This window comes from Mirounga angustirostris, unplaced genomic scaffold (assembly GCF_029215605.1).
Source record: "Mirounga angustirostris isolate CCGP_5_RB_7025 unplaced genomic scaffold, mMirAng1.0.hap1 SCAF_2, whole genome shotgun sequence".
Lineage (NCBI taxonomy): Eukaryota > Metazoa > Chordata > Mammalia > Carnivora > Phocidae > Mirounga > Mirounga angustirostris.
Window position 1 is genome coordinate 89794414 of NW_026991710.1, and position 288358 is coordinate 90082771.

The following is a 288358-nucleotide window of genomic DNA, read 5'->3' on the forward strand; positions in this document are numbered from 1 at the left end:
TGGAAAGATAAGAAGTGGTGTCAGTGTATGAGATGCTTGAAATTGAGATTTGAAGGAAGTTTAGATTTTGATAATTTTAGACGTAGGGTCTATCTGTGGGAGTGGGTGATTGATGTGGTGTAAAAGATCACAGGAGGTAAGGAGGTCAAAACTTGAATCCAGGGTTTTAGATGGACCATTCGTTTGACTATTAAAATTTCCAGGGGGCGCCTGGGTGGCTCAATCGGTTAAGCGTCTGCCTTCGGCTCAGGTCGTGATCCCAGGGTCCTGGGATCAAGCCCTGCATCGGGCTCCCTGCTCGGTGGGGAATGTGCTTCTCCCTCTGCCACTCCCTCTGCTTGTGTTCCTTCTCTTGCTGTGTCTCTCTCTGTGTCAAATAAATAAAATTTTCTAAAATATAAATAAATAAAATTTCCAAGAAAAATGACAAGTAGTGGTTGTAGAGAGATGGGGACTGTAAATAAGGGAACAGAGGATATTGTCTGGCATAATGGCATGAGCTCAGAGGACCTGGGGTAGGCAAGGAGAAAGGATAATCTGGATGTCCACAAATGAGCTGAGGGGTGCCTACCTGGTTTGAGAAACAGATGCCTCTTGAAAGGTTTGTAAGGAAGTCATGTTCTCAGAACCCAGCCAAGTTTGTTAGAAGTGTAGAGAGTGACATCAACAGGAATAGAGACATGATGGGTTAATCCTCATGGGAGATGGAAAATCAGTTCTCTTTACCTCCTCACGGGATGAGTCTCTGGCCACTTGTTTTGTGAAGCAGAGGCTGATGATAGGAATGGGCGTGCTTCCCAGGAGTTCTGTGAGCCCCTTTTGATTGAAGCTGTCATTAAAGTCAGAGGTTCTTACTTTTGTAGTGGGAATGGAAAGAGAATTTCCTGGGAGAGCTTTTTCGATATATACATCTATTCTGCCTCAAATCCTATTCACCACCTGGGTAGGAGGTTGACTGGAGAGATGTATTTTTTTTTAATTTTAAAGATTTTATTTATTTGACAGAGAGAGACACAGCGAGAGAGGGAACACAAGCAGGGGGAGTGGGAGAGGGAGAAGCAGGCTTCCCGCGGAGCAAGGAGCCTGATGATCATGACCTGAGCCGAAGGCAGATGTTTAACCGACTGAGCCATCCAGGCGCCCCAAGAGATGTATTTTAAAAGAGTATCCTGGGTGATACGAAAAATTTCCTAATCCCCGATTAAAACCATTGTGGAATAGGAACATATAATTTAATTTATAGAGATGTTGTTTACATGCTACTTTTATGGAGTACTTCTATTGAACAAAGCAAGTGTCCACAAATCAGTGGGAAAGGATTCTATTTTTTATTTATATATTAGTGTATATGTGTGTGCAAAAAACTCTTTGAAAGCTGTGGATAGGAATTTATTGTGATCAACTCATGAGGCTATGACATGTATGTATTGATTAGCAACATGTAATACTAAGAAAGCTGTGAGTCCTCTATTCAAATTAACTTTTGAAGACATTAAAAATGCTTTCAAAGCCAAAAAAAGAAAAAAAAAGAAAACTAACAAAGCTGAAAACAACACTGCAGATACTATCTAAGTGGAATCACTGATAAGTGAAAGAAGAGTTCAAGAGAGGAAAAGAGCACTTAAGCTTTGCCGTATGAGACAGAGACCTCCTGAAAAATAAAAGTGGTAGTTAGGCATTTTATGATTCACTCATTTTTTAGCTCTGAATTCAGAGATCGAATCTGTATCAACCAGAAAATTGGGTCTCCTCTTCACTTCTGCCTTATAATACCTACGAGGCACGGCACTTGACATAAAACCAGTGGGCAGGAAGGGTATGTGTGCATGGCTTGCGGGAGGAAGGTCCTGTGACTTGGGGACACAGAAGCTATTAATTCATTCCCTTCTGATAGGTCACGAGCTAATCCAAAGGTGAAAGCCATTTCTTTAGTTTCCATTAGTAAACAATGCATAGTTACGTACATTTTCATGTCCATCTGGAGGCCAAAAAGCATTACTTATTAGTAACCACTAAGTTGTTAAAGATTGCTAAAATTTGTATTCACTCATTTGTGAATAAACCAATGTTATTAGAGTTACTTGAGACTCTACTGCTCTCCTAAGAAACTTGGTTCCCATGCAAGTTTCATAATTTTGCAAAAACTCCCCAAAGTGGAGATACTGCTCCACAGAGAGCCTGTCCGACAACTATCAGAAACCACCCTCTAACCAGGACTCAGGCATTTCCTTACGAGTGTATCATCACTGTTGGGAGATGTTCATGGTTTTTGCTGCTATTTTTGCTTTTCATATACCTTTATTTTAGTTTGGTAGCCATGTAGGTTGTTGATAAATTTGATTAGTGTGTAGTGATGTCTATATATTTATTTTTACACTCTAATTTTCTAGTTTTCTATAACTACATTTTTAAGTATATTTTTGGCACACAATAGACATAAAATGATTATACTGTCATTGCTAAGACAGAAATATGTATAACCTACACCTCTACCTAGCTTGCAACACTTTATTGATGATACGACTAGTATATATGTGCTACTTTAAATAATTGGTAAATGGAAGGAGAGTAAGCACAATATAATAGGTTCTTTTAAAATTAATAGCCTGTGGCTTTATAATATTAAGTCACATGCTTAAGCTTATCTTTTCTTTAGAAAGAAATAATATGAAATCCTCGTATGTTCCTCTCAATTCTTTATTACATAGAAAGTTACTTTAAGGCACAATTGTATCTTGGTTTTTTAGTACTTATCCCACCTCACATGACCCTGAGTCCTTATCCCAGGACAGGCTATGTAACAGGAACACATTTATCTAATTAAATAACTGGAAAACTGATTTGCCTTTCTTACAATGGAGTCATTTCACAATGACCCATGAGAAAGCCATAGAACACTGTACCAGCTTGGAAAGCCACTTCCGTTTTTTTATGGCATTTTTTTTCTGTATTCCAGTTTCTTTCAAATCTCTTGCTCCTTCGGGACTTACGTCCTATGACTTGCATAGGAACAATAGGAAATGCCTGTTACCTATTGAAAGTTGAGTAGTCTGAAGATACTGTGCCCCTAGACTATCTCCCATTAATTATCAGAAACTGATAAGTAATTATTTGCTGAGTCGAGAAATAACAGGCAGAAATGAAGGAATAAGTTGTGAAGCAAGAAGGGTCAAAGCTTGAAGGGGCGTTCTTTAATAACTAGGATCCAGAGGTCTGTGTCCCCAAGCAATAAGGGGTCTGAAAGGGTGTTTTTCCCCAAAATGTAGTGAAGCTAAATTGTCTTTGTAGAACTTAACGGCAACTTTTGGGTCATCCTCAGGGAAGGAATGGGAACAAAATTGGACTGGAGAGTGGGTGGGAATCAGGAGGAGAACTCTGAAAGGGAAAGAAGACTGATGGTACGTCATAGGAGCTGCCCTTGATGTTCACGTCCAGGCTTTGCACATGCTGCTCCCCTTATTTGGAAAACCTAGTTTAAGTTTTTGGGGGTTTTTTTTTGTTTTTTTTTTTTATTCATGAGAGATAGAGAGGCAGAGGCAGAGGGAGAAGCAGGCTCCCCGCCGAACAGGGAGCCCGATGCGGGACTCGATCCCAGGACCCTGGGATCATGACCTGAGCTGAAGGCAGACGCTTAACCGACTGAGCCACCCAGGTGTCCCGGAAAACCTAGTTTAGATCCCCGCCCCGTGAGTCCCCAGCCCTCGTTCTGCTGTCTCTGTCATAGGCCCCGTCATACCGTGTTGTCCTCGACGTCCCCCCTTAAACGAAGGCAGCTGTGTTATCTGAGCGCCCACGCACCCCCTCCAGGCCTGGCACATCGTAGGCATGCGGTAAGTATGGAATCAATGTTAAATGATTCCACCTTGGAGATGAGTTGAAAACCTGGAAACAAAAGTAAAGAAACAAGGGTCTGGGAGAAAGAGGAAACCTACTACACAATGCTAGGTAGAAACGGAAGGCAAGTCTGCGAGAGAGAATGGGCATCGTGCCAGGAGGAGGGTGCAAGCCCCATGAAAATTCAGGAGGGCTCCACCTCTGAGGTTTCCGGAGGCTCAGTGGGCTGGAGCTTGTTGCCAGATTCCCTCCAAAACAGAAGACAAGTGTCACCTTCCACAACACCATGTACAACACTTGAGGTGTTGGGGGGCTCTTGGAAGCGACATAACCTACACTCCAGGGCGCTGCTCTGACCCATTTACCAAGTAACTGGTAAGGCCGAGTGTCCGCAGTTAGAGCAGGAGACGGCTCCACGCCGACGCAGGCCGCCGTGCAAACTGTGCAAGCCGTGCAAGCCGCTCTGCCGCTTCAGCTGGATTGACCTGCAGAGCCCACTGGAGTGTCTACGGCAAATACAAATGCCATGCGCAGGCTCAGGGGGGAATTACCTCTCGAGGGCCTGGGAGCAGCTGTATCTTCCGCAAAAAAAAAATTTATTTTTTTCTTTTTGAGAACAGCTCCTAGATTGCTGACGGGCTGTCTACTGCCAGAGACCCAGTGCCCCTGTGATCCCAGCTGACCAGGGTGAACTGGGCAGCAAGGCTGGTGTGCCCGGCTGCAGTCTGCTGTTAAAGGCAGAGCGTGTGTAAGGCACCAGGCTCCGCTGGGCTGGTAGGTGGCGTGTGCAGGTGGCTCAGACTCAGGGCGGCTGGTCCTCACTTCCCAGCTAGGGCCGCAGGAGGTATTTCCCTAGGGCTGTTTAACCAAGGAAGAAAAAAAATCAGAACCTGGCCCCAACTGGACAGCTATAGTGCTCGTCTAGTGGTGAAGGGAAATCCTCTTTGTGGGCAGATTTCAAGCTGTGCATTTGTCTACACTGAGATGGCCAGGAGATGTAGGTCTAGACAGCTTCCCAGGCAGTAGCTATTGGCTAGTTAAATGGTAAGGGACTTGGAAGGAACAAGGTTGGAAATTGATGACAAACAGGTTTGGAGAACAGGTATGTGGATAGACTTCACACAGAGTGAGAAGATATTTGTATCCATCCCATATGAATGTACACCAAAGGGCATCTGCAGCAAAAATTGTCCCCCTCAATCAGGTGAACAAAGTGACCCGTCTGTGAATGTCAGCCTTTTCCTTAGCCACCCCAGTATTTGGCTCAGTGGCCCATGTGCAAAGTTGCCCTACCTGCGAAAACAGAAGCGATGTGTGGGCTAAATAAATGGCTACCACTACTGTATTCCTAACCTGTTTTCAGCTGAGACCTACTTCGAGTTCTCAGTGTGGCATCATTTCTTGGGAAACAAAGCCACCAGCCACTAGCAAGATGATGACACTGGACCTTTCCGTCATGGAGTAATTTGTCATCGATAGAACAGATACATACCCTGAGTATGGCTTTGCCTGCCCTGCCTGCAGTGTTTCTGTCTACACCACCGTCTGTGGGCTTACGGAGGGCCTTCATCATTACCATGGGACCTCCACAGCATTGCCTCTGATCAGATAACCCATCCCATGGCAAAAGAAGTATGGCAACGAGAATTCCCTGGTCTTCCACAACCTGTCACCTCAGAGAGCAGTTGGCCTGAGAGAAAAGTGGACTGCCCTACCAAAGACTCAGTTACAGGGACTGCCGGTGTATATGCTACGTCACAAGACGTAGTATATGCTTTACGTCTGCAACCCAGATTTTTCTCTCATAGCCAGAACACACAGCTCTGAGAGTCGAGATTGGAAGTGAGCGCATTGCCTCTTAGCCTATTCACAGAATTTTGGGGTCTTCGTTCCCAAAGGCAAGATACTCCCACTGGGGGGGACACAATAATGTCCGCACTAAATTGAAAGTTAGGACTACCATCTGGCCATTTTGGCTTCTTATACCAACAGCCAGAAGGGGACCGATTCTGACTGTGATGAGGAACAAATTTGCTGCTATGTAATGGGGCAGGGAGGACTATACCTGGGACCTTTAGGATTTTCCAGAGTGCCTCTTAATATTTCTATGTTCAATTCTAGAAGTTAATGTAATATTACAGGAACTTGTTTTAAAAAAGGGTGAGGGGGCACCTGGGTGGCTCAGTCGTTAATCGTCTGGCTTCGGCTCCGGTCATGATCCTGGGGTCCTGGGATCAAGCCCTGCGTTGGGCTCCCTGCTCAGCAGGGAAGCCTGCTTCTCCCTCTCCCATTCCCCCTGCTTGTGTTCCCTCTCTCGCTGTGTCTCTCTCTATCAAATAAATAAATAAAATCTTTAAAAAAAAAAAAGGGTGAGGAGGTCATTGATGACCCAAACTCTTCAGAAGTTAAGGTATCTGTCTCCCACTAGGTAAAGAATGCCAGCTAGCATTCTAAACTGTGCTGAATAGAAATTGGAAAATGATCTGAGAGGTATAGTGCAAACAAACTTGACAGTGAAAAAGAACTCAATTCTAGCCCTGGATCTGTCACATTATATTAGAACAACTATAGTGGAAAAAATAGGGTTTGAGAGCCAAACAGAACAAAATTTGAATTCTAGTCTCTCTGGTAGCTGGGTGACGGGGCCAGTCCTGGAACTTTTCTGAGCCTTGTCATCCCTACTAGAGATAATTCTGTGCTAAGAATCTTGTGAGAATTATATGGTACGAATGTGTAGTTTCTTGTGTAACACCTGGACATAGTAGATAGCGTTAACCCTTGAACAATAGTGGGTTTGAACTGTGTGAGTCCGTTTATATGCATATTTTTTCTTTTTCTTTTTCTTCTTTTTTTTACTTTTATAAAATCAAGTTTTTAGTTCCTTTAAGTTCCTTTTTTTTAATTTTTATTTAAATTCTAGTTAGTTAATATATAGTATAATATTGGTTTCAGAAGTAGAATTTAGTGATTCATCACATACAACACCTAGTGCTCATCACAAGTGCCCTCCGTAATCCCCATCATCCATTTAGCCCATCCCCCACCCACCTCCCTCGAGCAACCCTCAGTTTGTTCGCTATATTTAAGAGTCTCTTATGGTTTGTCTCCTTCTCTCTTTTTTTTTCCCTTCCCCTGCGTTCATCTGTTTTGTTTCTTAAATTCCACATATGAATGAAATCATATGGCACGTGTCTTTCTCTGACTGACTTATTTCACTTAGCATAATACACTCTAGCTCCATCCATGTCATTGCAAATGGCAAGATTTCATTCTTTCTGATGCTGCAGAATATTCCAGTGTGTGTGTGTGTGTGTGTGTGTGTGGTTTTGTGTTGGAGGGGTGTGGGTGTGTATACACCACCTCTTCTTTATCCATTCATCAGTCAATGGACATTTGGACTCTCTCCATAATTTGGCTATTATTGATAATGCTGCTATAAACATCAGGGTGCATGTATCCCTCTGAATTAGTATTTTTTGTATCCTTTGGGTAAATACCTAGTAGTACAATTGCTAGGTCCTAGGGTAGTTCTATTTTTAACTTTTGGAGGAACGTCCATACTGTTTTCCACAGTGGCTGCACCAGCTTGCATTCCCACCAGCAGTGTAAGAGGGTCCCCTTTCTCCACATTCTTACCAGCATCTGTTGTTCCCTGTGTTGTTAATTTTAGCCATTCTGACAGTGGTGAGAGCTGGTATCTCATCATGGTTTTGATTTGTTTTTCCCTGATGGTGAGTGATGCCGAGCATCTTTTCATGTGTCTGTTGGCCATCTGGACGTCTTCCTTGGAAAAATGTCTGTTCATATCTTCTGCCCATTTCTTAACTGGATTATTTGTAGGTTTTTTGGGTGTTGAGTTTGAGAAGTTCTTTATAGATTTTGGATACTAACCGTTTATCAGATAGGTCATTTGCAAATATCTTATCCCATCCCAGGGGTTGCCTTTTAGTTTTGTTGAGTGTTTCTTTCACTGTGCAGAAGCTTTTTATCCTGATGAAGTCTCAATAGTTCATTTTCGCTTTTGTTTCCCTTGCCTCTGGAGATGTGTCTAGCAGGAAGTTGCTGCAGTCGAAGCCAAAGAGGTTGCTGCCTGTGTTCTCCTCTAGGATTTTGATGGATTCCTGTCTCACATTTAGGCCTTTCATCCATTTTGAATTTATTTTTGTGTATGGTGTAAGAAAGTGATCCAGTTTCATTCATTGGTGCATTTGTAAATGGTATTGATTCCTTCATTTTCTGCTTCTTCATTATTGGGATATAGAAATACAACAGATTTCTGTTCATTCATTTTATATCCTACGACTTTGTTGAATTCGTGTATCAGTTCTAGCAACTTTGTGTTGGAGTCTTGGATTTTTCTATGTAGAATATCATGTCATCTGCGATAGTGAAAGTTGACTTCTTCCTTGCCAATTTAAAATTTTTAAAAATATTTTATTTATTTATTTGACAGAGAGAGACACAGTGAGAGAAGGAACACAAGCAGGGGGAGTGGGAGAAGGAGAAGCAGGGTTCCCGCTGAGCAGGGAGCCCGATGTGGGGCTCGATCCCAGGACCCTGGGATCAGGACCTGAGCTGAAGGCAGATGCTTAACCAACTGGGCCACCCAGGCGCCCCTTTCCTTGACAATTTAGATGCCTTTTATTTATTTTTGTTGTCTGATTACTGAGGCAAAGACTTCTAGTACTACATAAAATACCAGTGATGAGAGTGGACATCCCTGTCTTGATCCTGAACACAGAGGAAAAGCTCTAAGTTTTTCCCCATTGAGGATGATATTAACTGTGGGTCTTTTTTATATGGCCTTTATGATGTTGAGGTATGTTCCCTCTCTACTTTGTTGAGGGTTTTTATCAAGAATGGACACTGTATTTTGTCAAATGCTTTTTCTGCATCTATTGAGAAGATCATACGGTTCTTGTCCTTTCTTTCATTAATGTGGTATATCACATTGGTTGATTTGTGAATATTGAACCCCCCTGCAGCCCAGGAATAAATCCCACTTGACCGTGGTGAATAATTTTTTTAATGTACTGTTGGATTCGATTTGCTAGTATATTGTTGAGAATTTTTGCATCCATGTTCATCAGGGATATTGGTCTGTAATTCTCCTTTTCAGGGGTTTTTGTCTGGTTTTGGAATCAAGGTAATGCTGGCCTTGTAGAATGAGTTTGGAAGTTTTCCTTCCATTTCTATTTTTTGGAACAGTTTGAGAATAGGTATTAACTCTTCTTTAAGTATTTGGTAGAATTCCTCTGGGAAGCCACCTGGCCCTAGACTTTTGTTTCTTGGGAGATTTTTGATTATTGATTCAATTTCTTTGCTGGTTGCAGATTTTTTTTTTTCAATAAATATAGTATAGTACTTAAATGTATTTTGTCTTATAATTTTCTTTTTTAAATTTATTTTTTATTTTTTTATTTTATTTTTTTTTTTAAGATTTTATTTATTTATTTGTGAGAGAGAGAATGAGAGACAGAGAACATGAGAGGGAGGAGGGTCAGAAGGGTCAGAGGGAGAAGCAGACTCCCTGCCGAGCAGGGAGCCCGATGCGGGACTCGATCCCGGGACTCCAGGATCATGACCTGAGCCGAAGGCAGTCGCTTAACCAACTGAGCCACCCAGGCACCCCTGTCTTATAATTTTCTTAATGACATTTTCTTTTCTCTAGCTTACTTTACCCTAAGAATACTGTATATAATACATATAACATGCAAAATATGTGTTATCTAACTGGCTATGTTATCGGTAAGGCTTCTGGTCAACAGTAGGCCATTAGTGGTTAAGTTTTTAGAGGAGTCATAAGTTATACGTGGATTTTTGACTATGGGGTGGGGATAGAGGGTGGGGTTGGTGCCCCAGATCCCCGTGTTTAAGGGTCAACTAGACACAGTAAATGGCAGTGAATGACTTGACAAAGTAACAGCACAGCAATACTAGAGTGATGAGCCTCCTATTGTGAGCCTGCTCTTCGCCCTCATCACCAGCTTCAGTGCCTCATACCTATCAGTTTCTACCTTCACTGAAATTCTTCCCCACTGAGACTAGGACCAAAACTGTTAGTGCTGGCTCCCACCACCATAACTCCCTTTTTCCTATGATCAATGTATTAACCACGCTTCTATTTGCCTCGGACCGCCCAGCACTGTGGAGATACAGAAGCAGTATCACTCCATTCCATCACATACCATCACACCTCAAAACTGGATGCTCAGCAGGCAGCCACAATTGTTACACTAAGTTTTGTTTGATATCAAGTTTTAACTTTCCGCCTGATAATCTCTTTATTAGTAGAGAGTATGAACTCTTATGCCTCTGGGCCTTTGAACATGCTATTCGCTCTGCTAGAAACACATCTTCACCTCTTCATCTGGCTAGCTCCCATTCCTCCTTCAGTTATTAGTATGTACGGACATCAGCTTAAACCTTTCCCCAAGCCTACATGGGGGTCTCCCTGCTACATGGGTCCATAGGCCCTGGTACTTTTCCTATTACAATATTTATTTCACTTTATTTAATTACCTGTTTTGTTTAGCTTTCCTACTATGTCCTGTTTGGGCAAGAAACTCATCTTTTCCTTTTTTTTTTTTTAAGATTTATTTATTTATTTGTCAGAGAAAGAGAGAGAGAGAGCACAAGCAGGGGGAGCAGCAGGCAGAGGCAGAGGGAGAAGCAGGTTCCCCGCAGAGCAGGGAGTCCAATGTGGGACTTGATCCCAGGGCCCTGGGATCATGACCTGAGCCAAACACAGACTCTTAACCGACTGAGCCACCCAGGCGCCCTGAAACTCAGCTTTTTCATTCACCATTCTATCATTTAGAGCCTTGAACAATATCTGGCACACCCCTGTGCACACATAACCAGAAGTATGTGTATTTGTGTTATTCTTTATTATTATTATTATTGAGAGAGAGAGCACATGGGCACACACAGGAACAGGTTGGGGGAGGGAGGGGCAGAGAGAGAATCTTAAACAGGCTCCATGTCCAACACGATCCCGACAGGGGCTCAATCTCACGACCCTGAGATCATGACCTGAGCGGAAACCAAGAGTCCAACGCTTAACCGACTGAGCCACCCAGATGTCCCATGTTTGTGTTATTCTTAAAGGTGGTTGCTGTTTTGAACTTTGAAGTCCTGTTTTATTTTTCATCCTTTCATTCATTCATCTATTCATCAAAAATTTAAGAACCTACTATGTGACAGGCATTGTGAGGTAATGGTTTTAGAGCAGTGAACAAGACAGACAAGGTCCCTTCCTCCATGGAACTTGCACTCCGGTTGAGGGGGGAGAGCGAAAAGGTAAATAGATAGTATGTCAGGTAATGATTAAATGCCAGGAAGAAAAATAGAGCAGAGTGAGGGCTACAGGCAAGGAGTAGGAGTTAGCGTGGCCGGTGCAAAGTTTTTGAAGGGCTTTGAAAAGAGGAGCAATGTGACCCGACCCTAACAGGAGTCCAGCCAGCCTCCAGGAGGCTGCTGAAGAGGGTAAGGTGGACGCAGTGAACAGTAGATGAATACATCAGGCCCTGGGCAGAGTTTAGACGGGACATGTTTGCATTAAGAGAATGTGAAATTTGGGAACTGACTTTAGCAGTCTGGGTGAATCCTTACTTGATCATTCTTTTATTACGCTACTGGGTTCCATTTGCTAATATTTTACTTAAGATCTGTTTTATTTACTTCTTTTTTTAAGATTTTTATTTATTTATTTATTTGACAGAGAGAGAGACAGCGAGAGGGGGAACACAAGCAGGAGAACTGGGAAAGGGAGAAGCAGACTTCTGAGCACGGAGCCCGATGCAGGACTCGATCCCAGGACCCTGGGATCATGACCTGAGCCGAAGGAAGAAGCTTAACGACTGAGCCACCCAGGCGCCCCTGCTTTATTTACTTTTATAAGATTGATTGGGGCACCTGGGTGGCTCAGTTGGTTAAGCGACTGCCTTGGGCTCAGGTCATGATCCCAGGGTCCTGGGATCGAGTCCCGCATCGGTCTCCCCGCTCTGCGGGGAGCCTGCTTCTCCCTCTCCCGCTCCCCCTGCTTGTGTTCCCTCTCTCGCTGTGTCTCTCTCTGTCAAATAAATAAATAAAATCTTTAAAAAAATTGCCCCGAAAAAAAAAAATCTTAAAAAAAAAAAGATTGATCTATAGTTTGCTTTTATAGTATTCACCTGTTTAATTTTGATCAGCATTATGCTTGTCTTAAATGAGTTGGCTAACATCCCACCTGTTTTGATGCTTTGGAACAGTTTGTATAGATTTTGGTATATAAGGTAGGTATTATCTATTCTTGAAGTTTTGGTTGAACTGGCCCATTATGCCTCTGGGCCTGGGACACTTTTCCATGTAGATCATTAAGCACTGTTTTAATCTATGACCATTGATCTACTCAGGTTCTCTTTGTTGAGCTAAGTTTGGTCTTTATAGTTTTAACTTGATTGGTATAAGCAATTATTATTGGCGGTTAGCTTTTTTCTCTTCTTTTTCATGGGGGGGGGGTAGCTTTTTTCATCCTTTCTGTCATGTTTATGTATTCCTTCTTTCTTTTTCTTGATCATTCTTGTTTCAGGGTTGCCTGTCTTGGTGCCTTAAAAAAAAAAAAAAAACTTTTGGTTTTATTGACTCACTCTCTTTTGGGGAGAGGTTGCTTTAGAATAAATGTAGAGGAAGTTTGATTCACTTTCTGCTTTTACCTTTATCAGTTCCTTTCCACTTCTTCCGTTGGGTTTATTTTAGCTGCTGTTTTTTGAGCTTCTTGGATTGTAAGCTTAGTTTATTTTCAGACATTTCTGTTTTCTAATAAATGCATTTAAGACTGTGCAATTTCCTGAGTAGAGAATTTTAATATTAAGTGCTTTCATTCCTATTCAGTTTTAAAATAGTTCCCAATTTCCATTTGTTTTCTATTTAATCCATGACTATTTGTGTGTTATTTAAATATAAATTTAATTGTGATGCTTTGTCTTTTTGTTAATTTCTAATTTCATAAACATAGCTTTTTTTTTTTTTTTAAGATTTTATTTATTTATTTGAGACAGAGAGAATGAGAGAGAGAGCACATGAGAGGGAGGAGGGTCAGAGGGAGAAGCAGACTCCCTGCCGAGCAGGGAGCCCGATGCGGGACTCGATCCCAGGACTCCAGGATCATGACCTGAGCCGAAGGCAGTCGCTCAACCAACTGAGCCACCCAGGCGCCCCCATAAACATAGCTTTTTGTTATCAGGTTTAAAAAATTTTTTGAGAGCGGCGCCTGGGTGGCTCAGTCAGTTAAGTGTCTGACTCTTGGTTTCCGCTCAGGTCATGATCTCAGGGTTGTGAGATCCAGCCCCATGTCAGGCTCCACGCTCAGAGCAGAGTCTGTTGGAGATTCTCTCCCTCTGCCGCTGCCCCCTCCCCCAGTTCACGTGCTCTCTCTCTCTCTCAAATTAAAAAAAAATATTTTTTTTTTGAAAATTCCTTTGAGGCCTGATTTACGGTCATTATATTGTGAATCTTCCATAGTGTTTGAAAATATTTATTCTGATTTGGGTATTATGATTTTAATTGTTAAAAATGAAGGCCTAGGGGCGCCTGGGTGGCTCAGTCGTTAAGCGTCTGCCTTCGGCTCAGGTCATGATCCCAGGGTCCTGGGATCGAGTCCCACATCAGGCTCCCTGCTTTGCGAGAAGCCTGCTTCTCCCTCTCCTACTCTCCCTGCTTGTGTTCCCTCTCTCACTGTGTCTCTCTCTGTCAAATAAATAAATAAAATCTTTAAAAAAAAAAAAAAATGAAGGCCTAGGGGCACCCGGGTGGCTCAGTCGGTTGAGCATCCAACTCTTTTTTTTTTTTTTTAAGATTTTATTTATTTTTTAGAGAGCGAGCGAGAGAGAAACAGCATGAGAGGGGAGAGGGTCAGAGGGAGAAGCAGGCTCCCCGCTGAGCCGGGAGCCCGATGTGGGACTCGAACCCAGGACCCTGGGATCATGACCTGAGCCGAAGGCAGCCGCTTAACGACTGAGCCACCCAGGCGCCCGAGCATCCAACTCTTAATTTTGGCTCAGCCCATGATCTCAGGATTGTAAGATCGAGCCATGCATTGAGCTCCACGCTCAGTGGGGAGTCTGCTTAGGATTCTCTCTCTCTTTCTCTCTCTCTCCCTATGCCCCTCCCCACCATGAGTTGCTCTCTCTCTCTGAAATAAATAAAGAAATCTTAAAAAAAAAAAAAAAAATGAAGACCTAGGGCCTGGAGGCAGAATAGGGAAAAGGAATATCCTTCTCTAGAATTCACTCAGGGGGGCCTCCAAGTAAGATACCTGAGGGGACCCCTTAGCCATTCTGCCATCCTACAATCCAGTGCAGCTCACATCTTCAGAGGATATATTTAAGATTGTTCAATTCAGATGATTTTACCAGTAAAACCAGGTGACAAAAAATATAAAGCTTTTTTTGTAAATAGACTTTCCTTCCACTTTGAGGCTAGTCTCTCTTCTTTTTTTTTTTTTTTTTAAAGATTTTATTTTTATTTATTTGACAGAGACAGCGAGAGCAGGAACACAAGCAGGGGGAGTGGGAGAGGGAGAAGCAGGCTTCCCGCTGAGCAGGGAGCCTGATGTGGGACTCGATCCCAGGACTCTGGGATCATGACCTGAGCCGAAGGCAGCCGCTTAACGACTGAGCCACCCAGGCGCCCATTCTCTCTTCTTTTTTTAAAGATTTTATTTATTTATTTGAGAGAGAGAGTGATTGAGAGAGAGAGGGAGTGAGCACAAGCAGGGGGAGGGGCAGAGGCAGAGGGAGAAGCAGACTCCCCACTGAGCCAGGAGCCTGATGTGGGGCTCGATCCCAGGACCCCGGGATCATGACCTGAGCCGAAGGCAGACGCTTAACCAACTGAGCCACCCAGGCGCCCCTGAGGCTAGGCTCTTTGCCAGGAGCAAGCACGCAGTACTAACACTAGATAATACAATTTCATTATTGGCTGGCTGATCTGTGAAAAATTGAGTTCAAATGGAAGGTAGTTTGAGGACATAAGTGACTAGTGTCTGCAAGAGCAGGTTGTATAAGAGTCAGTGGATGAAATCTGTGGACTAGCTTTATTAGAAGTTAAAGTACAAATATGAATATTGATGTCCTAATTGAGAATATGACACAGGGTTAAAACAAGGGCTCAAAATTTAAAAGGGGCACTAAAAACTCAGTCATTAAGATAATATTTTAATGTAATTTTTTTTTAGTTAACATACAGTATATTAGTTTCAGGTGTACAATATAGTGATTCAGCACTTCCAGACATCACCCGGTGCTCATCACAAGTGTGCTCCTTCATCCCCATCACTTTTGCCACCCATCCGCCACTCACTTCCCTTTTGGTAACCATCAGCTTGTTCTCTATAGCTAAGAGTCTGTTTCCTGGTTTGCCTTTCTTCCTTTTTTTCCCCTTTACTCATTTGTCTTATTTCTTAAATTCTAAATATGAGTGAAATCACATGGTATTTGTCTTTCTCTGACTATTTCACTTAACCTAATACTCTCTAGCTCCATCCATATCCTTCCAAATGGCAAGATTTCATTCTTTTTGACGGCTGAGTAATATTCCATTATGTGTGTATATATATACATATATATATATGTATATATATACACATACCACCTCTTCTTTATCCATTCATCTGTCAGTGGACACTTGGGCTGTTTCCATATCTTGGCTATTGTAGATAATGCTGCTATAAACATCAGGGTGCATGTATCCCTTTAAATTAGTATTTTTCTATTATTTGGGTAAATATCCAGTAGGGTGATTGCTGGGTCATAGGGTAGGTCTATTTTTAACTTTCTGAGGAATCTCCATACTGTTTTCCACAGTAGGTACACCAGTTTGCAATCCCTCCAACAGTGTAAGAGGGTTCCCCTTTCTCCATATCCTGGCCAACACCTGTTGTTTCTTGTGTTGTTGATTTTAGTCATTCTGACAGGTGTGAGGTGATATCTCATTGTAGTTTTGATCTGCATTTCCCTCATGAGGAGTGATGTTGTGCATCTTTTCCTGTGTCTGTTAGCCATCTGGATGTCTTCTCTTTAAAAGTGTCTATTCATGTCTTCTGTCCATTTTTTTAATTGGGTTATTCATTTTTGGGGTGTTGAATTTTAAATTTCTTTATATATTTTTTATACTAACCCTTTATTAGATATATCATTTGCAAATATCTTCTCTCTTCTGTTGTCTGCCTTTTAGTTTCATTGATTATTTCCTTTGTTGTGCAGAAGGAAACTTTTTTTTTTATTGTGATGTCGTCTCAATAGTTTATTTTTGCTTTTGTTTCCCTTGCCTCAGGAGACATATCTAGAAAGAAGTTGCTATGACTGATGTCAAAGAAGTTACTATCTGTGTTGTATTCTGGGATTTTTATGGTTTTAAGTCTCACATGTAGATCTTTAGTCCATTTTGAATTTATTTTTGTGTGTGGTATAAGAAAGTGGTTCAGTTTCATTCTTTTGCACATAGCAGTCCAGTTTTCCCAACACCACTTGTTGAAGAGACTGGATATTCTTTCCTGCTTTGTCAAAGATTAATTGACCATATAATTATGGGTTCATTTCTGGATTTTCTATTCTCTTTCATTGAATTAGGTGTCTTTTTTTGTACCAGTACCATACTGTCTTGATGATTACAGCTTTGTAATATACCTTGAAATCCGGAATTGTGATGCCTCAAGCTTCGTTTTCTAAGCTTGCTTTGGCTATTTAGTGTCTTGTGGTTCTGTATACATTTTAGGATTGTTTGTTCTAGCTCTGTGAAAAATGCTGGTGGTATTTTGATAAGGATTGCATTAAATGTGTTGATTCTTTTGGGTAGTATAGACATTTTAACAATATTTGTTCTTCCAATACATGAGCATGGAATGATTTTCCATTTCTTTGTGTCATCTTCAATTTCTTTCATCAGTATTTTATTGTTTTCAGAGTACAGGTCTTTCACCTCTTTGGTTAGCTTTATTCCTAAGTATCTTATTGTTTTTGGTACCATTGTAAATGGGATTGATTCCTTTGTTTCTCTTTCTGCTGTGTCATTATTGGTGTATAGAAATGCAATAAATTTTTGTATGTTGATTTTGTATCCTGCAACTTTACTGAATTCGTTTATCAGTTCTAGCAGACTTAGGGCAGAGTCTTTGGGTTTTCAATATATGGTATCATGTCATCTGCATATAGTGAAACTTTTACTTCTTCATTGCCTATTTGGATGCCTTTTGTTTCTTTTTGTTGTCTGACTGCTGTGGCTAGGACTTCCAGTACTATGTTGAATAAAAGTGGTGATAGGGGACATCCCTGCTGTATTCCTGACCGTAGAGGAAAAGCTCTCAATTTTTCCCTATTGAGGATGATGTTAGCTGTGTGTTTTTCATATATGACATTTATTGTGTTGAGGTATGTTCCCTCTAAACCTACTTTGTTAAGGGTTTTTATCATGAATAGATGCTTTGTCAAATGTTTTTTCTGCATCTATTGAGAGGATCATATGGTTCTTATCCTTTCTTTTATTAATGTGACATATCATGTTGATTGATTTGTGAATATTGAACCACACTTGCAACCAAGAAATAAATCACAGTTGATCATGGTGAATGATTTTTTTAATGCATTGTTGGATTCACTTTGCAAATATTTTATTGAGAACTTTTACATCTATGTTCATCAGGGATATTGGCCTGTAGTTCTCTTTTTTAGTAGTGTCTTTATCTGGTTTTAGTATCAGGGTTCATGCTTGCTTCATGGAATGAATTTGGAAGTTTTCCTTTTTTATTTTTTGGAGTAGTTTGAGAAGAATAGATATTAACTCTTTTTTTTTTTTTTTGGAGAGAGAGAATGTGTGTGTGTGCGCATGCAAGAAAGAGGGGGAAGGGAAAGGGAGAGAATTTTTTTTTAATGACTCTTTAAAAAGATTTTATTTATTTATTTGACAGAGAGTGAGACAGCAAGAGCAGGAACACAAGCAGGGGGAGTGGGAGAGGGAGAAGCAGGCTGCTGGCCAAGCAGGGAGCCCGATGTGGGGTTCCATCCCAGGACCCTGGGATCATGACCTGAGCCGAAGACAGACGCTTAACGACTGAGCCACCCAGGCACCCGAGAGAGTTTTTTTTTTTTTAAGATTTATTTATTTATTTTAGAGAGAAGGCATGCACAAGCAGGGGAGGGGCGGAGGGAGAGGGAGAGTATCCTCAAGTAGACTCCATGCTGAGCACAGATCCCAACACATGGCTTGATCCCAGGACCCTGAGATCTTGACCTGAGCCAAAATCAAGAGTTGGACGTTTAACTGACTGAGCCACCGAGGTGCCCCATGGAGAGAGAGAATCTTAGGCAGGCTCCATGCCCAGTGCAGAGCCCAATGACAAGGGGCTCGATCTCACTACTCTTGAGATCATGACCTGAACCAAAATCAAGAGCTGGACGCTTAACCAACTGGGCCACCCAGGTACCTGATATTAACTCTTCTTTAAATGTTTGGTAGAATTCTCTTATGAAGCTATCTGGTCATGAACTTTTGTTTGTTGGGAGTTTTTTGATTACTGATTCCATTTCTTTGTTAATTTTTGGTCTGTTCAAATTTCTATTTCTTCCTATTTTGGGAATTTATCTGTTTCTTCCAGGTTGTCCAGTTTTTTGCATATAGTTTTTCATAATAGTCTCTTATAATTGTGTTTCTGTGGTGCTGGTTTTTTAATGTAATTTTTTTAAAAAATCAAAATTAATGAAAAAATCCATAATGAACAGAATATCAAAATTTTAAATAAAGCCAGAATTTGGATTCTTCACTTCAACAATTCACCTCACCCTAATCCTAGCTGTGGTAATGGGAAGGTCAGGTGGCTAGGTGATGTCAGAAGAGATAGGCAGGGTTATCTTGGGGTCTGGAGTCCAAAAATCTTGGGGTCATAGGTATAGAATTCCATACTCGAATTCTGACTGTATAACCTACCAAGCTTCTGTTTCTTCATTTGTAATAGGGAGCTAATAATACTTATCCCATAAGGTTTTTGTAATGACTAAACAAGATAACACGAAGTACTTTATGCCTGATCCCCAGAGGCAGAATCAGCTCTTGTGGAGAATGAAGCTTATATACTTTGGAAGACCCTTTTTATGAAAAACAATAAGAAATTAGGAATACAAAATTGGCATGGTAATGAATAGTTAGAGGGAGAAAATAAATCATAAATAATAATTTTTTTAAAAGCACAAACCCCTCAAAGGAAAATATTTTTTAAAAAATCCATCACCCCTACATATTGACTGTAATACTTTCTTCCAACAGTATTTTGGCTACATTCCCTTTAATTAAATTTTCATACCACAACAATTTTTTTATACTTTCTATAGCGAGAATTGAAAAGAAAACTTTTTTCTCTAGCATGTTGATTTGTTTTATATCACTGATAGTTGAGAAAAGTATCTCTAAGCCTTACGACTCACCATTGGCCATGTCGTGTTAATTCTTAGGACAGTTCTTAAATTTGGGGAAACTTCCATCAAGTGTTTTTCATATATGAGCTGTAATAATTGGAAGAATATTCCATAAACCACCTTCTGGGTCCATTGATTTCAAACATTATTTCTTTTTACTAAGCACGTACTTCTGGTAACTTGGGAAGCCAGCACACTGCTGGGAGAAAGCCTCTGGACACTGCAGATGGAAAGGGCTTACTGTGGAGGTTCTGTCCACACAGTGGCTCAGCACACATAGATCTCTTTGGTGCCCAACAGACTTCCCCACAATGTATGGGAATCTTGGTGAGAACAGTGACTTAATGTGAGCTACTTCATAAATGCTACTTAGCTATTACAGCCTTTTCATATTTGAATCATTGATCTCACTAGTCAGAAAAAAAATTTAAGCAGCTTTATCAAGTATTATTTACATGCTATAAGATCACTCATTTAAAGAGTACAAATGGGGGTGCCTGGGTGGCTCAGTCGTTAAGCGTCTGCCTTCGGCTCAGGTCATGATCCCAGGGTCCTGGGATGGAACCCCACATCGGGCTCTCTGCTCGGCGGGGAGCCTGCTTCTCCCTCTCCCACTCCCCCTGCTTGTGTTCCCTCTCTCGCTGTGTCTCTCTCTGTCAAATAAATAAATAAAATCTTTAAAAAAGATAAATAATAAATAAATAAATACATAAATAAATAAATCTTTAAAAAATAAAGTGTACAAATGATTGTTTGGCAAATTTATAGACTTATGCAACAATTACCACAATCCAATTGAGAATATTTCCATCACCCCAGAAAGATTCCTCACACTCATTTACATCACTCCCAATTCCACCCTCAGCCCCAGGCAACTTCTGATTACTCTCTGTCTCTATAGATTTGCCTTCTCTGGTCATCTTATGTAAATGGAATTACACTGGCTGTTTTTAAGACACTTCTTATAATTCTGCATTTCTCTCTCTCTCTCTTTTTTTTTTTTTGGAGAGAGGTTGGGGGGCAGAGGGGCAGAGGGAGAGGGAGAGAGAGAGAGAATCCTAAGCAGACTCCATGCCCAGTGCAGAGCCTGATTTGGGGCTTGATCCCATGACCTTGAGATCATGACCTGAGCTGTAAGCAACAGTCGAATGCCCAACCAACTGAGCCACCCAGGTGTCCCTCTTTTTAGTTTGAGGTCTTTGTTCCTTGCCCTTGAGCACTTGACACAAGTACTGTATCCACAGCTCCTGGACTTTTCCTCAGTCACAGCTGTTTTAAGTTGTTCTTGCAGTATCTCTTCCTTCCCATTAGCATAATTTCATTTATTCATTGTTGTCTAAGTCTCTAAAGCAGGTACTGTGCTAGGCACTCTGACATGAGGATTACTAAAACCACGCACCTGCTCCTGCATTTATAACCTGGCTGGAGAGCCAGACATAAGTGCAAATAAATAGTGTGATAAATGCTACAAAACAGGCAGGTGTTAAGTGCAATGGAATGGTTTGTAATAACAATAATAGCATTTATTGAAGACTTAGGTGCCAGCAAAGTTAATTTAGTTTAAGTTTCAGGGGCTCTTCACTTACACAAGCCTCTTCCAAGACCGTTGCAGTGGGGTGAGGGGTCCCTAGCAATGTGTTGGTGTTTTTGTTGTTTTTCTAAAAGTAAGACCACTATCTCTTTTTTTTGTTCAACCACTCCTCTGTCACACATTTTCTTCTATCAGGTGGTTGAGGAGTTATGGCCATTTTCAAGATCCAGCAAAAAGTAAGTTGAATTGAAGGTACATCTAGGTTGGATTTAGCGGGATATTTTTAAGCAGCTTACAGGCCATTTCCAGGTTTACTAAATTATTGCTAGCCACACCCATGTAGAAGTGGCTTCTAAGAATCCTCCGATCACTTACTGGGCCAACTTACCCTGTAGTGTAACCCCAAAGTGCAGAGCCGAGATTGTACTAGAGTATGAATGGGTCCTAGAGTGCCAACTTACCAGAAGTCTGTGGCTAGTGAAAAGTGGCGCTTGAAATGAGTGGACCCAGAAGTTGGTCTGTGGAATACTCTTTCAATTATTATGTACACGAAAAACACCTGAAGGAAGTTTTCCCCAATTTAAGAACAATCCTAAGAATTAACACGGTGTTACCAATGGTGAGTCGTAAAGCTTAGAGACACTTTTCTCAACTATCAATGATATATAACAAATCAACCTGCTAGAGAAAAGACAGCTATCTTTCCTAGTCTCTCTGTAGAAAGTCTTGCAAAATTGTTGTGCTATAAAAATTTAATTAAAGGGAATGTCGCCAAAAACTGTTGGGAAAAAAGTATTACAATGTGCATGGGCAGAGTCTATGCTCCAAAATAGACATTTTCTCCTCCTCTTCTCCACTTCCCCTTATAAAACTCTTTTGTTCCTTTTTCTCCCCCCCCCCCAGCTCTATTGAGATATAATGGGCAAATAAAAAGTGAATATATTTAAAGGGTATAATACGATGGCCTGATATATGTATGCATTTTGAATGATTATCACAATCAAGTTAATTAATACATCTGTTACATCTGTTACCTAGCATAGTTACTTTTTTTTTGATGTGCTAAGTACAGTTAAGATCTACTCTCTTAGCAAATTTCAAGCATACGATATGGTATTATTATTACTATTATTTTTTAAGATTTTATTTATTTATTTGACAGACACAGCGAGAGAGGGAACACAAGCAGGGGGAGTGGGAGAGGGAGAAGCAGGCTTCCCGCTGAGCAGGGAGCCTGACGTGGGGCTCGATCCCAGGACTCTGGGATCATGCCCTGAGACGAAGGCAGACACTTAGCAACTAAGCCACCCAGGCGCCCCACGATATGGTATTATCAACCATAGTTATCGTGTGGTACATTAGGTCCCCAGACTTCATTCATTTTATAGCTAAAAGATAAATAACAAATAGTTTAGTCTAAGTATATCCCAAATATCTCATTTTTCTTTAAAGAGTGTCGGCCATGCAACATTTGGTACATACTTAAATTATTTGTTGTTCATCTGAAATTCAAATTTAACTGGGCATCCTGTATTTTATCTAAGAACTCTATTATAAGCAAGCTATGTGAAAGATTAGGTTGCTCTGAAATGGTGTTTCTAAAATTTGTTTTCATTTTTTATTATTTTTTAAAGACTTCATTTATTTATTTGTCAGAGGGAGACAGAGCACAAGCAGGGGGAGCGGCAGGCAGAGGGAAAAGCAGGCTCCCCAGCTGAGCAGGGAGCCCGATGCCGGGCTCCTTCCCAGAACCCTGGGATCATGCCTGAGCCACCCAGGCATCCCTTCTTAATCTGTTTTTATAAACAAAAAGTCTCTAAGACAAAACATTACGTTTTCCAGTTGCTGGAAAGACTAAGTTCCGGTTCCTTAGCTCTTTGCATTAAAAACGTGATTGAAAAGAGAAGCCAACTGTGCCGTGGCGGAGACTGTCCCAAAGAGCTCCAGGCAGGCCACCGCCTAGAGAACTGCAAACCTCCGGCAGAAGCAGGCCTTGAGCTGACTCTGATGGACGCTCACTGGCCATCGCTGCCCTTAGCAGAAGCCTCGGAGACAACTGACGTGTGGAGCCTTGGGGACCTGCTTCTCTCCCGCTTTCCCACTCGGTCCTGGAGACTGACTTCCAGAGGGTTCCCGCCTGCGTCTCTCCAGCTCCCGGAGGCTCTCCTCCCCTCACCCCCACTCCTCACTGCCCCGTGGCCGGGAATGGAGACACTAAGTCCCCAGAATTAACGGTGGGTGTTGAAATCAACAGCCCCCAAGGTGTGATCGCAAACTCTCGTTCATTCCTAAAGGGGCTTCCACGGGAAAAAGAGGTGCCGGCCAAGCATTCGCGCTGCCCGTCGAAATCTAAGACGGGCGAGGGCGGTTCACTAGCGCCCCTCCCCTTTTTCTCTTTTTTTCCGTCGGAGGAGAGAAAGCAGCCTGCAGCCGGGCGCGTACACAGAGCCTCGGGAAGCGGGACACACCCTCCCGTTAGCCCGCCCCCCGCCCGGCGGCGCGGCGTGCGGAGGCGGGGGCCGGCGGGAGGCGCGGGCCGGGCTGCGTGCTCGGAGAGCGCCCGCTGCTAGCCTCCCGGCGCTGGCCGGCTGACTCGCGCGGGAGCCCGCGCTTGGGCAGGATGCTGCTTCTGAGGGGTGCCTGGACGCGGCGCCCGCGGTTGCTGCCGACCCCCGGACCCCGGGGCCGAGCGCACCCGCGGCCGCGAACGCCGATGCCTCAGGTGAGACGGAGCCCGGCTCGGGGGCCGGGGGGCGGCTGGAAAAGTTTGCGTAGGGCAACTTGGGCGGGAGCGAAAGCCGAGCGGCCGGCAAGTTCCCCGCGTTTTGCTGGCCCTCCGGCTCCGCGCGGGAGGACCCCGACGAGTGGGCGCCCGGGCCGCAGACGTGGGTCCCCAGGTCTGCAGGCGCAGTCACGCCCAGCGGCCGAGGGAAGGCGAGACCGGGGCGGCGAGGAGGAGCATCACCTCCGCCAAGCTGGGGTGCGGGGACCGCGGGGCGACGCCCCGGGGAGCAGCAGAATCTCTCCGGGAGGCAGTTTCTCCACGGCCAAAACGCACTCAGGAGGAAGTTTTCCGAGTCCCTTTGCCGTCGGCTCGGTCGTGGGTGGCGAGAGGGGCTCAGAAAACGAGGGAGCACAGTGACTGCCCCGCGTGTGCACTGTCGTAGGGAAGTGAAATCTCCACTCTGAAAACCACCGGCCTGAGACACGGGTGAATCATGAGTGTGTGTCGGTGAGTAACAGCGGGCCTGACACAGTTGTATTGTGGCCTGGGTAGAACCGTTGCTTGGAGGGGGGAGAGAGTGGATGTGCCCTAGAAAAGACAGAGATAGGGCAAAATGCTGCGTGCAACTCGGACTGGGATGGAGCCCGACAGGAGCCCTAACTGAGCCTGATGAGGAGACAGCCCCATTAAAAAGAGCCTTCCAGGTGCGTGTGGTTGGGGAGCGTGTTGTTTCTGAGTTTTAATTCTCAGCCTCCCTCCCCCCATTAGATTAATTTCAGATCGTTAAAGAGAAAAATACGTTTAGCTGTGCAGTTTGCAAGAAAAACAAAAGCCATGCCATTATCTTGTCACTTTCACTTCCTGTTTTTTTTTTTTTTTTCCTCCAGCTATTTCAGGGCTTCACAGTTTTGAATGCTGGAGGAAATATTTAAATACATACTTAGAATTCTCTCCCTGAGTGTTTGAGAGAGAATGAGGAAGGGCATTTTGTTACTAACACCTAGGAAAAGGGGCAGACTCTTTAAAATGATACTTAGCAGTAAATTGGAGAGAGGGGCTTCCACTTTATGAAATTGTACTTTATTAGAAAGTGTTGCACTTCTGGGTCAAAAATATACCAGTGAAACAAGCCCAACACAAGGAGCCCCCTTCAGTATACCACCATTTAAACATGAATGATTCCGTTTTCTATTAAGTCCATTTAACATCTGGAGTAGAATTGTTACAGAGCCCAAGACTGGCTGCCCTTTCTCCGTATTTCCCACCAGATGCTATTCCCACCTGGTGCATTGCATGCCCCAGCAGGAATGTGGATGCCCTTTAAAAAAAAGAAAATGATACAGTGGGGCTTATTAGGCTTAATCATAGGGGAACACTGGTTAGTACTTTGCCTCTAGGTAATCATCTTAAGCCTTACATTGGCTTGTTTCTAATTTGCAGATATTTGTTTTAAGTTTTGACTGTCCATCCTATTAAGTCAATTTACTGAACTTTAGAAGTGGAAATGCTTCCATCATTTTACTTCATAAAAGACCCCTGAAAGAAGAAAGACAAGCCTGTGCGTTTGCTTCTTTGTATGCCTCTTTGAAATCATACCATAAAGAAACTGACAAATATCCTGGCCACTTAGGAGTTTTAGTTAGGACTACTAAACCATTGTCTACAAATCATATTAACTGGCTGTGGGGACATTTTTCACTCTAAAGTCTGTTTTGTGGTCTCCCCATGTGATATGAAAAGTCCTATGGCTAAAGACAAGTATTTTATATATTTTTGCCACATTCAGACCGCTAGCATCCATGAAAACAGGAAAAACACACAACAAAAGTGATATTTGCAACCCCACAGCTCATAAAATCTTAGCTTGCAAGGACTTGTCGTTAATAGTAGTTCAAGTAAGCATTCCCAATTATATTTGACCTTTTCTGAAAGTATGAGTGTGCTATAATTTATAGGAGGATTTGGTAATTTTGGAAAATATACAATTCTCATCCTTCATATGGTAGGTAAGTCTGTCAGTATTTTGTGGGTGGAAAAAAGTTTGTCAACATGGATATGCTTCGTATACCAGAATTGTTTTTTAAAGAACGCATTTAATCTGAAGCATAAGCGAGCAAGAGCATGTTGTGTTACCTTTAGCCAAGGCATGCCCGGTGTCTATGGTCACGATCCGGTGTCAGCATCTCTGCTTGTCCTCAGCACGCTGGCTGAGGCTGAGCGGTTGTCAGGGCAATCCATGGCTCCTGCTGGCCTTTCTGTTCTGCAGGCCGCAGCTTTGAGTGATGATGGCACCTGGTAAATTACCTTTAAACAGAAAGGCCTTACCTAATTGTGCCTTTCTTAACTTGGGTTTTCTGCTGCTTAGTTTGAAAACCTCCCTGGTAAGGTTTCAGGCCCCCAGGACAGCATTTGAGTCTCTACATAAGCTGTGTTTAAAACTTAAAAAAATCAAGTGTACTTTGCAGAGAAGTTTGGGTATGCTTTTTTTTTTTTTTAACATCTGGAAACAAAGCAGTATAGCAATACATGTTTTCATTCCACCGCCAGATGTTAATTTAGAAATTGTTTTTGCCTTTTGAATTTAGGTCAGTCCCATTTGACACTTGACTCTCATTCTACCTCTTGTGTTTGTAACTAGGGCACTGTAGTCTGTGATACTGGTTGCAGAGCTCCCTCCTGAGGAGGGTGTTTACTTGTACGTTGGAGTTTGTACTTAAGTTATAGAAGCCATTGGGGCAAGGTCATTCTAGACCAGTTTGTTAAATATTAAACATTACTGTCTTCCCAGTGCTTAGGTATTAGTATTAGTGCTCGGTTTTTTTTTTTAAAAGATTTTATTTATTTATTTGAGAGAGAGAGAATGAGAGAGAGCACATGAGAGGGGGGAGGGTCAGAGGAAGAAGCAGGCTCCCTGCCAAGCAGGGAGCCCGATGCGGGACTCGATCCCGGGACTCCAGGATCATGACCTGAGCTGAAGGCAGTCGCTTAACCAACTGAGCCACCCAGGCGCCCTCGGTTTTTTTGTTTTTAGATTTTACTATTTATTGCAATTTAACAAACACCATTCGTGCTGTTTTGTGGCAAACTCTAAGCTAGAAAATAATTTTGTGTCTTGGCAGATAAATATTTGTGGAATGAGGTCCCTGTGAAACTAAGGTAGAAAACCTGAGGCAAATACTGGTTGATCTGATTGCTCTATAAACTCAATGTGTTTAGGCCATAGAATAGAAATGAGCAGCTAACTGAGGTGGTGGTAGGCGGTTGGCACTCGTGGCCCGGCCACCCCAGAGCTCCCTCAACTTAGCCAAGTCTTTCGGTCTATTTGGGCCTGTTGTACTCCCTTTTCAAAACAAAGAGACTTGTCTAATTGGTCCCCAAAGCCCTTTCCATCTTGAAAATGGCCATTTTGTAATTTTACCAGGGGATGTAAGGAGAGTATTGAATGAAATACTGTCAGTGTCAGAATGGTTGTCTGAATGGTTGAACAATCCTCTGTGTGATCTTAGGCAGTCAGTAGACTAGCAGCTCTACCTTGTGGTTGTAGTAACTGTTTTCCCTTTGAAGAGGAATTGAAATTTATTTGATTGGGTAAGCATGTCAGAATTAAGTCTCGCTCTGATACTTCATTCTGTCATTAGCAGTGTTTTCATCTGTGAAATGTTGCTTATTCAAGAGTATCTAGCGTTAGAACCCTGAAACCATTATATAATAGACATCTTGAGCTAACCTGTAGGCTGTAAACCAATAGATAATAAACGGTGTTACCTCAGCCATATTCTAGAAGCATCTTTTTATTTTTATTTATTTTAAAGATTTTATTTATTTATTTGACAGAGAGAGACACAACGAGAGAGGGAACACAAGCAGGGGGAGTGGGAGAGGGAGAAGCAGGCCTCCCGCAGAGCAGGGAGCCCGATACGGGACTTGATCCCAGGACCCTGGGATCATGACCTGAGCTGAAGGCAGTTGCTTAACAACTGAGCCACCTAGGCGCCCCAAAGCATCTCCTTTTTAAAAAATCCCATTTAATTTACCACAGTATGAATTTTCCTGTCTTTTTAAAAATAAATACCAACTCGCTGTTCTCTGAGCTTCATACATCTGAGTTCAGACTGCATGGGATCTCTCACCCAAATGTTTTTACTGAATTTCCCACATTAGCATACCTTTAAAAAAACAGTCCTATGAAACATGGTAGTCAGTTAAAAGGTTAAGAGGAACCCCAGAAGAAATTGCTGTCTAGTCTTAGTATTCAAGTCACTGGCTTCTCCTGCCCAGATGCTGGGTGTATTGTACCAGAAGTGAAATGAGTGTGTAGCCAGGGCTGTTCTCCCTGTGCACTGGCTGCCAGAAAGCCTAGAGTCCGATTTTCAACCCACCTTCTAACAAATGTGAAATGATAAGCATTTTGTGTGTTTACCATATTCATGGTTTCATCGTCTCTACTTTCATTTTTTCCTCCATTCACATCCTCACCCATTTTTCTAAAATTGTCTTTTAATGGGAAAATGTGGTGCATAAATAACTTTTTTTAAAGATTTTATTTATCTGAGAGAGGATGCGCGCGAAAGTGAGAGTGCACAAATGAGGGGGGGACACAGAGGGAGAAGCAGACTCCCCACTGAGCAGGGAGCCCGATGCGGGGCTCGATCCAAGGATCCCCCAGGATCATAACCTGAGCTGAAGGCAGACGCTTAATCAACTGAGCCACCCAGGCGCCCCCCATAAATAAGGTTTTAAGAAATTTAAAAAATCAGCCCTTGGTGTTTGAACAAATATGTTCTAAGTAGTTAATTGCGGAAGTGTGGCAAACCAACATCTGTCTTCACACAGTCTCCTAGGGGCTTTGTACCTAGGAAGTGCTCAATAAATACTGATTGTATTGAATTCAGCTACTGTAAGAGTCTAATTTTGATGCTGTGGTTCTCTCGCTCTTTTTAATTGAGATGTAATTGACATGTATGGTTCTCTCTTAAATGGGGTGCTGAACTTGTTTACTCGCCACCTTTTTTCCTTCTTACTACCCTCACCTGTCCTAATTCTGATTTCCTTGCTACCTACCCTGTCCTCACCTGACTTAAAATCTAGTTTGGGTCAACTAGCAATGCCTGTAAATCTCTTTATTCTCAGAGTTTCCTATTCCATTAACTCATAAATGGTATTACTTGATTGTATGTGATTTTTATCTTAGCTGCATCTTCATTATAAAGGGAATAGAGACATTGCAGTCCAGGCTTTTGTTTGACAGATCTTTTGGGGATAATTAGATTTGTTTTGTTTTTTTTTTAAAGATTTTTTTTTTTAATTTGTGAGAGAGCGCGCAAGTGTGTGCACAAGTGGGGGAGGGAGAAGCAGACTCCCCACTGAGCAAGGAGCCCGATGTGGGGCTTGATCCCAAGGACCCTGGGATCATGATCTGAGCTGAAGGCAGATGCTTAACAGACTGAGCCACCCAGGCATCCCGGGGATAATTAGATTTCTCTTCAGGATTCACAATACTGGTGAGAAATGATGTATGAAATCTGCACTATAAACAAAGTTTACTGAAGAGAATTTCTTTTTTTTTTTTTAATTTATTTATTTGAGAGAGAGAGAATGAGAGAGAGCACATGAGAGGGGGGAGGGTCAGAGGGAGAAGCAGACTCCCTGCCGAGCAGGGAGCCCGATGCGGGACTCGATCCAGGGACCCTGGGATCATGACCTGAGCCGAAGGCAGTCGCCCAACCAACTGAGCCACCCAGGCGCCCTGAAGAGAATTTCTCTCAGTAGATTTCAGGGCAAGAAATAGGGAGCCATGAAAAGAGTAATGAGATGGAGCCGGAGTTGAAATGTTTATAGCCTGTGAGCAGAAACAAGAAGTGACAAGAAACATTAAACCTATCAAGAAATGGATAGGTGCACAAAGCTTTATTGTGGCAACTTTAGGAAAAATCTTCCTGATGGGCAAGGGTCATCCCACAAGTAGGTGTTGTACCTGAGGGTCTTTTGATACTTACTAGATGGAGTAGATGGTTTGGTTTATAGCTGCTGTGAACACTAGTGGTAATCCCATTATATTTAATTCCACTGGGAACTCTCAATTCTTTTGTTGTAGGAATGCTTTTATAATGAACCATTGCTCAAATCACATTTCTGGGACTTGATGAATTAGCTTATTTTTAACCTCTTAGGCATAACAGTAAATAAATGTCCTGAATCTGGTTGGAGGAAGGAAGAAGTTCTTCTTTTTGACAAATCCTTGTTCTTTTTCTGACTGTGCGTGTGTGCGTATTCATGTGTGGCTGTCTCTTGTTAAATATTTTGTTTTTGATATGAGTTTCCCCAGTAGGCTGAATAGGTTATCTGAAGAGAGGATTTTAAAAGGTGTTTGATGAATAACTGCTCTTTGCACCGGTAATGCAGCTGGAATATAAGTGTACATTTTTATTAGAGAGGCTGACGGTATTGTGACCATAAACCTGAAAAAACATTGTTTTAGAAAATGTCTGCAAACACATCAACGTAGCATTGGCTCTCTAAGCCCTTGCTAGGGGATGTTTGTGATGACATTTTACAGTCTGATGACTCATTTCTGCAAGTCTGCTTTGAGAATGTTTCAGATAATATATAATAAAGCAATTTCCACTTTTTAAGAGAAAGTATGGTTTCTTTTGACTTTGTAAATTATCCTTTTATGGGTTGGTTATTCATGAAACCAAGGTAAGAAAACTTTAAAACCTCAGCTACAGGGACGCCTGGGTGGCTCAGTTGTTAAGCGTCTGCCTTCGGCTCAGGTCATGATCACAGGGTCCTGGGATCGAGCCCCACGTCGAGCCCCACATCGGGCTCCCTGCTTGGCGGAGAGTTTGCTTCTCCCTCTCCCACTCCCCCTGCTTGTGTTTCCTCTCTCACTGTGTCTCTCTCTGTCAAATAAATAAAATCTAAAAGAACCCACAAAAACCCTCAAAAAACATAAGCTACAGTTGATCCAGAAATCCAGTGGCCTCATCCCTTCTGTCCTACTTTCTACTCCATGCCTTCCGTGTCCCGTAATTGGTGTCTGTGATGTTCCCTGGGTAGCATTGACACCCCCCCCCCCCAAATCACCCTTCCTTCACTCTCCTGAATTCTGCACTTCCTCCAGGGCTGAGTTCCAGTACCCACCCACCCACTGCGCGGATCCCCATTTTGCTGAGGTCCACAGGTCTGTGCCAGCAGAATTAACCACGTTCTTTTTTCCTCTCCCACGACACTTAGAGCATTCCACCATGTGTTCTAGTTGTGCTCATATGGTTTTCCCACCTAGATTCTCTCAGCACTTTGTGGTCAGAACTCTTTCTCCTTACCTCTGATGGCCTCGGCCCTGCCACAGTAGGTGCATAATACATGCTTGTTGGGTAGAGGGTGAGTGGACGGATGATCAAGAACTAAATATTAATAGAGTTCCTTAATGGTGTGCTTTCTTCAGGTCTTACTTTCTCGATTTCCTCTTCTCCATTTCATCCAGTTGGGAACACCTGAAGCATTCTTCCCTACTTTTTGTGATATGAGCCTTGAATAATTGAAGATTTTTAAAAAGTTAATCAAAATAATCTTTATTGTATTTTCTGTTCAAAGAAAGCAGTAATCTTATATCTTGGTTAGTTTTATTTCAGATATGCTTTCAAATCAAGAGTTTTAAAGGATATGATTAACAATCTAATGAAGCATAAATTAAGTACAGTCTGGTGTGTAAGGATGTGCCTTTTCTTGGCTGTTTTTTCTTTTATTGAGGTATATGACCTACAACATTATATTCATTTCAGGTGTACAACATAAGTGATTTGATATTTGTATATGTATTGTAAAACACTCACCACAATAAGTCTAGTTAACATCTGTCGTCATAGTTACAGAAGTTTTTTCTTGTGATGAGAACTTTTAAGATTTAGTCTCTTAGCAACTTTCAAATATGCACTACAGTGTTATTAACCAGAGTCGCCATGCTATGTGTTGCATCCTGTGCATTACATCCCCGTGACATGTATTTTTATAACTGGAAGTCTGTATCTTTTGACCATCTTCACCCATTTCACCTGTCCCCCATCTCTGGCAACCACCAATCTGTTCTCTGTATCTATGAGCTTGTTTTTTTTTTTTTTTTTTTTTCTTTTTTAGATTCCACATATAAGTGAGATCACTTGATATTTGTCTTTCTCCGAAGGCAGGCGCTATTTCACTTAGCATACTGTCCTCAAGGTCCATCTATGTTATTGTAGATGGCAAGATTTCATTCTTTTTTATGGCTGGATAATATTCCATTGTGTGTGTACACCACATTTTCTTTATTCATCTATCAATGTACATTTAGGTTGTTTGTTTCCATATCTTGGCTATTGTAAATAATGTTGCAGTGGACATGGGGGTGCATACATCTTTTCAAGTTAGTGGTTTTGTTTTCTTCAGATAAATACCCAGAAATGGAATTTCTGAATCACGTGATAGTCCTGTTTTTAATTTTTTGAGGACTCTCCGTACTATTTTCCATAGTGGCTGCACCAATTTACATTCCTGCCTACCGTGCACAAGAGTTCCCTTTTCCTTACCTCCTCGTCAACACTTGTTACTTCTTTTTCACTAATTGTCTTGGCTGTTCTTAAAGTGTGGTGTTGATTTAGGACGGTTGTTGACGTGTGGGGAAGGTAGCATTTGTCTCCATAGACAAGGGCTTTCCTAAATGGGATTCTCAAAGTATTAGATCATACTAGTTTTAGACTTAAAAAGTGAGGTTTTGGGATTGCCAGAATTATTAGTGTTAGTACTAAAAGCTCAATCATTAAAACTTAAATAATTTAGAATATTTAAAAATCAATGATAAAAATGTTTATTTGTAAGATGTAGCTCCTGGGCAAAGTACAAGATTAACCCTTTGGAAAATAAACCCCAAAGAAAAGAATATAATTTTTGATGTTAGGAAACCTGCAGGTCCTTTCCTGTAACCACCTTTTTTTTTTTTTTTTTTTAAGATTTTATTTATTTGAGAGAGAGAATGAGATAGAGAGCATGAGAGGGGGAAGGATCAGAGAGAAGCAGACTCCCTGCTGATCAGGGAGCCCGACGTGGGACTCGATCCTGGGACTCCAGGATCATGACCTGAGCCGAAGGCAGTCGCTTAACCAACTGAGCCACCCAGGCGCCCCCTTTTTTTTTTTTTGTAACCACCTTTTTATTACTATTCCAGAAGTGGGGCATACTCTTTGGAGCATGGAGTTGCCATGAGTAAGATTACCATCTATTGGTCTTGCAGAGCTTAGGGGCTGATTAAGGGAGGTAGCAAATATTTTATATCTTTGGGCGTATGTATGTTTTGTGTTTCTTATTCTGCCAGTGCTTGTGGTGCTAAATGAATAAGGAATAAGAAGATAGTTGCCATTGTCTTTATGAGAAATGATGCTGGTCTATACCACATGTTGATTATCTTTTTAAAAATTATTATTATTATTATTTAAAGATTTTATTAGAGAGAGAGAGAGCACAAGCAGGGGGAGCATCAGAGGGAGACGGAGAAGCAGGCTCGATCCCAGGATTCTGGGATCATGACCTGGGCCTAAGGCAGATGCCTAACCAACCGAGCCACCCAGGCGCCCCTTGATCAACGTTTTATGTTGAGGTCCGGATAGTGAACATCTTAGGCTTTGCATCCTATTGTCCATGTCACAACTAACTCAGCTCTGGCATTGTAATGGGAAAGCAGTTATAGACAATATATAAATGAATAGGTGTGGCTGTTTTCCAATAAACTTTATTTTTAAAAATGGCAAGAGGTCAGATTCGGCCCACAGGTCATAGTTTGCCAACTCCTGGCCTGTAGACAGTATACCAGGATTTGGGGCAGTAGTAATAGAGATGCTGTGCTAGAAGATGAATCTGGGTCTGGCAATCCAGTGTGTGTATAGTGGGATGAGGTAAGTGAGTACATACCTAAGGACCAATCATGAAGTTATGGTTACTGTACATGGAGCTGGAATAACAGGAACTAGAACAATGGGAAGAAGAAAAGGAAGAATGGGAAGATGTATAGGTGTTTCAGCAGATTTCAGTAGATTAGGGTTCTACCTAATCACGAGGCCACAGTGCCTGGCAGGATCAAGAGAAAGAAGAGAATGGAAAGACTGGGACTAAGATGATGAGTTGCTGTCTGAAGGCAGGGGAGCAATCAGTCCTGTGGTGAATTCTGATTCTGTGGGAGAAGTAACATGATGGGTGAAGAAGTGAAGACTTGAGTAAGGAATGTTCGAGAAGCAGTGCGTTGGCACATGCATTTATTCCAAAGGGTTTATTTCTCTTTGGAATTATCATTAAACCATGGGTACCATTTACCTTTAATCTGAATCCACCGTTAGAATTTATAGTCCATGTGTATATGTTGTTCTTCCTTTTCCTTTCTCAAATCTTTTTCTAAATGAATTTTCTGTTATCTCTGTTGGTTAGATTAAGCTACAAGATTCAGCTTTTGCTGACACAAAAGACCCAACAGTAATTAAACACAGTTTTTAAGCTAAATTTTTCTCTCTAGGCGATGGTTCTGAGGTGAATTTTGTGGGTCGGCACTAGCTCTGCTCCACAGGGTCATTCAGGGACCCTAAGCTGACCATTTCCTCTGTCCTTGTCAACCTGTGGACTGTAGGGTTGTTTTGTTTTGCTTTTGTACTTGCAAGGTGTTAATGGGCGAGGTTGGTGATATCACATAACACCCATGCTCACATTCCATTGAATATTTCATTGACTATGTCAGATGGCCACATTTAGCTGCAAGGGGGCTGAGAGATGTAGTCCTGGCAGGGAGCCACATTCCAACTAAAACTTGATTAGTGTGGAAGAAGAGAGATGGATTTCCATGGGCATCTAGCTGTTTCTGCTGCAGGCCCCTTGGCCAGAAACAGGCGAGTTTTGCATTTTGTGGGCACTGAACTTCCAAGGCTCTGTTGAACTTTGTTTATATGTGTTACTCAGCAATAGATGTTTATTTCTATCTGGAAAACTTAAAAAGGAAATAATGGAAATGCAGGATTTTTAATTTGGGTTAGAACAGGAACATTTGACACCTTGTTAGGTTCATTATATGCCCTCCGGGCTGTAGCTTAATAGGAAAGGGTGTAGTCTCACTTGTACACTCTAAGCTAAGGCTAAGGGAGAGAAGTAAGTTCTGATGGTTCAGTTAGGAGCTGAAGCCAGAATTCAAGTTTATGCAATGACACTTGATAAGGAGGGAAAAAAAGTACAGAGTGCTGACAGTATGGTTTTAGGGAAGGACTTCTTTTAGAGGAATTGTGATGATTAATAGATAAAAATTATAAAAGTACCATGCATATCTAGTATATGAATTTAATTGCATTTTTTAGGCTAGCCTGTTAGAAATATGGTCTAAAAAAGGGAAAGTTTTTTTTAAAGGGCAATCTTAATTAGATACTTAGGATTGTTGAAAGATGCTGTGTTTTAGAATGAAATATAGCTTAGTATATAACATAATATTGCGAATAATCCACTGTAATTCAGGCTATATTCAGAAAGAGTTTTATTAATATGGCCTTGTATAATGTCTCCTTACCACATTATTTACTTAATTGCCTTTCTTTGGCTTATACCCTGGCTTTTTAATTTTAATTTGTCAGGCTTGGATATCATTGTTGATCATCTGGGTTTTTTGGTTTTTTAAGTGTTATTTATTTCAGTAATCTCTACACCCCACATGGGGCTCAAACTCCTCACAGCTGGCCCTGAGATCAAGAGTCCCATGCCTTCTGACTGAGCCAGCCAGGTGCTCCCACTGTTGATCAGTCTTGAATGCATTACTTTGATTAGCTTTGAGATATAAGAAATGTTTTCCCTTCCCGTTGCTTTTCATGTACTTCAGTATAATTATTGTTTTATATCATGAAATGGCTAGATTACCATAGATACTTACGCATGCCTTGAACTTGGACACTGTATTTAATTGTCCATGAAACATTAATAAGGCTTTAATGAAAGAGTTGTCCAAAGGGCTAAAATATACAATATGTATTATGTAGAAACATATAATTGGAAATACATAATACTGTTATCACTGATCTGAACGTATTATAATATTAATGGTGCCTGTGCCTTAGCCTGGTATTGTTACAACATGAATGATCACCCTAGGTCGTGTGGAATTCTTTTTCTAGAAGCTTCTTATTCTCATTCCATACAGATTAATCTGGGTTTGGTAAGCATGTATCAACCCTAGAAGAAAGCAAGTCTCAATGGGGAAAAAAGTATGGGATGAGTGTGACTCTTAACCGACTGAGGGAAAGCAGAGCATCCGGATCACGGCAAGCAGTAGCCCCTTGCATTGCATCAGGACTGACTGTTCTGCTGCATCCTGCATCAGGGCATTATGGTTTGTCTCTGAGTCACTACGTCAGAAGGGACACTGACAAGCTGGTGGGGAGGGAGGTACCTCCAGAAGAGGATTAAGATGTTGGGGATTTCTAGAGAAGACGATTAAAAGGGCTGGATATTCTTAATCTGGTGAAAAGGAAGCAAATCTTTGTTTTCAAATATCTAAGAAGGTTTCTTGTGAAAGAAAGTTGTTATCCTGTGTTGCTTCAGAACGAGGAAAATCACCTGAGATTGGGCAGACTAGGTAGGCAGAGCTCAGCTCCGTTTAAGAAACTATGTGTGTCTGTTCTGGCTGTTCACCACGTATGGACTGCTTCTTAAAGCACAGGACTTTTAAGTTACTAGAACTCGGGCAGACGCCGGAGAAGGTCTTCTGGAGCCTGCTCAGTGAACACAGCCGACCAGAACTAGGAAGCAGAGCCTCTTTTCCTCCTCCAGTGTCTCTCTAGTGCCCCCTACGGACAAAACTTTTAGTGCCAACCAGCGGAGGAACACTATTTAAAGGGCCCAGATCCATTTTCACAGAGAAGTCAAAAAGGATGAATTTGGAGCCTACTGGAAGCAAGTTGATAGCTGTCCCAGGTGGGAGGAGGCAGCACCTGTGCAGTACTTGGAAGGGACAGCTGCCGTCACGGGCACGGCCAGCCTGGCAAAGCCAAGGTGCAACGGGAGACAAGGGGCCAGACCACGGCTGGGACACCGGTTAAACGGGTGGTAGTTTTGGATACGATACTGTGCTTATAGATCAGAAATCAAGGAAGCAGCACTTGACTGTTCCAGGAACACACAATCCAACCCACAGAGGAACAGATAAGACAGCCCCCCACCCCCCAGAAAAGTGCATGAGGACGTTAGAGTGAGCAAGTAGGAAGATACGGGGTGGATGATTGAGAGGCCCAAAAGTAGGCTTGAAGAGAGTTAGTTGGGATCTGGTTCAGGTCAAGGTCAAAATGGGAGGTCCGCTGAGGTGACCTGTAAGGTTCCTTTCATTGCTAATGTTCTGGGGGTCCCGTAGGTCTGCAGTCTTTGATATCTGTCCCAAAGTCAGAAACTGCTTGAGTCTGGAGATTGATAAACTTGGCTAAAAATTAGTATCTCTTGTTGTCCATTCCTTACTGTCTGCCTTCTCTACCAAGAAAAACCTTTGGATTGTTAGCGTGTAATGACTATTTAGTTGTGGTGGTTTGTGTTTTGGCCCTTTATATAATAGTCTTTCTGTAGAGGTTTGGGTTTGGTATGTTGCTGTGGGTTCTTGCCTGGAAGTCACCCACCCAGGTGTGGTACTCGTAACTGTTACCAGTCTGAGCTTAAGCCCAGATCTTCTGCTAACAGGTTATAGCTCTTTCTTTGTATATGAAATTCACTTTATAATGAATCCAGGCAGTTTCATTTAATTAGGTTATTCCATTTAGTAAGGACTGTGCCACATTTAATTAGTAAAGTCTGAATTTATGCCAGTGACTAAGCATTGTAATCAACAGTTGTTGTTATGCCTGCAATTGGATGAAATCATCCAAGTCTGACCTCTTGGAGAGAAATTACATAACTTGACTGTACCTTTGGAACTGAATTAGGATGAAATATCTTAATACTGTATTTATAATTCTGCTTATTTAAAACTGTTATACATTAGAAAAGGTTTTTTCATAGGCACAACAGTGAGCATTAAAACAATTTTAGCATAGTAATGTTACTGGTTTTGAAACTTTAGAAGACATCTTTGTGGTCTCTGCTAGTTATCTTTCTCAGGTGTCTTCCCCGCTCTTAAATATAAGGTTACAGCACAGTTGGCCATCTTAGTAGGACGTGACTTGCATTCAACTGGTCACCTCCCCCAGGAATTTGGAATGGGGTTTAAGGTTGCCATCCCTGTTGGCTGCTCTTTTAAATAGTGTTGTTCACTTGGAGTTGGTTGGTAATGATCATTTTCTACCTTGGGGACTAGGAAACAGTGAAAATCATTTTGTAGTGATAAAGCAGAATGATGCTGACATGTAGAGAAAAGGAGAAATAAAATACGGGTCAAAAGGACTCACCAACCTCAATATGACACTCCAGGCCCTGGTCCATTCCCAAGGTGTAATTAAATCCTTCCATTGAGGCTCCGTGAGAGATACCCTTTTGCGCTTAGAGTAAATTCCATCCTCACTTAAGCTAAGTCAAGTAGATGTTTGTTCCTTTCATCCATATAGCACATACATACATGAAGATCATTCAAACTTATTTTAAAAACCCCACTAAGAGGGGTGCCTGGGTGGCTCAAATGGTTAAGTGTCTGCCTTCGGCTCAGGTCATGACCTCCAGGTCCTGGGATAGAGCCCCACATCTGGCTCCCCGCTTAGCGGGGAGTCTGCTTCTCCTTCACCCTCTGCCTCTCCCCTTGCTTATACTCTCTCTCTCTCTCTCTCAAATGAATAAATAAAATCTTAAAAAAAATAATAAAAAACCCACTAAGATCTCAGTAGAGAAATGGGTAAAGGGCATAAGTGATATTCAGAAAAGGAAGTTTAAATTTTTTTTTTTTTTTTTAAATTTATTTGACAGAGAGAGACACAGTGAAAGAGGGAACACAAGCGGGGGAGAGGGAGAGGGAGAAGCAGACTCCCAGCCGAGCAGGGAGCCCGATGCGGGGCTCGATCCCAGGACCCTGGGATCATGACCTGAGCCAAAGGCAGACGCTTAACGACTGAGCCACCCAGGCACCCCCAGAAAAGGAAGTTTAAAATGCCTAATAACATATGAAAAATAGTATAGCATCACTGATAATCAAATAAATATGAAAACAATGGGGTAATGGATAAATTTTCTCTCTTTTTTTTTTTTAACCTATGAAATTGGCAGAGAAAAACAATACTCAATGTGTAAAGCATGTCCTGATGTGAGAACTCTTCCGGACGACTAGTCAGAGTATAAAGCGATTGTATAATTCAGAATCCCAACAGGAAACAGATGGCTCAGTCAGATCAGGATAATCAGAAGAGCCTTTCTACACAAAGGACTATGCACTGGGGTGTGGGTGCAGGGGAACTGCCAGAGATGGTGCAGTAAGCCTCGGCTAGTGGGGGGGGGGGGTCGGGGAAGGTGGACCCAAGACCACCTCGAAGGGAGTAGGGACCCCCTTCGTTGAAGGACCCAGCCAGATAGTCTCTCAGATTATTTCCTTATTGTTCCTTTAAACGTTAACATTCATTGAAACTGGAATTGCAGAATTCTGTCTTCCTGGTCCAGGTGAAGACTTGAGGTGCTTTAGTAAATCATTTTTAATGAAGAGGCCGACGTTTTTCCAAGTCCAGCCTCTAGGTAATGTTTTCTCTTTTTTTTTGCCAGCTACTTGGAGTCCCCGCTCCTTTTGTTTGGTTGATAACATGCATGATGATAGCTAATCCATAGCCTGAGCTAGACACTGGCGCCAGCTCGTTCCTCGCCATCTCATTTAGCCCCCTCACCGGCGTCCTGGGAGATGGGTGCCCACGTTGCCCCCTTGTTTACTCAGCACTGAGGCTCAGACCTGCCCTGTGGCCTCAGGCCTGCGCCCCCGGCAGCCGCTCTGCTTTATTGTTGAGGGAAGTTCTCTCTCACTTTGGAAAAAGAAAAAAAAATTATAAGAGTATCTTTTCAGGGTTTGATTATGCTGATTCAGTTGAAGAAGAGCTTCCAACACTGCTGAAATGTGATTGTTCCGTAGTCTGAAATGGATACTTGAATCTCATAAGAGCTGTGAGATTAAACTTGGAAGTGTACCACAAAGTTGACCCAGTTGTACCAGTTTCATATGGAAATTTGTTTATGGTGAAAAAGTGTAGTTTTCTAAAACTTTTTTAAAAGGTTTCCAAGTAAACTGCTGAATAAAGCTCCAGTGAAACTTTTTTTTTCCCTCCAAAAGAAGCAGTTGGCCTTCAAAAGAGGAACTTAACATCGATTAATTAAAAGAGACTTTAATTGTTCAGACTCAGTCAGTGGTCAGGTGTGAGTTCACACAATCCAAGAATGTTGGGCAAGGAACTTCAAAAGACAGTTTGGGTCCGCATCCTATTTTGTAGTAAGATTATAGAAAAATCAGAGTTAAACTTGTTTATAGCGGTCTCCTGTCACTTAAAATCTATCCACAGCCCCCGCCCCCCGCAACCAGAAATAGTCCAGTGCCTTTTTTTTTAAGATTTTATTTATTTGATGTATGGGGATTAACATAACAATAAAAAAGGTTTTATTTATTTGACGGGGGGGGTGGGTGTGAACACACGCAAGCAAGGGGGACAGGCAGCGGGAGAGGGAGAAGCAGACTCCCTGCTGAGCAGGGAGCCCGATGCCGGGCTCAGTCTTGGGACTCCCAATGTGGGACTCGATCCCAGGACCCTGGGATCATGACCTGAGCCCAAGGCAAATGCTTAACCCACTGAGCCACCCAGGTGCCCCAAAAATAGTCCAGTGTCTTAAATTTTAAAGTTATTACCTTAAGTGATCATAAAATAATACTTAATAATATAGTTCTTGAAATCTGAAGATGGTGAATGTATGAAAATTTGATAAAGTCACTAAGAATAACTTACTACCTAAAAGTTTAAAAAAGTACTTTCTGTACATGTGATCTCATGTAATCTCTCTCTAGCCTTGTCATGTGGGTAATACTCTTTTATAAATGGGAACACTAAGGCCCAGAAAAGTTAAGTAAATTATTCACATAATTAGTTGGTGGGGGAGTGAGGACTTAAATCCAGGTCCTCTGATGATGAACCCCATACTTTTTTTTTTTTTTTTAAAGAGCACGAGTTCGGGGAAGGGGCAGAGGGAGAGGGGGAAGCAAGACTCCCCACTGAGCAAGGAGCCCAGACGACCCCAGGACCCCGGGATCATGACCTGAGCTGAAGGCAGACGCTTAACCGACTGAGCCACCCAGGCGCCCCGAACCCCATACTTTTAACTAACTCCTGCAGTGCCCTAGTTTTCTTCTTTCTTTTGAAGCACTAAAATAGTAAGATAGACTTGGGCAGACCCAAGATTAATCCTAAAGCGGGAGTTCTCTTTCTGGATAGTAAAAATGAACAGGACAAGTAGCAAGAAAAAGCAGCTTATTGTTCGAAGCTCCCCTGATTTTCATATCCCAGTTTCCCTCATTTGCATATGCACATCTGGCCCCTCAGTGTCTTGCTTCCAGCATTCCTTGACAAGCTCTGTTCCCTTTTCACAGATCTTCACTTTCGTTGGTAGGATGCCACTTGACCCTTGCTTCCATGGTTTTTATTGAAGTTGATGATAGTATTTGTACTTGTTCAGTTAGACTGCGTGTTCTCTGAAGTCTGGGACCTTGTGTGATAGCTCTGTACTTTGAAATGCGTAGTTCTGGTGGGGTTGATTTCTGTTTTTTTTCCCTCTAGCATATTTTAGTTGTAGGGACTCTAGTTAAACCCCGCATTTAAAGCAAAGCAGGACCAACATGTACAGCTGTGCAGACTTTGTCCTTGCCTAAGGGTGTTGCATCTAGGGGCACCTGGGTGGCTCAGTCGTTAAGCGTCTGCCTTCAGCTCAGGTCATGATCCCAGGGTCCTGGGATAGGGCCTTGCTTCGGGCTCCCTGCTCAGCGGGAAGCCTGCTTCTCCCTCAACCACTCCCCCTGCTTGTGTTCCTGCTCTCGCTGTGTCTCTCTCTGTCAAATAAATAAATAAAATCTTTAAAAAGTATACCTAGGAAGGGAAGCTGACTTTTAAATTCACTCGAGGGCAGCTATGGGTCAGTGCAAACATCCTGACCACTGCCACATAGAGGAGATTTGTATTACAGTCAGCTTTGAGTTTCTTCAGAGATTGAGTCAAACATGAAGTCTGGCTGAAAATGGCAGTTAGAGGACAGAAGAAATAACCAAATTCCTGTAAAGGAACATAACAAGATTTGAAAATTACTTTTGTAACAAGCTTGAAATGAAAGTTTATGGGCAATGGGAGTATTCTCTTAAAAGATAGTTATAGGGTCGCCTGGGTGGCTCAGATGGTTAAGCGTCTGCCTTTGGCTCAGGTCATGGTCCCAGGGTCCTGGGATCGAGCCCCATGTTGGGCTCTCTGCTCAGCAGGGAGCCCGCTTCTCCCTCTCCCTCTGCTTTTCTCTCCACTTGTGCTCTCTGGCTCTCTCTGTCAAATAAATAAAATCTTGAAGATTTTGGGGCGCCTGGGTGGCTCAGTCGGTTAAGCGACTGCCTTCAGCTCAGGTCATGATCCTGGAGTCCTGGGATCGAGTCCCGCATCAGGCTCCCTGCTCACCAGGGAGTCTGCTTCTCCCTCTGACCCTCCCCCCTCTCATGCTCTCTTTCTCTATCTCATTCTCTCTCAAAGAAATAAATAAAATCTTTAAAAAAAAAAAGATTTTAACAGGAAACAGTGATTAAATGACTAATATATAAAGCTATGTTCTAAGTGTTGCATAATTACTGAGATCATAGTCTTAACTTTTTCTAAGAAATGAGCTCATATAAAAATAGCAGATATCAGCGTATGCTGGAGGCTTTGTAAAAATGAATTAAGAAGTATTTAGTTCTTTTCTCAAATGTTACAAATAGTAATTTTGCTGCCTTTATTATACTGAAAAAATTAAGCCAGTAGAAATGAAAGCTTGTTTGCTATTTTGGTTGGTAGATTTGACATACTTAGAAGCTAAATCCTATGTGCTTTGTGGCCATAATGTGGTCTAAAACACAGACACTTAAAATTTTTTTTTTTTTTTTTTTTTTTTCCAAGAGAGAGAATGAGAGACAGAGAGCGTGAGAGGGAGGAGGGTCAGAGGGAGAAGCAGACTCCCTGCTGAGCAGGGAGCCCGATGCAGGACTCGATCCCGGGACTCCAGGATCATGACCCGAGCCGAAGGCAGTCGCTTAACCAACTGAGCCACCCAGGCGCCCAAACACAGACACTTTAAAGAGTTACCTCACTATCTAAGGGACAGATCTCAAAAGGTTCATTTGTCATTTAAGGCGTTAGTTGTTAAAAACTACTGAGTTTAGCAGAAACTTTCACCTTTCCAGTTGTAGAAGGCAAATCACAATTTTGTGATGGTCTCTTTACCAAAATGTCCTAACGGAAAGATAAGGTAGGGTTGTGGCTGAATGGGCAAGAATACATCTTTAAAATATATCCTCTATTTCTCGTCTTTAAAAATATTCATGCTAAAGGATGGCACATCAAAGTGAGGGTGAAATGTTGTAGCGGTAGATGTGTTTCTCGTTCTGCTGTGGTGCTGCAGATCGATCGCCAGGGAACTCATTCTGTTGCCTTGGGCTGCTGCCAAGAAACTGGGTGTGTCTGCAGCGAGGAGTTCGGTGTTTGAGTCACTGAATTCAGTTGTGTTTTTCTCTGCCAGCTAAATTGACATGTTTTCTTTTGAGTTTTTGAGGTTTGCACTCCGATGCTGCAATCGTCCACTTTTAGCAGGGTTTGAATATTGGAAATGGCCAGTGAAAGAAAATCTTGTTTTATCTCCTACCACCCTCTATTGAAGATTGTGTCTGTTCTTGTTATCCCTTATGAAGGGTTACGTTTCTTAGTTCGATACTAACAAAAATTCCTCTCCTGGCAAACTGATGCCTTTCTGCTAGTAGTAAGTGCTAAGTCAGCCTGACCTTTTTTTCTCGCCATGCCTCACAGAAGTTACAAGGGCCATGTTTTATGCCTCACTATTGATAACTTTCCATAGCCCATCCCATCAATTCTCAGCTTTTATTTATTTATTTATTTATTTATTTATTAATTAATTAAAGATTTTATTTATTTGACAGAGAGAGACACAGAGAGGGAACACAAGCAGGGGGAGTGGGAGAGGGAGAAGCAGGCTTCCGCTGAGCAGGGAGCCCGATGCGGGGCTCGATCCCAGGACTCTGGGATCATGACCTGAGCCGAAGGCAGACGCCTAACGACGGAGCCAACCAGGTGCCCCTTATTTATTCTTTTAAAAATTTATTTTATTTAAAAAAATTTTTAAGTAATCTCTGTGCCTACCATGGGGCTTGAACTTACAGCCCCGAGATCAAGAGTCACATGCTCTGGGACGCCTGAGTGGCTCAGTCTTAAGCATCTGCCTTTGGCTGAGGTCATGGTCCCAGGGTAGTGGGATCAAGTCCTGCATCTGGTTCCTCGGGCTCAGCAGGGAGCCTGCTTCTCCCTCTGCCTGCCGCTCCCCCTGCTGGTGCTCTCACTCCCTCTCCCTCTCTCTCTCTCTGACAAATAAATAAATAAAATCTTAAAAAAAAAAAAAAATCGCATTCTCTGCCAACTTAGCCAGCCGGGCTCCCCTTAGCTTTTCTAACACCTGTTTTATAAATTGTTGATGGTGGGGAATTGAATGCAGTATAAAGAATGATTGATAAATCATATTGCACAGACATTTTTGGTTAATTTTTCATGGAATCTGATAAACTATTTTTGAAATTCATTTGGAAAAGAATAGTCAAAATTTAAAAAAAAAAGAAAGGGACTTGTCCTAACAGATGTCATCTAAGACCATCATAATTAAGATAGTGTTGTATTGATTCAGGGATATCTAAATGGATCAGGGAATAGAAGAATGAATAGAGAAACAGACTATTAATGAGAATTTAGTATTTTATAAAAGTGGCATTTCAGACCACTAAGGAAATGGTAGATTACTTGGTCAGTGGTTTTGGGGTAATTGATTATCCATTTGGAAAAATACAGAAATGTAAATTTGTACTTCATATATTCACAAAATTTCATAAGATTTGAAAGGGTCAATATGAAAAACTTTGGAAGTATTAGAAGAAAATACATGAGAATATAATCTTGACTATGAGGTATAAATGAAAATATTGGTAAATTTCATGTTAAACTAATATACCAAAGTAATCAGTTTTTTAAAAGATTGTGCAGTTATTAGACTATTAGTAAAACTCCTCATAAATATAATAGTTTTAATAGTTGCATAATATTCCATAATGCAGCTGTAGCATTGAATGCTTGACATTCTTAGTTACATTTTTTTAAACCCTTGAGCGAATTTATGTTTTCTACAAGTTGGTCCTCTGAACTGGGTTCAGATAATCCGGGAAAGATACTAAATTAGAAGACCCTCTTGATCCAGATACTTTTCTTTCTTACAATTTCACATTTGATATTCTGGTTGGTTTAAGACATGCCCTTTTACATTTGTTCTTTTTAAAAAGTGACTTATTAAAGCTGCATTTTAAAATTGCTCTATTAATTAGTTTGCTTTTAGAATTCTCTTGTTACCAATGTATTTGCTCCCCTATTTTATCTGTGCCTACTGCGCTAAGCCATCAGGAATCTGGCATGGTATAAACAACTTAGAATGAAAAGACTTTCACATGTAGGCAGTGGAATCTTCTTTTCAAGGGCTGTGTTTGGGTGAAACCCAAAATATAAACCAGATATAATGCACACCTGAGGGAAATGGTGTGGCGTTCCAGGCTCTGGTCTGTCTAGTCCGCCTTTGGCCATCCCCACCAGGTCTGTGGGGCACCTCTGCACATGGCTTGGAACATGCTTTTACAACCACTGATAATAGTGTTCAGGTGAAAAGGCAGAAGGGTGTACAAACGTTTAGAGTAAGGGCCCTAGTGAAGTTCCCAGGATTTAAGAGCCAGTCTCCTTTAAAGGGAGTGCATTGTGCTTTTTTTTTTTTTTTTAAAGATTTTTTTATTTTTTATTTGAGAGAGAACACAAGCAGGGGAAGCGGCAGGCAGGGGGAGAGGGAGAAGCAGGCTTCCTGCTGAGCAGGGAGCCCGATGCAGGGCTCAATCCCAGGACCCTGGAATTACGACCTGAGTCGAAGGCAGACGCTTAACGGTCTGAGCCACCCAGTGCCCCATGCATTGTACTTTTTGAAGTTATTTTTGTGTAGTCATGTTGGCATGCATGCATTCATTCAAGGTGGGGGGTTGGGGGGAGAGAGAGAGAGAACCTAAGTAGGGGGAGCGGCTGGCAGAGGGAGAAGCAGGCTTCCCACGGAGCAGGGAGCCGGACGCCGGGCTCGATCCCAGGACCCTGGGACCATGACCTGAGCCGAAGGCAGCCACTTAATGACTGAACCACCCAGGTGCGGACCCCCCCCATGTTGGCATTCTTCTAACAGTCCTCCAAATGACAGCTGCTGATGCCCTCATCAGTTTCTTTGGAAGGTGGAGCCTAAAGTACAAAAGATTTTTAGTTACTTCTTTTGCCTCAAGGTGAAGGCCCTGCCTGGCCCAACAAGTTACCATCCTCCTGGTGGGACTGAGTCTTTGTCAGAAGGCGGGGCAGGGCCCGCGTGACTCCTTCGTCTTGCTCCTTGTCTACATGCTGGTGCTTCCCTCCGCTCTGGAAATAACTCGCACGGCGGTGTGTGCAGAGAGACGGCGGCTCGCACTAACCCAGGGCGTGCTGGCCGCCTCCGGAAGGCTTTGCCTCTCTGCAGACACAGGTCCTGTGCAGGCTACCTCTGCTCTCACCCCACCTGCTTTAGTTTAATGATGCAGAGAAAGCCCCTACGTTTTTCGGTATTGGGGGCAGAGTTCTAGTCTACAGAAACCTTCATTTTCGTCACCATCTCCTGTTCTGGGGTGCAGACGGAGACCTAGACCCAGACTGTCGTATTAAATTGCTGCCCTGCTGCTGCTCAGATGAATTTCTGAGTGAGCTTTAATGGCTGCGTACTGGAGTCGGCTCCTTCTGATGGGGTTTTTCTTTCTTTTAGTTCTGCTGATCATTAAGGTTTATGAGGGGAGAGATTAGGTCCCTTTTGTATCCCCAGGGCCTGGCATAGCTCCTGGCACCGGCCTGATTTTGTCCATCTGCCTGGCCATGCAGGAATCCCGTTGCTTTCTTCGTGGTCATGGCCCTTACTCCGAACTGCCTCGTCATAGCTTAGATGAGAACGTTGGGAAGGTCTTGGGTTTCTTCCCTCTTGCTCATGCAGAGCCCACCGATTTATCTGGTGGTAGACTCCTCCTTACACTGTTTCTTTTTTTCTTTAATTAGACAGAAGTACCCCTCGGTTAAGACAAATTCAGATCCATTTCCTGTTCTGTTTTTTTTTTTTTTTAAGATTTTATTTATTTATTCATAAGAGAGAGAGGGGCAGAGGGAGAAGCAGGCTCCCCCCTGAGTAGGGAGCCCGATGCGGGACTGGATCCCAGGACCCTGGGATCATGACCTGAGCCGAAGGCAGACACCCAACCATCTGAGCCACCCAGGCGCCTGTCCTGGTCTGTTTTTGTTATTTTGTGAGAAGGGCATAGTCTTAAAAGATTTTCTATTGGAAGGCTTTTAGAATTAGGCTAAGAATAGTACCACAAGCCTTTTTTCTGAGTTCTGAGAGTAAGTAACCCTTGGATCCTCAGTCTCTCTAACTATAAAAAGACTTCAGAGATATATAAAAATAAGGGTACCTTTGAAAGTGTTTTATGAACAGCGGGGTGCCTACAATTGTTGCCCATAATTGACTTCCTATTGCTTTTGTTTCTTTATAGTTTAAGCCCTTTCTACACCAGTTTTAAAATATTGTTTGATTAGAACAGTGAAAACTATAATGCAATTTCCATGTTTTATGGACTTTAAAAATTGAGCTGCTTTTCCATTAGAAAGGTCTTATAAAAAGAGTAGAGAAAAAAACCCAGTTTTTTAAAATTTAGTTTTTATAGTAGATTCATATGTGCATACATTGAGTCAGATAGTTATACAAGTTGCTATGAAAAGCAGGCTTTCATCACTACCTACCAGCAAGCACTCACGACTCTTTTAGCTGATAGGTTTTGTTGCCCTTCGTCGCTCTGAAAGATAGACCTTATTACTTGAAATTTGTTTTAGGCATTTTCTGTTGACCTCTAGGAGAATGAGGATTTAGCGCTCCTTACTGCTGCCCTGTACCTTCTTTATCTCCCCATTCTCTCTCTAAAGCTGTAATCTTAGCTCAGTGTTCCCTTGGGACCACGTGGGTGCTCTTCACAGGGGAGCCAGGTAGAAAACTGTGATTACTTCTTTTCTGTACAAGGTCACTCTTGTCCTTAGTGTAGAATTGTGGTCCACGTACAAGTGTGTGCGTGCACACACATTTGCACTTAATTTTCTTTGTACCACTCATTATTTCAATCTGGGACTTCCCTTCAGTTGTGTAAATCTCACTGCAGCGAAACTCCTTTGCCATCCTTTCAGTGGTTTCTTTTTGAGAAACTCTTTCCTGGAGCCTCTGAGCCTCCTGGTCTGTTTGCTCAGCTGCCACCTTTGATCTCCAACCCCCCCCCCCCCCCCCGCCACCCCGTTCTTTGGTGTTGGATCCTCACTCAATCAGGTATAGAGCACATCTTGATTGGGTTGGCTGAGTATTGAACTCTATATGGGGAGAGTGTTTTCCTTGGAATTTTGGAGGCATTGCTCCATTCTATTTTAGCTTCTGGTGTTAAGTCCCAGTGCCATTCTGATTCTCGGTCCTCAGTATGAAACCAATTTTTTTGTCTTGGAAGCAGGGCCTTTTCTTTGCACTGTGAGGAAACTTGGTGTTCAGAGATTTCATAAGGGTGGGCCTGTGGCTATATGTCTTCCCTCATTGTCCTGGCTACTTAGTAGGCCCTCTTGATCTGAAGACTTGTGTCCTTTAGCTCTGGAAATTGTTTTGTTTAATTGATAATTTCCTCCATTCTTTCCTCCATTCCTCTCTGTAATTGAACTTTTCAGAACTTCTGTTCACTTAAATATTGGATCGATCCTCCACTTGTCTAATCTTTTTTTCAGTTTCCATTTCTTGGTCTTTTGTTTCTACTTTCTAGGAGATTTTCTTGATCTTCTAAGTGTTCTTTTGAGGTTTTCCTTTTCTGTTGTTGAATTCTGTACTTTCTAAGAACTCTTATTTGCTGAATTTCCTCCCTTAAAAAAAAAATGACATCCAGAATGTTCTTGCTTTCTGGATGTAATGTCTTATCTCTGAAGGTATTAACATGAGGTTTTATTATCTTCTTCTTGCTTAGTCCCTGTTCACATTGCTTGTGTTGTTGCTCCTTCTTTCATATTAGGTGTGTGGTACTAAAATAGCTGATAGGAAACTGTGCAATTAGATGGAGTTTATCTAATATGGTGAACATTCTTTTCAGTACAAACGCACAATCCCTTTATCTGCAGTTCCAAAATCTTAAGTTCAAAGTGCTGATATCAGTAGGAATGCACAGATTCTGATTTTAATAAATGGGTTATAATCTCTTATTATCATTATTTATTATCATGCTCAAATTTGGCCAGTGGGAGTTCAGTCTGACCTTTGCATTATTTTGATGTCTTCCTATCATTCTTTGAATACTTCCTTCATGGTGCAGCGAGATGTTCCAAGGCTCATTTTGTATTTTTCTTGCCCTAACATAAGAATTAGCTTTTTCTCCAAAGAGCCCAAGATTCTTTTAGTGGATGATGGTATTTAAAAACCAAGATGTTTTGGCTGCACGTGTTCCTGGGCACCAGGTGTAGCACTATCTCAGAAAACCAAGAAAACATAAGAACATTTATATATATATATAGAAATATAAAGAACATTTATATATATAGAAATATATATATATTATTTTTGTATATTTTATAACACACACTATATATTGTATGTAACATACACGTATATACCATGAGTTCATATGATTCCAGCAAATTCCAACCCAACACTGAAGGTTACGTCTCTAACAGTGAGGGACCTGTCTGCATATTTCAGTACGTAGAATATACAGAAAATAATAATTGTAGAATCTCTTTTCTGTGCCACCGCAAAAAGCAAACCTCACTAGAGACCCAATATTTTTTGTGTTTTTAGATAAAATTTGGATACAATGAAGTACATCTTGCGTGCATCCTTTCTACTTTTGACCACGCATAGACCTGTGTAATCGTCTACCAGTGTAAAGATACAGGAACATTTTCATCACACCAGAAAGTTCCCTCACGCTTTTTCTTGATAAGTCATGGGAATAATTAAAAAGCAGTGATGTACATGTGGATATATTGAAGGGAGAGAGCCAGAAAAAAACATTTTTAAGGTATGTTCTGTCTTATAAATTCAGTCCTTTTTAGGCATTTACTTGAGAGACTCCACTCATGATCTAATATTTTCTTCATTCTTTCTAGGTGTAACACACTAATGTCTCTTTGAAAGTACCAGTAACCACTTCAGGGCTGGAGCAGGTTGGCTAGGCATGCACGTGCAAATATAAACACACGTATTTCTTGTGTGCGTTGGTTCAGAATGGCCATTTTGGGATAATACCCAACAGTATTTCAGTAATCTTATTTCATATCAGTCTTTTCCTGCATAATTAAGAAAAAAGAGGAGTTTTCCCTAAAAACTGGGGACAGTATGCATGGAATTACTAGAATAATAAGAAAACATGGTTGTCCAGTCTTTTGTTACAAAGCGAACTCAAGGAAAGATACTTTGTTTCCAGTTTTCCTTATTGGAGCTTGGAGCCTCACTTAGTGTTTGTTGCCCTCTTGCCTTGTAAGGGTAAGACTGAGAGACCAAATGATTATTTGAGGTCATTTCTGGGCATTGTGAGAGTGTGTCCGATTCCTTTCTATGTCTACCTGCATAATGGTCAGCAGGTCAGGTGCCCAGTAAATAACTCTTTTATTAGAATTTATTTGGAACACAAATGTCAATGTTCTTATTCAGAAAAATGGAAAGACTTACTTGAAAACTGGCACTATAATTGAGAAAACTTGATTTCCTTAAGATGGTTAATGCAACATACACGTGTCTCCCCAACTTTGGATCTAGTAATAAACTGTTGATGCCATGTTGGAAGTTTTAGCCATTTTGTATTTTTTTTTTTTTTAAGATTTTATTTATTTATTTGAGAGAGGGAGAATGAGAGAGAGAGAGAGCATGAGGTGGGGAGGGTCAGAGGGAGAAGCAGACTCCTCGCTGAGCAAGGAGCCCGATGCGGGACTCGATCCCGGGACTCCAGGATCATGACCTGAACCGAAGGCAGTCGCTTAACCAACTGAGCCACCCAGGCGCCCCTGTATTTTTTTTTTTTTAATTCGTCTTCATTAATATATGCAGTAAATATTTTTTTTTCTAGATCATTGAGCTCGATTGCTCCCTGGCACTGTATCAGAGATGTGAAGGCAGGGAAGCCAAATTTAAGCCTGTGTAAATTTCCCTGGTGCTGCCACTCTGTCTTCTGAATGGTATAGAGAGTCCAAGGATAATGTCAGGACTCCAAAAGGACTGTGTCAGCTTGACTAATTCCCAGACAGATTGTTGGCCAAGTGTTGCTCAGTCCCACTAGTGGAGAAAAGCCTGAGGGAAGAGGTATAGCCTTCCTTCTTCTATTTCTGTTTAATGACCCCTGCTGCTGCCTAGAAGCCTGCCACACCTCTTCAGAATTCAGCAGAGCCCTGAGATTTTCTAAAACTGAATATTTACCAAGAGATACAATCTGTGTGGATTTGGAGCACGCGGTGACTATGTCTAAAAAAAATTGCTTCCTGGATTCTATGTGGGTTGTTGAAAAGCATGGTTCTGTTGTGAGGGTTATAGTGGCGTCCAGTTTGCATGTGTTTTTTGGCATGTCACAGCAGTCCACCTGGCGGCCAATTCAGTGAGATTTTTAAGCTTTCCGGGAGAACTGTGAGGGGTACTGTGGGGCTTACTGTTGGGTTACTAGGTAGTGGCATTTAAAAGAGAGGGAGAGGCAGCGCCTAACTAGCCCTTGGAGAGAATGCTTCACGAAGACAGAGCAGCTCAGCCTGCAGTGAGGATGGACACAGGAGACCAGAAGGACAGGCGTCCCAGGTTGGGACACACAGGGATATATTGTCTAGGCCGTGATGAGCAAACCCATTTCCACAATAAGAAATGCAGATTTTTAGTGGTGAAATGGCAAAAATACTTGATTGTGATTCAGGAGATCTGGGTTCTAGTGCTAGTCTAGGAGGCAGGATGGCCGCAGCTGCATAAATATGAAAGCGGGTCTTCTGGAGGGAGTTTAAATTGCAGGAAAATTGGGTCAAATTCTCTTTTAATTCTGATCTGGGTGCTTGATTTTTTCATATTGCCAATGAGGCCCGATTCAAAGGGAGATTTGTTTGAAAACTTCAAGCTGACACTTCGCTCATTGAATTCCTTTTACTTTTAAAATACGTATGTGCGGTTTTCTTTCCATAGTCAAATGGTTAATTTTATTTTGTTCTCTGAATTGGCAGCAAAAGAATTAATCGTGAAAGTATTTCGATAGATCAGTGTATATATATATTCAGCTGTTCAGAATACAGCCAGTCAACTCTTTTATATCAGCCAAATGTGTCAGAATAAATAGACTGGGCATTTATCATCTCTGAAGAATGCTTAAATTTTAACTTTGGAATGAAAACGCATTGAATGTCCTTGACATTTAATAGGTTTTAAAAAAGAAAACGCCAAGGGGCGCCTGTTTGGCTCAGGTTGTTAAGTGTCCTACTCTTGATCTCAGCTCAGGTCTTGATCTCAGGGTTGCGAGTTCAAGCCCTCCATTGGGCTCCATGCTGGGCATGGAGCCTGCTTAAAAAAAAATAAAAAGAGAAAAAAAAACGACCAAAAAATCAGCTATCACCTTATTTGGGAGGAAAAAAGGTGAAAGTGGGAGAAGAGAGAAGGTATTCTTAATGATGGATATTTAATTAAGTGCTGTGGTCCAAGAACAGAATTGGGTATCATAGCTTACAGTGGAATTTGAAGCCTTAATTAAGTGCTGAGCTTTGCTTGGGATTGAATTTCAAATCAGGTGAAACTTTTTATGTAGTTGGCATTCAGAACCCCATTCCATCCCTCCTAGCTTTTGTTCCATCCTCTTTGACCTCTTTTGGCTGCATGTCTTCTATGACAGAAAAAAATCTTGAGTTATGGAAAACACCTGAACTACAAGAAACAACTTTGCAGCCTTTACTGTTTCTTTCTGAAGTTAACTTAGCTTTAGCCCCAAAACATGTACTTACAGAGTATCTACGGTCTTTACAATGCAGTAGTTTTGAGGGAGGGCTGTCTAGAAGGTCGTTGGGGATGGCTCTACTTTAGAATGTTCTTTGCTGGATCCTGTGAGTGGTCTTGAGGATTCAGAATCTTGGTTTTTGTCAGTTCATGGTGCGAGTCCAGACCTAGTGAGACCTGAGCTATGCTGGTCAAACTTAAATCTCTTATTAAAATGATGTTAACATTAATTTATAGTTAGAAATGTATGTCATATGCAGGGCAGTGTTTTCCTTGAACTAAGATATCTTGGAGATGCAAATCAGTCAGAAGTTGCTCGTTGGACAGGGGCTTCAGGGATATATTGTCTAGGCTGTGATGAGCAAACCCATTTCCACAATAAGAAATGCAGATTTTTAGTGGTGAAATGGCAAAAATACTTGATTGTGATTCAGGAGATCTGGGTTCTAGTGCTAGTTTTGCTACTACCTGTGTGACCTTAGCAATTCCTTCACCTTTTTGGGCTCCGGTGCCCTTATTTTTTCTTTTTTTAAGATTTTATTTATTTGACAGAGAGACAGTGAGAGAGGGAACACAAGCAGGCAGAGTGGGAAAGGGAGAAGCAGGTTCCCCACTGAACAGAGAGGCCAGTGCGGGGCTCGATCCCAGGACTCTGGGATCATGACCTGAGCCGAAGGCAGACGCTTAACGACTGAGCCACCCAGGCGCCCCTGGTGCCCTTATTTTTAAAAAAGCAATAGTTAGGTGGCCTTTGTACCTCAGATGCAGCTTTTCTTTCCTTACTAGTGTTCAGTGCCTCTAATAAATTTCCAGCTCTCATCCAGATGTTGAGTATCCTACATTTTCCACTTTGTACTTTGCTGTGCTGCTATAGTAAAATGGTATATTCATAGATTAAAAGCTGTTTTAAAGATCAGCCCAACACCGTCATCCGTTTGATGCTTGTGGGAGCCCCATGCAGACTTAAAAACAGTCAGCTCTTTGGGGCTGAGACATTGCCTTAGGTACTTGGACATCCCTGGGTCACTGTCAGCTAGTGGTAGGAGTAGGTCTGAGAGGGAGCTGAGAAAGACCCTAATTGCAGAGCTTAGCTTTGAGAATAAGAAGTAGATAGGATGGGTTGGAACTGAGAGGCCCATAGCTCCTCCGTGGGGGGAGCTTGGGGAGTACAGAGACATGTTTTCATTATATCATTTAATTTTTGGACCCGATGTGCATCTCTCACCTCTGAGGAGGCTTGTTCTATAAGACTAACCTAAAATACATAAAGGGGGTCCTATTTGCTTCCTAGTAGATGCTCCCTTCCCAACTTGCTTGATTGCTCTTAGGTTTGCTGCTCCTCAATCTTTGAGGTTTGAGATGTTAACCTACTTGTATAGTTATGTGATTGAGGTCTCTCTCTCTCTCTTTCTCTCTTTTTAAAGATTTGAGAGAGGGAGGGTTTGAGGGTTAGCCTACTTGTATAGTTATGTGATTGAGATCTCTCTCTCTTTTTAAAGATTTATTTGAGAGAGAGCTCGAGCGAGCAGGTGGCAGGGCAGAGAATTTCAAGCAGACTCCCCACTGAGCGCGGAGCCCAGAGCCTGACAGAGGGCTCGATCCCACGACCCCAAGGTCATGACCTGAGCTGAAACCAAGAGTCAGATGCTCAGCTAACTGAGCCATCCAGGTGCCCCATGATTGCTGTCTCTATATACACATACACATACGTGTGTGTATGAATACTGTGGAAAGATAAGACATCTGGGTCAGGGAAAATCATTCTTTATTTAAAAAAGAATTATTTATTGATACAATCAGATCAACACCTAGAGTACCATGGAGCAATGAAAGCTCATGGAATTTCTCTGTGCAGGTGGCAGGTTTGACCCCATAGAGGGAGATGACGCTAGTGTATTTTCTCCATTTATATACAGAAGAGAGGCAGTCATTCCCCTCCTCTCTCATGAGGAGGGAGAAAAACCTTTGCTCCTTTTAGATAAGATAGAAAGGCTCTTAGGTTCCTACCCTAACCTTTTGGAATACAGATGCATCTCTCTGAGGGCCAGATAAACATCCCTGTCTTCTGGATTTTTATGTCCAGGTGATGTTTCCAGGGTCCGTGCTTCTGTAAATACCTGGGAAGATAATGCTTCTGCCTTCCTGGCATGTTGGGAATTTAGCCTAGGTGCCTAGTCTGGGCTGTAACCATTTGGCCCTCTGTGGAGATAAGTTTTATCATCCCTTTTGGATCGAGCAATTAACTAGACAAATGGCTGTAGATCTAATCCTCATGGCTTATGAAAAGCAAGATGCATCTAAGAGAAGTGAAAGCAAACATTTGTTATCTTTATATCTTATATTTTCCTTGCCTCAGGAGGCTAGGACTTTTATAAGAACACTGAGAAATCCAGGGAAGTTTTATTTCTCCAAATCCACCAAAGGTGCTTTCACAATTCTGTTAATATCTATTTTTTTTTTTTTGAAGTACTGACTTAATAGAGAAATAAAAGGGGGTAATTCAGTTGCTTAGACATCATATGAGTGAGGATTACGAGAAATTAGGGTCAAATCTCACTGTGATTCAAATAGAATTCTAGGCATGTATTTTTTCTCTGTTGGAAAAAAGGCTGATGGTTTGAAGGCGATTTCTTTCTATTGATATCACTCATGCTGGCAAAACTGAAGCAGGTGGCAAACTGGGGCATTTTAAATTCCACTTCTAGCTGAAACTATAAGAACATAAAGCCCTGTGATTATGCTGCCTTGATCAAGTCATTAAAATGAAAAGAGTACATTTTGGAACCTAGAATTTCTCTTGATCTCCTTTACTAGATTGACGACTTGAAAATTTTAGAATAAAATAACTGTCATTTAAGAGAGACTGCTCATTCTTTTTTTTTTTTCCCCATTAATTTTGTTGGTCTTGTGGTATATTAGTCAGTTCAGACTTCTATAACAAAATATCATAGATGGAGTGGTTTAAACAATCCACATTTTTTTTGGTCACAATTTTGGAGGCTGAGAAGTTCAAGGTCAAGATGCGGCAGATTTGGTTCCTGGTGAGAACTTTCTTCTCAGTCTACAGACCCTACCTTCTCATCATGTGCTTGCATGGCAGGGGGAGAAAGCTCTGGGGCCTGGTCTTCTTACAAGGGAACTAATCCCATCATGAGGGCTCTATCCTCTTGACCTCATCAGGACCAAATTTCCTCCCAGTGGCTCTGCCTCCTAGTATCACGTTGGTGATTAGGGCTTTAACATACAAATTTTGTGGGGAGGTGAACATTCATTCAGTCCGTAACAGAAGATCTGAGTGTGACTTCAGTAAAAGATGGGAAATTCAACAACTACAAGTTTCCCTTCTGAAATCCTAACAAAACAAGAATACAGGAATAAAAAAGATATATGCCTACAAGGATAAAGAAATTGGGAAAAGAGGCAATCACAACAAAATACTGGTGGTACAAAGCAGACAAGCCTGTATTACTTATCTACTGTCATATAACAAAGATACACCAAAACCTAGTGGTTAAAACAATGCCCATTTAACTACCAGTTTCCATGGGTCAGGAATCCAGGCATGCTTCAGGGTCTCTCCCAGGCTGAAATCATGATGTTGGCTCTGGGCCAGAGGTTAACCTCCATTCCTCCTTGCCTCTCCGATATGGCAGTTTGCTTCATCAAAGCATGCAGGCTGAGATGCAGCAGAGCTAGTCTTCTAGCTAGTAGATAGAAAGTCTTAGAACCTAAGCATGGAAGTAACATCCCATCACTTTTACCGTTACCGTTTGCTAGAAGCAAGTCACTGGGTCCTGCTCACACCCAAGGGGAAGTGGTCATAAAAGGGTGAAAATGTCGGCAACGAGATCACTGTGGGTCTTTTTTTAAATTGAAATATTTATTGAGATAATTGCAGATTCACAGGTAGTTTGTAAGAGATAATACAGAGAGATCTGGTGTGCAGCTTACCCGTTTTCCCCAAAAGCAATATTTTGCAAAACTAGTATAATATCAGACCCAGGATATTGATAGTAACATTGATGTAATCCACTAGTTTTATTTCCCAGTTTTACTTGTACTTGTTTGGATGTATGTATGTGTGTTCGGTTCTGTACAAATTTGTACAGTTTTATCATGTGTGGATTTGTGTATCCACCCCTGCAGTCATGGATCCTTTATGTAGAGCTCCATGTTTGCAAACCACATACAACAGACCATCTCATGACTTACATACCTCCAAGGTGCAAAAAATACATTCACCTCTATCCAAGGCCCCCAGAGCCTCATCTCATTTCAGCATCAAAGTCCAAAATGGTGTCATCTGAATCAGGTCCAGGCCTTTTGGGTATAGTCCCTCTCCAACTGCAGGCCTGGGGAGGAGATAGGTTTTCCGCCCCAACACACTTTGTTGCTGATTTGATGACCCCTCATTAGTGTGAAGCAGCAGCTGGGCCTTCAACTCCTCCACTCTCTCCTGGATCCTCCTCAGCCTCTCTGACTCCTGGGTCATGTGCGTGACTTTCCCTCTCTGAGGAAGGGCTCCAGCTTCTGCAGAATACCCTTGTCACCAAGATCAGAGGCAGCAGGAACTGACCGATTTCAGCCCATCCTCATGGGCTCCAGCTTGTGCTTGTGGTTCTTAGCTTGTTTTCTCGCCGCACTTTGGATTCATCTTCCTTTCCTGACTACCCGCTCTGTGGGCTTCAGCTCCAAAATCAGACATGACGATGACAGTTTTCTAGAAAGTGCTTGACCAGTTCCCCCAGCTGCCCAAGGTCAGATCTCTGTAACAAACCTTTGTGTAGTTATGCAGTACATTCTCAGTGGTTTACCTCTTTGGTTGAATCCCAACTCCTACACGGTCCAAAAAGCTGACCATCAGGCAGCAGTAAGGAAAACTAAGAAACAACCAATTTATATCATTTAACCATAGGATTTGATGGAACCAGTGCCTCCAGAAGTATGGGGTAAATTATGGGTTATAAACATGAGGATTGGTAGAAGATCTGTTTAAAAAGCTATTAGATAACATAACAATAAAAAAATTAAAAAAAAAAAAAAAAACTATTAGACCCCAAACTCTCTATATAGGTGGGCAGGTGCCCTCTCTCCCACCTGGAAGGAATGCCACAGTTGTTTTTTCTTTCTTTTTTTTTAAGATTTTATTATTTTAATTTTATTTATTTTATTTATTATTTATTTATTTATTAGAGAGAGAGCATGAGAGGGGGGAGGGTCAGAGGGAGAAGCAGACTCCCCACCGAGCAGGGAGGCCCGATGCGGGACTCGATCCTGGGACTCCAGGATCATGACCCGAGCCAAAGGCAGTCGTCGCCCAACCAACTGAGCCACCCAGGTGCCCCTTATAGTTGTATTTCTTAAGACTGGGGACCTTAGGCACCAATGAGAACTGGCATACTCTGGAAAACAGGACGATTTGGAATGCCTCTCATTTGGAGGCCTCCAACTCGAAAAGGAAGAAGGAAAACTTTACCATTGTTTGCAGATGACATGCTGTTATATATAAAAACCCTGAAGAGTCCACCAAAAAACAGAACTAATAAATGATTCAGTAAAGTTGCAGGACATGAAAATCCGTATACAAAAATCATTTGTTTCTGTACACTAATAACAAACTACCAGAAAGAGAAGTTAAGAAAACAGTTCCACTTAAAATTGCATAAAAAAGAATAAAATACCTAGGAATAAATTTAACCAAGGGGGTGAAAGACCTGTACACTGAAAACTGACATTGATGAAAGAAACTGAACAAGACACAAATGAATGGAAAGCTCTTCTGTGCCTGTGGATTGGAAGAATTAGTATTGTTAAAATATCCATACTACCCAAAGCAATCTATAGATTCAGTGAAATCCACAAACAAAATTCCAGTGGTTTCATCAAGATAAAAAGCTTCTGCACAACAAAGGAAATAATCAATGAAACTAAAAGGCAACCTACAGAATGAGAGAAGATTTTTGCAAATGACCTGATAAAGGGTTAGTATCCAAGATCTATAAGGAACTAATCAGTCAGCACCCAGGAAACAATCCAGTTAAGAAATGGGCAGAAGACATGAACAGACATTTTTCCAAGGAAGACATCCAGATGGCCAACAGACACATGAAAAGATGCTCAAGATGATGAAGATTACTCATCATCAGGGAAATACAAATCAAAACCATAATGAAATATACCACCTCACACCTGTCAGAATGGCTTAAATTAACAACTTAGGAAACAACAGTTGATGAGGGTGCGGAGAAAGGGGAACCCTCCTACACTGCTGGTGGGAATGCAAATGGCTATAGGCACGCTGGAAAACAGTATAGAGGTTCCTCAAAAAGTTAAAAATAGAACTACCCTGTGACCCAGCAATTGCACTACTACGTATTTACTCTCAAAGGATACAACAATAGTAATTCAGAGGGAGACATACACCCTGATGTTTATAGCAGCACTATCGAAGATAGCCAAATTATGGAAAGAGCCCAAATGTCCATTGACTGATGAATGGATAAAGAAGAGGTGGTATATATATATATATATATACACACACACATACACACAATGGTATATTACCCAGCCATCAAAAAGAATGAAATCTTGCTGTTTACAACAATGTGGATGGAACTAGAGTGTACTATACTAAGCAAAATAAGTCAGAAAGACAAATACCATATGATTTTATTCATGTCGAATTTAAGCAACAAAACAGTTGAACATGGGGAAGGAAAAAAAGAGAGAGGGAGGCAAACTGTAAGAGACTCTTATGCTATAGAGGACAAACTGAGGGTTGCTGGAGGGGAAGTGAGTGGGGGCTGGGCTAAATGGGTGATGGGTATTAAGGAGAGCACTTCTTGTGATGAGCACTGGGTGTTATATGTAGGTGATGAATCACTAAATTCTACTCCTGAGACCAGTATTACACTGTATGTTAATTAGGATTTAAAAATTCATGTACTTCTGGAAAAAAAAATTCCAGTGGCATTTTTCTTTTCTTTTTAAAGATTTGTTTGTTTGTTTGTTTGACAGAGACACAGCGAGAGAGGGAACATAAGCAGGGGGAGTGGGAGAGGGAGAAGCAGGCTTCCCGCGGAGCAGGGAGCCCGATGCGGGGCTCGGTCCCAGGACCCTGGGATCATGACCTGAGCCAAAGGCAGACACATAACTGACTGAGCCACCCAGGCGCTCCATAGTTCATCACTTCTACTGTTGGCATTTTGGTAGGGCATTTTGTTGTTGTTGTTGTTCTGTTTATTGCAGAATGTTTAGCATCTCTGGCTTTACCCACTGTATGTTTGTAGCACCCACCAGTCAATATGGCAACCAAAAAAGGCTCCCCACACATTTCCACATGTACTGGGGGGCAGGCGGCAGCAAAACACAGTTGGTTAGCTGATGCATTGGAAGCTAAGTTTGATGTAAAGGGTATTTAGAAGTAAAAATGTATAGGTGTGAAAGTGCTGGTTTTGAAATAGAAGAAATTTGAAGACCATTTGTTTATGCTTTTACACAAATGCAGTAACACTTTGTATCATTTGGATCTAACATCTTTCCAAGTTATTATCAGGCTACTCTCCTTGTGTCAGTGTTTTCTTGAAAACAATTTTAATGGGTGCATAATGTATTTTACAGATTCATAATTTATTTAACCCTTCCATTATTATTGGACAGTTGGGTTGTTTCCATTTTTTTGTTATAAATAATATTTTTAGTCTCTTTTTTATAGATAAAGTCTAATTAGATATTTATTAAGTCCACAATAAAGAATATGCAAAGATTTGATTTTCCTACTTTTGATCTATTTTTGTACCCACTTTAGATTAAGATGCTCTCAAAAGTATTTCAGGAAGGTCAGGATAAGGGTAGTTTCCCTTTATTCTTTGGAAAAGCCTGGGACCTCTTGTTTTCGTCTGTAGCTTCTTGATATGTGTAGCAGCATATGCCTCTGGTCCTTGCACACAATCACTCTGCCCACCTCTTGTTTCAGTAGTAGCTGTGCTGGATCGTTTTTTGCAAATCCAGAAACACCTTCCATTGCTGGTGTTCCTCAAAGTCATGTCCACTCAGTTTTTCTGCATCTGCCCCAATACATTCTTAGCCGCAAAGGAACTAGGGAGTTTGCTGAGCCTGTGTCCCAAGTGCAGCCTGTAAGGGTAGTGGTGTTAGTGTTCCATCTGTTCCCCCGTAGGGCACAGCCCTCGGTCAGGCTGAATGAACACTCCAGACTCCTGTTCTTCAGATGGACAATTCTGGGAAATGTTCTAAATGCTTCTTGTGGGTACTGCTGGCAGAATCAGCCTCCTGTTGTCTGTAGCGGTGACCTCAGTAATGCTCTTCAGATTAGCTTTTCTTCTTTCCTTGTCTCATGCCTTCTATTCTCTGATTCCCTCTTCACCTCCCACGTAAATTACTGCACCCAGATCTGGTCTTAGGCTCTATTTTCGGAGAAACCCAAACTAAGACTCATGTACTGATGGGCTTTTTTGATTACTGTGTTTCCTATTAAATGCGTATGTTGCACTTTTACCTAATTAAATGGCAACTGAGAAGACAGCCTGGTAACAAATGATGATTAGCAAAGATATACAACCACTGGGCCAAAGTTAAGTAGGAACCATAGGGAGAATAAAATATGTGACTGGAGGTGTGATTTTTCTTATAAATACCATTAATACTTTATTATTTAAAAGATTTTGAGAGCGAGCGAGAGAGAGAGAGAGCAGGGGTAGAGGGAGAGGGAGAAGCAGGCTCCCCGCTGAGCAGGAAGCCCGATGTGGACTCAATCCCAGGACCCTGGGATCATGACCTAAGCCCAAGGCAGATGCTTAAACAACTGAGCCACCCAGGTACCCCCAAATATCATTAATACTTTAAATAGCTATATTGCTTAAAAAGTATTTAGAGCCTATGGAAAAAGACCACTGCTTTTTCTTGCTCATGACTGACTTCCACACAGCAAAGAAACTGCATCCTCTATGAAGTTTATTAAGTTGACATTTATCACTCTTCCCAAACTGATGTACCAGGAATCCCAGTTGGTTCAAAGTCCATTACTGAATATTGAATTTCTCTCTCTGTTATGTTGTTCCTCTTGAAATTAACAAAGCTTTTAGGTCATTAGTGGGGTTAGTCTATAATAGTGTTTTGAGGTTATGTTGATTCTGTCTGAGAAATTACAATAATTATTTAATAGAGTAATAGTGATGTCACTGCACTTGGTTCTAAGGTACTTTACACACCTGCTTATCCTTAATGCATATGTCAACTCTGTGAGGTAGGTACTGTTATCCCCATTGTATAGGTGAGGACACTTGAGGTACCTAGATCCCATAGCTATTGAGTGACCATTTGGATGCCCATCCCTGCCTGCCTGACTCAGCTCTGCCTTTAAATACTTCGGGGACACCTGGGTGGCTCAGTCAGTTAAATGTCTGCCTTCGGCTCAGGTCATGATCCCAGGGTCCTGGAATCAAGTCCCACGTCGGGCTCCTTGCTCAGCGGGGAGCCTGCTTCTCCCTCTGCCTGCTGCTCCCCCTGCTTGTGCTCTCTCTCTCTCCCTCTCTGTGTCTCTGACAAATAAAATCTTAAAAAACAAAACAAAACTCATACTGGTTCCTCTCATCAGTTTCCAGGCCCCTAGGGATTGACATGATGCTCCTGAGGACAGTGTTAGAGGCACTGCTGGGTGAATTCATGGTCAACTACCAAGTGTTCTGTCCCTTTACTTTTTGTGCACAGACCATGCGCTGCCAGAGAGATGCCTTAATACCCTCTAACACTAGTGTAAATTTAAATTCTGGAACCCCCCAGCAGGGGGACTCCTTCTGGCTCACCAGCCCCAGCAACAGGTCAGGAGTGAGGCCTGCCCTACACCACTATAATTTATTGTACAAAGTGCTCTGAAGAGCTAGTTATGAAGAAACTCCAAGTAAGTAACTTACTAGATATAACGTGAGAGCATAGTGAGGAAAGGAATGTCTGCTGGGTCTCCCAAGTGCCAGGTGTTATAAATCTCACACGTGCATAGATTAACATTCAGTTTTCATCATAACTAATTCTGTGCACAAATGATTTGATGGCAATAAAGTGTATGTTTTTCTCTTTGTTCCTGATCTGAAGAGGTTGGGAGTTGATTAAGAATAAAGAGCATTTATTACATTAGTAACACATTTGTCTTTGTGACGCTTGGTAATTCACAAGCCCTCTTCCTCTGTGCCTTCAAGCAACAACAAGTGGTAAAGACGCAACTTGATCCCCAGTTTACACCTGATGCAGCTGGAGCTCTGAGACACTGAGCAACTTGCCCGAGGGGCCAGAGCCTCCACATTCTTCTAGCTCTAAGCCATAGCAAATCTGACCAGTTTGGTTGAATTTTTGTCTTTGTTTTTCCATAACTATTAATAGACTGGATTGTCTGGAAAGAATGAGATGAAGAGGTAAGATTTAGAGACTAGAAGGAGTGTGTTTGATTCCACAGCTGTCCTAAACTATACAGTTGAAGGCACCTCTTAGAGTTTGGGCGGCACAGAGAGTACATATACTCTTCTCCATCTTTATCCTGCATATCTGAGAAAAGATGGTGGTTACCTTAGTTATTTCTTCTATACCATGCAGAAATGTTTGCAAGATAGATGAAATGAATGTTGTGTAGCACTTTGAAAAATGCTTAGAAGAAAAAGTATATGAATTTAAGTGGGCAGTATTGAATTTTCACATCCTGAGAGAAAAGCACGTAATGTTTTGTAGGAGCCGCACACAGAAGAAATAAAACAGATTTTACCCCTCAAGGTTTTACAGTAAGTACGATAATATAATAAGGGACAGAGTACATAAAATAGGGCATGATCATTTTATACTTGTTTCTGCTTAATGACCATCACAGAATTATGTCCCTACTAAGGTTGTTACCCATCAATAATTAAATCACAATGGAATGACTTTAATGTATTTGCACCTCTGCAGTTGATGCATAGAAAACATGAACATGAAACATGTAGATTTTATGGTATTATTATTATTAAAGATTTTATTTATTTGAGACAGAATGAGAGAGAGAGAGCATGAGACGGGGGAGGGTCAGAGGGAGAAGCAGACTCCCTGCCGAGCAGGGAGCCCGATGCGGGACTAGATCCCGGGACTCCAGGATCATGACCTGAGCCGAAGGCAGTCACTTAACCAACTGAGCCACCCAGGCGCCCGATTTTATGGTATTATTAATAAAAAATAAAAAATGTTTCTCAATTACAAAGGGAATGTGTGCTTATTATAAAAAAAACTTAAAGAATTGGGAGATGAAGTCCTTCCCTTTCCACATCCATTGCTAACATGTCATAATACATGTTTGTTTTAAACAACAAAATTTAATAAGGAACATAAAAGTTAATGTTTCTGAAATTTGGAATGAACTACGGTAAAGTAACCAAATTATTTATTGGCAAAAAGTTTTGAATGAATGGAAACTAAAAAGTTAAACCTACAAGGAAAGATCATAAAGGAATTAGGGTTCCAAAAAGCAATTGTGGGACTTTAAGAATGTTTCATTTTTAATAGAAATGTCAATATAATTTAAAATTGAGGATCATCTGAGGCATTTGAAAACCAGTTATTACATTTTGTTAAAATATGCTCCAGTTACTTCAAGATTAAATCGTATATATGCCTCTCTGGATGCACTCCCTGTGCCCTAAAACTTAATCCATCGTAGACCTTTTCCCACAGTGTTAAAATTGTCTGTTTACTCCTTTGTCCCACAGAGTAGGGCCTGTATCTTGTTTACCAGTGTACCTCCAGGGTCTGGTACATTATATAGCAAACAGAAGAAGTACTCGATAAATGGTTTTGGGAAAAAGGAAGACAGAGGACCCAGGGTGAGATAAGGTACCTCCTCTTTCTGCATGGAATGTGATATTTCCATTGAGTATAGTCAGAAAAATCTGTGTTTAGGTTATCTGCCCTAGTCCTTTCCTTCATGATTTTTCCAGAGTGCATTGGTCCTCAGTTATTAAAGCTCAGAAGGGATTGAGTTTCAACCTTTTGCTATTGTTCTTTCAGTTACAATGAGTGTTCTGGATGAGGGTTCTTGTTGGCCCGTGTCCTGCATTCTGAGGTAACCCCCCAAATGAAATGGAGATGTCGGGGACTGTGGCAGTACCAGCTTGTCAACGCTGTTTACGCTCAGCACTCAGTTCTCCCCTACGTTCTTTGCTTCTTGCCTCATTTGGAGTTCTCACCCATCTCAGATTCCTCCTAGAAGTTTCTTACAGGAAAGATGGGAAATTTGAAGATTTTTCCAGCAAAGAAGTTTTACAAGGAAAAAAACTCTCATCACAATATTCTTCTCCAGTGATGTTCCCTTTAAGGAGAAAGCAAAGGTTTTATAAGAAGAGATTTAGTAAATTTAATATACAAAAATTCAGTATTGAGAAATCCTGGTTCTAGTACATAAGTGATATGTCAATTACTACACAGATAAGTAACTATAATTCTGAATACTTAGACTTATGAAAAGTTCTTTGAAAGCCAGGATTTAAAAAAAAAAAAAAAATTAAAGGCACTGTGGTCTGGTGATTTTGAAGTCAGATTGACCTGGGTGTGAACTAGGACCCTGTGACTTGGGCCTTGCAAGTTACTTAACACTTGGGAGTCTCATTAGTGAGAAAGGAAGAAAAACACCTACCTCCTGGGGTTTGCTTGAGAATTAAATCATGAAACAGGTGAAGTGCTGCTATGTAGGTTTTCAATAGGTAGCACCTTTCTCAACTTTTAATAGTACATTTAAAGCAATGTAGTATATTTGCATTGTCCTGTACCTTTCCTGTGTTACTTAAAATTCATTTTGTGGAAGGCAACAGAATCCAACTCTGACCATCTTAAAAATTCTTCTTTTTTTTTAAAGCTTTTTTAAAATTTTTTATTTATTTATTTGAGAGAGAGAGAGAGGGAGAAACAGCATGAGAGGGGATAGGGTCAGAGGGAGAAGCAGGCTCCCCGCTGAGCCGGGAGCCTGATGTGGGACTCGATCCCGGGACTCCGGGATCATGACCTGAGCCGAAGGCAGTCGCTTAACCAACTGAGCCACCCAGGTGCCCTTAAAAATTCTTCTTAAACAAAACTTGCAAATATTTTTCCCATTCAGTTGGTTGCCTTTTCATTTTTTTAAAGGATTGATTTGAGAGAGAGAGTGTGTGAATATGGGCGGCGGTGTGGCAGGGCAGGTCTCCAGCAGACTCCCCGCTGAGCCTGCTGAGTGTGGAGCCCAATGTGGAGCTTGATCTCACGACCCCAAGATCATGACCTGAGCTGAAATTAAGAGTCGGATGCTCAACTGACTGAGCCACCCAGGTGCCCCACCTTTTAATTTTGTTGATGGTTTCTTTTGCTGTGCAGAAGCTTTTGAGTTTGATATAGTCCCACTTGCTTATTTTTGTTTTTGCTTTAGCTTTTGGTGTCAGATTCAAAAAGTCATTGCCAAGACCTGTGTCAACGAGCTTACCCCCTGTGTTTTTTTTTTTTTCCAGAAGTTCTGTGGTTTAGGTCCTACATTCAGGTCTTTAATCCATTTTGAGTTCATTTTTGTGTATGGTGTAAGATAGTGGTCCAGTTTCATTCTTTTGCATGTGGCTGTCTGGTTTTCCCAGCACCATTTATTGAAGAGACCATCCCTTCCCCATTGCATATTTTTGGCTCCTTTGTCATAAATCAACTGACCATATATGTGAGATTTATTTCTGGACTCTATTCTCTTTCATTGATTTATGTGTCTATTTTAATGGCCATTCCATCTTTCAGATGAAAAAATTGAGGCCCAAAGTGCTTAGTTAGGTGGCTTGTCAATTCATGCGTTCTGCTTCATGAATCAAAATTGATACTCAGGCTGTTACCCACTTCAGTGCAGTCTCCAGAAATCCAACCTTTCCTCCGTGTATCAAAATTTTCACATAGTTGGGATAAGGGTATGTGGAATAGAAATGAAAGACCTCCGACATAGGAAGGTATAGCAGATATTAAATTTTCCTGAGAAAATGCTTATACATAGTTACTATCATTAAATGGTCACCTCGTTTTTTTTTTTTTTTTTAACTGAGGTAAACTTTGGTCTTAATACCTGATATTTTCTTTAGGAAGTCATATAAATGACATGTTATTTGCCAAACAATGTTTACCAGCTCAGCTATTTAGACTTAATTATGGTCTCAAGGGTAGTGTCTGAGTGCTTTGCCTAATTTATTTTCATTTTGTAAGCTAAAGTTTGGGTTTCAAAGAAACAGCTACAGTAAGAAAAGGATGGATGTGGTTGCCTACAGCTATTGGAAGTGAAAGCTGGGTTTTAATATAAAGTTAAATGGAAGCTGGCAGAAGTGTTAAGAACTTACTGTTAATTATTTGTGTTTCTAAGAAGAATTCTATTTTGAGGAGGCCTGGGTAGCATTCACACTTGTGAGATTATACCGAACAAGTTGAGGTGCATTTGCTGTGTTTTATTATATTGCGGTTAAACAGGCTGATTTTTTTTTTTTCCTCTACCACAAAACAGATTTTTATTTGGAGATGCTTGTTAAAGATAGGAGGATAAAGATGAGAAAAGAAGGAAGGACTGTGAAGTTTAATATGTGAAAAATAATGCTAATTTCACATGTTAAAGTAATGGATGTGGGGTGCCTGGGTGGCTTAGTCGGTTAAGCATCTGCCTTCAGCTTGGGTCGTGATCCAGGGTCCTGGGATCGAGCCCTGGGTCAGGCTCCCTGCTCAGCGGAGAGTCTGCTTTTCCCTCCCCCCCAACTTGTGCTCAATCTCGCCCTCAAATAAATAAATAAATAAAATCTTAAAAAAAAAGTAATGGTTGAATGATTCCATTATGCGCTTTTGCCAGGGAAGTTAGTTTTGTTTTTTAATTTCAAATAAAATTAACATAGCTCAAGATGTACCACAGCTTTCCCTGACCATTCTCTCTAAATTTAGTTTTTTGAGATTTAAAAAAATTTCCTCAAAAGGTAACAAGTTTATCCTCAAATACATCATAATTCTTCATTTTCTGAGACCATTAGATGACCAATGTTTACTGGCATGTATCTGGAAGCATTTTGAAAGAAATGACAAAAGAAGTTTAATTTTTCATCGAAATATTTAGGATAGCTAACAAAGCGTAAAGGTATTGAAGAATTAAATTCACCTCCGTGATTGGGTACAAGGTGATATGCCTGATTTGGGGGGAATTAAAGAGTCTAAGCTTTGCCTCCTTGAATCCATTAAGTAATTTAGGAAATGAATAGCTTTTGTTGGGGTTTGGAACACGTTACCCCAAACTCTGGCACCTTGACAACAGAACAGACGCATCAAAATCCCTGCTGTCTTGTGACTTTAGTGGGGAGAGGGCAGCAAAGAAGTGAGCCTGATTTAACTGCAGACTGAGCTAAGAAGGAAGAGGAAGTTAAAGCAGGGGTAAGGGATGGGAGTCATGGGGCAGGAACAGTACTGGCCGGGCTGATGGGGAAGGCCTGTTTGAGGAGGCAACATTGGAGCAAGAGCTGAGTGGCCGGGAGTCAGTGGTGCACAGACTAGACAGAAAGGTATTCCAGGGGGAGGAAGTGGCAAGTGCCAAGTCCCCGAGCAGGAATGGAATGGATGTGTTTCCGAAACAGAGAGGAGGCCAGTGCGCCTAGAAAGGACAGAGTGAAGAGAAGAGAAAGAGAGTGAAGTCAGGACATGGGCAGAGGCTGGACCGGGACGGAACTTAAATTTCATTCCAAGCGCAATGGTGGGCTCCTGGGGTTTGAGCGAGGGAGTAACAGGACCTGATTTATGCTTTTAGAGGATCACTGAGGTTATTGTTGGGAGAATAGTTGGGAGAAGGCAGGAGTGGAAGCTGGGGAACAAGTTAGGGGGTAGCAGAAGTACGTAGGGAGGGATGCTGGTGGCTTGCAGGAGGGTGGCCACAGTGAAAATAGAATTTGATTAACTTGGGGTTCGTTTTGGAAGTAGAGCTGAAGACACTTGGTGAGGGATTGTGTTTCTGAAAGGAACAGGGAATGAAGGGTTCCTTGGTTTTGCCTGGAGCAGCTGAGTGGGTGGTGACTCTTTACTGATGGGGAAGCTGATAGGGCAGAGAAAAGAATTTCTGCCTTTCTGCTAAACTGGAGTTTTCTTAAGAGAGGAGGAGAAGAAAGTGAGCTTGCAGAAAGGTTAAGAGCCTGGGCAAGGATCCTGCCGCGAGAATCAGGACTCGAACTCTGGCACTCTGTCTCTGACCTTTGCACCCTTGGTTGGCTTCTTGGCTACAACTTTCGGGGTAGAGTTTTGGAGAACTGGCATGTAGGCCAGGGCCATAGAGCTGGCAAAGGCTGAAATCCTCGGAGCAGCCATTTGGGACTGGTTGCTGAAGAACAATTATTTGTGGGCCCTGGTTGGTGGGGTCCCAGGAGAAAACTAAATCCGGTTTCCTTCTTGAGCTCCCAAATTAAAATTCATTCTGTGCTCTTGAGAACCTTTAAGAGCTTAAGTTAGAGCTTTTTCTCTAGGCTAGACGTCTTGTTTACTAGAAATCAGATTTGGGGAACATAGCTGCTTTTGTCTTTTACCAGATTAAAAAAGAATCCTTTCAAGATTTTCTTAAGGGTTCTTTTCAGGCAGAGGATATAATTTTCAGCTACATAGAGGTCCCCTGTTTCCCCTGTATTGTATAAACTGTGCTCCCTGGACTCTCTTGTCACACCGTCGGACTTATTGGAAGAGCTCCCGCACTTCCCCACTGCATGGGGTTCAGGGCATATCGAGCCTCCTTTGCATTATGTAATACTTTTCTCTCCTCTTCGTCTTTTCTGCCGAAATAGTCCATCTCCGGGTGCAGGCTGGTGGCCTCACAGATGGGACCACGCTGGGATGATTGGTGGCAGAGGACGGTCTTTGAGAGGAAGCCAGTCATGAGATTGCTGCTCAGTCACTGGGCACACGCCAGTCCGCATGGTTCTGTGTGGTGTGGAGTCGAACACCGCACTCCACACAGTGTGGCACTTGATTTGTGGCTTTTGATGATGTGTGACACATTTATGGTCTGTGAGCATTACCCAGGCTCTTCTGCTTTGGATCTTAGGGCTTTGTTTTTCAACACTCATACTTCCCTTGTTGACTTTTCTCCCCCAACACTGGATAATGAGGTAGGAATGTGGGGCGCCTGGGTGGTGCAGCTGGTTAAGTGTCCGACTCTTGGTTTCGGCTCAGGTCGTGATCTCAGGGTCGTGAGGTGGAGCCCCGTGTTGGGCTCTGTGCTCGCGGGGAGTCTGAGATTCTCTCTCCCTCTCCCTCTGCCCCTCCTGCTTGTGTTCTCTCTTTAAAATAAGTAAATCTTTAAAAAATAAAAAGGGAATGTGAGACTCTTTCAGCTCACTGTAGGTCTTTTTTCCTCAGAACACAAGTTACATAATAGAATGAAACCGAGTGTCTGTGGCATGTTTACTAAATATAGTGATAAATATTGAGTATCATTATACACTTGAGACACAACGCAGGCTTGTATGTCTTTCCTTTAAAAAAAATGCAGGACAAAGTGGAGGGGCGAAAAAGGAATATGGTGCTAGTGATTAATCCATTCTCTCTCTGCTCCCACTGCACGCTTCTTTGCTTCGGGATATTGGAGTTGGCCCCTGGAAACATTTCTCCTTTGGCAGCTGGTGCAGCGTTAGTCTCTGTCAGAAGAGGGACTGCTCAGTGGCGTCACCCGGCGAGGTGATGGCCATAGGGGTCACTCCCTTCCCAGTTCTTCTTCCTTCCGTGCCAGAACCCTGTGGTCCTCCCACACCAAGCTCAGCAACTCTCGCAGGCCTTCTGCCCACCTGCTGGCTGTTTCTGAGGTAGTGCCAGCTGTGTCCTTCGGCTCCATTCTTCCCATGGGGACACCCGGCCTGCCGCCCAGCTTACACCCGTAGCAAGGGGCTCCCCTTCCTCAGCCTGGCCCAGGCGGCAGCTCTCCTGCAAGCGTCTGAGCTGCCCGCAGCTGCTCCCTCTTGGGGGGTGGGGGCATCTCAGCCTCAGGGGGAGGGAAGCCTCTCGTGAGTCCTCCACTCTTCTTCAGGTTAGACATGTTTTTACAGACTGCTAGGAGCCATGGACTACAACTGAATGCAGTACCTCCCTCCAGTCTGGGTATCTGTGTAGAGGGAGGTCAACACACTTTTTTGATAAGGGCCAGATAGTAAATATTTTAGACTTTGTGGGCTACCTATGGTGTCTTGTTCATATTGTTTTTTTTTTTTTTTTAAAGATTTTATTTATTTGACAGAAAGACACAGAGAGAGGGAACACAAGCAAGGGGAGTGGAAGAGGGAGAAGCAGGCTTCCCAGTGAGCAGGGAGCCCGATGTGGGGCTCGATCCTAGGACCCTGGGATCATGACCTGAGCCGAAGGCAGAAGCTTAATGACTGAGCCACCCAGGCGCCCCTCTTCTTCTTTTTTAAATCAACCTTTTGCAAATGTAAAAAAAATATATATATATTTTAGCTCATGGGCTGTAGTTTCTTGACCCCTTGGTTTAGAGGATGAGTAGAGAAGGGTCTCATCTTTCAAAACTGGAGAAGTGTTAAGGAAAACAGATATCTGGAATTTTAGACTTATGATAGATTTTTGCATAACAAATGCAAAAATCCCCCGAGCTTAGAGACTTAAAACCATACTAGTTTATTAACCTTCATGATTTCTGTGGGGCAGGAATTGGGGAGCAGCGCGGCTGGGTGGCTGTAGCTGGGAGTCCCGTCCGAGGCTGCAGCTGCTGGCTGGAGCTGCGGCATCTGGAGGCTCACGCGGCTGGCCGGGGCCTGGAGGCCTCCACGCCTCTTCGCGCGGGCCGCTGTGCTGGATTTCTTTGCTCTCTTCATACCTTACCGCTGGCTTCCCCCCAGAGAAAGTGATCCGTGAGCCCAAGCAGAGGCTATGGTGCCTTTTAGGGCCCAGCCTCGGGAGTCACGCACCACCACTTCTACACAGTATTTTGGCCGCACGGGTCAGCCGTAATTTCGTGTGGGAGGGCGCCACACAAGGATGTGACTACTGGGAGATCAGGATTATTGGGGACCATTTTGGAAGCTGTTCTACCACAAGACTTGTACATGTAATTGCTTCTCCGTGTATTCAGTGATGTTGACTACATTAATAAAGTGTTAACAAGTAGAGAATCTTGGAAGACCAGTGCTTTAGAAATTCAATTAATGAAATGGATAATTAAGTTACATAAAAACAGCTTCTAAAATGCTTAAGTCAGATAGAATCGTGTACAGTAAAAATGCTCTCTGCCATCCATTTAATCAAGTTCCTCTTAACCAAATTCCACTTAAACCTCTCTTTTCCATCTATAATACATATAGATGTGCTGAATTCTTTTTTTAAAATATCTTGCTAAATTTTTTTTATTCACATATAATTGACATAACAGTTTCAGGTGTACAACAGAGTCAATATTTGTACATATTGGAAAATGATCACAATAAGTAACATCACTACACATATTACAGATTTTTTTCTTGTTATTTTAAGATCTACTCTCTTAGCAACTTTCAAATATACAATACACTATTAAAACTATAGTTCACCATGCCCAGGACTTATTTATTCTGTAACTGGAACTTTGTACTTTTTGACCCCCATCACCCATTTCGTCCATCCCTCATCTCCCAACGCCCTGCCTCTGACAGGCACTGATTTGTTCTCTGTATCTATGAGCTCGTTTTTTTGTTTGTTTTAGATATCACATGTAAATGGGATCATACAGTATTTGTCTTTTCTCTTTCTGACTTAGCATAATACCTTCAAGGTCAGTCCATAGTGTTACAAATGGCAAGATTTCCTTTTTTTTTTTTTTTTTTTAAAGATTTTTTATTTATTTATTCATGAGAGAGAGAGAGAGAGAGGCAGAGGGAGAAGCAGACTTCCCACAGAGTGGGGAGCCCGATGCGGGACTCGATCCCAGGACTCCGGGACCATGACCTGAGCCGAAGGCAGACGCTTAACCATCTGAGCCACCCAGGCGCCCAAGATTTCCTTCTTTTTAATGGCTCTGTGTGTGTATGTAATATGTATGTATGTATCATATATATGATCACTTATATATACATGGTCACTTAGGCATGCTGAATTCTTTTTTCTTTTTTTTTTTTTTAAAGATTTTATTTATTTATTTGAGAGAGAGAGAATGAGAGAGCACATGAGAGGGGGGAGGGTCAGAGGGAGACGGAGGCTCCCCGCTGAGCAGGGAGCCCGATGCGGGACTTGATCCCAGGACTCCAGGATCATGACCTGAGCCGAAGGCAGTCGCTTAACCAACTGAGCCACCCAGGCGCCCTGGCACGCTGAATTCTTAAGGCTGTTCTCATCAGTTGAATTGTTGACTTGCCAGGAATCAAGTGTTTGTTCCTAAGCATGGTTATATTCATTGTATTTGTTACTCTAATTATGTACTTTAAGTAGTATATAAACCAAAGAACTATGAAAATTAAGTTAAATACTTTGGATAATTTGATAAATGAGCTACTCAGATTTGTTGTTGAATTAGATGTGGGCGAGTCAACAGTGCAAGTCCAGGAAAAATCATGAAAATAGATATATTCTGAACTCAGACTGATTTTCAGATGTCCTAAAGGTCTGTCTCTAAAGAAACTGGAAATTACCGATGATGCCCTATGTGTAGCAGTGCTGCAGAATACATCAAGGGGTTTCCTCTCAAAAGACTTCAGTCATACAACAAGATATTGGCAGTTGAACATTTATAAGTTTTGGCTTAAAATAAAATGTCTAAGTATGTTTGTATTACTTAGTCTGTGTCTTCTTCATGACCAACTAGCTCCTGGTTGTGATTGCATTTGATGAGGAACTCCCAATTTTAAAGTAGAGAAGCCTTTGGAAATGTGTAGTCCAGGGATTTATAATGTGCTCCAGAGGGTCCCAGGGTTTGTAAGCTGTCTCTGGGATTACATGTTTATGGGGCGGGGGGAAGTGTTGGGATGGGGTTGCAGACTTACAGGGTGTTCGGGGGGGACTGCAATTTCGAGAGCAGCTTCTCATGTGTCTGTTTCGTACATTCCTTCTGGGTAGAAATGCATTTGGACATTCATGGGTTTCACATTTATACCCCTGAACGGACACTGGAAGAAGTTTTGGGATTGCCCGAGAGAACGTAGCTAGAGTCCATCAGTTCCTGAGAAACCACCAGGATAAAAGCCTCAGTGAGGCGGATGCTCCTACGGTATTGTCCTGCTTCACTCTGCTCTCTCCCCTCAATACATTAAATAGTTGGAGAGAATTCTGGCGAGGTGTTTTTTTGTTTTATTTTTTTGGCCATTCTTCTCTTTACAAGCCCTTTAATCTTATCTTGCATTTTAAAAACACTTTAACTGAATCTTGCTACACTGAAAATGAAAGATATCTAAAATCCACTGACCTTTTACTACACTGAAAATAGTGAGGTTCTGTTATGAAAAACTACGCTGTTTGACCTATGACAGATCAAAATTAAACTCAGTTATACTTTCTTAAATCCTTTATTTCATCTTTGCCCGCATAAGCCCCATCAGTTCTCTGTTCTGCATTCCTTCATTGTGAAGGCCTGCTTCCTGTCTTTTGGCTCTGCTGACCTTCTACCCAGACACCTTCCCCCCGCTTTTTTTCCTTTATGCTCCCACATGTCTACAAGGTCCAGCAGGCAGTCAGTGTATTCGATGAATTCTTTTCCTCTTCTGAGCAGTTTGCACATGGGATCTGCCCCATGCCCCTTGGCGACAGTTACCTACTTTTTTCCTTCTGAGGTTGTGTTTTCTACACAGCCAGAGGGCTTGCTTCTTGAGGGCACAGACCACCTTCTGTTCCTCCGGTGGTCCCTCCTGTGGTCCTCAGTCATCTTCACGCTGCCATTCTGTGTGAGATTAGTTGTCATTGGTTTGCATATTATGGTTTCAGTGAACCACCTTTAAACAAAATAATCTTCCCTATGCTAATTAGATCTTAATGGCAGTTTCCTTTTTGTTTTCTTTTTGTTCTAAAAAAATATATATTACTGGATGTCAGTGGACCTAAAAGGGCATCTTGCCATAAGGTGTGTTCTGCCGTATACTGTTTTCAGAGGGGAATGAGTAGTGATGGTTTTTGTAGTTGGTTTGTGTATTTTACCCTGTTTGAGTCTTCTGTCAGTCCTGTCATTTCCAATCTCTGTGTCAGCACTATTTTGGTGGGAGTCAGGGTGTGGTGGCTCAATGAACGTCAGGCCCTGAGGCCGATCCTCCAAAATAATGACTCTGAGACCATAATATAGGCATAAAGGTGTGAGGTTAGAAGGAGATATAAGGACACCCATGAGATAGGAATACATTGTATTTTAGGAAAGAGTCTAAAATGAAATATTATAAATTTGTAACATTAGAAATAACATGTGAAGAAATATCTGTTAAAATAAAACTTTTTAAGATTTTATTTATTTGAGAGAGAGAGAGAGAGAGATTGAGAGAACGAGTGGGAAGAGAGACAGAGGGAAAAGCAGACTCCCCGCAGAGCAGGGAGCCCAACACGGGACTCGATCCCAGGACCCTGGGATCATGACCTGAGCCGAAGGCAGATGCTTAACTGACTGAGCCACCCAGGCACCCTGTTAAAATAAAATTTAAATCATCCTGGCTTTCAGTTAAAGTATTTTGTTTTGCATTTATTAGAATGGGACCTAATATTTTATAAGATATTATTTTTTATAAGAATTTTTAAAAGAAACTTCTTAAACATGAGTCCTTAAGTATGCCTGCAGAGGAATAAATTTATAAGTACTTGATGTGTTGGTTTGCTGGATTAGAGTTACCAACTGTGCTACCCCATGTTGCTTTCGGCCCTCTATCATCTTAGACACCCAGGCATCAAAGCCAGGAAGACAGCTTTGTTAGTACCATCTGGCTCTACCTCTGGGGCTCGATTCCATTCCTTTGAGATAATTCTTTTTTTTTTTTTTTTTTTAAGATTTTATTTATTTATCTGGGAGAGAGCAAGCACGAGAGCAGTGCGGAGGAGGGGCAGAGGAAGAGGGAGAAGCAGGATCCCTGCTGAGCAGGGAGCCCGATGTGGGACTCCATCCCAGGACCCTGAGATCACGACCTGAGCTGAAAGCAGACACTTAACACACTGAGCCACATAGGCACCCCTCCTTTGACATAATTCTTGATAATTATTGGCTTAGATTAGGAGCAAAAAAAAAATAATTGGCTTAGGTATGTTCTTATCTGAAAGGCACTTCCCATGTAAAGTTTTCCTTCTTTTTTTTTCTCTGGGTCTCTGTTAACACTTCATTGGTTTTCTCCACTATTATACTTACTCTCACTGGATTATTCCTGTCCTAAGCCTGTTACTGGAAGGAATTCTCACAAAGGAGAATTGAAATCTCAGTTCAAGAGTCCAGTTCAGATTTAGCTGAGAAACTTAAGAATATTCGTATAGGAAGTACATTGTCCATAAGTTTAATGACTTTTCACAACGTGAACATACCTATGAGCGAGAAACAGAATATTACCAGACCCTAGAAGCCCCTTGTGCTCTCTTTTAGTCTCTGCCTAAACCTGGAAGTATAACCATCATCCTGCCTCCAGTGCCATAGATTACTTTTACCTGTTGTTGGAATTTATATAAATGGAATCTTAGAGCATACACTTTTTTGTACTTTTTGTTTAATATGTTTGTGAGACTTATCCTTGTTACATTGTTGTAATATTCCTTCTGATGAATATACCTCTGCTTGTTGCATTGATGATTTGTGTAGTTTTCAGGTTTTGCTTATAAAGAGTGCTTCTATGAATGTACTTTTGTCTTTTGGGCACATATGTAGTTATTTCTCTTGATTTATACCCAAGAGTAGAATTGCTGGGTCATTAGATATGTTGGTATTTGGAAATACTGCCAGTTTTCAAAGTGGTAGTTTACATTGTCAACAGCAGTGTACAAGAATTCCAGTTTGAACACACATTTAGTCAGTCACATTCCTAGGATGGGAGCCTGATTGGCCCAACTTGGAGCAGATGTCTGGTCAATTACAATGAGGGGACCCATGTGGGGGGTTGGGGTGGTTCAGGGGTCATGTGATACAGACATGGTTTGGGAAAGCCCACTGCTGATAGGCTCTAGCAGAAGTAGAGGCAGTTTCTAGAAAATGAGAGATTGTGTGAATTGTGTGGATCTCCTAAAAGGTTTCAACATAGTATTTGCAAATGAGATGCACAAAGAGACGCTCTGAGTTGGAGGTACAGCTTTGAGTGATCAGCAAAGTAATGTAGTTAAAGCCATGTGACTAGGTGAGCGTGCCCAAAGAGAATTCTGAGTGAGATGAGAGCGGGTGGTTCATGGTGGAACTCTGGAAAACACCAGCAATTTTAGGATGACCAGAAGAATCTCTCAAGGAGACTGAGAAGGTGTGATCAGAGGGAATGTGGTATCATGGAAGCCAAGAAAGAATCCTTGAAAGACAGCAGTCAAAAGTGGTGACTGCTTCTGCCAAGTCGGTGGCTAAAAAGTTTTTACCTGATGGAGGGATAAGGAGGTCAGTGGCCTTCTGAGAGGAATTTCAGTGAAGTGGTGGAGTGCAACACGTACAGATGAGTGAAAGCTGCAGTAGAGATAACAGCTGTGGCCAGGCCTCTCAAGTTACTTAGAAAGGAGGACACAAGGGGGTGGAGTTTGAGGGAAGGCGATCAGAAAGTAGCAGAGACTGGAGCATGCTAACCTGCTGATGGGAAAGATCTGCAAGAGAAAATATTCCGACAAGTGCAGTCTCTCTGATGGTAGTGGGAATGGCTGGGATCCAAGCTCTGGGAAGTGTGTTGGCCTTAGGAGGACACAGAAAGACTTCTTGCACTCCAGCAGTGAGGAAGCAGGAAAGGGTGGCTGGAGTGGTAGCAGGTTGCAAGGGTCCGTCAGTCAGCACTTGGGAGGTGCTCGGTAAATATTGGTTGAATTGACTGAATGATTTAATACTGTCAGGCATTACATCCTGCAGTCTCATCTGTCAGGTTTTTTGCGCTTTCAGATCTCCCGTGAAAAGGGATCTGCCGCCTAGCTTATGTTACTCGGGAGAGCATTTGTTTCCACATTTACCACCACAGAATGTGTAATAGCTTGGAATTACTGCTTGCTAAAGAAATCCAGATGTGTTTCCTTTATATGGTGCCCATCTGTTTCCCACGAGGAAGCAGGCCATGTAGAGATCTTCAGGTGCTTCTGCAGTATGTAGACGTTGTGACTATAAACGTGTGTACTGACTTCAATCAGTGTGTGTGTGTCTATATATAGTATGTATATTCTAATATGTATATATTTACACATTAGACCATACGTATCCAAATATTACCTTTAGTTTGGGAAAATAGAAAATACTTGCATTGACTTTACAAAATGTTATGATTGCATTTTTGGAGTTGTTTTCAGACCTTGGGCCACGCTACTTTGAATGTCTTTATTTAAGATTTTATTTATTTATTTATTTGACAGAGAGACAGCGAGAGAGGGAACACAAGCAGGGGGAGTGGGAGAGGGAGAAGCAGGGAGCCCGATGCGGGGCTCGATCCCAGGACGCCGGGATCATGACCTGAGCCGAAGGCAGACGCTTAATGACTGAGCCACCCCGGCGCCCCTTGAATGTCTTTAATGGTGGTAATTGGATGGCTTCCGACAGCCAGGTGTTGTTCGGAATCAACTCTGTTGCTTTTCCTCATCCGATTTCCGGTATGTGTCTCAAATCCTTTTAAAGTCAATTACATAACCTAATGATATCTGTGGAATACAACTGCGCAGTCCCTGAAACGGGCAATAATAACGGAGTCCTCACTTGTGGACGTGGGAAGGACCGACCGTAGCACCATGTTATTGCCGAAAGCCCCACACTGGGACTGGTGTCCCACGGAGCGCCTTAGTAGCAGGATAATTAAAGTTGCCCTAAAAAGGCTTCTATTTAGAAGCACTCTGTTTTTATTTATTTTTCCATATCCGTGTGTCACTGTTGCCTTTCAAGTAAGAGATTTAAACTGCTACCCTCTGATTTATATTCACTGTGCCCATTATGCTAGTTCCTGCTGCTGCCCATGAAACCTCAGGAGCTCTTCTTCGCTCCACGTCAAGTAGTTCGTTCTTTTCGCAGTTATGCTACCGCTGCTTTTCTCTTCTCCGCTGGGCTAGACTTCTGTTTACACTGTACTTTCTACTTCTTGACGCTTGACATTTTCTTAATGCTAGAATGTAAAGTTGGATCACAAGGGACTGCTGTTCTTACTTGAAAGGGATGGAAACAATGAACTAAAAGAAAATTCAACTTTTTGTTCAGTCTCCTGGATGTGTCCATTTTTTTTTCCCTCCGATGTGTCATTTTTGAATAAATGGCTTGTCACGGGGTTATTGATGTACTCTCTACCAGATTTTAATACCGAAAGTAATTTATCATTTGTTAACATCCAAGAAAAGCAATATTACTCGAATTAGACTAGATAGGTGAGTTTATTTTACAAAAAACTGACCCTGTCCCGAAAATATGAACCCTCTGACAGGACTAGTAACTGCTCGAAGTCTCCAGATGGGCCACAAGTGGGATGTAAATTAGAAGAAGAAGTGAGTTTGGGTTAGGCAGTCTTGAAATGTTTTGGCTCTGCATGTGTGGTGGGTTTGTGTAAGATTTTTAGAATGGTCTTTTAATAAAATGCCTCCTGAAAAAGGGTTGTCATAGGCTAAGTATGATAGTTTCTCTTTCATACCTTACAATCATGTCAGGAGAATGCCGGTATCCTTATAGTTTCTAAATAAGAACTTGAAAAGGTTACATGAGTTTCTGTGCTTGTTCCCCCCCCCCTTATTTTTTTCTTTAAAAAAAATTTCAATTCCCCAAGTAGTCATAGTTTTTTACTGGCATGCACTAAGAAAGAAAAGTTTATTTGATGTTTGACCACTTGTTAATAGGTTACTTCTCTCTGGAAATTATAATTTTAATGTTTGTCTAACCTGTTGTTTTTAGTATTGTGTTATTTTGGACCAAACTAAATGCAGTGGGAAGAAAGTTCAGAAACAAAACAATCTGAGGATAAGTCATTGATGTGATGCCATGCCCCCCTCAAATACAAAGACATTCTCTAACTAAACCACAAAATGACCATCCAAATCAGGAAATTAACATTGGTACATTACCACCATCCAATTTGTAGACCCCATTCAAATATTGCCAATTTTCCCATTAATGTCCTTTATTGCAAAAAGTTCAGAATCACAATTGAATCTGTCGTGTCTCCTTCAATCTGAAACTAACATTCTTTGACTTGCAATGATTTTGACTCTTTTGAAGATTACAGTTATTTTGTACAATGTCTCTGTTTGGGTTTGACTGGTGTTTCTTGTGATTTGATTCACATCTTTGTTAGCACTTTCACACCTGTTGCGTGTAGTCTCTCTCGGCATGATTTCAGTTTGGCCCCATTACTGATACCGGTCACTTTGATCTCTTGATTAAGGTGGTGCCTGAAAGACTTACTACTGAAATTACTTACTATTTGAACTTACTATTTTCCCCTTGGAATTAATGCTTTTGTGTGGAGGCATATTAAAACTATGTGTATCTTGTTCGTTGTCAGACTTTAGTTTTTTTCATTTACTTAATTATATCAAAATGGACTCATGTTTCCTTCAATGGATTATAATCTGTTACTATCATTATCTTAATGCTCGAATTGTTCTAGATTTGACCATTGAGAACTCCCTTCAGGCTGACTTCTGCATCTTTTTGATATGTGTGTGTCCCATTATTCGTTGAGAACCTCCTTGCTATTTAGTACAGCAAGATGCCTCCGGCTCATTTTGTCCTTTCTGTGTCCCAGCCCTGGAATTAGCCATTTCTCTAAGGAATCCTGGTTCCCTTTCGATAAGAATGGTATTTAGAAGCCAAGATCTGGATGTCAGATATGCTCATTATTGGGAGTGTTACTGCTCACAGCCCCTACAGAAAGAGAAGATACACCCATATAAGTATACAAAATATAAATATATGAAATTTAAATATATAAACATATATATATTAAATATTTGAATCTTTTAAAATGTTTATGTTTATCTTTTTGGTTTTATTTATAGTTTTACATATTAAAAACCATGAACTCCTACCAGTACTTCCAATTTCATTCCAGTGCTACAGAATTCATTCTGTAAGTTTTCTCCTTTACATATTGTGGCTCCTTTTTTTTTGACAGGATAAATCTGACTTCCATTAATCTTGGTATATTTGCTTATTTGATCAGTTTTCCTGTATGTGACAGCCTCTCATCTCTGCCACCACTCCTTCCCCTACATAGATGCCTTCCCCACCTGATTTGGGCTCTAACAGCTTGTTTTGAGCCTACCCTCCATGCAGGTGCCTTCTTCATTCCATTCGGGTCCTGCCACCCCACACTAATCCCCCTTCCACTATGCTTAGGCTGCTTTACCCCCAGGCTGGCTGCCCCTCTGCAGGGATGCCCTCCAGCCACACTCGAAGTCCGACTCCCCACATTAGCGCCACTCCTCTCCCCCTCCATGAGTGCCCTTTTCAGAAGGAATCCTTAGACTGAAGAAGCATTATGAGTCCCAAGCAGGAAAAACAAAATCACATTTGTACCTGACACAACCATGGTGAAACTGCAGAACGCAGAAGCGGAAAGACCAAAGAAAATCTCAAATTTACAGAAGATCTTTTATTTATTTCTTTTTTATTTTTTTTTTAAGATTTTATTTATTTATTTGAGAGAGAGAGCAAGAGAGAGAGCACAAGTCAGGGGCAAGGAGAGGGAGAAGCAGACTCTCTGCTGAGCAGGGAGCCCGAGCAGGGAGCCCGACTGGGGCTCCAATGCAAGCTTGATCCCAGGACCCCGGATTATGATCTGAGCCAAAAGCAGACACTTGACTGACAGAGCCATCCAGGCGCCCCCAGGATGTCAATATTTATCTGAGATGATAAATGTAAACAGATTAAACTCAACAGTGAAAAGGACAGAAATTGCCAAATTTATTAACATCCTAGACTGAGGATTTTACTTCCCATACAAAAGATCTCTTTGAAAACGTTACTCAGAGCTGTACTGAGCAAAATTTAACAGAAGGAATAATGCAGAAGAAACATTGCACAAGGAAATGAGTAAAATACAAGAATAAAAAATTAATAAAACTTAATATTTTGTTGTTGGTTTTTGTTCTGTTTTTAATGTAAGCTCTACACCCAGTGTGGGGCTTGAACTCATGACCCCGAGATCAAGAGTTGCATGCTCCACTGACTGAGCCAGCCAGGGACCCCAAGACTTAGTATTTTAAACCCGGTTTTATGTACCACCTAATGCGGAGTTCTTGTGTGGAATGTGTGAAGCAGGCAAGTAAACTCCTTGGTTAGATAACTGTTTTGCTTTGAAGCTTGTCCTTGGGTCCATTAGTGTTTCATCATGATTTTTTGTAAAACCTCACCTAAGCCCTAGAGCTTTCATGATTTGTTTTTGCTTCTTTGTACCTACTCCTCCTCCACCCCCAAAATCAACTATATAGTAGCTCATTTTTTATGAGCTCTTCTGACTTGTCTCTAGATTACATTTTAAATCTGCCTAACAAAAATTGCACTTTGTAGCACGCACTGTTTAGTTATCTTACTAACGCTTCAGTCTCTCTCAGGGACTCCATGAATCATCAGTGTTAAAATAAATTTTTCTTTTTGATCTGGATAGTCCAGGAAGAGTAGTTTATAACATAACTGAAACAGAACAGAAACAGAAGTAATGCATACAGCAATTGGCTAGTAACCAGCAATAACTTCCACATGTTGAGTGTAGTATCTCAGCAAGACCATGTTTATATCCCTTCTGAGCACTTGGCATTTAAGCCATTATCTGGACTGACCTCAGCAGGATCCCTAAAATTCGTGTGTGTGTGTTTGTATATGTATGTATATGTATCTTCATTCTTCCTTTCCTCATTCGCTCCTTTCCTGTAGTATCTCAGCAAGACCATGTCTTGGCATTTAAGCCATCGTCCGGAGTGACCTCAGCGGGATCCCTAAAATTCATGTGCATGTGTGCATGTGTGTGTGTGTGTGTATGTATATGTATGTATATGTATCTTATTCTTCCTTCCTTTCCTCATTCACTCCTTTTTTTCCTCTCTTCAATAAGGAAGTGCTTTTGAGAGCGAATAACAAAGGACTACAACCCATACAGATGATACTAGACTAATTTGTTTGTTACCAAGCATATTGATCTGTTGAAATATTAAGAGTATATTGGCTTAAGAACACATTTACAATTAATAAATTGGTTTCACCATCATGAATGCAGTTTCTTAAGATTTGTTTGTAATAGAAGTACTTAATACTTTTTCCTCTTGTTCAGACCACTTGTCCCACGAAACTTTTTTTTTAATAAGGGTTCCACTAGTGTAGAGCTAGTTTTTTTTTAAAATTTTATTTTATTATGTTAGTCCCCATACATTACATCATTAGTTTTTGATGTAGTGTTCCATGATTCATTGTTTGTGTATAACACCCAGTGCTCCATTCAATACGTGCCCTCTTTAATACCCATCATGGGGCTAACCCATCCCCCTCCCCCTCCCCTCTAGAACCCTCAGGTTGTTTCTCAGAGTCCATAGTCTCTCATGGTTCGTCTCCCCCTCTGATTCCCCCCCTTCATTTTTCCCTTCCTACTATCTTTTTTTAAACATATAATGTATTATTTGTTTCAGAGGTACAGGTCTGTGATTAATCAGTCTTACATAGTTCACAGCGCTCACCATAGCACATACCCTCCCCAATGTCCATCACCCAGCCACCCCATCCCTCCCACCCCCACCACTCCAGCAACCCTCAGTTTGTTTCCTGAGATTAAGAGTCTCTTATGCTTTGTCTCCCTCTCTGGTTTCATCTTGTTTCATTTTTTCTTCCCTGCCCCTGTGATCCTCTGCCTTGTTTCTCAAATTCCTCATATCAGTGAGATCATTTGATACTTGTCTTTCTCTGATTGACTTATTTTGCTTAGCATAATACCCTCTAGTTCCATCCACGTCGTCGCAAATGGCAAGATTTTTTTGATGGCTGCATAATATTCCATTGTATATATATACCACTTCTTTATCCACTCATCTATTGATGGACATCTTGGCTCTTTCCACAGTTTGGCTATTGTGGACATTGCTGCTATAAACATCGGGGTACACGTACCCCTTCGGATACCTACATTTGTATCTTTGAGGTAAATACCCAGTAGTGCAATTGCTGGGTTGTACGGTAGCTCTATTTTCAACTTTGAGGGACCTCCATACTGAAAAAATGTCTTTTAAATGTGCATAACCGTGTCGCTAAGGTCTGAAAGTCTGTGTCCTCCCAATATTCATATACTGAAATCCTAACTCCCAATGGTAATGGTATTAGTAGGTGGGGCCTTTGGGAGTTGATGAGGTTGTGAGGGTGGAGCACTCATGTGCTATTACATCAGTACTAAGCTTATTTTCTTGATAAATTAAGTGATAAATACATTTGAATGGGAAAAAAAGGATGGGAAGTGATAGTACAAGCCTCATACGGTTGCTAGAAAGATTAAATAAGATATTGCATATAAAACATCTAGTTATACAAAGAGGGTGAGAAGAACATTCGAGATGGAGAACAGCATGTGCTATAGACCTGAGATCTGAGAAACTTGTCATGTTCTAGGAATTGAGAGGTAACCAGTAGGATCAGAGGAACACAAGCAAGGAAGAAAGGGAATGAGACAAGATTGGTGAGACAAGCAGCATCTCATTGGCCATGATAAGCTTTTGTTTTGTTGAAGCATAAAGGGAATCCATTGAAAAATTTTACGCAGAAGAGTGGGGTGATTGTGTTTGCATTTTAAGATCATCACTTTTGCTGCTTTGAGAAGGGTAGCATGGAGGAGAGCAAGGGTGGAAGCAAGTAAACGAGTTTGGAAACTGTTACAGTAGATCATGGTGGCCTGGACCAGAGTATTAACAATAAAAATGGAGAGGAGTGGATAAACTATGCAGGGAGAATGGATGGGTTGAAGGAATTGATGGCATCAAGAATGACTCCCGGGTTTGACTTGAGCAGCTAGGGAGATGGTGGGTCAGTTACTGCAGGGGGAAGATGAAACCAGAGGAAGGAAGTTTCGGGGGGTAAATCAAGAGTTTTGTTCTGGATAAATCCAGTCTCAGATGTACATGATTATGTAAGGGGACATGTTAGTCCAGCATTTGGATATCCTAGTCTGGAACTTGGGAGAGGTCGGGCTAGAGAGTTGAGGGGCTGGATAGAAAGAAGCCTGATGGTAGTTATGTTAAAGAGTGAATGGGAGTTGAGGCTGAACCAGCATAGATAAACTGAAAGTTTTGGCTAAGGAGAGCCTATGAATGGGGCAGTAGCTGGAGGGATATGTGGTTAATGGAGGGTTTGGACCTTGTTAAAGATGAGACATAGCAGATCATATCTGCCTACTGAATCTTTGTTGTGAGAAGTAGTGATAGGAGATGGAGTTAAGATTTTGAGATGTAGAAGATGGAGAGCAGCTGAGGACGGCTTGGCCTTTGAAGAAGAAGGTCACTTGATTGCGGTAGGCAAGGAAGTGATAGTAAGAATAGAGTTCTGTGGTTTTTATGGCAATGGGAATAGTATTTATGGCATGGGAAGGAGTGCAAAGGGCGAGGAAGCATGCAACAGTGAGCACTAGTCCGGAAACTGCAGTGCTTCCCGCGTCTGCAATCCGGGGTTGGGAGGTGGGTGGTGCTAGTGATGGTAAGGTGAGACCAGAGAAGCAGACAGGAATCAGCTCATGGCAAGTTTTCTTTGAAATTGTTTCTCTTTCCAATGGAGAGCAAAGAGAGGTTTTTAAACCTAGAAATAATTTGACTTTATATGATTTCAGAAGATTAGAATAGATCTTACTGTGGAATGGATTGGTGGGAAAAGCCAGTTAGGAAGCCATTGCAGTGATCTAGGAAGATGACAAGGACCTGAATGAGGGTGGCAGAGGGCGGAGATGGAGGGAGAGGATTGGATTCGGGGGCTCTGTGTGAATTAGAACCAGCATGCCTTAGTGGTAGTTCAGTTGTAACTACTGTCTGCCAGTTGATTTTATGGAATATTAGTTGTTGAGGATAGCTCTTGGGGCTCTAGTTCTAACGACTGGTAATGTTAGTGGTGTGAGTTCATTAAAATAAGAGGATCAGGTCTGTGGAGGAACAAGGAAGCTCGGTTCAGGAGGTATTGAGGTTGAGGTACCAGTGGGCTGTCCCAGTGAGGACACCTGGTGAGCCTCCAGCAGGAAACTGGTTCCTCCAGGGATGCCCAGATGTGTCTGTTACTGTTTGATTCTGAGCTTTATGAAGATTTGCTTGTTTGGGTTCAGACTACTATTAATCTGGAGTTGTACTGAATAAACAATATGAAGCAAAGAAAATATGCCCAACAAGAAGCTTGATAATACATTATCATACTGCTTTATGATCTAATCATCCTGCAATCTACTCTGAAGGAAAAAAATGCAAAGAAAGATTTATGTGCGAAGATGTTTAGAATCAGTTTAGCTGTAATGGTGAAAAATTGAATATAATACATAGAAAATAACCTGGAAGGTATACATCAGTGTTAACTGTGGTAATTCTAGGTGATGGTTTTATTGATGACTTTTCATTCTGTGAGTCTGTGATGTGTAGATTTTCTAAAATGAGCATGCATTCCTTTCCGATGAGGAAAAATGTATAGAAGTGGTGTATAAAAATGGAAATGTCCAACAATAGGTAAATAGTAAATTCTGGTACATCTGTAGGATAAGTGGTTATGGGGCATTTAAAATTATTTTGTTTATGAAAAGTTTTTGAGGTAGGTAAATGCTTATAAAACATTAATGATCCGTTCTCAGTGGACTATGATTACAAGAGCATATCTCTCTGAAGAAAGGCTGGCATAAACCTCGAAGATACTCCTACATTTATTTAACATATATTTATTGAGCCCCTACATTGTGTGTCAGGTGCTGGGGTACAGCAGTGAACCAGACCAGCTCCTTCCCTACTCCCAGGGAGCATGCACACTTGTGGGCGGAAAGGAAATAGCATTTGTACAAGTTGTGTGAAGGTAAAGCTTTCATTTCTCTAGGGTGAAAAACTAGGAGTGGAATCATTGGGTCACATGGGAAGTGTGTGTTTAACTTTATAAGAAACTGCCAGAAGTTTTCCAGAATGGTTGTACCATTTTATATGCTTGCCAGTAATGTGTGAGAATTAATTCCTCTTCAAGGTTTCTGTATATTTTTGTGTCATACCTGGGTGAAATATTGCCTAGTTCATTAGTTTTCTTTTCTATTGACTTTATCCGGTCTAGATTTATCTAATCCATTAAGCTGGCTTTCTTACACATACATAGATTTTTTTTTCTATTTCCAGATATCCTAATTAGTTGGTCATAGTTTTTTGTTTCTACTCGTTTTCTTATAATTTTTTGTTGATTTTCTAGAAGCTCATTCTCCCTTTTATCTCTTTGAAGACCCTAAATATAATTTATATTAAAGTCAGTTTTGAATGACTCTTATTTTTATTTTCCCTAAATGGAATTAATCTTCAAAATTTATTGGTTCCTTCTTAGTATTTAATTTCTCATATATTAGAATTTCGGATTACAGACTCTACAAGTTTATCTTTCATTCTGTACTCACCAGCTTCTGGCTAGTAATTTTCTTTTGCTTTCAACTGGGATCCCGTGGCCAGAGCCCAGAATCCCCGATTCTTAAATTGCCACCTTAGGGTCCCTGTCCTGGAATGTTGCAGTGATATTGGAGATATCACAGATCAAGTCATCACATCAGTGGAAGGCTAAAAGGGTCAAACTTTCAGTTACTTCTTATCATTTTCAGAAAAAGAGGTAAAAATACGACTCATAGAGTTATAAAAATGAACACCTAATACTGAAGAATTTATTTTACTCTTATAATGTAAAGAAGCCAGGCAGATGTTATATCCAGCCAAAAGGAGAAATGAAAATTGTACACATTTATATGGAGAAAAGAATTTTAAGGTGAATTTCAATTAGAAAACTGGTTGGGGGTGTGTCTGTGAGTCAGTTGGATCACTACCAGATTGGACAGAATTTACATACCTGTCCATTACCTACAGTTTAGATGGTTGCAGAATGGCTCCAAACCAGTGTAAAGGGCTAGAATGTGTTAACTTGAAAAAGTGTGCTACATAGACAATACATATTTTTCTATTGAAACATTTTTTTCTGCAGGACCCAGAACCTAGCAGACTTTCCACTTGAGCCTTGCTTATGACATTGTGTCTCTCTCTTGCTTTTGGTACAATGAGATACATGTGTTGTTTTTTAATGGAGCAGAGAGGGTCCCTTAAGTGTGAATTTATAACACCATTTTGAATGGAAACTGCATCTTGGGACGCCTGGGTGGCTTAGTCCGTTAAGCGTCTGCCTTCCACGCAGGTCATGGTCTCAGGGTAGTGGGATCGAGCCCCACATCTGGCTCCCTGCTCAACGGGGAGTCTGCTTCTCCCTCTCCCTCTGCCTCTCTCCCTGTCTTGTACTCTCTCTCTCTCAAATAAAAATAAAATCTTTAAAAAAAATTAAAGAAACTGCATCTTGATTTTATTAACAATAAGAAAGATATTTAATTGAAAATATGGCAGAACTTTAGAAGCAGTCTGGTCTTGTTAATTCGCCCCAACACATGCTTGTTACACATCTTCTTTCTCCTAACACCTGCCTCCCTTTTACTTTGAAGCTGAAACAGACCTCTCCTACGTTAATGATATTTTCCCTTTTGTCATCTTCTAATATAGCTGTCTCCTCCTTGTTCTCACAACCCCTATCTTCCTGAACAGTCTGCCTGTCAAAGATCAAGCGAGCTGGTATATCTTGAAGCTGGATTCCAACTTGTTCTGCTTGCAAAGCCTGCGTTCTTTCCACTGTGACCATCATGACCTTGCAGGGAGACTTAAAGAAGAAATGGCTTTTGAGCTAGACCTTGAGGGAATGACAGGATTGGTTAGGCAGAAGTAAATAAAGGGGCTTTCATGAGTATCATGAATCAAAATGGTTCTGTGCAGAAATTTAGCATAGTGCCCTAAAGGTCATTGAGGGTCCTCTAGAGCCCAGCTACTCAGAGTATGATCCTCACACCTGTAACTTCGGAAGGCAGCTATGCTCACCACTATACCACCAGCGCCACCTGTAACTTCAGTAATAACCCTGGGGCTTTTTGAAAATGCAGATTCTCACACCCTACCTCAGACCTACTAGATCAAAAATCTCAGCATGGAGTCCAGGAATCCGTGTTTTTAGCAAGCCCTATCTACGTAACAGTAGATGGTATTGTAGTATTCAGGTGATTCTTAGAGGCATGCAAATGTTTGAGAAAGCTTGGATAGTTTTCTCTGGCTACTCTACCTTTCAGAATTTCCTGGTTGTCAGGTGGTTGCCTCTAAAATGAATTCCTCAGTAGTAGACCAGAAATTTCATCAGCACCTTAAATGATAAATACTTCCTGATTGGGAATTACCATTGGCATCTAGGAACCTGACTCATAAGCTGCCTAGCTTTATATAGACTCTGCCATAGAATTTAGCTAGTATGTAAAAGTGGTAATATAGAGAAAAAAGCCTGGAAGGAGACATACCTAACCACTGTAAAAAATGATTCATGGCATTCATAAAGGTAGACTTTATTCAGGGGAACTATGACAGTGGGGTTTTGCAGTGGGGAGAGAGAGAGGGCTCAACTCCAAATACAACAAGGAAAAATGGGGATTTATATCAAAGGGCAGGGTGGGGTGGGGGTGGTGGATGGAAAATTACTAAGAGGGTAGGGTAATTGTTTGCTAAACTGACCTACCAGGATTCTTGCTGAAGGCAGACTAGGATTATCAGGTAATACCTATATATGTGGGGGATTGTGGAGAATGAGGAATTTGATTGGATATCGAGGGTGGAGGATTCTGGCTAAACTGACTGGATTCTTGCTAAAAGGGGCTCTTAGAGGACACACCCAAGGATGGGGCTCAGTCTGGCTTCGAGGAGCCAGAGTAAAGTTTAGTTAAGGAGAGAGTCTTTGTCACCACTAACAGTGATTATCTCTGGGGGAGGTTGTGGGATGGTGCAGAAGTGAAGGGGAGGGCTTTAACTTTTACACCCTATGACTTTTTTACATAGAGAAAGAAAGTCAAATTTACATATTTGACTTTTATACAGAGAGAATCGTTTATGTCATTAAATATTTTTAAAGAAGTATTTTGGTAGAGAATTCTGACGTGTTTTTCAGTGGATATGTTTTTCTCAGTTTCTTGTAGTTTAACTAAAAGTGGTAGGGGGAAAAAAAAACAGTATTGTACTGTCCATTATCCAAACTTGGAAAACTTCTGCATATCTTTATTCTCTGAGAGCTACATCTATCTTAAGAAATAGTCAGGGTTTTCTTCCTTTTCATCTTAGTAGTGAGTTATTTTTAGAAATAAAACTCAAATGAACAGCCTTAATAAATTAACGTGACATGATATTTTATTGTAACTAATAGCCATGTTGTGTGTAATACTAGAAATATGTATCTGAATGTTTTAACTTATTGATAACATTGTTTTGATTTTGAGCATAATGGAACATCATTTGAGTCATTGTCATTGTTTTCATTTTTCATAGCAGCGAGCACATTTTTAACTTTTTGATCTATTTTAATAGTGCACCCTTGCATAAATGAAAACTTGAAAAATATAATTTAGAAAAGAATTCTTGGGGCGCCTCGCTGGCTCAGTGGAGCATGCAACTCTTATCCTCAGGGTTGTGAGTTCGAGCCCCATGTTGGGTGTGGAGATTACTTAAAAATCTTAAAAATTAGAAAAATAGGGCGCCTGGGTGGCTCAGTCGGTTAAGCGACTGCCTTCGGCTCAGGTCATGATCCTGGAGTCCCTGGATCGAGTCCCGCATTGGGCTCCCTGCTTGGCAGGGAGCCTGCTTCTGCCTCTGACCCTCCCCCCTCTCATGTGCTCTCTCTCTCTCATTCTCTCTGTCTCAAATAAATAAATAAAAATCTTTAAAAAAAAAATTAGAAAAATAATTCCTCATTGCATAATTCTTGGCAAACTTGTTAATGCAAATAACCCTTTGCAAGATGATACATTAAAAAACACTGGTTGTTGGGGCACCTGGGTGGCTCAGTCAGCTAAGCATCTCAACTCTTGATCTCAGCTGAGGGCTTGAGCTCAGGGTCATGAGTTCAAGCCCTGTGTTCAGCTCTATGCTGGATGTAGAGCCTACTGAAAAAGAAAAAAACCCTGGATATTGTGGCTATGGTACTGATTCCTCTGTTACAGGTTCTTTTGAGTACCAAAGACCTATGACCCAGTTTTTCGGGTCTTTCTTTCAGGGACCACAGCGTCTCTGTGCCCTAGTGCGCCATGATGTCATCTGGCCTTCCTTAGCACCAGCACAACTGTCAACCAAACACCAACACAACTCTAAAACATGTCCCATAGTCAAGTAGCCATTTTAGATGTTTTAAGCCCAGCAATGCTTTCTGATGAACTTTCTGTGATGATGGAAATGTTCCCTTTCTGTGCTAACGTGGTAGCCACTAGGCACGCGGAGCTATCAAGCACTTGAAAGGTGGTGAAGGTGACTGAGAAACTGAATTATTAGTGTTAATTTTAATTTTAATAGTCACGTGTGGCTACTGCCTACCATATGGGACAACAAAGCCGTCAGAAAGGTTTGGTGAGCTTCTCTAAGGGCTTATCTGGGTATGTGTGGGAAGCTGAAGTGTTTATCATGCTTGTCTTGTAAGTTTAAAAAAATCTTCTGGTAAAGACACTTATTTCAACTTTCCCACTTTTTCTAAAAGAAGAAATTTTTCTTACAGGTTTTGTGTGTGAAGCTGTGTGGAAACCTAAAATACTATCCATCACATCTTTATAGTACAGTGGTGCCCCCTGATGGTAAGCTTTCTTATCACTTCTTAGATTCCTATGCTGATGTATTTCCATTCTTCCAAATAAAAGGAGAAGTAGGGGTTTCGAGCAAAATGGACTCTTCTTGTGCCCCTCCATTCTCCCCCCCCGCCCCGCCTCCCTCCCCCAGTTCACTTCCTCCCTTTTCTGCGGTCATAATATCTCTTACGTCTTTTGGCAAACTCCCACCCCAGCAACAGATGAGTTATAGATGAATTAGAAGCAGTTTCTGCCTTCCAGAACTTAACTCTTCACCTGGGAAGACTCTAAGCAGATAATATAATAAAGTGTGACACATGCTTAATGACATGTTATAGAGTGGTAGAGAATAGGTAACTTGTAGTGTAACGAAGGCACTGTTACAGGAGTTCAGAGGGTCATGAATTCCATATTTCAGCGTTCTTTATAGAATCTTGTATTTTAAAGTTGCCTTTTAAAAACTAAATTTTATCTATTCCTGTATTCCTACTTTTTTTTTTTTTTTTACCTCGACAGAAATAACAGTTAATTATAGACACGGCCTTCCCTTGATAACACTCACTTTGCCATCCAGAAAAGAGCGCTGTCAATTTGTGGTCAAACCAATGTCATCAACAGTTGGCTCCTTCCTTCAGGACCTGCAGAATGAAGATAAAGGTGTCAAAACTGCAGCCATCTTCACAGCAGGTATATATATATATATATATTTTTTTTTTTTTTTTCCACTTGTCTTTTTTTTTTTTTTTTTAAGATTTTATTTATTTGACAGAGAGAGAGAGACAGCGAGAGAGGGAACACAAGCAGGGGGAGTGGGAGAGGGAGAAGCAGGCTTCCCGCTGAGCAGGGAGCCCGATGCGGGGCTCGATCCCAGGACCTGGAATCATGACCTGAGCCGAAGGCAGACGCTCAACGACTGAGCCACCCAGGCGCCCCTCCACTTGTCTTTTTTTGAACATTTTTTTGTTTTTATTCTATACAGTTGATTCTTTAATTCATTATATAATAAATGGTTGGCCTTTACTGTGTCCTCCATTTTTGTATATCAGTAATATGAAAAAAATTAACTATTGAATAAAGAATTAGTGGAATAAGTTTAATGTAAATTTCAGTTACTTATTTCATAAACTTAACCCCCAGTTTTTTTCTGAGAATATTTTAATGACAGATATTAGCATGTAATTTTCAGCACAGTTTGAATAATTAGAAAACAAAATGCAGTTTTAATGATTAAAATAGCTAGTGAATAATTACATAAATAGTTCACTAATCTTTATTATAAAGCAATCATGGTCTTGTATGTTTTTTGATGGATTGTTTTCAGGAAGAATATATATATTTTTTAATACCAGTAGAGGTGGTTAATCACTAGACGTTTCAAGTTTTGGGATCTAGCTTTTATGTCCTCATGGTCTGAAGTGGTTCTTGGACCTACTGCCCCTACAATAGAATAAAGAATTCTTTACCCTAGCCCAACGTAGAGGCTACAAAAAGAGATAAATGACCAAATTTGCAATTTTATTTTATTGTAGTATGACATGCTTAGAATAAACTTTTTTTTTTTTTTTAAAGATTTTATTTATTTATTTGACAGAGAGAGACACAGCGAGAGAGGGAACACAAGCAGGGGGAGTAGGAAAGAGAGAAGCAGGCTTCCCACCGAGCAGGGAGCCCGATGCGGGGCTCGATCCCAGGACCCCGAGATCATGACCCGAGCCGAAGGCAGTCGCCCAACCAACTGAGCCACCCAGGCGCCCCTCTTAGAATAAACTTATTGAAGCATTAGTGATTACTGTTTCAGTTTTGAAAAGGAAATAAACCTTCTTCTTCCCTGTCCAAGTTCAGAACCAAATAAGGGGTAGATATAGAAGTTGGAAAAATAGAGATTAAGAATTTATTTACTAGAGGGTCTCATGCTGAGTGAAATAAGTCAGAGAAAGATAGTTATCATACGATCTCACATGTGGAATTTAAGAAACAAAACAGAGGATCATAAGGGAAGGGACGGAAAAATAAGACAGAATCAGAGAGGGAGACAAACCATAAAGAGACTCCTAACTCTAGGAAACAAACTGAGGGTTGCTGGAGGGGAGGGGGTGGGGGGTTGAGGTAATTGGGTGTTGGACATTGGGGAGGGCATGTGATGTAATGAGCACTGGGTGTTATATAAGACTGATGAATCACTAAACACTCTCTCTGAAACTAATAATACACTATATATTAGTTAATTGAATTTAAATTAAAAAAAAAGAATTACTCAACAAATTGAGCATCTAACCTGTTCCAGGCACTGTTCTAGGTGCCAGAGGCAGAGCAAAGAACAATAGAGGTAAAAAAAAGTCCTGCTCTTTTTGAGGTTATCTTCTAAAAGAAGAAAAAGGTGAAGAAAATATGTAGTATGTTAGATAATAAATATTACAGAGAAAAAGAGTGGGGGCTGTGGTGGTGGGGAGGTGCCTGTGGAGTGGGTGTTTATGTGGTGTGGGGGGAGATGCTCTGGAGTTGGGGGCGTGTTGTGTGGTGGGAGGTGCTCACAGAGTGGGGAGTGTGGCGGCGGCGGGGAGACGCTCACAGAGTCTGGGAGTGTGCTGTGGGGGACCACGGCGTAGGGAGAGATGCTTGCAGAGTGGGAGTGTGTGTGCTGTGGGAGGAGGTGCTTTCAGAATGGGGGCTGATGGGGGGAGGTGTGAGAGGAGATGCTCTCGGGGAGGCAGGGTTGGTGGGGGGCGGGGAATGCTCACTAAGGTCAGGTCCTAGGAATGCCTGGAAGAGAAGGGGGAGCTGTGTCGATGGGAGGGCGCTCCTGGCAGAGGCCCAGCTGTGGGAGCCCAGCCTCTGTGGCTGCAAAGGAGGCAGCTGGGTGAAGTAGGATGGGAGGGACAGGTCAGGAAAACTGTACTGTAGGTTGTGGTAAGGACTTTGAATTTAACTGGAAGGGGACCTTTTTCCTGACAAAACCAGGATCCGAGAAGAAGGTTTTAGTCCTGTGGCCACAGTGGCCTAGCACTTCATCTCTGAACTAGACTGAACAGTCCCAGGAGCACTGAACGCCCGTGGGCCTTCTGCCCTGGGCCAGCACCTGCCTTCCTAAGCTTCTAAGAGCCGGCAACTGGCTGCCAGCCCGTGTGCCTGGGCTGGGGGGAGGGCACCGAGCACAGTGCTTGCCTGGTGGTGTGGACTCAGTAAGTGCCCCTTAAGTGAATGAAACAAACGAGGCTAAAGCGGTGATTGACATGGACCCTGCTTGTTTCTAAAAATCTGAGTAGCTTTAAAACATAAAGCACAAAGGAAAAGACTAGAAATCTTAGAGAAAAAGGGCTCTTTAGACTGAGTGAAAACACTTTATTGGGGTTTAAATCAGTACTTCCCCAAGAATTGGTGAAGAATTCAAGACTCTATCATTAGCTCCTCAAAGAGTGTTTCGTGTCCATTTCCTGCTGTTCCTGTATTAGTATAAAGGATAATGTAGTACTTCGACTGAGAAATCGTACCCAGGTGATTGCTTTTTGTAGCCCTATTTTAAGGAGTAGGTTTGAAGTCATTTAAATGTAAATTTTTAAATGACACGTGCAAAGTCATATAAAATGATTGGTGTGTTGCCAATCTTTAAAAAGAGAGGTTCTGTGGGCGGAATTTGCCTGCCTTTAATTTGGGCTTGAAAAGAGTGTTCTAAGCTTGTCACAGTTTTGCCCATAGTGTGGGTTGAATTATTTGGCAATTCCTGGGAAAATGATGTCACCCCAACTGATGAACAGGAACCCAAACAGCCAAATTCGAGGAACAGACCCAGGTGCAGACTTGACTCGCTGCCTTCTGGAACAAAAGGACTACGGAGAGCCAGACAGCAGGCAGACAACCAGGTTCTTCCTGATTTTACCGGCAGCATTACTGCTGTCATGCATATTAATGTAGCCGCAGTAGCTGTGGTTGGCTGTAGCCTGGCAAATGCCAGGCTGCGTGAACATACCGTCCTGGACCTTATATCACTTCTGCGTGGACTGTTCTAAAGGGAGAATGATAGAGAAACTCCCCCCCGCTCCCCCACCGCCAGTGTTCTGCTTACTGTTCAGATAGTTTGCTTTCTCAACACCTGGGTTCCATTAAAGTTTAGTTCCAAAATAAAAAACCAGGCTATCTGAGAGACTGTGCAAAGCACACTGAGGTTAAAATTTTCCAGGAGGTTTTTTTTTTTTTTTCCCGTTTTCCTTGAATTGTTCCTAGGATATTTGAAATTACTATTAGAATCTCTCCTACCATTTACGACCTCCATAAAAACCACACACATGCAGACTGACTCCTTGGGTTTAATTACGTTTATTACAGTCCCTGCCGCCCCCAGCTCCTGGAAGATTCGCCTCTCTTCACCTTTCCCCAGCTAGAACAGTAGGGAGTCCTGTGTGGTCGTGGTTGGTGGTGCTGTTTGGCTACCAAGTTTGAACAAATCAGTCACCTCTAATAATTAAAAGGCTTTTAAATGTTACTATCTGTGTGCCTTACACATACCAGTCAGGGGCTTAGCTCTCAGCAGCAGATAAGGACTCTGGCTGAGCAACGGAGTATGTCAGTAGGCTCTGGAGATTGGAATTGACAGAAAGCCAGGCTCAGAAGGCAGGAACCGAGGGAGAACATCAGCAAAGACCACGTTAGCCTGGGATCTATCTACCTGATGGGCTTTGTTGCTGATACCCGCACCTCCTCCCCCTGCCCCAAAGTGTCACCTCCACTGCTCTGGCCTTGCTGTGAAGAGTTCCCATGTCCCCTGAAGCTTTGCGTGACCTTGTGTAGATAGAGTCCTGCCAGGAACATCTGCCTAGATCCCAGCCCAGCTGACAGAGTGTGGAGAGGGAGCACCTGCGTGCTGTTTGGTCTAGTGTAATGGGAGGCAGAGCAGGAAGGAAGGATTCCTCACTGTGGGAACAGTATTGGGTATTGGAGAGCCCCCCAAAATGAAAGTGTCCACTCCTGTATTGTAAAGACCCGAGTTAGTAAATATTTTTCTATCTGTTGGAAAAATGGTTTTTACTGTCTAAAACAAGGACATATTTTCACATGATGTTTTTTCTCTCAGATGGCAGTGAAATTCCAGCTTCGACCTTAATGGAAATTTTGCTAATGAATGATTTTAAGCTTGTCATTAACAAAATAACATATGATGTACAGTGCCCCAAGAAAGGTAAGAGACACAGCTATGTAACTATCTTAACATTTCCCCTTAGTTGTGGGATTTTACAGGGAACAAGCTTAAGAACCTTCTTAATTAACCAAATGACCAAGAAGGCTTTGGAGAACCGATGTTTAAGCTTTTCTAGCAGGGGTATGAATGATCAGTAGCAGTTGCCCAGCAGGACTTTTTAGTGTCGTATACTTCTTTTACACTTTTAAGATTTCATTTACGATCTTGAATGCTTAACCTGACATTATTGGGTTAAGAAGAAGTGGGCCTGAAAATCATGACTCCAAGTGTGTATCCTGTAGCACTTAACTCTTTTTTCAAAAATAGACTTGATTTTTTTAGAGTAGTTTTAGTAGGTTCATAGTAAGATTGAGCAGATAGTATACAGTTCCCATGTACTCTCTGTCCCCTGCCCCATAGCCTCCCCCACTGTTGGGCACCAGAGTGGTACATTTGTTACGATCCGTGAACCTACGCTGGCCCTTCATTATTACTCAGTTCACTCTTGGGTTTTGATAAATGTATAATGACATATATCCACCATTGTAGTATCATGCAGAGTAATTCCACTACCCAAAAGTCCTCTGTGATCTGCCTGATCCCTTCCACCCCCCCAACCACTGGCAACCACTAATCTGTTTACTGTCTCCATAGTTTTGCCTTTTTCAGAATGTTATGTAGTTGGTATCATATAGTATGAGGCATTTGTAGGTTTTTGTGTAGACATAAGTTTTTGGTGCGTTTGGGTAAATGCCAAGGAGCATGATTGCTGGATTGTACGTTAAGAGTATGTTTAGTTTTGTAAGAAACTGGCAAACTGTCTTCCAAAGTGGCTGTAGCATTTTGCACGCCCATCCGCAGTGAGTGAGAGTTCCTGCTGCTCCACGTCCTTGACAGCTTTTAGCCTTGTCAGTGTTTGGGATTTTGGCCATTCTAATAGGCGTGTAATAGCTTATTTTTTTAACTTGTACTTGCTTAATGGCATATGACTTCAGATGCTTACTGCATTCTTTGGTGAGGTGTCTGTTCAAGTCTTTGGCCCATTTTTTTAAGCAGGTTGTCCATTTTTTTTTAATTGTTGATATAAGATTGTTTTGCATATTTTATTTTATTTTAAAGATTTTATTTATTTATTTATTTATTTGACAGAGAAAGAGCAGGAACACAAGCAGGGGGAGTGGGGGAGGGAGAAGTAGGCCCCACTGCAGAGCAGGAAGACTGATGAAGGGACTTGATCCCAGGACCCAGGGATCATGACCTGAGCTGAAGGCAGTCGCTTAACCAACTGAGCCACCCAGGCACCCCTGTTTTGCGTATTTTAGGTAACAGTTCATATCAGATCTCTCCTTTGCAAATATTTTTTTCCCAATCTGTAGCTTGTTTTCTCATTCTCTTGGCATTGTCTTTTGTAGAGCAGAGGTTTTAATTTTAATGAAGCCCTGGTCTTGGCAGGAAAGCTTCAAGTTTCTCACCATTAAATATGATGGTAGATGTTTTTATCAAGTTGAGGAAGTTCCCCTCCATTCCTATTTTGCTGAGGGTTGTCATCATGAATAGGTATTGGATCTTGTCAAATGCTTTTCTGCATTTCTTGGTATGATCACATGATTTTTCTTCTTTAGCTTGTTGTAATGGATTGCATTAATTGACTTTGGAAAGTTGAACCAACCTTCCATATCTCTAATAAATCCCACTTGGTTGTGGTGCGTAATTGTTTTTATACATTGTTGGATTCAGTTTGCTAATATTTTGTTGAGGATTTTTGCATCCTTGTTCATGGGAGATATTGGTCTTTAATTTTCTTTTTCTATAATGTCTTTTGTCTGATTTTTGCGTTAGGGTAATGCCTCATAGAATGAGTTAGGAATTATTCCCTCTGCATCTGTCTTCTGGAAGGGACTGTAGAGAACTGGTATAATTTCTTATATGTTGAGTAGAATTCACCATGAACCCATTGGGGCCTAGTGCTTTCCATTTTGGAAGGTTATTAATTATTGATTCAATTTTTTAAATAGATAAGGCCTATTCATATTGTCTATTTTTTCTTGTGTGTGTTCTGCCAGTGTGTCTTTTTAAAGAATTGATCCATTTAATGTGGGTTATTAAATTTGTAAGCATGGAGTTATTCATCACATCCTTTATTATCCTTTTAATGTTCATGGGATTTATAATGATGTTAGTATGTATAAACTGATATTAATCATTTGTCTTCTCTTTTTTTTCTTGTCCTGGCTAGGGGTTTATCAATTTTATTGATCTCTTCAAAGAACTAGCTTTTGGTTTCATTGATTTTCTTTATTGACTTTCTGTTCTCAGTTTCACTGATTTTTTTGTTTGTTTGTTTTAAGATTTTATTCTTAAGTAATCTCTACACCCGACATGGGGCTCGAACACAACCCCAAGATCAAGAGTTGCATGCTCTTCCGACTGAGCCAGCTAGGCACACCTCAATTTCATTGGTTTCTGCTCTTTTATTTCTTTTCTTCTGCTTATGTTGAATTTAATTTGCTCCTCTTTTTCTAGTTTCCTACAGTGGAAACTTATTGATTTTAGATGTTTCTTCTTTTCTAATGTATGCATTCAATGCTATAAATTTTCCTCTGAGCACTGCTTTGTTTCATCCTACAGGTTTTGATAAGTTGTGTTTTCATTTTCATGTAGTTTAGAATATTGTATAACTTTTCTTGATTGCTTATTTGACCCATATGTTATTTAGAAGTGTGTTGTTTAATTGCCAAATATTTTGCGATTTTCCAGCCCTCTTTTTGATTTCTACTTAAATTCCACTGTGGTCTGAGGGCATCATTGTATGATTTATATTTTGCATTTGTTTGAATGTGGCCCCAAGTGATGTTTATCTTGGTGAATGTTCCATGTAAGCTTGAGAAGAATGTGTATTATCGGTTGTTGGATGAAATAGTCTATTGAGGGGGGCACCTGGGTGGCTCAGTTGGTTAAGCGACTGCCTTCGGCTCAGGTCGTGATCCTGGAGTCCCAGGATCGAGTCCCGCATCGGGCTCCCTGCTCGGCAGGGAGTCTGCTTCTCCCTCTGACCCTCCTCCCTCTCATGCTCTCTGTCTCTCATTCTCTCTCTCTCAAATAAATAAATAAAAAATCTTTAAAAAAAAAAAAAAAGAAATAGTCTATTGAGGTTAATTCTGTCTAGATGATTGATGGTACTGTTGAGTTTAGCTATGTCCTTAATGATTTTTTTGCTGGCTAGGTCTCTCCATATCTGATAGAGAGGTATTGAAGTCTCCAGCTATTACTGGATTTATTTCTTCCTCCTTGCAGTTCTGTCAGTTTTGCCTCTCATGTTTTGACACTTTGTTGTTAGTTACATACACATTAAGAGTTACTGTGTTTTCTTGGAGAATTGACTCCTTTATGTAATTATGTAATGCCCTTCTTTATCCATGATAACTTTCCTTACTCTGAAGTCTGCTGTATCTGAAATTAATATAATTATTCCAGCTTTCTTTTTCATTTAGATATATATAAACTATAATATTAGTTTCAGATATACAACATAATTTAATATTTGTATATATTGCAAAATGATCACCACAGTAAGTCTAGTTAGTATCCATCCATATATAGTTATAATTTTTTTTCCAGCTTGTTTTTGATTAGTGTTAGCATGGTATATCTTCCTCCCTCCCTTTTTCATCTATGTATGTCTTTATATTTAAAGAGGATTTCTTAAATGAAGGGGGGGAAATCGGAGGGGGAGACAAACCATGAGAGACTATGGACTCTGAGAAACAAACTGAGGGTTCTAGAGGGGAGAAGGTGGAGGGACGGGTTAGCCTGGTGATGGGTATTAAAGAGGGCATGTACTGAATTGAGCACTGGGTGTAATATGCAAACAATGAATCATGGAGCACTACATCAAAAACTAATGATGTAATATATGGTGACTAACATAACAATTAAAAAAATAAAAAATAAAGAGGATTTTTTGTAGACAACCTGTGGTTGGGCCTTGTTTTTTAATCCAGTCTAATCTGTCTTTTAATTGGTGTTTTTAGACCATTGATATCTTAAAGTGATTGTTGCTATAGTCTGATTAGTATCTATGATATTTGTTACTTCTATTTCTTGCCCCTTTGTTTCTAATTTTGTCTCCTAGTCTTTGAAGGCGTTTTGTGTTTTTTTTTTTTTTTAAGATTTTAGTTATTAGAGAGTGCATGCACATGAGCAGGGTGAGGGGCAGAGGGAGAGGGAAAAGCAGACTCCCTGCTCAGCAGGGAGCCCAACATGGGGCTCAATCCCAAGACCCCAAGATCACAACCTGGACTACCCAGGCGCCCCTGCCTTTTGTGGTTTTAATGGAGCATTTTATGATTCCATTTTCTATTGTATCATATCAGTGATACTTCTAAATTTTACTTTTTTTAGTGATTGCCCTACATTTTGCCATATACATTTACAATTAACCCAAATTCACTTTTTTTTTTAAAGTTCTTTTTCTTTTTTTTTCTTTTTTTTCCTAAGTAGGCTCCATGCTGGGCGTGGCTTGAACTCAGTTTGGGGCTTGAACTCAGAACCCTGAGATCAAGACCCGAGCCAATATAACCAACTGAGCCACGTAGACACCCCTAAAGATTTTAAGTAATCTCTACACCCACTGTGGGCCTCGAACTTACAACCCCGAGACCAAGAATTGCACGCATTACCAACTGAGCCAGCCAGGCACCTCCAAATCCACTTTTAAATAACACCAGACTATTTCACAGGCATTGCAAGTACCTTGAAATAACCATGTATTTCTTTTCCTTTTTTTTTTTAAGATTTTATTTATTTATTTGACAGAGACAGACACAGTGAGAGAGGGAACACAAGCAGGGGGAGTGGAAGAGGGAGAAGCAGGCTTCCCGCGGAGCAGGGAGCCCGATGTGGGGCTCGATCCCAGGACCCTGGGACCATGACCTGAGCCAAAGGCAGATGCTCAATGACTGAGCCACCCAGGCACCCAAAATAACCATGTATTTCTAATTCTTTCTTCCCATCCCTTATCATTCATTTCACTCATATATAAGCTATAAGCACTGAATACAATTTTTGCTGCTATTATTTTGAACAGACTGTTGTTACATCAATTAATAAGTGAAAGGAAAAATACATTTTAATTTTGTCTTCCCTTATTCCTTCTTTAACGTAGAATTCCTTTATTTATGTAGATCTAGGTTTCTGACCTTGCATCATTGTCCTCCCTTCACTTTTTTTTTTTAAAGATTTATTTTATTTATTTGAGAGAGCAAGAATGAGAGAGAGTACATGAGAGGGGGGAGGGTCAGAGGGAGAAGCAGGCTCCTCGCTGAGCAGGGAGCCCGATGTGGGACTTGACCCCAGGACTCCAGGATCATGACCTGAGCCGAAGGCAGTCGCTTAACCAACTGAGCCACCCAGGCGCCCTCCTCCCTTCACTTTTAACACTTCTCACAAGGCAGGGCTACTGGCAGCAAGTTCTCCAACTTTTGTTTTGAGAAAGTCTTCATTTCTCCACTTTTGAAGGATACTTTGGTGGGATACAGAATTCTAGGTTTGTGGCCTTTTTTTTTTTTTCCACGTTGACATAAAATGAACGCACCTTCTATAATTTCTAAAAGGAAGAGAATTTTATCGGGGTCCAGGTTAGGACAGCTGCCAGGATACGCAGTCTTCAAAAAGCAGAGGGTGCTCTGTCAAAGGAACGGTTGGTGCAGGTTATTTACATTTTTTTTTTTAAAGATTTTATTTATTTATTTGACAGAGACAGAGACAGCGGTAGAGGGAACACAAGCAGGGGGAGTGGGAGAGGGAGAAGCAGGCTTCCCGCTGAGCAGGGAGCCCGATGTGGGGCTCGATCCTGGGACCCTGGGATCATGACCTGAGCTGAAGGCAGCCGCTTAACGACTGAGCCACCCAGGTGCCCAGGTTGTTTACATTTTTTGCATAAAAAGTTACAAGTCGTTAGACAAAGGACATTTCAGAAAGTTGCCGACCTTAAGTTTCTAGTATATTCAGAGCTGTTGGACTTTAATCCTATGGGAACCAGGGAAGTTTCTTCCTTTTAATTTTGTTCAGAATGGTCTTTTGGGGTGGTTTCCTTTTTTTTTTTTTTTTTTTTTAAGACTTTATTTATTTGACAGCGAGTGAGCACAAGCAGGGGGAGCGGGAGGGAGAGGGAGAAGCAGGCTTCCCTCGAGCAGGGAGCCCGATGCGGGGCTTGATCCCAGGACCCCGGGATCATGACCTGAGCCCTAGGTAGATGCTTAACTGACTGAGCCACCCAGGTGCCCCTGGGGTTGTTTTCTTTAACAAAGCAGATGTACAGCATGTGTGAGGGGAGAAGTAGACCCTGCTTTGAGGTTTTGCCAAGTCATTTTGACCTTGGTAAATGGTAAAGTATAGGGCCCAAGACAGGAAGTTGAAAATTTATTTTATCGCTCTCAAGGCTGAGTTTTCCCTCTGTCTCCTCCTTGCTGGTGTCGTTTTCCGGAGGGGTCAGGTGTAATTTTCATCTGTGCTCTTTGGTAGGTGAGGCATTCTTTCTTCTGGTTTCTTTCAAGGTTTTTTCTTTATCTTTGACTTTCTGCAGTTTGAATATGATATGCCTTCTTGCTTTTTCCCTTGCTGCATAATTTTTTGTTCAAAGTTGGGCATGATGTGTTAGATAGTAGAAACTGAAGCAAGTAGGTGTTTAATGTGAGGTTTTATGTGTATCCAGCTAAGAGGCTGTTTGCTGTAGCTGCAGGTATTAGAGACTTGAGTTTCTTCTAGTGTCTCTGTTTTTGTCTTGCCTGTTGTCTCTGAGTTTCCCTAGAAATTCTTTCTTGGAGTCTGCGTCTTGCACAGAACCGCGGCCCTGTTGATGTGGTGGTAAGGTCTTGGGGGTGGGGGAGAAACATTTTATAAACCTACGATTGAATCTCGGGTGTTGTATTGGGCCAGAATTCCTGGGCTGCAACTTTCAGAAGAGTTTCTTAGCCTTTTTATTTTTCCTTCCCCTATGTGAGAGAGGAAGACTAGAGGGGGCTGGAGTGTGCTCACTGCCCTTCCTCCAAGCCAGAGAAGGCTCTGGTAAAGTAGTTTCCTTGCTGTGGAGAAAGTTATGCTCAGGGCTGATGCAGAATGGTTACTTTTCCCCTCTCCCTGCTCCAAGCACCAGGTTATGTGATCTCTGACCTTCACTGTGAGAACCTGTGGGGTTCCTGGAGGTAAAACTCATGAATGTGTTTTATTTCTCAAACTGGTTCACACTGAGCCTCCAGCAAATCCCCAGTTAAGTGTAAGTGTTCCTGCCAGTATTGGCTCCAGAGGCTTCTGTTCCCAGTAAGCTGTGACTGTAGAACGCAGCAAGAAGGAATTAGTAAGTTTGTGCCTTAATAAATAGATCGATAAATAAGGGCAGGCTCTTGTTTATAGTTAGGATGCTAAGTGCTGACTGGTAAATGTGGGAGGGCTGCTGCAATCGAAAAGTCATATTGCAGCCAGATTCTCCCAATTCTGCATCAGCCAAGAAGTCTCAGAAGGTGCCAATGAGAAGGGAATAGGGGAGGGGAGGGGATTTAGATTAAAAAAGAATAAAGGCTAACACAGAGAAATGGGAGTAAGTCCCAAGGAGCTTAAGGGGGCTCCCACTGATGATAGCGGGCCCAGTTGAACACCATAGCTCCCATATCTTGTGACTTGCCCCCATTTTTATTTCAAGCTTTTTCTTACTTTCTGGTATAACTAGATGATCCAGTCTGATCTTGTACCCCAGCATTGGTGTCAGCCATTTCTCTGAGGATCCCTTGAAGAAGAAAATATATTTTTAAATTTTAATTGTGTGTTTGAAAGTTTTATGGAATTTTCAAACACAAACAAGTATAGAGAAATTAAAATGAATCCGTCCTTTCAACAACTGTGAACTTTCTTCTACTGTTAATTTTTCTTAAAAATCAGGGCAGTATTTAAGAGAGAAGGATGGTAGAAGTTGAGAAATACAGAAGTGGAAACCCCTGTTAAGATAGAAAGTTCATGTTCAGTGAGTCCCCAATACTCTGGAAGGTCTTCTGCTTCCTTTCTCTGGGTTGATATTTGAGGAAACAAGTGGAAATAAATGTTTTTTTAAGGCATCTCATTGTTCTACTTGACCTTACTGTCCTGCAAGCCCCAACATGTCACATAAGCCTTAGGTCCACGTGGACTAAATTGCAACCTCCCTCCTGCCAGCTCCCTGGGAGGAGAGCCCTCTCCCTGCCTGGAGGGGTGGTTTGCTGGGATCGTGTTGCCCGGGTGCGCCCACGCCTCCCTGTCCTCGGGCTTACCAGGTGCCTTGCTGAGCACCAAGTCCCACTGGCTCAGGTTCACAGTGTGAATTCAACTAATGGGCACAGGAGCGATGGTTGGAAGGAAGATGACAGAGGAATTATACTGGATTAATAGAAAATGCAGTTTGTAAAAAATTCGGAATTAAAAGATGTATTTAAACTCCGTTTCTTTTCTAAAGCATTGGCAAATTTGGATTTGAAAATTCAGGCTATGAAAATGAAATTCACATTGAGGACACCTATAAAAGGAATAAACAGCTTCTGGTTTTTGTTAGGTGATACCACAGACAAATGTTTGTTTATGTATTTAGAGAAATGTTTAAATTGGTAACACAACATATGAATTTTGCAGTGCCATTTCTGAAAGACCATAGCTTGTCACTGAACTCAGATAAACATTTTGTGTCACTTAACAAAGACTCTCTCTTTGACCAAACTTGAGCCAGGTGCCTCTGAGCCCTCTTCTTGACTAGACCTCAGCCTTGACCTATAAAAAGATTGCGGATTCTCAGGGCGCCTGGGTGGCTCAGTCGTTAAGCGTCTGCCTTCGGCTCAGATCATGATCCCGGGGTCCTGGGGTCGAGCCCGCATGGGGCTCCCTGCTCCGCGGGAAGCCTGCTTCTCCCTCTCCCACTCCCCCTGCTTGTGTTCCCTCTCTCGCTGTGTGTCTCTCTGTCAAATAAATAAATAAAATCTTAAAAAAAATTGCAGATTCTCCACACAAATGATTTTGTTCACCTCCTGCCCCTAAGAGACTTGAACAAACACCAGCAGAGCTTCTGCCAGCTCAAGGGCCTATCCCTAGGATTAGACTACAGCCCTCCTAAAATGCTTGCCTGGGGAAGTGCAGCACTGTCAGGAGAACTGTTTGTCCAGGAGAACTGTTTGTCCAGGGAAAGCCTGGTGATAAGCAGATAGGTCTGTGAACCCCCTCTTCTAGCAGTTACTTTGGAAAGCTTGCAATTATAAATCCTTTCTCTGTGCCTTTGAAGTGTATTGCTTCTACCACCCAGAACTGCTGTCTCAAGGACCTGAGAACCGCAGACGTCGAGGGAGGGAATTCTTGCTCTCACCCCCAGCGGGGCGGCTGCCTTGCTCTGACTTGCATAGTGCCCTCTGTCTGTTTCTCTTCCGCCCAAGTACTCATTTACAACACAAATGGCCTAGTCTGGTTAACCAACAGCCTTCACACCCAGTTTTTGTAGATTTCCCCTTCTAAGGCCCCTGTTCCCCTCCGTCCCTGAAAACGCCCAGCCACCTCTGCACAAATAGAAGTTGAGCTCAGTTCACACTGGATCCTCTTCCTCACCGCAGTGGTTACTGATTAAAGCCTATCCTTATCACTTTAGTGTCTGGCTCTGTTTGTCCTGGATATGCTCCACTGCTTGGGAAAGAATCCTGCCCCATCTGTACCTTTCTTCTATATGTAGACCTTTAATTTTATTTTTTTATTTTTTAGGCCTTTTAAATAGCAGTACATTTTTCATCAAAACCAAAGGTCTCTCTGACTGTTCTACAAATCTCAGAAGCCTAGAAGGGAACTTCGACTTCTCACTTGTTCATTGCAGCTGTAGCTTAGAATGTAGAAGGGATTAAAGTCCACACTCAAGTCTTGAAGGCAGTGGGTGGAAATGGAAGGGAAATAACTTGAGGCCTGCTGACATGCACTGGAGGCACTGGAGCCTCACTGGCCTCCTGACTCCAGGGCCCTAAGCCTCCTGCGGCTGTAGGTGTGCGCTGTGGGGGGGGGGGGGGGGGGCAGGTCTGTCCCGCCCTGCCTTGCCCCCCACCTCCTGTTCTCTTACAGTACTGAGCAACAGTTCCTCAGAAAAGAAGTATTATAGCCCAGTTTTTGTGGGAGTTTATAGATCCACAGAGACAGAAGGATTAAGAGAAATCCATAAGCAAAAGAACTTTGTTAAAAACTTAGAAACTGACTTCCTTTCTTATCAGTGTGAACCTCCTTTCAGATCTACATCTTGTTGAGAAGAACTTACACTTTAATTGCTTTTCAAATTTGTATTATGCTTTCGTTTACACGTGTGTACACCAGCTTCCGTCCCCCGTGCGTCCTAAAGTAATTTTTGGATAGATGGCTGGGGTCTGGGGGTGGGGGAGAATCTTAGGTTGAAGTCAAGTATAAAAATGACCATAAGGAGAACACCTGTGATGAGCACTGGGTGTTGTATGTAAGTGACAAATCACTAAATTCTATTCCTGAAACCAGTATTACACTATATGTTAAGTAACTAGAATTTAAATAAAAACTTGAAGCAACAACAACAAAATGCACCCACAAACTGAAGTGTTAACAAACTAAGGTGAGTCATGCACCTGGATTCTGGTAGATGGAAACCTTTTCCTGTATGAAGATTTTTAAAGAAACAGTGAAGTCCTAGGACAAAAGAAAAAAGACAAAAAAACAAAGAATTTAAAGCCTACTGTTTAGTAATTTATCATTCCAGACTGTGTTGCTGTGGGAGGGACGAATCACCCGAGACAGGAAGAAAGGCCAATCCCAGATGCCTCCCTAGGACTTAGAGCGCCCAGGCCGCCAGCCACGGGCACGCAGGTGGGGTTCCCGGGACTCGGAGAGCCTGGAGGAAGAAGTGTGGTGACGGCCTTACGTGTCCTTTGTGTCTTTTGTCAGAGGAACTGAGTATGGAGCAGGCTACGGAGATGGACAATTTGAAATCCTTGGTTCACAGACTGTTCACAGCTTTGCACTTAGAGGAGTTTCAGAAAAAGAGAGAGCACCACTTGCTGGAGAGGATTGACCACCTGAAGGGACAGCTGCAGCCCCTCGAACAGGTTAGGAAGCGTCGCCGTCGAGGCTGTCTGAAAGTAATACTGTTGGCTGAGCGCTTGCTAAGTGAATGTTTCTGTGGGTGCTCTACCTAGGCTCGTTTTCTCCTTCAGCCCTCACGGTGAGCCTGCGCGTTTGGTACCCTTACCTCTGTCATCCTTCAGGTGGGGAAGCGGAGACAGCAAAGGTGCGTGGCTAGCGCCGGGCGGCCGGCCCGAGCTGCCGTCTTGAACTGGTGCGGTGCCGCCCCCCGCCGCCGCTGGCCGCAGCGTCTCGCTGACTGGCGAGCAGACGGGCGGGGGCGCACCGGCGGTGGGATTCCCGGTCCCCTTTTTGGAGAATAGGCCCATGGCCCCAGCTCTGCTTCCCAGATGGCCAGCTGGGAAGTTGGCCATGGCTTCCTAGCACCCGAAGTTGATCACTGATGGAGGAAAAAAATAGTAACTTTTGGGGGGAGGCAGGGTCGGAGTTCTATTTATTTATTTATTTACTTAAAGATTTTACTTACTTGACAGAAAGAGAGACAGCGAGAGAGGGAACACAAGCAGGGGGAGTGGGAGAGGGAGAAGCAGACTCCCCACAGAGCAGGGAGCCCGATGAGGAACTCGATCCCAGGACTCTGGGATCATGACCTGAGCGGAAGGCAGACGCTTAACTGACTGAGCCACCCAGGCGCCCCATGTTTGTTTTAATTTAAGGGGAAAAAATGACATCTTCTAAACCTCTGAACCCATTTGTGACTTTTAAAAACGAATGGGTGTCTTCTACGTATCTTTGTATCTGAATAGGAAGTTTCTGGAAATAAAAGAAACTTTTAATAGTATCCTCTGAGGATACTTAGAAGATGGTAGAGTGAGGGACTTTTATTTTTTTATTTTTTTTAATTTTTTTAAAAGATTTTATTTATTTGTTTGAGAGAGAGAGAATGAGAGAGAGCACATGAGAGGGGGGAGGGTCAGAGGGAGAAGCAGACTCCCTGCCGAGCAGGGAGCCCGATGCGGGACTCGATCCAGGGACTCCAGGATCATGACCTGAGCCGAAGGCAGTCACTTAACCAACTGAGCCACCCAGGCGCCCGAGCGAGGGACTTTTAAATTTTATTTGTTGGATTGTGTATCCACATTTTTTTTTTCTTTTTTTGCTTTTTAAAAAATTGGTGATATACCGACTCGCTTTAAGACTTGAAAATCTGGAAAGGTGCCGATGGAAACTTTTCCTCCTCCTACCATATCCTCACACCCATGGATCACGTTAGATTTTCTTCATCTGTGTACACACAAGTACAAATAGATTATTTTGTTCCCCTCTTCCGAAAAGGGCATACACCATTACGTACTATTCTTCCCTTTTTTCACCAACCACGTGTCCTGGAAAGATCTCCACGTTGGTACGTGGTGTCCTCACTGCTGCTGCGTAAGAGCTTGGTAGATACATGCACAAGTGTCAGTCTTTTACTCTGGAGAATCTGCAATGAACCGCGTGTGAGCAAGAATACCTATGGGGCGCATTCCTAGAAGTACAGTTGCTGGGGCAAAGAAAATAGGCACGTAATTTTAGGTTTCAGAGGACAGCCTCTTGAGTTTTTCATTGTATAGCTTTCTATACTATTTAATTTATTTCCCCCACAAGCAGGTATTACCTTTATAATTTCTATGACTCATTTAATGAACTGATTTGGAAATTAGTGATCACTCGGGAATGTGTCTGTTTCATAACTTGTCCCTAAATCAGACCTCGTTAAAATAATGCAGATAGGTGTTATTTTACTTTTGTTCTTTCTTTTCTTTCCCCATGAATTGGTAGCCTGTAAGCTGAACCAGGCTGTTTTTGCCCCTCAGATAAAAGCTGGCATCGAAACTCGCTCAGAAGCCAAAATCAGCGGACTTCTGTGGACCGGGTTAGCACTGCTATCTGTTCAGGGCGGGGCACTGGCCTGGCTCACTTGGTGGGTGTACTCCTGGGATATTATGGAACCAGTGACATACTTCATCACATTTACAAATTCCATGGTCTTTTTTGCATACTTTATCGTCACTCGACAGGTAAGTAGTTTGTTAGGAAAATGGGAAGTTGGAACATGTTTTGCAAATAATTCCTTATCCAACTGAAGTAATGAGCAATAAAGCCTTTTTTATTTACTGAATTGCTCTCTGGATTTTGATAAGCTGATAAATTTAGCTATTGTTTTTCACGAAGATATAGATTTATATACAGCACAGAAAAACTAAAACCTCTATAGGGAAATAAATAGTACAGCTCATAAATTTCTCCATGGAGATAAACACATCAAATTTTGTTCTGGGTCTTTATAAATAAAATTGAATATGTATTGCAAAAGCACTCAGTAACTTTAGCTTCATTGCATGATTATTGTGCCAAAACAGTTTTCTTTTGCTCCTTTCTATCAAGAATACGCGTGATTTCTCTTCCCAGCTTGCTTGCTTTTGAAAGCAGCAGCTGGTCTCACGCAAGATGAAATGTTTTCCTTGTTTTGCCTTCTGCTTGCTCTGCTGGCCACTGCAAATATTTTACTCATCTGCCTGCTTTTGCTTTAGTGTTGCTAGGCAAGTGTCTTTCTTGCAGGGACATTATGTTCATTTAAAACATGTTCTTTTTTTTTTTTCCTTTTAGGATTATACTTACTCAGCTGTTAAGAGTAGGCAGTTTCTTCACTTCTTCCATAAGAAATCAAAGAAACAGCATTTTGATGTGGTGCAGTACAACAAGTTAAAAGAAGATCTTGCTAAGGTACTGTATTGAAAGTACGACACCTTATAACTGCCCATTTGGGATCATCTGGGAGCCAGAACATAGCATCGGGGAAATCCCCAAGTTAAATCGTGGTCCTTGATAGACTTCTGTGGACTGTGCTTTGCTCAGTGAAACAGTTGACATGTGTGATGCTAATTTCATATTATACAGTTTTGTTTTTCATTCCCGTATTCTACATGGGGATATCTTTTGTATGGGGGAAAATGTCTTAAATGACTTTGAGATAGTAAAATAATAGTTTTCAGTAGCAGCCATTTCTTTTTTTTTTTTAAGATTTTATTTATTTATTTGAGAGACTGAATGAGAGAGCGAAAGAGCACATGAGAGGGGGGAGGGTTAGAGGGAGAAGCAGACTCCTTGCTGAGCAGGGAGCCTGATCCGGGACTCGATCCCGGGACTCCAGGATCATGACCTGAGCCGAAGGCAGTCGCTTAACCAACTGAGCCACCCAGGCACCCAGTAGCAGTCATTTCTTTTCACTCTCTGAGTATGTGTTTTTAAAGAAAACAGTCCAATATCAGCTCAACTTTTTTTTTTTTTAAGAGCAGGGGCAGGGCAGAGGGAGAGAATCTTAAGCAGGCTCCATGTCCAGCACAGAACTTGATGCAGGGCTTGATCTCACAACCCTAAGATCATGACCTGAGCAGAAATCAAGAGTTGGAAGCTCAACTGACTGAGAACATGAAAGGGGCACCTGGGTGGCTCAGTCATTAAGCGTCTGCCTTCGGCTCAGGTCATGATCCCAGGGTCCTGGGATCGAGCCCGCATCGGGCTCCCTGCTCAGCGGGAAGCCTGCTTCTCCCTCTCCCACTCCCCCTGCTTGTGTTCCCTCTCTAGCTATCTCTCTCTCTCTGTGTCAAATAAATAAATAAAATCTTAAAAAAAAAAAAAGAACGTAAAAGAAAGTAAACTTTTAGGAAGGTGACCACCGATAACACATTTTAAGCTTTTTAAAGGTATTCATAAGTTTCTTCTCCTTAAAAATGAAAGAATCATTGCATGGTATTCCTCCTTTCATCTTTTCCATCTTTCCGGTGAGAAAACAGAGGTGCTTAGTTACTTGCCCAGGTAGTACACTGTTTCAAGGTGGGGAAACGAGGCTATGAACCCAACAGCCTGACTCCGGAGCCTCCGCTCTGAAGGCCTTCCACACAATCTGTGTCTGAGGCGGCTTTTACTCTGGCCTCCCAGTGGACTCATTAGCTTTGTTCAGATGGTAGCTTCTCAACACATTAACTCGATTTTTAATTTTTCTTAGTAATTTTAAAAGAAAAACGTTTTGGTAAAAATCTCTTCTGTTGCTGAATGCATGCTCCTTTAATAGCCAATATTCATAATATCTTTTGTTGCCTGTATCTTCTAAACTACCCATCCCTCAAATTAAAAAAAATAAGCTATTACTAGAATTAAATTTGTAATCCAAGAATTAGAGATGATAAAACCTTTAACAGTTTTTAAATTTTTTCTATAAAATCACTACTTAGGGAAAATATAATGATTTTATTTTTAATTAGTGGGTACTCTTACCTTTGAATGATCTAATCCAAGAAGGCTAAGGGATGGATGTTTTTCCAACTAGTTCATAGCCCTGGGCATTGAAGATTTAAAGTAGCACCTGTAGGGGCGCCTGGGTGGCTCAGTCGGTTGAGCATCTGCCTTCGGCTCAGGTCATGATCCCAGGATCCTGGGATCGAGCCCCGCATCGGGCTCCTTGCTCACTTGGGAGCCTGCTTCTCCCCCTCCCCCTCCCTCTCCCTGCCGCTCCCCCTACTTGTGCTCTCTCTCTGGCTCTCTATCACATAAATAAATAACATCTTTAAAAAGAAAATAGCACCTGTGAAGTATTTTTTTTAAGGTAATAACATTGAGGAAGAAGGGAGACTGATAGGTCATGGCATGTTTTTCTTTTCAAACAAGAACTAGAAAAACCATTATAAAGGGGACAGCGAACACAGCAAGAACTTGAAGGATATATTAGAAGCCTTAAACTCTTCTTTTCAAAAAGGATCCCTATTCATTGAAATACTGTAGACATTTGCCATTAGTAGTTTAAATATGTTTATTAACCTAAGGATACATTAAATTTATAGAATTCCTCTCGTGCAGTAATGCTGTTTCTCATTCTCTCTGATCATGTACTTTTTTCTTTTTCCCATTGACAGGCCACGGAATCCCTGAAACAGGTGCGCCACTCTCTCTGTTATGCAAAGAGAGGAACTCAGTGAAAAGAATTAATCTTACATTTTTTGAATGTCATTGAATTTTTCCAGTATGTGTTGATTCTGCACCTTAGAAACTGGAACTTTTCGAGTCCCATAGTTCCTTTGAATTTGATCGTTTCAGTCTCTTTTGTTAATTAAAAGAAAAATGCTTGCAAAAACACAGGTATTCTTTGAAGTTCTCACTTGAGATTTTTGGTTTGTGGATTCACACGACTTGTCCGGGATTAATGCCAGGAGGAGCTTGGACGCGTGCATCCAAGTCAGAGCAGCTGTGGTTTGGCACTTGAGCTAAGAGTCCTCGTCCGCTGACGTTGTGTTCATTCCCCCGCAGAGGGGGGGTGGTCAGTGCGCGTGGCATTCACTCTCATGCTTAGGCTTCCCTTACAGTTGTCTTGTCATTAATTTATTTTGAAATACATGACAGAAGACCTTTATCATTAAACATAGCTAAAATTATGATAAAATGTCATTTGAAATGTTTCATCTTAACTAATGCTCACTGAGAGAGATACTGTTTATATGATGTCAAGTACTGATATATTATTTGTAATCCTGTAATGCTATGAGAGTAGCTATTTTTAATCCCAGTTTAATAATAAGGAAATGGAGGCATGGAGGGGCTAGTTGGCCCAAGTGCACAGAGCCGGATTTCAGCACCTGCTCATAGTAGATGATAAATCTTTGTGCATTTGCAACTAATGGTATTTAGTCCATTGTCCAGGATTTCATGGCCTGTGGGCCAGAAAGGGTAATGGTGGTCCCCTGATATTAGAGATTTGCTATTTAAAAAAACCACCCCAAAGCCCCCAGTGTTTTCAGAGTTTATCTTTCCGTCGAATCAGATTCAAACTTCCTTCACCTTACCTGGAATAGCACACAGTGACCACTTGCTGTTTGCGTCAGTGTCTCTGCAACGTGGAGATTTTGAATTACTTCCATTTTGGTGTCTTATTACTAAGCTAAGAATATGCACTAGTATGTTTTTATAATGAATATCACCAGATTAAGCGTTATGCCGAGTCCTTAGGACATGTTCTGCCTTTGAACTCTATTCCCAGGGAGAGACAAGACCATCAGTACAATCAAAGTTAAGAGAACTGCTTGGGAAGGGTGGGCCTTGCCTTTTGGGTGGAATTTGGAAAGAGGGGCAAGCACTGCAGGCAGGGATCTAACATGGGAGGGTTGGGGGTCCTGAACTGGTTCTTGGCTCTGTATTGGTGGAGTATTTCTCCAGAGGATATACAATGAAAAGGAGCAGATTTCTTGAAACAAGGTTGGACTGGGAGGATGGAGTCAGATAATGGAATCGGGATTCTGGATTTAATATGGAAAACAGCAGAGTAGATCCAGCGTGGGATAGAAAGTGTGTGGGCTTTAGGGTCAGGCAGGTTCTGCCACTTAACCAGCTGGAGATATTAAGGCAACGAACCTGACCTCTCCTCATTGAAATAAGTATAAAATACCATTGGCCTTATTGAGAGTGAAGTGAGATAAAATACTTTGAACATGCCTAATCTAAGCTGCTCTATAAATGTCACACCTGAATAGAAGTTCCAGGAGAACAGCGATTGTTGTTTGCTTTGCTCACTGATGGACCCATCCCAAGTGCCAGGAATAATGCCTGGCTCATGCTAGGTACCCAGGAAGACGGGTGAAAGGCCTGGGCATTTTCAGGTATGGCGCTGGGCAGAGTCTAGACTGGCAGAGTAGAAAGGATGGCTTCTGAATCCTTGCAAGTAGTCTGCGGGCAACCTGGGAAGATGGGGTAGACTAGAGCAGACACTGGCAAACTCATGTCTGTACGCCTGCTTTTGTCAGTGCAGCGTTCCTGGAAGTCGGCTGTGTGCGTTTACGTGTTGCCCTCGGCTCTTTCTGCCCCCCAAGCCACAGTGCTGACCCGTTAACAGCAGAGACAGTGTAGCCGCAAAGCCTCACGTGTTTACTCGCTGGCTTTTTACAGAAAAATTTGGATGACCCCTGAATATGAATATGAAAGATAATTAGCAAACAATACTGTGTTTTTAGGGCTTCAGAAAGTTCGTCATTCTTAGAAAAGAATTCTTAGAAAAGATAGCTTCCTTTGATTTGTATCTTCCTACTGGAAGGAAAACAGAGTTTAGTTCTTCAGATAAGGGACTGTGTGTAAGTCACCTTGTACTTTATGACTGGTGGACCTCATTTCTGAGTCCCGAGGGGACAACTCAGTGATAAGAGGCAGGACACTCCAGCCTTTTTAATATTTAAACTGTAGTTTCTCTAAAGGGGACATATGTCCCATTTATGTTTATGTTAAAACTTGCTGGATCAGTTAACTCGGAATATAAACAAAGTGTGCTCTTTCTACTCAGTTCCAAGTTGTAAGTCCAAACAGATTGGAACCAAAATTAAAGGAATCCAAACATTACATGTTAAATTTTATTACAAAAATACTGTCTTACTTAGAGACAAGTGTTAAAATTCGGTTGTGTCCCGATTACTTCCATAGCTCAGATTTGATGGCATTTTGGTACCCAGATAATGTCACCGCAGTGGGTGGGTTTGGTACCCACTGATCTCCCTGCATCTGAATAAGAGGATATTACTCGGATGAACCCGTCAACTGATCACATTCAAGGAAAAAAGTGGTTTTGTTTTGCTTTTAGAGCTTTTTAATAACATTGGCTACTCTCTCTTAGAAGCAGAATTGTGTCATCGTTGCCTAGAGGGCCAGGCCAGTGTGCATGAGGTGAGCTGAGGAGCAGTTCTGTAGTCACTAGCTCTGGAAGGTGGAGCCACAGTGGCGGCCGCGTGGTGGGCCCTGTCAGGACCACACACGGGTACACATGTCCCGCTCACCGAGCATCTAGTTGGCCTGCTCTTCGAGCCACAGCTGAAAGGGGATATGCAAATGACTGCTTTTTTTTTTTTTTTTTTTTTTTTAAGATTTTATTTATTTGAGAGAACATGAGGGGGAGCATGAGGGGGGAGGGAACAGCAGACTTCCTGCTGACCAGGGAGCCCCACCAGGGGCCTCCATGCAGGGGCTCGATCCCAGGACCCTGGGATTATGACCTGAACCGAAGGCAGACGCTTAACAAATGAGCCACCCAGGAGCCCCAATGAAGTGTTTTCCATGATAAATCTAGCTGCCCTCTGTCACCACACAATACATAGTATTACGTATTATTAACTATATTCCCTGTGCTGTACATTTTGTTTCCAAACAAAATGTCTTATTTATTTCGTAACTGGAGGTTTGTACCTTTTAATCCCCTTCCGCTATTTTGCCCATCCCCCCACCCCTCCTGTCGGGCAACCAGCAGATGTTCTCTGGATCTGTGAGCTCAGTTTTTTGTTTTGGATTTCACATGTAAATGAGATCATACAGTGTTTTTCTCTCTCTTATTTCACCTAGCCTAATACCCTCTAGGTCTATCCTTGTTGTTGCAGATGGCAGGATTTCATTCTTTCTAATGGCTGAGTAATATTCCACTGTGTGTGTTCTACAGGCATACCTCAGATACTGTGGATTCGGTTCCAAACCATCGCAGTGAAGCAGATATTGTAACAAGTCAAATGAATTTTTTGGTTTCCCAGTATATTGTGTTTGCATTCTACTGTAGTCTATTAAGAGTGCTGTGGCATTATGTCTAAAAAAGCAATGTATGGTTGACCCTTAACGACTCGGGGATTAGGGATTCCACCCCCTGTGCAGCTGGAAATTTGTGTAACTTTTGATTCCCCTTAAACTTTAAAGATTTTATTTGAGAGAGAGAGTGTGCATGCGTGAGCAGGGGGAGAGGGAGAAGCAGACTCCCCGCTGAGCAGAGATCCTGATGGGGGGCTCGATCCCAGGACCCTGAGATCATGACCTAAGCCGAAGGCAGATGCTTAACCCACTAAGCCACCCAGGTGCCCCAACTCCCCCCTAAATTTAACTAATAGCCTACTGTTGACCAGAGCCTTAGTGATAACATAAAATGGTCAATTAACACCTACTTTGTAGGTTATATGATGTTACTGTATTCTTACAATAAATTAAAGAGAACATTAAGGAAATCATAAGGAAAATACACTTAATAGTACTGTATGGATCAAAATCATCTTCATCTAAGTGGACCTGTGCAGTTCAAACCTATGTGGTTCAAGGATGAACTGTACTGACTTTTAAATAAAAAATACTTCATTGATAAGTAAAATACTATCTGAGCTTTCAGTGACTTGTTACTCTTCTGTTGGTGGAGGGATTTGTGTGATGGCTGCTGACTGATCAGGGTGCTGGTGGCTGAAGGTCAGGGTGGCTGTGGCTATTTCTTTAAATAAGAAAATGACGGCAACTGGGTGGCTCAGCCGTTAAGCGTCTGCCTTCGGCTCAGGTCATGATCCCGGGGTCCTGGGATCGAGCCCCGCATCGGGCTCCCTGCTCAGTGGGGAGCCTGCTTCTCCCTCTTCCACTCCCCCTGCTTGTGTTCCCTCTCTCGCTGTGTCTCTCTCTGTCAAATAAATAAATAAAATCTTAAAAAAAAAAAAAAGACAGTGACGTCAGTTTGCTACACCGATGGACTCTTCCTTTCACAAACGATTTCTCTGTAGCATGTGATGCTGCTTGATAGCATTTTACCCACAGTAGAACTTACTTCAAAATTAGGAGTCCATTCTTTCAAACCCTGCCATTGTTTTGTCAACTAAGTTGGTGTAATATTCTAAATCCTTTGTTGACATTTCAACAATCTTCGCAGCAGCTTCACCGGGAGTAGATTCCACGTCAAAAAACCACTTGCTTTGTTCATCCCTAAGTAGCAGCAACTTACCTGTTCAAGTTTTGTCATGGGGTTGCAGCAGTTCAGTTCCATCTTCAGGGTCCACTTCTGATTCCAGTTCTTTTGCTGTTTCTACCCTCTTATAGTTACTTTCTCCTCTGAAGTCTTAAACCCCTCAAAGTCATCCATATGGGTGGGAATCAGTTTCTCCCATGAATCACACATGTTCTTAATGGCATTCAGGATGGTGAATCCTTTCCAGAAGGTTTTCAGTTGACTTTGCCCACGTCCATCAGAGGAATCACTGTCTGTGGCAGCTACAGCCTTACAAAATGTATTTCTTAAATATTAAGACTTGAAATTTGAAATGACTCCTTGATCCATGGCCTGCAGAATGAAGGCTGTGTTAGCAGAATTGAAAACCTTAATCTCACTGTACATCTCCATCAGAGCTCTGGGTGACCAGGTTCATTGTCTGTGAGCAGTCATATTTTGAAAAGAATCTTTTTTTTTCCTTTGAGCAGTACGTCTCAAAAGTGGCTTAGTCCCACATCGGGCTCCCTGCTCAGCGGGGAGTCTGCTGCTTCCTCTGATCCTCCCCCCTCTCGCTCTCTCTCTCTCATTCTCTCTCTCAAATAAATAAATAAAATCTTAAAAAAAAAAAAGTGGCTTAAAATATTCAGTAAACCATCATGTAAACAGACGTGCTGTCATCCAGGCTTTGTTTTTTCTATTTACAGAGCAGAGGAAGAGTAGATTTAGCATAATCCTGAAGGGACCTAGGATTTTCCGAATGGTAAGTGAGCATTGGTCTCCAAAATCACCAGCTGTCTTAGCCCCTAACAAGAGAGTCAGCCTATCCTTTGAGGCTTTGAAGTCAGGCACTGACTTCTCCTGTCTAGCTATGGAAGTCCTAGCTGGCATCTTCTTCTTCCATCTTCTTCCAAACTGATGGCGGTTTCATCTACACTGAAAATCTGTTGTGTAGCCACCTTCACTAATTATTTTAGCTAGATTTTCTGGAGAACTGTCAGCTTCTCCATCAGCACCTGCTGCTTCATCTTGCACTTTGACATATGGAGATAACCTCTTTCCTTAAACCTCAGGAACAAACCAACCTCTTCCTTCTCTTCGGCAGCTTCCTCACTTCTCTCAGCCTTCATGGAATTGAAGAGAGTTAGGGTCTTGCTCTGGATTCAGCTTTAACTGGCGTAAGGGAATGGTGTGGTTGGTTTAATCTTCTATCCAAATCACTCAGACTCTCTGCATATCAGCAATAAGGCTGTTTCACTTTGTTATCACTCCCGTATTTACTGGAGTAGTAGTTTTATTACTTTCCTTCAAGAACTTCTTGCATTCACAACTTGGCTCGTGGCACAACAGGCATAGTTTTTGGCTCATCTTGGCTTTTAACCTGCCTTCCTCACCAAGCTTCGTTATTTCTACCCTTTGAATTAAGTGAGAAACCTGTGACTCTTCCCTTCACTTGAACACTTAGGCCAGTGAATAATCCTACAGTGGCCTCTAATTTCAGAGTTGTGTCTCAGGAAATAGGGAGGCCGAGGAGGGGAGAAAATGCCTACTCGGTGGAGCAATGAGAACACACACATTTATTAAGTTTGCCGTCATGTATAGGACTTATTCACGGCACCCCAAAACCATTACAATAGTAACCTCAAAGATCACAGATCACCATAACAAATACAATGACAAAGTCTGACCTATGAGAATTGCCAAAATAGGAGACACAAAAGGAGCAAATACTGTTAGGAAAATGGTGCCAATAGACTTGCTTGGTGCAGAGTTGCCACAGACCTTCAGTTTGTTAAAGACAAAACGAAAACTGCAAAGCACGAAGTATACCACATCTTCTTTATCCATTCATCTATTGATGGATACTTAGGTTGCTTCCGTATCTTAGCAAATTATAAATAATGCTGCAGTGATCATAGGGATGCACACTTTTTTAAGATTTTATTTATTTGACAGAGACGCAGCGAGAGAGAACACAAGCAGGGGGAGCGGGAGCGGGAGAGGGAGAAACAGACTCCCCGCCGAGCAGGGAGCCCGATGCGGGGCTGGGTCCCAGGACCCTGGGATCATGACCTGAGCCAAAGACAGATGCTTAACGACTGAGCAACCCAGGTGCCCCGGGGTGCACATATTTTTAATTAGTGGTTTTGTGTTCTTTGATAACCCCAGTAGTGGAATTACTGGATCATATGGTATTTTCCATTTTTTGAGGGACCTCCATGCTATTTCCACAGTGGCTGCACCAGTTTGCATTCCTCCCCAGCAGTGCACGAGGGTTGCCTTTCCTCCACATCCTGACCAACACTTGGAATTTGTTTTTTTGATACTAGGCATGCTGACTGGTGTGAAGGTGATAGCTCATTGTAGTTTTGATTTGCATTTCCCTGATGAGGGATGTTGAGCATCTTTTCATGTGTCTGTTGGCCATCTGTATTTCTCCTTTGGAACAATGTCTATTCAGGTCCTCTGTCCATTTTTTATTCAGATTGGGTTGTTTGTTTCGTGTTGTTGAATGAGTTCGTTATATAATTTCAGTATTTTTTTTTTATCAGATACCTGATTTGTAAATATCTTCTCTCTTTCAGTAGGTTGCCTTTTTGTTTTGTTGGTTTCCTTTGTTGTGTAAAAGCTTTTAGTCTGATATAGTCCGTTTTTGCTTTTGTTGCCCGCAATTGCCTGAGGGCAGGTACTCAGACCAGTGTATGAGAACTAACTACCCTGTATTTTCTTCTAGTTTTATGGTTTCAGTTCTCACATTCAAGTCTTCAGTCCACTTTGATTTTATTTTTATTTATTTTGAAAGATTTTATTTATTTGCCAGAGAGAGAAAGCACAAGCAGGGGGAGCAGCAGGTTCCCCACTGAGCAGGGAGCCCGATGTAGGGCTCGATCCCAGGACCCTGGAATCATGATCTGAGCCCTTGACTTTATTTTTATATATGGTGTAAGAAGTGGCCTAGTTTTCTTCTTTTCCATGTAGCTGTCTAGTTTTCCCAGCACCATTTATTGAAGAGACTTTCTTTTAAGATTTATTTATTGATTTGGGAAAGAGAGAGACTGAGAGGGAGGGAGAGAGAATCTGAAGTAGACTCCGCGCTAAGCACAGAGCCCGACTGTGGCTCTATCCCGTGACCCTGAGCTCATGAGCTGAGCTGAAACCGAGTCAGACGCTTAACCGACTGAGCCACCCAGGTGCCCCTTTAAGAGACTGTCTTTTCCTGCTTTGTTCTTGCCATCTTTGTTAAAGATTATTTGATTGTGGGCTCCCTATTTTGTTTCATTAATCTGTTTTTGTGCCAGTACCATATTGTTATTATTGCTTTGTATTATAGTTTGGAATCAGGGAGCGTGATACGTCCAGCTTTGTTCTTCTCAAGATGGTTTTGGCCATTTGGAGTCTTGTGTGGTTCCATACAAATTTTAGGATTCTTCTAGTTCTGTGAAAAATGCCATTGGTATTTACATAGAGATGATACTGAATCTGTCGATTGTTTAGAAGTATGGACATCTTGGGGCGCCTGGGTGGCTCAGTCGTTAAGCGTCTGCCTTCGGCTCAGGTCATGATCCCAGAGTCCTGGGATCGAGCCCCGCATTGGGCTCCCTGCTCCGCGGGAAGCCTGCTTCTCCCTCTCCCTCTCCCCCTGCTTGTGTTCCCTCTCTCGCTGTGTCTCTCTCTGTCAAATAAATAAATAAAATCTTTAAAAAAAAAAAAAAGTATGGACATCTTAATAATACTGATTCCTCTAATCCATGATCATAGTATATCTTTCCAAAAAGGCTTTTGTTTTGTTTTGTTTTTAAGAGTTGAAGTCCTGTATAAAAAGTCATAATCCAGGGGCACCTGGGTGGCTCAGTTGGTTTAGTGTCTGCCTTTGGCTCAGGTCATGACCTCAGGGTCCTGGGACGGAGCCCTGCATCAGGCTCTCTGCTCAGCGGGGAGTCAGCTTCTGTCTCTCATGTGGCCCCTCCATCCCCACTCGTGATTTCTCTCTAATAAAATCTTTTTTTAAAAAGTGGAAATCCATATGTAGATGAATTTGTATGACCAAGTAAAACAAATCTACTCTGAGTTATACAAATGAATGTGAATTAGAAAACTTAAAATATGAATTTCAAATATTTTATTAAGGGAAAACAACTAATTCTTGGCTTTCAAAAACCTTTAAAAACATTATAAAACTTTTATTAAAAACCCTAACAAAATACAAGTTAAATCAGCCAGGTATTTCGAGTAACCTTGTGATTTACTATAAAAATCAAGTATTACAAATGCTTATGGATTTTTTATAGTAATTCCCTGAGGATTTCATTTCACATATATCAAACCCTTTCACCATGTTTAATACAAATATGAACTATTTTTTAAAGTTCTCGTTAAACCTTTAAGACATTTTAAATTGCTATATCATAAATTTCAACCTAGTGATATTTACTGATAAAAAAGATGGGAAATCTGTTTTGAAAATAGATACATAAAACAAAATAGTTCCTATCATTAAGATTTTGGGAAAAAATGCAGCTTTTTAGTTAGCATTGAGGCAAAGCAGGGAACCTGCTTCTTTCCAATTGCATTCAGGTCTTTGCAAAAGTCCACTCGGCGCTGAGAAACTTTCCTGTTCACCAAGGTGAGGAGTTCTGTGAACTCTAAGGAGGAGCCGAATTTTCCCAGCATCTCACACAAATCTTGAATGTACCATGAGCCATTCACAGTTTCCCGATGAGAATAATAACCTAAAAGGAAGGAAAAGAGCAGGGTTTTTGGCTTTCAGTTACTTTGAGTTTATAATGCACCATTACAGAAATATAAGGGCTCAAAAATTCTTGAATTCTTAAGATGTGCCCCTGACGGTTTCAGAAGTTTTCTCGGTTGACTAGTCTCATATGGGAAAAGGGATTAATTTATATAGTTTTATAAAAATGGGCTTAATTCTATGTAGTTTCCTCCATTTCCTAAAAATTCCCAAGACCACAGTAACCAGGCAGTGATTCTGACACGAGATTGGAAAGAAAAACGTAGTTTGCTGCCCGAGCAAGGAACACGGTAGTCGAAGAAGTGTTTTCAACAAAGCTTTCCAGGAGTGTTATCATGACACTATCACAGTCAACTGATAACAAACAGGCAGCTCATATTCAGTATAACTTGTAACCTAACACGGTTCTCAGGAATGATTTGTCTATTAAGTCACTCTACACTTCAGAGATCACCCTGGGCCATGTGATCAAAGAAATCTAAGACTGAACTTGAGGATCAAATCGCGGTGTCGGACAGAAGCACCAGTCTTAAGCTCAGGTGAAACGTACAGAACTCAAGTCAGGGAAGCCCATTCGGATTGTATTAAACACCCACCCACCTTCTGCAACAGAGTAACACATGAGGAAGTCGGCTCCGGCAGGCAGTGTGTGCACCGAGGCCGCGTCCACCTCGGTGATGTTGGCCTCCGGCTGCTCCGTCCGATGATCCACCACGTCCAAAGGAAGGACGGGCACGTCGTGCTGGTCTCCCCGACACGCCTAGGAGACGAGGAGGAAACCCACTTTCCTGTCCTGCCTCCTCTCCTCTCCCCGGCGCTTCGTGTTTACTGTGAACGTGTCATTTCACACACCGTCATGTCAGCAGCAACACAAGCCACTTTACAGGTACTTCGGAAACCACGTCCAGTTTCGGAGCAAATGAAGCTGACCGCTTTTGCCTACCTTTAATTAAGGTTTTCAAAAAAACTGGCATCCTCAACTGTACACCAAATTGTGCTGATTGAAAGGTCTGCTATGGAGGAGAAAGCCTCTGGGTTTTAAAGGTTCTTCTGGATTAATAACCACTCTATAGCACCAAGATGCACCTCTTCTTTAAAAGCTCTGGTCTTTGCCTGGTGTTAATGGTGAACCAGGGAATATTATATGCCCCGACTGGGTTGTGCTTGCCCAGCTGCTGCCATAAATTGTCAAAAGGACACCACCTGACCCATGAAGACCTCTTTTACTGGGCCCTTTCTTTTTGCTCGTGCTTCAGAGTGAAGTCTCAAATTCTTCTCCGCTAATCCGGACTCACACAAAGGCTGACATAATTTCTACTCTTAAATGACTATTATGGGTTGAATTTTGTCACCCTCTCCCATTTATAGGTAGAAGTCCTAACACTCAGTATCTCAAATGTGACTGTACTTGGAGATCACGGCCTTTAAAAAGGTAACTAAGGTAAAAGGAGGTCTATTGTGATTTTAACCTACTATAATTGGGGTCTTAGATTAGGACACAGACATGCAGAGAGGAAAGACCATGTGAAGGCACAGGGACAAGACAGCCACGTCCAAGCCAAGGAGACCTGATACCTTGATCTTTGACTTCTAACCTCCAGCACTGTAAGAAAATGAATTTCCGTTGTTTAAGCCACCAGGCTGTGTACTTTGTTCTGGCGGACCTAGGACACTTAATACAGTGACCTAGTAAGATTTGGTAGTGGTATTTTAAATGCAACCCTCATTCTGAAATGCTTGAAGAGTTAGAAGCTATTTATTTATTGCGCAAAAGGTGGTTTTATTAAAGCACGGAGACAGGACCGGTGGGCACAAAGTGCTGCCAAGACTTACAAGCTTTGAAAGAAAAAAGTTGTGAGTGATTTCAGTTAAAGATCCCTAATAATTCCATTTTTACAGGGAGATTTTATTTATTTATTTTTTTAAGATTTTATTTATTTATTCATGAGAGAGAGAGAGAGGCAGAGGGAGAAGCAGGCTCCCAAGGAGCAGGGAGCCCGATGCGGGACTCGATCCCAGGACCCTGAGGTCATGATCTGAGCCGAAGGCAGACGCTTAACCATCTGAGCCACCCAGGCGCCCTACGGGAGATTTTAATCTTATTTCATATCATTAGGCTTCTTTTCAGAACTTACTTTCCACTGTCTTCCTCTCTCTCCTGTAAAACACCTAGAATCTGATGCTCTCACCTGCCAACTCCGTTGCAGTCAGCTGAGAGCTAGCCTTTATGCAGGGCTTGTGTGTGTGCCGGGCACTGTTCCAAGTGTGTTCATCTGTTAGGTCGTTCGTCCTCAGAGCCACCCCATGAGGCAGTGCTCTTTTATCCCCTTTCACAGATGAAGACTTGGAGGCACAGAGAAATAACTGGGCAAAACATTTTCCTCCTTTGTGGCTATCCCCGCGTAGTAGCTCGCTAGTTATTTCTAATTCTGTTGTCTTTGATGGGGCTGGCCACTCTTTTCATGAAGCAATCATGTCATTATTTTCCCCGATTTTTCCCCTATTCGCTGGGCCACCCCCCTCAGAATCTTTCCTCTGCTCATTGCTGTCCCTCAGTTCTTTTTTGCACTCATCTTTCAAGCTATACTTGATACTTGTAAACTCATCTACTCCCATGGCTGCCATTACCATTCATCTCCTCATTACTCTCAAATGTATTTCTCCAACCCAGGCTGCCTGTCTTAAGTTCTAGAGCTCTAACTCCACCCGTATGTGATGGATACTCCAAGGCAGTTGTCCCAAAAAGAAACCATGGATCACCCTTAACTCCGTAGAGACCCCCTGCTCCCTGCCCTCAAGGCTTTATGGCAGGCGGAATGTGGCCATGCCCCCATGCTGTTCATGGAAATACAGAACTGCTGCACTAGAACACTGTTCAGATTCCTTACTGATGGACCAAATGAGATCTTTCAGGGCCAAACATATTTTAATCCCTAATACCAGTTTGGCTGAGGGGAAAAGGTACCCACCGGCCTCCCTGCACAGTCTCTTCCAACAGAGACCCTTCCTCTGGTAGCTGCACCTGATGCTGGGCCCGGCTGGAGTGTGGCACATTGGTTATTTTAAGTCCTTTCAAATGTCAATCTATTAATAAACTGATAATCTTTATTATTTATTCCTTGTTAAGGAGGAATTACTACTAATAGGAATTACTATCAATTGCAACTCTGATTGGCTGGGAAGCCAAAAGGGCCTTTCCAATTATTGGAGAGTTACTTTCAAAATTGGCTTTAGTTCTTTATAATCACATGTGCAAAACCATGGACTTTACAATTGAGATTGTAATATAATCAGTCTTACCTGAATGATAAATATCTTCGGTTTTCCAACCAGGCTCTGGCATTTGTCTCCTTTGAACAAGCCAGTCAATGCCTGAATTTCAATTTTGGCATCATATGCGTAAATGTGATTGCCTTCGCCATGACTCAGGAAAACACATAAAAAGCAGTCGGCATCTGTGTGGCTAGCGGTTGACGCTATAAAGGCCGCCAAAAGTTTAGAGAAATAAGATGTTTATTATGTACATATAAAAATTCAGTTTACTAATACGAGAATAAAGTTACATATGGAGGAGGAGGAAAATTACAATAAATGTAAAATGTAATGAAACGCAACCTAGTCTTTAATCAGAGTAATTTATACCATACTGTATCTGATTTTTAAAAACCTATTAAAAGTTCAAAGAGTTTGAACAGATTTCATTAGCTTTCCTACAGTGACATGGGAAACATAATGGGATGATTGTGGCAATAAAGTGTCATTGAGCAGAGAGCTGCTGAGAGCCAACTGGAAAGCCCCCGCAACTACTCTGGGGGGGCTCCTGGGGGCTGCCGCACCTCCAGTGAGCACGACAGCTTCACTCTACAGCTGCAGCACTGACCGCAAGCAAAGCAGAAAACCTGCTAAGCAGCCAGTTAAAATGATTTTACAGGTTAAAGAAGTCTGGTACAGAGGTTCCTCAAAAAATTAAAAATACAGCTACCATTTGATCCAGCAATTCCACTTCTGGTATTTACTGACGAAAAACGAAAACGCTAATTTGGAGACACCTGCATCCCCATGTTCACTGAAGCACAACGGCCAAGATGTGCAAAGAACCTGTGTCCATCAGTGAATGAAGGAAGGAAGAAAATGGGATATAAACATATATATGGATGTGTAGATCTATACAGATACATACACACACACACACACACACACACACGAATATTATTCAGCCATAAAAAAGGAAATCTTGGCCTTTGCAACAACATGGATGGATTTTAAGGGCGTCCAAGAAAGACAAATACCGTATGAAACCAAACCTACAGATCGAGAACAGATTGGTGGTTGCTGGTAGGTGAGGTAAAGTGGATCAAAAGGTACAGACTTCCAATTATAAAATAAGTCCTGGGGATATAATATACAGCATAGCGCCTATAATAATACTATATTATATATTTGAAAGTGGCTAAATTTTTAAAATGCTCATCACAAGAAAAATTTTTTTTCTAATTTTGTAAGGTGACAGATGGTAAGGACACTGGTGAACATTTTACAACGTATACAAATATTGAATCGTTGTACACCTGAAACTAATACGTTATTTTTCAGTTACCCCTCAAATTTAAAAAGCTCTGCAGTTTAAATACATAAATATAATAGTCCATTGCAAATGACTTGAAAACCCATGGCACACAGTAATTATGATAAACATAAGTTAGATTACCTACTGTACAGTGATGTAGAAACTCAGACAATATATGTAAATCCACAATTATTATTTTTTAAATAAATCCACACTATTTTGACGCCAGTAAAAAACTTGAGTATGGAAGGAGTCAATTAAAACATGACTGCCCAGCATTTGTAGTATTTGCATTTTAGACTTTTAATTCCCAAATGAGAAGGTCATTTCATTCATTTCTAGAGTAACAGACTGTAATGAGTGGTATATGCTAAACAAAAACTTTGGAGGCATAATACTTTGCAAGAGTCTCTGAATCTGGTGGGTAACATCCAAGCAGAGGGGCACAACCAAACCTGTAACCCATGCTAAATTAGTTACTAAGACTTTTTTACAACACAGTTAAGTATTTGGATGCTTTTATAGATAGGATGCTCAATCCCCTCAGAAGGTAAATGGGAAACTACTTACCCTCATGAATTTTGAGCAGTAGTTCTTCTGCTTTAAGATCATTAAAGCATTTCACTTCAAATCCTAGTTCTGAAAACCTGGTGATAAACTAGATATTAGCTTAGGAGCTATTCAAAGTTGTCACATACCCATATTTACTAGGAGTACATCTATACAGGTTTTTATGACCTATAAATTAACCTTTAGGGGAAAAGAAAAAAATGAAAGATGACAATGATGGTTTTCCTTGATCACCCACAGTGGGCAAGGTTTTACTCATAACTGATTCAAGTTAGAATGTTGCCATCTGCTATGCAAATATGTATGTAACTATGCAGAGCCTGTTAACATTTAACAGAACAGGGTTAGGAAGAAAATTCAGGCGAGGTCTCAAGGGACCCTGTGCCCAAGTGAGGCCCAGCCTCAGATACTCTTGCTCTGTTATTTCCTCAGTGGGGACAAGTTTTGATAAGTACCACGTAAATATCCCGTCCTCTTGACAGGTAGGTAAAACTAGTACCTGCGTCTAAGATTGTCTCTGTCTGCGCTGGTGCCCCGCCTTTCTGGCAACGTCAAATGCCAGAGGAACCTCTCGTGATTGAAGATTAAAGCAATTCCTCTCCTCTTGTGGTCCATTTTGTACTTTTCTGCCGGATCAAATATTTCACTGTTAATGAAAAGTTTTAAACAACAATCACTTCAAGTCCTGTTGAACAACGAGCTCCTCCAAGCCCAAGATCAATGTGGAAGGTAGACAAAGGTCTGCTGTTTGCGCCTCGTCTGCCAGGCTGGCATGCTTCTGCTGTGCTCTGGGAAAGCCTCGCAGCCGTACTGGTAAGGAAAACCCCGAAATATTTCTGTGCTGATTGGTAAACGGCAGCCATCCTGAGCACCCCGACCCCCAGTCCTTCCAGGGGCGTCTTTTCTCCAGGATCCAGGAACCAGGGACAACAGCCTGCCCAGGCCCCAGCTCTGGCTCCAGGGCCTGCACCACACCAGTTACTAGATATTGTGAACATCACTGTAGGTCCGGAAACGACCAAGGGCAGCAACCAATGCGCAGGTCGACGAGCCCCCTGTCCCAATGCTAACACACGCCATTCTCAGCTTGACTCACTCCCTTGTGCCCTTCTTGCTTCTTACAGACTGATCATGATCAGCAAAGGAAGAGGCCTTCATTAGGAAAGTGCACATTTTTACCTCTTACGGAAGGCGTCCGTTTCTGTCATGTTTTGTTCCTCACCTATTTTAAAAAAAAGTTGAATTTTGTTAATTTACTTTTTGACTTGCAGTAAAACATAGCAGGCCTCCCACACTCTAAGCCCTTCAAGTTTTTTTTTTTTTTTTTAAAGATTTTATTTATTTATTTGAGAGAGAGAGAGAAACAGCATGAGAGGGGATAGGGTCAGAGGGAGAAGGAGGCTCCCCGCTGAGCCGGGAGCCCGATGTGGGACTCGATCCCAGGACTCCGGGATCATGACCTGAGCCGAAGGCAGTCGCTTAACCAACTGAGCTACCCAGGCGCCCCTAAGCCCTTCAAGTTTTGCTTGGTTTAAAACTCAGAGTATATGGGGGCACCTGGGTAGCTCAGTGGTTGAGCGTCTGCCTTCGGCTCAGGTCATGATCCCAGGGTCCTGGGATCAAGTCCCGCATCGGGCTCCCTGCTCAGCGGGAAGCCTACTTCTCCCTCTCCCACTCCCCCTGCTTGTGTTCCCTCTCTAGCTATCTCTCTCTTTGTGTCAAATAAATAAATAAAATCTTAAAAAGTATATGAAAATGAGAAAAAGGAAGGGAAACTGCTTAATAATAAGTGAACTATAAATTAACAGCTCAATTCTTTCTCACCCTGAATTTTTTTTTTTTTAAAGATTTTATTTATTTATTTGAGAGAGAGAGAATGAGAGAGAGCACATGAGAGGGGGGAGGGTCAGAGGGAGAAGCAGACTCCCCGCAGAGCAGGGAGCCCGATGCGGGACTCGATCCAGGGACTCCAGGATCATGACCTGAGCTGAAGGCAGTCGCTTAACCAACTGAGCCACCCAGGCGCCCCCCTCTCACTCTGAAGTCTTATTTGAAAAATAGGAAAAAGTACTATCAAAAGAAATGGAGAAAATATTATGCAAATGCATTCATTGCAAAATATACCTACAGTAACAGTTCTGTGATTATGGACCAACGCAAATGAAATATGGAATTGTTCTGCAGAAAATGTTTTTACAGATATTCCTTATAACCGAGAAGGAATTAAAAACACAGGAAAACTGAAACACAGTGTGTGGATAATACTGGATTACCCTATGACCTGGAAGAGGTAGAAGTCTGGAGCAGGGAAAGGCCAAGGGCAAAGGCTTAAATTTTAGATCTCCCAAATGACACACCTGCACTTACAAGCCGTCCCATGATGGGGATCCTGTGTTCCCGACCCGTGATCAGACTTCCCCATCCTCTGGGCCACCCTTCACTGGACCCTTCCCTTAGAGCAGTGTCGTGCAGCAGAACCTTCTCTGCTGATGGAATCCTTCTGCACTGTGCTGTCCTATGTGCTAGCCACGGGCCACAGGTGGCTGCTGGGCACTTGAAATGGGGCTTGTGCACCTAAGGAACTCAATTTTTAATTCAATAACCACACGTGGCCAGGAGCTTCTATACTGGACAGCACAGTCTCGCATCTTCTACAATAAAGGCCCACACAGCTATGACTCTGTTTTTACCTCATAAACTTAACAGCCCAGAGAGGAGGGAAGGGAAGGAATAAACAAATATTAACAGTATAGCAAGATGCTCCTCTCCCTTGAAGTCACCAAAGAAGCACGACAGACCCTCCCACCCATCACCTTGTAACCAGGAGGGTCCCGTTCCTTCTCTCCCTGACACCCGACTCTTCTAGCCTCACACCCCCTCACCGACAGCAATCTGCCCTGGGAGGGAGAGGATGGGATTCGACTCCGTGCCCTTCACCATCACTCTCGGCCTATTCCTCCTGGAATCCACCCAGCATCCACACCGAGCCAGGACCCCACAAAGGCCCTCTGCTGTCCAGTAGACCCTAACTCAGTTTTTCTCATCAATTTCTGCATCAATTCCTGGCCTGGGTGATAAAATGTCCATTCCTGGATCCTAACCCAGATTTACAGAATCAGAATCCCAGGGGAGGGGAAATCTGCATTTTTCACAAGGTGATTTTCATACCAAAGTTGAGGAGTCAAGAGCAGCCTCCCTAAAGCATCCTCCCCAGTCTCCCAAGGTTTTCTTCCTGCCCCACGCACTGCTCTCCCTGTATACCTCCTAAAGCCAGCCTGCTCTCTGGGGGACCACTCCTCCTCCACACCCTGCTCTGTGGGTGATCCGTTGTCACCCACACGCTGCTCTACCATGGTTACCTCGTACCTCATGCGCTGTCTTACCGAAAGGCTTACCATTCACACCCTGATCGACCCGGGACACCTACTACTCTACGAGGAGTACGTTCTACTCTTCTTACTCCACGAACTACTCCACCCAGAATACGTCCCACTCCAGGCCCTGCTCTGTGAAGGATACGTCCTTCTCTACGCACTTTCCTACCGGGGATACTTCTATGCCACAAGCTGCTCACCTGAGCCTACATCCTACCCTTCCTACTCCACAAATTGCTTTACACAGAAACTTCTACACCACAGCTGCTCTGGAGGGGAGAGCACACTCCTCGTGCCGCCCGGGATCCTGTCTCCACACCTGCTCTACCTGGATTCTGCTCTACCTGGGATACTTCTCCACACCTGCCAAGACACTGCTCTACCCAAGGGCGCTTTCCTTCGCGCTCACCTCTCTGCGGGGCGACGGGACGCTTCCCACCAGCCACTGCTGCACCCCGGCACACTTGCCTCCCGCGGGCACACTTCCCTCCTGCGGGCTCACTTCCCCCCTGCGGGCACACTTCCCTCCTGCGGGCACACTTCCCTCCTGCGGGCACACTTCCCTCCTGCGGGCTCACTTCCCCCTGCGGGCTCACTTCCCCCCTGCGGGCACACTTCCCTCCTGCGGGCACACTTCCCTCCTGCGGGCTCACTTCCCCCCTGCGGGCACACTTCCCTCCTGCGGGCACACTTCCCCCCTGCGGGCTCACTTCCCCCCTGCGGGCACACTTCCCTCCTGCGGGCTCACTTCCCCCCTGCAGGCACACCTCCTTCCTGCACGCGCAGGGACCCCCCGGGAGACTTCCTACTTCACTCGCTGCTCTACCAAATGCACTTCCTATTCTGCATGCCCCTGCGGGCCTACTTCCTGCTCCACATGCCCCTGTCGGGATACCCTGTGCTCCACACACCGCTCTACTGGGGAGTACTTCCTACTCAGACTCCCTCTACTCGGGGATACCGCCCTTTGAACTCCCTGCTTTACTGGGATACTTTTTACTCCACACATCATTCTACTTGGAATAGCCCTTACTCCACACAGCGCTCTCCCAGAGACCCTACTCCCCGTGTTGCTCTAAAGGGAATCGGCCTCGTAAGACAGTGCACGACTTGGGATACTTCCCTGGCACACACCTCTCTACTAGAACGCTTTCCACCAGACATCGCTTCACCCGCGATACTTCCTCACTGCATACACCATTCTTCTGGGGAGACTTCCTCCTTCGTACAGTTCTACCCAGGAAACTTCCTCTCCCTCCCCACACTGCTCTATCCTGAATACTTCCTACCGCACACCCCAAATACTGGGATTACTTCCTACTCTCCACACTGCTCTACTAAGGCAGAGGAATTTTCTCGCCTTCTATTTTCAAAAGTGGTCCAGGATCCACCTTTTAATAACCTCACCTCTTTATCTTTAAACCAGTTAAAATGATAAAGAAATAGAACATCTCAAACTAAACATATTCAATCCCCGTGTGAGGGACAGTCCCCTCATTCATTCCCCCCAAACCTGCCCAATTAAGAAAGCACTGATCTCTGACATGGCGCACAAAGGAGCAGACCCAGGAGCTCACCTCTTCTGGCTTTTGCTCCACATCGGTTAGTGAGCCGAAGGCATCAAGTGTAGCGGATGGAAGCTGTGCCGAGTGGCCGGTCACCAAACTAACTCATCAAGGGTGAAAGCATTGGGAGATGGGACACTCGATCGCGTCTTTAAAATTCATTTTTTTATATAAATGAGAACTGTCCTTGAGTTTCTCTCAGGCTAATATGTAAATAAATAACATCCATGCAAAAGAAAAATATTGATTTTTTTATAGTCTAAGGGAGGAATTGCACCATTCCTCCTGGCCAGGTGTAATTTCAGCTGTGCACCTGGATGGTCTCAAACCCTGCCCTCAGCTTAGACGTGGCCTCTGGATATAGGAAAGATAGTAGTTTCAGGCAGCTCCAGATAACCTAAAATAACATTCAGTTTCAAAGTTAACAGATACGGCAATCTCTGAGGGATTTTTAAAAAGTGTTTTGTTGTTACTGTTAACACTATGGATGCAGAAAGAAACTGGGCTCCGAGAACTTTAGTTCGGACCCTTGCCAGCTCAAAGCCCGCTCTGGTATTAGCGTGCACCCTGCGTCCCGCAGGGGCTAGTCAATGGCCAGGTTCTATTCTAGCAGTCTGTACAATCAGAACGGAAAGCGATGGACACAGCTGTTAAAACCTAAGTTCTAAAACTGTACTGGAGTTGATAAATTTGTCCCAGGTTCCATATACATAATACACCGTGACTCCGCTGTGGTCACTCTAGGCTGTATGTCCCCAGCAGACAAACTTTCAGGAAGGGTGCACTTAATACGTGTCATCATTACAAGGCAGGAATACAAATGAACTGCCTACAAGGGTAAAGGGCTCTGTCTTCATGGGAAAAGTAAATTTCAATGGAGATACCGTAAATAACAGACTTGTAAATTCCTATGCATCTGCAATCTATTTCTCAAAAATGGTTCTGTCATTAAACTTGTCTCTTGACCTCTTTTCACTTTTCCTTGCCTCTGATTTAGGCAATTTTCCTTTTCACCATGATGCACCTGCCATCTCTTTGCTCCTTGAACCTGTTTAATTTTTACAAAACTAATCACTCCTTTTTTCTCCTCTCCTTAACTTGATAATGCCTCCAGATAATCCCGCCAGCTCGCATTTGTTGAGGGCCTGGCACTCCAGACTTTCTGGCCCTCAGCTCCACAGCCCATGAGGCAGAGACAGAGACAGTACCCCAGGCTTGTCCAACGACATTGCAGTGGAGCTGGGATTCAAAGCCAGGTCCGCCTGGAAACTCCAAATCTCTGCACTCTGGTCACCAAGTTAAACCCCTCCTACCAGAGAGGCCAGCTCCCTTCCTAAACTAAGTGTTCATTTCTCCAACCTTCTCCATTAACCACGGTCATCGTCTTCATTCACTGCAGTACCTATGAAAACCCACCTATATTCCCTTATCAAAAATCTGTTTAATAATCCTATATTGAGTAAGCTATGTCAGGCCTAGAACACACTCAAAAGGGGGTGGGGTGGAGAAAAGGAAGGACGCAGGTAGGAAAAGGAAAGAATAAAAAGAATAGAGGGGCAAGTGCCCTGACTAGTGGTCGGCATCCTGGAGCCCTGCCCCTGCTGCCCACACCTCACCACGGAATCCAAAATGGGAGTGGCCACCGGACCCTGCCCAGTCCGTCCAGGGCAAGGCCACTCCCTGAACGGCCAAGGTGACTTCTACAACTTGCCTCAGGGGCTAGCCTGGTTTCCTGCAGCAAGGAACAAAAAGCTCTGAAACAAGGTTATCCTGCATCAACCGCTAGTTTCAACCTTTTCTTTCCTTTTTTTTTTTTTTTTTTTTTTTACTATGGCCAGGCTCCAAGTTTCTAAAGCTATCAGTGATACAGTTAGTAAGTGACAGGGAAGAAAGTTCTAAACGTACGTTTAGACGTTGATTATTTTGGGGGCGCCTGGGTGCCTCAGTTGGTTAAGCGACTGCCTTCAGCTCAGGTCATGATCCCAGGGTCCTGGGATCGAGCCCCGCATCGGGTTCCCTGCTCTGTGGGGAGCCTGCTTCTCTCTCTCCCACTCCCCTGCTTGTGTTCCCTCTCTCGCTGTGTCTCTCTCTGTCAAATAAATAAATAAAATCTTAAAAAAGAAAAAAAAGACGTTGATTATTTTGTAGAGAAAGATGTGTCTTCAACTCAAATCCCCAAACAGTCGTGGATGTGGGAGAGACACTGGGGCTGCCCAGCCCGCCAAGGCCTGGTTTTTGTCCCCAAGTCAAGTAGGGGCATAACCAGCGGCCCCTGTCGGGCGCTCCTGAGGGCTGGTTATGCTTCCATTATGCATGCAACCACTTCTTTGTACTTTTAACTCACGAACAGAAAACAAAACCAGATCCACCTTCCGAAAGTTCCAAAAGAGCAGGCGCGGGGGGGCGCCAGCCCCGGCCCGGCCAGACTTCCAAGGCTTAAGGGATAACCAAGCGCCCGGAGGACAAAGGCGGCCGGGGCACGCCCCAGCGCCGGGCGCCGCGACCCGGGGCCGCACCGAGCGGCGGCGAGCTTCTGGGCTGGTTTTCTAGACCAAAAGGCTGACAAGCTGCCCCCACCGGACTTCAGCGCGTCCCTCCAAGATCCGCAACTCTTTGGGGCCGCCCAGCAGAGAGCGAGCCCGGGTCCCGGCTCCCGCCCGCGCGCCCCGCGCCGCCCTCGGGAAGCTGTCCGGCGCCCCCGCCCCCCGCCCCCTCGGCCTACCTGCAGGGCGAGCCCCGCGGAGCCGCGGCTCGGAGCTCATCGCGTCCCCACTCGCAGCGCCGACGCCCGGGCGGCCTCCCCTTCCTGCAGCCAGGGGCCCGCGAGCCCCCGCCCCTTCCTCCGCCGCCTCCGCCTCCGCCCCCGCGCCGCCCGCCGCCCGCTCCCGGGAGTGCGCGGGAGCCGCGCCTCCGTTCGGTGCCTCCCGCCCCCCGAGCTCAGGCTCCTGCCCCTCACGCCGGAGCTCGCAGGGGCCAGAGCGCCCGGGGAGGGCCGAGGGACGCCGTCTCGTCCGCCTGGCGCCCGGAGGCGAGCCCGGCCCTCGGGTTATGCCGGTCGCCACCCCGAGGAGCCACGGCGGGCCGTTTCAGAGCACCTGCGCGGAGCCGAGGCTCGCAGTCCCCGCCTCCAGGGCTCGCGCTGCCCGACCGCCTCCAAGGTGGACGGTGTCTCGGGCAGTCCTTCCCCAGTGACGGTTACTTTATTGGACCTGAGATTTCTCTTAAATTCCCTTCGGGGAATTCGGGGCAAAGTAAAACTGGAGGCAACCCTAGGATTTCAGTCTGGCTTTCATAGGTAAAGTTAATTCGGGGAAGCAATCATGCAGAAATTCGGAGCCCGAACTTCGGAGTGTACAGGTGAGGACTTCTAGAGCCAGAGCCTGCTGTCCTCACCCGTAAGATGCCCGACCAGTGCGCTAATTGGGCGCGGCGGGGCGCTCAAGGCTGCATTTAACCGAGCTCCGCCTTAGGGGGTGGTTGGCTATTGTGTAAATTTGCTTCAAGGAACAACTCAAGTTCGGATGAAAAGGTGGCTTTCATCTTAGAATTCTAACTTCTCTGGGCCTTGTCATTTAAAAAGTAACCATCTTCAGACTGAGAAAAAATGTATTAAGGCATCATTTCTAATACGTTAAAATAAGTATAAGAAATCCGTCTAATATACAGATTATCCTATTGGGGAGAGAAAAAAAAATTTAACGTGGTAACTTTTCCCACGCGTACTCGGTCATTAACTTTAGTTCATATTTTAATATGAAATCAGGATTTTCCTCATCCCATGCCATTTACTACTGTTCATTTCGCTGTATGCATATTTCAGAAATCTATTTTAGTAACTTATTCTGTAGTTAAGACAGGAAATAACATTCTCTGCCTTATATGGTTTTGTAACGATTAAGTGAAATGACTACTTAAAACAGTGCCTGGCTTCTGTTACCACCATCTTTAGCTCATTGAAAGGATTGGCCTTCTTTTGGTTTCCCCATTACCTGGCACAGTTGCTTAGCATGTAGGAGGTGCTCAGTAAATATTTATCCATTGAATGAGATCCAGGATTTCAGCATTTGCACTCTGGACTTTAATCAGTTTGAACATGTTATCTGACCACCAGAACTTCCTGTCCTTTTGCCTAATTTTCAGGGTCTCCTCTGCTTGAATCCTGAAAACACTCACTTTATAGGCGTGGAACAGCTGACCCACTTACCTGAAAGGAGCAGATGAAAGGAATTTGTTACCTCCCCCCCCTCCAAGTATCTTGTTATCTCAGAAAATTGTGTTTTTATAGCATATGCATGTGGTTATATTTTAAAATAAGATTTTGTCTATCTTAAGACATAAGTACAAAGCATTTTGAGATACTTATTTCAGAATTATAAATGTGTTGATTTTAGCATTTTAAAGCAATAGCTATCCCAATAAAATGGGTAAGTGCCTAGGACTGGAAAATAGGCTGCCTAGATTCTAATCCTGGCTCCACCATTTTCTTAGTTGTGAGACATTGTACAAGTAATGCAACTCAATCTCCCCCAGCTTCAAATTCTTCTTTGTAAAATGGGGACCAAGCTTACTCAAATTTGGAGACAGTAACTGTCAAACTTCTAGAATAGTACCTGGCCCACAGTAAGCTTTCAGTACATTATTCTTAGCTACTGAAGACTACGTAGACCAGTTTTCAAACTGTAGTCTCTAAGCCAGCAGTATCAACATCATCTAGGAACTTACTAGAAATTCAAACTTCTGGGACCTATAGAATCAGATCTTCTGAATGAGGAGCTGAGGGTGGGGCCCAGTAGGTGTTTTTATGTCAGAATCCAGTGATTCAACTGCACACTCATGTGAACTGACATAGACTAATTAGAATCCTACCAATCCTACCTTCTCAAAGAAGAAAAAAAAAAAAGAATCTAAAGCAAATCCATATTATTAAAATAATTAAGATATCCTAAAGACTGAAAGTTACTTGACAGATGGCTTGAATGTCACTTTCATAGAACTTACTGAAACTGAAGGTCTTAGCTGTCATCTATCCTAGAAATGAAACATATGGAATAAAATTCAGAGATAATCCTCAAATTTTGATCTTTTTTTTTTTTTTTTTTTTCAGTTTACCCCACTATACCTTCTGGTGTTCCCTATATAAGTCACAGAAATGTTAGATTTCTATTATCCTGACTCCTACACTTAAGAAAAGTTGAAAGCGAACAAAAAAAGGTTTGTAAAGTTGTCAGCAAGGAGACTTGAAAGGATGTCTTGGAAACCTATAAGCCTGAGGCAAAAAAACCTAACATCACTATGGCTTATATGCCAAGAGGATACTACTGATCCAGTTTTAGTTACTTTTATTAGTAACTATTAGTTATTTTTTGTATACTGGTTACACGAACTCATTCTTGCTTTTATGATTTGAGCAGATGGCTGGTTTTGTAAGGTTAAGCCATGAGGAAAAACAGCAAACTAAAGGGGCTACTTCAATTATTGTAACAAGTCATTGTACAAGACCCGAATGAATATAGTGCAAGTAATATCTGTGAATTTGAGCAATGCAATAAAATATATGTGGAAGAATCTTACCTAATAGGTTTCATTCTACCCCAAAGTTACTGAAGTCAGTCTACTAAATAGTTGTTTTTATAGAGACCCCATTGTCTTCATTTTGTTAGATGTTATTCTTGTTTTGTACCAGGATAAAATAATATACATTTTGATTTCCTGATAATCTTGTACTTCTATAAATACTGACAGAAATACCACATTTTCATCTTAGGGAAAATCAGAAGAAAACAACTTTTTAATTAATATTACTAGTTTACAGGTTCACTGAAGGAAAGCCTGTTCCAGATGTGTTTAATTTGCTTTTGTCCTATTTCAATTCTGTCTTCCTTAGAGCTTCTTGGTGCCTGTTTCTCCACCTGTGAAATGAATACAGCCTTATCTGTTGCTGGAAGAAGTGTGTCAAAAGGTTTTAAAGACATAGACATTATTTGAAGGCAATATAGTTTTATTTAAAAATATCAGTGTTGTATTTCTTGCAGAGAGCTGCTGAAAACTAGTTTTGGGGTTTTCTTTTTGCTTGTTTTTTTTTTTTTTATGAATTTATTCTACGGATAGGGAAAATACCATTCTCAAAATCTAAATACATGCCCTGTGGTACATAATTCAAGTGAAGATATCAGTAAGAACTCATGCTCAGCTTAATATATATATATACACACACACACACATACAGAAATCATTATAGATTGTACATGGCTTAATATACATACGTATTTCCTAGCTCTGTTTGCTGGGAGGGTCTAGCAGCAGTGACACCCCAAGAGCAATGAGCACATCCAGCACCCAGATACTGGTTTCTAAGTTCCACTAGAAACCATTCTTCAATAACAGGAACCGGTGCTCTTTGGAGAAGAGGCTGATTCTAGTGCTGGAAATATACAAGGCAAGCCCAGAGCAACATTCCTACTTTCTTGCCAGAAAGTATGGAAGTGCTCAAAAATCAAAAGGATGGGGGCACATTAAAGACACATAGGAACCAACCTGACATAACTCCCAATAGCCGAGCTGGAACAATTTGAGCAATAAAATAAATATTACCCAAAGTCTAAAAGAAATATTCATGAGTCCATACTAATATAAATAATTGAATAAATGGGAGGGGTGAGGAGACAAATCCTTCTTACAGAAAAATACCAAGTACTATATAAAGATACTCCCCCTTTCAGGAGGCAGAACAGAGTCTTGCGCACCCCCCACCTCCCACAGACTGACTTGGGGACTGGCTTCCAAAGAACAGAAGTATGGAAACGGAAAAACAGTAACTTCACAGTGGAGAAACCTGACAGACACTACCTTAACCAAGTATTCAGAGTTAACATATCAAGTTGATAACATTCAACTACTGATACGATTTGCTGAAAAGAACCCTTCATCACCTCTGTGGTTTTCTTCCTTAAATATCCATAACCCCAGTCCAAATATGAGGGAAACATCAGACAAGCCCAAACTGAGGGGCATTCTACAATACACCTGACCAGTATGCCTCAAAACTGTCAAGATTTTGAAAAACAAGCCTGTGGAACCATCGCAGACCAGAGGCTTATCAGACATGATGACTAAATGCAATGTGGTATCCTAGAATGTATCCTGGAAAAGAAAAATGACATTAGTGGAAAAACCAGTACAATCCAAATGAAGTCTAGAGTTTAGTTAATAGCAATTACCAATGTTGGTTTCTTAACAAATGTTTTCACAGTTATGTAAAATGTTAACATTAAGGGTAAGGAGTATACAGCAAGTTTGTATTATCTTTGCAACTTTTATGTATATCTAAAATTATTCCAAGATAAAAATCTTAACATATAAAAACAGCTTCTACTGATCTTTGTATATAATTTATGACCATGAATTAAATATTTCATAGAATTCTGAGTCTGTCCTCTTGAGAAAGCCAATGCTGCCAAGAAAATCCATGAATCTAAGTTTAAAGTTACCTGGTCAAGTATTTCAATAGTAAATATTGGTAAAGATTAAATATGGATAATGGCTTATAAAATTTTAAAAAGTCTGAAAAGTATCAATTAAGGGTTCTAAACATTTAAGTTAGAGCCCAGTTTGCTCAATTAGTCACAGAGATACACTTGCCTTGTCTCATAGAGGACACATCTCTTAGCAGAAAAGCTCCATCATCTCAGTTTGGGAAGTTATTAGGTTTTTAGCAATGATATCTATTCAAAGTTAGGAATGTGGCCCTTTCTCCAGAACATATTTTTCTCTCTGCCCATTTCTGCCTGTACTGACTTAAAAAGAACCACTTCTGCAGCTGTCCTTCTCTGACATTCCAAGCAGTTTATCTTAGTAACTGTGGCTATAGGTTACCCACAAGCTCTCTATGGCTTGGGATCCTAGGCTAGGGAAAGCCAACAGCCAGTGGTAGGCAAAGAGCAGTAGAGGAATACAGCTGCGCTTTCCAAAGGGTGGAAAAGCTTTGAACACATATAGACATTTTCAGAGGCAGCGGAGGTCCTGGGATTTGCTTTCAAATATCTGCTAATAATTTTCAGGGTAAATAAGAAATCTACAAAACATAGTTCTTTGTATCTTGCTTTACCATCTCTTCTGACTCCACAGTTAAAGACTTTAAAAAAAAGTATCAAGAACAATATTTATTAAGACCACTATTAGGAAAAGATTACAGACTTTTAAAAATATAACTGAATCTACTATGAGGACCAAGTGCTAAAGAATAAACACCAAAGCATAGCAGCATATAATGTTCTAATGTGTATGTGAAATAACTTTTCATTTGTCTCATTAAATCCATCTTTTCTTCAATTTAGGCAAAGGTTATAGCAAAATATGATGTTTGTCATATGAATGGTTCATAAAATGCAAGTGGCTGTGCTTCTGATTTTTGTTCATGTCACCTTTAGACACATTACATAATAGCTAGATATCCTGGTTTTGCTCCCTAAGAGGCCACCAGCTGATGGTTCCAATTTTATAAGAAAAAGAAACATGGAAACTTTGTCCTTATAACTAGTTTTGTCATTAATAGAACTGCTCAATTGGCTACAGGAAAACAGCATGTTATGTGTTAATTAAAACAGAGAAAAAATAAAGTCAGAGCCTTCCAGGAATAAATGTATATTTAAATTTTTATAGTAAACATATACTTCTAAGTGAAGATTTTCCCATATTTCCAAATAAGATAATGTTCAACATACCTTGTAATCAATTTTACATTTGACTTCATTGTTTTGGTAAATACAGTTGTGAAAACGGAGTTACAGACTCCTCCTTTTAAAATATTCTCCCCTTAACATGCACCCCTTTCTGAGACTGGTCAAGACAATTTGGTACACTAAGGCAGCAACGTCCAGGAAGATCACCTCCCCCACTTTTTTCTTTAGTTTGAAGTTTTAATGTCAAAATAAAGTCTTAAAATAATCCTTTCACAAAAATAAGGCAGCTTTATGCTGTAAAAACAGTAGTTCCTTGTCAAAGGCTATAGTCTTCTGTCCTTATCTGCTGTCACCAACTGTCAGCATCATCTTTAAAGATCACTTTTTTCTTCATAGCGACACCTACATGCGGCTCCTTGGCTGTCCAGGTATGGTTTGCAGCCTAAATGTATAACACTGTCAAACAAGAGCTCCACTGTGGTTTCACAGGCTGCGAAGTAAGAAAGTGCTGTTACTGCTGGGCAACCGCAAAGCAGCGCTCTCCCTCCACATACATTACATGTTACAGCACAGTGTCAAGCACATCCTCGGTGGGCACTTAAACATCTGTTATGCCAACGTCCTCCCAAACCCTCAGAGGCCCGAAGCACATACATATAGACTTTCACTTGAGCATGTATCTACTTTTTTGTTTGCCCGCAACTGTTCAACCCATTTTTTTTCTACTAGGCAAACAAGTCTCTCTCAATAACACTGATTAGTTCATCACTGTTACTTTTCCTTTTATCTGAAAAATGCCACTAATAAATATGCCTTAGAACACTCTTAATTTTGCATTTCAAGGAAAGATATTTAGGTGTAGAAAAATAAAGGTTAAAAACAGAGAAACCTCAAGACATTTAATTACGGCCAATGACTTCTGAGAACTGATCACACATCATTTAAGATGCTTAAGGTAAATGGACCCCAGTCTCTCTCTCTCTCTTTCTCAATATCCCAATTCGGCCTGGGAAGGGAGACCTAGGAATCAAGTGTTTTTTCTCTGGCAGGGCTTAAAATTTTTTTTAGGACTATAAAAAAGATAATGGATTTACTTATTCTAAGAAGCCTGGAGCATCCAGGTGAGATTATCTTCATACACTTCACTTCCAGAGACACAGCACAGAGTAGCTTTTAGTCATCCAAATACTTCCAGTTTCAAATACTCATGTTAGGGAAGAAACTCTTTGGGGCACCTGGGTGGCTCACTGTCTGCCTTCAGCTCAGGTCATGATCCCGGGGTCCTGGGATCGAGCCCTGCATCAGGCTCCCTGCTCGGCGGGAAGCCTGCTTCTCCCTCTCCCACTCCCCCTGCTTGTGTTCCCTCTCTCACTGTCTCTCTGTCAAATAAATAAATAAAATCTTAAAAAAAAAAAAGGAAGAAACTATTCATTGCAAAATCCTGACATTTTCAAACTTCTCCAAAAGGCTGTGTCATTAAGGAACACAACCACCACAGAAGTGTAAAGGCTATAATTATTCAATAGGGCATTGAAAGGAAATTGGCTTCATCATTTAGCCACATTAGTATGCCCTTAGATCAGAAGACAGGAAATACATCCATGTACGCTTCCGCTGTGCAACTAGTTTGCCTCAGCCGAAAGCATGCAAAGGATTCAAACACTGGGGGTTCAAGCTGCACCTGGAGCAGAGACTTCTTCCTTGACAGTTATTACTAGGAATTCAGAATCAGACCTATGACATTGTTTGGGGAATACTGCAGTAGACAGAACACAAGTTTTAAAATCGAAAGTATGCAACTTAGGAAGAGTTACTTCTTTGAACCTCCTTTTCCTTTCTTGAAAAATAAGTATAGCACTACCTACTTCTTTGGGTTTTTGTGAACATTGAGGAAAACATATCTAAAATATCTAGCATGGTACCTTATGAAAAATGATTAAAAATGTGTAGTTTCCTTTCTTGCACCTTCTCTTCCGATTTCGATGTATGATAAATACTTCAGCTTGACAGTGAAAAGATTTTGTAACTTCTAGTATTTGTACAGTGATTTGTATTTCCACAAATATCTTATTGTATCTTTATGACAACTCTATGAGATAGGTAGGTAGTATTTTATAAATGAGAACACTGATGCACCTTTACCCTTTGCTGACTTTGTTTCGTATCCCCTCACTCTGAGTATGACTGTATCCTGATTCCTATGAGTCCTCCTAGCAAACCTGGGGGTTGTTTTGGGGACCATCCTGACACAGATACATATGAAGAGACAGTTAAAGCTCAAATCTTCTAGAACTTCCCACTCTAAATCCTGTGTTATACTTTTAAAATCACGGGATCCGGGGTTTCAAACTTTAGGTTCTGGATAATTAGAGATAGACTACAGGGCACAAGATCTTGGATAAATTCTTCTCTGCCTCGCATACCCTCTTCCCAAGGTTTCCTAACAGTTTTTGATACCATCTTCCCAAGGTTTTCTAACACTTTTTGCTTCTATGACTATAAAGTTTTTTTCTACTAGGCAAAACTGTTTTTTGAACAGTTGCGGGCAACTCATCTCATTTGGAGATGACAAAGTCAATGACTCCTCCTCTCAAAAAATTGAAGGGGCTGTGTCACAATAGATAGAGTAATACACAGCGAAAGATTTCTAGTGGTAAATCCTGTACTGAAACATAAAGCAGTCAAGCAATAAAACTTGACAAACTGCTCTCATCTCCATCCCGCTGGATCATCCTTACCCTGAACATGCTGAGCCAGTCCTAGTGTCTTCTGCACATCCCGGCAGATCTTAGAGAGGCAGTACTGGAACTCCTCATCGCAGTCATTCTTGCTTTTGCCACAGGTCTCATAGCACCTGTCGTGTTGGTTGCAGCACTTTGTCAGGGAAGGGATGCCAATATTAAGCTGAAAGAAGCATTTGGATGGATTATAGTTGATGAAATTCAAAACTCCTCTGCTGAAGTACTGCATTCAAGTAGACTTAGAAATCAAGGACGATACTGTGTAATTTCCCAAATCCATTTCTTTCTACAAATGTTTTCCACGTTATTTATACATCTGCCCATCACTCACCCGCATGCACCCATGTTCTCTCCCTCTCAGCCATGCCTCAAAACTCCCTATTTTGCAATATTCAGTTATCTGCTGGTAACAAATGTAACTTCCAATTGTCCAAAACACAAAACATAGTTTCAAAAACACAAAGGTCAGGCTAAGAGCAAAGATTGATTTTTGGACATTCCGAGGTATTTTGTACCTCTCCCCCTATAAAATGTACTTTATATGAAATATCACTGAAAACTTAAAAGTTTTAAGCTCCTACAACTTACAGTTTATATTACTGTGGTTCAATCTTTAAGTATCCATTCCCTAAAGATACTGTTCCTTCAAATCTATAACTTATCTTTAACTGTTTTAAATAACATCATATTGCAAAACCTGTGTCTAGGAATCACTCATAAACACCTTTTTCCCGCAACAGTTGGCTCAGATTCAGCCTCGCCTACAAAAAAAAAACACAGCTATCTTCCTTAGCTTTGCTTTAATATAGAAAATATTATGTTTTATCTATACTTTTTCATCTAAGTAGCATTACTTCTATACTCCAAACTTTTACACCATGTTTGCAACATGAGGAAACATCTTTTCAATAGTATTAACATCTACAAGATTAAAAAATAAAACATGAATTTTATTCCATTTAGTTTTGTTAGGACTTATTAAATGTGGTTTAGCTATAAAAGAATATAATAAACCTAATTAACATTATAAGCAAAATTATTTGTGACTCTGAGAACACACTGACAATCTTGAATTATTAAGAGTACTACATAGTTGGGGCACCTGAGTGGCTCAGTTAGCTGAGCACGCGGCTCTTGATTTTGGCCCAGGTCATGATCCCAGGGTTGAGCTGCTTGCTGGGCTCCACACTCAGCAGGGAGTCTGCTTGAGATTCTCTCTTTCCCTCTCTCTCTGCCCCTCCCCACCCCTGCTTGTGCATGCTTTCTCTAATAAATAAATAAATCTTAAAAAAAGAGTACTACATAGCCTACTAATCATAAAACTTCTCAAATAAGAAAATAATAATATTTACGTGAACACCAAACAGTGGAGAGCCACATCCATTCGGCGGGGAGGGTTTATAACCATAACGCGGGAAGGGCTTAGATCCTATAAAATATAAATGGTATCATAATTAATTTTCAAATATAAAAAACACGCAAAAAGGTCTATGAGGTACTACTAGACTAGTCTTGGAAATATTTAATATTTGGGTACTGACATAAGTGAATGTCATTATTCTAAGCCTATACCATACAAAACATATAAAAGCTTATTCTGGACCTTCAGGAGATTTCAGAGGTTATATGCCAGACTGGGTCCATATGTATGAAAGATAAATCCACCCTCTTTCCCTGTACATTCTAACACTCACATTTTTTGGTTAAAAACTTATAGGGCAAATCAAAAGGAATGAGATTTTGCCATTTGCAACAATGTGTATGGAACTGGAGGGTGTTATGCTGAGCGAAATAAGTCAATCAGAGAAAAACATGTATCATATGATCTCACTGATATGAGGAATTCTTAATCTCAGGAAACAAACTGAGGGTTGCTGGAGTGGGGGGTGGGGTGGGAGGGATGGGATGGCTGGGTGACAGACACTGGGGAGGGTATGTGCTATGGTGAGCGCTGTGAATTGTGCGAGACTGGTGAATCACAGATCTGTACCTCTGAAATAAATAATACCTTATACGTTAAGAAAAAAAAAAAGAAGATAGCAAGAGGGGAAGAATGAAGGGGGGAAATCGGAGGGGGAGATGAACCATGAGAGACGATGGACTCTGAGAAACAAACTGAGGGTTCTAGAGGGGAGGGGAGTGGGGGGGGATGGGTTAGCTTGGTGATGGGTATTGAAGAGGGCACGTTCTGCATGGAGCACTGGGTGTTATGCACAAACAATGAATCATGGAACACTACATCAAAAACTAATGATGTAGGGCGCCTGGGTGGCTCAGTTGGTTAAGCGACTGCCTTCGGCTCAGGTCATGATCCTGGAGTCCCGGGATCGAGTCCCGCATCGGGCTCCCTGCTCGGCAGGGAGTCTGCTTCTCCCTCTGACCCTCCCCCCCTCTCATGTGTTCTCTTTCATTCTCTCTCTCTAATAAATAAATAAAATCTTAAAAAAAAAAACTAATGATGTAATGTATGGTGATTAACATAACAATAAAAAATTAAAAAAAAAAAAACCCCAAAACTTATAGGGCAAGAACTGTATCTTCCCAGTCTTCAGCCAATACTCCACTTCACACAAACCTCAATAACCATTAACTAACCAGTCTACTCATAGAGCTTAAAGCTAAGGAAGATAAGGTCATCCAACAAACATTTAATTGCCTCAGTGCCATTATAAGACATTACAGGACCACACATTCTAGCCTGGACTCCAACCAACCATTTCACAAATACATTTCTTTGCCAGCTAAGGAAAAAGGTCAGGAATAAAGATAGCTTGGTGAACCATCTTACTCCAGCTCTATTCTCCCTAACAGCACCAATGGTTCAGTAACCAGGAGAAAGATGACATTATCACAGCAATCTTAACTGCTGCAAAGTACTTCAAAAATATCTCTCCTCATGAGATATACAAATTACTTCAAGATACCAGTCACCTACTTTCTCTTGAATGATTCCCACAATCCTCCTACAGTATCAACAAATAGCCTATTCCATTGTGGAATGGCACTAACTGTTAAATTCTTTCTTGTTTTCTTATGAGGAATCCTCTACCCCTAGGGAACACAAAACAAGCCAATTACTATTTTACATGATAAACCCTCCAACATTTCGGACTACCATTTATCTTCAATTCTAAAAGCAAAACATCCCCTGTTATTCCAAGTATCTCCCCATAGTTCCTTAGGAAAAACACAAAGTATCTACCAACTTTCAGTCAACTAATATTTATTACTAGAAGACTTAAATAAAGATAAGTTTACCCTCCAAAAGTAAAGTGAGGGGGAAGAAAAGCAACCCTTCCAGTATTCAACCATTAAAATAAGTAACCCACTCAAAGTAAGGATCTAAAAATAGTTTAAGTGAGTTGCTAAGACTCACATGCTCGGCTGAAGTGATGAACTAGAGCCTAAAGAAAGTATAACTTCCTGACGCTTTAGCCGGCTCCACCCAGTCTGAAGAACAGTATGTACGAAGAGAATGGTTATGATGGATTAAGGAATGAGGAGGCCAATGACAGAAGTTGGGTTTTCTTTCTCTAGCACTGTCCAAGAAGGATGGTTGTTTCTGGGCCCTTGGAAAATGAAGGTACATACCTCAAGCTATCACGGATGAGTCACTGTGATCCTTCAATTCCTGCTTTTGGTCCTTCACTCTTAAGAAAACTGTTTATGATTTGGCTTTCCACTTAAAAGGGCCCACAGAGGGGCGCCTGGGTGGCTCAGTTGGTTAAGCAACTGCCTTCGGCTCAGGTCATGATCCTGGAGTCCCTGGATCGAGTCCCGCATCGGGCTCCCTGCTCAGCGAGGAGCCTGCTTCTCCCTCTGACCCTCCCCCCTCTCATGTACTCTCTCTCATTCTCGCTCTCTCAAATAAATAAATAAATCTTTAAAAAAAAAAAAAAAAAAAAGGGCCCACAGAGGGAGGATATACTAACTTCCTGGATATCTAAGGGGCACCTCAGACTTAAGAGGTACCTCCTGATATTCATCCCCAAATCTGCTCCATCCATAGTTCTGTCTTCTCAGATAAAAGCAACTCCAACATTCCCGGTGCTCAGGAAAAAACCTTAGCCATCTTTAATACTCTCATTTTCTTATATCCCACATCCATTTCCACAGCATGTCCAGTTGATTCTACCTTCAAAATATTCAGGATCTAATCACTTCTTCCCACCTCCACTGCTACCACCCTGCTCCAAGCCACCGTGGATTATTGCCATAACCTCCTAATGTCTCCCTACTTCGCTTTCCCCACTCCACAGCAACCCCACACACCACCTCCAGCCATTGTCTATTCTCAACACCAAACCTGAGTGATCCTATAAAAGGATCCTATAGAAGGTGTGTGTTAGATCGGGGCGCTTGGGTGGCTCAGTCAGTTAAGCATCTGCCTTCGGCTCAGGTCATGATCCTGGAGTCCTGGGATCGAGCCCCACATCGGGCTCCCTGCTCTGCGGGAAGCCTGCTTCTCCCTCTCCCACTCCCCCTGCTTGTGTTCCCTCTCTCGCTGTGTCTCTCTCTGTCAAATAAATAAAATCTTTAAAAAAAAAAAATGTTAGATCAAGTTTTTCTTCTGCCAAAACCCCTCCAATGGCTTCGCATCTTATTCAGAATAAAAGTCAACAATTTTCCAACGCCTATAAACTCTATATAATCTGCACCCCCACACAACACACTATGACTTCTCTGACCTCATCTCCTTACTGTCCTCTCACCTCTCTTCCTTTCTTTCTCACTTCATTCCATCACATCTGACCTCTTCGTTGTTCCACAGACACTCCAAGTCTGCTCCTGGCTTAGAGCCACTGAACCTGCTGTTCTTCTATGTGGATGCTCTCACTCCTGGTATCTACATAGTAATTCCTTCACTTTCTCGGCAACGCCTTCTCTGACCATACCATTTGTAGCACGCATAACCTTCAAACATTATATTATTAACCTACTTACTTTGTCTCTGTCTCCCCATACTAAAATACAAATTCCATGAAGGCAGGAATTTGTGTTTCATACCTTCAAAGCCTCCAACAGTGCCCGGCATATGGTTAGGTTCTCAATAAATATTTGTTGATGAATGAATGAATGAATGAATGAATGAATGAGCAGGTGACTTGGAAGGCAATTCCCTGTGGCAGTTCTAATACTCATGGTACTGCTGCCTATCCTTCAGTGTCCTTTGAGTTTGGTGAGCATTAATCAACCTCCAAAGACTGATCACTTCTAGTTTGTCACATCTCTTTAAAATGTGCCATCCCAAACTGAACACCTATAGGTGTGATGGGCCTATTTTGAAGTAGATAAAGTACTTGTATTAATAGAACCTAAGATGGTTAGCATATATTTTAGCTGTGTCTCAGTTCTAAGATACATCAGACAGTAGGAAAAAACCATCAGTTCTTTCTAAAATAAACTCTACTGCTAGAGACTCAGCACTTCTACAGTTTATATTTTGAGCCTGAATATTAGATTGTAAAATTCTTCCTTGTTAGTTTTAGCTCATCATTCAAGACTGTTCAGCACAGTTTAAATTTAGAGCTATTTACCCAGTATTAGTGTTGCTCCCAGACATTCACAAACTTGAGACACAGATATTAACGAAGGCAGAGGTCCACAACACCCTGCCATAGATAAGCCCTCTCTATAAGCAGCCATGAAGTCATCAACCCAACCTTTTGGGTAGACCAATCAGTTGTGACTTCATTTAAATCAAGTTTTATCCAGCTTACATTTCTCATGGGAGTGTCATGAAAAAGTAGCCATCTGATTTGTGGTTTTCTTTGTCCTACCATGCTAGAAATCTCTTCACTGAATGGGAGGGAAGCTGGATCAGCATGATATTCTTGGGGAAGCCATTCTAGTTCCTGGAAGCTTCATCATGATGCTCTCTCGTCAGGGGTTTTTAACAATCAACCGTTTAAAATGTTTAGAAACTCATCTAGCAATAGCCATTAAGCAATGGGTTGAATTTTTAATCTGAAAAAAGTACAATAAATAAGCCAAAGAATATTCAAAAAGTCTGGAAACAGGAAAAGTAGTGTACTTACTAAACATATTTTTCAGGTTAACGACTGGACTTACTGCTATCAATTCAGAAGTATATCACTTAAAAAGTATCTAAAGGTTGAAGCAACACATATTGGGCACATTACTTGAGAATGTAACTAACATACTATTTATCTTGTTTCCAACTTTTTGGATACCCTGTATATTCCCCATCTGCCAGTCTCCAGATTTCTGGTACCGATCCCTTTTCCGTGAGAATCAAAGAGTACCTCCCTCAGACAACTGATATGGGCCTAGAGTTTTAAAGGCATGTGGGTTTCTAATATCAAGTGTCTACTTTTTTTTTTACTGGGAAGATATTTCCCTCAATGTTTTAATATTTATAGTACAGGAGCAGTTCTATTTTTCCTTCCCTTTGTATTTTATATAAATCTATGGATTCTTCCAATTTTGAGTCTATACAACACTTTTTAACATTTTGATGTATGTAATGACAATGATACATAGGTATGTACATATATATGTACTAATATACATATTTTCTCATTTTGTAAAAGATAATTACCTTTGAGTGGGAAAATGATCAGAAGCAAGTGAAGTCAGGGAGAAAAACCAAAACAAATCAAAGCCTGCCTGCTACAGGAGAATGGAGAGGAACAGAGATGGTACAGAAGCAAATGTGTCAGCAAAACTGAAAATGGAGGCGGGAGGATGGGGGAGGCAGTTGTTTCAAACAGAGCCAGTGTCTAAAACTGCTCTCAGGAGGGAAGCTGATAAAATGCACTGAGAACCAAGACCTACTGCACATGAACTACTGAATAATAATACCATAAAATAAATGCTGATAAAACTGACTCCCCAGCATAAGTGGCAAAGGGGGCACGTGACTGGTTTTTGTTTGGCTTTTGAAGGAATGTACTAATGTCACTTCATCAGAGAGGCCTTCCCCGCTCACTCCCTCTAAGACAGTGCCCCTTCCCTTCCATAACCATTCCATATACCCTTGGTTGGTTTTATTCTTCTTTCTAACATTCATTGACCAAATTAACATAATAGCCAATTTCTTCTTTTCTGTTTGTTTTTTTCTTATTATTATGTTCAATTAGCCAGCATATAGTAAATCATCAGTTCTTGATGTAGTGTTCAGTGATTCATTAGTTGCGTATAACACCCAGTGCTCACTACCAAACATGGCCTCCTTAATGCCCATCCTCCCACCCCCCCATAATTAGTCAGTTTCTATGAGGACAGGAACTTTGTCTTGCTCACCTGGAAGATGCCTGGCACATAGTAGGCACCTGTGAAATTACTGGAGAAAAAAAAGGGGAAATTCCTTCCTGAAATTAAAATATTCTTTATCTACAGCAAACAAACCAAAAACCAAAAACCAAAAAACCAACCCCCCAAGCCCCCAAAACCCCAAAAAACTGGGAAATAACAGATTTCCCAAAACATTTTAAAGTGTTTTGAAGTTCTAAATTCAGCTTTAAATTGAAATTACTATTTCTGAGCAAGACAAGTTACACAGAAAGTTGTTTATTAAAGAGTAAGTTGCTATACACTTCAAAAATTATAAATACGTTAATATCATTTTAAATGTTGTTATAAGTGGTGTTGTAAGCTGCTAAACATTAAAAAATTTAGCATTTCTACTGAGTGCCAATTTTTGCAAAGTGCTATAAACTGAACTGTGTCCCCCCCCAAATTCCTATGTTGAAGCCCTAACTCCCAATGCATTTGCTGATTGGGCCTTTGGGAGATAATTAGGTTTAGATAAGGTCATGAGAGTAGGGCAAGGAAGAGACACCAGAGAACTTGCTTCTCCCACCCCCAACCATGTAAGAAAACAGTAAGAAGGCAGTTAGTTGTCTGCAAGCCAGGAAAAGAACCTTCACTATAGAACAGTGTTGGCCAAACTTTGATCTTGGACTTTCCAGCCTCCAAAACTCTAAGAAATAAATTCCTGTTGTTTAAATCACCCAGTCTATGGTATTTTGTTACAGGAGTCTGAACAGACAAATACACAAAACAAGCAAAAACTGAGTAACAGAAGAAGCAATATCAAAGTCAAACCAAAATCCATGATGTATCAGAGTCACTACCCCCTAAAATTTGTAAGCAAATACAGAAAGCTAAGAAAAAAAATGAGAAGAATTTAAAAAACAAACCAAATCCACTGGGTACAACTACATGGAAATACTATTCATTGATTCTACTTTTTGACTTAGGCAAATGCTCCTCTCTTGATGCTTTATCATCTGTATGGACAGATAAAATCTAAAGATTTGCCTGGACTGAGATAATGATAGATCTTTTCTACATATATTTTTTTTTAATTTGATGTAAATACTTCCCAACAGACCAATTTCTTTCACATGAATGACACTGAAGCAGATGGGAAACAGAAAGGGAAGGCTGTTGGGTTAAAGATCTTAGCACTGTGCTTTATAGGAAATGCAGTGTAGAATTCAAAACTGCTTTCCTAAACACTTGAGATTTTAATTCATGATTTAATATGTGGAGGGCCCTTGTGCTACTTTACTTTTCTAGTCCATTCACTCTCCTAATTTCCTCAAATCTCCAACACTTCCATTCCCATCTTCGCATTCAGCTGATGACCTTGATTCCTACTTCACTGAGAAAACTGAAGTGATGGGAAGAGAACTCGGACATCTAACCACCTAATCAGCTTCTGTGCCCACATCCTCTACCTCTGTTCCTATTAATAGGGATAGGTCATCCGTGCTCTTGGCCAATCTATTTATGCACTGGAACCCACTCCTCTCACTTACCTAAGGACCTGACTCCAATAATTCTCCTTCATTTCTCCCTCAACAGTGTTTTCATTCTCTACTGACTCGTTCTCAAAAGCATACAAATATGTTATTATTTTTCCTAGTGACTTTTTTCCATGGTCTGCCCTATAGCAGTTAATGGCAACCCCATCCTTCCATTCATTCAGGCCAAAAACTTTGGAATCATTTTTTTACCCTACCCACACCTTCCTTCCAAGCTATCAGCAAATCCTTCAGGCTCTTGCCTCAAAATATATCCCCAAATCCAACCACTTCTCATGACCTTTCTTGCTATGAACCTGGACAAAACCACCACCATCTTTGAATTCCTGCACCTATCACTCTGCCTCCATTCTTGCTCTCCCACCTCCCTGGACTCTTTTTATCCTTTGCACAACAGCCAAAGGGATCCTGTTAAAACATAAATCACTGAATGAGCTACTTATTCATAATTCTAAAGCATTTTACAAGTCAATTTTGTTTTCTATTTTTCAAAAGAAATCAGAAAGTTTTCTTTCTCAAATTTTCTTTGCTGTCAGGGAAAAAAAAAAAAAATAGAAAAAAATAGCAACCATCTAATTTGTTCCCCTAAGTAACTTTACTTCAATCTCAATAAAGTGTTGTTCTCACCAGAGGGAGGATAGCCAGAAGGGAGCAAGTCTCCATAAAGCCAATCCTTTTGATAAAACAAAGATAACTGAATGCAACAAGTGAGTGCCCTTTAATCTGATCACTCTCTCCCTACTACCAAGTCTTTTTTTAAGCTCCCTTTACCTCTTTATTGCAACTATTAAACACTCCTTAATTGCCATGCTCCTCTAGCTTTGGGATTTGTCTGTTTCTGTTTGGTTCTGATTTGATCACTTGCATTCCAAAATCTGGGAAAGGTTGAAACAGTGTTCCAGGGAGACTTCTCAAGTAATAGCAATTAAAGAACAATTTTCATTATGTTGGAATTATCAACATGGTGACTTGGAACCACAGTCCTATGAGAAGACAGTATTTACTAAGACACAAAAGGATGTTCACTGAAGCATACCATTTCCTAAATTCTCAAGTTCATTTATGTTTTTTTATGCTGGAGATCTTGCTTCAGACTCCACAAGGTAAATTTAGTGAGGCTTGCTGAAGACAAAAAGGGTTAAGTAAAACAAAAGATTAAAGTCATCTTTATAATAGGAACAGTATCCATTCAACTTCAGAGCTATTTTAAATGTAAATAAACTCTAGAACCCCTGACTCATCACAAGTTAATGAAGACTGCTCCTTCTAAGCCTTTCCTATCTCAGTAAATGGCAACCACATCCTTCCTTTGGCTCAGGCCAAAATCTTCGGAGTCATCCTTGACTGGCCTTTCTCCTCAGGTCCTTCATACTGGCCATTCCCTCTGCCTGGAGGGTTTTATCCCCAGATCATCACAGTGTCACCTTCAGCATTTTCAGATTTCTTCTCAAATGCTGTCTTATCAGTGAGACCTTCCCTGAAAACCTATTTAAAATGAGTAAACTGCCTCCCAACACTGCCACTGCTGTTTTTACTATTGTTCTCAAAACACTGGCAAACTTCAGACCTACATATACTGCATATCTGGCTTATGTTACTTGTTTTTTAGTTTACTGTCTCTCCCCACCAAAATGTAAGCTCCATGGACAGGAATTTTGTCTGTTTTGTTTACTGCTGAATCTCCAAAATGAATGGGGATGACCAAGTAAAATTATGACATCTGCCTCAGGAAAGGCAACCATTTAATTTTCAAATAATTCACTTATTCCTCATAACAACATCCTTCCCGATTGCATACTGGTGGTAACATTTAGACATAAATTTAGGAAGGAAACATTTTGCACTTCACAGCATACGAGATATGGCTCATTCTTTACCTCCATTAACATAAAACTAGAAATTATTTTGAGAATTACAGGCAGCAAGTGGCAACCCAGTTTTACATGACATAGATTTCTTTTAAATTCACCTCCATGCAATCTGGTTTTACCAATAGTCACTGAGTTCCCTATTACTATTTAGTGCCAAGCACTAAATGAACTAGGCCCCAACTTCGTCTACTCTTACTGGAAACATGACCTCCCAATCAAAATCTTAAAATTTTTAATTTCCAAAGAGAAGCCTGAGTACTTTACCTGAGCTGCTACAAATATTTAAACATTCAAAAAAAGCAAGTGCTTGAAAAGAAAGATCTCTGCTAAGACCTTGGGTTTATTATTACCAACGATGGCACCAAACAAGTTCTCAGATTCAAAAAGAATTAAAAGTTAAAAAATATGAAAAGTAAATTAAAACAATTATAGTAGTATTAACCAAGGAAAGAAAATTTCTATCAAGTGATAGACAATTTCTAGAAGAATTATCAGAACTCTTTCTCAACAACAGGGTACACCAGAAGTCTGTACAAAGGTCGCAATTCATTTTCTGTGGCCCTGCAGGGAAAAAAAAAAATTAAAAGCAATTCTTGAGAAAGGTAAAACGTCGTGATGACAATTCTCGGTAGATTCTGCATGTTCGGCTGACTAACGGTGCTAAAATATAGCGCTAAAGTCGGTCTGTTCCACTCCATTCCCATGATGCGTACGTCACAAAGTTCTGAGGCAACTTGGTGCAAGAGCAAAAGGAAAAGAAAGAGAAAAAGAAAACGTAGTGATTCAAAAGCAATGAAAACAGAACGGGGAGTGCACCTCAGGTGACCTCTCACAGGCTAACAATAGCGGTGCGAACTTCTAACCTGATTGCTCAACCACAAGAACGGTAGGACCCTAGCAGTGCTTAAGTCTTTCCACGGCTAGAGGACAACGTCAAGGTCTGCCTTGCATCCCACACCTCCACAACACCCGGAAAGCGAGGGCCTCGCAGGACCTGGGCTCCCTCTCACCGTCATTGCACTTATACTGGCAGAGCCCATCCTCGCCTCCCAGGAGGTCCAAGGCGGCGTTCAGGTACGTGTCTATCTTGTGAACGCCGTTCCGGATGGTCTTCAGGGTGGCCCGCCAGTCCGTGGTCTGGGCCTGCTCCTGGCACCTGAGAGCGGCGGGCAGGACGAGGAGGACGACGAGGGCGAACGCGGGCCGCGGGAGCAGGGCCATCCGCGCAGCACCGGGCCGTGCCCCCACGGAGCCCACGGGGTGCCCTAGGCAGCGGCGCCAGCCCCGGGCTCGGCGTCCCCAGCTCCGGGCTCGGCGTCCCCAGCCGGCTCCATGCCCACGCCTCCTTCCGAGGTGGGAGGCGGGCCCTCACCGCCTTTACTCAGCTCTGGCCGGGGGGCGGCGCCGTCGCGAAGACGCGCGGCATGGCGCACGCGCTGGCCTGCGCCCGCGGCCCCTACTGTGCGCCTGCGCGCAGGCGTGGTGCGTCAGAGGCCGGCGAAGTGGGAGCGAGGCGCAGGAGTGGTGAGCTGCAGTGCAAACAGTGCCCGCGGCGCGCCTCCGCCCTGCCTGAGGGCGCGCCGCTGCCTGAGGGGGCAGCCAAGGGACGAGCCCCACCGACCTGTCAGGGTTCAGCCCAGCAGTCGCCCCCGCCCCCGTCCGTAGGGACAGCTTTTCTGGGCGGGGACGCCGTGGAAGAAATGAGTTCCCTTAGCCCCTTACAGAGAGCGCTGCGAGGGGTCCGGCTAAGTTTCGGTTTGAAAACTCGGTTCTGCGTGACACGTGGACCGGAATCCGGATGTCACCTCCTCGCGTGCTCGCCAGGTCCTCGGCCCGCGGTGGCCGCGGCTGGGGGAGCGGGAGCCGGGCCGCTCAACCCAAGGGCGAGGTGGTGGTGCCTGACTGGCAAGCATGAGCGAGATCCCCATTTAGAAATTCCGGAAGAAGGAACTGGTTTGACAATAAAAACTCTAAGTTTTCTTTCTTGATAAGGAAGAAACGGTATTCTACTCTACACTTGAATACAGTTTTTAAAAAAAAATCTTATTTGGAAATCACTGCTTTTCTGCTCACCATATTTTGAAGTTTGATAACTACGGTGAAGTTTCTCAGTATTTTTTCCCCGCGCTGTGCAGAATCCTTAAATAATATTGCAGTAGGTTTTTTTTTTTTTTTTTACCAGAGCTGTAAATATCTGGTTATGTTAGTATCCCGGAAATTTCCAAGAATTTTACAGTAAGATCCAGGGCAGTATTGCAAGTGTTGGGAATAGGTGCATCCTTTCTTACTAAAATTACCAATAAATTCTAGTTTGGCATTTTATGTTTGTTACAAGCTTCATAAGTATGATAAATGTGCACCAAAGAGTTCCTAAGAATTCTGTCCCTCTTTATTGAGAACTTACTCTGTGCCATGTACTTCACATCATCTCACATTCAGAACACCGCTTTACTGGGATGCAGACTTAAGGTGAAGAAACAATAAGAAGTCTCTCCTGGCCCACACACAGATGTAGCCCAACCCCAGGCTGCGGGCCTCAGCCAGGAGCCCTTGGGCTGTGATCTGCCTACCACAATGGAGGAAGGGGAGACCTGTGCCCGGGAGGTATTGTCAGCCTTCTACGGCGAGGGAGTCAAAGTACAGAGGAGTCATATGACAGTATCCAGTCAAAGCAGGGGCTAATTCTACCTTCACGAGATGCCAAAGATTTTTTTCTTCCTGTTTGATAATTTTGAAATGCACATTTCAAAACATTCAGAAAAGGGAACATAGAACATTTTTTATGTTTTCTGGAGCATTGGCTTTCCCATCTCTAAAGTGTGGGTGTTCAATTAGATTACCTCTGCGGTCCCACCTAATTCCACCACTCAAACCCTTAAACCAGGTTTGGTTCTTTCAGGTCTTCAGAGAAACTCTCCCATATGTGAATAAATATTCCACAAGAAAAGAGAGAATGTAGTAACCTGATTCCAACCCTCAGTTACTGAAGCCCCAAAACCTCTCCTTTTTTTTTTTTTTTTTTGCCTTTTCTCTATACATTCACTCCTTGGTGATCTCATCTAATTTCTTACACCTTAACTACAGCCTCTGCTCTGAGGATTCAGATTTAGTCTTCTCTGTCTCAACTCTCTTTAGAGATTAAATTCTCAAACTCCAGTTCCTTGGACTGATAGAGTTGTTCTCTTTTTCTCTGAAACAAATTTCCTTTTCCACTGTGTGGAATCATCACCATCTTCCCAGAAAACAAGATTCTAAGTTTTATTTTTACAAGTCACTTCATATTCAATCATTAGATATCTGTTGTTCTGCTGCAGTAATTCCAAGATTTACTTTTCCCCCTTAATTCCTGCTGCCAGATACTAGAGTTTGGCATTGACTATAGGACCAGCTACGTAACTTGCAGGGCTCAGTACAAAATAAAAATGCAGGGCTCCTTGTTCAAAAATCATGAAGAATTTCAAGATGATGACAGGAGAGCATTAGAGCAAATGTGAAACACTTCTGAGTTCAGTGCCTTGTACATGGGCACAGGATTCATGGACAAGAAGCCAGTCCTGACTGGCCATATCATGTTAACTTCCAGATGACCCCTTTCCATCCTTTCTTCCTAATAGTTAGCATAAAAGGTTTGAAAAGAGCCTCTTTACAGGGCACTTTCATCTAATCAGCAAATCTTGTTATTATTGTGACAGATTCTGTTGGTTGCAAACCTACAACTTGCCAGGTCTTTCCTGCTAGCAAATGGCTAGGTTGTCTAGATATACTTTGACTGTGGATGGGCAGGAGCTGAAGCTAGGAAGGCAGTTAGGATGTAATGAACCAGGTAAGACATTATTGTGACTCGGCCCGGGGAAGGAGTAGTGGAGGTGTGAAAGTGGTCACATTCTAGATAGAACTTGATGGTAGAGCCAACAGGAATTGCTGTTGGATTGAGTATGGTAAATGAAGGAAAGAGAAATCAATGACATTAAGGTTTTGGTTTCAGCACTTAGGGTAGTGAATTCTCACTAAATGAAATGGGGAGGATTCTAGAAGGAGTTGATTTCAGGGAAAATTTAGGAAATTAATTTCAGACATACCATGTTTGAGAAACTTATTCTGAATTTGTAGTTCAGAGGTGGGACAAGGAATAGAAATTTATTTAGAAGTCATCAGCATAGAAATGACTTTTAAAGCCATAGGACTAGAAGAGATCCTCTAAAAAGTGAGTATGTAGAGAAGCAGAACAAAGTCTAAGTTGTAGGAGGTCGGGGAACTAGGAAGTGGCAAAAGAGGCTCAGAAGGGTCATCCAAGTGCAGCAAGAGAGTGCTTTATTGCAGTGTGTCTAAGAACAACAGAACCATCAATTTGGCTGGTGTGGAGGAAGATGAGGACTTGATATTGATTACTGAATTTAATAACAGGGAGGTCACGGTAAACTTCGTAAGAAAATTTTCAGTGGAATACTGAGGACAAGACATATTTGTAGTGAGAGGAGAAAAAAAAGGAAGAGGAATTGGGAAAAGCAATTTTGGTCAATATTATCAAAACAAAATTATGAAAATATAAAATATGCTGTATTTGTGCTGATTCTTGTCTGCATGATACATGTGCCTTGGAATGGGATCTTCTGGGTGGCTGAGACTAGTCTGTGTTTTCTATACAGAGCTTTCCAGTCCAGTTATAAGCATAATCAGTCAGATACACCTTTTGGACACCCCGAATGGTCTCTTCACTGTCATGGACATCAAGAAACATGATGATATTAATGAGTAAGAATGCCAAGTGTATTGGGGTTAAATGTAACATATTAACACAGAATGCTTGGAGAGTAGAATCCTCTGTGTTATTTGAAACAATACACAATCAACAAAATACAAATGATCAAGGGCAGTTCCTGTTTTTTTAGTCTTTTCCAATGTCTCATCAAATGGCCCGAGCAGTGTTATTGTGATGAAAATAATTGCCAAGTGGTGAAACCATTCCAGCCATAATGATCAATCTTTGCCCAGTGTTAAGGCGAGAACATTGGTTTCTAAAAAGGGCTCAAATGAAGGGGAAATAAGTGCTAGTTTCCAGGCTCTGCCTTTAAAAAAAAATAAAAAATTAATAGCATGAATAGCTTTCAAACTAGGGACAATGTGAAGGACAAGAGATGGCTGCACCAGATCCATAAGCATGGGCTGGTTCCATGATATATTCAAGATAACAGCTTTCCATTTCAGGTATTCTATCATCAGGCAAATTTGATCAGTGTTTTAGTCTGCTTGGGCTACTCTAACAAAATACCACAGACTAGGTGACTTATAAACAGCAGAAGTTTCTTTCTTTCTTTCTTTTTTTTTTAAAGATTTTATTTATTTATTTATTTGACAGAGAGACACACAGCGAGAGAGGGAACACAAGCAGGGGGAGTGGGAGAGGGAGAAGCAGGCCTCCCGCAGAGCAGGGAGCCCGATGCGGGCTCAATCCCAGGACTCTGGGATCATGACCTGAGCCGAAGGCAGACACTTAACGACTGAGCCACCCAGACGCCCCAGCAGAAGTTTATTTCTCACACTTCTAAAGTCTGGAGGTCCAAGATCAGGGTGCCGGAGTGGTCAGGTTCTGGGTAGGGCTCTCTTCAAGTTTGCAGATGACTGACATCTCTCTGTGTCCTCACATGATGGAAGGGGGGTGGAATTTCTGGGGTTTCTTTTATAAAATACTAATCCCCACCTTAAGGCCTCCACCCTCCTAGGTACCTAAGCACCTCCTGAAGACCCTACTTCCTAATACCATCATATTGGGCATTAGGATTTCAACATGAGTTTTGGGGAAACACAGTCAAAGCACAACAATCAGGGAAGAGATTTTCAAGTGATCTTTGTGGGTAGAATGTAAGATCACTCAGCATCCAGAGAGAATGTGCTGGATAGGATGGAAGGAACGCACTTGGGTGGGACTGCAGGGTTTTAGACCATCAGGATAAATTCAGGTGTGTGGTCTCTCTAGGTTGGGTTTCTGGCTACTTCCAAACCTCTGCCTCATTTTCAGTTTCATATTTCCTACTGCATGCTATGTACATCTTTCCTGGGCTCCCATAGACCTCACAGCTTCACAATATCCTTAACTAACAAAACCTGCTTCTCTTTCTCTGTTTCCTTTATTTCTTCAATCAATGGCAACAGCAATCATCTCATTGTCCAAGAGAAAACTTGGGAGTTATTCTAGACTCCCATCCCTCTCTCTAGTGCCCTGTCCTCTCTTTCTGTCCCCGGCTGCCATCCATTTTACTCCTTAATATATTCAGGATCAGTGCCATCCCCTTTAAAATGCCCTGCTGTAGTTTCTACCTTCACCATTTCTCATTTGGATTGCTCCAATAGTCTCTTAACTGTCTCTCCTACCCCATCTCACCCCCTCCAGTACATCTTCCTCAATGCCTCCAGGGTGAACTTTCCAAAGTCTTTCAGTGGTCTCAACTCTTTGGCATGAAGCCCTCTCTGACCTGCCCTTTTCTCCCTCTCCAGCTCCTCAGTTGCACCCTGGACACCCCCACCATCATGCTGCACTGCTCTCTGTCCCCTTTCGTGGTTGGCTCCTCAAGCCACAGAACCTTTGCACTTACATCTGCCTGGAAATCCCTTCTGTAATTCAGATTAAGCTCACCACTGGGGAGACCTTCTTTGACACTTCAGACTGATTTATGCGTCTCCCTTGAGTTTTCCTCTCCGTTGTCCCTGGCAAAGTGCAGCTTTATAATTTTTTTCTGTCTCCCTCATATGATAGTGAGTGCTGAGTCCAGGGTTAAATGTAAGGTGATGGCAGCACTCCACATCTCGCGAGCTCGTGGCAGAGGGTCAAGCAGTAGTGCCCAGTGCCCCGCCTCTGCGTGGAGCGTGGGACCTGAGCTAGCGGCAGTGGGAGCCTCTGATGAGCAGTCCTACAGTGCTCTTTGAGCATTGTCCCCAGATGCATAGCCAACTCTCTGGCTTTCCCGGAGATTCTGTGAACTGCATAATATCTTTGAACACATCTTTTTTTTTTTTTTTCATTAAACCAATTAGATTGGCTTCTGTGGTCAGCAGCCAGTCACCTCACTCCTGCTATTCCCAGGCTCTGTCACATGGAGTCACTATGGAGAAGCTGGCTCTTCACTCTTCAGGCCCTGATTCTGGTCCACTCCGCTGTGAAGCCTCCAGGTCCCAGGTCACCGTGCAGACTGGCTTGGTCCTTCCAGTAGCCACGACGCTACTTCTCCCAGCTTGCAGCCCTTAGTACTCATATCCGGGCGTCTTCAGAGATGCTACATGCTCCAGGTTTGCTGGGCCAGGACATGGTGGAGGTTTTAAAACATGCCACAGATATTTTGACACCCCTCCCATCAAGAGATGGATTATATTTCCTCCCTTCAACCTGATCAGGTCTTGTGATGGAAGCAAAGCTAAATGACTTCCAAGGCTGTTCTAGTTTGCGGGCTCTCCTGGGACACTTGTCAGCTGTTAGGTAAGAAGTCTAGTGCCCCTGAGTCCTCATGTTGAGAGCCCAAGTGGAGAAGACCACATAGAGAGAGATGCCTGAGAAGCCCCACTGTTTGGGTTCTCCCAGCCCAAGCACCAGACGCATGAGTGAAGAAGCCTTCCAGATGATCCTTGCCCCAGCCCTCCCTGTCTGATAGTAACTACACTAGAGGATGGAAGAAATGGCCAGCTGAGCCCCAGTCAATCCCCAGAGCAAAATAATAAACAACTGCTATTTAAATAAATATGTGGGGGTTCTTTCTTATACAGCCGTAGATAACCAAATACTCTCCTGCATTCAGTGACAAAAAGCATTAAAAATCTGGGCAGCATGGGAGGGGAGGAGGAGTTAGTGTGTAATGGGCACAGATTTTCAGTTTGGGAAGATGAAAATTTCTGGAGATGGTATGGTTGCACAAGCGGAACGTACTTAATGCCCCTGAACTGTACACTTCAAAATGGTTAAAGCAGTAAAAAAAAAAAAATTGTATGTATACGTTACCAAAATTTTTAAAAAGGAAAAAAATAAATCTGGGCAGTAAGCAACTTTGGAATATACATAGAAATGGGCATTTGTCTTATTAAAACAATTGGGCTTTATCCAGGACTGAACCACAGGTACTGAAGGTAATACTTATGTGAAAAATATACTTCAGTCTTCAGGATGATGATAGCTGCATTTTAAATCATCATGATAAAAGCAGCTAATGTTTATTCACTGAGCACCTCCTCTGAACCAAGTGCTAGGGATGCAGACAGAAGGAAGACAGTCTCTCTTCTCTTGTGTCTTACAGTATAGAAAGCAGAGAGCAGTAGTGCATGTGTGAGCATTGTGGGTAAGAAGTAGACAAACCAGGGTCACGTGGTAGAAAGAGATTGGTGCCTAATGTACACTGGGCCCACAGGAGAGCCTTGAGTAAATGCCATTTACTAAAAAGGGAGGAACTAGGTAAAGAAGAGGCCATTTGGGGTTGGCTATGTTTCTTTTCTTTCTTTCTTTCTTTTTTTTTTTTTTTTTTAAAGATTTTACTTATTTGACAGAGAGAGACAGAGCGAGAGAGGGAACACAAGCAGAGGGAGTGGGAGAGGGAGAAGCAGGCTTCCCGCGGAGCAGGGAGCCCGATGCGGGGCTCGATCCCAGGACCCTGGGATCATGACCTGAGCTGAAGGCAGACACTTAACAACTGAGCCACCCAGGCGCCCCTGTCAGCTATGTTTCTTTTGAAATGCTATTAGATGTCCAGATGGAGATGTTAAGTGCTCAGCGAAATACTAGTCTGGGATTTAGGAAGATCAGGGCTGGAGATATGGGTTTGTGGGTCATTGGACTGTGGGTGGGATTTAGTAAGATCACTAGGAAAGGCACAAAGTGAAAGAAGTGACCAGAAGGAAGAGACTGGGAAGGAGGTGGAGACCAGCCAGGGAGGCAGGGGGGCCAGGCGGAGAGTGTGATGTCCTGAGGAGCCGACTGGGTCTACTGCAGCTGGGGCAGGGGGAGAAGAGAGTAGCTAAGTGACTGTGGGTTTGACACCAAGGAGGTCAGTGGTTGTGTGGCAGTATCTGTGGAGAGGTTTAAAGAGAGGGTCAAGGAGGACTTGTGAAATGGGAACTAAAGACAAATCTTTCAAGAGAACTTTTAATACTTTAAGAAGCAGAGAAATGGGACAAGAGGTGTGAGGTCAGTTATTTTCCTGTGACAGGTACTATGCAAGCATTTCATTTAGTATGTGGTTTCATTTTTTCAAAATTCTAGTTTCCATTTTAAAGGTAGAAAATGAGACACAAAGAAGATAATAAATTGCCCAGGGCCAAGTAATTAGTAGATGGTAGAATTGGGGTTTGAATGCAGGCTTATGTGAATCCAGTGTCATTCAACTGGCAAAGCCTTTGGTATAGTCAATATATCCTTCCTGTATAAAGAGATAACTTAATCACATTTTCTAATAAATAAAGTATGTATGCCCGACTAAAATATTTCTTCGATAATTATACAGCAAAGTTCCAATATGGAAGAAGCTTTGTAGAGACCTTTAAAAATATCCAATAAAATGTGCTTTATTATTTTTTTCCTAGAGAAGTACTAATTATGCAGTATCATTTCAACTAAAATCCAACTCCCAAGAGAAAAAGAGCAGAAGAGAGAGATCACAATTTTATACATTGTACTGAGAAATAAGAGACCTTCCCACATAATGGCTAATCCAGTCAAAATAATTGGCCACTTTTGTGTAAACACCTGGGTACTCTGGTCTTCCGCAGTTTTCACCCCAACTCACAACACCCCAAACATAAGTCACATTGTTGACATCCTTACAGACTAAGGGGCCTCCAGAGTCCCCTTTACAGGCGTCGATGGAACCATCATCTGTACCTGAAAAAGACAAAGGAAAAAGAAAATCACACACATACTTCCATTTGTCGAGGCTGCCAAGCCGACTTCCTGTCTCCTCCGTCAATGTGTGTACCAACTTTGGCTTTCTTACACTTTGCTAACGGGGAATAACGTGTACTCTCCCTCACACCCCTCTGGGCCCATAGAGGTGGAGAGATGCAGGTTGGGAAACACTTTGTCTTCTGCTTATTCTCCATATTTAGTGAGGGCTTCCCGTGCTTCCTCTGTTTTATGCAAGTGTATACTCTGATGAGATTGCAATCTGAAAGTAGCATCCAATACTCAGTGGGGAAATAATAGAAATACTTCGTGCTTATTGAGTGCTTAATATGCATTAGACAGTCATTGTTTTGATCCTAAACCACACCCCTAATGAGATAAGTATCATTATTATCCTTATTTTCAGATGAGACAAGTAAGGCCCAGGGAGGTTAACTAATTTGTCCAAGGCCATACAGCTACTAAGTGGCAGGCTGGACTTGAATTCAGGCAGGCAGAACCCTTCGAGCTTTCCCTCTTAACTGTGATAATTGCCTCCTGGTAGGTTTTGTGCTAGTCTCCCCTTTTGTCCTCTGTCATCCTGAACTCCATTTAAGAAGGGAGGGCACAGGGAATTGTCTGTTTGCTTTCTTCTCACTCTTAGGACTTTCTAAGGTTTTTTTAAATCACTGATCCCAAAAGTTATAGGATGTCAATTACTTTGCCTTTTCTGGAATACACTATTTAGAAGTGGTTTTAATAAAGCATCCTAAATGCATTACCCTGGCTGGTTCCCTGCCTTTGTGTCACCACCAAAAGTAGGAACTGAGTTGTAGCTGTGTAACTGTTGTTAGCGATGTGGGAAACAAAGGCAAAAGAAATGTAGCTTAAATTAAAGTCTCCTTACAGTTTGCCACCCACTGACAGATAACCTGAAACATGAAGACGGTGACCTTCCTCAAGGAAAGTGTGGCCACCTCAGTGCCTTAATGTTTAAAGGTAACTTCATCTTGGCAGGAGCGGCCCCTCAAGGTCCTGAAAGCCTTGCTTCCAGATTCCTTGGAGACTGGTGCTATCCCTCACCCCCACTAATTAAAAAGTAAACAATCAGTCATTCCTCACAATCTCAGTACAGCTCTTTCTGCCCACGGGTTCTGTCCCATGAATAGGGAAGGGGTTAAGTTCTAGGCAGGAGAGATAGGAGGCCCCTGACTCCCCTGACTCAGCTCTGGAACTATTCCGGGTAGGTGGAGATGCTGAGACAGAGCGAAACAAGAGATAAAGCAACAAACCAAGACACAAAAATCTCAAGGCCACAAGCTTCCCAGTCAGTTCTCAATTAAAGACCGCCACTGAAAGCTCTCCGTGGCAACCCATTTGGGACCCCTCTCACTCTAGAGAGCTTCTTCTTTCCTTTCTGCTCTCACCTTCACTTAACTTTCACTTCACTTCACCCTTTTGTGTCCGCGAGATCCCTTCCTCCTTTCTGTGAGACAAGAACCCTGCAAGCTTGCAACATTGGGTAGGGGCACTAGGGCCACTCTGATAGTAAAGGAGGTGGTGGCAGGGTCATCAAAAGTGCCATGGGATTGCTGGGGAGGGAGGATTTACTTCCAAGCGGACACATCTGAAATGAGATCATTCAGATTTTATTCAGAAAAAGGTTGGGTTTTGATCCTGGATCTGCCACTTCTTATAAGACTTTGGGCAAATTATGTAACTGCTCTGCATCTCAGTTTCCTCATTTATGAAGATCCCCAATTTTGCAGATGCGGAAGCCTGCTCAAGGCCATGTGAGTCGTAACTGGTAAAAATGGGGATATAAGCCCAGGCAGCCTGGTTCCAGAGTCTGTGCTTTTAGGCACCTTTCTATATGGTGGCGGTGGTGTAAGGAAGATTCTTCCTCTTCCTATTAGCATAAGGGATTGAGTGAAGGGCTAGGGAAGCCCCAGCCAGGAGGCCCGATGAAAGGGCCCAGGGCCCAGAGCAAGGAGGCGGATTTGGAGAGGAGGGGAGATGTTTGGTAGGGGGTATAGGTATAGATCTTAGGGAAACCACTCCATGCTTACCTGCACAGTCCATTTCTTTTTCAAAATAGCGACCCGGATAAAACCTGGAGCAGTTGCTGATTAGGCTAACTTCACCCCACTTAAGTAAACTGACTTTTTGGTTATCTAGCAAAGGGAGAGAACAGACATTTAGAAGTCACCAATGAGAAATCTAAATAAATACTCTCATCATTTAGTAAACCACGAGGCATAGAGAAGATTATATATATTCCTTAACACATATATCAACTTTTGAGGAGAGTTCATTAACATATTTAATCACACACTGCTCCTATGTCCAGTTTCTCCAACTGTCTTTCTAAAAATAGTTAAGGGGCAAATAAATAGACTCTTTAAAAAAAAAAAGTTAAGGGGCATTCCTGAACACATGCCTGAAGTCGTTCCCATTATCACAAAGACCTGGATGCTCTGAGCTGAACAAGATAAACTCCCTCCCCTTTGATTGCTGAGTCCAGCGTGGGAGCTGGGTAGGAGTCAGTGATCAACATTTTCTCACATGAATAGCTCCTATCATCTTACATCCCGGATTTCCTGGAAAGTGCTGGTTAGAGTGAAAATGGCCTTCTAATATAAGAAGTTAAATGGAGAAAATGTATATGAAGTTATCAGTGTGTATGTTTTTGTGTGTCTGAAGAAGTTCATTTCCTAAGTGATTTGAAAGAGGATTTAGGATTTCCTTTTCATCTGAGTTAGAGATGTGGGGCTTGAATGTTTTTCATCTAAGGAGAGAGAAGGGGCAGATACTGTTGCTGATTGACAGTCCAGGAAGATAAGAAAAACTTAAGAATATGGGGTGAGATGTCTTGGGTGTAAGGAGTGAGTCTTTGCCCCATCTCCCCTCCTCCTTTTCCTCAAGCTTTCAGCAATTTTTATGCTCTAGGAGAGCAAGGACTGGACCTGATTGATGGATTGCTATGCTAGCACCCAGCCTCATGCTAGCACAAAGTAGTTGCTTAATAAATATTCATGTAATTTATTCATCCATGAACTCCATAATCCAATTATACACTAAACAACTTAGGCCAAATGACTCACCCCCTAACTTAATGTATAAACTATCAGGGGACAGAGGCTTCTGGATATCTTGAGAGGACACCTCCACGGACCCTAGCACTGTAGCGGGTATGTAATAAACTGTGAAACTAATACTATTCTCTTCTGAGAAGCAGGGGGAGACAAAAATCCACCCAAGTATAGGGCAAATTAGGAAAGAGTTTCTTTTTTTCTCCTTCATGTCTTACTTCAAGTTAGTTTTAAGATGCTATCTTCAGGTTAAGAGCTTTTTTTTTTTCTTTAATTAGTAATTTATTATTCCTTCTAACTCAGGAGAAGTGTTTAAAAACTGGGAACTCCTGTACCATGTGAACAATTTTTTTTTTTTAAGACAGTCTTTTCTTTTTTTTTTAATTTAAGATTTTATTTATTTATTTGACAGAGAGAGACAGAGCGAGAGAGGGAACACAAGCAGGGGGAGTGGGAGAGGGAGAAGCAGGCTTCCCCGCTGAGCAGGGAGCCCGATGCGGGGCTCAATCTCAGGGCCCTGGGATCATGACTTGAGCCGAAGGCAGACGCTTAACAACTGAGCCACCCAGGTGCCCACCGTGTGAACAGTTTTTAATGGCTCAGATTACTCCCTCTCCTGAACTCTTGTTTTGTATACTTCTTTTTTTTCTTTTTTAAAGGGAGAGTGTGAGTGGGGAGGGGCAGAGGGAGAAGGAGAGAAAATCTCAAGCAGGCTCCATGCTCAGAATGGAGCTTGATGTGGGGCTTGATCCCACAACCCCGAGATCTTGACCTGAGCCACAATCAAGAGTTGGATGCTTAACCGACTAAGCCACCCAAGCACCCCGTTGTTTTGTGTATTTCTTGAGGCATCTGTCACATTCTGCTGTCTGACAGTGGCATCCACGTCTGATGGCTCCTCTGTACTCTAAGTCCCTTGAGATCTGTAGCCTCTATACTCCTTGTTGACCTGGTACATATTATTCATCAGGGAAATCCTAGCACTTAGCATTATTATCTTGCAAGCATAGTAAGGGCTCAAAAAATGTGTTAAACTATATTTGATTAATAAGTAAAACAATGCATAAGAACATATGTACCAGTTTATAGGAAATACATGGAATAGAAGAATATGTGAAATGCCACATCAAGGATACAATCATCCAAATTCAAGGTGTGAAAATTCCAAAATAAGAATGACCCAGTTTCTTTAATAAATACATTTTAAATGAAAGGAATGGGTAACTGTTCAAGATTAAAAGAGACTTAAGAAAAATAGCCACCAAATGCAATGTGCAGATTTTGGATCCCAATGGAAATAACCCTGATTGTAAAAATACTTTGTAAGTAATTGAGGAATATTAAACATGGGATGGTTATTAGATATTATTATGGGATCACTTTCATTTTGTTGTGTATGAATGGTGGTGTGTTTTTGCTTTCATTTTTGTTCTTTTAAGTCCCTACCTGGTAAAGATATCTACTGGAATATTCATGGATGAAATCACTTTATATCTGGGTTTGATTTAATATGCTCCAGGAAAAAAATGTGTGGGGTAGAGGGAATATGTTCAATAGCTCCCAATTGTCCTTCAGATCCACTCTCCACCCTTCAGTGCCCTGCATCCTGCCCAAAGAGCCTGATCTGAGGGACTGCCTCAATAGGAATCTCTTAGCCTCTGGTTTTCAATAAAAAACCCCAGCAGAAGAAGGGAGGGTAAGGAGAGAGGATAAGGAGATTGGGGTTGGCTATAACCTTCGATCCAAAGTCATTGCTTCTCTCAAGGCAGCCTGCTCTACCTGAGGTTCTTTCTCTTGGTAACTTCTTCCTTTCACATCTTTGCACCTAAGAGAGGCTGTTCTGGTACTGTTGGTCCCAGGTTGCTGCATGGCCCTTGTGGCTCCCTGACCCCTATCCACATCCCTGTAATTAATCCCTTTATAAATAACCCTTCCTAATTATCCTATTGAGCTTGTGATTGATTCAGAGAGATAAAACAAGAATGGTAGAGTGCTGATAACTGGAAACTGGGTGATGAATAAGTAGGTTTATTATACTCTTGTCTCTACTCTTCTGTATACTTGTAAATGTACATAATAAAAGCTTTTTTTTTTTTTAAAGGAACAAATGTAAGGACATATGCCTTCTGGATAAACTAATTACTAATAAAATTTAGTCTTGGTTAATTTATACACATATTTTATGCTTTTCCATGTAGCAATTTTAAGTAATGTGTTGGAGTATGAGTCTATAAGACCAATGTAGTGAAGTTATTTACAAAGAGTATGTAGGAGGTCAAAAGGAAGCTAAATTTCAAAGCTAACTCTTCAAGATAAGGGAAAAAGCATTGACTAATTTAATTCTAATCTAACTTCTTATTTAGCCAGTTTTTCTAATAATTTGTCTCTAAGTGTCTACATAGCTTATTCATACAAATGTTCACCTCAAGTCTTCTTAGAAGCTCAAAAAATAATTCTTTATGTTTTCTTCCTCTTTGTGGGATGTGATGGGGAGGGTGAGGCAAGGAGAATGGGGGAGTGGAGGAGAGAGCACAGGGTTGTGGGATTAATGACTCACTCATACTTTGACTATTCCTTTGGAAACCACTTTATCTTCCATCCATGTCTCTCTAACAAATCCAGAAAGTTCATGCTATATACGTCCCACGTCAGTCTACTTTTTTTTTTTTTTTTTGTAAATGTTTACCCCTCAATGTATGCTTCAAGATCACAGAGTGTAGGTGTCCTTTGAAACTCTGGATCAGGATCAGCTACATAATTTTCAGGGCCCAGTGAAAAATAAAACGTGAGGTGGGGGCTGCTGCAAAAATTATTAAGAATTTCATGATGATGACAGCAGAGCTGTACACTAAGCAAGGGGCCCTTTGGAGCCTGGGATGCTGGGCAACTGCACAGGTCTCACATCCATGAAGCTAGCCCTGGCTGAATGCTCATTTTTCTGGATTTGCTGCTATGTTTCTCCCTGAGTACTAGGAAATTAGCTCCTATCCATTTCTATTCCCATTTATTTCAACCCCTGGATTCTGATCAAAAATTTTAAAACATATACCTTTTTCTCGACCCCAGCCAGAAACAATGCATTTGTCGTTAGGTTGAAATAGATATGAAGACCAGGGGACACAGGCAGGGATGGAATTAGGCAGGTCACATTCTTTTCGGTTTGAGTGTTTTTTCAATTCAATCAAAGCTATGTCATTTTCATAGGTGGTTCCATTGTACTTTTCATGAATAATAATTTTATTTGCCAAGTGAACAATTACGTCGATGTCAGGTCTTAACGAATCTAGAAATGATGCCCATATTTGGTAATGGTATATTTTACTCATGCTATAACAGAAAGGAAAAGGGAGATAAGATATATTGAGGAAAAATACCAACTATAAACATGAACATCTGATGCTTTATCTTTATATCTTCCCTTTTAAAGGACTTTCTTCCTTTTTCCAGATTTTTAAAAAATTCTTGCGGTCATGAAGCAGTGTGATTAAATTTATGGGGTAGAATTAAAGTCAGTGGGTAAATGAAGAGAGGAATAATCCATCTAACTGCTCCATATCAGGGACATAAAGAACTCACTAATAACCAGAGGTGCCCAGAAGTGGAATGAGTTGGCTGCCTCTGGAGTGAGAGCACCATCACTGAAGGTGTTCAAGCAGAGACCAGAAAGCATGTAGCCAGAAATGTGGTTGAGGAAATGGGGAAATCAGGACATACATTCTCATTACTCTGCCAAACCCAGAGGTTCTTAGGATGAAAACCATAGCAGTCATTATCCTGTGTTTAAAACTGATTTCATCTTAACATTGCATTGTATTTATTTGCTCACAAGCTTTTCTTCCTGTTGGATTGTGCTACTGGAGGTCAAAGATGGGATCTAATTCATCTGTGGCTAGATGCCTGCATCTAGTATTGTACCTGGCATATATTCGCTGTTTTAAAATTTAGTTTAAATGGTTAATGAGCTAAATATTGCTTGTTCTTATGCTTCACTCAATTTTCATACTAATTTTCACCTCATGGTTTCCAGCAAATTGGCATTTACCATCATTATCTCAGGTAATCACCTAACATTTAAACAGTGTTGTTCTAGGAGCCAAGGAGGTGTTCAGGATGCTTTCATTTATATTTAATATTCCAAGAATGCTGTGCACCATATTAATTTTGGTTGTTTTTTTAGGATCAGAGGTCATGAATATTGTTTAAAGGTTAACTCTGTCTATTCATTCCATTTACTAACAAATACTTAGTGTGCACCTACTATTACCAGGCACTGTACTAGCCACTGGGATACTGAAATGAACCAAATCAGAAATCGTTCCTGCCTTCATGGAGCTCAGGATCTAAGTAAAGCTGCAGTATTAAATGGGTAATGACAATAATGAAGATATATATTCTAAAGCAAGAAGAATGAACAGCACATGGGGTTCTGAGAACTTATCAAGAAGGCTTTGACTTAAGGGAGTCAGGGCAGATTCTCTGAGGAAGTGAAGATGGAGCTAAGATCTGAATAAAGAGTAGCACTAACTAGAGAAACAGGGTAGGAGAAATCATTTCAGGCATGAGAAATAACATATGAAGGTCTCTCTGCAACAGGGAGCAAGGTGCACATGAGTAGCTGAAAGAAGTCCAGAGCAGATAGAGCAGACAGCAAGAGTTGAAGCTGTGGGGCAAGATGAAATTGGCAAAGGTAATTAGGGGTCAGATCATATGGAGCTTAATGGGCCAATGTTGTTTAGATACTCTAGAAGCAAACAAGCCTGGCAAAGCAAGTGTCTGACATTTTCAGCCTCTCTAAGGGAGAAGTGGGCCCTTCCTCCCACCAAAATTCATGAGAATATGCATTAAAAAAGTAGAAACAACATAGATTAAGACTACTGAGAGTGGTGGTCCATGATGGCAGTGTAGGAACTCACCCTAAACTCACCTTATCCCATGGACACACCAAATCTATACCTACATATAGAGCAATACCTCCTGAAGAAGAACAGGAGGCTAATTGAACAGCTTCTGCACAACAACAACAGAGGGACCACATAGAGAATGGTAGGAGAGGCAGAGACATGGTAATGATGGGAACTCCAGACTTGATTAGATGACCTGGAGGTGCTGGTGAGTGCCATTATCTGTTTCCCCTCCACCCTGATAGCACAGAGGGGAGCAGGGACCAGACACTCTGGCTGGCCTACAGCCTCAGTGACCCCAGATTCCTAGCCCTCACAGCTCCAGCCATTCCCTTTATATGGGCCCCTGCCTGCACCCATCCCATCTCCAGCTATCTCACTGAGGCTGCCCCAGTACAGGCACACCCAGATACCCCATGTTTGTGCCCAATATATCTCCAGCCATCACACCAAGGAGGCCCAGGTGGAAAGTACTCCAGGACACCTCCAGCCTGCACCTGCTTCAGCTCCAGCCATCCCACCAGGGCAGCCCCTATATGGAGGGGCCAGCCTGCCTGCCCCACTCCAGTTATCCTGCCATAGTGGCCCTGGTGCAGAGCACCCTGGAACCTGCCAACCCAGGCCTGTTCCAGCTCCAGCTCTCCAGCCAGGTGGTTCCAGCATGGAGCACCGTGGGACCCCCAGACCCATGCCCACTCCAGTTCCAGCTGTTCCTGTAGGGTGGCCCCAGTGCAGCATGCCCTAAGACCCCCTGGCCCATGCCTGCTCCATCTTTGGGCAGTCAACCAAAACCTCCAGCACACACAGTCTTCACAGGGAAGCACCTACACAAGACCACTCCTTCAAGACTGGGAAAGGTAGCAGTTCTGCCTAATTCACAGAAACAGAAAAATTCAAACAAAATCAGGAGACAGAGGAATATGTTCCAAATAAAAGAACAAACAAGATAAAACCCCAGGGCTTAAAAAAAAAACCCTAATGAAATGGAAGTAAGTAATTTACTGATAAATAGTTCAAAATAGTGGTCATAAAGATGCTCACTGAACTTGGGAGAAGAATGGAAGAACAGAGTGAAAACTTCAACAAAGAGTTGAAAAATATGAAAGAACCAAAAAGAAGTCACAGAGCTGAAGAATACAATAACTGAACTAAAAAATACTCTAGAGGAAATCAATAGCAGATTAGATGATCCATAAGAACAGATCAGTGATCTGGAAGACAGAATAGTGGAAATTACCCAAGCAGAACAGCAAAAAGAAAAAAAAAAATTTAAAAAGTGTAGTTTAAGGGATCTTTGGACATCAAGTACACTAACATTCACATTTTAGGGGTCCACAGAGGAGAAGAGAAATAGAGGTGGGCAGAAAATTTATTTGAAGAAATAATAGTTGAAAACTTTCTTAACCTGGGGAAGGAAACAGACATGCAGGTCCAGGAAGCACAGAGAGTCCCAAAACAAGATGAACCCAAAGAGATTCATACCAAGGCACATTATAATTAAAATGGCAAAAGTTAAAGATAAAATCTTTTTTTTTTTTTAAAGATTTTATTTATTTATTTGACAGAGAGAGACACAGCGAGAGAAGGAACACAAACAGGGGAGTGGGAGAGGGAGAAGCAGTCTTCCCACTGAGCAGGGAGCCCGATGTGGGGCTCAATCCCAGGACCCTGGGATCATGACCTGAGCCGAAGGCAGATGCTTAACAACTGAGCCACCCAGGTGTCCTTAAAGAGAAAATCTTAAAAGCAGCAAGAGAAAAACAAATAGTTACAAACAAGGGAAGCCCCATAAGACTATCAGCTGATTTTTCAGCAGAAACTTTGCAGGCCAAAAGAGAGTGGCAGGATATATTTAAAGTGCTGAAAAGGAAAAGCTACAACCAAGACTACAATATTTGGCAAGATTATCCTTCAGGATTGAAGAAGAGATAAAGAATTTCCCAGACAAGCAAAATCTGAAGTTCATCACCACTAGACTGGCCTTACAAAAAATGTTAGAGGGAAAGCCATAACTAGAAATAAGAAAATATACGAAAGAAAAAAAATCTTACTGATACAGGTAAATATATAGTAAAGACAGTAAAGTAAATTGGCTACTTGCAAAGTTAATATGAAGGTTAAAAGACAAAAATAGTAAAATCAACTATAACTAAAATAAGCAGTTAAGGGATACACATAAAAAGATACATCTTTTTATTTAAGACATCAAAAATTTTAAATATGAAGGAAGGAGTAAAAAAATGTATTGCTTTTAGAATGTGTTCAAACTTAAGTGACTATCAGCTCTGTGTGTGTGTATATATATGGGAAGAGAGAGAGACTTCAGGTTAATACATATGAGCCTCACGGTGAGCACAAACCAAAAACCTACAATAGATATACAAAAAATAACAAAAGAACCCAAACATAAAACTAAAGAAAACCATCAAGCCACAATGGAAGAGATGCAGAGAATAAGAAAGGAACAGAGAAGAACCATAGAAACAACCAATAAACAATTAACAAAATGGCAATAAGTACATACCTATCAATAATTACATGTAAATGAATTAAATGCACCAGTTGAAAGACATAGAGTGGCTGAATGGGTTGAAAACAAGACTCATCTATATGCTGCCTATGAGAGACTCATTTCAGATCTAAAGACACACACAGACTGAAAATGAGGGGATGGAAAAAGATGTTCCATGCAAATGGAAACAAAAAGAAAGCTGGTGTAGCAATACTCACAACAGGTAAAATAGACTTTAAAACAAAGACTATAACAAAAAGATAAAGAAGAGCATTACATAATGATAAAAGGTAAATCCAAGAAAAGGATATAACATTCATAATGATTTATGCACCCAACATAGGAGCACCTAAATATATAAAGCAAGTATTAACATACATAAAGGAAGATACAGAAATACAAGAATAGTAGGGGACTTTAATATACCACTTACATCAATGGATAGAGCAACCAGACAGAAAATCAATAAGGAAATATTGGCCTTAAGTGATACATTAGACTAGATGGACTTAATAGATATATACAGAACATTTTATCTAAAAACTACAGAATACACGTTCTTTTCAAGCACATAGGGATGTTCTCCAGAGTGCATCCTATGTTAGGCCACAAAACAAGTCTTAATATATTCAAGAAGATAGAAATCATATCAAGCATCTCTTCTGACCATGTAAGTATGAAACTAGAAATCAACTACAAGAAGAAAACTGGAAAAAACACAAACACAAGGAGGTTAAAGAGCATGTTACTAAACAGCCAATGGGTCAGTGAAAAATCAAGGAGAAAAAATAAAAAACACCTTGACACAAATGAAAATGGACACAAAACAGTCCAAAATCTATGGGATGCAGCAAAAACAGTTTGAAGAGGGAAGTTCATAGTAATAAAGGCCTACCTAAAGAAACAAGAGAAATGTCAAATAAACCATCTAACTTTATACCTAAAAGCACTACAAAAAGAACAGAGCCCAATGTTAGTAGAAGGAAGGAAATAACAAAGATTAGAACAGAAATAAATGAAATAGAGACAAAAAATAGAAAAATACAATAGAATTAAAAGCAGATTTTTTAAAAGATAAAAAGTTTGATAAACCTCTAGCCAGACTCATCAAGAAAAAGAGAGCCTAAATAGGTAAAATCAGAAACAAAAGAGGAAAAGTTACACTCACCGCAGAAATAGAAATGGTTATAAGAGATTACTATGAACTATACACCACCAAATTGGAAAACCTAAAAGAAATGGATAAATTCCTAGAAACATAAACCTTCCAAAACTGAATCATGAAGAAATAGAAAATCTGAATAGACTGATTACAAGTAATGAAATTAAACCAGTAACTTAAAAACTTAAAATACACAAAAGTTCAAGACTGGACAGCTTTACAGGTGAATTCTGCCAAATATTTAAAGAAGAGTTAGCACCTATCCTTCTTAAATTGTTCCAAAAAATTGTAGAGGAAGGAATACATCCAGATTCATTCTATGAGGCCAGGATTACCCTGATACCAAAGCCAGACAAAGACACTACAGGAAAAGAAAACTACACACCAGTATCTCTGATAAACATAGATGCAAAGATCATCAACAAAATATTAGCAAACTGAATTCAACAGTACATTAAAAGGATCGTTCACCATGATCAAGTGGGATTTATTCCAGGGATGTAAGGATGGCTTAACATCTACAAATCAATCAATGTGATACACCATATTAATAAAACAAAGGACCAAAATCATATGATCAGCTCAATAGATGCAGGAAAGAAAATTCAACATCCACTTATGATAAAAACTCTCAACAAAGTGCATATAGAAGAAATGTACCTTAGCATAATAAAGGCTACGCATGACAGATCCGCAGTTAACATCATACACACTGGTGAAAGCCTTTCCTCCCCTAAGTTCAGAAACAAGACAAGGATGCCCACCTTGCCACTTTTATTCCACAGAGTACTGGAAGTCCCAGCTGCAGCAATCAGACCAAAAAAAAAAAAAAAAAGAAAAGAAAAGGCATCCAAATTGATATGAAAGACGTAAAACTGTCACTATTTGCTGATGGCATATATATATATAGAGAGAGAGCAAGAACTCTGAAGACACCACCAGAAAACTATTAGAACTAATAAATGAATTTGCTAAAATCACAGGGTACAAAATTTACATACAGATATTAATTGCTTCTATACACTAATAATGAACTATCAGAATAAAAATAATTCTATCTACAATTGCACCAAAAAGAATAAAATACCTAGGAATAAATTTAAGGAAATAAAAGACTATAAGACATTGATGAAAGAATTAGAAGTGACACAAATAAATGGAAAGACATACTATATGGATTGGAAGAACCAATATTGTTAAAATGTCTATACTACCCAAAGCAATCTACACATTTACTGTGATTTTTTTAAATAAAAAAACCAATGGTATTTTTCATAGAACTAGAAAAAAGAATCCTGAACTTTGTATGGAACCACAAAAGACCCCAAATAGCCACAGCAGTCTTGAGAAAGAAGAACAAACCTGGAAGTATCAAATTCCCTGATTTTGAACTATACTACAAAGCTATAATAATCAACACATTATGGCACTGGCCTGAAAACAGACCCATAGATCAATGGAATAGTGTAGAGAGCCCAGAAAAAATCTCACACATATATATGGTCAATTAATCTATGACAAAGGAGCTAAGAATATAAAAGCTAAAATAAACACAGGATTATATTAAACTAAAAACCTTTTGTATGATGAAGGAAACTGTCAACAAAACAAAGAGAGAACCTACTGAATGGAAGAAGAAATTTGCAAATCATAAATCTGACAAGGAGTTAATATCATATATAAATATATAACTATATATATAGTTAATATCATATATATATATAGAACTTATACAACTTAATATAAAAAAACCCAATTAAAAAATGGGAAGAGACAAACTATAAAAGACTTTTAATCTCAGGAAACAAACTGAGGGTTGCTAGAGTGGAGGGGGGTAGGAGGGATGGGGTGGCTGGGTGATAGACATTGGGGAGGGTATGTGCTATGGTGAGCACTATGAACTGTGTAAGACTGATGTGTAATCACAGACCTGTACCACTAAAACAAATAATACATTATGTTAATTAAAAAAAAATGAGCAGAGTGCTTGAATAGACATTTTTCCAAAGACATACAGAGACATACAGATGGTCAACAGACACATGAAAAGGTGCTCAACATCCCTAATCATCAGCGAAAGGCAAATCAAAACCATCAGAATGGCTAGTATCAAAAAGACAAGAAATAACAAGTGTTGGCCAGGATGTCAGGAAAAGGGAACCCTTGTGCACTGTTGGTGGGAATGTACATTGGTGCAGCCACTAAGGAAAACAGTATGGAGGTATGGAGGTTCCTCAAAAACTTAAGAATAGAACTACCATGTGATCCAGCAATTCTGTTCTGGGTATTTACCCAAAGAAAATGAAAACCAATTTGAAGGCATATATGTACTCCTATGTTCACTGCAGCATTATTTATAATAACCAAGATATGGAAGCAACCTAAGCGTCTATCAATAGATAAATGGATAAAGAAGATGTGATGTATGTATACAATAGAAAAATTTTCAGCCATAAAAAAGAATGAGATCTTGCCATTTGCAACAACATGGATAGATCTAGAGAGTATTATGCTAGGTAAGATAAGTCAGACAGGGAAAGACAAATACCATATGATTTCACTTATGTGTGGAATCTAAAACACAAAACAAATGAACAAAAACCAAACAGAAACAGATTCATAGAAAAAGGGGGAGGAATTGGGAAGTGGGCAAAATAGGTGAAGAGGATTAGGAAGTACAAACTTCTAGTTATAAAGTAAATAAGCCAAGGGGATGTAACATACAGCATAGAGAATATAATCAATAATATTGTAAAAGCTTTGTATGGTGACAGATGGTACCGACAATTATGTTTCTGCTGCTGACTAGGAGTGTAACTTTAGCCAAGTTATGTACCTTCTCATCTCAGTCTGCTAATCCACAAAATGGGAAGACTAATATTTGCCTCTTAGGGCTGTTAAGAATATTAAAACAAAATAACATATGTGAAAATGCCACACCCATTATCTGGCCTGTTAGAGGCACTCAACAAAGGATGTTTCATTCATTCTAAAGATCAGCACTGAGGCTGGAAGCCCAAACTCTGTCCTTCAGCTGACCTTGACTTGTTATCAGCACCTTTTGTGTATTGCCCTTAAGCTACCGGTATAGACTGAATTGTGTTCCCCTAAAATTCCTATGTTGAAGACCTACCCACCAACATTACTAGATTTGGAGATAGTCTTTAAAGAGGTAATGAAGTTTAAATAAAGTCATAAGTGGAGTTCTGAACCCATTCGATTGGTCTCCTTACGGGAAGAAGAAGAGACATCAGTGATGCACGCATGCAGCAGACGAGCCAGCCAGCGCTGGAACAGCACGTGAGACAATTAGTGTGGAGCTCTGAGCAGTTCCTTTACTGTCTGGAACACATATCAAATACATTTAAGGGTATGTGGAAGGGGCAAAAAAGATTTGTGCATTTGAAGCTTTTAAATGCATGAGGCTCTTAAACAACATCCTTGTTGAAGAGAGACCAGAGAAAATGCCAGGTTAGTATCACCTCTTCATAAACTTTTCGGTCATAAACTCTTCTCAACAGTTTGGTCCTAACTCTACAAAACGTAGGTAGTATCTACTTGCTTTCCCATCATGCAAATGAGTCACGTGACAGAACTTGGTACCTATGGGTTTGATCTGAACTTGCCATCTGGGATCATAATTTGGTCTGGGGGCGGGGTGGGGGGGAAGAACACAGATGGCCTCTGGGATTCCGATCATGAATACTGGAGGGGATTTAGCTGTCAAGAGAGTGGAATTTGTCACATGCTTTTATCTATCATCTGCCACAATCTCTATTACCCACTTTCATTATTTCAGGGAATCCAAAATCTTTTTGGAGACATTTTTTACCTGACACAGTGTGCAGCAGTTACAATCCAACACCCTCCAATATAAATTCCTCCACATTTGATTTTCTCATTTTCCTTAATTGCCACCTGCCACGGGAAGTCTCCCTGTAAGAGACATTAGTGTGGTCACTGTCATTCTACCAGACGGTGATAGACAGGTGGCCCTAAGATATGCCTATTGCAAGACTCCCAGTCTCTTATCATTATGTATCTCCCCCACCTTTCTTTGTTTTTCAAACATGGACTGCTCCTGGGAAGTAACAGGTTTACCATGTGTGCCGGCTTTCCTCCTACGACTCGTTTCCTTCGAATGGGCACGCTGTTTTTAACTCCACAGGACACTTTAGGGAGAAATGACTTTATCCGTTTTCTTTCTTCAAGAAAGGAAGAGATTGTATCATTATGATTTTGAACCCATTACTTCTTGATAATTTATGCCACAAAACCAGCAAAGTCACTGCTAAAACAAAACAGACTGAATTGATTAATAAATTATTTTAGATGCTAATTGGTACTGTTTACCTTGTTCAAAAATTCTGGCTTAATATGAAAATTGGCTTGATTCTATGAAGTTCTGCCTAAAGGTACACTGGTGGCAGAAAGAGGCTAGCTGAAGGGTTAAACATTTTTATCTCTGCCTTTGGCAGAGAGATAAAAGATGTCACATGGCCAGGCATACTCAGGATGAGGGTTTCATTCAGAAATCATCAGAATGAGCTGACAACATGAGCACCTATATCTTCTCACTTTCATAGTTTTTACTTTACAGAGGCTGTTCATATGGAATTCTTTTCAATAGTATTAACATTAATGATGTTAACATTTGAGCACTTTCTGTGTCAGTCCTCATGCTAAATATTTTGTATGTAGTTTATTTCATCTAATCATCATATTAACCCTGCGAGGTAATGTGCCAGGGACCCATGGACAATCCAGGATCAGTGGGCGAGGGGGTATTTTCTTGGTCACTTGACACATGATGATATTTCCTTCCTCTGTGAACATTCAGATGTGGCACACTTGTCACGGAGACACCTGGCAGAGCAAGGCTTGAGATGGGAATTGGCGGAAGAATTCATGAAAAAGGGCGAAAGTAAAAATATAAGCTGTTTTCCTTATTCTTTCTCTATATTTTAGTACATCATGAGTATTTTTACAAACTTGCTTCTTAGGCCCAAATGAGAAAGGAAAATTAATATCACTGTCAATTACTTTGGGCATATAAGAAGAAGGTGGGTCTTTAAGGAAGAGAAGTCGTGAGTGAATATGGATGGGTTTTTGTCTGTTTGTTTTGTCCCACCCATTCTAAGAACTGGGTTGGGGGAAGAGTGTGATGGTAAGTTTTAAATTTGTTCTTGGACCTTTAAAAGAAGAGAGACCTCATCTACTGAGGATTGTGGAAGCAACTCAGGCACTATCTGAAAACCAACGCTACATTGAGTAGAAAATAAAGGGCCTTTGGTGAAAAATCTCCTCGGACTGATGGCTGTATCTTCAAAATCTAAATCTTTCACTCATTGCCTGATGAAAAAAAATTGTTAATTAATTTTGGGGCCTGGCAATTAGAAGAGAGTTTGATGCGAACTTCAGCTTAAATTCCCCCTAAAACAGGGAGCTATTTTATTCCCAATTTGTAGTTGAGGTTAAGTTATTCACCTAAGGTTACACAGTTAATAAATAACTGAGTCAGGATGACTCAAGTCTGTCTGACCCAAAAACTCTTATTAATTACTGTCTCCGCAGGGACTTAATACTTTAATTTAATTTAGCTCTCAGTGCACAACTGGCCGGGATACAGATCTTCACAGACCTTCTGTTATCAGGATTTAAAACATTGAAAAAGAACCAATTAGCTCAAGTAAAGTCTATTATTTTTCTATTTCAAAACGTCATGGGTCATGCTCGAAATCTGGTTGTTTTTGACAAAACTGACATAACAAAGCTCATAGCAAATAAAAAAATGTTATGTAGCTCTAAAATATTGTTTTCACTTCAAAATTAGCCTTGTGAATTAACCCATTTTTAAAAGCAGTTCTCAAGAAACCTTTATGTGTGTTTTTCTTAAAAGTGATAAGAAGAGTAATGTTATTTTTTTCTATTTACATTGATAGCAAAGGTAATTGTTGCTTGAATTAATTATATATACATACATACATACATACACACACAACATTAAAATGCAGATGTAAATCAAGGAAGCACTAGTAAAAAAGAATAATGTTAATTTACCTTCATCCATATCAGCAGTCAAAAATTCTGTTTCTTCTATAATAAAACAAAAAGTTCCAATGTTTATGGTTGTGTTTATAACAGAAATTAAATAATTAAAATTATTTCAACTTTGATCATAATTTTCTGTCTTAAAACCTGTCCTCGATTGATTGATTGATTGATGAGAGAGAGAGAAAGCGTGAGCACACACACATGCATGGGCATGCACGAGTTGGGGAGGGGTGGAGGGAGGGAGAGAATCTTAAGCAGGCTCCATGGACACAAACTTGATCTTATCACCCTGAGATCATGACTGGAGCCAAAATCAATAGTCGGATGCTTAACCCACTGAGCCACCCAAGCGCCCCCAAACCTGTCCTTTGTTTAAAAAGGACAGTACAAATCCTCAAAGTACACCATCTTATTTCCTTTCTATACCTAGGTAATTGTGAAGGCTCAGGATGAACTATGTAGAAATTTTGCAGGTACCAACTAGAGGTGTCTCTTGGTACAAGTGAATGGTGAGACTCATGGTGCTATAGTTTTCTGCATTTAGAGTAGGCAAAATGCTTGGGTCAGAGAAGGAAAGCTTCTTTTTCAACTCTGATTCACAAAGTCCTTACATAAGGTAGGGAACAGTTACTAACACTGACTGAAATAGTACTCAGCTGACATTAGAAAGGCCTCTGTGCCTGCACTAATGTGAAAGCTGAGTTATTGCTCACACGTGGTCATATCATGTGTGATTAATAGCTACATTAAAATATAAGAAGAGGGGTGCCTGTGTGGCTCAGTCAGTTAAGCATCTGACTCGATTTCCGTTTGGGTCATGATCTCAGGATCCTGAGATGGAGCCTCGCATCAGGCTCCATGCTCAGCAGAGAGTCTGCTTAAGATTCTCTCTCTCCTTCTCCGTGTACGCCTCCCCCAGTTCACTCTCTCTCTCTCTCACACACATACTCTCTCTCTAAAATAAGTAAATCTTTAAAAATATATATAAGACAGCAGTAGCTTTGTTTTGCTTCAATTCTGCAATATTCCAAGAATTTAATAAATTTTTTACCTTGAGCCACATGTAAAAAGCCACCTGTAAAAAAAACAAAAATTTACCACAGCAAAGGATAATTTTTGAGAAAAATGAATACCATATCAATGATATTATACATATATCATAAAAATACAATACCTTATCATTGTTTTCAATTCTGTAATATAAATTTTCTATTATAACAATGTATTTACCTTTAATTTCAGGATGTCCAGTTCCTAAAAACAAAACAAAACACTCACTGTAGCAAAAAGATAATGTTCACCTGGATAAAATATACACGAATCATTAATATCTCAGAATTGGTATAACAACTTAATTTTTTTTTTAAAGATTTTATTTATTTATTTGACAGATAGAGACAGCGAGAGCAGGAACACAAGCAGGGGCAGAGGGAGAAGGAGAAGCAGGCTTCCTGCTGAGCAGGGAGCCCGAAGTGGGACTTGATCCCAGGACTCTGGGATCATGACCTGAGCCAAAGGCAGACACTTAACGACTGAGCCACCCAGGCGCCCAGCAACTTAATTTTTTTACAAAGATAAAGGGGAATCACAGTATGTCATCTTTCTTTGATTTTTAATACCACATAACAGATGTTTCATATTGCATTTAAACAGATACCAATTTAACTACGGCAAGGAAATAATTTTTACTTGAGGTTTATTTTTTAATTTTATTTATTTTTTTAAAGATTTTTATTTATCTATTTGACAGAGTGAGAGACAGCGAGAGAGGGAACACAAGCAGGGTGAGTGGGAGAAGGAGAAGCAGGCTTCCTGCGGAGCAGGGAGCCCGATGTGGGGCTCGATTCCAGTACCCTCGGATCGTGACCTGAGTCGAAGGCAGACACTTAATGACTGAGTCACCCAGGCACCCCTTTACTTGAGTTTTACTTTTCTTTCTTTCTTTCTTTCTTTTTTTTTTTTTTTTTAAAGATTTTATTTGTTTATTTGACAGAGAGAGACACAGACAGAGAGGGAACACCAGCAGCGGGAGTGGGAGAGGGAGAAGCAGGCTTCCCGCGGAGCAGGGAGCCCGATGCGGGGCTCGATCCCAGGACTCTGGGATCATGACCTGAGCTGAAGGCAGACGGTTAACGACTGAGCCACCCAGGCGCCCTTGAGTTTTAAAAAGAGTTGTATATTTTGGATATATTTGAACACATATGGACAGCATATTTACTATACAGTTATACAAAATGTATAACCCTGTTAAACTTATATTTATAAAAGTTGGGCTTTCCAGGATACATGAAACCAAGTTATACTCCAAACTTCCCTTGGTTTAGTGATTCCGATCTGTCCACTGAAAGAGCAATGAATATATTAATATTTTTATTTTACATCTCTTCTCTCATTTGCTCTTGCTTAGAGAGTGAAAAATTAGAACAACTACTGAAATATAAAAGGTGGTGCTCACTCTAAAGAAGGGTAAACTGAAGTAATAATGACAGTTGACTAAATGTATTTTTGATATGGATTCAAGAAATTCATTAAAAAAAAGTAAGTTTTATGTTATGGTTACTCCCTGGCAGTGGGATTTTTTTTTCCCCCTGATAAGCCAACAAATTCTGTTTTTTGACCTTAAACTTTAGAGTTTTGAATCAGGAGAAGGAGAAGATGGAGGGAAAAGGAACAGAAGAGGAGGAGAAGGAGAAGAAATCCCAAATATCATTATACTGAAAAAGTGAAATCAAACTGTAGAGCTTCAGAGGAAGACAAATACTGCGTGATCTCACTTATATGTGGAATCTAACAAAACAAACTCATAGAAAAAGAAGTCAAATTTGTGGTTACTGGGGGCAGGAGTAGGGGGTGGGGAATTAGGTGACTGTGGTCAAAAGGTACAAACTTCCAGATCAATAAGTGCTGGGGGTGTAATGTACAGCGTGGTGACTATAGTTACCGTTGCTGTATGGTATACTTGAAAGTTGCTAAGGGAGTAAATCCTAAATGTTCTCATCAAAAGAAAAAAAATGTAACTATATGACATGATGGATGTTAACTAAACTTACTGTGGTCATCATCTCTCAATGTATGTCTGTCAAGTCACTATGTTTTACACCTTAAACTTACATATGGTGTTGTATGTCAATTCCATTTCAATAAAACTGGGAAGGAATGACTCTCAAGCTTCACTGGCAAGAGTCATGACTTACTGTCTTCCTCCTTAAAAAACGTTTGGAAATTTCTTTCTCTCCTCTCTTTACTAAGGTTTTAACTATATTTAATGGACATAAAAGTATTTTGCTCAACTGCTTATATAAACTTCAAAAGAAATAATATGATTTGAGATCCTAAAATGTGTTTTTACGTTTAAAAACTGATGTCAATGGGAAATTAAACAAGACTTCAGTAAAGTCAAATAATACCAAACAATAGCAAAACATAATTATTATCAATTCATTTATCCATATATATCTCCACCATGTATTTAATGCTTACCTGTAAGGCACATGTGGAATATAAAAATAATTAGATTCTGTTTTCAGGAACAGGGCCTGGCACACATAGTAAGAACTTAATAAATATTCATTGAGTAAATGAATGAATATAATAACTTCCAGAAAGCACTGATGTAAGTAAGAAGACAGTCTGTGTGACACAGAGTAGGTACTTGGTAAATATTTTTACCATCAGAGGTTTTCCAATGAGCACCAAAAAACAAAGAGCATTAACTCATTGCTTTGAAACTTGGTAAGTAGAGGGAAAGAATTAAAAACTATGCTTTCTTTCTACTATGAATTGCATTTCATGGAAACAAAATAGTTGATGAAGGAAAGTTCTTCTCTATAGAAAACCAATTAATAAATGCAGAAGGAATGCTGAATTAGAAATCACCATCTTGGGGCGCCTGGGTGGCTCAGTCGTTAAGTGGCTGCCTTTGGTTCAGGTCATGATCTCAGGGTCCTGGGATAGAGCCCCGCATCAGGCTCCCTGCTCCACGGGAAGCCTTCTTCTCCCTCTCCCACTCCCCCTGCTTGTGTTCCCTCTCTAGCTGTGTCTCTGTCAAATAAATAAATAAAATCTTTAAAAAAAAAAGAAATCACCATCTTATAGTTCCTATTGACAAATTGGATCTAGGCAACAATCACAGAGGCTACTAAAAACCATTAAGATGAAAGGTTATGGGGGAACTTTTTCAAAAAGGAAAGATCAAGCTGGTCCAGTGATCAATTTTAGCATCATTAATAGTGGGATACCAAGAGAACTTGACATTTTATGTAATAGAAAGGACACAGCACTACCCATCAAGAATTCTTGCCTAAAATATTGAACTTTGTATCTCATCACATCTCTGTAAATCCAGAATAAGGAACATCCTGTAGGCAAATGACCAAGTTTCTTTAAAAATCAATGGCATGAAAAAAATTGGGGGTGGATAGGTAGGTAACATTTCTTAAATTGAAGTATAGTTGACATACAGTGTTATATTAGTTTCAGGTGTATGACCTCATGATTCAACAATTCTATATATTATGCAATGATGACCACAGTAAGTGTGGTTACTGTGTCATCATGCAACATCATTACAATATTATTGACTATACTCTCTATGTTGTACTTTTCAATGACTTACTTATTTTACAACTGGAAGTTTGTACTTCTTAATCTCCTTCAACTAATTCCCCCATCTTCCCCACCTACCCCTGGCAGCCACCAGTTTGTTCTCTGTATTTATGGATCTGTTTCTGCTTTTGTTTATTTGTTGGTTCATTTGTTTTGTTTTTTAAATTCCACATATAAGTGAAATCATAAGGTATTTGTATTTCTCTGTCTGACTTATTTCACTTAGCATAATTCTCTCTAGGTTTATCATGTTGCAAATGGCAAGATGTTATCCTTTTTTTTTGACCTGAGTAATATTCTAGTGTGTGTGTGTGTGTGTGTGTGTGTATCACATATTCTTCATCCATTCATTTGTCAATGGACACTTAGGCTGCTTCCATATCTTAGCTATTGTAAATCATGCTGCAATAAACATAGAGGTGCATATAGCTTTTTTGCATTTGTGTTTTTGTTTTCTTTGGGTGAATACCCAATAGTGGAATTGCTGGATCATATGATAGTTATATATACATATATATAATTTTTTTTGAGAAAACTCCATACTGTTTTCCATAGTGGCTGCACCAACTTACATTCTCATCAACAGTGCACAAGGGTTCCCTTTTCTCCACATCTTCACCAACACTTATTATTTCTTGTCTTTTTGATATTAGCCATGCTGACTGGTGTGAGGTGATATCTTACTGTGGTTTTCATTCACATTTCCCTGATGATTAAAGATGCTGAACATCTTTTCATGTGTCTATTGGCCATCTATATGTCTTCTTTGGACAAATGTCCGTTCATTCCTCTGCCCATTTATTAATCAAATTATTGTGTGTCTGTGTGTGTGTGTGTGTGTGTGTGTTGAGTTGTATAAGTTTTTATATATTTTGGATATATCATTCACAAATATCTTCTCCCATTCAATAGGTCACCTATTTATTTTGTTGATGGTTTTCTTTGCTCTGCAAAAGCTTTTTATTTTGTTTTAGTCCCAATAGTTTATTTTTGCTTTTGTTTCCCTCACCTGAGGAGACATACTAGAAAAATGTTGCTAAAGCTGGCATCCAAGAGATTACTGCTTATGTTCTCTTTTAGGAGACTTAGGGTTTCAGGTATCACATTTAGGTCTTTATTATTTTTTTAATTTAAATTCAATTAATTAACATACATTTATGTCTTTAATCCATTTTGAGTTTATTTTTGTGCATGGTGTAAGAAAGCATTCCAGTTTCATTTTTTTGAATGTACATTTCCAGCTTTCCCAACACCATTTATTGAAGAGACTGTCTTTTCTAGATTGTGTATTCTTGCCTCCTTTGTTGTAGGTTAATTGACCATGTAAGCATCAAGCATGTAAGCATGTAAGCATGTGGACTTTCTATTCTGTTCTATTGATCTATGTGTCTGCTTTTATGCCAGTACCATAATATTTTGATTACTATAGCTTTGTAGTATATCTTGAAATCTAGGATTGTGATACCTCCAGTTTTGTTCTTTATCAAGATTGCTTTGGCTATTCAGGGTCTTTTGTGGTTCCATACAAATTTTAGGATCCTTTGCTCTAGTTCTGTGAAAAACACCATTGATATTTTGATAGGGATTGTGTTAAATCTGTAGATTACTTTGGGTAGTATAGACATTTAAAAAAATATTTGTTCTTCTAATCCATGAACATGGTATATCTTCCCATTTATTTGTGTCACTTTCAATTTCTTTCATCAATGTCTTATAGTTTTCAGAGTGTAAGTCTTTCACCTCCTTAATTAAATTTATTCCTAGGTATTTTATTCCTTTGGTGCAGTTGTAAATGGGATTATTATCTTAATTTCTTTCTCTGACAGTTTGTTACTGGTATATAGAAACACAACTGATATCTGAATGTTAGCTTCGTATCCTGCAATTTTACTGAATTTATTTATTAGTTCTTATAGTTTTTTGTGGAGTCTTTAGTTTTCTTCTTTTTTAAAAAGATTTATTTATTTATTTGAGGTGGGGAGGGGCAGAGGGAGAGAATCTTCAAGTAGACTCCCCACTGAGTGCAGAGCCCAATGCAGGGCTCCATCTCAAGACCCATGAGATCATAGCCTTAGCCTAAACCAAGAGTCAGGTGCCCAACTGACTGAGCCCCCCAGACACCCCTAGAGTTTCTATGTAAAGTATCATGTCATTTGCGAATGGGAGTTTTATTTTTCCTTTACAAATTTAAATGCCCTTTCTTACTTTCTTTCTTTCTCTCTTCCTTCCTTTCTTTTTCTTTCTCTTTCTTTCTTTCTTTCTTTCTTTCTTTCTTTCTTCCTTCCTTCCTTCTTTTCTTTCTTTCTTTCTTTCTTTCTTTCTTTCCTTCCTTCCTTCCTTCCTTCCTTCCTTCCTTCCTTTCTTTCTTTCTTTCTTTCTTTCTTTCTTTCTTTCTTTCTTTCTTTCTTTCTTTCTTTCTTTCTTTCTTTCTTTCTTTCTTCTTTTTTTCTCTTTCTTGTCTGATTGTTAAGACTCCAGTACTATGTTGAACAAAAGTAGCAATAGTGGACATCCTTGTCTTGTTCCTGATCTTAGAGGAAAAGCTTTCAGATTTTCACCATTGAGTATGATGTTAGTTGTAGGTTTATCATATATGGACTTTATTATGTTGAAGTATGTTCCCTCTAAACCACTTGGTTGAGAGTTTTTATCATGAATGGATATTGAATTTTGTCAAATTCTTATTTTGAATCTATTGTGATGACAATATGTTTTTATCCTTCATTTTGTTAATGTGATGTATCACATTGATTGATTAGAGGATATAGAACCATTCTTGCATCCCTGGAATAAATTCCACTTGATCATGGTGAATGATCCTTTTATGTATCATTGAATTTGGTTTGTTAATATTTTGTTAAGTATTTTTGCATCTATGTTCATTAGGGATATTGATGTGTAATTTTCTTTTTTTGTAGTGTCTTTGTCTAGTTTTGGTATCAGAGTAATGCTGGCCATGTAGAATGAATTTGGAAGTTTTCCTTCCTCTTCCTTTTTGGAATAGTTTGAGAAGAATAGATATTAACTCTTCTTTAAATGTTTGGTAGAATTAACCTGTAAAGCCATTTGGTAGTGAACTTTTGTTGTTGGGAGTTTTTTTGATTACCAATTCAATTTCATTACTAGTAACCAGTCTGTTCAGATTTTCTATTTATTCCTGGTTCAGTTTTGGAAAATTGTATATCTCTAAAAATTTATCAGTTTCTTTTTATGTTGTCCAATTTGTTGCCATATCATTTTCATAATACTCTCTTATAATCCTTTGCATTTCTGTGGTGTCAGTTACTTTGCCTTTTTCATTTCTGATTTTATTTATTTGACTCTTCTTTCTTTTATTTCAATGACTCTGACTAAAGATTTATCAATTTTGTTTATCTTTTCAAAGAACCAACTCTTGGTTTCATTGGCATTTTTAGTTGAATTTAATTTAATTTTATTTAGTCTCTATCTCATTTATTTCTGCTCTAATCTTTATCATTTCCTTCCTTTTATTAACTTTGGGCTTTTTTGGTTCTTCCTTTTCTAGTTCTTTTAGGTATGATGTCAGATTATTTATTTAGGATTTTTCTTCTTTCTTGAGATAGACCTGAATTGGTATAAACTCCCTTCTTAGAACTGCTTTTGCTGTGTCCCAAAGATATTGGACCATTGTGTTTCCAGGTGGGTAACTCTTACACTTGATCTTACCCAAAAGGCCGAGAAGCGTAATTCTTAAAGAATAAAAGATACTTAAAAACTTAATAATCAAAGAGAATGTTAGACTCTTTTGGATCTTGATTCAAACACACTGTTCTAAAAGGACGTTTTTGAGAGGGGTGCCTGGGTGGATCAGCCAGTTAAGCATCAGATGACCCTTTGTTTCAGCTCAGGTCATGATCTCACAGTTGTGGGATCAAGTCCCACATAGGGCTCTGGGCTCAGCTTGGAGTCTGCTTCAGATTCTCTCTCCCTGTCCCTCCTGCTCACTCTCTCTCTCAATCTCTCTCAGATAAATAAATAAATAAATAAATAAATAAATAAATAAATAAATAAAATCTTTTAAAAAAGCTTTTTTGAGACAGTTGGGAAAACTTGAACATGGGCTGTTATTAAGCAGTGTTAGGGAATTATTATTATTAGGGATACTAATGAGAGTATGTATATGTATGTACATACATGTATGTACATGTATTGTGTATGTATAACATGTTTGTATCATTAGAAATGTATGTAGGTGAAGTGACATGATATCTCAATGTGCTTTAAAATACTTAAACAAGGGGCACTTGGGTGGCTCAGTCCTTAAGCATCTGCCTTCGGCTCAGGTCATGATCCCAGGGTCCTGGGATCGAGCCCAGCATCAGGCTCCCTGCTCCGTGGGAAGCCTGCTTCTCCCTCTCCCACTCCCCCTGCTTGTGTTCCCTCTCTTGTTGTGTCTCTCTCTGTCAAATAAATAAATAAAATCTTTTAAAAAATAAAATAAATAAAATAAAATACTCAAACAAGCTGAACAAGACTGGCAAAATATTGATAATTGTTCAAGCTGGGAGAGAGGCACATCTTGGTTCATTCTAATAATCTGTCTATTTTTGTTATGTGGGAGCTTTTCTGATAAAAAGTTCTGAAATAACAAATGTATTTAATAAATGAAAATATGAGAGAACATTCCATAGTTCTTCGAATGCCCACTCAGTAGTACTCTTACTGCTAACACTCCCCTATACCCACTTAAGATTACAATTTACCTAAAAGAAAGTTTCAGAGTCCCCAGATCAAGTAATGGAAAAACATAACACAAAACCTTAATTACCTTCACAACCAATTTCATCTTCTCCTGTAATGCAATCCACCTCACCGTTGCACTTATATTTGTTTGGAATACAAACACCAGATTTACAGAAGAAACTTTTGCCTCGGCATCCTACACAAACATACATAGAAGAAGGTTTTTATTTTTATTTTTTCATACTTAAAATCCAATAGGATAGACTCTGAAATGCAGTGGGGGGGTCTTCTATTACCTGTACAGCACAGTTCGTCACTCTGGTCTCCACAATCATTGATACCGTTACAGGCTCTCTTTTGGGGAATGTATTTCCCGTTCACACAGTGAAAGGAGTCATTTGTTAGAGGAGCTGTAAATTAGGAATTCTCTTTGTGAAATTTATTTATGGAGTTGTAGGTGACATCCTGATCACATTTGGAATAATGAGGACATTAAGATAAAGTCAGGCATCAAATAGAAAATGATATAAAACATACTGGTAACATCAACATAATATATACGGTTAATAGGGAAAATAAATGTCAATGCTGGTTTATGGAGGCCCTTTCGTTATCTCTGAAAACCAGTATTTACTGCGGAGGTCTGTACTTGCTGAGGTTGGGGGAGGGGGCTCAGGGATCACGGGCCCTTGCTCACATCTGCAAACACCGGTGTTCACCCATTCCTTTTGAGCTGCTGCACGAATCCTCACTTCTATCCCATGACTTACTTGGGCAGTGCAATTTATATTTTGATGGTATTTTTTTTTTCTTTAGCACCAAAAAAGGCTTTAGCCTTTAAAACCCTATGTATGACTAAAATATTCCCATGTCAGGACCGAGGAGGAAAGTGGCAGTGACTGTCTTGAGACTATGGTCACTTAAATATTTTAAAGACATTTTGAAGTGTGTAGGCTGGGCCTCTCAAAGGAGATATTGAGGTTTCTTCTGATGTTTGTATTACTTATGTTTGTGGTATTAACTTTAATCCAGATGTTTCAGCAAGCATAGAGGAGTCAGGCAACTTTGCTCCCCATGTAGGAACCTGGAGAGTAGTAATATTTGAATGCAAAATGGTACAATAGAGGAAAAGCACCAATTTAGGTTCTAAAGCCTAAATTGTTTGTTTACTAAAGCCTAAATTTATTTGTTTACTACCGATGTGGTGTGCAATAAACAATTTTGAAGGAAGCTTTGAAGTTTCAGGCAAGTACTCTACCAACCTGCATTCTGTGTGTAGCAAACCAAACTAGCGAAATCCTGGTCATTTTTAGTTCTTCTCTTAGTAAAAGTACATTCAGCCAAACTCGTCTCTAATCCTCGACAACGCACTTGGAGACATTCAGTGGAATTTATATAGAGATTTTCAGGAATCTCAAACTGTTTTTGAATATCAAAAGCACCTCTACAAATAGAATAAATGAAACATTAGCGTAGAATGATTAGTATTTTGCATTTATAACCTTACTGTAGGAGGTAAGGAACTAAAGTAATTTCCTCTAATTTTCTACATACGAGTGATACACTGAACAAGATGCTTAAATTCTCTGAGCCTCAGTATCTTCACCTGTAAAAGGGAATATGATAATCTCAGCTAGTTTTGTAAAGATTAATTAAAACAATCAATTTAAATTGGCTAGCCAGAGTACAAACATGGCAAACACTCAGCAAATATTAGTTTCCTCTTGTCTGTTTCTTGTTAAGGAGAACTCCTTCTTCCACACTCTTGATGTTTCCTTCCAACCTGAGATGAGTCATTCTTGGCTTCTCTCCATCTCTTAATTCCTTTTTGCTCAAGGAAAGTGAGTAGAATAATCAGTCAGGGAATTTTGGAATTATAAATCAGGCAAGGTTAGCTCACCTTTTCCATCTTTCCTTTTGGGGACCTCTTCACATGCCTCATGCTGTAAAGGCTTACCTGGTTGGCCCCATTGTTGCTTAGAATTTGGGAGGTTAAGTTGGTTTAATTATAGCAGGTTCATTTTGTTTTTATGCCAAGCCATGTCCTCAATTCAGCCTTGACAGTATTGAGGTGATATTTTGGCATCTATATGCCATTGCTTGGATTTCAAAATTTGTTCAGAATTTGTGCTACCTCCATGACTCAATATACTAGAGATGATGAATTACAGTAAACTATTCTTCTAGAACATTCAATTGCTCCCTGCTTCTCTTTAGAAGGAAATGGAGGAAATGGTGTTAAAAATAAGAAGTTGAGCAAAGATGTATCAAGTAAATATAAACAATAACAAAGCAATAACGGCAATATAAATATTAGAACAATTATAATGAAAGGTAAAAAGAAAATAATTAAAGGGAATGAGAAAGGCATTTTTAATGATTTCAGATCAATAATGATGATAAAAAGGAGTCATAAAACTGTGCCAAACAGCATCAGAATATGAGAACATATGAGAACCATTGGGGCAATCTCATAAGTAAATAATTTGAAAAAAACCCTCTCACTTTAAAATTATCTAAAAATACTAGATAAAATGCATTCAATAAGCTCTTTTTTTTTTTTTTAAGATTTTATTTATTAATTTGAGAGAGAGAGCATGAGCGGCCAGGTGGAGTGGAGGGAGAGAGAGAAGCAGACTCCCAGCTGAGCAGGGAGCCTGACGAGGGGCTCAATGAGCTCTTAAAGAAGTAAGGGAAATACCCACTGGCTAAAATAAGAGAAGTCTGGGGCACCTGGGTGGCTTTTGTTGAGTGTCTGCCTTTGGCTCAGGTCATGATCCCAGCGTCCTGGGATGGAGTCCCGCATCGGGCTCCCTGCTCAGCGGGGTGTCTGCTTCTCCCTCTCCCTCTGTGATCTCTCTCATTCTCTCTCAAATAAAGAAATAAAATATTTAAAGTAAATAAATAAAATAAAATAAGAGAAGTCTGTCCATTAGCTGATACAAAATATGATAAGAGCAAAATACTGGGACATCAAAGATGGAGAGAGTTTCCCATTAGGTTGAATTATAGGTTGTAGGTCACAAACTGTCAAAAATCACAAATATCTTGTGGCTCCATTTAATAAGATACTCTCACTAATGAACTACTAGCAGATGTGGTTTAGGAAGAAGGAAACTGAATTTAGCATAAGGTTGAGAGATGCAAGAAGCAGCAACAAACCAAGATGTTGGTAAACATGAAATAAATCTGAGTAAGCACTAGCTGAACAGCAGTAATAATAATAACTTATTATATAATGATAGCAATTAACTTCAGGGATATATAAAAATAATGTGGAACTAAATGCTGGAAACTTGGTAAAAATAGTGACATTCCTTATATTATTCCTAAGAGGGTGAGGACTTCCTAATTCAAGAATTTATATTATAAGGGCGCCTGGGTGGCTCAGTCGTTAAATGTCTGCCTTTGGCTCGGGTCATTGTCCCGGGGTCCTGGGATCAGGGCGAGCCCTGCATCGGGCTCCCAGCTCCGCGGGAAGCCTGCTTCTCCCTCTCCCACTCTCCCTGCTTGTGTTCCCTCTCTCGCCGTGTCTCTCTCTGTCACATAAATAAATAAAATCTTTAAAAAAAAAAAAAGAATTCATGGTATAAATGTGAAGATAACCACTAAAGGAACAGAAATAGGATGTATATAGTTTACAAACCAAGTAGAGGGGGCTGGGGGGATTAAAAAATACAACAACTTTATTAACCCAATAGAAATTAGAAAAGGAAGAAACAAATACACAGAAAAAACAGGGTAAATAATAATACTAAAATAAGATAGGGAAAATAAATTCAACAATGTAAATAATCACAATAATGTAAGTGGACTAAGCTCTTCAGACAGTTATTGTCATATTGGATTTTTTTAAAAAATCTAGATACATGGTGTTTATAAAGGACACATTTAAAAGATAAAGATAGAAAGCTTGTAAGTAAATAAACAGGAAAAGATTTGAACAAAGCAGTTAACAAGCTTACTTATTTTAATGGACAACATATTTATTATATAGAACCCTGCATATGAAACATTTAAAATATACTCAGCACAAAATAAATAAAATAAAATATACTCAGCACAAAGCAAGTGTCAACAAATATTTAAACAATTGTCATCATATAGAGACCATTCTCTTACCCCAGTACAATTAAGTAAGAAATCTATAACAAAAAGTTAACTGAAAGAAAATATATATTCATTAGGAAAGTAAAAAAGAAACTTCTAAATCAAAAAAGGAAATTATACTGAAAATCAAAAAGTATTTCAAATTGAACAATAAATAAAACACCACTTTTATGCCAGAGACTTATGGCATGCAGATGAAGCATTATTTAGAGGGAAATTTGTACCTTAAATGCTTACATTAGGAAATAAGAAAAGTTGTAAATCAATGAGTTAAGTAAGCATTTAACTCAAGGAATTAGGAAAAATACAATAAAGAAAAGAAGAGAGAGAGCCAAAGGGAACAACAAAACTTAATGAAGTTGAAGTTTGCCTATAAAATATAAAAATCAAAAACACAATCAAATAGATCTCTTCAAGGTTGATCAAGAAAAAAGAGAGAAGGCATAGATAAACAATATTAGGTATGAAAAAGTGGACATAATTATAGACAAGCAGAGATAGATAGTAATGAACATATTTACAACTCTCTGGAATTGCAAAGGATTCATATCCAGATACTTAAACAAACTTACAGATGCTCTGTGCTCAGTGGTGTTCTAAGGGCTGGTGAAACATGAATCCTCATTAACAGTGCTATGAGGCAAGTTAAATATGAGGAAATTACGGCAGAGAAAGACTGGGTAATGAAAAAGCAAATAGTTGGGGTGCCTGGGTGGCTCAGTCGGTTAAGCATCTGCCTTCGGCTCAGGTCATGACCCCAGGGTCCTGGGATGGAGCCCTGCATTGGGCTCCCTGCTCAGCGGGGAGTCTGCTTCTCCCTCTCTCATTCCCCTTGTTTGTGCACTCTCTCTCTCTGTCAAATAAATAAATAAAATCTTAAAAAAAAAAAGATACCTTATCTTAGAAAAAAGAAACAAACAAATAGGGGCGCCTGGGTGGCTCAGTTGGTTAAGCGACTGCCTTCGGCTCAGGTCATGATCCTGGAGTCTCTGGATCGAGTCCCGCATCAGGCTCCCTGCTCAGCAAGGAGCCTGCTTCTCCCTCTGACCCTCCCCCCTCTCATGTGCTCTCTCTCTCTCATTCTCTCTCTCTCAAATAAATAAATAAATAAAATCTTAAAAAAAAAAATTAAAAAAAAAAGAAACAAACAAATAGTTGGAACAATAAAACCAATCCTGGAAAAATCCACTGACACAAACACTCACTGTTGAAATCCAAGGTCAAAACAGGCCACATTAGCCTCTGTCATGCTCCAGGGTTTTTTACATATGAACATTGTCTTATCTTGGTCTACAAGTTTTACTTCAACAATTCCTTCTGAAGTGATATTTCCATACTTTATGGAAACACTAAATTGTCCTAAAATTTAAAAAAAAACAAAAGAATGAGCAATATTTAGGCATTCACTGTTTCTCCTCTTGATGAAAAGCCTTTAAAATAACAAAAGAGATAATTTCAAATTAACATTGAACACCATGAAGGCTTTCATAAATAATAGTAAGCAATTATTTCATAAGGCAATGCTGTGAAGACTACACTGATATTTATCCTCCACTTTTACACCTGAGGTTAAGTTGCTCGCTCCAGTGGGGAAGCCAAGAATTGGAAGCTACCATATTGATCTCACTTCCAAGTCTGTGCTCTTCAGAGTAAGCCAAATAATTAGGATGTAAAAAAGTTTTATGTATTCTCATACACTTAAGGCATTTAATGCCTCAAGAAAACAAAAGTCTGCTGCTGACAAAATCTCCATTATTGCTTCCCTTCTTTCCCACAGGCAGTAGAGAGCTCTCTTCTTCCTGTTCCACAGTGCTTCAAGATCTTCACTCAGCATCACACAGATATCTAGGCTACTGTGTGCCAGGATATGTCATGGTACCTTTAAAAATAAAGTTTTGAGTGTCTGGGTGGCAGTCGGTTGAGCGCCTGACTCTCGGTTTCAGCTCAGGTCCTGATCTCAGGGTTGTGAAATCAAGTCCCAGGTCAGGCTCCTCACTAAGCGTAGACTCTGCTTGACTTTCTCTCCCTCTCCCTCTATCCCTCCCCACTGCATGCTCTCTCTCTCAAGTAAATAAATAAATCTTTAAAAAAGGGAATGTTTTGAGTATTTTTTATCAGTTCATGAAATGCCTGTGATAATTGATATCAGAAGATAAGCCTGAGGTTTGCTATCATAGCTAAAATTTCATGAGCTCTTTTTGTGTGCCAAACACTGTGTGAAGACCTTTACATACATCATTTTATTTAATTTTTATGAGGGTCTTGTGAGTTAGGAACTAGTGTTACTCACATTTTACCGATGTGGAAAATGGGGTCTGAGGGTCACATAGCTTGTCAATAACCGAGGTGGGGTGGAGGGGCTTGCCACTAAATCTGACAGTGAAATCCCTAACCTTAACTACTCCACAAATCCACCTATCAGCATCCCAGCCTCCTCACTGAATTAGGAACCTGGATGGAGTGTAGACAAGCTCTTTCGTCTGATGTGCCAAGTTTGCTAGGTTAGAGCATGTCCTAGGTCAGCAGTGGCCCGAGCTCCCCTTAGATCAGGGCCAATGGGGTTGGGGCTCTCTAGGGGTAGGGGCTGGTGGGATGGATGCTGGAAGAAATTACTGGAGATGGAGGTCCAGAGGTGCATCAGTATCCATCTCACGTAAAGACTTGTTCATTGGGTTCTGAACCAACTCAATGGCTCTGGGAATAGTTCTGCTGGGCAGGGAGAAGTGAGGGTGGGATAATTTTGAAGGCCTGAGCAGCAGAGAATGGCACAGGCACTAAGGGGAAGGACTGGCCTCAGGGCCTTGTGCTGTGGTCTCAAAGGCTGACTAATTTCTTTAGTTAGCACCACAATTACAAGTCAGGGTCTAGAGGGGAATTTTGAACTGTCATCATAACATTTCATAGCAAAATTATTTTCTAATAGAAAGTATGGTAAACAATTTCCTTCTTACATCATAGATTCAACTAGGCTTTTCCTACCTTCAGCTGTGCATGCTCCGTTATTTAAAAATTTTGCTCCTGGATGAAGACATTCATAACTCTTTTGGTGACAGTAAGTTGGGTAGGTTTTCCCGTTAGTTGAACACACTGGGGTACTATTCTTTGGGCACTGATAAGGGAGTTTACAAATACAGGTCCTGTCGATGCATTTCTGCCATGGTTGGCAGAAGACTTTCTTGCAGGAGAGATGTGTGTATTTTTCAGTTAAGCACTTTTTGTCTACCAGATCCTTTTGAGGTGTGTTTAATATTGAAGAGAGCTGTAAAACACAAAATAAACACTAACAAACTAAAATCTTCTTTTTGGAGTTGATTAAGTGAAGGAAAGGAACAAAACAGACTCACCTACCCCACAGTACAGATGAGATGATGTGGTGTAGTGGCTTACGGAATCACAAACCTGACTTCTAGTCCTAGCTTGGGTACTTACCCTTACTTGAGGGTAAGTTACCTACCCTCAAGAATTGTGTGTTTCCTCATCTGGAAAATGGGGCTAATATCTTCTATTTTGCAGGGCTATTGCAAGGATTAGAAATTATAAACATATAATGGTTGACAGGTACTAGGCATGAAATCAATGGGAGCTATTATTATCCTAAAGCCAACATAAAATTCTGCCTTGGAAGAAATCAATGAATCTCATAAATCATATTAAGAAGTAAAAAAAATGGTGCTAAATATAGTCTTGTGGAATGAATTGATGAATGAAATTGGTTAATTTTATTAATAAATGCAAAACCATTTATTAAACTCCTGCTGTGTATAAAGTTTCTCTAAGATGAACGTACATGGGCTCTGTCTTCCAAGGGCTTGATATCTAGGCAATAAGACAGAAACATAAGGGGCACCTGGGTGGCTCAGTCGTTAAGTGTCTGCCTTTGGCTCAGGTCATGATCCCAGGGTCCTGGGATTGAGCCCCGCATCGGGCTCCCTGCTCAGCGGGAAGCCTGCTTCTCCCTCTCCCACTCCCCTTGCTTGTGTTCCTTCTCTTGCTATCTCTCTCTCTCTGTCAAAAATAAATAAATAAAATATTTTTTTAAAAAAAGATAGAAACATAATAGCTGGGGAACAAGGCAGATTGTGGTAATTGATATAGCAGTGGTACAAATACAACACAGTACTCTTGGAGAACCACAGTGGAAGAGAGTTAGTCTTTCCAGGTGAATTTATTTATTTATTTTTTATTTTATTTTATTTTTTTAAAAGATTTTATTTATTTATTTGAGAGAGAGAGAAAGCATGAGGTGGGGAGGGTCAGAGGGAGAAGCAGACTCCTCGCTGAGCAAGGAGCCCAATGCGGGACTCGATCCCGGGACTCCAGGATCATGACCTGAGCCGAAGGCAGTCGCTTAACCAACTGAGCCACCCAGGTGCCCTGCATCTTTTTTTTAACAGTCTAGCTAAGATTTGTTAATTTAGTTGATCTTTTCGAAGAACCAACTTTTAGTTTAATTGATTCTATTTTCCTACTATTTATTTTTTCCCATCTACATTCTTTTTTTCTCCTTCTTTTTCTTCACCATCTTCCTCTTCTTTTTTTTGGAGGCTAAAGAACATGCTGCTAAACAACCAATGGATCAGTGAAGAAATCAAAGGGGAAATAAAAAAGTACATGGAGACAAATGAAAATGAAGACATAATGGTCCAAAATCTTTGGGATATAGCAAAAGCAGTTCTAAGAAGGAAATGTATAACAATTGGATCTACCTCAAGAAACAAGAAAAATCTCAAACAATCTGATCTTACACCTAAAGGAACTAGAAAAAGAACAAACAAAGCCCAAAGTTGGTGGAAGGAAGGAAATAATAAAGATCAGAGCAGAAATAAATGAACTAGAGACTAAAAGATAGAAAAGTTCAATAAAACCAACAGTTGGTTCTTTGAAAAGATAAACAAAATTGATAAACCTTTCGCCAGACTCATCAAGAAAAATGGAGGACTCAAATAAATAAAATCAGAAACGAAACAGAAATAATTACCAACACCATAGAAATACAAAGCATTTGACAAAATTCAGTATCTGTTCATGATAAAAACTCCCCATTCTAATCTTTATTATTTCCTAGATTTCATTTAGCTTGCTCTTCTTTTTCTGGTTCTTGTAAGGTTTAATTAAGGTTAGGTTTCTTATTAAGGATCTTTGTTCTTTTTTTAATGTAGGCATCTACTGCTATAAATGTCTCTGTGAGAAGTGCTTTTGCCACATCTCATATGTTTTGGTATGTTGTATTTTTGCTTTCATTCATTTCTAAGTATTTTCTAATTTATTCTGTGATTTCTTTGACCATGGTTATTTAAGAGTATATTGTTTAATTTCCACATATTTGTGAATTTTCCAGTTTTCCTTCTGTTACTGATTTCTAGCTTTATTCCATTATCTTTAGAGGAACTATTTCTTATGACTTCAATATTTAAAAATTTTTTGAGACATGTTCTGTGGCCTTACATGTGGCCTATGCTGGAGAATGCTCTATGGGCACTTGAAAAAAATGTGTTTACTACTTCTGTTAGGTGTAGTGCTCTATATGTCTTGTTGTTAGGTCTGGTTGATTTATAGTGCTATTAAAATCCTCTATTTTCTTATTAATCTTCTGTCTAGATTTTCTATCCACTACGGAAAGTGGGATATAGAAGTCTCCAATGATTATCATAGAATTCTATTCTTCCCTTCAATTATGTCATTGTCTCGTGTATTTTGAGCTCTACTGTTTGGTGTGTATATGTTTAAAATTATATATTTTATTTTATTTTTTTAAAGATTTTTATTCATTCATTTCAGACACAGAGATACAGAGAGAGAGAGAGAGAGAGAGCATGAGCAGGGGGAGAGGCAGAGGGAGAGGGAGAAGCGGGCTCCACGCTGCGCCAGGAGCCTGATGTGGGGCTCGATCCCAGGACCCTGGGATCATGACCTGAGCCGAAGGCAGCTGCTTAACCATCTGAGCCACCCAGGCGCCCCTAAAATTATATATTTTAAATGAACTCTTTTGTCAATATCTAATGTTCTTTGTCTCTCATAACAAGACAAAATTAAGTTTAATCTTGTTTGATATTAATGCTGCCCCTTCCAGTTCCCTTTTGGTTACTATTTCATGGAATATTGTTTTCCATCCTTTCACTTTCAATCTATTTGTCTTTGGATCTAATGTGAGTCTCTTGTAGACAGCATATAGTTGGACCATGGTTAGTTTTTTAAAAAATAAATTCTGCCAATCTTTGCCTTTCACTGGAGAATTTAACCCACTTACATTTAAGTTGTTTTTAAGGAAGGCCTTACTTTTGCCATTTTGCAATTTGTTCTCTGTATGTATTATAATATTGTTGTTCTTTATGTCTTCTATTACTGACTTCTTTTGTGTTTAGTTGATTTGTTTGTAGTGAACTGTTTTGCTTTTCTTCTCATGTCTTTTCTGTATATTTTTAAGATTTTGTGTGTGTGTGTGTGTGTGGTTGACATGGAGATTATACTTAACAACTTAAATGTATAGCAATCTAGTTTGAATTGATACCAACCTAACTTCATGAGCATATCAAAAACCCTGCTCTTATATAGGTCCATCCCCTCTTTTATGTTATGGTCACACATTACATCTTTAGGCATTGTACGCATGTTAACATAGATTTATAATTATTTTTTATACATTCTTTTAAATAATGTGAAATAAAAAGAGCCACAAACCAAAAATAAAATTACACTGACTTTTCTATTTACCTACATAGTTATCATTATTGAAGTCCTTTATTTCTTCTTATGGCTTCTAGTTACTGTCTAGCATATTTTAGCTAGCCTGCAGGACTATCTTTCTTAGAGTGAATTTCCTGTCTACTAGTAACTGTCAGCTTTTGTTGATCTGAAAATGTCTTAATTTCTTTTTCATTTTTAAAGGATAGTTTTGTTCGATATAGGATTCCTGATTGACAGTCTTTTCTTTCAGCACTTTAAAAATGTCATCCCACTCTCTTCTCCGTACCTCCATGGTTTCTAATGAGAAATGTACTTCTAATCTTATTGAAAATCACTTCTCGGGTTCCTGGGTGGCTCAGTCGTTAAGCGTCTGCCTTCAGCTCAGGTCATGATCCCAGAGTCCTGGGATTGAGCCCCGCATCGGGCTCCCTGCTCAGCCAAGAGCCTACTTCTCCCTCTCCCACTCCCCCTGCTTGTGTTCCCTCTCTAGCTGTCTCTCTCTCTGTGTCAAGTAAATACATAAACTCTAAAAAAAGAAAATCCCTTGTCCATGATGAGTTGCTTTTCTCTTGCTGCTTTCAAGACATTCTGTTTTGTTCCTTGGCTTTTAACAATTTCATTATAATGTGTCTTAGTGTGGATTTCTTTGCATTATCCTTTTGGGGGCTGCTAAGCTTCCTAAATCTGTAGATTCATATATTTTTTCAAATTTGGGAAGCTTTTGGCTATTATTTCTTCAAATATTCTCTCTAACCTGTTCTCTCCTCTTCTGAGGTTCCTGTTATGTATATTTTGGTGTTCTTAATGGTGTCCCATAGGTCTTAATCTCTGTTAGTTTCTCATTATTTTTTTCTTTCTGCTCTTCAAACTGGATAATTTAATTGACTGATCTTCAAGTTCACTTACTCTTCTGCCTGCTCAAATCTGTTATTAAAACTCTAGTGAGTTTTTCATAGAAATAAAATAAAAAGAATAAGAAACTCCTCTATTCAACAACCAAAAACCTCTTCTAGACTTTGCAAATTGGCTCTGTGCTTGAGTACCCCTTCAACGCTTAGTCAGGCCATTTTCAATTCTCTCTTAGCCTTCACTTCCTGCTTGCACTCAGCCTAGAGATCATCTAGAGGTGTAGGCTTAGAGTCTTCTTAGATCTTTCCTGAGCATGCATCCTGCCCTGGGCATGTGTGTTGCTTTTTAAATTCCCAAGTATTCACAGGGACTTTTGAATGGTCTAATTTCCCACAGAAACTCTTTCCCTAAATTTTCCTCCCAAGCTTTGACACTCTACCATTTTTCCCAACTGTAATCTTGTCCCAGGTAGCTGCAGGTTGTTTGGTGCCTCACAATGTTTTTGTTTTTGTTTGTTTAAGATTTTATTTATTTGTCAGAGAGAGAGAGAGAGAGCACAAGCAGGGGAAACAGCAGGCAGAGGGAGAAGCAGGCTACCCGCTGAGCAAGGAACCTGATGGGGTACTTGATGCCGGGACCCTGGGATCATGACCCAAGCCAAAGGCAGACACTTAACTGACTGAGCCACCCAGGTGTCCCTATGTCACAGTGTTTTTGAGGAATTCCCACTGTCTTTCCACTCTGAGTGAGTTCTGAGTTAGGCAAAACAAAGGCAAATATGTTTGATCAGTCTTTCCAGTATGTCCCAGGCAGGTTAGAACAGACAAACACCATTCTTTTTAAATAAAGTCTGCTCTGCTCCTTCTGGAGCTAGGAACAAGAGTTCCTCATGTGGACTGTCATCTTCAAGACTGCACTGAAGTGGGGACAGGGTAGGGCAAGGGCAAGTAGAAATGTCACAAACTTTCCTAACATCTTAAGTTGCCTTTTCCTTCATCCAGTATTCATTTGGAGGCTGTAGGCCTTTGATTAATAACTGGAGTTCTGACAAAGTTGGTTCTGACAGTCTGCATGATTTGTGTGTGTGTGTGCATGTGTGTGTGGAAAGACAACTGTTTGGATTTGCCTACTCTGCCATTTTTGCTGACCTCACTCTCTGCATTGCATGTTGCTTCCTGTGCATATTGTCTTTCCATTAGCTCATCACTCTGCTGAACATCACTCTCATTCTTTCTTTCCAAAATATTACCAATATAAACTTAGGTTTGTAATAAACTTTTAGGGTAAATAAAAATTTAAGGTTTTGGTCAGGGTTTATGTTACAGCACAATACTCCCACAGTAGTAAATAACCATATTGAATGAAACATTTGGCTTCCCTATTCTTTAATATCCTTTGTTATTAATACAGCAGCCAATCCCTCTATGTCCTGGTTTTATCTCCCAGAGAAACCTGAGTCCCCTTATCTGTTTGTCTGGGCAGTAAAACTAGAATTCTCATTTCCCCTTTCAGAACAACCAAAGTCCATCCTGCTGCCAGTTCACTCCTGCCATTGACATAATCCACCTTCAAATAAGTCCATCAAAATGTTTTGATATAAAAAAGGCATGGGACTTTTTATTCCTTAGAGGGAAATCTGGTCCTAGCTTTAAAAATAACAAAAATTTCTCCCAGATGTATGTATTTTATTTCATTTAGAAAATGTAGACACATTTTAAAACTTCTTTGAACACATTTATGTTGTCTCTATGGCAACTTCCATTTAAAAATGGTTATCTCTCAGCATTCCATTTTCTTTTATAAATTAATATTTTAAGAAGTTCTGAAATTTTCACAAATATGACAATCCCTATAAAATGCTGTTTTTTAAAGGAAAGAAGACAACTTTATTATTGAATGATTATTCAGTAAAAGAGGCTCTTTCCCTTTCTGTAAGTGAAAAGTACTATTTTGTTTTGTTTTTTATTGTTTTTGTTACGGGAACCAAAAATGTGGCTGAAATATCTTTTCCTCAAAAACAAATTTTTCCTTATTCTAAGTAACACACATTTATTTGGTATTTTAAAAAATGAATAATGAATAAAACAGAATTTCTGAATTCTGAAAATTCATAAATGTATAAAACAAAAAATAAAAATCACCAGTAATCTCATTACCTGAGATACCAATTGGTATCTATTTGATATATACCCTCCAGGAACTTTGAAATTGCTGTTTAGATGAGCAGCTATATCTGTGTATATGTGTGTGTGTGTATGTACACATATACACAGATACATGAACGTGTGTATATTTTCTTCTTTAACAAAAATAAGATTTTAGTAAGGACTTTTTTCCCAATAAATATAAAATGCATCATTTTCATAGCTACATGATAGTTCATTTATAGATGTACAATAATTTAATCAATTTCTTATCAATGAGCACTTACTTTATTTCTATTTGTTCTCTGTTACAAGCATTGCATATACATCTTAGAAGTTACAGGAAACTTAAATTAAGCAATTCTCATTTCTTAGGTAGTTTTCTTTAAATACTTGCTTCTCTAAGCTGGCATTAAGACAAAACAGTTTTTGTAATCCTGTTTCAAAATGCTTTGATCACAAAAGTGATCATCAATAATTGTCTAAAATATCTAGAGCCTATCTAACCTTAATAGATGATCTTCCAACCTGGCTATAATCTGTCATACCAGTTTTGATTGCCCAAGTTCCCCACAAGGTTTCCATTCTAATCAAATGGATTTATTCACCTGGAGGAGACTAGGGCTTTACTATTTTTCTACCATAGCACTTGCTGCTTTTCCAGGCTGAAAAGGGTGGAAATCACTCTGTTTCTCTACACTAATCCAGAATTACGAATCCAGCTCAAATCCCACTGGTCCATAAACTCTTCTTGACCTCTTAGCAGGAAGGGATTTTCGCTCTCATTAAAGTCCCTCGGCACATGATATTTGTAACATTTTTGGCAATTAAATGTAACATTTTGGCAATTAAAACAGTTCCTTCTCAAAAGTTATTTAAATCTTGCTTATTATTTCCTCATTGTCATGTTTATGTCATCTTCCTACAGTTGTACCGAAGGGCTATTGGAAATCAGACATGCTCTTTGCCCAGCACTATACCTTGCATGTAGAAGGAGTTTGGTAAATATTTTTTGATTTAATAGGATTACTATAAATTACAGATCTATATTAGTAAAAATCTCATTCAGTTCAATCTCTATGCACAGATATGGGCACACGAAAAAAGCAATTTCTTAAAGCTCTTTCATCAAGATATTAACATAAAATTTTTATTACTAACTATATACTGCCACTGTTGGTATCTGAACTATGTAATCTCTAGGACAAAATAATATCTTTAAGATTTCTTTTTTTTTTACTTTTTAATTATTTATTTTAAATTTTATTTTATTTAAATTCAATTAACATATAATGTATTGTTTCAGAGGTAGAGTTCAGTGATTCATCAGTTACATACAACACCCAGTGCTCATTACATCATGTGCCCTCCTTAATGCCCATCACCCAGTTACCCCATCCCCCCACCCACCTACCCTCCATCAACCCTCAGTTTGTTTCCTATAGTTAAGAGTCTCTTATGGTTTGTCTCGCCTTTTGATTTCATCTTATTATATTTTTTCCTCCCTTCCCCCATGTCTTTAAGATTTTGCTTACATTTTTATAATATTTAAAAATCTAATTAAAATAGTCTACATAAATATTGAGTTACTTACCTTGCAAAAACTTATGCAGAAGCACAAATGTAACAAAATAACATGAGCAAGCTTCATGTTGGAGAGTCTCAGTGTCTGTCTCTCTTCTGCACCCTGGGTATTCTTTGAAACTTAATTTTTAACCTTTGAAAAAACATTTAGAAAGAGCAAGTGTCCTACAGAGCTTTGTACTTTTGAACTCAGAGAATCTGGCTAAAATCCAGAGTTTTACCGTAACTGAAACCAAAAAAGATTTTCCCAGTAAATAGCTGAGGGAGGTGACCAATAGGGAGTATGTTTCCTCCAGAGGAAACTGATTTCCCCACTTTGTTACTAGACAATGCCTCAATTCTGTTTTCTAGGGAAGACAGAAACTACACTGGAAGAAAATTTCTTATGTTTTTGGTAAAACAAAATTATGGTTTTTCCTTAAGGTTGAAGACAAGGAGATAAGAAGTAAAAGTATATCATATTGAAAGCTGTGATGAAGACATTAAAAATCCTCAACAAAACAGTGCCTTTACCATGCATCAGTTATGCTGTGATCAAATTATATCCTCTGAGCATAGAAAACTTTGTGAGGGTTCTCCCAAAGCAGACATGAGACAGAGTTGGGGGTACAAGATAACTTACTAGAAATTAACTCCTGTGAAAAGAAGGGAGGAGAAGCAGGAGTGAGCAGAGAGAAAAGTGAGACTGCAATGCACGTTTAACAAAGCCCTGGTCAACTCATGGGGAGCTCTGGAGTGAGTGTGGCCTATCAAGTGTCGCTGGGTCAGACAGAAATGGCTAGACCATGAAACCCTGCCTTGCCCAGTCACCTGGTGTGGGTTGCCCGGGAAAGGCATCCCCTTAGGTGAGGCCCTTCTCTGCAGCTGAGGCAGACCCTGAAGGATCCGACATTTAGTTGCCATCAGAAGTGTCTGCTGATCACACTTTTCACAGCTAGGGCAGCAAAACCTTCCATGAAGTGGGATCTGGGAAACTCATCTCCCTGTCTTTCAGAGTCCACCATTTGCTGTCTTAGACCTACTTTTTGTATATGCTCCGGGAGTGGCTCCTTCCAAATTGTAGGAGGCCTTTCTTCCTGGGGGAAAATTTAGAAGAGGGAAGTGGTAAGAAAAACTAGAGCCCTGGCCCTTGTAGTGGATCTCGAGGCTGCAGGTGATACTCATCCTCTGCCTCTTTCCTATCTATTATAGATTCCTTTCACCTCAGCTTCCACCTCTGACAGCCTCAGGTGTTCACCTAATGTCATGACTCACAAACTTCCTGGAGCCCCTGGTTACATTTCCTTCTCAGACCATAGTTGCTGTTTTTATCCTTTTACTCTCACAAGAGGCACCCAAGGAGCTCATATGGTTCCATACATACTCCTCCTTTCCCTCATTATATAACAGCAACCCTACTTCCTCTACATGAACAGGGTCAGTTATCCTTATCAACATGGTGACTCCTCTTCTTTCTTGCTGGTCCCTAGACACAAGAAGCCCAATCCATGTGCATGAGGCAGAAGGCTTAGCTTATAATTCATTGGAATTCTTGCTGTGCCTCCTGGTAAAAGTATGCTTCTTTTGGGGAACAAGATCCCTAACTCTGCAAAGTCTCCAGTTGTGGAGACAGGAAGCACAAAGCTCCCAGTTAGTCACTGTGAGTGACAGTATGTGTGGTCATTTCTGCTCCTATTCCTTGGCTCCCAGACCTCCATCTTCTCTCTGTTGGGGATACAATGCTAAATGAAGGTCTTTGATTCAAGGCCTATGCTGCTTGCTGAAGGACAGCACCCAGTCCTCAGAGTATTGCCTTTAAATAGCCCTTCAATTCTGCATTCAGCAGGCTGTTCCAATGCTCCATACGGCTGCCAGGTTTCCAGTGGTGCAGTATGTGATATGCCCAGTGAACTGCATGGTCACTCTCACATTTCCTTTGCTGTCAGGTGGGTCCCCTTGTCTGACAGGATGTTGGAAGATTAAATATGCTGAAATCCTTTGGATTATGATCCCAGCTAAGGCCCTGCAGGCAAGAAAGGAACACCTTAACCTGGAATATATGTCTATTTCTGTGAGAATGTACTACTGGCCCTTTTAAGATGGAAAGGACCAACTGTGTCAATTTACCACGTGGCTAGTTGGTACCCTTGATGAATTGTGCCATCTTGGTGACTCAGCATTAGTCTCTGTTGCTTTCAGGATGGACATTTGTTGATGGCATCAGCTAACTAAACCTTTTTTTTTTTTAAAGATTTTATTTATTTATTTATTTATTTGAGAGAGAGAGAGAGAGAGAGAGATACAGCATGAGAGGGGATGGGGTCATGAGAGGGAGAAGCAGGCTCCCCGCTGAGCCGGGAGCCCGATGCGGGACTCGATCCCAGGACTCCGGGATCATGACCTGAGCCGAAGGCAGTCGCCCAACCAACTGAGCCACCCAGGCGCCCGAGCTAACTAAATCTTAAGGGGCCCATTATATTGGCCTCATGGCTAGCCTCCATTTCTGCCACTATGGCCGCTTTATTCCCGTGCCCACTGTGCTAGCACTGGGGTGGCTGCTGACTGGCACTGGCTGATACCAATTGGCTGAGTCAGTTTGTGGTTATTTCGTATCTTTTGCTAGTGGGTATTAACACATGATACAAATATTTCTATACTTCATTCCAACTCCTATATGTGCGTCCACACGTTTCTACTCCAGATCTTCTTGTTCTTAATCCTTGAATACTTTTTATTCTAAGAAAAAGATCATCAGGCAATCACTATTGCCTGGGATTCCATATACAGTCTAGTCTTGGGTCACTGATATTTCCACACAAAGTGGGTGACCAGGTGTATTATCTGAAGCTCTAGCCCATAGTGAAGACTTTCCCTTACCAGTGTCTTTTAAAACCACTCCTAAGTTTGGCTGTATTGCGGCTGCTGTCTATTTTCAGCTTGTACCTACATACTGAGCCAACCCATCTGTAAACCAAACACGTTTTTCCCTCCTCCTGGTCATACCATATTCCTTATAGAGCCATAGGTATGAGCTGAGGGAAGGACTTGGGTGCAACAGTTTGGATTAGGTGGGGAGGGGGATATCCGAGCTACCAGCTGATGCAGTTTGCTAGTGCCCTTGGTCCGGTTTGTATTTGTTTCTGGATGCAACACTTCCATTTTATAATACATTTTTGCTAGGCCTGCTCAACCTTATGTTTTGTGGGTCTGTTAGGACCTGGCTCACAATGGGCATTTCTGGTCACATGGTGATATAGTGTCCAATGTTCAGTAGTTCCAGATTTACCAGGGTCCAGTAGTACACAGTTGTTTTCAAAAAGAATACAATTTTGCTGCAGATAATTCATGGCTTTGCTCCAGAACCCTAGGGTTCTCTACTGTATTTCTCTCAATGGTTCTTTCTCAAACATGATACAATATTTTTTTCCACCACTGGCAATTCTAACATCATAGCCTCTGTCAAACCACTGCAGAACACTTTCCTGCCCTGGCAGCCTGAGCAGTATTCCTCAGTGTTTTGTGCTTTCTTCCTTGTGCAAGGCAGTTCAAGATGAAATAATTTGTTTTTTAATTTAGACAAGATATCCTGGCCTTGTCTCCTGCCCTCTGGAGTATATGTGTCTTATCAAGGCATTCAGCATGCTAGCCACCTCTTGCTTACCTGCTCTGATCAAGGTATTGCCATCAATGTAATGGAAGAATGTGGTGTTTTATAGGAAGTCCAGATGATCCAGATTTCCTCAGACTTTATTACGACGGAAGGTGGGAGATAAGATCTATGGAAAAACTGTGATGTATATTGTTGCTCATCCCATGTGAATGAGAACTGTTTCTGATCTTCTTTTCGGTTTAAAATACTTACAGTGGTTCAAGTTTTCCTGACCAAATTCTTATTGATACACTTTATAATACTGCTAAAACTAGAATCAAGGTTCTTATCTCTAAAAGAAATTCAACTGAAACAAGTATTAAACCTTAGGTAAGGGGTGATTTCTAAGCTTAGAAAGAATAGAAGAAAACAACAACATGGGACGCCTGGGTGGCTCAATTGGTTAAGCGTCTGCCTTTGGCTCAAGTCATCCCAGGGTCCTGGGATAGAGCCCTGCATTGAGCCAGGCCCTGGGCTCCTTGCTCAGCAGGGAGCCTGCTTCTCCTTCTGCCTGTTTCTCCCTCTGCCTACCACTCCTTCTGCCTGCAGCTCCCCCTGCTTTTGCTCTCTCTCTCTCTGACAGATAAATAAAATCTTTAAAAGACAAAAAATTAAATTAAAGAAAAAACAACAAAAAAGACAAATATCCAAATTACATTTAAATCTTTTACAACAACAAAATCACTGAAAAAAAGTGAACTAAGCATACAGCTCAGGATAGCATTAAAAAAATAAAATGAATCAAAAGTGATAGAAAGGAAATAATAAAGACATAAGCAATAGTAAAGAAACCAGGAAGTAAAAAAGTAGCAGATTTGATATGTAAACCAATGAATCATTTTGAGAAATTTAAAAAAAAAAAAAGGAGCGAGAGTAAAACAATTTTAGAGTTAAAATATTGAAGTGGGAATTTTTGGGGGGCTGCCAACACCCATTTTCCTTCATAACAGGTTCCCAATTTTCTTTGTGGAATTATCTTTCTTCTATTATGGGTTGTTTTGGTGCGAGAATAATTCCCGGCACCTGCTTTCCAAAACAGAAGTTAAGAAATCCAATCCCAGCCTCTTTCCATTCCCTCTTCTAGACCAGGGACTGATCAAAGAGTCTCTCCCTGGTGTTTGAATCCTGAGTTAAGCATAGAACAGAAGTACCAATAGGGAATAATTTACTGAAGCAGCAGCAGCAGCTGTGTGCGGGTCAGATGGTTTAGCTGTTAGTTGTAACACAAGTTTCCTGTCATTCCTTTTCGCCTTCCTGAGTGACTATCCTCAGTTCTTAAGCCTAGTTGCTTAGCCTTCTGTCAAGAGTGTGAATATCCTATTATCTTCCAAATGAATTTTCTTTTACTAAAGTTAGCCAGAGTTGGTTTGGTGGCTTGTCACTTAGAACCTTAAGTGATAAAAGCATGTGCAACTTACCAAATGATCTGAATATCTAGAGGAAAATTTCAAGGAACATAAAATGATCAGAATTTACTCAGGAGGAGGTAGAAAATTCAAATAAATTAATAGCTAAGGAGCAATAGAAAAGTTAAAGATTTTAACCCCCCAAAGACACTAAATTTTACTAACTCTCTCTCTTTTTTAAGATTTTATTTTTAAGTAACCTCTACACCAAATGTGGGGCTTGAACTTACAACCACAAGATCAAGAGTTACATACTCTACTGACTGAGCCAGCTTGGTGCCCCTATTTTTTTTAAAAAGATTTTATTTTACTAACTCTTTTAAGAAAGATTATTACTGGGGTGCCTCAGTGGCTCAGTCCTTAAGCGTCTGCCTTCAGCTCAGGTCATGATCCCAGGGTCCTGGGATCAAGTTCCGCATCGGGCTCCCTGCTCAGCCGGAAGCCTGCTTCTCCCTCTCCCACTCCCCCTGCTTGTATTCCCTCTCTCTCTTTCTCTCTCTCTGTCAAATAAATAAATAAAATCTTAAAAAGAAAAAGATCATCTTTCTGTTATTTACAACTTTTCTAGAACACAGAAAAAGATGGAAAGCCCTCCAATTTATTAGCAATACTCTGATACCCAAAACTGGTAAGAAGGGCCTCTGAAAGAAATCTATAAGTTAATAATTAAAACTGATTATTCATTTATATGCAATGATCCTAAATAAAATATTAGCAAATTATACATTATAAACCACAGTATATTAAAAATATAATGACCAAGTGGGGAGCATTTAAGAAATTTACAGGGATATTCAACATTAGGATATCTATTAATGTAATTCAGTATATTAAAATATTTAATTAATTAAAATAATAGATTAAATAAGATAATCTGTATAATTATATCATAAGATATGGAAAAGGTGTTTGATATGTTTAACATAAATTATTAATTTTTAAAAAGTGAGCAATCTAGAAAAAGAACAAATATCATTAACCTGATAAAGGGTAGAAACCAACAGTAAACACCATATACAATGGTGAAACACTTGAGGCAAACCCAGAAAAATCAAAGATGCTGTATCTCAATACTGTTGTTGTTGGAGGCAATAAACATGAAAAAACATAAATACTGGAGTGGAAGACACAAAATTGCCATTATTTGCGATGAAATGGCTGTCTACTTAGATTAAAAGTGCTTAAAAAAGTATTAGACCTAATGTCATAGTTATTAAAATGACTGACTATAAAATCAATAGAAGAAAATGACTTTCCTGTCAGCAATTAAAAAGGAAATGTAATGGATGGTTCATAATGACTGACATTCTCTGTAGTTACTATCTCTTCCCTCCTAACATGTAAGTGAGAATAAATATAAAAATAAAAATAATTCTGGGGCACCTGGGTAGCTCAGTCAGTTAAGCGTCTGCCTTCGGCTCAGGTCATGATCTCAGGGTCCTGGGATCCAGCCCCGTGTCGGGCTCCCTGCTCGGTGGGGAGTTTGCTTCCTCCTCTCCCTCTGATCCTCCCCCTCACTTGTTCTCTCTCTCTCTCTGTCTCAAATAAATTTAAAAAATCTTTTTTAAAAATAAAAAATAAAAATAATTCCATTGCACCATCAAAAACTGAAGAGGGAGTCCATCAATAGGATATAAACAGTGAAGAATTACTGAAGATGTACAATAGAGAGGAAGAGATTAACTGCAAAACTTAACAAAGTTTAAGAAATGTTATATAGGTGACAACGAGGTATCCAGAATAAGGGAGACCACAAAATAAATAGAGATAGTGGAAATCTGAGAGAAGTGATGGACTACATGGTCAATTAAAGAAAGGTAAGAACAGCTGAGCCAGTACCCCATTTTTTTTTAAATTTTATTTTTAAGTAATCTCTACACCCAACATGGGGCTCGAACTCAAAACTGCAAGACCAAGAGTTGCATGCTCTACCAACTGAGCCAGCCAGGTGCCCTGAGCCAGTACCCCATTCTTGGGGCAACTTACTTCAGCATTTGCTCCAGGATAAAGTCTACAGAAGGCTCTCGGCCCATCATGTTCTAACTTAGCACTTCCTGAGTGGATAGTGGGGCAGGAGAAGCAAAGAAACATTCCAGGTATATACAACTTCATGGGGTTCAGGAAATCTGTGCATTTGAAAAATAAGCCATAGGCAAGCTCCTGAGACCTCACATCCCACCCTACCCCTCTCCTGCACAATCATCCACAGAGATCCTAGTAAGGATCTACACAACCAGAATGTACAGCACAAGAAAAAGAAAATGATCAACCTCATTTATGACTAAAGGTGCAAAAACTCAAAATACCATCAAATCGATATAAACAAAATCTTAAATAGGATTCAGCAGTCTGTAAATAATAACATCAACACTTGACAACTATTTTATGCACACACACACACACAAACACATGTAAGTCTGCAGGCTCAAGTAAATAAGTAATTGGGTTAATGTCATAATTAAAGGGTAGAAGAGGCACAAGTTTGAATTCAAAGAAGCAAAAACACTGTAGTTTTAACTTTGAATTGAAAATGTCAGTGTGAACCATAATTTTTCTCTTTCTAAAAATATATACCTCCTATCTGTATTCACCGATAATGCCTAGAAGTTAAGATAATACAGAAGCAAAAACTACCCCATTGTGCCCAGATCATGTTCTTTACATACTATTTCTCACTAAAAGAAGGAAGGGCTCCTTGGAGAAAGGGCTGAGGTAGAAAACATATAAGTCAGATAAAGACATCTTGTGTCAGAAAGCAAGAAAGCTATTAGAGGCTAGTGAGTGGTATTAAAAGATACAGGACCCAACTTGAAGGGGCTCTCACAAGTCAAAGATGAAGCAATTTAAGCACTTAAAAAATAACAGTAACAACAAAGGATTGAAATAAAAATAAATATTTAAAAATGAGGGAAATTTATCTCAGCTAATTGCAGAAGAAACAATAAAATTAGCATATCACCACTTTGCATACACTTATAAACCAATAAATCTAGGTGATGATCATCAATTGTTGCTAAAACCATTAGGTGAAAAGCTGGAAGGGAATTTTTCTAATAGACAAATTAGGCTGAAACCCTGATCCCACTGATCAATCTTAATATTGCCAAGAGAGACAACTGGATGCCAAGTGCCTCCTCATGTGGAAAACATGAAATACTCTTGCAAAAAAAAAAAAAAAAATTGAACTTTGAACATAATCAGTTTGCAAGATCTCACTACCAGTTAACTACCAGTTTATAGGAAATGCAGAGGATAGAGAAACATGGTTTATACCACCAAGAGGTTGGAAAATACTACAAGATAAAGATTCAGTTTCTTCAACAAACAAATGCCAAGAAAAAAAATAGGGGGAGAAAACTGATCAAGAATCAGAGAGTTAGAGACATATCAATCAAATGTAATGCATAGGCATAGCTTGGATCTTTACTTGCTTAAAGCAACGATTAACAGACATTGTGAAATAATTAGGGAAAATTCTACATAGACTGTTACTAGCTGATACTAAGGAATTATTACTTTAGTTAGGTATGATAATGATATTGCACCCATGTTTAAAAAGTCCTCTGTTGGAGATTTATGGGTGAAATGCTATGTGGGGCTTACCACAATATACTCCAGCAAAAAAAAAAAAATATATATATATATATATGTACATATATATAATTTATAGTAATTCATAATTATAAAATAAAATAATTTAGAATTATAAATTAATATTTTTAAAATAAAATATTTTATAAATAAGTTTATAATTTATAATAATATATATTATATATATATAGTAATGAAGGGATAGATGAAACAAGACTTGCAAAAGGCTGGTAATTGCTGAAACTGAATCATAGGTACATAGAGGTTCATTGTACTGCTCTCTGAACTTTTATGTTTGAAAATTTTTTTTTTTTTTTAATGAAAGTTTTAAAAAAGAAAGTCATGGTGCCTGGGTGGCTCAGTCGGTTAAGTGTCTGCCTTTCGCCCAGGTCATGATCCTAGGGTCCTGGAATTGAGTCCTGCAACGGGCTCCCTCTGCCCTCTGCCCTCCCACTGCTTGTGTTCTCTCTCTGACAAATAAATAAATAAAAGCTTTAAAAAAATTTTTTAAAAAGGAGCAAAAAATTTAAAATGGCCATAGGAATCCCAGAGTAAAAGATTTGTTTAAGAAAAAAAAAGTAAAAAAAAAAAAAAAAAAAAGGTTACCTTTAATAAAAATCCAGAAAGCAAGTTGTTAAGTAGCAGAACTTTCTGACTAAAAATGGAAAAAGCCCAACAGTTGGTAAGAATTTCACAACTCTAGTATGTAAATTTAGAGAGTAAAATGCTGGGATAAGACATGAGAAACTAAAAAGGTTTTACTCTCAAAGTATTATAAATGGATGTAAATAGTAACATGTCACATGATGCAGAGATTTTGTGTCATAAACCAAAAAACAACTTTTTCAGACTGATGAATCAACAGATTTTGATATATGGTACCACTTGTAAGATACATAAATCGTGGTGAAATTCAAGGGAATTTTTCTGCTATAAAATGCTACCCTAAACAAGCAAAGGCCAAGATACATTTACTGCTTTGTCTTCGTATTTAAAACAAAAGGTACATCTTGAAGAAGTGCATTGGCAATCTGCACTGATGATGCCCCACTGATCTGAACATTGCTCCCTAAGAGTGTTCATTCTTACAAAAAAGAAAATCCTGGGACACCTGGGTGGCTCAGTCGGTTAAGCGTCTGCCTTCAGCTCAGGTCATGATCACAGGGTGCTGGGATGGAGCCCAGCATTGGGCTCCTTGCTCAGCAGGGAGCCTGCTTCTCCCTCTGCCTGCTTCTCCCTCTGCTTGTGCTCTCTTGCACACACTCTCTCTCTGACAAATAAATAAATAAAATCCTAAAAAAAAAAAAAGAATATCCTGATATATTCACAATACACTGCTTTCTTCCCAGAGATACGCTGGTGTCAGAAACTTCTGGAGCTGAAATGAAAATAATTTGGGATGATGCTACAGAAATACCTAAACTTGGGTGTGATGGGGGGCTTAGTTAAGTGTTCAACTCTTGATTTCGGCTCAGGTGATGAACTCAGGGTCCTGGGATCAAGCCCCCAGTCGGGCTCCTTGCTCAGGGGGAGTCTGCTGGGATTCTCCCTCTGCCCCTCCCCCTGCTCTCACTCTCAAATAAATAAATAAATAAAATCTTAAGATTTTATTTATTTGAGAGAGAGAGAGAGCATGAGGGGGTGGGGAGGGGCAGAGGGAGAGGGAGAAGCAGACTCCCCGCTGAGCAGGGAGCCTGATAGAGGTGGGGGTTGGGGGGGTTGTTTGATTCCAGGACCCCGAGATCATGACCTGAGCCGAAGGAAGACACTTAACCGACTGAGCCACACAGGAACCCCATAAAATAAATAAATCTTAAAAAAAAGAGAGAGAAAAAAAGAAATGCCTAAACTTATCAAAGGCTAGTTCACTGAACAATGTTTAAGGAACTGAAAACCTGGACAAAGACCACATAAATCTTCTGCCACATGCATAAAGTCTTATGGCTTAGGATATTATTTGTTGTACGGGAAGACAGCTGCCACGTCATGAAAATACTTAAGCACTCTGTAAAAGGTGCATGTGGTGGCAATAGAAAGCATTAGCTTGCTAGACACGTGAGCCACGTTAGAAATTGATCCTCCACCCCCAGTTGTGCCTCCAGGTGACAGCGACCCCAGGCAACATCTTGACTGAGACCATAAGAGACTCTGAGCCAGAACCACCAACCTGAGCTGCTCCTGAATTTCTGACCTACAGAGATTATGCAAGATGTTTATTGTTTTAAGCCACTAAGTGTTGGGGTGATTTGTTACACAGTAAGAGAAACTAATACAGATTTTGTTTCTTAACAGGATGTTTGAGCTGAAAAGTGAACTGTGGTAATACTTCCAAGAAAATAGTAGGCTAGGTTTTGCCAAATGCTTTGAAGATCAAGAAGAGCTTCAGAAACTAGCCTACTTAGTAGACATTTTTTCATCACATGAACTAGTTGAATTAGTTGAGTATATTCAAGGGCTTGGAGAAAATATTTTGATTTCAAGTGATAAGATTCTTGGTTTTAAATGGAAATAAAAATTTTGGAAAAAATCACATGGCAAAAAGAAATCTTGAAGCTTCCACTGCTGCTTGCATTTAGTGAGGAAATGTCAAGTCTCAAGTTGAGACCAAACCACCTAGGGAAAAAAAAAACGAAACAGTATTTTCTCTCCACAACACAAGTGTCTGACTGAATGAGGACTCTGTTCTCTGAATCTTCTCAGTCTGAGCACCTGACTTTGATAGAAGAGGAAGAATTTTGTGAATTAATGATTATAAATGTAAGATGAAATTTACTGATTTGCCCTTCTGTAAGTTCTGGATTTCTGTAAAAGAAAAGCATCCTATACCATTCATAGAAAAGTAATAAACATTTTACTGTACTTTTCAACCTCTTACTTATGTGAGCAAGCTTTATCTTGTCTAATAATGAAAATTAAGAACAAAGACAGAAATCATCTTATTTTAGCTGAAAATGAAATCTATGTATGCCAGCTTCAAGATCGACTCAGAATTGAGGATATACACGGTAAAAGAAAAGATTTCTTACTAGATAGGTTAATTTCACTATTTTTTCACTTCAAAAATAACACTTTTATCCAAATATAGGCCTATAAAAAGAGATTAACATTCATTAAAATCAATTTGCAACCTTTACTAAATTAAAGGACAAATGGAAGTTTGTTCTCCTACTTAATTTGCATCACAACTGGGGCGCCTGGGTGGCTCAGTCCATTGAACGCTGCTTTCTGCCTTCCCCTGGGGTTGTGATCCCAGGGTTCTGGGACCCAGTCCCATGTTTAGTCCCATGTCAGGCTCCCTGCTCAGTGGGGACCCTGCTTCTCTCTCTCCCTCTGCACGTCCCCCTGCTTGTGCTCTCTCTCTCTGTCAAATAAATTAATAAAAGTTTTTTAAAAATTTGAATCACAATTGATATCCTTTGTGAGGAGGGGAACGTACACAGAATAGGCTAATAAGTTGGACAAAGAAATAGATTCACAGAAAAACATCATTCTCTACTCAAAATAACGAGTTGCACAATAGTGTAAACCACTGAACTATACACTTAAAAATGATTCATATGGTAAAGTTTGTTATGTGTATTTTACCAGTTTAAAAAAAAGATCATTGACAATTATTATTGGATCATGTCTACAACTTGATCATATTTACATATATATATGCCTATTATATATATAAATACATGCACACACACACTTATAACATTTTTATGCAGGGGTTTCAAACGCATGAAAATTATTTTAAGGGTTCCTCCGGGATAAAAAAGATAGAAAACAGCTGGTCTGGTAGATGGGAAATGAAGCTTTTCTAAGCAGGAAGTATATGACAACAATGGAGAAAGAGAAGCAAGGCAATGGTGCTGGCCTGATTAAGAAGAGGGATGGTGTACAACATAGGAAGGAAATAAAATTAATCACATAGAAGACCTACTCAATGGAAAGATTTTACTTTAGACTTGTTGCTAAAGGAAATGGGGAGCTATTTGAGGCCTTGAGAACGGCTATGGCACGAGTAAACTCTTTTAGTTAGGTCAGTATGTCATCACATGCAATACAGATGGAAGAAAAGTTAAACATGGAAGCATTTATTCTGGACTTCTGAATTCTTGTAGATTAAATTGAGTGATTTAGGGTAGAAATTAACACAAGGAAGTGTGGTAGTGACAACAGGAGGCCTGTAATGACAGCACAAAGCTATCTTCCAAGGAATTAATAGAAACTGATAGCTTTGGAGAAAAGAGACCAATCAAGGCTGGGGTGGGGATAGTGATAACAATGATAGAGGAGAGTGCTCAAAAGTCTGAGTTCAAAGATTCAGACACCAAGAGTATGATGCTACCACGAGGGTTAACAGGGAAGGGGAATGATGTACAATTTGGGAAGAGTAAAGATGGAGGGTGGGGACAGAAGGACTGAAGACTGAGAATCTAAGGTTCTACTTTGTTCCCGTAACTGGCTGGTAAAGTTACTTCACCTCTCTGAATGTTAGTGCCTACTGACAATAAGTAAAATAAAGGGGCACCAAGTAATCCTGAAGGTCTTGTAAAACTTCATTGATTTCATCACAGTGAGTTAGAGGTAACAGTGGACACCAAATGGAGCTAAACACCGAACATGAAAGTTAAATGAAGTAAAGCAAAATAGGGCAGGAAGTTATGAGTAGTTTTCTATACTACGTACAGAATTTAAAGTACATTTACCAAATCTGAATAAAAAATAAATTTATCAAGTTCCTTTTATATGTAGGATTGTTAGGGGTCTTCTCAAGAAGCTTATACATTGGTGTAGAAGACATATTGCGATTTCTAGTATTTCATAGTTGTTTACAAAGTTTTTGCCGAATCAAAACAGCCCTGTGAAGTAGGTACCAATCTCTGCCCTTTCAAAGAAGAGGCGGTCTACTCCGTCAAATACCAAGGTAAGGTCTCAAAAGATTCTGGTGTAGGGGCGCCTGGGTGGCTCAGTTCTTAAGCGTCTGCCTTAGGCTAGGGTCATGATCCCAGAGTCCTGGGATCAAGCCCCACATTGGGCTCCAGCCCCACACTGGGCTCCCTGCTCCGCGGGAAGCCTGCTTCTCCCTCTCCCACTCCCCCTGCTTGTGTTCCCTCTCTCCCTATGTCTCTCTCTGTCAAATAGATAAATAAAATCTTAAAATTAAAAAAAAAAAAGATTCTGGCGTAAGAGACCAACCAAATTTAACAAATAGATCACTAGCTTTCTTTGGAAGAGAAATTTCATTGGAAGCTGAAATTAGGTATCAAGGGCTTAAAGAAAAAAGGGGAAGAGAAGCTTGCAGCATAGATGGTCCAGAGCCTGTCAGCGCTAAAAACGTACTGGACAGGGACGCCTGGTTGGCTCACTCGGAAGAGCCTGCCACTCTTCATCTCCCGGTTGTGTGTTGGACCCCAGTTAGGTGTAGGGATTATTTAACTAAAGCGTGTTAAAAAAAAAAAAAAAAAAAAAAAAAGCACTTGACAAATTGAATAAGCTATTTTGTCACATAAAATACACTTTTAAAGAAAAAATATTTTTAAAGGAAAGTACACACATACACGCATTTCTTTCTTCCTTTAACTGGTGAAACCATAGGAGAGAAGGACAGGCACAGTTGCGCTCACAATCGTGCGTACGTCAAGAGGTCCGGAAGAAACGAGCGCTCAAGAGAACGCAGGAAGCCCTTGCACTGGGTTACGACGCCACCAGATCCACCTCTGGGTAGAGCGCAGCTGAAAACTCCTCAGAGATGTGGGCGGCACAGTTGTTGCGGCTGGCAACGAACTGACGAACGAGGAGGCCATTCTGCAGCCTGAAAAGCCAGGGCTCACGGCCAGTCCCCAGCCCCCTAGAACCGCCAGGCCTCCGGGAAAGGGGGCGGATCCCTAACGCCAGCCATCTCCCAGGGCAACACCGCGGCGGCACTTCCTGCAACTTCTTGGATTCAAAGGACGCCACTATTATACGTCATTTCCTACGGAGGACTAGGCAAGTTGACCTGACTTTCGTGAACTAGTGTTTAAAGTTAGACAGTACTGCTGCTCTTCCAGCGCTGAAGGCTGTTTTGGAAAGGCGACAGCGCCCCGGGTTCTGCCGGTGACTGGCTTTTTTGTAAACCAGTCGATCGAGTTTCTTGTCCTCCCCCCCCGCCCCCCGCCACCGTGTGCGGGTACGGTGGCCGGGGAGGCTCGTGTACGGCGGAAGTACCGGGGGAGTGGGTGTGCGCAGCCGGGCCGGACGTGCACGTGGCGCCGGTGAGTTGCGGTAGGGAGCGGAAGGATTCGAGAATGGCTGGACCCGGAACCCAGCTGCGGGAGGGAGGGAGGGAGGAAGGGAATGCGGCGTGAAGACCTTGCTGCCTGCTGGGGGAGGAGGTACTAACCGGGGGCGACGAGGCTGGTGAGTGGTCGGTCAGCGCGCACGGGGCTCGGGGGAGGTGACCCTCCTCACCCTTCGGGTTCGTCTCTGGAGGCTTGGCCGTGCGTGAGGTGGCAAGGTTGCTGTATTTATTATTGCCGCCCTGTATGGTGTTCTGTCCGTGGCTCAGAGGGGTTAGGTGGTGTACCCAGAGGCCACAATGACCAAAAGGTACGCACTGTTTTTCTCACCAGGTAGAGTTGAGCATGTCTTTTCGAGGCGGAGGTCGGGGGGGCTTTAATCGAGGTGGCGGCTTCAATCGCGGCGGCAGCAACAACCACTTCCGAGGTGGAGGCGGTAATTTCAGAGGCGGCGGTGGCGGCAGAGGAGGATTTGGACGAGGAGGTGGCCGCGGAGGCTTTAACAAAGGCCAGGACCAAGGACCCCCGGAACATGTAGTTTGTATGTCGGCTTCAAAGCTTAGCCTACTTGGGGGCGGAGGTTGTGGGTTTAAGTTCGGGGACTACTTGCTGAAAGATAACTCTAGCAGCTCTCGGACGGAAGTCGCTGCTTGGTTGGGGAGTCAGGTCTGAAGATGCTGTAAACTGACTTAAAATAGTGCTGTAATGTAGAGGGAAGATCAAGAAAGCAAAAGAACACTTAGAATGCGTCATGGAGGTGGAAATGGAGCTTGGGCTGAAAGGAAGTTATTAAGTAGGTAATACTGTGTGTTTACTCCTGTTGTTCCCGATTTACAGGTAAGAAAACAGTGATTCAGAGTTAGGTTTCTCATAGTAATAAGTGATCAGTTTGAGATACAAAGCCAGGTTTCCTGACTTGAAAGCCCATGCTGTCAGTTGCTATTCATAAGTAAGAGAAGTGTGAAAAAAAACTGCTTGGAAGGGAAACCACAGAGGGAAAGCCAAGAAAAAGACCTAATTAGAGTAGATTTGAAGTAATTATCAGTGAGGTGGATAGAAGTCACGGAAAGTGAGACAGATTTGACAGTGGAAACCTACATCAAAAAGGAGAAAGGAGGAAGAGACATAAAGAGATACAAAGATGAGGTTGGATCAGTGTGCAGCATGCTTTGAAGAGTGCAATGGCTAGAGTCATAGGTCCTAGCCCACAAGCATGCAACAGTCCGTGCATGATGCACTGTGAGGGTGATGGACGTCAGAAAAAAGAAGGAAGGGTTTGATGGGAGAGAGATTTCAGTGGAAACAAACTCAGTAGAACTTGGTTAATACTTGGGAATAAAAGGTACCAGGCTTTGAACCTGGGTGATAGTGATAAAGAATTGGTTTTGCAGGGATGTAATGAGTATTTTAGTTGGGGTGACAGTCAGAAATAAAGGTAGTTATTTTGAGATTCCACACTTCCCTGAAAAAGAGTGAAGAGTCATTGGTGAAGAGGTGGTAGTGGGAAGTTATAAAAGGGGAGGAAAAAAAGGAGAACAAAGACTAATTTACAGATAGGGACTGGGGAAACGAAAAGAGACAGTAGAATGTAAGCATAGTGTTTAATAATAATAGTTTTTGTTCTAATAAAACAGCTGTTATAGGTTGGCATTAATGTATCAGGCATTTTTCTAAGCACTTGCCATTTATTATTGTGTTTATTCCTCATAATACTATATGTTAGGTGTTGGCACTGTTATTAGCCCTTATTAAAGATGAGGACACTGAAGCAGAGAGAGAAGAATCTTACCCCAGGTCACATAGCTAGTGTGGAGATTTTTGGCTTTTTTTTTTTGCTTTTTGCTTTTTGCTTTTTGCTTTTTGCCTCAGAGGAGAACAGATAAAGTGAAATCCCAGGTACCCAAGAAGAAAGCTTCCAGATGATGTTGGTCAATATCATTTGAAATTGTTTTATATTTTAACATTTTCTTGTCCTGTTTCAGTATTGGGAGAGTTCCTGCATCCCTGTGAAGATGACATAGTTTGTAAATGTACTACAGATGAAAATAAGGTGCCTTATTTCAATGCTCCAGTTTATTTAGAGAACAAAGAACAAATTGGTAAAGTGGATGAAATATTTGGACAACTTAGAGATTTTGTATCCTTTTTAATTAGAAGACCCAGTGATCTCATTGGAGGGTTACCATTTGCTTTTTCTGGAGCTAAGTCTTGATTTAATTAGACTTCCTGCTTCACTAAATTGGACAGAGTATTGCTAAGATTGGACCAAAGAGGAGAATGTATTTCCCATATTGAAAAGAAAGACCCTGTAAGAGTGACTTCCTTTTTGGAAGGTTTTAGAAATGATAGACATTTGGATAAGTGCTACAGGATTAAGGTACTTTGCTTTGATTATGATGATGCCACTGGAATAGTGTGGAATTAGAAGTTTTAAAAACAAAAACTTCATTTTTTTCTTGGAAACTCATTTTTTACCTTTCCTAAATATTCTCATATAACCTTGTTTTTAAAATTACATATGAATTCAGAAGGTTACCTTCCTTGATCTTCTTTTTCCTTAATATAACTAATAGTATTTTTCTGTTAAATTGTCTGAAAATATGAAGGCATCTTCCTTTAAAAAACTGCAGAAGGTGAGTCAAGCTTATAATTAGGATCTTTGGTTTTATAAGTGAATGACCTTCCTTAGGACAGTGCTACTTAGAGCACTTGAGATTCCCCCAGTGTATCACTAGTGAAGCTCTTAAATTGAGATGTTCTGTATTTTAGATGTTGAACTTACTGATCTTTAAAAGTAATTTATTTAATATTTAATATTTATTTAAAAATAAATATTTATTAACAAATTCTGTAACTACGATAATATGTTTTTTAGTTTATGTAAAACTCTTACTGGAAAGCTTACATGACCAAACATTCTAAGTAAAACGTTAAATTGTGAAACATTAATTTGGGAGAAGCCAGACATTAAATGATTTCACAAATATTTCAGTAACATTATGATATATGCTGTGAAGGAGATATACAGATTGCTATGAAAATGTTAGTAGTGGGACCAAATTTAGTATATTGGATTTCTGAGGAAGTAAACTAGAAGGCGAGACCTGAAAATTGACTAGGGGTGATTCTCAAACCTCGTTGCTCAACAGAATATCTAGGGGAGCTTTTTTTTTTCTTTAAAAAAAATTTTTTTTTTTTAAGATTTTTATTTATTTATTGAGAGAGAGAGAATGATAGAGAGCATGAGAGGGTGGAGGGTCAGAGGGAGAAGCAAACTCCCTGCTGAGCAGGGAGCCCGATGCGGGACTCGATCCAGGGACTCCAGGATCATGACCTGAGCCGAAGGCAGTTGCTTAACCAACTGAGCCACCCAGGCGCCCTCTTTTTAAAATTTTTTTATTAACATATAATGTATTATTTGTTTCAGGGGTACAGGTCTGTGATTCATCAGTCTTTTTTTTTTTTTTTTTTTTAAGATTTTATTTATTTATTCATAAGAGAGAGAGAGAGGCAGAGGGAGAAGCAGGCTCCCTGCCGAGCGGAAAGCCCGATGCGGGACTCGATCCCAGGACCCTGGGATCAAGACCTGAGCTGAAGGCAGACGCTTAACCATCTGAGCCACCTAGGCACCCTGTGATTCATCAGTCTTAACACAATTCGCAGTGCTCACCATAGTACATACCCTCCCCAACGTCCATCATTCAGCCGCCCCATCCCTCCCACCCCCCCCCCACTCCAGCAGCCCTCAGTTTGTTTCCTGAGATTAAGAGTCTCTTATAGTTTGTCTCCCTCTCTGGTTTTGTCTTATTTCATTTTTCCCTCCCTTCCCCTATGATCCTCTGTCTTGTTTCTCAAAATCCTCATATCAGTGAGATCATATGATACTTGTCTTTCTCTGATTGACTTATTTCACTCAGCATAATACCCTCTAGTTCCATCCATGTCGTTGTAAATGGCAAAATTTCATTTTTTTGATGGCTGCATAATCCATTGTATATATACACACCACATCTTCTTTATCTACTCATCTGTTGATGGACATCTTGACTCTTTCCATAGTTTGGCTATTGTGGACATTGCTGCTATAAACATTGGGATGCACGTGCCTCTTCGGATCACTACATTTGTATCTTTGGGGTAAATACCCAGTAGTGCAATTGCTGGGTAGTAGGGTAGCTCTATTTTCAACTTTTTGAGGAACCTCCATACTGTTTTCCAGAGTGGCTGTACCAGCTTGCATTCCCACCAACGGTGTAGGAGGGTTCTTTGGGGGAGCTTTTATGGTCATATATTTCTTGGTTCCACTCTTAGAAATTTGAGCCAGTAAGTCTTAGGTAGGGATCAAGATTCAATTGTAAAAAGGCAAGCTCCTGGATAATTTTCATGTAGTTAGGCTAGCACTGGGGAATCACTACTAGTCAAAGAGGTGGGAAGAGAAAACAGTTTGTACAAGTCTCTGAGACAGCCAATTTAAGGATCTGAAAAAGGCAGAAGTATAGCTCAAACATAGAACATTTAAGAGAGACTAGAGAGGTAGATAGGGGATGGGTTACTTAAGGCCTCCCTCCAGGTCGTGGGAAAGAGTTTAGATTTTAGTTTTAGTTTTGTTTTTAATATTAGGATAAATACAGTTAAGTTATATTAAAAAAGAGCACTGGAAAAATAAAAGAGCACCCTGGAAATGGGTTAGTACTGTGGTCGGAGACTTGCATTAGTCCCAGAGGAGATGATATTTTGGACTAGGGTAGTCGTGACAGTGGAAATGGAGAAAAGTGGATGGATTTATGAGAGAGATACAGGAAGTAGCATTGAAAGATCTTGGTAGTTGATTAATAGTTGAAGTTAAAAATACCATCATCTGGGGCGCCTGGGTGGCTCAGTTGATAAAGCAGCTGCCTTCAGCTCAGGTTGTGATCCCAGGGTCCTGGGATCGAGCCCCACAGCTGGTGGCTGGCTCCAGGCTCAGCAGGGAGTCTGCTTCTCCCTCTGCCCTTCCCCCTGCTCATTCTTTCTCTCTCTCAAATAAATAAACAAAATCTTTAAAAAAAAAAATCACCATCTTTCAGATGTCTGATTTCAGCATCTTTGTGGATGGTGTCACCATGTACTGAAATGGGGAAACATTGGAGGAGAAGGGGATTGGGGGAAGATAGTGAATTCAGTTTTAGACATAATGAGTTTGAAGCACTTATGAGATATTCACATAGTTAGGAGCTCAAAGGAAGAGCCTGGATTAAAGATGGAATTGGAAGTTGTCGTACAGACAGTATATGGTACAGTCTAGGAAGAAAGAATGAGAAAAAGAGCTTTAGGATACCTCCTAAATTTATATATCCTTTGGAGACTGAGAAATAACACCAGTAGAGGAGGAGGCAAACCAGGAGAGTTTCATAAAAGTGGTTATCACCAAATTCAGAACAGAAATGATCAGCTGTGGCAAAATGCTGCTGCAGAGTGTTCTTTGGATTTAGCAACAGGGAGGGCAAAAGGTCATGGAGCCAATGGAGTGCTGGGCCCAGAACCCAGATTGAAATAGGAGATGAGATGGGGATAGTGCCTTGCTGCTGGCATAAGGCTGCTACTGGCTGTAGAAACCCTGGCAAGGACCCACTGGGAAATTGAACTGCTTCAGGTGGGCCTGAGAGCCAGGCTTCTCAATTAGTGACCTGAAAAAAGGAATTTGCCTGCGATAGCCACTAAAATTCGATCTGGATGACTGCCTTTTCTCACAGTATTATTTATTTGAGGATTTTTTTTTGTTTTTTTTTAAAGATTTTGAGAGAGAGCAAGAGCAGGAGCGGGGATGGGGGCCGTGGGGATACAGAAGGAGAGGGAGAAGCAGACTCCAGGCTGAGTGGGGAGCCCGATGTGGGACTTGATTCCAGGACTCTGAGATCATGACCTGAGCCGAAGGCAGATGCTTAACTGACTGAGCCACCCAGAAGCCCCTGCGGATTTATTATTTAGTGTTTTTTATCACAGATGCTAAATTGGTAAATTCTACTTCTCCCCTTTTTTAGATTCACTGTTCAGGTTCAAGTCTTCCTTATCTAGCCCAGGCTGTCTAATTGAATTTTCTGTGATGATGGAAATACCTGCCTAGTACAATAGCCACTAACCATTTGTAGCTACAGAACACCTGAAATACGGCTAATGTAACTCAGGAACTGAATTTTTAATTGTTAATTAAATAGCCAATGTGGCTTGTGGCTGCCATATTGGGCAGTGCAGAGCTAGACAGTATTTTTGGGAGAATGTGCTCTGAAGGGAAGAATGATAAGGTGGTATCTAAAGAGGAATTCAGACATCTATAAGTAATACATTATCATTTGAAACTCCTTATGCGTGTTTTATGTAAAATTGTGAAATATACCCTGTTATGGTTCATTATTATGAAAAATAACCTCTTTAATCCCAAATAATAGAATGGGTTTAGTTTATGCATATCCTTTACCACTTTGTATGTTCAGCAAATAGTTACTGATTTGATCCTTTATTCAGGTTTTGAAATAACTAGTGTGTCTGTACTTCATTGTGAATTTTAATGTTAAATTTTTAATAGTTTTCATTTTAGGGTAATTCTGTTGAGTGAAAAGGTAGTTAATTTTTCGAAGACATCTATTTATAAATATGAGAAATGAGATTGAATTGGTCTTGGTTTTTATTTATATGCCTGTATTGCTTATTGTGTGCAAAGTATGTGCTTTGTATACATTACTCTTGATCTTAACAAAGACTGTGGGGTGTAGGTACTTTATTCTCTTCATTTGATAGATCAGAAAACTAAGGTACAAAGAAATTAGGTCTTTACCTACGGCTAGCTACACAGTAGTTGATAGGGTTGGGATTTGAACTCAAGCAGATTTGAGTCTAGTGTGTAGATTCTTCATGATTATGCTGTTCTACTTCCTAAGTCATCGCACTAATTGTTTCTGTTATACTTCCAGTTTTATATAGACCCATATAAACTGCTACCACTGCAGAGGTTTTTACCTCGACCTCCAGGTGAGAAGGGACCTCCAAGAGGTGGTGGCAGGGGAGGTCGAGGAGGAGGAAGAGGCGGAGGTGGCCGAGGTGGTAGAGGTGGTAAGTTACTTTTGGGGGAAATTTTCTAATGAGATTTCAAAGTTGCAGCCAATTCATACAGTATAATTTAATTTTTTATATAGGCAAACCTCCTTTATGCTTATTTATTTTTTTTTAGAAAAGCTATTTTCAAATCTTGGCAGATTGCCATAGTAATAATGCTCAGTTTCAATAACTTATTTAAGAAAAATCTAATAAAATATAATTTTGAGAGATTTTATCTCTTTGGGGTTATTCATGTTTTGTTGAGCATTTTATAAAGTATAAGATTATCTTGACTGAATTTTAGTTTTTTAGTTAATACTACTGGGTGTTGATTATATGCTGTGAGCTGGTCATATTCTTTTAATATTCACTAAAACCTTGTGAGATAGGTGATAGCCTTATTTTAGATGAGGAAATGCGAGGCTTACAAAAGTTAATTTGCCCTAATCAAACAATTGGCCGTCTAAAAATAAAATCCCTATCTTCTGATGTCATGTCAAAGACTTCCCCAAAAATTCATTGCTTTGATTTCAGTATTTTGGTATATGTATTTCCTTGGAGTTTTGGTACATTGATCATTATGAACAGGGTTGGGAATAAGGTGCGGTGTAGTGTAGAGTATACCTAGATCTGTGAGTAGTGGTATGGTGGGTGGGTGACAGGATGATGGCAGAGCCTAAGTGGTTAGGAAGGGGAGCCGAAAATTGGTTGGATATCTTCTGTTCCTGAAGCAGAAAGGAGAGAGAACTCTGTTTTCACCTTTGCCTTTCTCAATTTAATTATTTCATTCTAAATATGCTTTTTTGGGTCCAGATAGCTAGGAGATAATCTCTTTAAGAAATCTGAATATATGTGTATTAAATATTTTGAGAATCTAATGATTCATTCCCATTCTATATTCAGTCTCATCTATAACACTGAAAAAAATTCACTCCCCCTAGCTGCTACCCTTGGTTCTTAGGATAAAATGCCTTAGTTCAATCAAAAAAGTAAGCAAAAGTTGAGGTACTCCTACACTTAACAGTAGGGCTAAATGGAACTTTAACAAGCTTTTGTAATTCATTAAAACAGAATACTTGTTTAAAAAGTTGTAATGTAGGGTGTTAGGCTTATCAGAATAGCATAGGCTACAGTAGTTTTATAAACATTTCCTTTATTTTTAGGTGGTTTCAGAGGTGGAAGAGGAGGTGGAGGTGGAGGCTTCAGAGGAGGAAGGGGTGGTGGTGGTTTCAGAGGTGAGTGTGAAAAAAAAAATCTTTGAATCACTGAATTTCTGAATTGGTATTATCTACTATTGTAAATTTTTATTCAGTCTTATTTTGGTTTCCCAAGTATATAGAACATCATTGCTTTAGCCTAATTTATAGCTTTATTTTTATATCACTTTCTTACTTTCCCCTTTGAATTTTTTCACCTACTTCTAATTTGTTTTGCTGTATTAATTTGAAAAATTAAAAGGTGTGTAATATGAATGACAGTTAAATTTGGTAAATTGGTTGTCTAACCAGTATAAGAAGAGATTTTAAACTTGCGGTTTCGGGTATAGTGTTATTAAAAATTTATTTTCTATAGCCTTAATACTTTCATTTTCTCTTAATCAGGGAGAGGACATTAAGTGTAACAGTTGACAGAGAAACTTCCTGCATGATCTACTTCTGTGGATAAGAAACTTGTTTCTTGAGCAAGTCTCGAAGAACTGGTCATTTTCTGACAGTGGGACTGGGACTAAAATGACAACGCCATGCAAAAATGAGTGCAACAGAATAGGCAATTTTGCTCTAAAAGAGTATGAGCAAATGTTTTAATGTTTTGTACAATGCTTGGAACTTTGTGGGTGCTTAATAAATGGGCAGTTTTCATTTGAAGCATACTTGGAATTTTTAAAATAAAATGTTTTATTTCTTTAAGTTATAACAGAGCAGCTGTGTTTATTAAAACAGAGCTATTTTTTAAGTTAAAAGGAATAACTAAGCTTAAACTCAGTGGATTTCAGGTAGGAAAAATGATTTGTTTGCATATATAACTGATCTTTAAAAAAGTAGGTTAGGGGAACAGTACTTTAACGTTATTTATAAATTAACACCCCCTTTCAAAATCTTTGCCTTTTGTATATGAAAACATCAGCACCTTTTATTTCATTTCACTTGTGTACATTAAGAGTTACTAAAGCAGTTTTTTTAATTTCAATTAATAATTGATTAGCAAATTTTAGTGTTGATTATGAACCTATTAAAGTTGGAACAGCTCTGTTCATGTGAGAATTGAAGTTCAAGTAATTTCTGGAGAAATGTTCAATTCTCATTCAACAATCTTAGATGGGATCTTGAAAGTTTTACTGAATGTTTTTATTTTACTTTTTTAAAAGAAACTCTAAAGGTTTAAGATGTTATTTGTCATAAGAAAAGATGTTATTCATTATAAATAAATATTTGTTCAGATTCCTGGGTAGGGACATTACAAATGAAATTGATTTTTGATCCCTACTGCTAGTGTAGTATCAAGAAGTAACTATGATAGCAAGTTAGAATACTGTGATAATGGGACCATTTCCCTGCCATTGATTCCCCCCCAACACATGTGTTCGTTCTCAGAAAGAATGATGTTTCCATCTTTCCTTATATTTTCTAGCATGCTGTACCTAATATTAATACTTGGTTAACTCTGGACTGCTTGTTTGAGTAGCATATAGTATTGTCTATGTCAGTAATTTGGTTTTTACTTACCTTTTTTGATTAATGGAATTGCAGCAGAATTAATAAATATGTAGGCCATAAATATATCTGATGAACAAATACGCTGAAAATTACTTTTTCAGAAAATTACTTTTGGAATCTGATGAGATTCACTTTCCTAATATAGATACTCTTTGGAGTATTAACTTTATAAAGTTTTGAGTACTGGTAGCTATAAGATCTGGGACAGATCAACCTGGCTCAACTTCATTTTATTTTTTAATTCTTTTATTTTTATTTTTTTTTTAAAGATTTTATTTATTTGACAGAGACAGAGATAGCGAGAGCAGGAACACAAGCAGCGGGAGTGGGAGAGGTAGAGCAGGCTTCCTGCCGAGGAGGGAGCCCAATGTGGGGCTCGATCCCAGGATCCTGGGATCATGACCTGAGCCGAAGGCAGACGCTTAACTAAGACTGAGCCACCCAGGCGCCCCTATTTTTTAATTCTTTTAAAAAAATATTTTATTTATTTGAGAGAGAGAGCACAAGAGAACACGAGTGGTGGTGGCGGGCAGAGGGAGAGGGAGAAGTAGACTCCCCATTGAGCAGGGAGCCTGAAGACCCAGATCTCTAACCCAGGACCCTGGGACCATGACCTGAACTGAAGGCAGACACTTACCCAACTGAGCCACCCAGGCGCCCCTCAACTTCATTTTATACATAGCTGGAAGAATTGAGGCAAAGGATTATCTTGGGTCTTTCCTGCTGTGCCATTTTAGGAGTTATAAAATTAAGTGGGTAAATATAGCCCCCTAGTGGTTCTGTTCCATGTTTACACTGTTAGCTGGTGCATCTAGCATTTCTCTGAAGTTACTGATTTTGAAAAATTAACTTGAAAAGAATCAGATTTTAGTAATAATACATGACAAAGAAAATGGGGGGGAGAAGTGGTAGGGATATCATATTCTAACAATTTTCATGCTAGATTATAACCCATTTGTATAACTACTTTTTGGGTTATTACAAGGTGGTCCAGAATATTAGAATTGCTCTGTACCTTACAAGATGAATGACTGAATCCAGATTCTTTGCTGAGATATGCTCTGATTGTTATTATCTGATAATTACTTGTGCATATCAAAGCATAGGGTAAATTAAGTAAGGTGGGCTGTGAAGTAGATCATATATATCCATGCCATGAAATAAAAGCTATTAATAAGTTAGACTTAGGTTTATTGGCCTGGAATTTATGATATGACTTTAGGAGAAAACAAGGTAACAGAATGATTTTATATATGCATATCTCCCCATTTTTGCTTAAAAGAAAAAAGAAAGTGGGAGAAACCTCAAATCCTAGTATGAATATATGTTTGTATAAGCAAAGAAAAACAGAGAAGATACACACCAAAAAATATTACTACCTTTAAGGAAGTGAGACTTGGAAGGATGGAAGGAGATTACTTCTCTGTTTATGTCTGATTATTCAAATTGTTATGGAAAAAGAAACAAATGGAAAAACTTGAAAGGCTCAGCAGAAAGCAGGGACCTTAATCTGAAAAGTTTTAGGAGACCAAGTCTTGTTCTTAATTTCAGAACTGATTTCCAGCAGCAGTCAGTTAAGTCAGCTCCTGCTGATTTTGAGTTTGCTTATTGTTTGAATGGGAGGTGTGTACTTGATAATCTCCTTAGATACAAGACTGATGACCCAATTGTTTAAAATGTGTGGTGCTTGGTATTTCTCTTTATTTTGCTAATAAGCTTTTTCCTTGTTCTGGGAATTAAAATCCTTTCCTCTCCAGCCCAATTAAGTTTGTTAAGGGAGGGCCTCTATGAAAATGCCCTTCTTTGAGGTCTGTAAGTGGAAATGATTGGTTCTGAAAATTCTTTCTTCATTGGTTCTTAAAATATTTCATAATTATTGAAGGCTCATTATGAAGGCTGTCTCAATTTCTTTCCTCCAAAATGCTAAGGAATAATTTAGACAACAGTACAGACTCTAAAAATGAAGATGGCTCTGTCTTTTCACAGACTGAACACAATGTTGTTGCAGCTTACTTGATCACAGCAGGTATGGATGTTTACTCCATTAACCATTATTTTGTTTCCGAATGGGTGAAGAAAAGCAGAGGTTTTCAGCATAAGGTTGTAGAAAAAGCATGGATTCAGAGATGTTTCAAGTTCCATGTTGTTGGCCAACAAGTCACTTATCCTTTCTGAGTTGGGGTGCGCATGTAACAAATAGGAATAATAATACTTGCCCTATTTCTTGGCTGTATAGTAAGAGAATGTAGGTGAAAGGATAATGAAGGCATTGTTAATGGTGGTTAATGCCACAAGTTATTTTGAATCTTGATAAACAATGTAACAGTAGTGAAGTGGGGCTAAGAAAAGTTTTATATAAAATGAATAATTCTTTTATAATCATCCATATATTTGGTTATTACATTGTCAAGTTTTTATTGGGGAAGAGCGTGTACCATGGCAAAAATGTATTTTTATGTCCTTTACTGCTCTCATACATACTGTTCATAGTCTTATCTTTGGTGGTGGAATCTAGTTAAGATGGAAAGGCCTTAAAAAGAAAATTAAAGTTGTAAAAAGAGCAGACTATTGTCACTGAGGACAGAATTTGAAAATTCAGCTCATTCCCAGAATATGCTGTATTGGAAAACTCTTGAGCTTTGGATTTCATCTTTTAGTATCTTATCTTTGCAACAGTAAGCAAGTTCCTTCAGCTTTTTGTTCTTCCATTTTCTTATCTGAAAACAGGATAAGAATAAGATAACTGTCATGATTGTTGAGAAGAGTAATATTAAATGACCTAAATGACACATACAGTAGGTATTGGACACATATACTTGTTTCTTTCTCCCCATGTGTACACACTCATTGATGTATACTGGATTAAGATAAAGGCATGTTTATTGGAAAAAAGGGATGGGGGAAATAAAATAGAAGTTGTCTAATTATCTTTTTAATGTATAGGTTGAATTGTATAAATTTTATATTGAGTCACTTCATTTCCAATTTTATACTCATTAATGAGTTTTAGAAGTAACTTAGTTATATTGGTTTATTGTAATTTTTTGGATTGACTTATGAAATTCTCAAATATATTCAAAAGTGGAGGGGAAAGTATCACAAATCCTACTATACCCGGTATAGTCTTTATAGTTGCTTAGTTTCCCTATAATTCATAATTACTTCTGTGCTAGAAATTGTGATTCTTCAGTTAATTTTTGTAAATTCAACTTGTTCACTTGACTACCTCTGTATGATAAGTACTAGACAAGTTCTATTTTCTTTTTGATTTTTGTTGTTGCAACAGTATGAAAAAACAATATGCTAATTAAAGAGAAAGTCTTATTACAACTACACAGAAATACTTTGTATACAAACTTTTAGTTTAGTTAGTTTTTTGTAGATGACCAAGTAAAGCTGTCTTGTTTGATCTGTTTACAACAGTAGCACGCAAAGAAAATTTCTTCTTAAGGAATTGTTCTCTCTGGTTCTTATGCCTGTAGCAGAAACAATAATTGGAATTTTACTACTACTACTATGACGATGATCATCACTACCACCACCACTACCACTGCTACTGTTATTTGAATATTTGCACTGTTCTAAATACTTACACATACAGAATAATTCATCCTCACACAAAGTCAGTAAGTGAATTAGTTTTATCTTCCCTGTTTATATAGACGAAGAGTTTAAGTAACTTACCTAACACACACATCTACTAAGTAGCTATGCTGAACTGAAGGCATTTTGATTCTAGAGCCCTCATTTAACCTCAATGGTCAGTTTTATTAAGGAATACCTTGGGCATGTGTTATTTATGGTTTTGGTAGATAAACTGAAGGGAGCATATCTAACCTCTTTATGCTTCTGTTGAAAGATTTATTGTTCTTTAGGTCCCCTAGTTTTCCCCTTTTAACAAAACCCACTTATATTTCCAAATCAAAACCAAAGCTATGAGAAGAAGAATTTAGTTAAAGCATTTGTTTCATTTGTTACTTTTATCAAGAGTTTATTAGATTTTTTGTTTAAATTTTAATTTTCAATTTAATATTTCTTTTAGATTTTAGCTCTTACAAACTTTCACCAGCTTGAGCACTCTCCCTTTCTCCAGGTAAGGCTGGGAGGCAACAGGACATGGTAAATTGAGGATCTGAAATCATTCATTATGGATGAATTGTAAATTGAAGGGTAAGAGATACTAGGCTGCAGAGGAGGCTATGTACCAAGTAATGAAGAATCACCTAAGTCATAAAGGCGATGAGGAGTCACTGAAGGACATGATTCCATTTGCATTTTAGAAATATGCTATCGGGGGCGCCTGGGTGGCTCAGTCGGTTGGGTGACTGCCTTCGGCTCGGGTCATGATCTCAGGGTCCTGGGATTGAGCCCCGCATCGGGTTCCCTGCTCAGCAGGAAGCCTGCTTCTCCCTCTCCCACTCCCCCTGCTTGTGTTCCCTCTCTGTCAAATAAATAAAATCTTTAAAAAAAAAAAAAGAGAGAAATATGCTATCGTAGTAGCTAAGAGACCACATAGGAGGCCCCTGTGTGATTAGGAAGGATCCTGAGGAGGGAGAAGTGGCAATCGAGATAGAAGTAGATACATTCAAGAGCCAGAAGTTAGAATTGATGGTTGGATGTGGCAATTGAGGGAGAAGGGAAAGGAGTGTCAAAGATGACAAGTTTTCTGTTTGGGGGCTCTTGTGGTTAGATGGTGAAGCTATTCACCAAGATAGGAATACATGTGGGGAAGAACAGGTTTGAAGAAGGAACTCACACTGAATCTCTTGGTTCAATGTGAGAGATATCCAGTAAAAAGCTGGACACGTGGGTTTGAATTTTATGAGATCAATCTGGAAAGAAGCAGCACATAGCCTCAGATATGTATGAAATCACAGATTATGTGGTCAATGGGAAAAGAAGGGGGTTCTAAGAAGCTTGGATGAGGCACATCTTTAATAAGGTAGAGATGGAGAAAGGCAGGCCAGGGTGTAGATTAAGTAGGATCTGCCAAGAGATTGTAAGAAAGCCACAGAAGTCAAGAGGAAATTAATTTAGACCTAACTATTAAATGATCTATTGTCTACTCATTAGAAAATACCTGCAGTTAGGAAAACAGAACAGAGAGCTTGAGATAGCTGCTGAACGAATAGAGAAAAAGGCCAAATTGTTTACCTCATACCCTCCATTATATCCAAGACCTCCCCCGAAGTACAGTTACTTTATTCTGGTTGTGTACTTGGTAGGCAACAACTTACTGTACTATGTTTTATCTGACTTTCAAAATCGTCAATTAGTAGTTAGCTTAGGAAGATTCTTCAATTCATTAAGCTTTTTGGAGTATTTCTTGTATGTATGCTACAATACTTGATGCTAAAATTAGAGCCAAAGAGGGGCACCTGGCTAGCTCAGTTGGTAGAGCATATGACTCTTGATCTCGGGTTTGTGAGTTCTAGCCCCATGTTGGATGTAGAGATTACTTAAAAACAAAATCTTAAGAAAAAATAAAAAGTTAAAAATAGAGCCAAAGAATCACCAAATTTGCTATCATTGTGCCTTACTTATGTCTTGCAGGAATAATAGAAATTAATACGAGTTTTAGTTGTGCTCTGTTTATTAAACAAATCTGCTATATGCCACATACTTATAGAACACAGAAGTCATTAGGAACCTGAAATCTAGATGAGAAGACTAGGAATATCTAAAAGTTAAATATAGCATCACATAAGATGAATAATGTGTAATATAAGCAAGTGCTTTGGGAATTTAGAGAAGGGAGAATTACTGTGGGTAGGGGAAGGCTCTAGAGCAGAGCTGGGCTTGAATAGAACTTTGAAGGATGGTTAGCATTTGTATAGGTACTGGAAAAAAATAGGGTGTTCCAAGTGGGAGAGGCTTTACAACAAGCCTCATGTGTTTGATAAATAATTAGAATGGATGGCTTGTTTGGCAAGTGTGGAAATTTGCTTAGAGAGGTGAAAACAGATTGAGGCAAAACCTGGATATCAGGTTGGGATGTGTGGGCTTTTATCCCACAGCCAATGGAGAGTATTGGAGCTCTGAGAAGAAACATGGCTAATTCTATGTTGTAGCCAGCTTATTCTGCCAACAGCACAGAGGGGAAAGAATAGGATCTGGAGGATTAGTGTCACAGGATGCTAAAAGGAAGTTTTACTGAGGTGCCAAGATATAATGGAAGTTCTTCCTCAGCTGATACTTTTGTGTGTTGGTGCTTGGAAACCTTCCCTCTACAATTGTTGGGGGCTGCTCACACCCCCACTGTTAGGACCTAATATGACCCACATCTGGCTTATAGGAAATGTATGCATCCTTTGCAGGATGTAGAGGTTGTTAATTGGGCTAACATGAGTGTCTGGTTCATTCAACAATACCACTCATTGTATATTAATACACTGCCATTCTGATTATGAAGTTCAGTCATCTATCTACCTGAATTCAGTCCATTCCAGGGCATTGACAACAGTGAGTTTCTGGAACCCCAAGGCTAACAGATCCCAGACTGTGGAACCTTGACTAGGGAGGTATCACCTGTGAGGCCTCTCAATGTACGTAAAAGCCAGCCCAATTCCCTTTCTGAAAAGTCAAACCTTGCAGTGTGCTTTCTGCAGGGGAGTGTTCATGTGTGCACGTTGGACGAGGTACTCAGATTTGGACATGGTGAGTTTCCAGAAATACTGGAACAGTCATGATCTTACACATGGTAGATCCCTAGTAAATGTTTAATGGCAATGAGCTGAATGCAAAGGGATATGGAACTGGAGCATGGGTCAGGGCTGGAAAGTGACAGAAGAGCTGTTAAGGTAGAATGACAGTTGAGGCTTGAGAAAGCAAACTATAGAGAAAGAAAAGCCTCAGGCCTCAGGAAGGAGGGGGAGGAAGACTGCCAAAAGAGATGGTATGGTCATACATATATCTTAAAAATCAGCAGAGGTGGTCTCATGGAAGACGGGAGGAATTTCAAGGGCAGTATGATTAACAGGGAGGACATTAAAACCAGCCTGCAGTGCTCTGTATGCAATTGGTAGATTCTTTGTTTAAATTTTCTTATTTCTATTTCACAGAAGGGCTGGGAAGGTATTACAACCAGTTTTAAGAACAGTTGGAGCTCCTAACATAAATGAACTAAAATGGATTTGCTGTTTTTGAAGGGGCTTAAATCTTTAATCTGGATACTACTTTTATTTTTATTTTATTTTATTTATTTATTTTTTAAAGATTTTATTTATTTATTTGAGAGAGAATGAGAGAGAGCAAGCACATGAGAGGGGAGGGGGTCAGAGGGAGAAGCAGACTCCCTGCCGAGCAGGGAGCCCGATGCGGGACTCGATCCAGGGACTCCAGGATCATGACCTGAGCCGAAGGCAGTCGCTTAACCAACTGAGCCACCCAGGCGCCCTGGATACTACTTTTAAACATTCAAATTAAACAAAGTGGTTTTGTGTGTGTGTGTGTGTGTTTTCTTTTGTCTGTGTTCTCAGGTATAATAAGTATTTTCAGCAACCTAATAGTTCTGGGCATCTTCATTAAGTACAAGGAACTTCGGACACCCACAAATGCAATTATCATTAACCTGGCTGTTACTGATATAGGGGTCAGTAGCATTGGATATCCCATGTCTGCAGCTTCAGATCTGTATGGAAGCTGGAAATTTGGATACGCAGGATGCCAGGTATTGGAGATCTTTGGAATGAAAGCAAAATAAAATATTAAAGAGATGTAAATTTAAATGTCTAAAAAAAGAAATCCCAAGGTATTCAAATAAGATCATGTAGGATAATAGGTAAAGTGCTGAAAATAGTTTCAGAAGTGACTGCGAAATGTATTACTTAATAAAAGAGAAATGACATTGGTAGTATTCATTATATTTTCAAAATTCCCCTAATCCAAAGGAAAAAACCAAAAAATTAGCATTCAACTAGAGAAGAAAGAAGTAAAAATTTGCATATTCAAAACTTGCATATTGCAAATTCAAAAAGAAATATCCTGTTTTCATTGGAAATAATAAACTTTAATGATAATATCATAATATCTAAGTAATGTAGTTAAACTACCAGATTTTTTCCCCCTATGGACAGTCCTCCAATGGACTTGCAATTAAGTATATCCATTATTATTTTTACTGACAAGGAAATATATTAATATTAATTCATATTAGGATAGTAGGCAGATACGACTTTTGGCTTGAGGTTTTAAAACAGTTTACTATTTTAAGCTATAAAATTATAGAGAATAAAATGAGTAATAGAATAATGAATACTCATGTATGTCTCACCTGGTTTTGTCAAATCTTAATGTTTTTCAGTATGTGCCTCAGGTTGTTTTGCTTTTTAAAGATAAAAAAACTTGAGGGGCACCTGCGTGGGTCAGTCAGTTAAGGGACCTACTCTTGGTTTCCGCTCAGGTCATGATCTCAGGGTCGTGAGATTGAGCCCTGTGTTGGCTCCGTGTGCTCAGTGAGGAGTTAGCTTGAAAGTCCTCCCCCTCCTGCTCGCTTGTGCATGTGCTGTCTCAAATAAATAAATAAAATCTTAAAAAAGAATTAAGATCTAAAACTTGAAAAATACTGTTGAAGGCCATTGTATACTATCCCAATCTTACTCCCTTCTCTACCATGAATGTTTTTCTATCTTAATACATATTTACCTGCACATAAACTGTATATTTTAAACTCTGTATAAATAACATATTGTTTACATGATGCAATCTTATTATATGATACTATGAAGTTTATCCATGTTGATGGATGTAGCTATAAGTCACTCATTTTAACTGCTACATGATACTCCATTTTGTGAACATACCCCAATGTATTTATTTTTCTGTTATTAAGCATTTATTCCCATTTTTTTTCGGTCACAAAAAAAGGCTTCAATAAGCATTCGTATGTCTCCTACAATATGTAAGAGTTTCTTTAAACATATTGCCTAGGAGAAGGATGGTTGGGTTGTAGAGAATATTCATCTTCAATTCCATCAGATGTGGCCAAATTGCTTTCCAAAATGGGTATGCCAATTATGAAAACATCTATTATTCCACATTCTCTCCAATGCTTGGGATTATCAGACTTTTAATTTTTTTTTATCATTTTGATGGGTGTAAAATGGTATCTTAATGATTTACACTTCTTTGAATACGTATTGTGGTTTACATCTTATAAACATTCAGGTTTCCTCCTGTGTGAATAGCCCATTTTCCTGTTTGTCTTTTTCTCTTGTTGAATTCTCTAGCTTGTGAACACTAGTATTTTGTTTGTTATATGCACTGCACCTAATTTATGGTTTGTTTTGCACTCTGTTTATAGAGTATGTTGTATAGAAGTTTTACTTTAAGTCTTAAAACTTTTAAAGGGTTTATTTTAAAGACCTAAAACACTTTCCACACATGCCTTTAATAAGCCAGTTACAACATGACAATGGAAAATGTATTCTAAAATTATTAAAACAAAAAACATTCAATGTCCTTAAGATGTATTCTAGCCATGGAATAAAAATTTTAAGTGTCTCTTGGGAGGGTGTGTAGAATGGTGTTTTCTTTCCAATTTTGATTTTTAGATTTATGCCGGACTGAATATCTTTTTTGGAATGGCAAGTATTGGATTACTCACTGTTGTGGCCATGGATCGATACCTGACCATCTGTAGTCCGGACATAGGTATAGCACTTCTCTCAGCTTTCTCAATGAATCTGTTTCTTGCCTAAGTACCACTCAACACACATGCACTTTAAAATATAAATGTAATGATTGGGGCGCCCGGGTGGCTCAGTCGGGTAAGCATCTGCCTTCGGCTCAGATCATGATCCCAGAGTCCTGGGATCAAGTCCCGCATCCGCCTCCCTGCTCAGCGGAGAGTCTGCATCTCCCTCTGCCCCTCCCCCTGCTCATGCTCTTTCTCTCTCTCTCTCTCTCAGAAATAAATAAATAAAATCTTTTTAAAAAAATAAAACATAAATGTAATGAGTTGCATTAAGACTGTATGGTCAGTCTCATTTCTCTGACAATCCTTGTCCAAAAGTTTCAGTGATTTCCTATGATTTTAGAATAAAATCCAAATTTCACAGCACAACCTCCAAGGCTCCATGTGGTCGGGCCCTTGGCTATCTTTCCAGCTTTGGCTGGGGCCCTCTCACTTTGGGGTACTGGCCTAGGCCTTTCCCACTTCGGGATCTTTGTAAATGCTGTTTCTGTAGGCCTGGAGAGTGCTTCTCCCTGCTTGTCCTCTAGTTGATCCTTTTTATCATTCAGGTACAGGCTTAAATGCCTTTTTTTTTTTCCTGAATATGAATTCATGTAGATAGGCTCTGAGTGAACTAAAGTGCTTTGTAAAGAACCTACTTGACAACAACTTTGAATAATCAGTTAAAACAAAGTGAAGAAATGAATTCCATCAATGGCAAATGATGCTAATATCTCATCTGTTTGTTAACAGGAAGAAGAATGACCAGCAACACTTATATCCGCATGATTCTGGGGGCCTGGCTCAATGGTCTCTTTTGGGCTTTGATGCCTATCATAGGGTGGGCTAGTTATGCCCCAGATCCTACTGGGGCTACTTGTACCATAAACTGGCGGAAAAATGATGCGTAAGAGACACATTTTCACTTTACAGTAATCAAATGCTTCTAATGTAGACATTCTCTCATCATTTCAAATTTAAGCTCAGATCAGATGTTTTGCACACAGTGTGGCCAAGTGCTTCCTGTGTAGTGATGATGTGATTCCAGCACTGCATTATGCTCGTTTGCAAGTGAAGACCATCAGGCTCCCTTGTTCCCTTACCCTCTTCCGTCTTCTCTCTCCTGAGCACCCATTCAGTGCTGGTATCTCAGGGGTAGAATCTGAAAGGGAAGACGGGGCATTAGTATCGCCAGATAACATGTGGCTGTCCCGAAAGCCGAAAGCTCCGGCTGACTCCCTCCTATCTTTTCAGGATGATCTGGTGATAAAGCTGAAATGACACAGCAAAGGCACAGTCACCGGAAGGACTTGCTTGCTCCTTAGTGGTGCTCTTCTGTAGTTACCAGGGAAAAGAGGGTAACTCAGTTTGTTAAAGAAAATGAAAGATGACTCAGAAAAACTGGTAGAAAATTTCTAACTCTCAAACTAAATCTAAATCTTAAACTTTTTGTAAAGGGTCAACAAGAAAATATCTTAGGCTTTACAGACAAGACTGTCTCTGTTATAATTGTTCAACCCTGCCTGTGAAAGCAGCCATAGACAGTATGTAAATGAATGTAGTTCCAAGGAAGTTCAATTTACAAAGACAGACGACAGACTGGGTGTGGCCCATAGGCCATAGGTTTGCCACCCTCTAGTCTAAATGAACTAGTTAAATATCCTTCCTAAGCTACGTCATAATATAGTGACTATTGAACAGTGCCAGGATTATTTTTAATTATTGTCCTGTTTCCTTTCCCCTATTCAGCACATTAAACAAATAGTGATATAATGATTCCCTTTTCTTATTTTCAGATCTTTTGTTTCTTTCACGATGACAGTTATTGCGGTAAATTTTATTGTGCCCTTGACAGTGATGTTTTACTGCTATTACCATGTCACTCGATCCATTAAATGTCATATCACTAGTAACTGCACTGAGTACCTCAACAGAGACTGGTCAGATCAGGTAGATGTAACCAAGGTAAGACATTAAAATCCTTAAAATGTCTTTGTAATGGAGTTTTTACACATATGTGGTCCATATTACCATCACCTCTCCCCAACACCTGATTTTTACTTTTTGGCTCTTTTTCTTGTGTTTGTCTCCATATTTCTAAATGATGTGTTTATCTGCTGTTTTGGATATTTTTGTTTGCTACTACTCTTGATTTCCTACTATGGATCATGAGAATTTATTTCTCTTACACCATCTGTCCTACTCCTCCACCCCAACCTTTCTCTTTCCTCATCTTGTCAGCATAATGTTAATATTTGGTTACATTATTGTACCTTATTGTAACTACTTAAATTTTGTTTATTGTAGATCTCTGTATGGTTCTGTGATTTGTATTTTTTGATACAATTTTTAATTTTGGGGTTAATCATTCATTTTCTTTTTTTCTCTTCCTCCTCTCAGTCCCCTCTTCTGCTCTTCCTCTATCCTCCCCACCCCCCATAGTTTTGTTTGCTCACTGTTCTGTGTATGGGTCACTAATTCATCTCTAAACTCCCGACCAGAAGCGCCAATCTCCTCTCTATTTTCAAATGCATCAGAGACTACTTGACTTTATCCTTTTCTTGGAACTGTCCTCCCGGCATTCTCACGCATCTTGCTCTACACTGGCCCTTCTCTAAGACCACTGCCGGCATCCTCAGATCTCCTTATCGACAGCTGGGAATGCCTGTGGCCTCTCTCGTGGGTTGGATCGCCTGTTTTCTGGCTTGCATATCTTCCCTTTTTTTTGGTTACTCGCTCTCATTTGGTGGAGCACATTCTCAAATAGATTTCTGAGGAGGTTATAGGGAGATAAATTTTTAAAGATTTTGTTGCCTGAAACTGTCTTAATTCTATGATCATATTTGACTGTTTGCCTTGCATGGAATTTTAAGTAGAACAATGATTTTCGAAGAATTTTGAAGGCATTGCTCTAGAGTCTCCTAGCTTCCGGTGTCGGTATTGTGAAAGCTGGCAGCATTATGGTGACTGACCCTTTGTAGTGTTCTATGTGTTCTCTCTGGAAGCTTGGAGGATCATCTCTGTTTCTCTAATTTCCTGGAATTTCATGCTGATGTGCCTTGAGGGGCCTCTTTATTCACCCATGTTCTGGGTACTTGGTGAGTGCTTTCAATATGAAGACTCAAGTCTTCCCCTTCTGGGAGATTTCTTGTATTATTTCTCTGGTGATTTCCTTCCTATGTTTTGTTTTGCTTTTTTTTCTGGAAGTTTTTTTTTTTTTTTTTTTTAGATATTGAATCTCCTGAATATATCTTCTAATTTTCTTAAATGTTCTCTCCTATATTGTCCCTGTCTTGGACTTTGTTTTTGTTTCTCCTTTCTGCAAGATTTCCTCAACCATGTCCCGGTCTGGGATTGGGTGAGAAAAGTGAGGTTCAAGCCTTGGGTGCAAGATTCAAACAGGCACCAAAAACTCAGCAATTCAAAAAAAAAGTAGTTGATGTAGTATTTTTTAAAAATCAAATTTAATGTCACATCAGAGAGAGAGAGACAAAGGATAAGAGACTCTTAACTCTAGGAAACAAACTGAGGGTTGCTGGAGGGGAGGGGGGTGGGGGGGTGGGGTAACTGGGTGATGGGTATTAAGGTGGGCACTTGATGGAATGAGAACTGGGTGTTATATGCAACTGATGAATCACTAAACTCTACCTCTGAAACTAATAATACACTATATGTTAATTGATTTTAAGTAAAAAAAAATAGTTAAAAAACCCATATTGAACAAAATATACAATTTTAAATAAAGACAGGATCTGACCCTGCACTTGCATGACTCACCTCATTACCCTAATCCTGGCTGACCACATCATTCAACCTTGCCACTGCATTTTTAAAATTCTGCCCTTTATTTTTTAAATAGGGTAAAGGATAAAAATGGTTTTTATAGATAAAAAGAGTTAATTTTACATCCTCTACTCCTTTCCAATAGCCTCCTCTTCTTGTTTTATGGATATATATCTTCTCTCATTTTTGTGATGGTATTATGTACATATTTACATTTTCCTTCTGTTCATCACATATTTTTTGTTTCCCCTGAATTTCTGCACCACTGTTTTTGGCCATCTTTTTAAAAAAATTATTGTTGAAGTATAGTTGGCATACAATGTTATATTAGTTTCAGGTGTACAACATAGTGATTCAGTGATTCTCCACATTACACAATATTCACCACAATAATTGTAGCTACTGTCTGTCATCATACAATGTTATTACAATATTATTGACTGTACTCCCTATGCTGTACTTTTCATCCCTATGACTTTATTTATTTTATAACTGGAAGTTTGTACCACTTAATCCCCTTCACCTACTTTGCCCATCCCCCTATGTTCCTCTCCTCTGGCAACCACCAGTTCTCTGTATTTATGAGTCTATTTCCGTTTTCTGTCTGTTCATTTGTTTTGTTTCTTAGATTCCATATATAAATGAAGGCATATGGTATTTTCTTTCTCTGACTTATTTCATTTAGCATAATACCTTCTAGGTCCATCCATGTTGCTACAAATGGCAAGATTTCATTTTTTATGGCTAAGTAATATTCCAGTGTGTGTGTGTGTGTGTGTGTGTGTGCCATTTTTGTCTCTGCCTGTCAGTTTGTTTCCTCAATGTCTGGTGGTCAATGACTGTCTTCTGCATATTTAAGAGTGATGCACTAAAAAGCTGATTGTAAGCTCTGGGCATCCTTGTTCACTGGGATGTTCCTTTGGGGGAATTTCTGATGCTCTGTATCTCCATGTATTTTCTTTTGGGCTGGTCAATTTTCAAGGAGAAGATTCTTTCATGTTCCTGAGTGGGAAGCACAAGTCTGTTTCCCATACTCTTATGGCTCAGAACAGGGAGGGGACAGCATGCAGCACCCCTCTTTCTAGTATAGTGCTCCAGCTCTCAGTAGCCCAGTGCCCCCTAGTTTCCTGTCTTTTACACTGAACCTCTGGATTCTTCTGGGGAGAGGAAGGGGAGTTGCCTGGCTGAGGGAGGGGGTTCAGAAATCTAATTGCTTCTTTCTGCAGGTTTCAGTGAGTTCTGCTATTTTAAGTTCCATGTGCAGCCCCACATTCAAAGCTAGCTTGTTACCTCCAATTCCAGGGACTTTATGTAGTTCTGTGGAATGGATTAGTCTGTATTTAGTTTTCCCTCACTGCTGGCTCTTTTAAAAAAGTTTTACTTATTTTTAAATTATTCTTGTGTCTGGTAAGTAATTTGCTGCTTGTCCAGTGGTTGTTCAGTTTTAATTTTTACAAAGCTATTGTCTAATCTGTATTCTCAATCCTTATGGGTTTTTATCTTTTTTTTTTTTTTTAAAGATTTTATTTATTTACTTGAGAGAGAGAGAGAAAGAGAATGAGCAGGGTGGAGGGGCAGAGGGAGAGGGAGTAGCAGACCCCCACCCCCTCTGAGCAGGGAGCCCGACGTCTTGGGGGCAATCCCAAGAGCCCCAGATCATGACCTGAGCCAAAGGCAGATGCTTAACCATCTGAGCCACCCAGGCACTCCTGGGTTTTTATCTTTTTAAACCTCTTTCCATCATTTTAGTGGACAATCAATAAGGAACAATGTAAAAGTTATAATTTTTTATTTAAACAAGATGCAAGGGGAACTTCTTTACAAAACTATCTACACTGTACATGTATATCAAGCTCAAATTGTCTGTATTAGAATACAATGAACTCAAAATAGGATTTTGTTTTTTTCCAGATTGAATTTAGAAAGTTATTTTTTTAGATGAGCATATGATGACAGTGCGGGGGGAAAGCACAATGCCAGCAGTCCATAGCACAATTACTGGAAGTGGGTTAGGAGTGGGTTTTCATCTGCCTCTCATCAAAGCCAGCTTTTGTATTCTTCCCTAGCACAGTAAAAGAAAGAGGTCATTCTTTACATTTGTTTACCGTTCTATCCATTTAACAAGCTCTTGTTATCATAGAGGACTTGAGGCACATAAGCAAAGTGCAACGAGGTTTGGAAAAGTTCAGTTTTTCCTCTATGTCATCAACAACATAAACTTACTCAGATTCCGATCTAGATAATTTTTCATGCTATTTTAAATATATTAGCTATTTCAATATTTTAGATACGGGGTTTGCCAAATAGTGATTTTTTTTACAGATGTCTGTGATAATGATACTTATGTTTCTGGTGGCATGGTCCCCTTATTCCATCGTGTGCTTATGGGCTTCTTTTGGTGACCCAAAGAAGATTCCTCCCTCAATGGCCATCATAGCTCCGCTATTTGCAAAATCTTCTACATTCTACAATCCCTGTATTTACGTGGTTGCTAACAGAAAGTAAGTAATGTTTAAAATGCTTTTAAATAAAAAACATGGATATAGAAAGGATGTTAAAAAGATTTTTGGGGAGGTAAGTGACAGAAACTCACTTCAAACTAGTGTAAAAATTATTTGGCTCATGCAACTGGAGAGGCATCTAGGCCTTTAAATGCCTAGAGCTCCAGCTCTGGGACAGCCTCTTCCCATATGGAGGGGAGATGATTACAGCAACCCAAGACCCAAGTTCTACCAGCTAAGCACCCCCAAATTCGAGTGTCATCTCAGATGGCTTTCTGGCAGAAAAGCTACTAGAAGGTGGTTGGTGGGCTCAGCTTAGTTCTCATGGCTACCCCAACACATGGAACTGATTTTCCAAAGAAAAGAGTGGTTCTATTATGAGAAAATGGACAAGGTGAGGAAGGCAATGTTGGGCTCCATAAGTGGGTGGTGTAATTGTATATTTACTAGAAAGAAGATATTCAGGGCGCCTGGGTGGCTCAGATGGTTAAGCGTCTGCCTTCGGCTCAGGTCATGATCCCAGGGTCCTGGGATCAAGTCCCACATCGGGCTCCCTGCTCAGTGGGGAGCCTGCTTCTCCCTCTGCCTCTCTCTCTCTCTGTCTCTTATGAATAAATAAAATCTTTAAAAAAAAAAGAAAGAAAGAAGAAATTCAAATGCAAGAGAAAAACTCAGTGCTAAAATAAAATGGTTTCAGGAGTGGGTAGTCATTCAGGACAATAAAGAATACTTCCTTCTCCCTTTGTTGGAACTCAGCAAAGATTTCTGTCTCCTCAGTGAAGCCTAGATTATTTTACTTCCTGTTACTGCTAAAAGATGGAATAACCAATTTATTGTCCTTAAATATTTGATCAAAAAAAAAATCTCAGTAGAGGCCAGGTAATTTGATCCTGAAATGCAAACGTTTGTATTTATGCACATGTTTGGGAGAGCAGCTTTAGCTACAGGTATACAAAGAAACATAAAAAATTTAAGACCAAACAGATCACATAAGAAGAATAAAGAACGTATTTTAAATTCAGATTCTATAGGTAGTTCTTTTGGAAAGGTTAGTCATTCTCAAGCTCCCTTTAATTTCAACTGGCCTTTGTTCAGAAGAACAAATGTGTGAAATGCATATCCTTAGTTCAAGTAAATTGTAACTGACATTTGAAGTGTCATCTTAAACAGACATAATTTTTGATTTTTATTAAATGTCTTCAATGTTTATAATCAATGGTGCAAAACTGGTCTTTAACTATAACTATACCTTCTGTATTTATGAATGTTCTTAACAGGGGATGTTAAAGTTGGAGGCAAAAGTTTATTTGGAGATGTCAGTTAGCAGTAGAGGTGTCTTAGACATATTCGAAAATGCTTTAAGAGTTCCAAGTCGTTATAGGATAATGCCAGATTTCCCCTTTCTTACTGCAGATTTCGGAAGGCAATGTTTGCCATGTTCAAATGTCAGACTCACCAAGCAATGCCCGTGACGAGTATTTTACCAATGGATGTATCTCAAAATCCACTGACTCCTGGAAGAAACTGAAATAAGAGAAAAAGTACACAGCATCAAAATATCTTATTTACTTTTTTCCCCAGTGGTTTAGTTTTATTTTAAATATGATCCTGTTTAGACCAGATGCAGACATAGATTATTGTTTTATTAGACCCTGAATTCCTCAAGTGTAGCTCCGGGTTCTTCTGTTTGTGGGATGGCTATTCTAATGATTGCTTATTTCCTTCATGTAAACTTAACTATTCATCTCCTTTGATGAATCTAGGCACATGAGATTAAGGCCCATTCTCTTTCTCCCAATCATGGCATTCATTACACTGCATCAATGACCTCGTAACTTGCCTGGACTCTCCATTAGACTAGAAGTAGCCACTATTTTAATGTTAAAATAAATTAATAATGATAATAATAGTCTTCAATAAGTAAATTACTGAAATGAGTTGTTCCTAGGCAGATGGAAAACATTTTTAGCATTTCACACTTTTAAAATTGTAATACAATTATTAACTTCTGCTATTTGACAAAAATATTAAACACTGTTGCTTCTAAATCACATTAGTTGATGCACATACTTTATATAGCAATATAATCTCTGTGCATATCTTATGTATTCTGCATTTTTAATTAACATTTTTCTGTATATGTATTTCCATGTATTTGCCACTAGAATTAATTTAATCAATTTTTTTGTATATTTGTTCTCTTTTTCCTGTTTTGTTTGTCTGAAATTCGTTTTATTCTGGCAAGAACGCAACATGTATCTATCCTCTTAACCAGCTTTTAAGTGTACAGTACAGTATTGGTAACTACGTGTACAGCAGATCTGTAGAACATATTGTCTTGCTTAACTGAAACTTTATGTCCATTGATAGCTGTATGCTTGTTCTTTGATGTATCCTTAGCAGATAGATGCATTTTGCCTGGCACATAGTAGGCACTCAATAAAAAAAAATTGTTGAATGTTGAATGCATTTGTAGACTCAATTATTTGTTGTTTTACATAACCATTGTTTAGATAGTGGACATTTAAAATCTGTGGTATTTTTTTTTAATTGAGCAAATTTTTCTGACTTTATTGTTTCTATATGCATCCTATCAATTTTAAATAACATTTCTCATAATATTCTTATTTTTATAGAATTGACTTTCTTTTGAAAAGATTTTTGGTTTAAATTGTTGATAGAACCACCCAATATAATAACAAGATTAAATTATATATGTGTGTGTGTGTGTTATTGGGCAGGGCCATTCAGGAGGTACCTGATGTGCCCAGATATGTGTGTGTGTGTGTGCGTGTGTCAATTGTCAATTATCCATGAGGATTTTCCATCTTATGTACATGGAGGTAGTTTTTAATGATTGAATTTAATTTTTATTTTCTGATAGAGCCTAATTTTGCTAAAAGACATGACAGTTGATTTTCAGATATGGCTTGATGCCTGTATTGAGAAACTAGTTGAGAATAAAATATATTCTTGAAGATAGATCATGGCCTTCATCACAAACTGCTGGGATAAGCCTTACACTGCTCTGAAGTGACCTGGGAGAGCCAGAGTCTTAGTCCTGCCACTTAGTGGTGGATTGAAGCATTTTGTCTAAAAAATCTAGGTACTAGATTTTTTTACTTTGTTTTTGGAGATCATAAATGCAAAAAATAAAATTTATAATGTTATAAATAATCTGCAGTATTTTCTAGCATCTGCTAAAAGATTGAATTATTTTTAACATTAAGTGTATCTTCAAGACATAGTAGCAATTACATCCACAGAAAAAGGACTTATTTTCTTGCAAATTTGCATATGGGCACCTATTGAAATTTTCTTGACATGTGCTTCATTTTCATTTTCCTTAGAATGTGTTACTTTGCTGAAACCATATTCAAAGGCTAGGTCGATTGATCCCCTGTAAAATACACTTGAAGGTTAAGTAACTACAGATCTCAGCTAATCCCATGTAATCTGCTGTTACTAAATGGCTGTTTGTATTCCTGGCACACCAGTTTCTGAAGCTTAGGATTTGGTTTTTACTTTTTGTTCAAATAACCTCTAGAAAGAGTGATGTGTCTCTCAGCATGTCTGTGCATTGTGCTTATTAGCTTTTTGGAGGGAGTGAGCTGTTTATGTCCTTCACAGTGCACCTGCGATTATCATGGCAGAAATGACGGCACGGGATCAAGGTATGCTCCTCTCTTTGCTACTAAGTGTTCTAATGATTCTAAGGAAAAGAACTCCACCTAGACAGCCTTGTTTTGAAAGCAAATTGTTGGCCAGATATCGGAGGAGAGAAGGTTTAATTTACATAGCTTTAACTCCATTGTTTTAATACCGGTTGCCCACTCCATTGTTTTCATTTTGAGCAGCTTAGCTTTTAAAAGCCCCTCAAATTATTTGAGATTCTCAAACACACTCTGTATTACAAAAATATCCATTGCACTCATATTCACAACATGTCCCTTTCAGGAGGTCAAAACCACTGAAATGAGTGTGGCCAGCTTAGCTTGTTTAGAGAAAGAAAGCCCAGGAGGGAGGGCAGGTCAGGAGGTACTTGACGTGCCCAGATGATTTGCTTCCCTGGTTTTCCATTTCATTTTGAGGGTTATTCATGCCAACTAGATAGATTTTAAAAAGCAGGAAGGAAGATCACAAGGGTGAAATTAGAGAGGTTCATAATTAAGATTTTTCATTTTAAAGTTTTGGAGTTTACAAAGAAAAGAAGTTTGAAAGATGCGGATCAATTCTGTCTGTTGCAGATACTGGGGGGCCTCACAGAAGTTAGTCAACCTCTGGGTTGCTTTAACATCTACCTGTGAATTGAGAATAATTACATACTTATATATATGTGAGTCCTTTGAGATAGAAGTTAAATGCAAAACAGGACTTTTGTTAGCTAAACATGGTAGAACTTGATTTTTTTTTTTTTTTTGGAGAGGATATTTATTTGAGAGGAGAGAGAGCGCGAGAGAGAGCACAGGGTGGGTGGGGGGAGGGCCGGGTGGGGAGAGGGAGAAGCAGGCGCCCCGCTGAGCAGGGAGCCCAATGCGGGACTCAATCCCAGGACCCTGAGATCATGACCGAAGCCCAAGGCAGATGCTTAAGGACTGAGCCACCCAGGTGCCCCTGGAAGAGTGTATTTAATAACAAAATAAGATTATTTTGTGACTTGGCTGAAGTGAACAGTGAGCCTCTTACAGAAAATAATTTGTTTAAAGAATCGCCCAATTTATGTCTTACAACTTTAAACGAGTAAATAATAACACTTAAAACATATTTTTGAGTAATTTGTCTTGTTATTGTATGAACTTTACTTAACCAACTCATGGTATCTTTTTGAGATATTCACTAGGTGGTTTGAGACAAAGAGAACAATGTAACAAAGACCTACTTGGCAAAAGATATGAAGCAGTTAATGACTCAGGGCAGGGTACTTTTGAGAAAAGTCACAGAAATGTTTCTTGGTGATGGCCCCATTATTGATGGATTTTATAAAAACCGTAGTGTATTAGGACTAGCAAGGACTCTAGAAATAATCTAGGTTCGACTGCTGTCATTTTATAGACAAACGCAACCGTACAGACATTAAATGACTTGTCCAAGGTCACAGCACTGAACTGATGCAGGGACTAGTTGATAAGACCTTTCAGTTTCCTATGTAGGCTTTCTTCCATCACACTGGAATGCTGACCTAATGAGTAGAAACCAGATCATTCCTGTATAAAGTAGCAATGGAATTTGTAATACAGAATAGAGATGAAGAATAAGAGGTGTTCCCAGAGAATTTCAATGATTCCATAGAGCCATCTCCTAAAGTTACAGAAAGATGACCCTGTCGTCAGTACACCCCAGCTTTATGCTATCTACCTCTCTTCACATTATACGCTGACTTTTGAAATTCACTGATCTAATGTCATGTGTTTTTACCGAACGGCTGTTTCATTGTTACTATGTACAAGTATAATGTATTTGTGCATCTAATGTATTTATACATTATACAATTTAGGCTATGTTTTGCAAAATTTTTATTGTCTGTTTTCAGCAATCCAGTGGGGGTGAGTATATAATGATAAATAGGTCTTTTTTCAGGCTAAAATGAATCTAAATTCTCTGATTCTTCATCCTTTACACCCACACATGGGACAGGCTTGTTTTTCTATGCCTGTTTTACACGTGCCACTAAACAAGATCACGATGTGACTTATTCAAGGTCACTTCAGTTAGTGAGTGCTAAAAGGAATAAACTCGCAGTTTCTGGTTTATTCCTTAGGCTGAGAGCAATGCGCCAGTCACATTATTAAAATAGAGTTCAACTTTAAGCATCTAGTGTGAACACTTCCTTTTTCTTTCTCCTTCCTCCCTCCCTCCCTCCCTTCCTTTTAAAAATTAAATTACCTTCTTAAAGAGGATCAATTTATAACTTCAACAGGGGATTTTTTTTTAAAAAAATAGGCCATTTCCTAAAGAGGTTAGGAGTGTGTATTTTGGAGTTGGACAGATGTGGGTTTGAAAGGCAGCTGTGTAACCCATTAGCTATGTGACCTTGGGCAGGTACCTTGTGTTGGTGGGCCTCAATTATTTTCTCTGTAAAAATGAGATTGATGATAAAAATAGCAAATAGCCATTAAGTGCCTCTTATGTGCCAGGAAGGTATAAAACTTTATATCCATTTCAATTAATCATCCTAACAGTGCTATATGGGAAACTGAAGTTGAGGGACTGGTGAAGTAAGTGGCTTTTCATGGCCACAGAGAAGTGGCAGAGCTTAGATCTGAACCAAGATCAGCCTGACTCCAGAGCCTGTGCCTTTACCTATTACCCAATATCTACCTTATAGGGCTGTTGATGATCAAATAAGCCAGATGTGGTATGCTACATAGGCCTGACACATAAAGAGCTCCATCTGTATTAGGTTGAACCACCTGAAATTGCTTATATTTGATCATTTTTAACCTACAAAAATGACCATTTCATATGGTTCAATCTAGAAGAAGATGATGATGAATTATGAATAGGCCAGTCAGGCTGAACGAATATTTTGTGAAACCAGTAGGAAATGAAAAAGTGATGCATGTTTCAGGTATTATTTTTTCACATGGGTCTTGGAAAGCAAGTTTCCTTCCGTTGGTCTTGTGACACTAGGTCGGTGCTATGCAATGACCTGGATATGAACGAGGTCCCTACGAACTTACCTGTGGACACTGTGAAGCTACGTCTAGAGAAGACTGTCATCCGCAGGATCCCTGCACAGGCCTTCTACTACCTGGTGGAGCTCCAGTACCTCTGGGTGACTTACAATTCCGTGGCCAGTCTTGATGTCAGCAGCTTTTACAACCTAAAGCAGCTGCGTGAGTTGCGCTTGGATGGAAATTCTCTGGCTGCTTTCCCTTGGGCATCTCTGCTGGACATGCCCCATCTGAGGACCCTGGATTTGCACAACAACAGAATAGCCAGTGTGCCAAATGAGGTGGTCAGGTACCTGAAGAACCTTGCCTACTTGGATTTATCAAGCAACAGACTAACCACACTACCACCAGATTTCCTGGAGAGCTGGTCCCACTTACTTACAACATCATCACGAAGCCTGGACCTTACACCACGAAGAATTATTCTTGGTAAGTTCAGAAGCCTCTGGGCTTCTCGGGTCCAGATAATTTGTTTTGCATGCCTTCAGTTGTCCAGTCTTCTCATATGTATTGAATTTGGCTCCTTGCTCTCTACTTGCACTTTTGTTGGGATGGCACTTTCTTTGCTTGACCTAGGTCAGCTGACCTGTTTACCCTGTGTAAGGTGTAATGGCTGTGTGTGTGTGCTGGAGGAGGGAGAGGAGAGCGCCTCATAAACTGAGAGGCTAATGCTGCTGTTAGCGAGCCTGGGGCTGAGTGATAAAATCTACCAACCTGCCCTGATTCTGAGAGCACAGCAGTGCTCCACGCTCTGCCACAGTCAACCTGCTCTGTTCTCTGTTCAGCCCTTCAGCAGGCTCTTCAGGGGTGGAAGAGGGGCACTGGCATCTTTATGAGGTGGCAGCGGATTTATTAGTTAGGGAGAATAGCTTCCAGATTTTCTTAATCTAAAAAGAAATGATGAAGACAATCTTCTAATGGATTAGTGTAGCTGTGATTTGTTTTGTAGACTTTGATCTTGACTTTGTTTAGGTTCTGTGGGTATTTGTCTTTGGTTCTTAAAGTATAAACTCCTTCCACTAAGTCTCTCTCTTCCTTTTTTTGTATCTTCCCGCAGTGCTTTGCATGGCACTCTGCACATGGCGAATGCCCAGTAAATATGGTTGCAGATTGAAATCAATGAGCTGAGACCCTTCTCAGGGGTACCTGTGGGCAGTGAGGCCTCCCATACTTTTGTGTGAGACATAAGCCTAAGGCTCTCATCAATCAATTCGATCTCCTACTAAATTCTTGTTCACCCAATAAGGCTGTGTTGTCAGTTCACTTGTGATGTCCATCAGGGCCACAGAAGAGGTTGTATTTCACAGGATGAAAAGAACTGAGTGTTTGGCCAGTGAAATGACTTTTAAGCCTTTTGGTGTGAGAAGCAACTCGATGCTAAATTTGTGCCAGGAATCCCTACTGACCAATATCACATGCTCAAATATTTGCTGAAGTGAAGTACAAATAAATAAAGATAACTTGAATTTTTTTTTTGATAAAAAGGAAAATGCTGTGACAGCACTTAAATGATTTTAGCATTGCTTTGGTTGAAATGAAAATGCATTTTGGTGCTTATGAGACTAAAAGTATGAGTGATTAGAACCAAATAGAAAGAGGAAAAATCATGTATTTATTCTATACCTATTTTATGTTTGCCTACTGCTTATCTAGTGCTTCAAACGTTTTTATTAGAGAATAAGAGAAGTATTGTAGGGTGAGTGGAAAAACATTAATTTAACGATAGTTGTGGAGTCCTTCGTATTATGTATACCATAATAGGCACCATGTAAACCTATACGATAGTATTTATTTACTCTATTTTAGCCACTAATTTAGTCCTTAGGACTAATAGCTGGAAATTGTCTTAATGTAAATATTGAGATTCTGTTTCTCTACACATTTTTCTAAGTTTCTTTAGATTTACCAAGAGGAGATATATAGTAGAAAATAAAATCAAATTACCGAATTGCTAATCTGAGATGGGAGTGTCTTATAAAGAAAGACTCCTCTATTTTAGCTTTTTCTGTTATTTTACCTATATCTGAGTCTTCCAATTTCATCATTAAAATATGGTGATGAAAACCAGTACTAGCTTTTCTAGAATTCAGTGTTTAACTGTAGCAATTATATCTTTCCAGGTGCCCTGGAGAATTTACTTTTCTATTATTATAGTGGAATATAGTCTGTTTTATTTGTTAGTGTCTTGTGTTTATTACTGTTAGCAGATGGAAGTTCTGTTTGTAACAACAATAGTAATAGCTAATATTAATGGAGCTCAGGGCCAAACCCAGTTCTTATACTTTATAGATTTAACTTTTTCCGGTCTCATGTTAACCCTGTGGTAAGTACCATTTCATCCCCATTTTATAGAAGAAGAATTGAGATACACGTTAAGCCACGTGTCCAAATGTACCCATCACACAGTGATGCAGCTGGGGTATGAATACAGGTGGTTTGGCTCCACAGCTCTTGCTGTTCCCCATTCCTTTGTCATGCAAGGTATTGTATGTAATAATACCAGAGTTCTCTTCTTCATATATGCATTACTGATCTCTTTAAGTCATGTCTTTATTTAAAAAAAAAATTAGGAAGAGGCTTTTCCATTACTCCTCTTTTCTACATGAGTAAAAATATCAACTTAATAAAATTGTCCTCTAATGTATCATATAAACATAAACTAGTGTCCTGCAAGTAAACATTTAAATGAACTGTGAAACTAGACTGGATTTTTTATTTGCAATACAGGTAAATTTCCATGGCCTCTTCCTCAGGGATACACAAATATTTACACAGGCAGACTCTGTAAGGCCCAATACTCTTTGTCTTGGAAAAAGCATGCAGGAGGAGAGGGCATAAAATGCTTTTTGGGGGGCTTTTTACTGGTACTTGAATTTGCTCAATTGCAAACATGAGTTCTTTTCCTGTTCAGAATAAAGTTTACCTGAAGGGCAGTAGCCACACGAGTATTCCCACAAAATTTTTCTAAAATGGCATTCATTTAATTCAAAAACACTCCTCAATCCCTGTTGATATGCCTGTTCTTTTCAAGGCACAGAGGAGATAAATCCACATAGTTAACTCCTTGCCAGGTGCTCTTTTGGGGACTCCCTGGCAGTATCTCAGCCTTCAGGACAATGCCGTAAATTGGGTCTGTGATTATTACCTGCTTTGTACAGCTGGTGAAGACGCAGAGTCAAGCTTCAAGTTCAGTCCATCTCCAGAGATATCATTCTTTTGTTTTTAAAGCCTTTTCTAAATTGAGGAGTTGAGGTATAATTTGCACACGTGGATCTTAAGTGTACAGCTTAGTAAATGATGATAAATGAAATACCCCCCGAAACCCACACCCTCATTAAGATATGGAATAATTTCATCACACTGGAAAGTTCCCCTGCTCCTCTTCTCAATCAATGTCCTCCATTTCAAGCAACCACTGTTTTTATTTCATTGCAATAGGTTAATTTTGTCTGCCCTAGAATTTTACATAAATGGAATCATGTAAGATGGCCCTTGTGCCTGGCTTCTTTCATTTAGCATTATTGTTTTTGAGGTTCATCCACGTCACTGCATGTATGGGTAGTTCCTTCTGCTGAATCATTTTCAGTTTTATGAATATATGAATTGTTCATCCTTTCTCCTGTTTTTGGACACATGGGCTGTTACCAGTCTTTAGCTGTTATGAATTAAGCTGCTATTAACGTTCTTGTGCAAAGCTTTTTGTAGCACATATTTTCATTTCTCTTGGATAAATTCCTAGTCTTCAAATTGCTAGGTCACAGGATGGCCATATATCTTTTTAAGAAACTGCCCATTTTCCAAAGATGTTGAACCATTGTACACTCTCACAAGTACTATACAACAGTCTACTTGCTCCGTATCCTTACCAACACTTGAGGTTGTCAGATTTTTCTCATTTCAGCCTTTCCTGGGGGTGATGGGTCAGGGAGTGATTTGACATTGTGATTTTAATTTGCATTTCCCTGAAGACTAATGGTGTTGACCATGCTTTCATTGGCTTATTGGTCATTGCTATATTCCTTTATGCCAATATATAACTAAAAAAAATTTTTATTATTATTAAATACAAGCCTTTTGTTAGTTACATGTGTTATTGATATTTTCTCCAAATCTGTGATTTATTCATTTTCTTCATGGTGTCTTTGGAAAGAAAGTTTTAAATTTTATTTTATTTTATTTTTAATCTTTTTTTTTTTTTTTTTTAATTTGACAGAGAGAGACACAGTGAGAGAGGGAACACAAGCAGGGGGAGTGGGAGAGGGAGAAGCAGGCCCCCCGCTGAACAGGGAGCCCGATGCAGGACTCAATATCAGGACCCTGGGATCATGACCTGAGCTGAAGGCAGACACTTAACGACTGAGCCACCCAGGTGCCCTGAAAGTTTTAAATTTTAATGATATCTGATTTATCAGTTCTTTCTTTTATAGTTAGTGCTTTGTGTGTCTCATCTAAGAAGTATTTGCCTGCCTACAAGTCACAGAGATTCTATTTTCCTTATAGTTTTAACTTATATATTCAATTTCTGGCTTTAATATTCTTAACTTTTATGCTTATGACTGTGGTCCATCTCAAAACAGTTTTTGAGTATAGTGTGAGGTAGGGGTTGAGGTTTTTTCCATGCAGATGTCCAGTTGTTCGTTCCCCCACCATTTGTCGAAAAGACCTTACTTTCCCCTGATTTGTTAAATGCCACTGCCACCACAAAACTGACTAAGGCATGGTTTTTGCTTTCAAGAGCTTATAGTCTGCAGAATTACTTTTGAACAGAAATTTATTGCTGACTTTTCACCAAAAAATAGCACATTTAATTCAACTACTGTGATGCATGGAAAACATTATCCTTTTAGAAAAGGAATAAAGCAAAGTTGATTTGCCCCTCTCCAAGAATAGTTAGATGAGCTAAATTTTAGTGCAAATTACTGTGATTGTGGTTGGTATGTTGCCTTGAAGGAATGCAGTACAAATAACAGTTTAACTTCAGGGAGTTTTTGTACCTCTGTCCCCAAAAGGAAAACAAAACAAAACAAAACACTTAATGAATGGGTTCAACACTCAGGTCACTATTATTATTCGGGTTTTAAAAGTTGTGCCTTTGACCTTGATATTTCAAAGCTAGAATAAATATATTTGAGGATTTAAAAATATTTTCCTGTTTTATATAACTTTAAGACAGAGCCAGTTGGATTAATTTTTATTTTTATTATTTATTTTATTTATTATTTTATATATTTTTTCCCAAAGATTTTATTTTATTTGACTTTTTAATTTTATTTTATTTGACAGAGAGAGACACAGTGAGAGAGGGAACACAAGCAGGGGGAGTGGGAGAGGGAGAAGCAGGCTTCCCACGGAGCAGGGAGCCCGAGGTGGGGCTCAATCCCAGGAACCTGGGATCATGACCTGAGCCGAAGGCAGACGCTTAACAACTGAGCCACCCAGGTGCCCTGGATTAATTTTTAAAAGAATTTTGTTGGGGCACCTGGGTGGCTCAGTCAGTTAAGTGTCCGACTCTTGATTTCAGCTCAGGTCATGATATCAGGGTTGTAAGATGGAGCCCCCGCATTGGGCTCCATGCTCGCAGAGAGTCTGCTTGAGATTCTCTCTCTCCCTCTCCCTTGGCCCCTCTCCCTGCTCATGTGCGCACGCGTGCTCTCTTTCTCTCTCAAATAAGTAAATAAATCTTTAAAAAATTTTTATTTCACCATTAACACATGTTTATGATAGTTTCAAAGCATGAATAAAACTATTAATGTTACAGTTCTTGGATCTTTCCCTATGTAGACATTTGTGCTCCAGACATCACGGCTTTGACATGTGTTTATAGATAATAGCACTTAGAGCTGCCACCCATGGCTCTAGATGTTTTTAGGTGACGAAATGAGTTATGGTGGAAGGAATATTAGATTAGGAGGCTGAAACATCTGGGACTTAGTCAGGATTCTAAGCTACTTACAGAATCAAGGCAATAATCTCTTTGTGCTTTAGTGTCCTCTCTGATGTGAAACTCAAAAGAATCATACTAACTTCCTGAGGTCAGGTAAGACAGATAGAGCTTGAGAATGAAAGCTTTAAAATCAGGATACCAAGGTTCAAATCCTGACTATATCCAGTTGTATGACCATAGGCAGATCCCTTAACCTCTCTGAGTATTGGCTTTCTCCTCTTTAAAATGAGGATGGTACTAATGTTATCTACCTCAGCTATTGTCAGGATTGAGGTAGACAAATCCTTTAGCATGCTTAGCACTGTTGGAAGATAATTTTCCAAGGCCTCTCATATTTCTGCAAGTCTTGTGAGCCAGAGGCCGTCACTGACTGTCTTTTGTCCTCAACTATCTTTTTAAGGATGTTTGTGTACAGAACTGCTTTGGAAGGTAAAGGTATGTCTCCCTCCAGAGAAAGGGTAGGCATGTTTACTGCCCAGTATAATGAAGATAATGTCTTCCTCCAGAGCTGTAAACTATCCTCCATCTCTGACCAACTGAGAGGTGTTGGCCATCTAAAGTAGGATAAAACTCAGACCCTTTTACAATTCCTGACAGAGTACAATATTTGCCACACAGGAAGCAATCAATAACTGTCAACTTGTTTTGTTATTATTTTATAAAGCAAAAATCTAGCATAGCAACTGTTTTGAGAGCATAACATTTACCCACATAGTAATTATTACATGACAGAATGAATTTGATGTTTGCTGGCAAGTTGGATATTAGAGACTGGTCATAGATTCATAGGACTAAATGTAAGAGGAAGAAGTTCAAGGTAATTCACCCATAAATGAAATTTCTAAGATAGAAGATAAAAAAAAAAAACAGTGAGTTTTTACCAATACTGGAAGAAAAATATGAACCAATCATCATGAAGTGCTATTATGATAAAAATAGACATAAATATAAACAAAAATAGATGTAAAAAGAATTTACGAATGAACGTTTAAATCTTCCAACATGGTCAGCATTTTAAAAAATTGCAGTTCTGTCTTTTCTCCTTATTAATCAATGTATAATCTACTCTACTGGTAAAAAGCCACAACCACAAACCTTTTTGAGATAAAGCCCCTGCAGCCTTGGGCTTTATGTGAGGCTGCTGTGGGACATCATCACCCTTAACATCCTTAGAGACTTTTGTCTGCCAAGGGCTCTGAAGCACCCTTTGAGATCTTTCTGGGGTCTTAGCAAATAATTTTATAGTTTCACCCTCCCTGGATCTGATTTTTGCTCAGAAGGCCTTTCTTAGTTTGAGAACTTTGGAGAGGCCAGGAGTAAGAAGTAGGTTGTTTTTTTTTTTACTTTTTTTTACTATGTTCAGTTTTATTATTGAACCCAGCAAGTTTCGGCTCCTTTCTCTTTAACGGTTCTTCCTTACCTGCTGTCTGTCCTTTCCCATTTTACCGTGAGCAGCAAGAAGACGCCAGGTAGCACTCTCAGCACTTGGTGTGGAAATATCCTTAGCGAGAACATTCGTTTCATTGAGTGCACTTTATACTTTCCATGTTAACCACAGGTGACAGTGTTTCTCAACTTTCTGCTACTCCATCAAAGGTCTCCTTTCCTCTAGTTTCCAATAGTTACATTTTCCTCACTTTCCTTGAAGGCTCTCACTGACGGTCCCCTTGAAGGCCAATGCACTTCTGCTAACAGTCCGAACGCTGAGGGAGGCAGTCCTCCAATTGGAGGCTGTCAGCTAACTGTATTCCTTGCTGCTGATTCTCCGATGAAGGGGCTTTGAGCAGTGCACCTTCTCGGCCACCACGCATGACATTCATGCCAAGCTCTGTTCCAGCCTCTGCCCATTTCCAGTCTTACCTCCTGACATTGCGTGCTTCTCACTCTATACTTCTGCTACACAGAACTTGTACTACCTTCACAGGTCTTCAAATCACACAAAACCATGACATAGTGTGGGCTGAATTAGGTGCCTCTCTACACCCTCCAATATCTACAATAATATTAGTACTTTCCTAGCACCCTAGAACTATCTCTAGCCCTGTATTTCTAGTGTTCTGTGGTACTTGGATTAAAACCTTGGCTTGGATGCTGATTAAGCTATATGGCCCTGCTCAAATCATTTGATTTCTCTGTACCTCAGCTTCTTCATTTTTAAAATGGGAGTAGTAATCCTCTTCCTCATCTTTTGGGATTAAATGAGACAATACAGATAAGTGCTTAGAACAGAGCCTTGTCCAGAGTAAATGCTCAGTAAATGTTGGCTATGATCACTAATGACCTGACCTGACAGGCTCTGTTCATTCAGGTAGCCAAACTGCAGGGCAAGACTGACAGGGAGGTGATTCCATTTCATCTCTCAAAGCACTTCTGCTTTTTAGGGAGACAGTGCAGACCCCTGCTTGCCCAAGAGGTGTGATGTAAGCGAAAGTCAACAGAATAACCTTTATCAATCTTTTCCTCCCTTCTGGTTTAGGTCTGCAGGACAACCCTTGGTTCTGTGACTGTCACATTTCCAAAATGATCGAGCTGTCAAAAGTTGCGGACCCTGCTGTAGTGCTTCTCGATCCACTGATGGTCTGTAGTGAGCCTGAGCGCCTGACAGGGATTTTGTTTCAGCGGGCTGAGCTGGAGCAGTGTGTGAAGCCGTCTGTTATGACCTCGGCCACCCAGATCACGTCTGCTCTGGGCAGTAATGTTCTGCTGCGGTGTGACGCTTCTGGCTACCCTACCCCACAGCTCACCTGGACCAGATCCGACAGCTCGCCAGTTAATTATACAGGTATTTTCTTTTTTCCTGTCTTTAAAGATTTTATTTATTTATCTGAGAGACAGGCAGAGCACGGGCACGGGGAGGGGCAGAGGGAGAGGCAGACTCCCCGCAGAGCAGGGAGCCCGATGCAGGCTAGATCCCAGGACCCTGAGATCATGGTGTGAGCTGAAGGGAGACGCTTAACCGACTGAGCCACCCAGGCGCCCCCAAAATTGGCTAGTTAATTCTAATAAAATATGCCAAGATTGTTGGGTGAAAGGAATTTGAAAGGTTCGTTTTATTGGTTAATATTTTCCTCAGTATATCTAACTACATAGATGAAATTAGACAATCTGATTTTTTTTTAGATAGAAAACAACATGATCCAGTGGCTGGATGATTGTGAGTAAGGCCCTTTGTCTTGCTGCATCATCTTGGATATGGCTCACTTTAAAATGTGTAACTATTACAGTTTTCTTAGAAAAGATTTTCATACAGGTTTCTCAGTTTTGAATGATCATTTAAATAATAAATTACATGCAAACCTTATCATGAAGCAAAAAGTATAATTTTTAGAAATATTGGTTACATAGACTTTTTAGATCCTACTATGACCAACTCAATGTTTTGGCCTTAGTTTCAATAGTGATATTCTGATGAATTAAAGTGATACGTATTTTAAAAACTCCTTAAAATTAAATGTAAATCAAAGTAAAAATTATGAAACCTGATGGAATAAGAAATAGTTAAGCCCTAATATTCTTATAAGTAGATAGTAAATGGCCCACAGCTTATGGTATTAAGTTAAATTTTGGGATACTAAGATACCACTTAGTACATTATTATTCTACAGAAAGCTTCAGAAATCAAGACAGAATGGTAATATGTTAGGTTTTAGTGTTTAGGAAAGTAAAATTCCAATTTTGCAAAAACTATATATTATTCTACAAATAAAAGAATCCATGTTTTACTAATTTATCTAGATTAAATATAAAATGAAAGACTGAGAATACTAATTATGACTTCTCTATGTCAGAAAATGATCTGCTATGCCATCTGGCTGTGTAGATAGATAGCATTTTATTACAATGAAAAAATATTTGGGGAAATATTTAAGATCTTGTAAAAACCATTTTATGGGACCACAGTGAGTTAAAATTGGAGGGCATCCTTGAGATCACTTTGTCTTATCCCCTTATTTTAAAAGTACAGAAACAGGCCTAAAGATGCTAACTGACTTGTCTGAAATTACAGGTTACTGTGAACAAACGTTTACTAAAACCAAGTCTCCCAATTCATACCCTTGTGTCTTTTTAAAATACCATTCTCCATACAGACCTCATGGTACTTGACATGTCCTAGACTTTCATGTAGACAATTTACAGAACTATTACCTTCTATCAGAGACTGGTGACAGTGTGCCATTTCCCTCTTGGTTTATATGAAAGGGATGCATGTAAAACCAGATCGGTTAGCATGTTGCTTGAGTTTCTTTTTTTCCCTTCACAGAGTATATATATATTTTTTCTTACAGTAATTCAGGAATCTCCAGGGGAAGGAGTCAGATGGTCCATAATAAGCTTGACAGGCATTTCTTACAAGGATGCTGGGGATTACAAATGTAAGGCCAAAAATTTGGCTGGAATGTCAGAAGCTGTGGTTACTCTGACAGTGGTTGGTGTTGTCACGACCACCATATCATCAGATACCTCTGAAAGAACTGGAGATCACCCTGAGGAAGAAGTCCAGCCAGGAGCTAGAGCTACATCCATACCTGGTTCATTGTCATCTCCCTGGCCTTCTTCCTCCCCTGCTTCTTCCATTTTTCTTTCTACTTCTACTTCATTTCCTCCCTCCACTGCTTTCTTCTCCTCATCTCCTTTCCTCTCCTCCATCGTTTCTTCAGCCACAACTCTAAGCACTAGAATTTCAACAAGCCCCACCATGGCCAGCCAGCAGTCACTCCAGCTCCACCCAGATGGGGAAAGAAATTTAAAGGTGGAGATGGGTGGAAGTAAGCTTCCCTCAGCCAGTGCAAGTAAAAAAGAAGAGTTGGCATCAGTGGATCAAGCGACGCCAATGGAAAAGAATGCCACGATAGAAAATCTCAGGGTAGTCGGTGAGACTGAAGAGAGTGTGACTTTGATGTGGAACACCATCAACACCACACATAAGTCTGAGATGACAGTATGGTACTCCAAGTATGGTGAGAAGGACCTGCTGCTGCTGAATTCAGACTCCAGCAAGAGCCAAGTAACCATAGATGGCTTGGAGCCTGGTAGGCAATACACAGCATGTGTCTGTCCGAAAGGAGTGCCTCCCCAGAAAGACCAATGTATTACCTTTTCTACTGACAGAGTTAAAGAAGAAGGTGATTCTCGAGTGTCTTTTCTTGTCGTGGTGAGCGGTGCTGCCTGTGTTGTTGTCTTGCCATTGATTTTTTTCCTGTTGTACAAAGTTTGTAAACTGCAATGTAGGTCAGAATCCTTCTGGGAAGATGATCTGGCAAAAGAAACTTATATCCAATTTGAGACCCTGTCCCCCAGGTCTCAAAGTGTAGGGGAACTTTGGACGCGAAGGCATAGAGATGATTCAGAAAAACTGCTGCTTTGTTCTAGGTCAAGTGTGGAATCTCAGGTGACTTTTAAAAGTGAAGGTTCGAGGCCAGAGTATTATTGCTAAGGTTTTACAGCTTAGGTACATGTGAACTCCACAAAATTTCTTCCACGCAATTAAGGATCTGAGGATGTAGTTGACCCTCTGATTGGATGACTTTTGTTCAGACTTTCACATCCTCTATGAAAATCACAAATGGAGTGCTTTTAATTCTGCTTTAAAAAAATTACCTTGTGAGGGGCACCTGGTTGGCTCAGTCAGTAGAGCCTGCAACTCTTGACCTCGGAGTTGTAAGTTCGAGCCCCATGTTGGGTGGAGAGATTACTTAAAAGCTACCATGCGACTTCTGAACCGAAAAAACAAACAGTCTTGATTTTTGTTGTGCGGAAGATGTCCATAGAAATAATTTTTGGGGTAGTGCTTAATAAGTTAATAGTATGTTTTAGGGTAATGTTTTAGTTCTTAAAAATAAATTGATGTGAGAATTGTTGTAAAAAAGTGAAGTCTGAATTTTAAAAAGATAGTTTTTCTGGGAAGTGAAGAAAGATTAGTATAACCAGCTAAGCCTTGATGTTCATCATGTTTGAAGTGCTTTATGGTATTTGCTGTGGGTATTTATTGCCGTTGCCTAGTGGGCGAAAGTGAGAAAGTACAGAATTTTGCATTCACTAAGGTTAAGTCCAACCCAATGGAGAGGGAGGGCTCTAACTCTTGGTACCATTATGCATTACAAGACTGTAGAGTTGTATTAATATTGTAAGAAAAAATCTTCCTTTATCCTTAGAAATATAGGTATTAACAAAAAGAAGTTTAAAAAGAGGATCATGAAAATAGTAAGGCCAATTCTAAAAATATTAACCATTGCATCCTAATACATTTGCTAATAGACTGTATGGATCTTTAAAAAAAAATAAGTGCTCATTTTGAAACAATCTAATATTGTGATATTTACTCTTCTCTTCCTCTCCTTTTCTCCTTCTCTCCCTCCCTCCCTCCCCCTTCCTTCCTTCATTTCTTTTTTTCCCTTCTGCTTTGTCAGAAGATATTCAGGTAGCCAAAGGACCACAGCTAAGCTGTTTGTCTTTTGCCATGTTATATTTTGATTTCCTGGCTACAGGGAAGAACTTTGAAAGTTTTTTTTAGATCTGAAAAGGATGTTTTAGGATTCTGAAGAGCAGTTTCAATCAATTAACTTGGTCAAATTTTCTAGGTAAAAAACATAAGGGAAATTGAACTGGAGTTGGGCACACAGATAGGAAAGGGGCTTTGTACATAAAATTTAGGGTTTTTTTTTTTTAAAAGTTTATCACCACCTTTACTAAAGATTATATTCTCTTTACACTGGAGACATTGGAGTACAGAATGTATTTATTAAGGTGTGTCAGGAGTCTTGAAATATTCTGAGAAGCAAGTTCTAAGAAAATCCTATATTTTGCATAAGCAATAGATTGGCTTTAATGTAACATACTGTGGATATTATAATACAAGGAGCTGGACAATGAAAAATTGTTCATTCCAAATGGTTCTTAATTAAAAAGGAAAAAGAATTCCAGTTTAGACATACTCTGTATATTAGGAGGAGACCAGCATGGATGGAAGGCCTGTCCAAAATGCCCAAATGTATAATTTCTTTTTTTTTTTTAAAGATTTATTTATTTATTTGAGAGAATGAGAATGAGAGAGAGAGAGAGTACATGAGAGGGGGGAGGGTCAGAGGGAGAAGCAGGCTCCTCGCCGAGCAGAGAGCCCGATGTGGGACTCGATCCAGGGACTCCAGGATCATGACCTGAGCCGAAGGCATTCGCTCAACCAACTGAGCCACCCAGGCGCCCCAAATGTATAATTTCCTCTCCTTTCCTTCTCTTTCCTTTCCAGCCTGTTTGTCCTTGGTGCTTTCATCACTGAGTGCATTGTCTCATCATCTAACAGTTTTAAATTCAGTATGCATTGTTAAGATTTGTTAGAAAAATACCCTTTACAGACAATTTTATGTCTAGCTTCAAATTCTGTCGGGATCAACTTATTTTAAATTAAAAGACTGCAAAAACTTGCATTTTTTTACTCTAAAGACATGATGGAATTCACTGCCATATTTAATATGTTCATACAGACTGCCAAAGTACTACCAGGTTAGAAATAATGACTACTGGAGAATGTTACGGACTACTGAGGCAAGTGGCACCCAGATTGTACAAAGGAGGGTTATCTGTTAAGAAAGGAGACTTGGCCCACCCTGATCAGGTAAATTACTGACTGCCTTCATAACCAAAATCAAGTGAGGCCTGCATTTAATTTTGACCAATGAGGAAAAGCTAGCTGCTGGTGTGGAGGGGAGAAATCATCTCTGTCATCTTCAGCTTCATGGTCTTAGCCCATGAAGTGAATCCTAAGTAATGTGTTACTAATAGTAAAAGAACTAAAATTGTAAATCAGCTACTTTCTAAAAATACATACACTTGAGTGTAGTCAAATGATATCTGATGGTATCATTGCTCCTACGTTCTTACAGGTATGGTTTCCTGAGTGGGAGGAAAAGGTTGACATAGCAAGTAGCATGAAAGTCTACGTAATCAAGAGCCTGTTTCTCAATGTCACTACCAGCATTGTAGAGAGCAATCAGAACTGACATATAGCAAATATATGTGACAATTAAATATGATTACAATGTTTTACTTTCAGACAAGGTATATTTGAGGTTTGTAAAACTTGGGTAAATGGTGAGGGTGTGTCACATGGGAGACTATCATAAATGATGTGCTATGATATAAAAAATGTTGAGAACTCCAAGCTCATGGTTTATGATGGCCACAAAAGAAAACCCTGGACTCTAGAGTCAGACAAGTGTCCTGAACTTTGGGAAAATTTTACAAAAGGTCAAAGACAAAAAAAAAAAATTTTTTTTTTTTGAAGATTTTATTTATTTATTTGACAGAGAGAGAGACAGTGAGAGAGGGAGCACAAGTGGGGGAGTGGCAGAGGGAGAAGCAGGCTTCCCGCTGAGCAGGGAGCCCGATGCGGGGCTCCATCCCAGGCCCCTGGGATCATGACCTGAGCTGAAGGCAGACGCATAACGACTGAGCCACTCGGGCGCCCCAAAGACAAAAAATTTTTGACCCACAGACTTGAGTCTCGAAAAGGGATTATGGCTAACAAAGGGAGATTTTATTTATTTATTTTATTTATTTTATTTATTTAATTTTTTTTTAAAGATTTTATTTATTTATTTGACAGAGAGAGGCACAGTGAGAGAGGGAACACAAGCAGGGGGAATGGCAGAGGGAGAAGCAGGCTTCCCGCTGAGCAGGGAGCCCGATGCGGGGCCCGATCCCAGGACCCTAGGATCATGACCTGAGCCAAAGGCAGACACTTAACGACTGAGCCACCCAGGCGCCCCAACAAAGGGAGATTTTAAAAACCCAAAAACTTTTAGCTGAATAATTGTGAAATAATTTAAATAAAACAGGAGACAGCTCAGGAAAGTTGAATGGCTGTCTACTCATCTGAAAGTTTAAATAATATATGTAGAAGATATAAAGAAGGAAGAGTAATCAAGGATGAAGGTAGAGGTGTAGCAAATCTATTATGAAAGTGCCATAAACTAGGGCCCCCAATAAACTGAGGATCAAAAATATGGTAAAGTTGGCCAGAAGGAACTGGAAGGCTTTTCTGTTGTTGTAGTTGTTAAAAAGAAAAAGGAAATAATAAGTCTACTGTTTAGAGATGATAAGAGAAAGTATATCAAAGAAGTAGCAGAATCATTCAACTCCTATTTTTTCTTCTCTTTTCTAAATGGGTTTTTCAACTGAATATGGAGAAGAAACTACGAAAAGTGAAAATTTTAGCCCAAGATAGGTAAGGGATTAGTAAATTAACTCCAGGATATTTTAAATGAGGCCGGATAAATTACTATGATGGTAACAGAATTTTCAGCCATAATCTCAGAGCTACTGTTTAGTAGTCTTTGAAAAGTCATGGCAAAAAGGAGAGATACCACAGATCATTAATGACTAACTTTCATCTTTATTTTTGAAGATTAGAATAGGGTAGGTTTTGGAAATTATGGGCACCTTAATTCATGCATGCAGAACTGACAACAGATTGTTAAAAGGCTTGTTTTTGAGCATGCAGAAATGAATGTTATGGTCATTAGCAGCCAACAAATGTCAACTAAGGAGAAGCTTTAATAAACCAGTATGGCTTATTTTTTAGGAGGTTACTAGGCAGATAGATCAAAGGACTGCTTGAAAATCAAATAGTAGCTAGCTATTGTTATTTGTCCTTCCTTGATGGAGTACTAAGGGTTGCTTCCTCTCAAAAATGTCTAGTAATGGCTTTAAATAACACGAGAAAGTGTTTGTCAGGGTGCCTTTCCCCTATTTAGCATTTTTGTAAATGATTGGATGAACACAGACTTCTCAGTTCTGCAGAGGACATGAAAATAGGATATCTTAAGTAGGTGCTTCTCAAACTTTTCCACACAATATTCCTAATGGAAGGGGAAAGTAAACATGTACATCTGAGAAACCAGGGCAATTATCCTAAGTGGCTGCCAAAAGAGAGATGTTTCTCTGAATTATTTTGTCTTAATTAATAACTATGTGAATTTCCACTCTATTTCATATTTTTTAAAACTACAAAATAATTCTCTAATCAACTTCTTTCCTTTCTTCCTTCCTTTCTTTTTCTTTCTTTTTTGTAAAAATTGGCATCTCTGTGCCTTTGAATACTTTGGCACAGATTCTCCTCAGGTGCTCTGCTTATCTTCATCCAAGTCAATCATAAAAACCTTAAATAGAATAGGCTAAAAAACAGAGAACTATGGCTCTCTATTAGAGGCTTTTTCATGCTGAATAAAGCCATCAATGAATGGACTTATAGGATAGGTAAGACACCAAACTTGAAAAGGATCTTAATAAGATGGCATATTAACAGAATTAAATCTAACAGGGATAAATACAAAAATTTGCATTTAAATTGGCACAAATATAGGTGTTCAAGTGATAAAAAAATCTGTGACTTGAGATTTTTAATTTAGATTTAGAATGATTCCAATCATTCTATGAACCAACAGAGTTATGTAATTGCTAAGTATGGTAGCATTAAATTACTTTAATATAAGTGGTAGATAGACCAAGAAAGGTAACAGTCCCTCTATGTTCTGCATTAATAAACCATTTTTATAAGAGCAAGTTTAATTTGGGTGCCAAATTTAATAGGGACCTTGATAAACTATGGAGTATCCATAGGAAGAAAACTAAGATCACCAAGCATCTAGAAACTTTATCATGCAAGAAAGGGTTAAGAACCTAGAGCATAGACATAGACTATGAGGAGACCAGATGAGCTTAGTGCAGCACATGTCACTAAATGTTGTCCTAGAGCATGGTGCTGAGAAGCATCTACTTACGTTTTCAAAATGGAGGTTACTGGGTTCTGCAGGTAGAAATTTCGATTCAGCAGCCTGGGGCCTTGGAAGTTGCATTTTGATACTCAAGCCAGGGGAATGATACAGGTGAGGTGAAGACTCTGAGAAACACTGTTCTATGTAATGGATGTAGTAGCAGTATTGGAATTATAAAGAAGCAGAGTGGCGCCACATGAAAAAAACCAATAATCTTTCTTGGTAACAACTAGAGTTAGAAAACAGTATAGAAAGGCGTATTGCAATAATATCATTCGGGACATTCACGGATACTCCAGGAGTCAGGGATGATACAGAAGGGACACTGAAGGACACTGTAGACTGAAAGTCCTCTGGTCAATCATTTGGACTATAACAGAGAGAAAGAAAAATTAATAAAAGTATATTCATTGGTTTTAGTGGAAAGAGAATGCTAACATTGGTATTTATGAGTAGCCACTTTTTTGTTTAATTTATAATAAAGTTGATTTTGTATACAAACATCTGACTCTTGATTTGTTTAAACAGTGCATATGTTGATGTTGTTTTCCTTTTATGCAGTTAATTTCAATTAAGTGGTTGCATGAAAGAGTTATTGTAATTTTTTTCTCTTTGGCATAGGATATAACATTGATTTATTTCTTAATTATTCAGGGAAAACCCCCCCCAATGTTTATGGATTATTTTGGTACAATTTGTAGGCATGATTTAGTCCTTAGAGAAAAGCAGCAATTTTTGAGAATACCATGAACTACAAATTGCCTGCGAAAGAAATAAACATAAAATTCCCATGAATGTCCTGCCATTGGTGCAGACTGGTGAGTATGGAGAGCAGGAGAAGGAAGTGTTAAAGGACTGCAAGAAAGAAGAGAGCCGAGAGTATATGCAAAGCAAAAGCAAAATCACCAGAAAACAAAAGGCAAATATCAAGTGCAAATATATGGACCTTGCGTCTGAGACTTGGTAGTTCCAGCATGAGCTATAGGGAAGAGACATGAAAGTGAGTGGGACCAGAGTTGGAAGCCTCGGAAAGGCATTGCTTCTAGGAAAGAAGGAGCTAGAGTACAGTGGTAATCACCAAAGACATGGTATTAAGAAAAAAGAAAGAAGCAAGAGGGGGAAATTAAAGCAAATGCACTGACACTGATCATTTAATACATTTAATTGAAGAGCAAAGACTAAAACAAGAGTGGGTACATGAGTGGAAGAATTGTATATGAACAGTGTACAAATGGACAGAGTAGGAAGAATGCAACTAAAAAATGGAAGAAGGAAGAGAGAAATAGGAGAGTAGAAGATTAATTGCCTGCTAGATAAGTAATAAGCGGAAGTCAAAGGATACTATTTAAAAATTATAGACCAGATAGTAAAATGTTAAGTAGGAAGGAAAAGAATTAAAAGCACTATAAAAGGCCCTTTAAAACAACAAAAACAAAATGCATGCCTTTCTAAAAGCCACGTGAAATTAAAAAACAAACAAAATAAACAAGCAAGACATGAAATAGAGAAAGAGTAAAACTATTTGTTTTTAAAGACAAAGAAAAATACCCTCAGGGTTTCCAAGCAAAAAGGTCAAATTACTTAAAAGGTTAAGAAAATTAGGTAGTCATCAGACTTCTAAAAAACAACATACTAAACAATGTACAGCAGAGACGCCTTTTGAGGAAACTCAGAGCAAAGAAAATGTAAGCCAGGAATCTTCTTTACAGTTAAGCTACCCTGTGAGGTTAAAGAGGATAAAAAGCTATTTTCCCCTTTTCCTAACAGGTTTAGTGGTTTAAAGCATATTTTGCACATGATTTTGTCAGGGAGGAATCTGGAAAGAGCTTAGCTGGGTTGTTCATTTCTGATGCTATCATGTCAGTTGGGATGGCTGAGGCTGAAGAATACACCTGCAAGATAGCTTCTCTACTCACATGTCTGTGCACTGGTGGGACAGTGGAAGGCTGGGTTTAGATGGGTCGCTCCCCTTCTCTGCATAGTTTCAGGGCCTCTGCACATGGTCTCTGTAGCTGAGTTGTCAGACTCCTATGTGGTGGCTCAGGGATTCAAGAAACCAAAGCAGAAACGGACAGTCCTCTTAAAAGATACACCCAGAACAACATATTCTGTTGATCTAAGTAGTTACAGCCCAATCCATAATCAATGGGGGAGATAAATAGAACCCCACCTGTCAATAGAAGTGTGTAAAAAAAATGTATGGCCATCATCTTCAATCCAGCAAGTAGAACCTCCCACCTAGACATTAAAAAACAAAACAATAAACAACCCTTGGTGAAAGCTAAAATATGAGAAGTTTCAGAATTTCTGAAAAATAGGGATAATTTAAAATTCTATATATAAAAATCAAGATACTTTTAAAAAGCAATCAGCAGAATATTCATAGTGGCAAATATATATGTCAATAAAAAAAGTGAATAAAAATAAGTAAATTAAATTTCCAAAAAAATTAGAAAAGAGCAAAAAAGTAAGCAAAAGAAGCAAATACTGAAGGCAGAAATAGACATTAATGAGGCAGAAAATAGAAAAATAGGAAATCAAATAAATCCCATTTTTTTGAAAAAATGAACTAACGAGATGATCACTAAGAAATTTAATTTTAAAAGGGGATAAAGGGCAAATATACAACATAAAATGACAAGAGAGAAATAACTACTGATACACAGAAAATTTTAAAAATCAGGAGACTTTTGCATACCAATATGTAAATAAATAAGAAAACCTAGATGAAACACATCATTTCATAGGAAAATACAACTTACCAAAATGGACCCAAGTATTGATAGAAAGCATAAGCAGAGCACTTATAATAGAGTTAAAAGAAGCTATCAAGGAACTGTCCCCCAAAAGTCACTGGGCCCAGATGATATCATAAGAAAATTCTCCAAAAGAGACCAAAAGAGATAATCTTAGTGTTACTTAAACCACTTCAGAGAAAATGAAGGAAAATTTTCAAATTCTTTTTACAAAGCAATTATAACACTAATATCTAAATATGATAAAGATAATTTAAAAGGAATATTTCACATATCATTTATGAATACTGACATAAAATAACCCAAAATAAAATTTTAGTGAAGAGACTTCAACAGCACATTAAGAAAACAGCATGACCAAGTAGGGTTTATAAAGAAATGCAAGGATAGTTCAATATTAGGAATTCTATTAATATAAACTACTATATTAATTCATTGATAGTTCCGAAAAGCCTTTGAAAAAAGTCAACACTTATTCCTAATAAAAACTCTCAAGAAAATAAAAATGGGTGAATAATTCCTTTATGTATGATATTCATATATCCATAGATCACTGATTAGGAAATGTCACATATCATTGATATGATTAGGGTTGACATATATACACACACATATATATTTTTTTAAGATTTTTAAAAAAAATTTTATTTATTTGACATAGAGAGAGACAGAGAGAGAGGGAACACAAGCGGGGGGGTGGGAGAGGGAGAAGCAGGCTTCCCGTGGAGCAGGGAGCCCGAAGCGAGGCTTGATCCCAGGACGCTGGGATCATGACCTGAGCTGAAGGCAGACGTTTAACTGTCTGAGCCACCCAGGCACCCCTACACACACATATGTTAATGTATATACACACACGTAAGTGTATGTGTCCATATGTACACACACACACACACACACACAAATGCAAAGTTTTACCTGATGTGAAAACACAAAGGCATACCCAACGGGGCTCCTGGTGGCTCAGTAGGTTAACTATCTGCCTTTGGCTCAGGTCATGATCCCAGGGTCCTGGGATCGAGCCCGGCATGAGCCTGCTTCTCCCTCTCCCTCTGCCTGGAGCTCCCTGTGCTTGTGCATGCACTGTCAACTAAATAAATAAAATCTTAAAAAAAAAAAGGCATACCCATCAAGAACAGAACACAGCAAGAATGCCTACTATCTCCACTATTATTTAACATAGTACTAGAGGTATTAACCAACTCAATTAGACAAGAGAAAACAATTAGAGGTGTAATAATTGGAAAACAAAAAAAGAAGTAAAATCTCTATTTGCAGATGATGTGATAGTAATGCTGAAAAACCTAAAGAATTAGTGATAAAAACAACTCAAAAAAACAATAGAAATGAGCAAGGTGGCAGTCTGTAAAGCCAACACATCAAATTTAATAACTTTTGTATGTACAAATAATAACCAATAGAAGATAGTATGGAAAAGAAAACCCTGTTTACAATAGCAAAACAAACAGACAAATAGCTAAAATAGGAAAAAATGAAATGTGAAATATTTAAAATTCACTTAAAGAAAAAAATCGTTCCTGAAAGATATAAAAACAAATTTGAACAAAGCGGAAGGCATTCCTTATTCCTGATTAGGATGTTTCAGTGCCATCAGGATGTGTTATCTCCAAGTTAATTTATAAATTTAATATCCCAATAAAAATACCAACAAACCCTTTATTTTTCTGGAGCTAGACACTAACTACTTAGAAAAAAAAGGGAAATAATAAAACATACACACATATCTGCTTATTCTTTAAAAAAAAACACAGGTAATAAAGCAGTGAAATAGATTGCCTACTAAGGATGTGTGTGGAGAAGCAGGGGGTGAGGAGGGGGTGATTTAGGGTGGGAGGAATAGGGGAGAGAGCACACTTCTCTGAGTATACCTTTTTGAAAATTTTTTCCTTTTGAAAGCATATTAATCTTCTACGTATTCAAAAATTAAAATTGAAACCTCAAGTATGGGAAAAGAAGTATGTAAACTAAATGCAAACAAAAACAAATGAACTCCAACTGTATTTCCAATTCATAACCTGTCCACATTGAAGGGGGGCAGGAAAAAAGAATTTAAATAATTTTCTCATTTTCATTTTAAATTAAAATTTTAATTTTGAGATAATTGTAGATTCACATGCAGCTATAGTGGGGGGAGGCTAGGATGCCTCATTACAGCCTGGCAGGGATGAAAGGCTAAGCTCCTCATTTGGCCTTTGCTGGTGGTGAAGATGGGGTGAAGATGGGGCCCCAGCTTTTTCTGTGGTGTTTGACTGGAGTAGAGTGGTTATTATCCAAAAGTTTCCTGTTTTGCTAGGCTGCCCTTTCCTAATCCTTTGGCTAGAGAAAGCAGCCTTTTGCTGTTTTTGTCTGTGCTTGTTGGCATTTTGGGATTGACAGCTTCTTCAGCTCCAAGTGTAGCATACAGAAGGCAAAAAGAAAAACCAGGGAACTCATCATCATGTTGTCCCTTGGGTCTTGAGGTACCTCGCTAGTCTGCCTTCTCTCTACCTTTCAGAGTCTTCTGTTTAAGTATAAAGTCCATTTTTTTTAGTTGCACTGAATAGAAGAAATAAAAAACAGTATGTCTATTCCATCTTACTAGAAGTGGGAGTTTTTCCCAAGTAACTTTTGAATATAGTCCTTTTATAATCTTGGTCTAAGGGGGGAAAAACCCACAAATAAATCTTGAACTCTTTCTTTTGGTATTTTTTTGGAATATTATAAGTGTAACAATTCTAAAACTATTTCCTATGTATTGTAGGAATAAGAGAACAGTGAATGGGTTGATATTCTTGGAAGCCCGGATTCTTACTGCACAGGGAGATACAAATATGGGGAAAAGAAAGAGAAGGAAAAACCTGGTGGGGTGGATTGAAATTTGGAATTGAAGGTATGAACTTATTATTTCATATCTCTATCCATCCATCCATCCATCCATCCATCCATCCATCCATCCATCCATCCATCTGCATATATTTGCCTCTTTTAGCTCTCTATCTTTGGAACCAGCTATAAGCAATTATACTCCAATAGTAATCAGCACACCTAGTACCAAATCTTGCCTTCTAAATACCATTCCCCACTGAAAGGAACATTCCTTGGAGAAATAGCTAATTTCAAGATGGTGGTAAGGAAGGTAAGAGTTGAACCAGAAGCATCTTATTGCATCAGAATATAAAGAAGTTCTTTCTTTTTTTTTTTTTTTAAAGATTTTATTTATTTATTTGAGAGAGAGAATGAGAGAGAGAGAGAGAGCATGAGAAGGGGGAGGGTCAGAGGGAGAAACAGACTCCCTGCCGAGCAGGGAGCCCGATGTGGGACTCGATCCCGGGACTCCAGGATCATGACCTGAGCCAAAGGCAGTGGCTTAACCAACTGAGCCACCCAGGCGCCCAAGAAGTTCTTTAAAAATGGGTAACATCAAAAGCCCCCTTGAAACCACTTTGCAGGTTTTTCTCCTGGCTAGATCTGGGACAATTTGAGCATAAAAATGAGTGAAGATGGTAATGAATTATAACCCACTAAGTAAAATAGAAATCCATGAGTCAATCCATGGATAGTATATAGCGGACAGGTAGGTAGGCAGGTAAGTAGGGAAGTATGTAGGTAGGTAAGTAGGTAGGTAGGTAGATAGATAGATAGATAGATAGATAGATAGATAGATAGATAGATAGATAGATGAGAAGTCCCAGCTCTTCCATATAGCAGAAAGCTGACTGATAAATCAGGAGTTGGAAAATCACCATTTTGTAATTATCAGACTGAAGATTGGTTTGAGCAAGAATCACCAATGAATGGCAAATCTAGGGGGAAAAGTTTGAGAAGGATTAGGATATTTGCATGGTTTTCCAAATGTCTCCCCACAGACTGCTCATTATTGCAATGGGAAAAATAATAACTGTACAGTGGATAAGAACAAACCATTGGGAAACGAAAATTAAGATCACTGGTAAGGGGGCAAGAGACATAACCTGCCTTGATATATTATTTCCTGAGAAGGGCACAGTATCACTTACATAGTATTCTGGCTGGGGATAAAATAAACAGAAAAAAAGATTTTATTTATTTATTTGAAAAAAAGAGAGAGAGAGAGAGAGAAGCAGGTTCCCCGTTGAGCAGGGAGCCCAATGCAGGGCTTGATCCCAGGACCCTAGGATCAGGACCTGAGCTGAAGGCAGAGGGTTAACCAGCTGAGCCACCCAGGTGCCCCTAATAAACAAACAGAATCTTATGAGAAAATAGTAGACTAGCCCAAATTGAGGAACTCTTGAAAATAACTGACCTGTATTCTTTAAAAGTATTTATGTCATTAAAGATAAAGAAAGACTGACAAATTGCTCCAGATTAATGGAGACTAAAGACTAAATAAGAACTAAATGCAGTATGTTATGCTGGACTGGATCCTGGACTCTTTGAAGAGAGAAAAAGTATAAAGGACATACCTGGTGAAATTGGGATAAGGATGCTTGATTAGATAAAAGTGTTATATCAGTGTTAAATATTTTGAATTTAATAGCTGTACTGAACTTATGTAAGGGAATAAAAATCAAAACTCATGTTCTTAAGAGATGCACATGTAATGCTGAGGAGTTAAACGGTTTGATGTATCATGATGTATGCAACCCATACTTCAATATATATTTCCAAAGAACAAGAGGTTGATTGCGCAAATATGCCAAAATGTTAACAACTGGTGAATCTGGATAAAGGATATTTTGGAGTTCACTTGTAACTTTCTCATGAGTTTGAAATTGTTTTAAAGTCAGAAAAATAAAAAACAATAGAGGATAGTAGATCAAAGGTCAGAATGAAGGTAGGAAATGAAAACCCTGCTAAAGCCCCGGCTCTGAATTATAGATAGAAATTTGGAATGAAACCAATTTTGTTCAGGTTGGCAGAGGTTATGATTATAATCATTTTTCATATATTCAACATATACTGGAAGAACAGAACTTCAATGAATGTAAGTGGTTATATCAGGTTCTTTAGCTTGTTGGGGAAGATGAACATTTAAGAAGTAGTGAAAAATTGAAAATTAGTTTTGATATTAATGCAATTAAGGTGTATCCTTAGATAGAATTCAATGGTGCAAATGCATTATTAGAATACAACCACTTTAGGCAGGTATTTTTGGTATTTGTTTAAACATGATCTGTGCCATATGTCCCAACACACTGTATCTATAGCCAGTGCCCAAGCACAGCAGCTGATACCCTTTCTTCTGGACAAATGGAGTAGTTTCCTTAGCCCAGGAAAATGCTTAAGAACTCAACATTCATTGAATTCTCTTTCCTCAGGACTCCTTACCCCACCTCCTCACACACTCTTGCCAATCCTGATATCCTTTTACCCTTAGCAGAATCTTACTTCACTTTAGCAATTTGCACATTTGTAAAATTGGACACCTGGGGTTTTAGTTTTCAAAGCATTACTCAATGGGTGTGTCCCAGCTTCTTGGCTTCTTTGACTATGTGTGCACATCTAGAGTGTGCATGCTTATGCACATGCCTGGCAGTTTGCTCCTTGATAAACTGGCCCTCTAGTACTCTCTTGGGATTAAATTGAGTTCTTGATGTATGGCTACAAATGTATTGACTGTAGTCATGTTTCAGAAGCCAAGCTCTCAGAAGGAAGCAACCATGTCTGTCAGTTTGCTAGGTGTCATATAGGACTGTTTAATGGGTATTTCATGATGACCAAGGATTCTTTTGGACAGTTTTATGGCTCTGATATCCACTTATACTTAACAAGTATGACCTGAATTATTAACTTTTTGCTTGATGGCAGAAAACAAATTCTAACAAAGGATAATAAAAGATTAAAATAGAGATGCACATGTCAAATTGAGGAGTAAAGGGGCATGATATATTATGATGTATGCAAACTATTCCTCAATATTTATTTGGAAAGAGCAAGAGATTGATGATGCAAATGTGGCAGAATGTTAACAACTGGTCAATCTGGATAAAGGATATTTTGGAGTTGTTTCCCCACCAAGAGAATCAAGGCCTCCTTGCAGTGCGATAAGTGGCCAAATATTTATTACTTCAATTTGAATTAATTTTTTCTTGCTGAGATTGAACACCTATCTGCTCATATATTTTGGTTGTTTATTCTCTTGTGAATAGCTTGTTTTTTGACATTTTTTCTATTGGGTTGATCTTTACCTTTTTAATTTGTAAGAATATCTAAATATTAAGGATATTAACCGTATATCTGCTATACATATTGCAAATATTCTTCCCTTCTTTTCATATGCTGTTTAGCCTTATTTATAGTGTTTTGCACAGAGAAGTTTTATATTGCTGTGTAGTTAAATCAGTTCATATTCACACTTATGGTTTCTGGCCTTATTACTGTACTTAAAAAGTCCTCCTTGTCCTCAAATTGCATATATATTCTCCAAATGTTCTCCTGAGCTTTTTATAGCTGTATTTTACTGTGAAGTTTCTAATTTACATGCAATTTTAATTTATGCATGATGTGAAGTAGACAGCAGATATAATCCAAAATTTTGGTGAATTAATTTTTTGGTGAATTAAAATTAACTTAGTTTTGTAAATTTAATATTTCTTGTAACTTTACAATGGAAGGATCAGACTATGTATGTTTAAAATATATTTATAATGAAAAATTTAAATAATTATTTTGTTCTCAAGGGGAGAAATTAGAGAGATTTTATTTATTTATTTATTTATTTATTTATTTATTTATTTATTTATTTGATAGAGAGAGAGCATGAACAGTGCAGAGGGGCAGAGGGAGAGGGAGAAGCAGACTCCTCACCGAGTAGGGAACCTGCCCTGTGGGGCTGGATCCCAGGACCCTGGAGATCATGACCTGAGCAGAAGGCAGACGCTTAACCGACTAAGCCAGCCAGGTGCCCCGGAATTTTGTTTTTCTATCTTGATATTTTCATGTAAGGAGGTATTACCATGAGCCCTTTGGATATTTTTTCTTTTTTCTTTTTCTCTCCTTCTTCAAGCCTCTTTTTCAAAGGGGGGCTGTTAATGTGAAAGTCAAGTGTCAACTGGGTCCTAGTTGCAGGCAGCAGCCTCACACACCTGAGCCAGCTCCCACCTCCTGCACTGCCTGCCTCATGGATGGGTCAGGACCAGATGTTTTCCATGGCGTCTGGTTTTGTGTGATGTGCACATCTAGGGTAGGAAGGAGACAGGCCTACTTATCTGCCCTGTGCTCCCAGGGTGGCTGTCAAGGCAGTTTGCAGTCCTCCATTCTCTTAGTCTCTTTGTCCATCTAGCTCTTCATCCCAATGGCTCCCAAGGAAGAAGAGAGGACGTGTGAAGCCTCATTTTGGTCTAAGCCCAAACCATATTTGCTAATCCATCTTCACCAAGGTGTCCTGTAGGCTGAGATTTACTGTGCCTCCAACAATAGGCCTCTCACTGTTATCTTCATGTATGTAGCAATGGTTTGTGTTTATGGGCTATTGGAGCAAAATCTAGAAGGGGAGTAGAATGGGAGTAGAGGAAGAGTAAATTGTTGGTACCCCCAGCTTTTCATACATTCTCCTAGAAGCATTCATGGGTGACATCCAGCAAATATTTACGGGGTGTCCACCATGGGTAAAACACTTTGGGGTGGATAAAGCCCTCTAATAGTTCACAATCTAAGTGTGCATAAGTGCCTGTGGGGTTGAGCATGCTTGACTCTATATGTATGTTCAAACCTGCACTCAACTAATTACAATGCAATGTGGTAAGTGGTAGAAGAAATGTTAGCAAAGAGCAAATATTAGCACAGAGAAGGGGGCATTTGACTCCTCCACTTCTTAGTTTATGCCAGACTTCCATTTTCAGTAGGAGACTTGACAAGTGTGCTTGACTACCTGTTGTAGACGTACCTAACAACACATCAAGGGATTTGGGTCTCAGTCTGTTCTGTCACTAACTGGGATATCTTTTGTCTATGGGCCTCATTCTTCCCTATTTTGGTGACAAAGGATGTTGGAGTTGGCTTTCCATGATTCCTTATAAAATGCTGTGATTTATTCCTTTCAGGAGATGAACAACGAACTGTAATTGGCAATTCACTGCCAATCACAGCACATACTATCTTTGAGTCAAAAGACACTTTACCAGCCATCTGGTACAGCCCTCTTAATTCAGAGAAGGAAACCAGCACCCAGAAGGATGGGTATTTTGTACAAAGTCAGAGCCATTCTTGGTCCCCAGGTTTCCTCATGTTAGTGCAGCTGAATTACTTAGACTTCGAACAGAATTCAGTTAAGAGTTGCTGGACTAGGGGGCACCTACGTGGCACAGTCAGTTGAGCATCCGACTCTTGGTTTCAGCTCAGGTTGTGATCTCAGGGTGGTGAGATCCAGCCCTGAATTGGGCCCTGCGCTTGGCGAGGAGTTTGTTGAGACTCTCTTTCCCTCTGTCCCTGTGTGCTTTCTGTCTCTAAAATAAATAAATAAATCTTAAAACAAAACAAAACAAAACAAAAAAAGAGTTGCTGGACTGAATGCCCAATAGAATTTGACTCAACACAATCAGTATAAAACAAATGCATGCAGTCCAAGGGATTTCAGGTGAGATACATTCCCTTGAGCAATCAACTGGACATTCTTGGCAGGAGGTAGTAAATGTGATTGGGGAAACATCTGTGAATACCATTCTTTCTGTGCTCCAGAAATGTCACCCTTCTCAGGAATGTGATTAACTGGGTGTTTAGAAACAAACAAACAAAAAAAAACCCATGTGAAATAGACTGCTAAGGTACTGAAAATTTTCCTCTATTCACTTTAAAACAAATAGCATGTTTACAGCAGATTAAGTAAAAGGCATACTATTGGGTTTTGGTGAACTTGGTGTTCCCTCTTGATTTGTTTCTTGATTTTATCAGTAACTTCTGGGGTGAATGTTAAGTACAGAGTCAGTAAGTGTGAACTGCTCCAAGCAGTGTGTCATGCTGGAAAAAGGAACAGAGCCATTAAATAAAGTTCTGGTTTAAAATAGATTAAGTCTAGCAAAGATCAATTTATTTAAATATTAAGTGAGTCCAAGCACCAAATTCACTCCTGTGCCCTCTGACTTTGCTCTCAGTTGGCCTCCTCCTTGTCCCCATCCAAGAACAGCATGGACAGCTGTGGTAGAAAACAGGGTGTGTCTCTGGCTATGGGGCTCAAATGCCACACACTAGATTCTCTCTCATCGTGGCATTTGAGGTTGAGATCCACACACTGGCTTTGGTCCCTAGGCAGCTGGGAGGTTGTATGGGGTCACAGGCCTTCTCACATGGGTGCTCGGCTTCACCTTCCCAGTGGCTTCATTTCCTCCTAGGGTAGAAGTGATGCATCTCCATTCCCTGTTAGGATTCCTCAGAATTTTCCAAATGATGAGGTGGGTTTTACCTAGAGTTGATGCCATATTTGGGGGATGACTTCTGTGGGGGACAGGCACTTCACGTAACTATCACCTTCACAGAGGATTTTTCTGTTATTGGGTTTTGGGAAACTATTTGTCTGTGGGTATATTTTTGACTCCATATTTGCATGTGTGTGTGTATTCACACACACACAAATGCATGCACGCATACTGCAAGATGTTTTCCTCTGCTTTTTTACTTTTCACCTGCTAGTCATTCATTTCTTCACTTGACAAAGAGACACTGTCTGCTCTGTGCCAGGCACTGTCTCTATTGACAAGATGTGTGTTTGGTCATGTGACTTAGCAATCTGGTAGGAGTACTTTGAGGTAGTTCCATCTAAGATAATGAACTTTAAATAAAAATAAGCCAGTCATCCATACGAAAAGATGCTCAACTTCATTCACCATCAGAAAAATACACATCAAAACTACAATGAGATACCATCTCAAACCTGTCAGGATGGCTAAAATGAACAACACAAGAAACAACAGGTGTTGGTGAGGATGTGGAGAAAGGGGAACCTTCTTGCGCTGCTGGTGGGAATGCAGACTGGTGCAGTCACTATGGAAAATAGTATGGAGTTTTCTTAAAAAGTTAAAACTAGAACTACCCTATGATCCAGCAATTGCACCACTAGGTACTTACCCAAAGAATATAAAAATACTGATTCAAAGGGATACACGCACCCCAATGTTTATAGCAGCATTATCTACTGCAGCCAAATTGTCCATCAACTAATGAATAAAGATGTGGTATATATGGGTATATATGTATGTATATGTACATATGCATCTGTATATATGTGTAGATATGCATATGTATATATATAACATATATATTACTCAGCCATAAAATACCATATGTGGTAGATATGTGTATATATGTATATGTGTATATATATATTATATATACAACAAAATATTACTCAGCCATAAAAAAGAATGAAATCTTGCCATTTGCAATGATGTGGATAGAGCTAGAGAGTATAATGCTAAGTCAAACAAGTCAGAGGAAGACAAATATCATATGATTTTACTCATGTGGAATTTTGTTTTAGATTTTATTTTGAGAGAGCGAGAGTGAGAGAAAGCGAGAGGGAGCACAGGGGAGCGGGAGAAGAGCAAAGGAAGAGGAAGAGAATGTGTAGCAGATTCCACACTGGTCACAGAGCTCAAAGCGGGGCTCAATCTCAGGACCCTGGGATCATGAACTTAGTTGAAACCAAGAGCCAGACACTTAACTAAATGAGCCACCCAGGCACCCCTCACTTATGTGGAATTTAAGAAACAAAACAAATGAGCATAGGGAAAAGAGAGAAAGGCAAATCAAGAAACAGACTCTTAACTACAGAGAACAAACTGATGGTTACCAGAGGGGAGGTGGGTGAGGGATGGCTTAAACAGGTGATAGGGATTAAGGAGGGCATTTATGATGAGCACTGCGTGTTGTATGTAAGTGTTGAATCACTAAATTGTACATCTGAAACTAATATTACACTGTATGTTGACTAAGTGGAATTTAAATAAAAACTTAAAAAAAAAAAAAAAAAAAAACCCAGGGGTCGCCTGGGTGGCTCAGATGGTTGGGCATCTGCCTTCAGCTCAGGTCATGATCTCCAGGTCCTGGGATCGAGCCCCACATCGGGCTCCCGGCTCAGTGGGGAGCCTGCTTTTCCCCCTCCCTCTGCCTGCAGCTCCCCCTGCTTGTGTTCTGTCTCTCTCTCTCTCTCTCTCAAATGAATAAATAAAATCTTAAAAAAAAAAAAAAGCCAGACACCAAGGAATAATAATTTGAGTCATAAAGGAAATGGGAAATTTATAATATCCAGGTACTATTCCCAGCATCAACTTTCTTAGTTATGTGATTAGTTAATTAATGTAGTTGATCTTTTCCTCAGAGTGAAGGAGTTTTTTGGTTTCAGAAGTAGAACATGATTTCTTTGGTGCTGCAAGACTGATTCAAACTACACCAATCCTTTCAGATAAATGCCAAGCCTATTATATTTTTCAAATCCAGAAGACCTTGTAATTTCATACATAAATTATCATTGATACATTAAAAATGATTTCTAACTTTTAATTTGATTCTATGCTTTTGGTATACCTCTCTGTACATGTGGGAGATTAAAAAAATTATGGTTTTCCCCATAAATGTAAAAGTCTTCAATTTACAGCCACAATTTCTGCCTTTGTCTTTTAATCCCTGGGCCAATATAATCCAGATTTGACTACCTTCTTGGGGGCTATATTTTCTACTCTAGGCACTGATTTTTTCTCCAAGAATGGTGAATCATGAGACAAATTGTTCTTGTTGAAGACTCAGATGTGGATAAAGATTATTATGTATCTATTTGCTACACATGAAACATTCCATGTGGAAATTTGTCTTAAAGCTCCATAACTGTATTACATTACTAGTTTAATACTTATTTGAATAGAGAGAGAAATGTTTAACACTATTAAGAAGACAAGCTTGATAGGAAGTGATGGAAAAGTCTCATCTTGAAGAGACACAGTGGTGGGCCAACTCCAAATATTCTCAAAAGGAATTTTAAAGGAAATCCTTTAGTAAATCTGTATGTATACATAAAAAATGGACTGAAAAGAAACTAGTTAAGGAAGGCAGAGCTAGGAAATTATCATATAAAACAGTACTAAGTGCATGTTTCTACCCACACATGCCTAATTTCAAGAATTATGTCAAGTAAACAATCTACTTAGTAATTGTCAGGGAAAAACTGTCCTGTCGAGGCTTATTATGTTTCTCCTTCTATGTTGGAAACATGTAATATGTTGGATAAAAATTAATTTGTTAGCAATGGGCAAGATAGAGATTTGAAATGTTAAACCAAGCATCCTTTGGAGAATCATTTTATCTTATGTCCCAGTTTCTAAATAGGATATATTGTTTTGGACTCCTGAATGTTCTTGACACGAACTACTGAGGCTGATGCAGAATCCTTACCTGTGAGGTCTTGAATTCCAGATGGAATTTTGAGTAAAGTATGGCTCTGTCGGAGGCAAGGAAACATTCTAAGGGAATTACATTCTAAATGTAATTTTCCTTTTAATAAACAAGGCAGTCCAAAGGACAGCACTATCACAGGCAGCACACCTGAGGGCAGGGTTTTAGGTTATAAGAGAACTGAACGTAATGTTCTTCATCTGAAGGCCAGCGGGTATCTTACTAAGTCTCCTTTGAAACAACTTCAGGCCTTATAGATTGGGACCGGCTGGGATTGCAGAAGGATCAACATCCCTTTGGCTACAGATTTATTACATCAACCTTGGAAGAGGAAAAGAAAAAACAAAAAGAAATGGCTAGTTCAAAGCCCAAATTCCTATTTTATAGATATAAGCTGTCCAGGTTCCTATAAGATTACCACCGTTTTCAGCCATGCTGAGATGGTGGTTCTTTGTGTAGCCTGTTCAACAGCGTTGTCCAGCCAATAGGAGGAAAGGCCAGGCTCACAGGAGGGTATTCATTTAGAAGAAGGCAGCACTAATGATCCACACCACCTCTTGAATTTGTGTTCTATCACAGAAAGCCTTAACAGTTCAGTAATTCAATTACTCTACCAAGATAATGTAATTTAATTCTGTAAGGTATACAACAGTGATCTCCTATTTTGGTGTCAGTTTTTCAATAAAGTTTTGGTTATGGGCAATAAATAAATATAATAAAATTACAACTTTAAAAACCAAATCTTAACTTAGAAATGAGGGAAAACCCATAATCTTACTGCCTAGTCAAATAAATTATTATCAGTTTTTCTCTGTTCTACAAAAATAAATACTAAAATTGTAGGACAGATAAGAGTTTGTATATTTTTCTATTAATATTGTGGTAAACATGTCCCTTTTAATGAGTATGTCATATTCTCATAATAATTTCTTCACTATTTGTTATTGTAAATGAAAACTCTAATTTTTGCTACCATGAATAACATTACAATACCTTTTTGTATGATTATAACTTCTTTTTTTAGTAGAGAGAATATTCCTTTAGCGAGAAATTGCCAAGAGTGAGATTACATGGTCAACGCCTATGAATATTTTTATGGCTCTGAAATGTGTTGCCAAATTGCTTGCTAAAAGGGTTGTACCAACTGCAAGTTGACTTTTAAAGGTCAGACTTATTTTGATAGAAGATCAACATATGTGCTATATTAAACTAACCATTTATCAACTGGTGAGAAACAAAATATATCATTTCCTAATACATAGAATAAGAATATAATCCAGGAATCATGCCAAAGTCTGCCATATTGTGAATGGGCCAGGCAATCACAAACCTCAGTTCTGTTCATTTTGGTCACAATTCTAAAGTGGATCCCTTCTGGAAGCTACATTTTGGACAAGCTGTGGCCTGATGCCCAGAGAAGATAATTTCAATGCTTCTTTTTGCCTCAGCACACAGCAGGAGGACCGAGGTCGTAGTTTTACTTGTATATATGCATAGTGAGCTCAATTTTATTTTGTAATCTCCTTCATTTGAGAGGATTAAGAATGAAGATTACAGCTAATTCCCAAACTCCCTGGAAACAAGGTAATTTTCCTTTTAAGAAATCAGGGAGTCAGATTCTGATGCATAGTTTAAAAATACACAGGCACAAGCAGTTCTATCTGTACAATGCCATAGTTGTATAATTTTGTTATTCTTGGTTTAGCTGATACATTTAACGAAAGGGCTAAAATGAAGACATGAATGCATCCAGGGAAACCGGAGCCACAGGTGACCTATGAGAGAATGAATCCTTTCCATGGCATAGATTTAACTCAGGTGAATGATCACAGGATCTGAGATTCAGTGTTTTAACAACTGCCCCAGGATGTCTTGGTCTCAGTAAAAGTGGCTCAATCCCTTCCTCTCTTCTTTCTCTAATACACACAAAGTCTTTGTGTAGAGTTTGGAATAACACCATTTATCTGTTATTCCACAAACACTCATATTCATTCTTCGGGTTGTTTTCTTACATTCTCATTTGACTTCCCTGTCTTGCGTACTGAATTAAACTTCCTTGATAATCAGGATGTCTGTTTATTTAATGTAATGGCTGCCTCTTTTTTCTTATTGTCTCCAGGCACATCTTTATGGATCACTGAAAAAAACAACTTCGTTTCTCAAACAACACAACCAGCAGCCAGAGGGACCTTATCAGGTGGAATTCTCAATGCAGGGGAGACATCAA

General features: G+C 40.3%; 7 protein-coding genes and 1 pseudogene across 17 annotated transcripts; 5 read left to right on the top strand and 3 right to left on the bottom strand.

Annotated features, from left to right (window-relative positions):
- The first annotated feature begins 23254 nt into the window (after positions 1–23254).
- MCUB (mitochondrial calcium uniporter dominant negative subunit beta) lies at positions 23255–113223 on the top strand. Its single transcript, XM_054508775.2, is given in 9 exon segments — positions 23255–23533; positions 91725–91800; positions 92308–92478; positions 96857–96961; positions 107912–108072; positions 109906–110109; positions 110699–110815; positions 113002–113039; positions 113041–113223. Coding segments are annotated over 9 exon segments (1008 nt in total). The 5' UTR covers positions 23255–23431; the 3' UTR covers positions 113075–113223.
- Positions 113224–121938: 8715 nt separating this feature from the next.
- On the bottom strand, positions 121939–135527 carry CASP6 (caspase 6). Of its 3 annotated transcripts, none has more exons than XM_045880604.3 (7): positions 135382–135527; positions 128900–128942; positions 128220–128346; positions 127721–127797; positions 125884–126059; positions 123184–123343; positions 121939–122563 (listed from the first exon to the last, which is right to left on the bottom strand). In XM_045880604.3, the coding sequence occupies exons 3-7, from the start codon at positions 128333–128335 to the stop codon at positions 122328–122330; spliced, it is 765 nt and encodes a 254-aa protein (XP_045736560.1). In that variant the 5' UTR covers positions 128336–128346; positions 128900–128942; positions 135382–135527; the 3' UTR covers positions 121939–122327. The 3 variants fall into 3 exon arrangements, with proteins under 3 accessions (XP_045736560.1, XP_045736558.1, XP_045736559.1); XM_045880602.2 differs by having other exon boundaries at positions 128220–128366; XM_045880603.3 differs by lacking the exon at positions 135382–135527 and adding an exon at positions 134565–134736 and having other exon boundaries at positions 128220–128366.
- A 5756-nt stretch (positions 135528–141283) lies between these two features.
- On the bottom strand, positions 141284–156138 carry PLA2G12A (phospholipase A2 group XIIA). Its single transcript, XM_045880605.3, has 4 exons — positions 155755–156138; positions 145431–145507; positions 144076–144241; positions 141284–141827 (listed from the first exon to the last, which is right to left on the bottom strand). Exons 1-4 carry the CDS (start codon positions 155963–155965, stop codon positions 141709–141711), a joined length of 573 nt encoding a protein of 190 aa, XP_045736561.1. The 5' UTR covers positions 155966–156138; the 3' UTR covers positions 141284–141708.
- Positions 156139–164263: 8125 nt separating this feature from the next.
- CFI (complement factor I) lies at positions 164264–221306 on the bottom strand. 5 transcript variants are annotated; one of them, XM_045880597.3, is made up of 15 exons: positions 221173–221300; positions 207009–207131; positions 198717–198996; positions 196943–197096; positions 192890–193071; positions 191924–192037; positions 191713–191823; positions 183549–183572; positions 183370–183393; positions 182325–182360; positions 180366–180469; positions 180097–180200; positions 170739–171016; positions 166667–166771; positions 164264–164597 (listed from the first exon to the last, which is right to left on the bottom strand). In XM_045880597.3, the coding sequence occupies exons 2-15, from the start codon at positions 207063–207065 to the stop codon at positions 164380–164382; spliced, it is 1791 nt and encodes a 596-aa protein (XP_045736553.1). In that variant the 5' UTR covers positions 207066–207131; positions 221173–221300; the 3' UTR covers positions 164264–164379. The 5 variants fall into 5 exon arrangements, with proteins under 5 accessions (XP_045736553.1, XP_054364748.1, XP_045736552.1 ...); XM_054508773.2 differs by lacking the exon at positions 207009–207131 and having other exon boundaries at positions 221173–221306; XM_045880596.3 differs by lacking the exon at positions 221173–221300 and having other exon boundaries at positions 207009–209000.
- Positions 221307–221464: 158 nt separating this feature from the next.
- Positions 221465–230877, top strand: GAR1 (GAR1 ribonucleoprotein). 5 transcript variants are annotated; one of them, XM_064584951.1, is made up of 7 exons: positions 221465–221606; positions 222230–222433; positions 223875–224029; positions 224466–224525; positions 228840–228978; positions 230127–230198; positions 230565–230877. In XM_064584951.1, the coding sequence occupies exons 2-7, from the start codon at positions 222238–222240 to the stop codon at positions 230576–230578; spliced, it is 636 nt and encodes a 211-aa protein (XP_064441021.1). In that variant the 5' UTR covers positions 221465–221606; positions 222230–222237; the 3' UTR covers positions 230579–230877. The 5 variants fall into 5 exon arrangements, 4 of the variants coding, with proteins under 4 accessions (XP_064441021.1, XP_064441022.1, XP_045736557.1 ...); XM_064584952.1 differs by lacking the exon at positions 221465–221606 and adding an exon at positions 221673–221868; XM_045880601.3 differs by lacking the exon at positions 221465–221606 and adding an exon at positions 221675–221868 and having other exon boundaries at positions 222226–222433.
- A 146-nt stretch (positions 230878–231023) lies between these two features.
- Positions 231024–250098, top strand: RRH (retinal pigment epithelium-derived rhodopsin homolog). Its single transcript, XM_045880595.3, has 7 exons — positions 231024–233703; positions 239156–239346; positions 241229–241328; positions 242104–242257; positions 243147–243315; positions 247456–247634; positions 249048–250098. The coding sequence occupies exons 1-7, from the start codon at positions 233598–233600 to the stop codon at positions 249160–249162; spliced, it is 1014 nt and encodes a 337-aa protein (XP_045736551.1). The 5' UTR covers positions 231024–233597; the 3' UTR covers positions 249163–250098.
- Positions 250099–251188: 1090 nt separating this feature from the next.
- Positions 251189–266503, top strand: LRIT3 (leucine rich repeat, Ig-like and transmembrane domains 3). Its single transcript, XM_045879399.2, has 4 exons — positions 251189–251308; positions 254265–254737; positions 262729–263034; positions 264539–266503. Exons 1-4 carry the CDS (start codon positions 251190–251192, stop codon positions 265684–265686), a joined length of 2046 nt encoding a protein of 681 aa, XP_045735355.2. The 5' UTR covers position 251189; the 3' UTR covers positions 265687–266503.
- A 1256-nt stretch (positions 266504–267759) lies between these two features.
- LOC123848876 (small ribosomal subunit protein eS27-like) lies at positions 267760–286672 on the top strand (annotated as a pseudogene).
- The last annotated feature ends 1686 nt before the right edge of the window (positions 286673–288358 follow it).

Coding starts and splice junctions, on each gene's coding strand:
- CASP6 (XM_045880602.2), bottom strand. CDS start 135,421: ATGAGCTCCGAGCCGCGGCTCCGCGGGGCTCGCCCTGCAG. Junction 127,798..128,219: donor AGAGACAATCTTAGACGCAG/GTACTAGTTTTA, acceptor GTTTATCACCAG/GTTTTCAGAACTAGGATTTG. Junction 122,564..123,183: donor GTGTTACTCTGTTGCAGAAG/GTGGGTGGGTGT, acceptor CCTTCCTTTTAG/GTTATTATTCTCATCGGGAA.
- PLA2G12A (XM_045880605.3), bottom strand. CDS start 155,965: ATGGCCCTGCTCCCGCGGCCCGCGTTCGCCCTCGTCGTCCTCCTCGTC. Junction 145,508..155,754: donor CCAGTATAAGTGCAATGACG/GTGAGAGGGAGC, acceptor TATATTTTATAG/GATCTAAGCCCTTCCCGCGT. Junction 144,242..145,430: donor CTCCACTGTTTGGTGTTCAC/GTAAATATTATT, acceptor TGCTTCTTTCAG/CTTAATATTGGCATCCCTTC.
- CFI (XM_045880597.3), bottom strand. CDS start 207,065: ATGAAGCTTGCTCATGTTATTTTGTTACATTTGTGCTTCTGCATAAGT. Junction 182,361..183,369: donor CTTTTTACATGTGGCTCAAG/GTAAAAAATTTA, acceptor GTTTTATTATAG/AAGAAACAGAATTTTTGACT. Junction 164,598..166,666: donor AAAAGAAATGGACTGTGCAG/GTAAGCATGGAG, acceptor TGTCTTTTTCAG/GTACAGATGATGGTTCCATC.
- GAR1 (XM_064584951.1), top strand. CDS start 222,238: ATGTCTTTTCGAGGCGGAGGTCGGGGGGGCTTTAATCGAGGTGGCGGC. Junction 224,030..224,465: donor TTGGACAACTTAGAGATTTT/GTATCCTTTTTA, acceptor TATAACTAATAG/TATTTTTCTGTTAAATTGTC. Junction 224,526..228,839: donor CCTTTAAAAAACTGCAGAAG/GTGAGTCAAGCT, acceptor TTATACTTCCAG/TTTTATATAGACCCATATAA.
- RRH (XM_045880595.3), top strand. CDS start 233,598: ATGCTAAGGAATAATTTAGACAACAGTACAGACTCTAAAAATGAAGAT. Junction 243,316..247,455: donor ATCAGGTAGATGTAACCAAG/GTAAGACATTAA, acceptor TTTTTTTTACAG/ATGTCTGTGATAATGATACT. Junction 247,635..249,047: donor TACGTGGTTGCTAACAGAAA/GTAAGTAATGTT, acceptor TTCTTACTGCAG/ATTTCGGAAGGCAATGTTTG.
- LRIT3 (XM_045879399.2), top strand. CDS start 251,190: ATGTGTCTCTCAGCATGTCTGTGCATTGTGCTTATTAGCTTTTTGGAG. Junction 254,738..262,728: donor ACCACGAAGAATTATTCTTG/GTAAGTTCAGAA, acceptor CTTCTGGTTTAG/GTCTGCAGGACAACCCTTGG. Junction 263,035..264,538: donor CTCGCCAGTTAATTATACAG/GTATTTTCTTTT, acceptor TTTTTCTTACAG/TAATTCAGGAATCTCCAGGG.